Here is a 288358-nt window from a genome sequence, read left to right as displayed (position 1 = left end):
CCATGCATCCGGCCACTGGGCCGCACACCAATGCCTCCCCAAAATTGCGCCAAAGCCTACTGAACCAGCTGCATCAGTGAACAGATGCAGCTGAGCATTAGACACCTCAGCCGCTTGCCAGTAAGTTCGGCCATTATAGGACTCCAAAAAGAGTCCCCACACCGCCAGATCATCCTGCAGAGGGCGAGTTAACCTAATATAGTGGTGCTGCCGAAGCACCCCGGCCGTGGCGGCAGCTAAATGTCTGCTGAACACCCGTCCCATAGGCATAATCCTGCAGGCAAAGTTCAATTTGCCTAACAGCGATTTCAGGGAACCCAATTGAATCTTTCTAAGGCTGCGCGCCCTAGCAACCGACTCCTTAAGGTCGTCCAGCTTGTCGGCAGGCAAGCGACATTCCATAACCACGGAATCAATTTCGATGCCCAAAAAACTGAGACACGTGGAGGGACCCTCTGTTTTGTCGCCTGCCAGGGGGACCCCAAAGTTATGCATAACCTCCTGAACCGTGGCCAACAAATGGGAGCAGGCAAAGGAGTTCGCCGGGCCAATGCACAGGAAGTCATCCAGGTAGTGGAGGATGGAAGACAAACCAGCCTCCACCCGCACCACCCACTCCAAGAAAGAGCTGAAACACTCAAAGTAAAAGCAAGATAAAGAGCACCCCATAGGGAGGCTCATATCGACATAAAAACTGCCCTCAAAATGGCAACCCAAGAGGTGGTGACATTCAGGGTGTACCGGCAGTAGCCGGAAGGCAGACTCAATGTCCGTCTTTGCCAAGAGTGCCCCACGGCCCGCTGCCCGAAGCATCCCAATAGCCTCGTCAAAAGAAGCATAGGATACCCTGCACAGCTCCGCCGCAATATCATCATTTACCGATTCCCCTTTAGGATACGACAAATGATGAATCAGCCTATACTTACCTGGCCCCCTTTTGGGAATCACACCCAAAGGGGACACCCTCAAGTTCGCCAGGGGGGGGTCCTGAAAAGGTCCCGCCATGCGCCCCAGAGCCACTTCCTTAGCCAATTTATCCCGAACAACACTAGGGAACTGAAAAACTGAACGTAAATTTTTAAAACAACGCTGCCCTGGGCGATCAACAAACGGGATCCAAAACCCATGAGTAAAACCATCAAACAAAAGCTGTGCAGCTTTCCGATTTTTATATCGGTTTAGCCACGGCAGCATCGCGACGACGTCCACTGGCGTCTTCGCCCTTCGCTCCCAAGTCAGAGCGGTCTCCACCCTTTCCACGCTTGAAACAGCGGGAGAGGGGATGCGCTCCCCCACATCCGGAACACTCGTGTTTAAAGCGACAGGATGCCCCCCACCTGCAGTGCCCATCGTTGAACGGATAGCAACAGCCCGGCCGCCGTTGCCCGGCCGGAGAGGCAGCATTTGCCGCCCCTCCGGCCCCCCCCAAGAAAGGAGGAGAAACCTCCTTGGTGGGTAGCAGGACGCGTCATTATGGATAACCACAGGCCTATGTCCATCTGGTCCCAACCAATGGATGGCCATACCGCAAGACGTTGGCGGAACTGCTCATCATAGCGCCACCAACCAAGACCACCATACGTCCTGCAGGCATTCCAAATCAGGTCCTGATACGTGAAAAGAGACAAACATTTTTCCGGACTCTTCTCACCTATCACACTCGCCAATATGGAAAAAGCCCTAACCCAGTTCCCGAAGGTTTTAGGTATCTTCCGATACCTGTACTTCTCTTTTTCCTTGTCTTTCTCTTTATCACTGCCCTCCTTGGGTGGAGGAGGAGCATCCTCCAATGGGAGAAGGGAAAATATTTCCAAAAATTCCCCCTTCCAAATTTTCTCTTTCACTTCCTGCTTTAGGTGCAGGCCCAAAGGGCCTGACCAACACATATACGCTGCACCCCGAGCCACATCCGCTACACCGGAAAGGGCAACAGTGGAGCCCTCCCCGGACATACCCTCGCCTGCCGTATCAGCGGCGACACCAGTCTTTGCAACAACTACATCACCCGCAGGTTGCACTACAGGTTGCGGGGCCACCGGAGGCAACGCCGGTAACACCGGCCCTAAGGCCGACGGAACCTGTGCCTGCGCGGAGCGCGACGCGGCCACGTCTGTTGGAGGAGGCAAAGTAGCCTGCGCCCAGACGGAGCGAACGTGCCCATCCAAATCTTGGTCCCCGGCCCTCAAGGGCCCTGCCCCCGCACCCTTCTCCCAAGTCTCAAGGAGACCTTTTAAACCCCGCACAAAATCCCCCACTGCTAAACCCGGCGAGGAACACAAATCTTGCAAACCAGTAGCAAACATAGCATGAGGGGCATACTCACCATGTAGCGTCCGGCAGGGGCCCTGCGGCGCCGTCACTGTTCCTGATGTGCCAGCAGCTCCGTGACCACTGGATCTTGTCCCATCTTCACGTGAAGGCACTGGTGGTCGTGAAATCTGCGGTAGAGGTGAAACCAGGGGTGAAAAACCAATCCCTCCAGAAGGGGTAGGAGGGACCCTGGGGGTGAGAGAGGGTGCTGAAGAAGGGAAGCCACCCAGAGGCGCCGGTAAACCAGGGGCAGAGGGAGTACCTATAGAAGCCTCCTCACCAGAGGGGCCGTGACCTAAATACCTGAAAATGCTCCCCTGCCCCCCAGAAGGTAAACGGGCCCAGCCCAGAGGTGAACCACTGTACCCAGGCCCAGGGGACCCGGCAACTTCCTCTGAGTCAGACCCTTCCAGGCTACCCACCCCAGGCTGGGCCGCCCTCCGTGGAACCACCCCAGACCCCGGTACCTGGACGTTGGGCCCGGCCGAATGGCCAGGCCGCCGGGAACGTTTCCGTGCTTTCTTCTTCGGGCGTTCCGTGCCCTCTCTTGCTACATCTTCGTGCACCCGAGGGGATGCACCAACCGCGGCCTGCGCGGCTCCCGTGGGCCGTGCGGCCTGCGAAGCCTGTCTCGCAGTGACCGCACGTGACGTCACGGGACCCGCGACCGGCTGGCCGGTCTCGCGAGATCCGTGCGTGACGTCTCCGCTCCGCCGCCATCTTGGTGGAGCCTGTGCCGGGTTCTGCTGCCGCGGGGAAGGAGGACGCCCGTCCCGAGGAGACGCCTCCCGGGACCCATGCTGACCCGGAGCAGGACTCCTGCTCCGGTATCGAGCCCCGCCGGACACCCCGGGGCTCAGCCGTGCCGGAGGACGGGCACGCCGCCGTGCCCGCGTGCGCGCAACAGCTGGGGCCTCCGCAGGCCCACCAGTCCCCAGCATGGCCTGTGCGACATCCACCGCACTGGCGCCGGCACGTCCACCTGGCGGGGCCACCGCGACCCCGCCACGACCTTGTCCGCTCCGTGGGGCATCCGCAGCCCCACTAACCCCCGACCTACCCCGGGGGGCACCCGCTGCCCCACCGGGAGATGGGGTCCCAGGAGGGGGGGCTCCGCAGCCCCCCACTTCGGCCACCAGATGGTGCAACACACACGGATGCTTCCACAGCCCCACCAGACTCGGAAGATCCCCCAGACTCCGCCGCCTGGGAACGCAGCTGTGAAAACAGCTCTCTAATCGCTCTGCCACCGTCTTTTTCAGCATCAGCCCTAAGAGCCGCGAAAATGCCCTCCAGATCCATAACTCCTAGGCCGAATCCGAAGCTCAGCAACACGAGGTAAGTGACTGCTAGCCGGCAATTAAAATGGCAATGACCCAGGTCACCTAAAGTTCACCCCTATATACCTTCTGACAAGCACGCCCCCACACCATACACCCACCAATCACTACGCACTACCCCACACTCATACATGTGCCCTGTACATTAAGCTAAGCTAATTCCCAGGGGCCTGAAGCTTGATTAGCAATGAAGAAGGAAGATGTTCTATGATGATCAATGGTAGAACCTATTTCCCAGGTATGCTGCCAGCAACCTGCTCACACAAATATGGATATTACTATATAGGCATTTATGGGAAATCATTGGGTTTTGGCCTCCTCCCTGCCCATTTGCCTACCACTCTCTGCACGCTTCCCTACTACTCCATGCCCACTTTATATGGCTAGAGCTACCCTATATAAATCCATGATAAAAGAGCTCTTGGTCGCTTTCAGATATTTGTGAAACCTTTATATATTCACTTAAGAGTTCAATACCTTAAATGGGACACTTTCATTACATTTAAAGAAAGAAACTATGAGGTCTTCATGGTCCACTAAACGCTACCAAGAACTTAAAAAAGCCTTACAGACACATAATATATTGTATCAGCAAAATCTGAAGTAACACAATAAGCAGAAAAATATTAATTTGAAGAACAAATATGATACACTTCTCCCCTACGATGTAGAGAATAACCACAAAGCAGCATTCCTAGACATAAAGTAGTGATTTCAGTCCTGGAAAAGTAATCTCTATGTTTAACATTCATTCCCCTCAAAATCATTTTGATATTCATAAAGTGCCACCAGAAATACGACCTATTTGTGCTTGTGTTTGAAAAATCCTGTGTTATCATGCCCTCATTTCCATATGAGGGTTTAACCTTCAGGGGGCCGATGGACAAGCTCAGATGCATCTCCGGCTGATAGAAAGGTTTCAGAAATGGATTCTGAGAGGTCCAATCTCAGGGAGATTGAGTGTGAAATAATTGAACTTGCTGGTATTCTTGCCCCTGTGTATTTATATGGTAATATCACACCTTACAAGGTTCTCATACAGTAACAGGGTCTCAAAAAGCCAGTGGGTGGAGGATAGGTTTAGTGCTGAGAGGAAAAGCTTTTAAAATTAAACTGCAAGTACACACTGACTTCAGCTCTCTTGCAGAGCCATTATCTACCTCTCCTTTCCACTCTCTGTGGGCTACATTTCTATGCTTTAAATAACAATACAAAAATGCTTTTTAACCCCTTTGTGTGTGTGGGTTTTTTACACAGTTAAATGGACTTCAATTAATTTAGTACTACATATAGACGCAGGCCTTTCAGTACTGGAAACCAGCACCGATTTGAATGCTGATGGGGTCCTGGGCGACCTTCCTTAACAGGACCACAGTTCAGTTCTTTTTTTTTTCTCCACCAGCCTGTGACGCTGTGACGCACATTGATTCTTCAGTCATGATGTAACACGCTGACATCGTGCAAGCACACAACAACAAACGCATGTGCCCAGTGTAGCTGCCCATTTAGCCCTGCTGAAAACTGTAAAATTAAGTAATCTTAAACTTTTAAAAGATGTTAACTTTCATTTTTAATTGTATGAATACACATCATTTGTTGTAACTGCCTAATCCCCAGACACCCTTACAAAACCATACTTTAAAGATTAATTTGAGCTTCTTATGTTAAAGCAGCATTTTATTATTTGGCATGCCTATATACTGTATATGAAGCCCTAATTTTATAGACAACATCAAATTCAAAGATTAAAATAAATACTTTTAAATCATGGATCACAGATCTGTAGCATAACTAACCCATCATGCCTCTCCTATCTGTTGTATAAGATAAGATATGTTTCAGATGTAATATATAGACTTTAAGGCTATTTAAATGTAAATAGCTTGATTATTTTTTTGGTGTTAATGTTTCAATAATACACAGACAAGTTGCCTGGGGGCCTTTAAATACAAAATGTTGCAAATGAAAATTGTATATATATACGGAACAGTATATACACATACATATATTAGGAAATTGTTTTGTTTTTTCTCTTTTGTTTAATAAAAGAGATTATGTATGATGTTAATACCTGGGAACTTTCCAGAGTAGTATAACCCAAACTCTCCCAATTCTAGGGCAGTGGCTTTGTCAATGGGTTCCCAAGTATAGTTATTATAATTATTGCTATCTAATTTTTCATTTTTACGTAATACGGATTTAGATTTGTCAGTTTTGCCAACAGTACAGCCATTGGGTATTGTTATTCTAAATGTTGCAAGACAAGCTTTGACATTCATAGCCTATCAGTATCTAAAATTCATCCACTGCATGAATTAATTATGTCAGTGTGTAGATTCAACATACTTGTAGGCTGCTTAGCAGCATGTAGAATTCATAGGGGTTCGGTTTTAAATGGCTGGTCTGGCGGCTCTGATACCAATCCCATTTAATGCAATTTTCCCTTTTTAAAGGTTGCATTGGAATCTTTCCCTCAACCAAAACACTTTCCCTGATTCTTCCCTGTATTGATTTAATAGACTGCACAAGAGCCACTATTATCATGGGCTGTTTACTACTGTGCATTTACTCCATACTAGAGGACTACATTGGGAGGCGGGTCCCGCCAAAAAACTTGCGGGCGCAGGCGGTCTTGCTGGGGCTGCGGGCGGGAGCGGGCGGTCAGGCACTGTACCTGCGGGTCCCGGTAATCTCGCTGCTCCATAACGGTGTCTCCTATCTTGGTCCGCCCAGGAACAAGGTGGAGTCACGTGATGTGATGTCACTTCCTGTGACTCCGCCTTGTTCCTGGGCGGAGCAAGAGAAGAGACGCTGTGAGGGAACAACTTGCAGGACTGCGCGGGAAATCAGGTAAGGAGGCGGGCGTGATTGGCCACAAATGTGGCGGGAGCGGGCGGGATTGGCCACAAATGTGGCGGGAGCGGGCGGGAGCGGAACACCCACATTGTGGGAGCGGGTGGGAGCGGGATTAAAAACAGTGGGAGCGGGCGGGAGCGGGATTAAAAAAGCAGTCCTGCGCAGGGCTCTACTCCATACCTCCCAGGTTTGTTTTGGCAGGACAGTGCAGATTTTCAATAACTGTGCTCTTTTCTCACTTAGCTGCTCAATTGTCACACTTTTGCGGGCAATGGGATCATGGATCTGATTGTCTACTATTTCTTCATGGATGTCACAACGCTACCTGAAACTTAATCTTTCTAAAACTGAACTCGTTATCTTCCCTCCTTCCATCTCCACTCCACTACCTGAATTCTCTATCACCATTAACAACACAACTATCTCTCCTACTAACCAGGCCTGATGCCTCGGGGTCATCCTTGACTCAAACATCTCCTTCATCCCTCACCTTCAGTCCCTCGCCAGATCCTGCCGCTTGCATCTAAAAAAAAAGAATCCACAAAAACTCTGGTTCATTCACTATCATTTCCCTTCTTGACTACTGCAACACTCGATACAACAGATATAGGGGCGCATGTACATGTGGGATGAGAAAAAAATATAATAGTGTAATAACGTAAGAAAAAAATGATAAAATATGTGATGTGGATACACTCACAAACACAGGTGGTATCAGAGGCTCTTCAGAATAAAAATTTCTTTATTTCTTCCATTAATCTAAAATGAATAAAATAGAAAAAAAACAATTGTGCAATATCTTCCTGTAGTGTTTGACAAAAGTCAGAATGCATTTACAGGATCGTAGAATTGATAAGGCTCTTCAAATAGAAAGTCCGGTGGTAAAGGGAAAAAAATCCCAAGAAACTGCTCCTATCAGATGGTACCGTGGAAGTTCCTCTTCTTCTCTGCTTCTCAACGCACTTCGCCTTCTTCAGGAGAAAATTGGTTTAAAATTTTAATCCGCAATAGGTTTTGTGATGTCCGTGGCGATTTTCAGTCTATTTATAAGTCCTATCCCTGGATGTCACGTCGTAACTTCCGGATACGTCTTCAGTGCGTCTATACATTATTTGCGGCGTCTCCAAGCAACCTGCGTCGTCTCCACGCAACCTGGACGCCACAGTCCTCGGTAGTATTCCGAAACTCCTCCCAATAGAAGTGCACCGTACTTTCCCTCATCACTGTACGTGTTCCAGCCATCGTCGCGAGATCACAGTGTGATTGGTGCAGGGGGATTGCAGGGAGGAGAAACATGGTTTCTCAATCTTCTCCCATGCTGAAAAACCAATGAGCAAGAAAAAAAAAAGAATTTTTTTTTATTGATTTAAAAAAAAAAAGAAAAAAATTCACTAAAATAATACAATAAAAAATTTAAAAAAGCAATAAAGTGAGCTAAGTGATGTCATTGTGACATCAGTGGCATTAATAACATGTTCAAGAGGTCCCTTAGAGGACCGCTAACCATACTGCACTGATTTAAAAAATAAACCCCCCGCGTTCACAACCCCCAAACCCGTTAAGCCATAAGTATAAAAAATACTACCCTATAGGGTACTATACGTAAGAGATGGATATGGCCCTCTAGAAAGAAAGGAAACTAAGGCCGTGGGATATCTCAGTAATCAGGAGATGCAGCTAAACAGTTTTGGCCTGGTTTCTCTGCCGTAACACATACCCTGTGCAAAAAAAATCTAAGCAACACAGAAGTGTTGGCGAAAAAAAGTACAGGAAATAATTTCTGCGGCCACCTTTGACAGTGATTGGTGGCCAAATAGCTGCGTGAAGAGTGCCCAAATACCCCTGATATGATAGTCTGGGCTGTCTGCTTTACAGAAATATATACTTTTGTGGGTATTTTTGGTTTATTTGTTTAAAATTGGAGTTGCAATCCCATCATACCTAATGTAAAAATTCTACGAATAATGTACAACTTATAGTATGCTCCCTATAAGTGCTGGGAAAGTATGGGAATTCTATATAAATTAGGTATTTCTGGAATCAGGACACCTGAATTGATCCTTTGGCTATCCATCGGCACCCCGGGATCGCCGCCGTTCCTACGGGATCACCCCGAGAACGACGGCTAAACTGATACGGACATTGAAGGGCTCGGTGGCCTAAGCATGGCAGCGGACTGTCGGGGCAGGGCGGGGATATGGGGATGTGATTTATGGCCTTTTTCCCTCTGGAACTGTATATAAGCCTGTGTGTTTTCCCATTAAAGTGTGTGTTACTTCCCTGGCAATAGTCTTGTCTAATGCTTCAGGGGCTCGCTGGGTCACTCACTGTCCTTTTCAGGACAGTTACAGCACCGGATTCGGCTACGCCTCGGCTGGCTACGGTGTTATTCCATCGAGGATACTGAGCTGGTTCCTGATTCCGTCCTCGCTAGTATAGTCTAGCGCTGGAAGCGGTTAACTCTTGCGCTTCCGGGAGGAAGCAACGATTGGCGGGAGTACCCAGTCGGGGTACAGGTCGTTCCCATCACAAAGGGGTTAAACATGTGCCAGCAACCTGCCCACTTTAGCCTGCCATTCCCCTCATATGCCTCCAAGATCTGGCTGGCCAGTGATATGTCTGACCATGCATCTTCTGCTTCTGACAGCAGCGGACTGAAGTTACAAACAGCATGCAGGTGGAGGGCAGAGGCTGTGGGCACACGTTAACCTCTTCAGGGCTCACCCGACACTTGAGGAATTAATCCCCTCAATGCACTGGAAGGGTTACTGTGTGCCCACAGCCCCAGCTATTCATGGGCAAAAGTTGGTGATCAGGGGCTACAGACACACATTAACCCCTTCAGTGGAACAGCACCTTTAAACTAGTTATCTATTAATAGTAAAAAAAACAAACAAAAAAAAAAAACCTTGGTTCCCTTGGTGAAGTAAAAACTGCTTCTATTGTCACCTAAATCGAACAAAAATTGGCTTGACCTATTACTGGAACAAATATGTCCTCATCCCTGGCAAGCTGATTATCTGAGAGACTGCACTTTTTCCACTTAAAGTAATTCTCTAAAAGATTGTTTCTTTGTTAATATGACTTAATTAAAAAAAGAGAGAGTCACTTCTTAAGTACTAAGGAGCCGAGTTGTTTGTTTAACAACAGCCGGTATGATCCTCCCTGCCAAAAACTAGATGAAGGATTAAAATAGGGGCTGGGGAGTTACATTTTGCAATACTCACTGCTTCTCTTTCTGGATTCATAGTCTGAAACCAGAGGGTCAGATGTACTGTAAGTAAGAAGTAGTAGATGCTAATAAACTAAGGAATAAACAAGCATTTAATAGTCATACAGCTATCCTAAATGTTTGACAAAATAAAGGACTGATTAAGACCTGAGTCTTTATATCTATAAAAATGGACCAAATGGTTCTCATCTGCCACTAAATTCTATGTTTCTATGAGCAGAGCCACACAGCAAAAAAAAGTATCTTAGACAGTGTCGATGATTGATTGGCAATGATGTCTGCGTAGAAGAGGTAATGCTAAACATAGTAAAGTTTTCAGCAACTCTTGCCTATCCTAGACATCTCATCTCTACCCAACCATTAGCTGTTTCTGACAAACTGGATGCAATGTTCAAACTTGGTATTGTATGCACTGCTTTATGGAGAATGGTAATAATTTGAACTGATTTAAAAATAGATATTTTTAGGCCACTTTAACAACTGCTCTACATTTCATGAAATTCATTTTTATATACATATAATTCTCCAACTCCTGACATTATAATGAATTTCAAAAAAAAAACCAATTGACAGGGATAAGCAAAGATGGTCAATTTTTCTTTTTTCTTAACACTATTGTGGGGATACCTTCCATTCGCCATGGAAAAAATCAGCTCATATTGGCACTGGATTAACAAAATGGATTTCTAAAATTACAGAATTACACACATGAGGTACCTGTTTACATAGGGAATTCACACTACATAGAGAGGCAACTACATATATGTTTGTGCTATTTGCATGCATTCTACAATAGCAATAGTACTGTATGCAGTGCGGTAGTTTTGTAGGGGTTAATTGCTTTGGTCAAATTAGATGTTTCAAACCAGTCTGGCAAAATTTCATGTTTGGAAATTGTACTACACACGGATATGTCCCAGGGATGGAGATCCATCTTTATGAGGGACAATTCCTCTTTAAGACCCAGATCCATCTTCTGTTCTTTCTTTCTCCAATGCCCCTCTTTTCTAGGAGCTCAGAATGTTTGGAGCTAACCACTACATGTAGACACCTACCAATAAAACTGTGTTATGAGAAAAAAGATTGGTGCATGCCTGTTAATTGGCAGCCAGTAGTAGATAACCTTTTAACAGGTACATTAATTAATCTTTAGTGGTTTGGCCAAAATACATAAGCTTGCATGGTATATCATCAAGGCATTTACAGTAAGGAAAAACAATGGCATTGCTGAGCACACATAAGTGGGATATCCTGCCGAATTTACTTTCTTTAAAGCTGCTGTTCCATTTAGAGAAAACAGATATTGCATTCTGAATGATGTTAAGCAAATAAATCTTAGCATTTCATTATTTCTGAAGGACTAATCACGTAACAATAACTCAGGAAGTTGCAAGAAGGCTTTTCAGTTTCTATGGCAACAACCTATCCTTGTATGCGTTTGTGGTACATGCCAATTAAGTGTTCCCGGCAAAAAAATGAATAAGGCAGAATTTTACTTGATTAGATAATTATTTGGGCATTCAACAGTACAATGAATGATGTCCTAAATTATACATTTAGCTTTAAAGTTGTTAAATTCAGCAGAGTAGATGGAACTGCACCTAAGAAGATCCCAGGCTTTTATATACATGACCCAATTAACTCCTTGTGGAAAGTGAGATTATGTGTTTGGTCTGAAATAACCCTTTGCATCTGAAAAGTGATCTATGGGACTTTAGTACAAACGGTCCAATAATCCAGTAATAAATATGACCCATGTATGCAATTAGACCAATAACAATTTCACGCAAAATAACTGAAGGGCCTTAAAGATCATGAAAGATGTCTTCTTAATGAATTGCATTTATTCTAACTAATAGATATCTTACATTGTCTATGTTAAAATAGGATCCATAAAAGTTACACAGTGACTAATACACTTTATTATATGAATGATTACAAATAATGTAATCAAGTTACTTTGGTAATAATTCTAAGGAGGCCATAGATACATTAATTTTTAATATAAATCCCATTTTTCGATTTGTGTTGGATATGAAGTAAACTTCAATATTTAAAGTTCATGGTTCATAATCACTTTGACATACATTATCTCGTGCATTCAATTGTAATGATGGTGAGATCATTAATGGGCTCTCTATTTAAAGTTGCTAGGCTATGGCAAGCAACCTCAGAATGACTTTAATAGACGTACACATCAAAATATAGAATGAAAACACACACTCTTTGCCACACCCTGAATAAAAGACAGAAATTACAGAAAAAATCTCAAACCATCCTTTATATAGGGCAAAATGGGGTAGTTGCCCAGGGCTCCACATACCAACCTTCCCTGCGTGGACATACTTTAATATGCATTTTAACCATTTCAGTATTGCACAAAAAAGTATGTTTATGGTATATAAGAAGTCTGCTGGCAGGGTTAATATAACAGGTGATTATCACACTGCCATACATACTGCACACTTTATATTGGAACCAGTGGACCTGTGGAGCAGCCTTCCAACAGAAGGTGCCAGTACACAGATTTGTTAAGAGAGAATTGTGGGGAGTGGGTAGCATTTGATTATACACATGCTGATATTTTATTTCAGCTGAAAAACTCCTCTGTCCTTTGTCTTTCTATCTCTACCACTCCCACACACAAGAAACTACAGTTGGTGTGTGGGAGTTGAACATCACAATCCTATTCTGTTATCTGAGACTGGACTTGGTCTGTCTCCATGAGACATCCATGTAAACACGTGCTCCTCACATATGTGAAAGGAGGTTATCAAGAGGGCGGATCAGATGTATGGTTATTAAAAAGTGTTGATGCATGTCACTGTACCCCTCCCGACTTGATGCTGTATAAACACTTCATTACAAACGTCGCAATTTGATGCCTTATTATACAAAGGCAATGCCAATCAGAATAATCAAAAGCGTGCAAAAAAAAAAAGGATACAGGTTCTCGAAGGATTAACCTTCTTCAGTGATGAGCTATCGCGAAAAATCTAACTAAAAAGAAGCAAAATAAAAATTAACACTTTATGTCGCGTTTCAAATTAGATGGTCTTTATCCTTCATCATGGTGTTATCTCAGATGGGGATCTGCAGCATGGCACACCCCGATAGTTAATGCTTAATTCATTTTAATGTCAGTTTGATATAAATGAAAAGTACAATAAATCATCCATATCAATAGAGTGTTAAACAGAATTCAAAATGGCCTACATCTTTTCCAATTGTGGGATCTACTTTGACACAATATGAAGCAGTTTAAATAAAGTCCAGTGAATATAAAAAGTCTACACACCCCTGTTAAAATGCCAGGTTCTTGTGATTTTAAAGAATGAGACAAAGATAAATCATGTCAGAACTTGTTCCACCTCTATGTAATGGCATTCTTTATTATAACAGAAGAGAGGGATTTGGCTGTTAATATTTCTGAGAAGTGAGCAGGCAATTCAGTAAGGCATAGGCAAAAGCAACAGGGTGCTGGATTGCACAGCTAGAGGCATTAGTACAAAAAAAGAAAAGAGGAGGTTTGGTGTTCTGTTTATTCTGTATAAAGGGGTTTATACCAATCATGGAATATACAAGGCCAGCCTTTGGTGTGTGCGACCTTTGGGTGAGGAGATAAGAGACTTCTCTTAAATGAGAAGGGTGGTCAAAGAGAAGGTGGAGAGATAAACAGAAAGTAGAGAAATAAAGGGGAGTAATGAGAGTGTCTTTTTGTTTTTAAAGTGTCTGTAAGTTAGTGGGACACACGTGATTTTTAAAGGGGACGAAGGCAGGGATTGGGGAGTCCTGCAAAGCCGCTCCAGCGACCCAGGGTTTCCGATTAGTGACTTCAACAGGCGAAACCTGAAGAGTTCCTAGGTATGATGGGCAGGCATATGTATATGTGTATATGCATGTATTTTGACAGTCTATCCATTACAGAGAATGCCGAAATGGTATAGAATCATTTATTTTAACGCATTAGAACTCGGGGGCCAACTTAGTATTGTTTTAAATAAAAAAATGAAATTCTGAGTTCAGCAGCTATCCAGCCTATCTCTGGTCTGGGTTATGTGACCTCCCGGCACTCAGACTCCAGAGAGCGCAGATGCGCGAGAGCCTGACTTGATCTATACATTCAATTCAAAGTTTGCATCAGGTTTTTCAGTTCTATACCTGCAAGGGTGGATTTGTGTGTTATTCAATTGCTCCATACCTTCACTGTTCTATCCATGTGTTGTTTATTTGATCTATACCTGTGCTACCTGAGGGTGGAAGAGAGATGTGTTACAGAGCAGTAGGAGACAAAGGGTCTCTGGCGGTGATGGGGTGGGCAGGGGGTGATACCATATACCTTACCAATGTACCTATTATGTTTTATATTTAAATCCTACATTATGCAACTGATAGGATATGCCAGGTATTCGTTTTTATTAGTCTAAAATCACTTAAATACTCATTTTACCTGTTTGAAAGCAACCACTCTGTGTTTATAAATTAATGGCCAATTATTTTTTGGCTTTTAGGATAGTTTTTACTTCATAACTCAGAATTTTGACAAAGGGTCAATATTTTTTAGCGTTAACAGTGCATGTTAAACAAAATCTTTTGTTTGATAAAGCTGTTTAACTGTGTGGCCCTAAAAGATGGGCTCCTGTTGTCATAACCTGGAGTTCTGTACCCCTAGAAAAAGACAAGCCATGCAAGATCAGTCTGTCCCCCAGTAATTATGCTACTGTATGCTAGCTCTGGGAATTAAACATGGGCTTTGTGATAGGCATCTAATCAAAGTCCCCTTCTGTACCACGGATCTCAGTTAAAGTGCCAGAGGTTAATATAGAGGGAATCTCAGCATGGTGAGATAGGCATATGGTTGCCCTGAACATAAGAAAGGGCCAAGTGAGCCCTGAAGTGTTGCAACAGGTTAAACACTGAAAGGGTAAATGGCCAAGTGATTCTCGTCGGTTGTTATATTTTATGTTTCTGTGTTTAGGAAGTTGCCTACTTTATGTGATGGAAAAACAGGTCATTATTAATACTTCTTCTATCATATAGCTGCCAACCATCATGTTTTCTGCAGCACAGTCCTTACATTTCCTTAAGCTTTTCCCTGGTGGGCCCACTGAGCAGGAAAATTGATTGAGGTCTGTACTTTTCTGCCAGACAAATTGGACCATGGAGGAAGAGGGCAGCCTCTGCAGCAGGATAGCCTCTTTTGCTTCAGATAAGTGCTTTATTTTTTTTTCTCCTTTTTTGGAAGAATACATATTAAAGTGCTCACGGTAGTTTAATGTGCATTTATCTAAAGTGGGGTGTCCGTGACTCTATACTGTCCCTTTAAGAACCCTAGTTTCTCTGCCTTGTGACCTCCAGGCATACTATTTAATTTGGTCCCTTGTCCAGCTGTCTTACACAGAATCCAACATATTTTATTGGGAGTTCTGAACAGATTGTGCAATGTACAAACGTGTCTCTTCTCATAGTGCTGATTGAAGCATGCTCTCCTCTCTTCACCTCTTCATATCGGTGTAATGAAGATTTCATCCAATCTCCTTCAAACGGAATTTCATAATTGGGAAACAAATGCTTCTGTGCTATACCACATACAGTTAAATCTTATGCAGGGCCCGCTGACTTAAACATGCCTGCAAACTGAATCACTTCACATTTTGTACTTGTAGATTATGTGAACAAAATGCACTCTATTTTATTTTCTAACTTGCCAATTAAACAAAAATTTCAAGGACATTTTGCGAGTTACATCTAAGCATGTTAAACCTCACACAATAGATCGAGTTACATTTGCATAGTAATTGAATCGTACTTATAATCCTACAGTAAATAAAATAACAGTTTTTTAAATAACGTTAAGTACGTGTGTTCAGGCCGGTGTATAAGTGAGGCTTTGGGCTTTGCTGCCACTTCCATTGTATAGGAAGCTGTGGACCCCAAACAGACTGTTTTTATTTGCCACCAAGCACTGAAAACTACATCATTGAGCTATACCAGTGGTATTTAAATGGTGGTCTTTGGACAATCTATAGTATCCACAACACTTCAAGGTGGTCTTCTGGGTGTTAGGACAATAACAGAGAGGACATGTGTCTTCCACATATAGGATTTTTTTTTATTATAAAAATGGTATAATTTTTTTATATTTTATAATTATACATTTGATTGTTCTATGATTTCAAATAACCCATGAGTAAAATGCTGGTGGACTGCTGGACTGGACCAGGTGAGCATCTACCTTTCTTAAGGGGATATGCATGGAACTTAGGCGAAGGTAAGGATAAATGAAAATGGGAAGTACAGATCCCATCTCTTCTCGATTCTACCACAGATGCCTGTGATGCAACATGGCTTGCATGGCTGTTTTTTTGGGTTTTTTTAAAAGCAATTTCTTTCCATAAAAATAACATAAAATGGATCAGGAACACAGTGTAGACGTTGTAAATGATGATTATATCTGGAAATGGCCCATTATCCGCAAACATCACTTCTGTGTTCCAGTGGTACCTTGTGTTAGCTAATCTAAGTTTTAGTGTAAAAGGCTAATTGATCCTTGTGGAATTATGTTAGCATAGCTAGAAATGTATTTGTGTGTATATATATATATATATTTACATACATACTGACTCAACAGTACCGTACACATACATACACACATATAGACACTCTACTCCCCTCCTTAACTCGCGGAGTCCTGTCTCTCTTGCAGCTCACAGTCTTTGTGCGACCTGCCGCTGCCTCTCTACTCAGTGGTTAAAAAATATGACAGGGCCCTCCTACAGTTATGACCACAAAGCTCCTCCTACACACACAGTTACATATAGTCATACACTGACTTATATACTTAGATACACACAGTAAAATACTATCATACTTACAGACACACACACACACACCAACATATATACTTACATAACATACTAACATTTTTTCATGCACACTAACATACATACACTGATAAACTTACACACAGTAACACAATTACACATACCAACACACACAAACTAACATACGTACACAAATATACTAACATACACACACATAAAATAATATACTAACACACTTATTTACACTTACACACACAATCTACCATTGTTGGCTCAGGAGGGGATAGGCTGGTGCCAGATCTTCTGCTCCCTTAAGGTCCTCACACGCTATGTCTGAGCGCTGGGAAATTACTTCATATCCTGGAGCTCAGACTCAGCGTGTTGGTGCTCAGGAAACTATTTGAGGGCAATTATGGCACGGGCAGAGTGTTTGAATGGCACTGATATGCTGCTTAAGGGCAAAGGTGGCACTCATAAGCTGTTGGGGAGCAAGGTGTGGGATATGTTGCTGTCAGAACCCGACCAGCAGCCACTCACCTGAGTACCTTTTTACCGTTGCCGGGAGGATGTCAGCTGTTCGCGCTCCCGATAGTGTCATCGACCCGGGAACATTTAAACTCTATCTTCGCTACTGCCCGTTGCTTGATGTATTTTCTCTGCAGTTCCAGTTTTGTGAGTTCCTATTTCCTGATTATTACCTCGGCTTGTTTAAACAGACTTTGCTACTTTTCTGGAGACCCTGGCCTCGGCTTGTTAACGGACTTTGCTACTTTTCTGGTGACCCTGACATCGGCTTGTTTCCTAGATTTTGGGGACGATCGCCTAAGCCATGGGTGTCCAACCTGCGGCCCTCCAGCTGCTGCAGGACTACCCATACTCCTCAGCCTGCCCTTTAGTTGAAATAGAATTATGGGAGATGTAGTCCTACAGCAGCTGGAGGGCCGCAGGTTGGACGCCCCTGGCCTAAGCAGTGCTCTCTGGATTTTCGGCTGTTTCTAGGTCAGTCTGCCTTTTCCTGCATACCGGACTCCCCTTCTAGTCGTCCTTACAGTTGCTTGGTGAAAATGGGGAGCCCCAGGGCAACTTTCGCACCCGATACTCGTGCCTCAGCACAACGCTCAGCAGGGGTGTACCCCTTGATGGTGGCCCTGAATTTATAGCGCCAAACATGTAATAACAGACTTTTATTTATTAACAGACATTTATTTATTATTATAATATTACATATATTTATTTATTTGACAAAGGAAACCTAGAAATAGTAATTACCTGACAGAAATGAGGAGCATGTTTTAGGAGCATTTAAGGTTCAAGGTTCTTTTTTAACTGAAATTCCTTTGATGTTCTTGATATTTTTTGTTATCATGGGAAATCTAAACATTTCCTGACATTGCATGTATCCCCAAATACACAATGCTGTATGTGACAGCTTGTAATCTCAGTGTAGATATTACACAATTCAGGTTTTCTCTGCTATCTACCCATGCATTACACTGCAGAATATTCACTTTTCCCAGGAGACAGAACTGAGAATAAAATGCCCGATTCCGTATCCATTAAGGAGGATTATTTAATGTTACTTGGCTATTAAACCCACATGTAACAACTCAGTGCTTACGATACTCCCAGGGCAGCAATCACATGCTGCAGAAATTGCACCACAAAAGTATTGTTCTGAAATGAAGGATTAAATGGACGATCCATACACCATAATTTAATCTCCTGCGTTCACTTCTTGAGAGGTACTGCTAATGTGAGAAATGGATGGGACATAAGGACCATTTGACCCGCCAATGCATCCCTCCCACCAGCCCCTTTTATCCCTTCTTAATCTCAGCCTCTGCTTTTTGGTTTTCCTTAACTCTGTAGGAGATTGAGGGCCAGCACAACTCACTAAATAGAAGACAAGGCTCCTGCCTGAAGAAAATAATGATTTTGGCACCACGAGGATCCAGACAGAATGGTTTTGGTGTTAAACAGTAATTTGTCACCTGCATTGCATAATTCATAAGCTTTCCTAGACTTGATGATTACTGAATTACAGGATGTTTTTCGTCTTGCGCCACATGTTTCCTGCAGAATAGGTCAGGAGAACAGTAAGTCTGAGATGGATTAAGCTGTCAATTCATTTTCCTAACAAGACATATGGTTTGCAATTCAAAGAACTTTACAACATACTACTGACGGTGAAAGAGCCCCACGGTTTCCTTGATCAGTAAAGGAACTGCTCCAAAAGGAGACTGGTGTGGTGCAAACATAAAGAGTTGGTTAAGAAAAATATGAGAGGTTTAGGTGGGAGCTGCAGGGGTGTTGAGAAAAAAAGTAATACAAAAAGAAAAAGAACTGAAATAATTAAGATAAAACTGCTCCGAAGGCAAGACAACAACCTTATTGGGGCGAGTACAACTACAAGGGGACAAAAAAATTAACAGAGAATGGGACTGAATGGGTCAGTAAAAAAAAGAGAAGAGAAAGAGGAAAATAAATCACAAAGTAAGAACCGGAACGGCTTCAAAAGAAATGGGACCTGTGAAATTAGACCAGTGAAGGAAATAATGAGAAAGAGGGGCGCAAGGAGACAAGAGTAAGAGAGAAGAGGAAAGGAGCACAGGAGAAAGGTAAGAGAAGGTGGTGAAGGAAAGAAAAGTGTGTAAAGGAAAGGCAGTTAAGACGAGAAAGCAAATGAGAAGATGAAGGAACCATGGAATCTGCCATAACTCCTCGTTTTGTCCCTGGCCCATTTCCCTTCTGAATTTCTGAATTTAACTAATTTTTATTCATACATTTGCCAGTAGGCTTTTCCATCAATTTTATCATTGCTTAGTTTGATTTTATTGGATAACTTTGCTATGTTAATTCAGTATATATATATATATTTGATACTAGAAAGCTATTGAAAACGTCACCCCCTGTGGACAGAAATAGAAGTGTGAGAATACTGAAGACAGACAGATCGAGCAGGAGGTAGAGAAAGACGAAGAAAGAAGTGGTAAATAATAGATTATGACAAGCAGCTTGGGGGGATGACTGTTTGCAGACACACATTGTGTGATAATACTGAACATGAGAAGGTCTAGATGAAGCGTAGCAACGTCAGCTTCCTAGGGACCATGTCTCTTGTTTTTGCTTGTGTGGGGAGCTCTTTTGTTTTAGTTCTCTGTGGGTCTGAAACCTTCCCCAATACCCCCCCCCAGCCTGCAGAATAGTTTGATATGAAAACTTTAGATTGTTCTGTGGAAAATAAAATCAATGGAACAAAAAAGGAGAACAATTTAGAATCTATTTAAAGGGCAATGAAGCGTGGCCGGGTATCCCTAGACAAATGTGAAAATATCCTCACGCAGACAATAGGATACTCTTCGTGATTTCCTGTCATTGCTTTTCACCATTAGTCAGATTCGTCCCAATTCCCCTGTACGCCCGTGTTCGCGCTTTGTAATGCAGTGGTATATGTTAAGGATTATGGAAACATTGCTTCTTGCTTACAATTTATTTTTTTTCCTTTGCAAAAGAAGATTCAGGCAATAATAGGTGCTTTATTTAAAAGCAGTGCAGATCTGCCTGCTCCACCACCACAAATCCCCTTACAGTGCTGTGAGACAAGCAAGCTCCCCGGCAAAGTCCATGATGTGAGACGCTATAATTATACTGTGTGTACTTTATACAATGCTTGGCTAAATCATGCTGAAGTTACAGATGCAATATTGACAAAAAAGCAGATGGGTGTTACTACACATTGATTTATAATGGAGTAGCTTTCACAAACAGGAATTAATTATATATATGTTGTCTATTCTCTATGCACTCTGCCTTAATTCTGTAATGTTTGGGCCTAGATATACCCAGTGAAATGAAGGGAACCCATACATTAACCCATATAGTAGCTTTGAGATCAGTCATGCTTGACACTTTTTATGTAGCCACATTTAACTGGTTTTATTAACTAAACTAGTGCTACTGTATATTGTAGATTGTTTGTATATTAAGGATGACCTAGTGATGCCACTAAAAGGACATAAATACCTGTGGACTTCCCAAGGTTGACTATCTGGATCTCTCCCTGTTCTGAGGAATCAGCTTTGAAAGAGGGAGAGGCTAGCTACACCCAAGAGGGACATTAAATGGGAACTGAACATAGTTAAAACCACTCCCCTGCCCCAGAGGAAGAGGAGAGTGGCCGTTGACCCGGGTAAAGCCTGGAGATTGAAGCATCAACTGCTGATAACAGATAATGACCTAGATAGAAAATGAGACAGGAGTTCCCACAGTCCTGGGGCTAAAGATACTCTACCTTTCCTGCTTCATCTTAGTTGAGAGAAAAAACATAAAAGCCTCACAAGGTACATTTTTGAGGTATTCCTATTCTTGGAGCAGATTAATGACTATTCCCTGTTTTTCACCTGTTCCGAGACTAGGGTGAAAGTTCACCTCCACCTAAGAACCAGCTTTGTATTGTCTTCTGGATGTATTATTACAAGGTGTCTCATGTAAAAAAAAGTATACACATACATAATTAATATAAACCTACAAAATTACACCTTATGCCTAATGGGTTGTCTTTGCCACAAAAAAAGGATCATTGAAAGAGCATTGATTCCCTGGCTTTAAAGGACTCCGGTGACACTTTTATATTCTAGCCATCTAGCACAGGTAAAGAAGGGGCTATGGGTATGACGTGATACTCCATAATGAACAGTAATATTTAAAACCATATCCACATAGCATCAAAATAAAAAATCCTGCTAATATGGCCTCTTTGTGATTGAATAATTTTAAAACTTTGCCGTACAATCACTTTTTACGCAAAAACAAATACTCTGATCCACACAAAAACAAATGCAAATTATATGGACCATTTTTTATTAAAAAACTAAATATACATATTCATGAAAAGTCTAGATACTAAATCCTAGAGATTTCAATGAGAGCAATGTATCGGTCGTATTGTTTTTATTTATTTATGGGAGATTCTGATTAACCGTACATATCTGCTTATATTGTCAGTGTAATTCTATCATTCAAAATATGCTTTCAGTATAAAACAGTCTATATTTAGAGAATCAAGGGTACAGATATCACCCTGCCCTTTATCCCACTTCAAACAAATAGGATTTGCTACATCACAGTGGTAATACCAAGTATTCATTTTAAATTACTCCTACAGAGGTCTGAGTTCATATAATCTGTGTCAAAGGTTTATTGCATCTCAAGGGACTATTCACATGAATGGAGTGTGAACTCCAGCAATGTTTAACATTGAATATGAAATCAGTTAATCAAATTCCATAACTAACAAAACATATCAAAACATATTATCTTTGGACACACTACAGCAGCCAGCAAGCAATTCCTGCAAAGCTCCTAAAATATATAATCGCCCAATGCTGGAAGGTTGACAATGTCCCCTCTAATTTTTAGTGTTGGTGTGCGCAGAAATCTTATGAGGTGCAATTTGTTTTCCTGATATAAAAGTATGTGTGCTCTGAATGCTGGTGCAAATGTAAACCTGTAAATTTAAATTGTTTCGAAATTATTTTGGCACAGCTTCTCTCTCATGGCTAAAAAAACTGTATATACCGTAATACAAATATAATAACAGTCCATGAAGTTACGTATTTAGCTAAGATTTGTTTAGAGTGGGAGTTAAGCATTAGAGTCTGTGTGTGTGTGTGTATATATGCTTGTATATGTAAGTGTATGTTGTGTGTGTGTAAGGTGTTATGTATGTACCTATGTATGTATGGTGTTAGAGTGGCTGTGTGTATGTACTGTATGTGGAAGATGCTAGAGAGGGCTTATGTGTATGTTTGCATGTGTAAATGTAGAGCTGCCCCCTGACCATCATCATACCCCACATTCTAATTAATTTACAGCACCCATCACAATCAGTATCCCTCAACCAATAAAATGTCTATCCCCTACTATCATCACCCTATATGACATCATAATCACCCCCTAAATCTTCATGTGACCTAACTTATTTTCTTATCATCTCTATACCTACCCAGCATTAGTTCTGATCATCTTCATACCCTTCCCTTAGCACACTATAAGTATTATGGCACCTGACCATTACACCAGCATCCATTCATTAAGTAGAGCATTTGTGTGATCGGGCTCTGATGTTGGATGGCTCCCAATCTCCATTCCAATTCATCCCAAAAATGTTTGATGGGGTTGAGGTCAGGGCTTGTGTCAAGTTCTTCCGCACCAATCTCATCCAACCAGACTCAAAGGCTGAGGACGGGGTTGTGAGGGGAGAAATATGTTAGTAACATTTTGTGTGCACATAAATTTCTGATGTGCGCTGGTTGCACACATCTTAGAGGAAACTTTACACCACATTTATTATTTCAAAGGCAATTATTGAGATCAAGAATCTCACATTCCTATATGAAACAGGATTTTGTAACATTGTTTAATATATATATACATATGTAAAGTTTCTACAGTATATAGTTAAGACATTTTTTAAATATCTGCAGATTTCATTAGACATGATGATGGAATTATCCACTTCATGTAATATGCTTCAATACCCCACTGCATAGGAGTGCTAGAATATACAATTAATTTTTCCAGCTTGGGTCAGAGAATTGGGTCTTTAGAGGCTTGTGATACCTTTAAGTTGGCAATCTTATTCATAGAATGAAGAGCTGAAGAAGATGTCCTCTTCAGATACTACAACTCCAATATTGCAATACCCATTGTTGTGGGCAAAGGCAAATTTTATAATGTGGCACACCTCATTTAGTCATTGGTATGCCTGCCACAAACCAACCTTTAAAAACTTAAAAAAAAAAAGATTTTTCTCCTGAGCATGCAATCTTCCACCTTCCGAGTATGAACATTTATTTTAGTAGTATTCTTTTTTTATACATGGTTCCCTTTTGTACAGTGCTGAATCTCCAGATTATGGATTTAAATACATACTTATTCCTATTGACAGTGCATTTTCTTTCTTTGTATTTCCCTGAGCTGAGCAGTTTTGCATTCCCAGTAAACATGAAGTGCAGCTTGAGAAAGCCAGGTTCTTCTTTGTTAAATCCTTTCTTGAGCAGCTTTTGGTAATCAGCCGTCACTGACATGGTAATTACATTGGTAAGCTGGTGGCTCCGTGCGTAAGGCTCTCATGTTGAAGCATGCATCTGTGGTTCTGATGAGCTAATGCCAGGTTGCTACCCACTTGGGCTTTGTCAACCACAACCACAATATCGTAATGAACAGTTCCACATTTCTCTATATGGTATTTTTTTAAAACTCTCCCCATTGTTGTGAATAATGACATTCTTGTTTACACCCTTTGGTGTTCTGGTTTCTAGAACACTTCTTATTTGCGCTGCATTGTGAAGAAATGTTCTATTTTCTATTTCCTTTTGAGAGAGAGGATGTAAACAAGGCAAGGAAGAAAGAAGACAAACTAGTCACCTCCAGGAGCTAATTAAATATATATATATTAGTTTTTTTCTTAAAAAAATGATGTGCCAACACACTGTATTTTTTAAAGTATACATCCTTTTTCCTCCTGTCAAGATAAACACCTGCAGAAGGCAGTGTGGTCTGTAATTATAAGCTCTGTGAAATAGCCCTAAAGGTGTGAAGTTATTAGCTACAGTTTGAAATATTTACATATCAATCAGGACAAATTGCAAAGGCTGTGAATGGCTGGTGACAAGCCTTTTGTACGATGCGCACATCTTCAACGCCGGCTTGTGTGAATCAGTGAGTAATGTTGAGAATTCTCCACAAGATCAGCCAGGATTCTGTCTTTTATAAACAGGCCAGTTCTGTACCTAGTAACCTTGTCATTATTTGATATCACAACGGCAATGAGAAAGTATCAAGCTGTTATTACAAGAAATAATGCTCATTATCCACAGCATGGATGGACATGCTTTTTATGGGAGAGTAATGGTTATGGAACTCTGCTCAATGCAGAACGTGCAAAAAAATACTTCTTACTGCCTTTTATTAATTATTCCCACATGGAAGAGAAAGTAGTACAAACAAATGTCCCCACAGCTACCACATTTTCACACCTTAACACCTTCCATGTCACTCCTTCACAGACCCAGGTTACCCATATACAGCTTCCAAGTCCCCTCTTCTCCTCACACTAACATACCCAGACACCAGGGCCGGATTAACTGCAGAGTAATTGCTCCATGACTCCAGCATTCTGAGGGGCCCTGCAGCAATTGCTCCAGGACCCTGGCATTCTGACTGATCCAGGATAGCGGCACTCACCTGTTCCACAAAACGGTGATCCGATCACTGAAATAACATCCCTTCTCAGGGCGCAGTGTCAGTGATGGAAAATGATTGCTGCGCGTTGCGGGACCCAATCGAATTACAACTCAGCACAAGAGAGCCATAGTCCACAAGAAACATACAGGAGAGAAGTGAACGATGTTTATATATATATATATATATATATATATATATATATACACACATAATATAATATATATATATATATGTATGTGTGTGCAGATATGTATAAGTATTTGAATTTATGTGTGTATATGTATATGTGTTCATCTATCTATTACATTTATGTATTAATATGTATGTGTGGTGAAGGGGAGAAGAAGTAAGAAAGAGAATGAAAAATGTAAAAGATAGACAAGAAAGGATAAAAAGATGAGAAAAAGATGTCAACGAGGGAAGTGCAAAAAGAAGACTGGGCAAAAGAAATTGTCAAAGAGTGAGGAAAGAATAGAACAGAAGAGAAGACAACAAGAGGTCTTGCTGTATAATTGCTCCGAGGCCCAAAGATCCTTAATCTGGGCTTGCCAGACACACATGCAAATGCCTGCTCAAACACACAAATTCACGCTTGCCCTTACACATTTTCTATTTATTGCAACCCATCCTCTTTATCTCTCTTTATCCTCGTCATCCCCCTCTTTCTCCTAATCCCTTACCTTTTTCCCTCTCCTTTTCTTTGTCTCGTTAATTCCTGTGTGGGGATTCCAAGGTCAGTTCCTACAGACCTCTGTGTCAGGGCTCCCTCACGGTGTGTGTATTCAGTGCAGAGTGCTGGAATATGACATCATAACTTGGCACTCAGCATCAGTCACCATCACATATCCATATTCCTCCAGCAGTAGGCAGTCCAGTCACTTCTGGAGAGAGCTGTATAACAGGTGTATAAAATCAAGCACTTAGACATTCCATCTTGATAGACAAACATTGGCAGTAGAATGGGTCATGCTGAAGACAGAGTGCAGTCACTTTTAAGTGGCACTATCATGCCACTGCGAAAGGATACCACTAGAAACCCTAGTTGAGCAAGGAAACAACAAGTAAGCCAGGGGGCAATTGACCCCCTGACCCATTGCCAGCCCTCCCTAATGACTTGTACAGGACATAAAGAAAAATATGGCAGGCTCTTTGTGTATTAAAAGACAATATGTGACAAAAAATATTTACTTCTTGAATCAACGATAAGCTAAGAAATCATCCACAGTGTTTCCAAAACTATAGTCTGATTCAGGCAGTCATATTATCTGCCCCTGTAACCTCTGTGAGGAAGCTGCATTACTTTGTGCTTGATAGCGTACCTGGGAGTGACAAACCTGCAGTAGTTTAAGCTCAAATGCTGCTAGAGAACATGACATCTCATTTACAACAATTCCCATCCTGGCCTTGGCAAACATGGCTGTCTACAATCTAGCTGCGAGCAAGGTTTCCAATACTATACTTTACACAAATTCAATCCCTCCAAAATGTGCTGTTTAAGACTGTGTATCAATTTATGCAAAAGAAAGGGCACATTAACACCTGTTAACAGTAAATTCTCACTAAATATTATTCCAGAAAAGATCAGAATTCTGAATCATAAGGGTGCCTCAGACTCTCATCTACAATATTTAGAGAAAAAACATAGTGGTAAAAAAAATTCCATTTTTTTTTTGCGACGGTAACCTGAATTGAAGATATTATCTACTTTGTTCTGTTTCTGAATAAGCAAGTATTCCATCTGTTGAGTGCTGCCTAGCACCCCTGCATGTCTCTCTGCTCACAATTTTATTCCGTGTTCTAAGCTTCTGGCTTTACTACCCCCCCCCCCCACTCATTCCTACAGGCTGCCTGCTCTTTCATTTCATGTTGTAAACCGGTCAAGAACAGTTTTGTTTGCTCTTTTGCTAACATGGAGTCTTGATAATTCCCTTTCAAGCAATTAAGGCAGGTAATTTCTCCTCAATCAGTCCCTATTTGAATATGGAAATGATTTTAATTACTTGGAGTCAATATCATTTTATCACTAAAATGTATTTGAATTAGGTTTAGCGGTGTTTTCAGCAGTCTAATAGGCAGCAAGAAAATTCCATCTAATTTATACTTTTACATGTTATCATTAGTTAGAATCCCTGTCCTTCTAGTGATCAAAGCCAATTTGTAATGTTATTAATACCCGTGCATTTCCCCTGCCCCTCTTCATCTGCACAGCAGATGTATCTCTCCCGCTTTTTTTTCCCCATCCTGACTCTTTGACTCCTTGTATTCCTTCCCTCAGCCACAGTCTGTCACATCTTGAGCTCTTAAACACTACTTTCCCTGTCACATAACCCTATTATTTGTACCCCCTTTTCCCTCTGCCCCAGTTTTGTACTTTTTCTACTTCTTTGTCACTTTCATGTAGTTTTTAGGAATCCTCAGCAAAAAAGGCTCCTGCTTTAGTACAAGTGATGCACATAATACATAATTTAAGCAATGCAACATGTTCTGAATTATTTAAAATCAAATTATAGTCAATCTTACAAAATGATTCTTCAACAATCATCTCATAAGAGTCATATATACCCAGTGGAGGGGGGCTATGCAGTTTGTCGGGTAGCAACCCCTCAGTATAAGCAAGTCAGGAGTGGAAATGGGAACTTTATTTCGTTTTTCACATTGTCTAAACCATTGGTTATATAAATTGTATTGATTGGTGACCGCTTTGAAGAAGCTTATTTTTATGGAAAGTGGTTGTTTCCCACTCAAACCTTCCATCTTATGCTCACTGCGTTTTTGAGACATGTCCATGTGATACCTCAGTGCTCCATTGACCATTAGTTTCCACGTCTAGTACCAATCTCCAGATCATTTGTGTCCTATGCGACATTGATCTAACGCTATGTAAATAGAATGTACAGTGTATTTTAAGTATCCCCGTAAAATAAATGCAAAAGGCAGTCAATGTTGCTTGTTGTTATAGCCTAGGGTGACAACATGGGCTATTTATTCCAATTGATTTCCTTCTGTTACTTTATACATCCCACACACTGCAGGGCAGCACTTTACACGTGTTGGTAAGCAACATGTGAAATATATATATGTGTTCTGGAAAAAAACGCCATGTGGTCCCCCTAGTAAATATCATATTTATTAATCCACAGTGTTTAAAGCATAGTAACTTTAGCAGACCTAGACGTGGAAACCACATTTTACGTGCCAGTAACACAAACGCTTAGGATAGCTAGTAAAAGCCACAATTGCTTTTGTAGGCAACACATGCATAGAAAGCCAAAGCTATTTCACAGCCCCATGCTGGTAAAAAACATCAGTTTTGCTAAATACCAGCCAAAATTGTTTAGGATGAAATTACCCAATAAAAATGTTCATTGCCATCTACATAAAATGAAACGAGTGTGGCCATACACAGACTGTTGTTTTCCTACCTGCAATGACATAATTAGATCATGGAATGTCTTGCATATTTTGAAGTAGGGCTGATGACATGACTACAGACTGCCTTTCCCATATGGTTTAAGCTTGCTTAGGATACAAAATGGTCCTGTTTGCAAACTGAAGATGTACAGTATATAGCCCCGGAGAATGCAGGATCATTGAGCATTTAAACTCTCCTATATTACCATGTATTAGGGACCGGCCCTTAACTCCTCCAGTGGCTGATCTAGCCCTGCATAATAATTCATAGTTACAACAGCAACATGACTTCCAAGAAATATCCCTACATTAGCTATGCATTATGAAGGACAAACTTTACACGTCTTTACTGGCTTTGGCCCTTTCAATGAGTTGGACTATCCTGTTTCCCTGCCAGCTTCTAATTAAGTGAATACATCTCAGGGTGAAAGATAGTGTTGTATGGGGGCAATATTATTGAAGAAGAGGAAATAGTGTCTTGGTCTGCTTAAACTGATTTAAACAGTTTCTGGTTTGGTAGCATTTTTTAACACAGCAAGCATAAACTATTGATATAATATATGTAGGGGCAAGAAACAGAACCCTCATCTTTATGCAAAATGTATCTTTTTGGTGCCTGTGTGCTGTATTGGTAGCATTTGTGGCAGGATAATCATTATTGTAATTAAAAATGTATGAACCTTTAGTATTTGAATTTAAGTGAAAATGGTATTACTCTCTAGATTGTAAACTCATTTGAGCAGGGCCCTCCTCACCTGTTGTCTCTGTAAATCAATTTGTTATGTTACATACTACTTGCTATGCCCTGTCTACTCATTGTACAGCGCTACAGAATTTATATTAATTTATATTAATAATAATAATAACTCAATACTCGATATGTTGATATCTCTATTAAGGATCTTGCAGTGAGTATTGAAGGTAATGTATTAGTGTTTGCAGATTACAAAATTAGGGTAATAAGGTCTGAATTGGATGTTGCTTCCCTGCAACTGGGCAGACAAATGGCAGATGAGATTTAATGTTGACAAATGCAAAGTTATGCAATATGCATTTTGGAAAAGAAAAAAATGTGTAAAGCAGGGCTCGACAAATCCCAGGCGCCAGGTCGCCATGGCGACAGAGACATTTGGCACCTAGGTGTTTGTCAGCCTGCTACATCCACAAAAAATTGTGGAGTCTGTGCAGACCAGCACAGCCACTCCGAGCCCGCCCCGGAGCCTGAGATCACTCCCACGGAGTGATTCTGTAGGCTGAAAACGCGGTTGCAGGAAAACCAGCAATCGCGTTTTCAGCTGCCACAGGCAGCTTCAGAGAAGAGGGTTGTGTGGGGACCTGACATAACACCCCCCTGCTGCCTGATCGCTCCATGGGAGCGACAGTGCAGCGTTAACCCCGTCAATGCCGCGGCATTTTGGGGGTTAATTCCCATTTTGTACGGGGCTCTGAGCCAGACTCCACACTCATGTGGAGACCAAAGAACCCTCTCCAGGACAGGGGGAGAGGGTTCTTTGGTCTCCACATGAGTGTGGCGACCAGCCCCAACCCTCCCCTGCTGCCCGATCGCTCCATGAGAGCGACATGCAGCGTTAACCCCTTCAGTGCCACGATTGTGTATGACACATTTGTGGCATTGCAGGGGTTAACATTTGTCCCCACAAGCCCTAAGGCCGGCCCTGATTATAGGACATGATTAGCTGCTGTATTTGTATATCAGTGTGTGTAATTGAATGTTTTTGTCAGAAGCATACATTCACAAGCTGCCATTACCCTTTGCCTTTGTTGGTGGGTATTGTTATGACCTCAGTGCATCCTATACATGCCATAGGTACATGAACTTGCTAGATGGGATGCTATAATACTCTGGCTGGCACAGGAGGGCCTAGGAAACATCAAACATTCAAATAAGGCTTATATACTTTAACAGTTCCTTTAACGGTAACCTGAACTGATCATTAATGAATACCAAATGTGACAATTTATTATTTTTTCTCCAGTAAATATCCACTCCAAATTTGTAGCAAATATGTAGGCAAAATGGAAGAAATCATGATACATCCGGAGTAACAAAAACCAAGAAATATGCTTGCCAGCTACTCCAAAGTTAAGCCAAGGTTAGCTACAGTCTTGCTTTGAAGGTGTTTTATGTAACCATACCTCTCAACATTCCAAGTGGCCAAAGAAGGCCATGTGTTTTGGGGTTATGTGGTTAGATACATGGCTAGTGTGAACGGTTTTACTGAGTCTTTTTATGTGACTTTGAGACTCATAGCTATTTATGAAACTAAGGCATTTATTCACCCAGTTAAAATTCTGAACATATTTTCTGGTGTGAAACACGAATACCAAGCACACATTCTGAACAGATTAATTTGGGTCCAGAAGAGGGATTACTCCTCCAGGGATACTTGGAAGGCACGATATAACACCCAAACACTGTGTTATACCATATAGAAGTTCCAAGACAAACAGCATGAATTGTTTTCCATATATATATATATATATATATATATATATATATATATATATATTCTATTAATGGGAACCTGGTGTAATATTATACTCCCTTAATGTGTTTATTAACTCCTTCCATTATCCTTGAAAGCTGACTTGTACAAAGCAAGACAGCTACAAAATAACTGGTTTAATTGACCTCTACAGACTCATAATTAACAGGAGTCCATTAGTGTAAATTTTGCAGTATCTCCCGCTCTGCCCTATCATTGGTCTCCTCCTCTTTCTTTAACACTGCTTTCTCAAGCTCTGTTTTTCCTCACAGCAAAACCAGCCATTTCCTTCAATCTCAGCCAGGGCAATATGTGTCCCCAGAGACCACTTTCTCTTAACTGGTATCATTTTGATTTATAAACAATGCCAGAACTGTAATTGAAAGCCTAAAGTCTGCAACGCTGATTTACGCTGAACAAAGAAATCAAACTCCCTTCTTCAGATGTGAAATCTGAAGGGACTGAAGCCAGGAAATAATGCAAACTGCTGCACAGAGTACAGTGAACACAAATGGAGTGTTACATGGTGACAAGACTAATCAGTAATTAAAGAAATAAATAAAAAAATACAGAAACAATACAAGCACATATTCACACGTCTTCTTGTTGCATTCAGGATAAATGGATCCGAAAAAATGCTTTTTGATTGAACAATAAAAAAAAGGAAGAAAAATACTTTGTATGAGATTTTTATTTATTTGAGATTTTTAGAGGAAACAGTTTCACGTTCCATGCCCCTGTGTGATTGTCGGTTTACTTACATAGTTACGAAAGTCTTGCCACGTAAAGATTAGAATACTCCTCCACCATTATAACCAGTGAGTGAGGGAAGGCAGGCCTAGGGCAGTAGTGCAAAACATAAATATTTTTTAAATTTATATCAACCTCTTAATGATATATAAAACCTAAATGCAAATAGTGGCACTTTTTAATTCAGTTTAAACATGGTAAATTAAGGACAGAAAAAAGAAAGAAAAGGGACTATTATTAGATAGGATTTTATATCCACATAGTCCATATTTTTTGGAAAGAAACAGGCATCAGGTTGACTAGTAATTTTTTTATATTAAGGTTGAAAAGGTACTTTTGAAATTGGACGGTGGATCCAAATGAATCCAAATCTCTGCCCAAGCTGTCCCGGCTGCCAAAGTGATTTTGGCCAACAGTTTGCTTTTGTGGCATGTGAGAGAACCATCCAGAGGCTTTGAATAGAGGATGACTCATGGACCACGGGTTTACTCAGGGCTTATAACACTAACTGGCTTATCCAGTGTTGGCAAAACCACCACATATAAGCATATTTTACCCTTGTAGCCAAAACAGAACCTAGATAGGTCAAAGGCAGCAATATTTATTTGATATATTATATGTATGTATACATTAATACATTGATGTATGTGTGTTTTAGATGTACCATCTCATCATCACCTTCTAAACATGTTCCAAATAATACACAGATTAATACCTGGACATAGCTTCCAATGACCTTTCAATCCAGACCATCCAGTGTTTCCTTTGGACTCACTCACATTTTCTACATTTCTTGGAAGACCTCAATTAGCAGAGGGCTTTAAAGAATCGACGAGTGAATCTATATTGGCTTGCACAGCAAAACTCCCCCAAGGAATAGATGATCATAGGACCACAGAAGAGATCTGTTTATGCCTGGGGAGAAACATGTATATATAGAGGTGAAATCTTGGTAAGACAATGCGTCTCCAGGTCAACCTATTGACAGGTCCTGACTACTAAAATCATCCATCAGTAGGCTAAACATTCCTGAAGAAATTATTTCTGGCCTCTGCCTTACACAAAGCTTCTTTCTTTCTTTTTTTTTTTACAATAGGAGGCTATGCTGATGAAAAGGCCCACTCAATGCAGTTTTGTGTAGGAACCACAGAAGTGAGAGACAAGGCTAAAGGGCCATTTTTGTGGAATACGTACAGCTGTTCTGCTGGATTCTTGTTACATACTCCAGGTAATCCAGGCAACACACTCTAAGGGTCCAGTTGTCCCAAGTGAAAATTGAGAATGAAACTAAACTAAACTGAAAGGTTAACATCTGCATGACCAGATCATGTTATCAGGTTTATACCTAGAACACAGGTCAACAGAAGACAGGAAGCTAAGAGGAGTAACATGTTTATTTGTGAATATGATCATTTTAGCTGGAATAACAAGAGTTATATGGTCAGAATAGAGTAACGCAATCAAAGCCAGGCTTGATTACTAACTAGAGAGAAAATCCTTAGCTAAAGGCCTTGTGCTCCCCTGTGGTATACCAGCATCACCAGCCTTGCTGTTGGGAAAAACTGTGGAAGTACACACCCTGGATTCATACACAACCTGCAGTCATCCGCAGCAGAGAGGGGCATCTTGTCATCATGGTTCATGTAACATTTATGTCAGAGGCTGGAGCCTTGGAGATGGTTTTCTTCTATAACAATCAGGTCCCACTGAAAGCACTGTGATTATCAGGACTTAGCAGCTTCACTCAAAGCAACCAAAATATAAGGGCAAACACACATCAGTCATAGAACAGGCTAAAAGCTGGGGCTGACTATGTGCAATGTCAAACAATAAACTGAGGATGAACACCGGGCACCCTAAAGATTGACAAAAAAGTTCACTACACGGGCGAGCAGGTGGTGTCATGCTGCACCTCAAGCCATGACATGGAAAGATGTAAAAGATGGCAGAGGCAACAGTGAGCATACCGAAAGTATGGGACAATACCTGTAGATACCATGTCATGGCTGGGGACAAGCCGACAACCCGAGGTAAGATTCTGACAAAAAAGTCAATATTGTCTCAGTGCTCTTGCAGTCCTTTGGTTCTAAAATCAGACCACACTCCTCATAAAATGTATATTTAATTTAATTATTTTCTTACAATTTATTTATTTTATTTCATCAATACAGAATTTGGGAAAGATTATGTGCCCTCAGACAGTCATCTCATTAGTGACTGCAAGATGCCATTTGACATTTCTGTTTGTGACCTTGAAACTTGCAAACACAAAATCATATGCTGCTGCCCAGTCATGTATGAAGTACTGCCTCTTGAATCTTGAATGTACAGAGTTTCTATTCTTGTAATGTCCAAGCCATTTCTCATGTTGTCTGAACTTTTAGCCACTTTATTCACTTTTAGATATTCAGTGTATTTATGTACAGTATGTATTTTTTTCCTGCATCTAAGGGAAATACCAGGGTCAGCACACTGAGTGTGCAATTGACAACATAGAAACATCAAATATGCCGGCAGATAAGAGCCCATCGTCCCAAGTTCTAAATACTTAGTCCCTGGCGTTATCTTATATTTTGGATAGTCTTATGCCTATCCCATGCATGCTTAAACTCCTTCACTGTATTAACATCTACCATTTCTGCTGGAAGGCTATTCTATGAATCTACTACCCCTGAGTAAAGTAATATTTCCTAATATTACTTTTAAACCTTTGCCCCTCTAGCTTTTTTTTCTTTTTTTAAATATATATATATATATATATATATATATATTTAAATATATATATATGTTATCATGTTGATTCCCTTTAAGTATTTCAATGTTTCTATCCTATCCCATACCTCCTCTTTCTTCCAAGCAATACATGTTGAGATCCTTTAACTTTCCCTGGTAAGGTTTATCCTGCAATCCATGAACCATTTTAGTAGCCCTTCTCTGAACTTTCTCCAACATATCTATATCCTTCTGGAGATACGGTCTCCAGTACTTCACTCTAATTGAGGTCTCACCAGTAGGGTGACCACATGTCCTGGGCAGCATCTGGGACAATGCATTGTCCTGGAATTGAAACGCTGTCCTTTTTTGTGTTGTTTTTGACGAAGAGGAGAGAGAGAGGGGCACCGTCACTCAAGAATAAGATTTCAGCAACCGCTCGGCGCCCCTCACTCTACTCCGCAAGGTTTCTAGCTTGGTCGCGGTGCTGGCATTTCATGCTGAGCGCGGGAATATGATGTCATTCAGCAATGAATCGCTCCCACTGCTGGACCTTTACACGGTAAGTGAACTTCAAATTGGGAAGAGGGTAGCTAGTGAGAAGGGGAGAGGGGGTAGATAGTGAGAAGGGAGGGAGAGGGGGTAGATAGTGAGAGGGGTAGAGAGGTAAATGGTGAGAAGGGGAGAGGGAGTAGATAGTGAGAAAGGGGGTGGTAAGATTTATTAAAATAAAGAGTTAAAATGAGTGAGAGAATGAATGAATTAATATGTGGATGCATTGTGTGAATCAGCGAGAGAATGAAATAATTAATGTGTGGATGAATTGTGTGAATCAGCAAGAGAATGAAAGAATTAACGTGTGGATGAATTGTCTGAATGAGTGAGAGTATGAATTAATGTGCAGATGAATTGTGTAAATGAGTGAGATAATTAATTAATTTTGAGAATGCATTAATTAATATGTTGAAATGATTTGTGTGAATGAGTGAACAAATGATTATGTGAATGAATTATGTGAATGAATTATGTGAATGAAAGTGTGAATTTGTGAATGACTGTAAAAGTGTTTGTGTGTATCATAGATGTATAATTGATTTGTGGAAAGGCAAAGATGGCACAAGCAGGGTGTTTGAGCCTTTGGGACCAATATGGCACAGGCAGTGTGTTTATGGGACAAAGATGGCACAGGCTGGGCTGTTTGAGGACAAAGATGGCACTGTCACTAACGGCGGGTCAGGCTGTGGATCCACGCTGCAGTACAAGGAAAGGCACCCCCAAGCGGTGATGAAGAGCTATGCAGATTCCTGGAAAAAGTATCAACAACCAGGGGTCCCCAATAATGCAGGAACAAACAGATGATTTCAAGGAGCAGGCAATCTGATAGTCGGGGTCACGAGCAAAGGTCAGGGCAGGCGGCAAACAACGGATAGTCAGGTTTAAGCAGAGTTCAGGTAAGGGCAGGCAGCAAACAACGGATAGTCAGGTTCAAGCAGAGTTCAGGCAACGAAAAGGCAAATAGAGTTCAAAACGCTAGTGAAGGCAATAAAGGCACTATCACAGGCAAGGGATACTTGCAGACTGAGGGTTTAAATATCCCTCTTGCCCCTGGATCATCCTACCCCCTAAATTAGGGGGAGGAGGAAAAAAGATAAATACCCCTTTAGGACGCGGCATGAATATTCATGAGATAGCCGTTCGCGCATGAGATAGACAATGAGACGCACGGCCCGTCTAGATCCCTTGATCCTCGTGGGGGCGCGCGTCTAGAGGCAGGACGGACCTCACCGCGTCTCCCGCGAACGGAAAGAGCGCAAACTGAACGCGCGGGCTGCGTCTCGGCTCCCCTGCTCGAGGAAGCCCGGGAACCGTCGGCAAGGTAACAGGCACATCCTATGTGTGTAATTTGGGTGCTGGTCAGGTTAAATGTTGGCAATGTGGACACCAGGGCAGGCTTTGGGTTGTGCAACCTCTGATTTATGCCAGTAATTTAGGGGGGTTTAACCTTTAATGCTGAGTTTATATGTATAAAGATGGGTTTTGTATTATTCTGTTGATCCATATCTGCTATGTTTCCATTAATTATTTATGTATACCTGCAAATACAGGGTTTGTATGTCTTATTCAGTTGATTAATACCTGCAGTACTGTTTCCATGTGTTGTTTATTTGATCTATACCCTCAGTGCTAAGTTTACAGGTGATTTCCAGTTGATCTATACCTGCAATGTATACATTATTATTGTATACCTACAAATACTGGATTTCTATGTCTGATTCTGATTCAGTGTGGCAAATATTTTTTTTACTGCGAGATTGCATGCTAGGGAGCGTGGAGCAGGGCCCATTTTTTCAATATAAAATGTATTGGCAACAGGTTCTAATATTAATATGTATTGGCAGCAGGGGCTAATATTTTTATATATATATATATATATATATATATATATATATATATATATTGTCAGCAGGGGCTAATATTAATATATATATATATATATTGGTAGCAGGGGCTGATATTAAAGAATGAAAGCTCTTCAGTTCAGCTGTTATTTTGAAATCTTTTTTCAATCAATCACGGTCTTTGCTTCAAAGAGATAATTGCATATTATATAGTTAAACATGCATGTCTAACGCATATATATATATATATATAATCTGTATACTGTATATATATATATATATATACATATCTATATATATATAATATGTATACTGTATATATATATATATATATATATATATATATATATATATATATAATATGTATACTGTGTGTATATATATATATATATATATATATATATATATATATATATACATATATATATACCGGTTTGTGTAATCTCATGCGCTTCATAGTGTATCCCTGAATGGCAGAAATAAAATGTGATCACCCTACTCTGTACAACGGCATGAGCACTTCCCTCTTTCTATTGCTAATACCTCTCCCTATACAACCAGGCATTCTGGGAAAACCACTTGTGTATACCAAAACAGATCATACATATTATATACAAACCGTACTGCTACGTACCATAGGACAGCTTAAGCAAATATATGCCGGCATAATGTGTAAGTCAATAATAAAGCATACCTCTGTACTGTAATACAGCACAGTACCTATAATCAAGCATTCATTGACAGAAGACATAGTGTATAGTGGCAATAATAACCATGTTTTAACAGTAAAACAGTAAAATCTAAAGCAGTTCCAGGGGTGAAAAAAATGTGATATTGGCAGGTTGAAGTTTGGGTAGGAGAAATAATTACAACAAAAATCCAAGGTCTGAGTAGCAGGCAAGGGGCTGGGAATTCATCTTCCACCTCAAGACGGTCAATGATGGAGTAAGTTGAGTTTCAGCCAGCAACACTCTGGCACAGTGAACTGTTCCATCCTCAGGATCAGGCAGTACCCAGCAGTCCATTTTGTGTTCTTAACATAAAATATTAAACCCCAGGCTTGTTCAGTGGCAATCATGGTGTAAGTTCCTGAAAAAGTCTATACAGAGTACAGTGGTAGAAGAGAAATGCCACAGAGTTCTAGAGTTTGATTTCCAGAGCTACCAACAAAACATATACAAGAGGACATTGCCAGAGGGCAGTCCCGCTGACACTGCGGGTGGTCTGGCTGATGTTGTGGGCAGTAACTGATGGGAAATGGGTGGGGAGTCGGGCTTGTTAGAACACTACTCCTGCGACCTAGAGTTTTCCTGTGGCGACATGTAGAACCAGAATGCCTACGAATGCTGTCCGCAAAAAACTCTATAAAAACATTTGGTATGCTTATGGTGCGCAAAAAAGGCTTCCACCCTACTACAAACTAGATAAAATATACTTATTCCTATACAGTATTGGGTTGTCCTTATCTGAATTCACCAGTGTGGAGATGTGCAGATAAGGTAACAACATATGTCACTTTTTGTTTCCCAACCCACTGCTACATGGGCTTCTTAATTTGCAGACATCTTTTATTTTATACATAAATTTGGGCACCTACATACATACTGTTGTTGCGATTTTGTTAGTTTGCATGCTCCTGCTCTGCAGCCGAGGACCAGCTGTCAGTGGGTGCCTGCTGGATACATGAGCACTACACTTTTGCATCAACCACCTTTACTATAATGTAAGTGCAGGTGTAGTGTTGATTACTTGTATCTAGCTTTTACTAGATTTACAGCATTATTACATTAATTCACTTACACAATTTACATCCCATGTTGACACACTACATGGCAGCAATTTGCATGCCCTGGTCAGCAACATATGAAATAAATGAGTGTATGGCTGATGAAAAATGGCTGATGTGGTCGCCTAAGCTAGTAAGCATCACTGCTGTTAGCGCTTGTCAGTAGCCTAAAAAATCCAGTGGGGTTGACTAGTTTTGCTATAATTTGTAGGCCTTTATGACTGCTATGAGACTGAGGCATGAATCTTACTTGATTCATATCTGGAAAGCCTTGCATTGAGTCTCTGGAGATTGCTGTGTTAGAAAACCACTCTTGCCAATGACACGTAGTATGAGTATTGAGGGTTAATGTCCAGAACATTTCAATTAGCCCTGCAGTTGCCAGAGTAGTGAGCTACAATTCCCAGTGCAGAATTTTGCATACCTTTATGGCACTTATTTCCTAGAGCCCATATAAATTATAAGGCATGTTCATTGCAATGAAATTAAATTGTATTTTCCTATATATTTCCTTTTTTATACAATCGCACACATATAGAAATCCCCAGGAGTATATAATTTCCATTAGAATGCTATTTATTAAAACAGTAAATTACAGTTGCAATAAGAATCTAGCCATATTTTAGGCATTATTCCCTTGGCTATATCCTTTTACTAATCTTGTGTTGTATTCTATACGCCATTTGTTTAAAATACATGAGGAGTGATCTGTAATATATGGGGGGGAAAATAGGAAAAAAACAAGGAAAAGTGTGATTGTGCACATGTATAAACAGTATTGGGATAATATTTGCCAGAATGCAACTATGTAAACATAGTGACACATGCCATCTCTGTTTTGGATAAACATTGTGGATGCATGTATGGTTTTTGATCATTTGTACAGATCACTACCTTCTGGAAACCAAGTTCCCTAGTTGGAAAACCCACAATCTAATGAGCTGGAAAATAGGTACTGTGTGTTTGGTGCTTCCAAAAACAAATGACACATACTATTTGTGTGTTGAAGGACTAATGATGATTGGTGATAGTGTGGTGTCTTTAAAGGGGAAGCATCACTTATGTTTATACTACAAATATTACTGTAGAAATAGAGTGTTTTGTTGTGAAACTTTTGCATGTTTTACCTAGTCCTACAAAGCCATACAACTGCACTGCCAAATATATAAGATTTTGACTAAATACATATCAGCTGTAAAAAAACATTTTAATTACAAATCTCCACTGTGGACAGTCCAGAATTTAACAAGAATTTTGTTTGAGACATGATGACCTCATCACCATGCCATTCTTTCCAAGACACATAACCGATCAGCCATAACATTATGACCCCTGACAGGTGAAGTGAATAACACTGTTAATCTTGTTATCATGGCATCTGTCAGTGGGTGGAATATATTAGGCAGGATTAGTGAATATTTGGTCCTCAAATTTGATGTGTTAGAAGCAGGACAAATGGGCAAGCGTAAGGATCTGAGCAAATTTGACAAGGGCCAAATTGTGATGCTGGGTCAGAGCATCTCCAAAACTGCAGCTCTTGTGGGGTGTTCCCGGTCTGCAGTGGTCAGTACCTATTAAAAGTAGTCCAAGGAATGAAAATCGGTGAACTGGCGACAGGGTCATGGGCGGGCAAGGCTTATTGATGCACATGGGGGCAAAGGTTGGCCCGTGTGGTCAAACCCAACAGACGAGCTACTGTAGCTCAAATTGTTCAAAAAGTTAATGCTGCTTCTGATAGGTTTGTTACGTACAAGACTGCATAGCCACAGACCAGTCATGGGGCCCATGCTGACCCCTGTCCACCAGGATGTATCCATGAAGGCCCCACCTCGCATCTTACAGGGCCTAAAGGATCTGCTGCTAATGTCTTGGTGCCAGATACCACAGCACACCTTTAGAGGTCTAGTGGAGTCCATGCCTCGATGGGTCAGGGCAGTTTTGGTGGAAGAAGGTGGACTTACACAATATTAGGCAGATGGTCATAATATTATAGTTAATCGGTGTACACTGTACACTTCACATATTACCTACGGCCATTTATAAAGTGCAGCTATGCAGTACATTAAAAATTGAAAGAAATGGCTGATATGGTCACCCTAATTAAGTGGGAGAGTCCGGGCAGGGCCGGGCTGCGACTCAAAAGCAGCCCTGAAAATATTTGGACATCTGCCCCATATACTTTATTGCAAGAGCCCTGTCTGAAAATTGCCTTAGGGCACACCAACTTAACAAGCAACAAAAAACATTTCGGACTAATTGTTCAGGTGGTTTTGGGCCCATTAGTTTTCAGGCCACAAATTTCCTTTCCCGCCTATTCATTTCGGAGGCATTCATTTGGGAACAAAATGTATTGCCCGGTGCCCACATCCACTCTCACTCTGTCACGCTTTGATGACTTCCTTTCCCCAGATTCGAGGATCAGTGAAAAGATGTTACCGGACGCCCCACCATTTTGCTCAGAGTTCAAGTTAGGGCCAAATGACAGTGCTTTTGATTATGTCCTCTCCTCAGATTAGAGGATTAGGGAGAGGACACCACTGGATGTGCCACCAAATTGCCATGAGTTCAAGTTAGGGGAAAATGATGGCGCTTTCAGTGACCCCCTCTACCTGGATGATCGGGGAGTGGACGTCGGCAGAAGCACCACCATTTTGGCGTAAGTTCCCACTGGGTTATGTCCATTGAAGGGAGAAGTTAAAATATAGAAGATGCGGAAGCAGAGGTGGTCAACAGAAGTGGAAATGGTTGGCAGAGAAGGTATTTAGAGAGCGTGATAGAAAGAGTGCACAAGAATGAGAGAGTGTAAGTGAATGTGGGCCCACAAATTAAGGACAAAAATTCTGAAATTTTTGCTTAGTTTTCATCTAATTTGTGGGGGTGTTTGGCTTCCTTTTCGGGGCATTGTATGAGTCGCCAAATTTACAAAAATTTGGTACATTTGCAATTCCTATGAATCTGAATGTACAAGTCTACCACCTTTTCCCCCCAAATAGCTTGTCTTTGCCAACTGACTCTGAAAACATGTCTGTGCCATAGCTGACCCCTAAACAGCCTGCCTGTGTCCGCCTCTGCTCCTTAAACAGCCTGCCTGTGGCACATCTGCCCCTTAAACAGCCTGTCTGTGCCACCTCTGAACCTTACCAGCCTGCCTGTGCAATTTCTGCCCCCAAACAGTTATACATTCATTCACTCACTCACTCACTCACTCATTCCCCCTCCCAGATCACCTTACCTCACCTTCAGATTTCTCTTTTCCAACCGAGCTACGCATCCCTAATGTGAACCCACAGCTTATCACTGTGGTGCTCACACACAGTGTGAGAAAACTCTCCTTCCTGCCCAGGGAAAGCAATAATCTGAGTGGAAAAATAGAGGTGAATAGACCTGAACATTGTATTAGAAACAGTGTATAGTGAGGCATGCATGTTGGGATAGTGGTGTAACTCCTAGCATTCTGTATCTACAGGGCACACCCTAATAGGTGAAGCTTAGTGATATGATATCATATTGAATATAATAATAGGGAAGAGTAATGCACTATACTATTTTTTTCTCAGCAATAATATACGATAGCCTGGATTTAGTGATAAATGAGTAAAGAAAACAGTATCTTTGATTCATCTTCTAGTGAAAGAAAAATAATCTGTTATTTTAAAGAACCTCCATCAATTCTCTGAAACACATAGAGAGATTGTTTAGTGCCATTTATATGGGATTTAGAGATGGATGACATCAGGTTTTTGAAGGGTGTATTTTTCTTTTAATAAGGTAAATAAACAGAAGGCCATCAACTGTGCTTCAGCTAGCAGATCAATAGGGCTTTAATCAGACTCTGATATTTCACCTCTAAGGTCCCAGCGGGATAGTGTAATAAGGAGAGAATTCACATGCAAACACACATTCAGTTTTCAAACACCGCAAAAGGCACACTTATGCATCACATTAGCTTTCCTACCACTACTGTTTCTTGTGACAGCCTACTGATTAATTTGCTAATTAGGCACCATTTATACCATACATTCCATTTTATGTTAAAACAATTTATATATCGGCATGCTACACATGCATCTCTACCTCTCTCTTCTATAGATCTTTGTAATGTAAAACAAAAGGCTTCCATGTGTATATAATGTTATTTTCTTTTCCATGGCACCAGGAAAAATGCTGGGGGTTGCTGGAACAAAACAAATCTCTTGACAATACTCACTTGGTAACAATTCATCTAACTAGCAACAATAGATGCAGCATATGACACGGATACACATGGCTACTGAGAAGCTATCAAGCTTTTCTTTCATAGGTGGCTTTCACCTTTGCTGCAAGTTTGTCAAGTTGTAAATGAAATCCAATTTACTCAACCGACCCAAAACTATATCCAGTTGACCAGTGTAACAGCATATCGTATTTTAAAGCTGTCTTTATTACTGCCTATCTACTTATTAATAATTTTGAGCTGATTAACCCCAGAGACCTTTTTAAAGAGGCATTTAAAGATTACTTATTCCAAAGCTTTCTCATCAAAAGAGCCATAGCCCTATATGCTTGACTTTGACATCTCTAGTGCACTTATGTACAGTGCCTGTGTATCTAAGGTACTTTAGTCAAGTGTTCCAGGAATGTGGACAGTGTAGGCAACAGCATGAAAGAGTTGTCCTCTCTGCAGTCACCAAAGGGTCCAATAACTTATGAAACAAACATGATTGCCAACTCCACAATGGTAACCAATATGGTAAGGAAAAATTACATATGGGAAATTATTAGGAAAAAGGAAAGTTAATATAATCCTGAATTAATACTTTGTTTAAAATAAAAATATTTATTTTATTGTTTTCTGTGTTTTTTCCAACTCTGAATAAAGATTGATTTAGAATATGCAATTAACCAGGATGATGGCTTCTAAATGGGGCCCATTTTAATTTGTCTGACAGCCACATTTACTCTGACCCACTCTCTCACACTCTCATTTTAGTTTGCTTCTGCTGAATGTCTCCCTACCTGCCTACCACTTCTGAAACTGTGTCTTTCAGCTCCCCTTCCATGTCTCGCATATTTTTGCTCTGCATCTACTTGTTCTCTTTCCTCCTCTCTTCTATCTTCTCTCCTTTCTGCAAAAATGTGGGGATACCTTTTTTTCATGTAACCTTTTTTTAGCTGTGGAGTTCTAAAAAGGGTTATGCGCTAGTCATATGCCTTAGAAAAACACTTCCACCAGAGGAGTTGCTATGGGGGCAACTGTGGCTGAATCTCAGCTTCATAGACCCAAGGGGAGCCTCTGGGGTTAAAGCATACCTTAGCCCCAGAGACTCCATTTGATGCTCTGAGTCGGATTGGGAGATCCAAAATCTCCTTCTAACCGGCTCCAAATTAGTGCAGAGCGGTGGTTTATGATGCCATATCCTGGCACTTAGCATCCAGTGGCATATGTAGGCCTCTGCCTGGGTGTCATTCACTGGGGGTCTCTTAATATTGCCCCCCTGGGCTGGTCCCGAGACAGTCCATGTTGGACCAGCTCTTTGTGAACAATTTTGGACTGGGCCAGGGTGTAACTAAGGGGTACTTACCTTCTGCCCGAACCGCCGTTCCACTGAAGTCCCTCGACGCCTGTAGCCGCTGGCAGGTTTCCTCAATGCCGACCGCATGGTCTCTGGCTCTGTCGGCACACACGTGGCACCGTGGGGCCTCTTATAGGGACCTCACTTATGCGTTCCAAGCCTCCGTTTCATGTGGGCTGGGAAATTCTATTAGTATGTCTATTTAAACCTGGCTGTTGCATTAGATCAGTGCCTGTGATAGTGCCTTGTGCACTAATTTAGAAAAAAAGAAAAAGCCTGAATATAAGCTATCCTATAAGTAGTTTTATTAGTAAATATTAATTCACATGTAAACTATTTTTTCATATTTAATAAAAACTATGATTGAGAAAAATCATTTTTTGTTTTTATTTCCTTTTATTTGCCAACCTGCCCCCCAGTTATGCACATCTGCCCCACGGCTTGCTACTCTGCCCCATATATACCTTATAACCCCCGATATGCCACTCTGCCTCCCTGATATGCCACTTTGCCCCCTATATGCCACTCTGTCCCCCATATACCGTATACCCCTATATGCCACTCTGCCCCCCAGGTATGCCTTATACCCCCCTATTTACCACTCTGCCCCCAGATATGCCTTATCCCCCCTATTTGTCAATCTGCCCCCAAGTGGGGGCAGCAGGTGGACGTCTGCGCAATATACACAACCTCCGCTGCTACCCAGGACTTTCTCCGGGGCTTCTGTGACTCACACACCGGTCACACCGGTACGCCGTCATATAAGCCCCAGCAGAAGTGGCAGTGGAGGTTGTCTGCCCGCATTGCACAAACGTTCACCGGCTGCCAGAGAGGAGGATCCAGGTCCCCTGTAGCGATGCGCCCCTGTAGCGATGCGCTCAGATCCACTGCTCCACTGCTGCTGGCCGATACTTCCGCCGGGGCTTCTAGGGTAGAGCACTGGCAGCATCGTGCAGACGTCCACCGGCTGCCAGAGAGGAGGAACCAGGTCCCCTGCAGCTCTGCGGGGAATCTGGATTTTAGTCTTGTAGTCAGACCTCTATTTGAGGTCTGATTAAAAGATGACCTTGAATATAAGATGAGGGGTATTTTTCAGAGCATTTGTTCTGAAAAAACCTTGTTTTATAATATTGCCAACATTCATTTTTTTGTTGGGGGGGGTGCCACACACAGGATCTGCCCCAGGTGCCAAATATTATACGTACGCCCCTGCACTGCTGTCAAATCTGTTGTGGGCTCTTGCCCCTGACTGCCACCAGATACATACCTATAATTTCCTGTTTTTATTCAATAAAATACCAAATTTTGATTCTGGATGCTTTTTTAAGAACTATATTTGTCATACATAGTAAAGTTAACCTTTTTGCCCTCTTAAGTCATTTTGTTTTTAAAGGAATGAGATATATATCTGGCCAGGATGTAATGGAAAGGTGCCAATGCACATGCAGCCTATGGCACACATTACCGCTGATGCTGTCCAACTATGAGTTATCTGGCTGCTGTATAATGCCATCCATGGTGTTTGTGGATGAAAATATATATGCTTGACAAATTTAATAGGCTTCAGGTTGGCTAACAATGAAACTACCCATTAAAGCTCTCAGACCTCTGTCATGTTTTTGCAATAGCCTTTGATATACAGTATGACGCAAAAGTTTTAGGCAGGTGTTAAAAAATGCAGTAAGAATGCTTTCAAAAATCGAAATTTTAATAGTTTATTTTTATTATGTAAAATAATGCATGGTTTTTGAACAGAAGAAAAATCTAAATTAATTCAATATTTTGTGTTACCACCTTTTGCATCAATTCTTCTAGGTACACTTGCACACTCATCAGGTAGGTTGTTCCAAACATCTAGGAGAACTCACCACAGTTTTTCTGTGGATTTAGGCGGCCTCCGTTGCTTCTCTGGTTAAGACCAGCCCCGGAGCAAGAAATAGGTGTAGGAGCACCATGACCAGGGAAGCAACAAGGAGCACCCCATGACCTAACAAGGGGTTAAATGTTTGTTAGATACATACATCCTCTGTCACCACTTGGCCCCTGTGTGAACTTTTGACCCCCATTCTGAATGTTCAGCAACAGGAAGAAGGGGAGGGAACTGGGTGTCATCAGATAAATAAATTTGGGAACCTACTCACAGATGAGCTTGTAGGTTTTTTAAGTAGGCGAAATTCCCACCCTCCCTTCCCTCTTTTTAATTATGGTCCATTGCTGTGTGTGGCGGTTGGTGTTTATGTTATGAGTGCAGAACACTCCCTGGGCACGTTGCTCAGGTGATACGTTGGTTGACGTGTGGTTGCTGGGCTTTGGACGCCGGCAACCTCTACAGGTGACGTGGATTAGTTACGCCTTTACCAGCCTTATTGATCTACTGTGTTATACGGATGGCGTTGGCTAATTATGATTTATAATAAACACGTTTAAGAAATATGATATAATGAGTGTCACGGTTGGGGATAATACTGGATTTTTGACCGTGGCCAAATTTATCTAAATCGAATAAATAAAGCAATTTTGATTACATACGATGTCTATTTGTCTTATTGGAGAATGGAGCCGAAGTTGACGATACTAAGGTCATGTAATCCCAGACAGACTTGATGTTTAGATCAGGGCTCTGTGGGGGGCCAAACCATCACTTCCATTGTTCCTTGTTCCATTGTCCTTCTTCTCTACGCTGAAGACAGCTCTTAATGGACATGTGCAAATAGGCCAAAAACAATTTTTCGGTTCATTTCTGGTCCATTCATTTTGTTCCTTGCCCATTCCGTTCAACCTACATATTAAATTGATGATCATTAGCATCTGTTTGGTATTATTGTTCAATCATACACCTAACTATATGACTACAAATCGCAGAATTCAAAGGATGGCCACACCAAATGTTAATTTGATTCAGATTTTTCTTCTGTTCACTCATTCTGCTAAATTATAAAAATAAGCTATTAACATGTATATTTTTGAAATCATTCTTACTTTACAACAGTACTGTATATTTTCAGAAAAAAGTATGTGAACCCTTTGTAATTACCTGGATTTCTGTATATAAGGTCATTAATTTTGATCTGATCTTTAACTAACCCACAATAGAAAATAAAAAATCTGTATAAAAGAGGTTTTTTTACCTTAATTGAGAAATGTGAATGAGCTGCAGTAGGAAGGAGGATGTAAGCTCACATAATTAACCATGCATTAATAATAGTAAACAATGCCTTTCTTGTAAGAAAAACATCAGAATTGTCCTTTTATCAAGCATAGCTGTTGCGGTAAACTGAGATTTTTCATCTCAATATTTGTCTCCATGGGCAGAACTTTTTCTGGATCAACAGACATATATAACAATGTAACTCGGACCATTGGGCACCCAAGGCAAATGTTCAATGACCCCTCTCGTCCACTGTCAAGGTCACTCAGACAGCCAGCGTAATAGCATAGCCACATTATTGTAATCTACTGGTCACCGGCTTTAAATTAACAGGGTCAGTTTTACAATGTAAACATAGCTAATATATGACAAATAGGCCTAGGTACTATTGGGTATGAATTTGTTAGGTACACAAGTCACATCTTGTTCAGATTTGTGAATGTCACTTATAAATTAACACTTTAGTTATATGGAAAAGAATACTATCTTCTAATATCTTTGTCTATTGTTCTGACTGCTATTCATGGGATGTGACAAGGACATTCTACACTGGCAATACTAGTCTCTAAGTAACTTGCTTTAGTATAAAAATAAGGTGTTTTCTCATGACCATTCTTTGTTAAGTCTCTTACGTTCCAGTAGAAACTCTTATAGTTAACACAAGTGACGGAGGTGTAATTCCACCTCCCACCAGCAGAGGCAACAGAGGCAAGCTGTCAAAGGAACTACCGTATTTGCTCGATTATAAGACGACCCCGCCAAAATTTGAATATTATTTAGGAAAAAAGAAAGCCTGAATATAAGACAACCCTTGAAGAAAAAAGTTTTACTAGCAAATTTTAATTCACATGTAAACTAGGTTTTCTTATATAATAAAAACAATGATTGAGAAAATCAAGCACATCTGCCCCCCAGATTTCCCTTTACCCCTATATGCCACTCTGCTTCCCTGATATTCCTTTTAACCCCCTATATGCCACTTCGCCTCCCTGATATTGCTTTTAACCCCTATATACCACTCTGACATTCCTTTTAACCCCCTATATGCCACTCTGCCTCCCTGATATTCTTTTTAACCCCCTATATGCCACCCTGCCTCCCTGATATTCTTTTTACCCCTATATGTACTATATATGCACTCTGCCTCTAGAAAGCCCTTATACTCCCCCGATTTACCAGTGCTTCCATAGACTCCCCCCCCCCCCGTGCTTCAGATTACTTGGTGTGTAGTGGGGGCAAGATGTGCACAGACAACCTCCACTGCTGCTGCCGGCACTTCAAATGAATGAGTACCGGAAGGGCATATGACGCCGTAGATGCCCCGGCAGCAGAGGAGGTTGCAGACGCCCACCAGCTGCTAGAGAGAAGGATCCAGGTCCCCTGCAGCGCTGGTATTCAGATTTCTATTTGAGGTCTGATTAGAAGATGACCTCGAATATAAGACGGTTATTTTTCTGAAAAAAAAACCTTTGTCTCATAATCAAGCAAATATGGTAAATTAGCATTTTGCACAGACATACATTTTACTTACCTCTAATTTATTCTGTACATCAGACATGACAGATTAGAATATATGTCCCCAGCAGAGTTTTAGTACAGATGCTTCTTAGATTGTAAAATAAAACACTTTGGATTTATTGTTCTTTATCTCTATGGAAAAATATATCAGATATCATTCTCTCTTATTGCTGTGTTACAGAACAGGAGAGTAGATGGGATGCCTGGCCCCAGGATGTAAGAATATCTGTCCATACCACTCATGCATATTAATGGTAATTTAAACATGAATATAACACCAGATTTTATGAACTCTATTGAGCAGAGGAATGTGATCATTTGACTCTACTCAAAATGAATTTGCAATTAAGGAGGAATTAACCTTTATTGTCAGAAGAGACATTTTTGTTGTGTGATTGAAAACAGATATTTCACTGTATGCAGGTACAGGTTTGAAGGAAACAATGGAGGGTGATGGACAAAACAACATACCACGGAAGAAGGTTTCTCTGCAGCTATAGAGCTGTAACTTCTTTACTACTTACGTTATATGTTATGTTTCTTTTTTATGCAGGTTCAATTAATGCATATGAAGTGCTTTTATAGTACTTTCATATGCAGTTGTTGTTCAAAGAGCTCCATGGGATATTGGAGTGTCCCTTTAAGCAGTATACAGTATACTGTATATCACCAGAGATTTGACATGTAAAGCTACAAATTGTATATTTTCACGCTGAATATTAAAAATAGATGAATATACATGAATTCATATACGTAATAATAGTGCTTTCTCATTTTAAGCAATTCTCAGTCAAGGAACGTGTATGAATCTTTGTGGCATACAGCTAAATGGAAGATAAGTCACTTGAAAAAGAGAGATACAGATTGATGAGTGTTTAATAAATGACACTGGAAATAAGGAGATTGATATTTGCATTTCATTGAACCAAACTGCTTTATTTTAATTGAGCTCCTGCAAACTACAGCAAAATCCTCAATAGAACGTCTCCAAGCAAAAATATTCTTTGAGAAATGGGGGTAATATTTTCAACATCTTCCTGGAGGCAGACTTAATTATTGGAAAGTGGCATCACTTAGTAATAACCCCAAACCACTTAGTCCTGAATGGCACAACAAACATAGTTCATAACTCGAAAAGATATTCCATTAAAAATTGTCTGCTTGCACATGGATACATGAAATGGTGCAGAGGACTGTCCTTTCAAGAGAGTACAACTTACTTTGGGTCAGTAGTCCATGGACACAGGAGACGCTTGGTTTTAGAAATGGTACAAAAGTTGTTCCAGTATTTTAATCACTTCCAGAACCAGGACGACTGATCCGTGTAAAGGAAAGAATGAATGGGACCATGTATCGTGGGATTTTGAGTGAAAATCCCCTTCCATCAGCAAGGGCATTGAAGATGAAACGTGGCTGGGTCTTTCAGCATGACAATGATCCCAAACACACCGCCCGGGCAACGAAGGAGTGGCTTCGTAAGAAGCATTTCAAGGTCCTGGAGTGGCCTAGCCAGTCTCCAGATCTCAACCCCATAGAAAACCTTTGGAGGGAGTTGAAAGTCCGTGTTGCCCAGCGACAGCCCCAAAACATCACTGTTCTAGAGGAGATCTACATGGAGGAATGGTCCAAAATACCAGCAACAGTGTGTGAAAACCTTCTGAAGACTTACAGAAAATGTTTGACCTCTGTCATTGCCAACAAAGGGTATATAACCAAGTATTGATATGAACTTTGTTATTGACCAAATACTTATTTTCCACCATAATTTGCAAATAAATTCTTTAAAAATCAGACAATGTGATTTATGGACTTTTTTGTCTCATTCTGTCTCTCATAGTTGAAGTATACCTATGGTGAAAATTACAGGCCTCTCTCATCTTTGTAAGTGGGAGAACTTGCACAATTGGTGGCTGACTAAATACTTTTTTGCCCCACTGTATTGTACTGGTAGGATGTGGATCTTAGTAAAAAGTTATTTTTACATTCCTTTGGCTTACATTGGTGGGTTCAAGCGTTATTAAGTGCACATTTAGTGTGTTTTGTTTAAAAATGCATACCTCTTTCACCAGACTCAGTAAATGCATCTACTAGAGAGGAAAGCGTTGTTTGAAAATTTCAGCCTCCGGGCACTTGTTGAGATTTCTTTTTTTTTTTCCTCAAGGAGCACCATATCAATTTGCTGAATGATAAATATGACTGAAGCCAAGTTCTTTAATGTTCCTTTGGAAATCTATAACCTCTTGACCTTTACATTGTGGACTAGGAGTTATCATAAGCTTTTTAGTTTATGGTTGATCTGTTAGAATAGAAAGGAAAATACACAGATAAATTGCCAGCCTACTCGGTTAACTTCATTCAACTTGCCTAACTTAGCATAAAGCAACACAATATTTGATTACGGATTTATTTTGTGTTGACATGGGAGACCTTATCTTATAAAATAAATAAGAAAACACTGTTAAAGCTAAAGTAATTTGGAATAAGTGGCATTAAATGCTCCCTCCAGTACTCTAGAGTGTTAAATAGTTTTAACCTTGAGTTAGAAAATTAGACTTTTGTCTAATTTTCCTCCTTCCTGTCTATACGAATACATTCGTTATAGGATTGGAGAAATGTACTTCTTTTAAAAGGCCATGCTCATTAAGTAATGTGTGGTCTTCCACCACACTGGTAAGGGTTATGGATAAATATATATATATGGATAAATATATATATATATACGTATATCTCACATTTTTCTAAATATTTTATTGTATCTTTTCATGTGACAACAGTGAAGAAATGACACTCTCCTACAATGTAAAGGAGTGAGTGTACAGCCTGTAAAACAGTGTAAATTTGCTGCCCCCTCAAATATAAATCAACACACAGCCACTAATGTCTAAACGTTGGCGCCCTCACACAGCTTTATGCGTCCCCGAGTGAAGACGGAGCGCCTCCCGAGCAGCAAGTTTAAAATTGAGCATTATGCTTCCCTACTGTTCCTATCGTTGGTGCTTTATTATATTCTTGATTGCTGTGTACCGAACCGGCTATTCCTTGGACCTTGCTGACCTCCTGTGCTCCTGACCTTGGCGACTAAACGGCTCTCTTGATTCTCGTGTACCGACCCTGGCTATTGTCTCTGGACTTCGCTACCTCCTTGAACCTATCATGTATCGACTTTGGCTAGTGACCTGACTCCGCTTTTGGACCTTGCCTGCTAAGTGCCTCGTGCTGGTTCCTGTGTCCTACATTCTGGACTCCGCTGCACCTGTCTACCTGCACCTGACAGGTCCAGGTTGGAAGGGCCATTTCTAAACAATTTTGTATTGGCATCAAGAGATATGAAAAGGGGGTCCTTTTTTTCTACCCCTTTTATTAACGGCAGTGGCTTCATCCGTAGTGTCCTGCCATGGACTCCATTCCTGTCTAATGTTTTGCATATAGTAGACTCATGATCGTAGATGTTACCCAGTTCCAATGATTCATTCAACCTGTTAGCAGTTACCCTAGTGTTCTTTTTTTACTTGATTGAGCATTCTGTGTTGTGCCCTAAATCATCTCAATTTGTGTATAGTTTGTGGACTAATGAATATTTAAAATCCTTGAGATTACATTGTAACCATTTCCAGCTTTACATAAATCAGCAATTGTTGAGTGTAGGTCTTGTGAGATTTCTTTTTTTGTGAGCAAATGCTTCCTGAGACCAGCAAACTATTTGACTGTTTTTATGTCAACATAGCTCTAAAACAAACTTCCAATCCAGTTTCATTGATTGGCCTCCAGGTTTGCTAACTCCTGACTCCAATTAGCTTTTGTTGAAGTGATTAGCGTATGAGTTCACTTGTATTCAATATGGACAAGGACATATTGTGTTTGTTCTTTATTGAAACTTAGATAAAGATCATATGTTAAGACAAATGTATACATAAATGCTGGTACATCCAACTTCTAGCTTTTTTGCTCTATTTATTTTGGCCGGATGATGCACCCAGATAAAGTTGTTTTTGTCAGTTGTGTGTAGGGTTACTTAACCCCTTTGAGCCCCTTAATACATACCGGTACGTCTTTAAAAACTGTACAAAAACACTCATTAGGACGTACTGGTATGTCCTGACTGTTGCAGTGGCAGGGACATCTCCCTCATCTATTGGCATATAGGGGGTTACAATCGTTCGGCCAGCATCGCCGACGGATTGTATGTATGCCATTATATAAGGAATGCCTAACTGTGCATTCTCTTCCTGTAGGCCTCACTGCTGACACCCACTAGAAGGTCTCTTCTAGAAGAATGGTGGACAATGGTTCTTGGGATCTCCGATTGCTCCCCTGCTGGCTGATAGTATGCATTGCGATCAGCAGTGTGATCAGTGCAAGGTAGATGGAAGGACATTTCTTCTTCTTCCGTCAAAGGGAAAAATTAAAAAACTTTTGGGGTTTAAATAAAATAACTTAAAATAAAACAAATAAATAAGCAATACAATAAGCTTAGCAACATCACTGGCATGCATGACATATGAGAGAGATCCCTAAAAGCCTCTCTATCCATACTGCACTGATAACAGTGCAAAAAATAAATAATAATAAAAAATAAATTAAATAACACCCTGTTTACTATCCCTAAACCCCTTAACCCTATAGGGTACTACGCAAAGGATGAATGTGGCCCTCTTGAACATAAAAAATAAGTATGTGGGTTATGTCTGTAATCAGGGAATGTTGCCGAACATATAATTTGTCAAACACAGAAAAGGGGAATCCTACTTAAACCAACATATAGTGAAAATGGCAAAAAACCCTATGATAAGTAGTGTATATATAAAGGCTGCAATGGGTTAGACAAAACAGTGACCACCACTTTTTGTATGTCACAATAAAGTAATGCATTTTTTTTGCAAACCACTTTGATAGGATTTGTGTATAGTACTGACTATAAGTAGTAGTGAAAAACACTGTTTTGGAGTCCCTGTCTCTATCATAGTTACATGAGCTGAAAAAAGACATGCGTCCATCAAATTCAGGTGCCTTGTTTTAAATGTTATTATGTAGAAGAGAATCCCTATAGATCCTATTCACAATATTTTTTACTTTCCTGATGTTATTGATGGGATAACCCCCTCCACTAAGTGTTTAAGTGGTTTAGCCCGAGTCTGATATTTGGCATCAATGGAACAATTTGTTTTAGGTGTATGAATTTCCCTTTTAGGTATAGCTTTCTGCAAATGCTGTGGATGACATGATGTAGCATGTATCACAGTATGGCCAGAGTGGGGTTTAAAATATGATTTACCTGCCATCTGCCTCATTCCTAATCAGAATGAGATCTAAGCAATTAATAGTTGTTTTATGAAAACTAAATGTATGTCTTAAATTAAATTAATTCAAGTTAAAAAAAATCAACAAACTGAACTAATTGATTCTCGTCCCCCTGCTAAATAAATATGTGGTCATCTATATAACGATAATATAGCTAAAGGCATTTATATAGGAAAGAGACTATTGTGGCTAACATAATACAATATTGACGTGACCAGCTTTCCCATTTTCAAAAGGAAAAATATATGGAAAAAATATTAAGTAAGATTTAAGCGCTGCATTGTCTGCTCCTATAGGGACCATTCGGCACCTTAAGAGCAGCAATGAGTTATACCACAACTAAAGAATACAGATTTATTGAACTCTTTTTAATTTAACACTGTTAGATTCCGATATTTTACCAACTGAAGAAAGCCACAAGAGAAAATGATAGATACTACATAATTGCCACATTTTACGCTCTGGAGACAACTTGTTTTATATATAACTTCAGAATGGACGCTTTAATATGCAGGTAAGCATAGTGTGTAATTTTACTGTGCTAACACATGATACATAAGTGAAAAAAACATCTCACTAACAACTGCCGAATGGAAAATCTATCCGTGAGTTACCTTTTGTTAATTCTTTTTAGCAGGTTCCCTTCTAATCGCACAAACCATATTTCTGAAAGCATCAAGCTGAGTATATGTACTACAGGCATTGTAAACAAAATTTGGATACTGAATAAAATATTATTACCTTTAGCAATTTAATCAAAAACTAAACCGTGTAGAGTATTTATATTGACATGTCAATTTCAAATGGAAATTATTTTTTCAAGTAGTAGTGATGAATGATAATGGCACTTATAATCTATTGCAAATACAAACTGGTATATAGAATATCACCAATCCCATTGATAAAGGCCCATTAAAAGTGCAAATAATTTGAAAAAGTATTTGTAAAGATAGGGTCCCGTGTAATCTCATATTCATTACAAAACTGATGGGGAACTGAGAAGGTACTATGAAGCTGAGCTGTGTAGGAACTTAACTCTTTCATGTGCACAGCTGATTTATTGTTGTGTTTGCTGAAGTTCTATCTACCTAACATGGTAGCTGACACCATAGACTTCATATTTCATGTCTGGCACATTAACAGTGAAAGAATAGAGGATTTTAGAAATCTAGATGAGTAGCTCATTAGCAAACAGACATTCAGCGTTTACCTTATTCTCAATTCATCTGACCCTACGACTGTGATTCAATTAATTTATGAAACTAAATTTGTCATACTAAATTCCAAAAAGCAGTAATGTTAACCTAGAGCTAATATGCTCTCCAATTTTATATATGTAGATGTCACCTTATCTGGTTCCAAAAGCTAAGACACTCCTGACAGCATCCTGCAAAGCGGATTTGGTATTTATCCCGAAAATGCATGTTCCTTTATATGTTCCTTTACTCTGCTACCTACCCACGGAACCCATCTATACTGAGTAAGGAGAATGGATACAACCATAAGAAAGATGGAGTCTTTAGTTGAAGTTGATAAATTTCCTTGGGCCAAGGTAGAAACATTGTTTAGTGCATCAAAAGCCTCTTCATCACATGGAATCATTTTAATTCCATCTGAAGAATGGACAATTGCTGTCCCGAAAGATTTTGGAATGCTGCATCTTTTTTGTATGTTGGCTCAATAAAAGATATAAAACTTCAACTAAAGACTCCATCTACTTACTATTAACAGCAGAACTATCTCCTGTTTAATCAGAGGTTACCACCTGCCCACCCCAAACACCTGTTTGAAACATATTTCCTGCCCTTTACTTTATTGACAAGCTAACTTACGAGGCCGTATCAAAGCTTTCTGGTCGACAACGAGAAAGAGCTTATTTTAATCTAATTTTTATCTGTCCTTTGTGCCCTGTTGATGAGCAGCCTACAGTGTTTTAGTAGTATAAGCTAATGAAATCCATGAAACTCTTTGTTAAATGTTGGGCATTTGCACAGTCTAATTTGCATAAAATATTTAATGCCTCCCACAAACTGACATGACGGCCCGCGTGAGAAACTAAATATAGAGCCCATGAAAGCAGAGAGAAATGATTTTTGGATTGTAATTTTGGCTGCAAGTTAAAGTGCAGAACATTAGGAGATGATTGTGCCTATAATAACTGCAATAAACATGTTCTGGGTAAAAAATTCAAAGTAAGACAGGACATGTCAAATATAGGGACAAGCATCTGTTTATTTTTTCTGCAGTCTGTCCCAAATCAGGCTAAAATCAGTATTGCTAAATTATTCCAATCTGTGACTTTACTGCAGAAAGTGTGATGTTTTAGTTTGGAGGAGAGAAAAGAAGGAGGGGTGTCCTCATAACAACTTTCACAAACATTATAGTGAACTATTGCTAAAATACAGGTTGTTCCTGTTTATATGAAAATGTTTCCACAGCTTGGTACATTATATATATATATATAAATATACATGTTTTGCTCTTTTTCAGATGGTTGAAATTTTTATTGTACCTAGTAGAGATCCATCTGTAATGTAAGAGAAGTAATCAGTAAATAGTGCACAGAAAACTTGATTCCTTACAGACTTGTAACATCAAGACATCAAGAGAATAATACATTTACACTTTACATTACATTTATTATTTGACAAAATACTGTATATGTGATGTTTACTTTCCTTTGGAAGGTTTCACATTCCTTATTTTTTTTAAAAAACATCCACTTAAAGTAACAGTTTGACTGCAAGTATGGTTGGCTATCCTGTTTAGCCAAAGGTACATATAAATAAATGATAATAAATAATATGAACTACATTTCCACCAAAACAAGGAATTGTTATTTAACATCAAACTCTGGCAATTTAGTCAGGATCACATCCTCTGGCCGGTTGAGCTTGTACAGATTGACTCCCTAGAAACCTTGTATGAAGGTAGTGGGGACCCTGCTATGCCTACCAACCAGCCCGCCCAACCATGACACACTTACCCTCAATAAACCACAGACACCAATGTATGGATTATAACAGGCCACAGTGTTTATTAATTTGCACAGAGTACTGTATTAGCCTATTACCAAACAGCATTACACCTTCGTAATTCAATATACACAAATCCAACCATTAAAACATACACTAACTAACTTAACATAAACCTAAATCGTCCTTGCTAGTCACCCAATAAGATCTCCACACAAAAGGTACTCACCTCCCCCTTGTCTGCTAAACTTCAGATAACTCCAGGCACCATCAACAAAAAGCCGATCATAAAGCTTGATGGACACGTCCACAGGTCACCAAATGTTAATGCATAAGAGGTTAGGGGAGAACAGAGACCCAACTTGTTTCCATTTCCTCAATTTACCATCGTTGACCTGCAATGCCACCCACCTGCTGTGACAGCAAATCAAGTCAGCATCCTAAACACGAGAGAGGAGTAAGTTGATGCTAGCAGGTTTACAAAAGTATCACTGATCAAAAGTCCTCAAAAGGGTGCCAAGCACCCACGGAGAACACCCCCCAACATACAACAACCAACACACATCACTCACACTCATGCATGTGCCCTGTTCATTAAGCTATGCTAATTCCAAGAGGCCTAGTCAATAGTCATTAGAGTGCCACATTAGAAGCCTTTCAAGAAATCTGAGAATATGAGCTTTAGTATTTTATTACAGTTACCAAAAAGCAACTGCAAAACACGTGGCATTGGTGTGATATACAAAATATCCCGTAAGAGGTAACCTATGATACACAGTAGAAGTTCAGAGAAGCTGGTCTTTGGGTGTTCAGGCTTTGCAGCTCCTCAAGCAATGAAAGCTCTGTCTCTTTGTCTGCTCATACTTTCTGTGTTTCTACATCTGACAGATTCTATGAATGTCCAAGCTTTTTGCAAGTTCTAAGAACATGAAAAGGATGAGTAACTGAACGGTGTCAGTGACCTTTAGCTCTCTCTAGCAAAACTCTGTGAGATGAAATTTATTGGATGCTTTTCCACTTTAGTATTTTCTAGAGATTATCTCTGAGTGCTCGGTCAGATGAACACAACATGCCCAAACCAGTATTACTGATGCAGATCCACATTTATCAAACGTATCATTTTTCTTATCGGCTAGCATAAATGTTCCATTTATGGAAAGATAAATCCCTGTTACGCCGCAGCTTCTCGCCTTATAAAGTTGGCTGAAAATAAAAGGCAAATGCAATATTGACATCTTTAAAAACGCCTCTCTTTTGTCACGGTGGCACTAATACCATGGTTAGGACAGCAGTTTTGTCTGGGAAAGAGAGAAAAAGCAAAATACCACATCTGATTGAATAGCAAGTCTTTTCATTTAGGTCTCCAAACAGTACTTGCTACAATAAATGGTATAGCTGTGAACATTTCTATTCCTCAGCACAGTTAACTGAAGGAAAAATAAGTTCACCAGTAAGATGGATAAGACTGGGTCTGGTAGAGCTAATAAGGAACTCAAGGGAGAAGATTTCACAGTAAGCGCATTAACTGCAAAAACAGGGAAAACACAAGGATGTGTTATGGATGCAAATTACATGGAACTGCGTGTTTTGACATTGGGAAATAGCATTAAGTGAAGCAAAGGGGTTTTTTTAAAGAAGGAAGAAAAACACACTGTGGGTCAGTGATGAAAGTGTTGATTTATACTAGCACCTCATGGCAATGTCCCCTACCAGCTCAGTGTCTTATGCGTTTTGCCTCTATGTTTCAGCTAGCCCTGGACATGTAGCCATGCACACTCTTTATTCTGCCACTGGTACTTTTGTGTGAATCTCTGTAACGTTGATCTAATTGAGGATCATGGATATTTTACTTAAAGTTTCTATCCCATCTTATCTATTTGAATGGTGTTCAAAAAGAAGAGCACATCCATAAATGAATTTACAAGCATTTCCTACATTAACGTACACAATGGGGTTCAGGGTATGCATGTATGTAAAACGAAAATGTACTTAAATACTACCCTTTTTCACTTATCAATTCATGTACTGCACTGCAGTCTTTAGGCCATTTCCACCACAAAACATGAAAGCCCATAGGACGCCTGAAAGAAGAAGATCAAGCTGTTATGTGTCCTTTCTCACAAAGTGAACGTATGGAAACAGGGGAATGGTTGTGCTTAAAGTGAATGTCCTTTAAAGCAGGGTGTGCCTGTTGCTCAAACCAAAATCTTCTGGTAATCATAAAGCTAGTTGTTCCAACAAGTAAGGTCATCAAGAAGCCATAAAAAAGAAACTTATATTTACAATCTCTGAAGGAAATTATGGGCCTAAGGACTATCCAACTGAAAGGAGCATTAAGCCTTTTGATGTCTCCATTTTATAGTCTTTATTATGTGACATTGTTCCAATAAGGTCAAAGCGGAAAATGAATCTTTAAATACCACATGGAATTATTCAGAAGAGCAGACCATACGTCCAGAGACCAAAAGCAGCAAATTGGTATATAAAGAAAAACACATTATAACCAGTACATATAGCAAAATCAATGGAGCAACGGTAGATTTTTACATCATCACAGGAAAATCAATGACATTTCAGAACAATGGCCAAGATCCGGCTCAGCCACCAAGATGATAAAGAGGGCTCTTTTTCCTTTATTTATCCAACATTAATTGATTTTTATGATAGGATCATGTCATGAATTTAAACTACATGCAATGCCTAATGACATCAGGTTGTTTTTTTTTAACTGAACAATATGTCTTTGTTTATCTGTGCTGTGAACATAAGAAGACACTAATTGTGACACCCTTCCTGTGAAACACATAATTTGATAACATCTAACAAACAAACAGTTTGCCTATTCATCGAAAGCAGGGGTTTGTAGGAGAGTTGCAGTTTCAGCAACCTGACTTAAAATTGTATTTTAAAGGACTACTTCCTAGTCAGCTGATCTGGCCTTGTGTATATATGTATATATGTATATATATATATATATATATATATATATTGCATAGTTTAATAATTGAGGAGATGTACTAGAACTCTCACAGTTGAACTGCATTATACAGGGCCAATTCAGTCTTAAAGCAGAAGCTCACATACTAATGTATATCCCTTATGGATGAGTGTCTTCTTTTTAGCTTATACATGTTAATAGGGTGAGAGTAAGTAGGCTTCAGAACTTTCTGCTATATTTTGGGAAACTATCGGGAGTTATGTACGATGAAAGTGTTCAATTAAGCTTTATAGTTGTGTATGGGTAGTCTGGCAAGAGTGCAGAATGTCTTAGTTATTCCAGTGCCCTTTTAAGTTTTTAGATGTAGTACTTTAGGATAAGAAGCACAATGTGTGTGTCTAGGGCACTTGCAATGTAAATTCAACCTTATTTTTTTCACAAGACACTATGGAATTAATTTAAAATTCCATAGTTTAGCCTTAAAAGAAGTGTGTTCCTCCTTGGGAACCAGTTATTTTTTATGATGAGATTTAGCTGTTTGATATTCAAATCAGTCAAACTAACAATTCGTTGAAAAAATGCAGATTCTTTTTTTTATCAGATGCTATATTGAGATGAATAGTATAAAAAAATCACCTAAGGGTGACATCAAGTGCAATTTACAGGCAATATTGGAAGAGCTATTGTGACTCACTATGAGGATACAGTCCTTGTACCAGCTAAAGCAGTTCATTCCTTAAAGAGTTTTAAATTATGTTGTAAGATGTTAAAACTAAACAGTGTCTAGGAGCAATGGCGAATATAATGAAAAATAATATTCTATTTTTTGATCCCTGAAGATTTTCTGTAAAACTCAAAAATACCTCCTGGTGTTGCTTAGCCCCTGGGCACAATAACTTTTTCTTTAACTAATGTACAGGAAAATAGGTTGGTTTATACTCTGAATACCTATTAACTCTAAAAAAAAAACAAGGGTAAGAGGACAAAAAGTTTTTTGAAGCATGCGCCTGGTGGCAATGAAATAACTTTAATGACAAATATGTTACTAATGTCAGGCAACATGAGCATTGTGCTTTTCCAATGCTATGAATTACGACTAGGGGTGCAAAGATGCCTATTATAAAGTAGGTATCCTGTCCAGATCCTTATGGACAAAAGACGATAATGTCCAGCATACCCCAAAATAAAGAAACAGTCCATATTTATAATATACAAATATTTCCTCCCTTAGGCAAAATGGGGTCAGAACAGGTGATTTTACCCGAAAGCAAGTCAATAAGGCACAAGAAGAGTAGTGTGAGCAGAGATCATGAGCATGCCTCGGTGCCAGATTTAAAACCCCAGAACTGTTACCTGTTCCTCACACCTGGCATCTACCTGTAGGACTCTCTATACAGGTATCCGGCAACTCCTGCTGTGCTTTGCTACGCATACTTAGTGCCTGTATACTGTATATCTATATATATATATATATATATATATATATAGATATACAGTATCTCACAAAAGTGAGTACATCCCTCACATTTTTGTAAATATTTTATTATATCTTTTCATGTGACAGCACTGAAGAAATGACACTCTGCTGCAATGTAACGTAGTGAGAGTACAGCCTGTATAACTTAAAAATAACTCAATGAAATATTTAATAAAGAATGAATTTAAAAAAAAAAAAAAAATAACTCAATGCACACCCATTAATGTCTAACACCTTGGCAACAAAAGTGAGTATACCCCTAAGTGGAAATGTCCAAACTGGGCCCAAAGTGTCAATATTTTGTGTGGCAATTATTATTTTCAAGCACTGCCTAAACCCTTTTGGACATGGAGTTCACCAGAGCTTTTACTGCCACTGGAGTCCTCTTCCAATCCTCCATGACATCACGGAGCTGGTGGATGTTAGAGACCTTGCGCTCTCCCACCTTCCGTTTGAGGATGCCCCACAGATGCTCAATAGGGTTTAGGTCTGTAGACATGCTTGGCCAGTCCATCACCTTTACCCTCAGCAAATTTACACTGTACACAGGCTGTGCAGATATAATAAAATATTTACAAAAATGTAAGGGGTGTACTCACTTTTGTGAGATACTGTATATATATCTGCCTATACCGAGACTCCACACTTTTGGGATCATCAAAGACCCTGCCCCCTTATATTGGGGTTTAACCCTTTCTAGGTGTATCAGGGTGAAGAACTCCTGCAGTGTGTGCTCCTGGGAAACAACAGTCCTGACACACACCCTGAGAATAAAATATTGAGGCCAGTTTATCAGATTTAATCCCTAGAGGTATACCCAGAGAGCCCCCAGGTATGGTGAAGAGGTGACCTGAGACGAGTGTGCACAAGTATATTTAAGTTAGCAAGTATACATCTAAGTTCAGGGAAAAAGTGCACTCCAAATCATAAAGTATTTAGTTAGTTGATATAACCATCTGGCAATGCTGGTACATTATCACTGATGTCATGATGATTGGTCTATCAGAATGTGGTGCCATAGTTGGTAACATAATTACCTCCCACCTCTCTGGGTAAGGGAATTATACCCCCACTCATTAGTCTAACACACAGAGGGGGGGGCTGAACGTTTAGCTTGATTAGCTAATTTGATGAAGGGATAACATATGTTATCTGTTTTCCTGTTCTGTGAACATGAAAAGACAGTAATTGTGACACCCTTCTAGCAAAACACATAATTTGATAGCATGAAGTAAGCAGCTGTTATACCCATTTTCTCAATGTGTGTGCCTGGTATGGGTGACAAATTGACGACTGGTTGTTCATCTGGAAAGGGTCTAAGGATCAGTGCATACACTTTTAGAAGTTTGCTAATGAGAACACTCAATCTGAATTTTACTTCTCAAACTCATGCTAGTATAGGGTTTCTGGACTTCACACTAGAGTCAGACTCAGAGAATAACGGGCAATATGGTGCTCTATGTGAAGAGCTGTCACTCAAGATATACCATAAAGGCAGCACCAGCGGGTCAGTTTATACGACTGAAAAGAATTTCCTCAGATCCGAAAACATTTGAGGAACAAGCAAAAGAGTTTGGACTGAAATTTCAACAGAGAGGATATAAAATTAATGATATAGATGCAGCTTATTGTAAAGCCACAACCATACCAAGAGACTCTTTATTAAGTAATAAAGGTAGTCAACTGAAAAAGTTTGACAGTGGTAATAACAAAGTCATTTTTTCTACTCCATATAGCATAGAATTTAACAAGATCAAGTCAATTATGAAAAACATTTACATATCCTGAAAGGTAATTGAGGATGGCTTGGGTTTTGTGGTAAGACAGGTAAATACAATCGGAACAAAAAGTCTCGCCTGGTCACCCTATCATCCAAAAGAATAAAAACTGGTTAAAGAGTTTGGGTATGTATCCCGGTGATGCAAGAATGTGTAAGTGTTGCTCTTGCAACAACTGATAATGCTGTTTCAACTGAAAACCACAGAACATTTAAAATAAAACAATATATAAACTGTGAATCCATAAATGTTATACAGTATGTGCAATTCCTCTCCTATTGGTAACCATTTTTGTAATGGATGTAATATACAAAAAACTTTTTGTGTTATAGAAATTAAAATATATAAAAAAAATCCGAGCAAGGGGGTAACATCCTTACTCAGCGAGACGTGTTCTGGATTTTTGTCGTAGGCACTATACATCTGGAAGGTTACCTGCCATTTACACTATACATAGTTGAGGAATTCTTTATATAGGGTACTATCTAAAGTTAAAATAAGATAAATAATAAGTATATGTATATGTAGCTAATTTGATACACTATGAGTCCCCATTTAGGTTAGTTTTATGAATAATAGATAGGGAGATACTTATAATAACTAATTCCTCTATATTTTTAATATTGTATGGTTATGTTTTCTGTGTTAATTTGAATCTATGCGTTTCACGAAAAGGTATCTATAACTTATGAATATATTTTACATTGGCCTTTGGGATACAATCTATATGTATTTTTTTCTGTAATGTATAATTCACAACAATCTATTCAAGTAACTCTGTGCTTTCTTATACATCCATAGGGGAGTCTCTCCCTTTTTTCATCTAATTTTTATAGCAACAGTTTACGGGTATTAGTCATCTCTGCTTATTCTATGTTCCTGCCGATAAACCAAAATATCTAGTTCATATTTTACATGTATTTACAGGAAAGTCTTTTTTTTCCCTTAACATGTTTGTGTTTTTAACTATGACATACCGTATTTATAAGATCTATTTTTTTCTTATCCTTATTTAGAGTTGGATAAGAGTTTTAGCTAAGAAAACAGATTTCCGCATTACTGGGCATATATCAGCCATAATTGGTTACTAACATTTTCGTCTACAGTGATGTCTACTTGTTGCTATTGACAACTATTGACAAACCAGGAGATGCCTCTACTGGTGTTTATAGTTGACATATTTGGTCACTATAACCTTTGGCTCCCCAGGGGAAGTATGGGAGACCTGGGATTGTTTCCACGAATATTGGATTATATAATATGAAGTGCTTTATATATTTATAGTAACACAGTGAACACTATCTATGTACTTCATTGAGCTAGGGTCTGAGGACATTTATATGGAAGTCGCAGACATTACAGAGATAAATAATTATATTAACACACAGGTATATTGCATCTTTTTGTAATTGGTTTGGTTTTATACTATTCTGGCATTTGAACTATTTGTATTTCCCATGGTTGTTTGGATTCTACACTATGGAATTGAGACATTCCTTGGATGTTGCAGCACCCGGTAAAACACAATATGAGATATCTTTTACCCTAGCAAGAGTCATTTTAGGAGTTGTTCTCACAAACCAAAGGGGGATCTAGTAGAGTACCACATATGTGTTACATAGTGGACTGTCAATGCCCACTTTGTCACCTATATATTGCATATATAGTTGGCACTCTAAGGTTTAAACCACTTAAAACAAGAAACCCACCCTTTTCCACATTGTCCAGGTTGGATGAGGCTTCTCTGACCCCCATTCCTTGTTTTCATATGCCTTCTAATAACAGCTATAGAAAGTCCTTTTGTAAGCATTGCACAAGTCAAGATTTTGAAAGAACCGTCCATCTGGGTTTAGTTTTTTTGAAAGATTATTTATGGCTTTATTATGAATTAATTATATTGTCTTGCCTAAACCCAAACTCTGTGTCAGTGAAATATTGCTTGTTGGTGGGTATTGAAATGATACATCTTGTCCATTTTAACTTCTTTCCTATAGACTGTTGCACAGGAGCCTATATAATATGGTAATACTAATTATTACCACTCTTACTTGCTGAAACAATCCCTGTGTAGATCCCAGAATTGCGTTTGATGCATGAATTTCCATAATGTTACCTACGTAACATTTGGTATGAAATATTCTGAGGTCATTCAAACAACACCACTATTTTTCAAAGCGTTCCTTTCACCAAAACCAAAATAATTTACCAATCACCCAATGTAGGTTCTTATTGGTAAATTATTGTACCGAACCATGAAACGCTTTTTCATCCTTGAGATTGTCATTTGTGTACCTTTTCCCTCAACGCCCTTTATTAAAATCCTTTGAATCAGACATGATTGACCACAAGAAGCTGCCAAATAGGTGTGCTGGCCTTTTTAAGACAGCAGAAGCACAATTGTAATAAGTGGAAGACACGTTTCTTGTACAGGATAGTTACAGAGCAGTACAAATGCCAAATCTGCAGCTGTATATTTCATAAATAACTCTCAATAGAATGTTTATTCTTTACGCACATATAATTATATTTTCGAGGCTCTGCTGGCCTGAATACAGTGATACAGGGAAACCGTGTTCCAGCCATTTATCTAGGAGAGACACAGCCATTTCAGTAGTATTTCAATTAATTTTCTACGGTGGATTGATGAAAATTGATTAGCATGAGGACAAATATGTTGAAAATTTCTAAGCTTATCAAGTTAATTCAATCCTACCCAGCAGGATACCAGTACGCACTTGCTGTTTATTTCCAGGTACTATGTAGTCTCCTGTACAGAGACAAGTATATAAGTCAGTAGGGGGTCCATAATTGTGTATCTTATGTCAATATGATATGTGTCTTGTCTCACTTTATTTTATTTTACAAAGATGCTCCTGTGACCTAAATGGATCATACTATTTGTAGTAAATAAACAAGGTGTGCAATCCATTAATACATCTCAATGCCGGTGCCGGGCAAACAGTCATTTGAATATGGAATGTGCTTACAGAGATTCATGGACTGCTAAACAAGGATGCAACAGGGCTTTAAAGGTGTAGTAAATCCTCATGGACAATAAAAGCACTAATTTCCGTCTAAGAAACTTAACACTTAAGGCTGCCACTGCTCCAAACATTTGGAATATCTGGAACTTTATGAAAACATCTGCATAAATAAAGTGGGCTTACATTTCATTTTACAAGGGATTATCTCTCCAGGCTTGTGAGCTGTGGGCCAGATACTGATCAGATCCTGCTGTTAGTCATCACTTGCTTGCAGCGAAGAGGCTACAGTTTTCAGGAGTTGTAACGGAGAGACATACATTGAATAAGAATAGCAATGTTGGAGTATTTAGGGGTTTATTCGGTATAGCTGCAGTTTGCACTAGACTTGCAATATCAGTTATATGACTTTCATAAAAAGTCAGCTTTTTGCTACAAAAAAGAGCTGGGATGGGCCTGTTTAATCAAGAACTGAGTCTTTGAGATGTATTTAAAGTCATCCCACTTACTGAACCCATACTAACAAGAGGAAGATGGCAGAACTGGCCTTTCAGGATTCATAATTAAGTCTATTGAGTTGCTTCACTAAAACTCGAGCTGTCATTTGGGGTTTATTCAGCTAACTAAACTTTATACTGCTTGCACGCAGTAGCATGCTACAACTCAAGTGCAATTTCAATACAGTCCGAGGACCACGGGAGTCCAACCTGGGGCCATGCATCAGGGGGTGCCACACTGGATCAAGTCTACTGTAAATTGCCTCTCTCTTTCAATGTCTCTTTCTACGTTCTCTGCCAAAGGCTTCCATGTCTCTGTCTCCTTTCTCGCAGCTCCCCTTCTTCACTTGCCTATTGTTGTTCTTCTTTCTTCAGTCTTCGTAGACTTCTTCCAGTGTCTTTTTTCTTCATCCGCTTCTCCGGGAACCAGGCCTCTTGAAACACTTTCGCAAAAGGGCTATTATCAGTGTAGGAGATATGTTTGTCTAAACACATTTTCCTGCACATAATATACTTACTACCAGTCACATCCAGCTCTGGCTCAACGAGCACTGCTGGCCAACATTTGACAAAAAAGTCACTTTCATATGCAGTGTTTTTTTAAGGGGCTCCCTCCAGTGTCCCTTTAAGTTGGGACCATATACCAGAAAGTCCTAGTAACTTATCAGTAGCAGATGTAATATTCAGTGCTGAAATAACCCTTTAATGTCCAGATTGTTATGGTCATATACATTGACAGTGATTGGTACCCAAGAGGTTGATGTTAATACTATAGTAATGTTTTCCAAAATACAACTTTAGTGCTATTATTTAGGGACTTTAGGGTTATGTGCTCCCAATTCTAAGCAAGAATGCAAACAGCCCTTAGCGACTTAGAATGGCATTATATCACATTCATATTATTGCAGTTTTTGTGCACATAATGTAATCCTGCCCTATTTTCCCTTTCATTTAAACAGCCTCACTATGCTGTGTTATTATCGATATGCTCTGTAAAATGCCCAATTTATTTTTAACAGCTTTATGTAAAGCAGCACACTTTAGACGGCTGTACACTACTTTCCAGTGTACTCCATATCTGTTATAATGTTAAAATAATTAAACTCTGTCATCTTAGGTCAGGGACATAACCCAAATTTATTTCTGTGTAAGACTCAATTTGGATAATTTCAGTTTATGTAACCAATTTATGGAATCTAATCTGATTTAAGTGTGAGGACCACCAGCGCTGGTAAAAACACTGTTGCTCAATAGGAGGCATCTTCTGATATTCAATCTGCTGTAGACTACATTTCCCATCACACTTGACAACCATGCTAGATGTTTCTTTAAACAGCCGATATACCAATATTTGCTTTATTATGAGTCGTGTCTTCAGAGCCTGATCACGCACCTTTCCTGGTCCTCACTACTCCAAACTGTTCCGATCTGCTTCACATCTCTTACACCTTATTTAACTCGAGAAAGAGTAAGAGATCGTTCAAGCGAGTGCTTTTCCTAGGGTTTACACACAGTGATTATTTTGAAGATGACTTCATGCTTAACTTAAAAGGAAGAATAAAGTAATTAACGATGTACTTGACTAAATCTTTTCTCATTATACCTTACAGGGGGGAAGAGGATCCAGTTGGAGAACAGGTTTTTCTGTTCCTTCTGTCTCTTCAAAAGATAGCACAGGCTTCTGATCAGCTGCCAGTCACATCAAACAGGCACCTAGCAAACTTATCAAAATAACATATCAGTAAAATTTCTATGAAAGTACGGACCAAGTCATCTAATGCCAGATTCTCATCTAAACTCACAGTATTTGGGGCAGATATATAGCGCGCTGAACCTTATCTATAAATTGCAAGAAATGTGCTATTGAAAGTATAGATCAAGGGTAGCCATAAGGTAGAGCCCTACCCATAATTTGCAGCATAATGTGGCAAGAAATTATGGTGTCTGAGGCTCAAAAGCATCTTAATTGCACCAGTGGTATTAGTGAGGGGGAAAAGTGAGGTTTGAAGAGCTCCATCCTGTAAATTAAATAATCACTGACCATGTAACATCAATTCATTTTTATCAGTGGATTTGTAATTCAGTATACATGTATCAAAAAGCCAGCTAACTTATTTATTAAAACAGCAGCACTGAAGGAGTTGAAGCTGTGTTCTCTAAAAGCCCACTGGGTAGAGCAAGTGGCATCTCCCCATTGGAAGCCTCAGTTGCTTTCAGTGCCACCATCAGAGGGGCACAACCATTCCTGGAGGCCCACTCAGGGAGACAAACTCTGCCTCCATATTAAAAATAATCTCTGCGCTGGATCACTAGTTAGAGGGGGCTACATAAGGAGCCCCCACTAGGATGAAGGTCTCCAGCAATCAGTAGAGACTTCTCAACTCTCCTTATTGGCTGGGAGTCCCTCCATGCAGAGCTCGGTGTAAGATGAAGCCAGCACCAGGTAACTGTGTGTGAGATAAGGGGTTAATTGTCTGGTATTGAAGCGGGTTAACTGTCTGAGACTGCTCATGTGTGGTAATGTAGGGGTAAATTGTCTGAGACTGCTCATGTCTGGTAATGGAGGGGTTAAATGTCTGACACTGCTCATGTCTGGTAATCTAAAAGGGTTAATTGTTTAAGATTGCCCATGTCTGGTAATGGAGGGTGTTAATTGTCTGAGACTACTGATGTCTATTAATGACTGTATCTATAATATAATATAAATAAATTATTAAATTTAAAATCAGCATGGTTCCCAAGGCTTCCTAATAATGTATATAATGTAAGGTGTATTTTATGTGTATGTGCGTATGTCAATCAGTGTGTATGTGAGATATACCGTATTTGCTCGATTATAAGACGACCCTGATTATAAGACGACCCCCCAAAATGTAAATATTAATTTAGGAAAAAAACAAAAAGCCTGAATATAAGACTACCCTATAGGAAAAAAAAGTTTTACTAGTAAATATTAATTCATGTAAACAATATTTTCATATTTAATAAAAGCTATGATTGAGAAAAATATATATTTTTTTATTTACTTTTATTTGCCAACCTGTCCCCCCAGTTATGCGCATCTGCCCCCAGGGTTGCCACTCTGCCCCCAGAAATGCCTTATACCCCCTATTTGCCACTCTGCCCCATGATGTGCCTTTTAACCCTCTATATGCCACTCTGCCTCCAGAAATGTCTTATACCCTCCTATATGCCACTCTGCCCCATGATATGCCTTTTAATCCCCTATATGCCAGAGTGGCATATAGGGGGTTAAAAGGCATATCATGGGGCAGAGTGGCATATAGGGGGTTAAAAGGCATTTCTGGAGGTATATATATATATATATATATATATATCTGCTAACAGCAATCACACTCCTATCAAGCCAAGGCAGCCAGTACATGCTGGAACCTGAGGATGATAGGGGTGTGAGTACAGCCTCCCTATGCCATGCTACCACCACCACCACCCTAACACATCCATACTAACACACACTTATTCACAAACATTTAAATACTCATTCATTCCATTAATCACACATACACACACACGCTCAAACCCCCCACCCCCTTACCTGAACTGCAGATCTCCCGCTTGCAGACTTCTGCAGGGTCCCGGCTGTGCATGCAACTTCTCTGGCCCCGCCCCCAGAGGAAGGAGGGGGGAGGCAGAGTTATGTGACACGCTGCTAGCTTCTTGTTCTCCTGCTGCTCGCGATCAAAGCCCGGTAAGTAGCATGGCCCCAGCAGACATTTTGAGGTCTGATTAGAAGACGACCTCGATTATAAGACGAGGGGTATTTTTCAGAGCATTTGCTCTGAAAAAAACCTCGTCTTATAATCGAGCAAATACGGTAAATATACGAAAGGGTCAGTGCCCCCAAACGGCTTGTCTGGGCGCTTAATGAGTTTGTCTGTGCCATCTTTGCATCCAAACTAGTTGTCTACGCCATCCCTGTGCCCAAATATCTTGTCTGTGCGATCTTTGCACCCAAATGGCTTGTAAGTGCCCCAAACCGCTTGCCTGTGCCATCATTACATGTGGAGGGGGGGTCATCTGAGGAGGGGCGCCAAGACCATTTGTTCTGTAAGGGGCCCCAAAACCTGTGATGGTACCCTTGTTCATTTTAATACAGAATTCCCACTATATCTCCCCTACTTCAGTCGTTGCCTTTTAGCACCTATCATGAAACAATAAAAAAAAAAAACAGGCCTGGGGCATGTATAAGCTTTTTCGTGGAATTTTCACAGTTATTAAAAGCTTATCAGTCAAATTCACAACACATGCCACATTTCTTTGGATATTATATGAAATATCAAACATTATATAGGTGTATATATATATATATATATATATATATATATATATATATATATATATATATACATACCTGGGAGCTCTCCAGGTTTTACCTGAAGATTGCCGGGTGAGCACTGCTTCTCCGGTTCTCTGAGTCAAGACCCGAACGCGACCACAACGCGTCAACGCGACCACCTGCCAAAGCCCAGCAGTTCCCAGGTGTATATATATATATATATCTATATATACTGTACTTTCCAATATCATGTATTGACACTGTTACATTTTGTTTAGGTTATACATAAGTATGTGTACAGTCTCATAGATCACTATTTGTTATTCCATTTAAGTGGATGTGAGGCTGTATTGGTTATAGGAAGAGCAATCTACTCTGGCAGACTGAATTACCATTTAATAGACCATAAAGGTACTGTTTTCTGGTTCAGCTTCAAACCACAGACATTATCAGATATCATTATGTTCTCATTTTTTTTGTCTCTCACATGCTGTAATTCACAGTGTATCTCCATCTCCGAAAAAATCATGATGTTAATGACTAATATTCTTAATATTATTCCTTAAATATTTCCACCACAAACACCTTATTTCTCTGTACTGTTCTCATGATTATTTCAATTTCTCACTTTGGCAGAGGAGACGTAAAAAGCATAAACTCTTCTGAATTTTTCAAAGCGAGTATCTAACGAAAACATATTCATACACCAAAAACAATTTTCTACATGATTTAAGGCTATCGCTTTGGATGAAGTCTCAGCAAGCTGTTTATTTTAGCTGTCCTGATCCGGGTGGCCTACTACCCTATTTAAAGCATTTGAAAAATAAATAAGTTAGAAGAAAAAAAAGCATAAAACTGCAACGAAATCAGGAACCTAACACAGCCTAGCACAGCAGAAGAAAAGTCCTAGATGATGTGGAAATAATACCCTAGCCTGCAGAGCAGGGATCTGTGTAACCCAATGTATATAATTTGGTTTCAAAGTGGTTATGCATTGATACAGAACAGCAGACCGAGGCAATGGTGCATGTTTGTGTCTGTAAAACTGAGAATGAGCATATTTCATACACTAAATGGCATTAATAAATAATGTGAGCGGAATTCATATGGAAACATTGAATAGAAATGCAGAGAAAAATCTGAAAGGCCCATCCAGTAATCTAATTTCGTATATGCCAGGCCTATTTAACCCTTGACTAACTGTTTATTTCTTACCCTTACCATTTTTTCAATTCCTGATGTCTGCAATCTCAATATGGTCATTATATTAAAATAAATGTACACATCGAGGCATTGAAATAAAGGGCCTCACTTTTGTTGAACACTGTGGCAATTTATTTTAAGGCAAACAAACTGTACTAAAATATATGAAGCAACTGATCAAACGTGCTATCTTAAACTAATGACTGGCTGGGTTACCTAAGACTATTGGCATAGCCACTGGCATAACATCCCCATCACGGTGGCCACAATGATTACTACCCACCAGAGATCCTGACGATGGTGAGTCCTGCACTTAGCTATGCATGCTCATGCCACCTAAATGCCATATAACAGACAGCTGAGTTCCGCATTGATGCCAGCCCTCAGTGATAACCTACCAGCGCTGATCATCTTGACCTGAAACAAACAAAAAAATAATTAGCTCTCCCTTTTATAACATCCCATGAAGGGATATGTATTCATAATAGTGAATACTAGTTTGCTATCTAAACTCTGGAGCTCAAACATGCCTATCCTGAACCTATGACATGGTATGTCAATGAATTCTAGCTTACTAGCTTGTTCAAAGCTCACAAGCCCAGCTTACCTAAACTGCCCCCAACACTATCGATCCTACTGTGCACTGATACAGACTTTTATTGAAGCCTAGTAAGCTATACTGTAATGTGTACTACCCTAACACTAATAGCTGGCTACATTTATTGAAGGGTCATTCCAGGCACCATCATGCAGCCCTTGCATCAAATCTTAATTCCAGTGCTGTTATTTTTTAAAACATTCTTTTACCACCTCTGAATTTGCAGGTATACAATAATAATGTATGGGAACATAGCATTGCAGGTATAGATCAACAGAACACACAAACCCAGCATTGCAGGTATAGATCAACTGGAAATCACATGTAAACTTAGCACTGAGGGTATAGATCAAATAAACAACACATGGAAACAGAACTCCAGGTATTGATCAACTGAATAAGACATACAAACACTGTATTAATGGAAATATAGTATAGCAGATATGGATCAACAGAATAACACAAAAACCCAGCTTTGCATGGATAGATCAACTGGAAATTACATATAAACTCAGCATTAAAGGTATAGATAAACTCCCTTAAATTACTGGCATAAATCACAGGTTGCACAACCCAAAACCAGCTATCACTATCTACCCCCTCTCCCTCCCTACTCACTATATACTCCCTCTCCCCCTTTCTCACTATCTACATCCTCTCCCCCCTCTCACTATCTACCCCCTCTCCCTCCCTTCTCACTATCTACCCCCTCTCCCTCCCTTCTCACTATCTACCCCCTCTCCCCCTTCTCACTATCTACCCCCTTCTCACTATCTACCTCCTATCCCCCCTCACTATCTACCCCCTCTCCCTCCCTTCTCACTATCTACCCCCTCTCCCCTTCTCACTAGCTACCCTCTCCCCCTTTGAAGTTCACTTACCTTGTAGAGGTAAAGCAGTGGAAGCGCGAGGCCTCTGTCTCGCTTCTCTGCCCCGCGGTGCGCGCTGCTTCACTGCAGAGCACCAGTATATGACGTCCGTGACCATGCTAGAAGTGAGTGAAGGGCGCCCGAGCGGTTGCTAAAAACTTATTCTTGAGCGACGGTGCTCCTCTCTTCTGCGTAAAAAAAAAAGGACGGTGTTTCAATTCCAGGACAATGCATTGTCCCTAATTGAGGCTGCCCGGGACCCAGGACTTAAAGTCCCACTGCGGGACTATCCCGGGTAATCTGGGACAAGTGGTAACCCTCCTCTTATTATGCGTTTAACCCTAAATACTGATATCTTTGCCTTCAGAGACTTGTGGTTCTAGCAAGTTAATTTATTCTTTGTCTTTTATGCACTTTGGTGAATTGGGTTAAAGTGCACTAACTGCCTATGGCTCCTAAACTATTACTGCTGGCACCTAATTATTTGCTATCTGATATTGATCTTGCATCCCTTCCTGGTTACCAAATAAATCAGTCTGGCACCTAATTTCTTCATGAATCTATCCTGCTCTATATTTTAGGATTTTTAACACTGAATTCCATCCCTGCTATTTCCATCAAGCAATGCATATGATACTTCTCACAGCCGGCTGATACTGGCTGAAAACATTGCTCAGAGTACCCCTTAAGATACTTGGATTTATAAATAGACTTTACAGCGATGAAAGAATTTCCTGGCAGGCAATCAGAGAACTGCTCTGTACAATAACTGTGGCTGTGAATGTTACTTAATTGCTTTTAGGATGAAATTGTTGGGAAATGGATAGCAATGTGGAAGGAAAGTGTTAATAATAAATTGCTTAGCTATGGACTCAAAGGAGCCTATTCGCTAAAGGGAGAGCTGTCAGTAGACTTTGTAGGATAATTTTTTGGGGGGGTTAACTGGCTCAACTTACAATTCATTATAGAGGGCCATCTTAGCAAATCTATCCAACAAGAAGGGCTGAACTGACACTGCACAATATATTAATCATAGGGTCAGAAGAAATCTCACTGATTTAACCAGTGGTGTATTTGGAGCTGCACTAGGCTTCACCCAGCTGCTGCCTCCGCAGCTGCCATCTTCACTACTACCTAATGACTTAAAAGCACTTATCTCCTTTTAATGCAATCTGTAGGAACTGTGCCAACTTGGTAGGGGAAACATCGCAATTGTTACCAACCCTTTGAGCAGCAGCACACGGGAGAGGGGACTAAGTCACCCAAGAAGGTGACCTGTTCCCTGTTTTGCTGCAGAAGGAACTATTGTCCTAGGCAGTGGCATAACTATAGGGGTCGCAAGCTGTGACAACTTGTTCCTGTCTCTTCATACCGATTTAAAATTATTCAGAAAAAACCCTTTTGAGCTATTCCAGGTCAGAAGGGTCCTTTCTAAATAGTTTTCAACCAGCATGGGGAGACAGGAACACAGTGAGTTCACATTATGTTATGTCACGTGCCCCCACTGTGAACCCGAGGCTGCTAGCACATTGTGTATGTGAGCATGAATGTCTACATATAAGTGTGTGTGAGCATGAATGTCTTTGTATACATGTATGGGAGCATGCATGTATATGTATAAGTGTGTTTGAGCATGAATGTGTTTGTGTAAGTGTATGTGTGTGATCATGTATGTATATGTGTTGTTGTGTGTGAGCATGAATGTGTAAGTGTGTGTAACCATGTATGTGTAAGTGGTGTGAGATGGAGTGTGTGTTAGTATGAATGGTGTGAGAGGGAGTGTGTGTTGAAAATGAGTGTGTACATGTGTGTTAGCATGCGCAAATGTGTGTAAGTGTGTCTCCATATGTGTGCCAGAGTGCATGTTGGAGGGGGGGAGAGACAATGATGGAACAGATAAGCTGTTTGGGGGTTAGGATGACACTAATAAGCTGTTTGAGGGCAGAGGTGGCACTCACAAGCTGTTTAAGGGCAAAGGTCGCACTCACAAACTGTTTGGGGGCAAAGGTGGCACATGTTGCTTAGTGAAGTTGGAAGTCCCGGGCAATTTTCACACAGGTCACTGGATTTTAATATGGATTATGTAGGAGCAGCCAAGCCCTCCGTGCAGTAGAAGCTTACTGGGTTGGCTCTTCATAATGTATAGTGAAGTTAAGCTGAAACACAACTTTCCTGCAAATACTTCTGTCAAATCTCTGCTTAATGAATGGACCCCAAGGGCTTTCACATCAGTGACACCCAAATTTATTTTTTGTGGTCTGCTAGAGCTCAGTGACTGTTCATACATTATTTAAAATTGATTACATTACAGGTACATGTAACCTTCGAAGGAGTAAGAGTTCCCTCAATGTTTCTGGAAGATGTCTTCAATTTAAAATAACACAAAGCAATTCAGATGCAGAGCCTTATGATAATGAGATGTTTAAAAATATAATTTTCAATTAGCTAACTATGTTTTCTGCAAGGAGATTGCTTGGAATTTTAACTTAAGCTGGTAGCAATGATATGCTTTTAATACTTATATATATACTTATCTATAATGATCTTTCTTACCTTCTAGGACATGGAAAAAATGACAGAAAATTGCGGTGGAAGATAAAGTTGTGTTTCAGCAAGATTTCAAGGTATACAGAAATAGTGGGGGTAAATTATTCAGTCAATGAATCTAATTCGGTGTGTTATAAATTGCCACCTGAAATTCTGTGCCCAGAAGAAAACACAATCCAGAACTGGGATTTTAGCATAATGAGATTTTACATAAAAGAAGGAAAATATATACGTACAAGTGTTAATGGAAGATACGTATTTTTAAGTTGATTGATAACTCAGATCATTCTGGAGGATAGAAATTCGTAACAAGTTCATATTCCCTGACTGAGCAGCAGATAATGTGTAAAAGCAATCAATGACTGCAGGGATTTGATTATTAATTAGATAATTAATCAAGTAGCATATTTCATATTTTGTAGGTACATTAACCCAACTTGGTAAATGTCCAACTCTGTTGTTGTTGCTTTTATCTTCATGATTATTCTTAATGTTTAAAATAAAATTGAGACCTTAAAAGCTTTTGGTGGATGAATGTGTAAATACCAGGAATCACTCATTTATTTTACAGAAACAAATGCATGTTATTTCACCTAAACTAGAAGGAGCCACAGCTACAACTGCTTCTGGTTCTTTAGGAGCCCTAAGTAAAAAGATTTATGGGGTTCATTCTGTAATGCAGGTGATAAATATATTTATTATATCTAAAGTACGAAATCCAATAATTTTGATTCAAACTCATTTGCAGCCTGTGCAAACCTGCAGAGAAGGCAGCGGTGGCAGGGCAAGGCCAGTCCAAAATTCTTCAAACAGTGGACAGTGGGGTAAAATAATGTGATGTTACATCACTCTGCAGTAAAATTGCGGCTGCTCAATAAAGTATAGACAAGGTAAGGCTGTGGAGCTTTGGTGATAGAGCGAGTATGTTTTCATGTGAGTGTATCTTAGTGTGGATGTGTGTATGTCTAAGTGAATATGTATGTGTGTGTGTGTAAATGCATGTGCAGATATGTGAGTGTGCTCATGTGAGTGTGCTCATGCGAGTGTGTAGGTTTAAGTATGTGACTATGTGTGTGTGCATTAGTGTGAGTCTGGTAGCCTTTGTATGTATGCATTAGCGTAAGTGTGTGTAAGTGTGCAAGTGTTTAAGTGTGTTGGTGTGTATGTGTAACTGTGTGTGTATCTGGGTAAGTGTATGAATACCCATTAGTATGAGGGTACATTAGCGCTATTGTGAATGTGCGTGTGTATGTGCAAGTATGTGAGTATCAATAGAAAGTGTCCAGCAGGACAGAAGCAAATAACTCATACTTCACCCGTATACAGTAACGGTAGCTTGCATATAGATGTGTGACTAAAGATGGTATTCCTTTATCATAAATGCAGCAAACTCACAAAAATGAAAAATGATGAGCGAACTTCCCAATGAACGGTTCATCAAAATCAACAATGTCTAATAAGCATTTATGTTTATCTACATTGACTGACCTGGTTATAAAGTCCATTGGGAGGTGCACCTTTATTTTTACTCATTTTTCAGACTTTGCTGCATGTATGTGAGTATGTTAGTGTGAATGTATATGTGTAAGTATGTGAGTGTGTAAGTGTGTATTAGTGTATATGTGTTTAGGTGAGGGTTGGTGTACGTTTGTATGTGACAGTGTGTATGTATAAGTGTATATGTTTGTGTGAAGGTGTCTATAAGCATGTGTGTATGTGTGTGAGTGTAAGACTGTAAGTATATGAGTATTTATGTTAGTATTTGTGGGTCCAGCAACCAAGCTTGTTGGTCTGACAAAATCTGGTCCTTCACAGCACTGTTTATTTATTGATAAGGTGGTAGATAAGTGTAACTGTCCCCTCAAATAAGTGGTAGAGATTAATACAGTGACAGAATATAAACACGCATGGGATAGGTATATGGCTAGCCTGAATCTAAGAGAAGACTGACAACTGATCATGTTTTGAGTTTTTATAGCTGCAGTCAATTTTCATTTATGTAAGTGTATGTGAGCCAGAGTGTGAGTATGAATGTATATGTGTTAGTGTGTGTGAGAGGGAGTGTGTGTTAGCATGAGTGTCTAAATGTCTGTTTGTTGGCATGAGTGTGTGTGACTATCTGTGTGTAAGTGTGATGTGTTAATGTGTGTTAAGTATGAGAGTGTGTAAGTAAATGGGGCCACTTGGATTTACTTGCTCTCTGGGCCAGAAGGTGTCAGCCCTTCCCTGGTAGCTAGTCTAATATTTTTAATATCCGTTTGCCTCATTTTCACTCATTGAACATCTAGAGATTTGTTCCAAGACTGCCTTGTCAGACAGCACAGTACCAGCATCTCGTAGGTGTAAAACTAGAATTCTTGCTCAGTGACACAATCAAAACGACTTTTTTTTTTTTTATATAAACACTGGCTCTAAGTAAACGCAGATCAGGAAGAACAAGGAGAAAGAAGGACATTGCAAAGTGTAACATTTCCTTCTTAACACCTTTCAGAAACAGTTTAAGGGATTTCTCGGGGACAGAGGCCATTAAATCATGGTTGTCATCTATGAAATGTTTGGCCCATCCTTGCCTGTCTCTCTGTCTCATTAGTATTCTGTGCTGCCTCTGTGCACATGCCTTTGGAAACAGATACTGCATTGGCAAAGCATTCGAAACCATGGATAGAATGACGAAAACCGGGATTTATTTATTTATTTATTTTCCAGCCACCTAAAACGCTGCTCTCGCCCCTCCTGATAGAAAACAAGGGGGGTGGATTGGAGGCTGAAGTAGAGGGGGAAAAAACTCAACCTGTTTTTTTTCTTTTGCTACCTGCTTTTAATTTGAGATCTTTCATTTTTTAAATTACCAATTAAGCCCAACGTTCAGAAACACTGTTTCTTTTGAAATTCTTCTTCTTTCATTTGAAAGCGTAGAAAAAAAACAACCACAGAGGACATAATAGGCCAAAATCTGGGATAGAGTCCAAAAAAAAGGGGGGCAGGGGATGAAAGACACAGACGTATAAGCTCTAGTTCATATACAGTACGCCGGGAGGTTAATGCCTTAATAACCACCAGAAAAGCTCAAAATGTCAGGCGTATACTCTGATTTATTTGATACAGTGCATTGTACACAGTTATTTTGTCTAAGTAATGTTAATGAACCTTGGCGATGTTCATTTTGAGGGCAAAAATAAATGAGTGAATTAAATGTATAGAATTATTTCAAGCCTGCTTTATCAAGTACAAAACTGATAATTACATGGATACAAGGGCCCATTGTGTTAGCGGGGACTTAATGTGCAGATGTATACACAAAGCATGGTACTATGTTTTGGAAAAAAATACTATGTTTGTGTCGCTCCTGATCTCAAACAAAATGTAATGTCACAAGTGGGTGATCCTGTGATATTATTGAGAATGCTTGGTGGCATTTTGACAAGACATTAAGTTCTGCTTTTGTAATTTCCTGTCCCATCCACATTGTCCATGCTTAGCTGTAAAAATTGTGCGTATACAGCAAGGTTCAGCCATATCCTCTTCCCATACTACTTGAGACTGTCTGGGTCTACCCTACCTACAATACCTGTCTGGGTCTACCCTACCTACAATACCTGTCTGGGTCTACCCTACCTACAATACCTGTCTGGGTCTACCCTACCTACAATACCTGTCTGGGTCTACCCTACCTACAATACCTATTGAGTCACTACCACAGAAGAGGGGATGCTCCATGTGGCCTACCTTAAGACGTTCCCAGCTCCCTCAACCCCTCCGGACATACGCTAGGCCAGCACTTGTAGACCGCAGGCTCAACACGCTGATTTTGAGCAAAGAAATATAATATCATTTTCAGTCATAGTGTGTGAGGATCTTAAGGAAGCAGAAGAGCTGGCACCGGCCTTCCCCCTCCTGAGCCAACAAAGGTAGGTTATGTGTGTAACTGTAAGTAAATATGTTTAAATATGTAAATATGCTTAGGGGAGGATCTTAAGGTGGAGTGATGGGTGAAACAGTGGGTGGGTCTCTGGGGTGGACATGGGGCAGGCTGATGGCCTAGGCATTGAGCAAGATTTCTGATAATGGCCCTGATTATAAAGTATATGTGTTTTAAGCAGTAGTGTATTATGTCAGGCACTGCCCTAGGCCTGTCCTAGGCCAGTGTCCCAGCCGTCCACTTTAAATGTGCTGGCTGAGAAGATCAGAGACATTTCTTGTACCTGGTCTGATGAGTATTGGCACAGGGTACAGATGCCTAGTCAGCTTAGGCAAGGATACACCTCTGGTTTACAACTCGCTGTACTTCCAACAGAGTGCCACATGCTCACTCACAGAGCTTTACCCATACAAATCCACACCAGCAAACCTGTTATTTCTATGATTATTTAAATAAAGCATCTTTGTAATACACTGCTGAAATTTTTTTTTTTTTAAATGATAGGCAACATTTACCACCCAGCTGCTGCAGACTGGAAATCCATCATAATGTAAGCATTGTGAGATCCTAGCCATAGACAGCTGGGTAGTTTGAGGCAAACTACTAGGATTTGCAGCCTTCCACTGTTGCTAGGTAGCTAGAAACAACATGGCACTGATGTGGATCCAGTAATCTAGAGCACGTGGACTAGCATGGCTGTAGTTATAGTCTACAGAAGCAAGAGACCCAAAAGACAACATGACCTGCCGGGGTACATAGGCCTTATTAATGCTATACAGTCATGGACACTGGTGGAACTTCCACCCCTACCCAGGTCAATTTAAAGACATGCAGAGGCAATTAGCAGCCTTAAAAACTGTGTTGTCTAAATTAAAAGAACGTACAACTGATGGTAAAATAAAATAAGAAGAATAAATGGTTGAAAATGAATAACTTGAAGTGGAAAATAAGGAAACATCAAACTGATTTTAAACTGGTATATACATATATATATATACCAGGTAGCTTCAGTGCTGGCTCTCGCAAGAGATGTAGGGGTCTCATGAAATTAAAGGCTCCCTTGCCGCTGATTGGCTGCTTTAAGCAAATCAGTGATGAAAAAATTGAACCCCGAAGGGGGATTTGTGCTTCAGCTATAGAGCGGCTATTCCTTAGGGTATGTCATTTTTTACCAGGTTGAAGAATGCATGTTAAAGCACTTACAATATTTTAAATAAGAATTCTTTGTTGGTGAGGCTGCATAAAGCACTAAAATGTCCCTTTAATTTGCATTTATTCACATTTACCATTAAAAAAAGAAAAATCTTTACCGTTAAGAGAAGTTGGAGCTTCAGGGCTGCAGTGCACCCCCCATGTGCGGATTTTCCTAATTTCGTCTCATTGCTCAGGTCCAGACCAGACCAGGTCCCTTCCTGCTGGAGAACCATGCTAGGGCTGTCTCTTCACAATGTATACTTCAGTGGGTAAGATAAAGTGTTTAGTTTTACCTAGAATATGAAGCACTTGAATGCTGTTTATATAATATGCATTACATGGGCATTAAGGTGACATCAAAATGATGTGTTCTGTTAAGCTAACAACACTAGGTTCCTCTAATGTTATTGCTTGTTGTGTAAGCACAGATTGACATGTGATTATATCGATTTTCAGAGAATACAGGGTATCTCAGCTAATCTCTTGTAGACATTGTTTAAAAGATGAAATCTAAAATTGTCAAGAAATCATACATGAAAAGCATAAGCAACAAGCGAAGTGGAATATTTCATTACCGAGACAGAAATGCTGACTTCATGAAACAAGGACATTTTGTCAGTTGGCAGGATTAAGAGAAACAATCCATTTTATATTCGGATGGAGTGGATTCTTGCTTAAAGAAAACAGTCAAAGATGCCAGGAAATATGTAAATCCTCTCTCTGCTGAAAGCCTTCAGTGGCATTGCTTGATGATTTCAGTGAAGAGCCATGTTGAATCTTATTTCCCCACAAACAATTAGCCTGTTCCGTAAAAAGAGTCATTGACAAAGGTGGATCCATTTGGCAAAGGCACTTGGTTTAACTTGGCGGAGTTATAAATCACGGGCTTTCCTGTGAACCGGCTATCACAGGTGAATATTATTGTTGAACTACTTTTATAGATATGCCAACACTTTGATAATGGATGGACAAATATTCGCCACTATTGGCTTGACATCCCAAAATACAATTTTACAATCAGTCTTATAAATGGCAGCTGGGTGATCAGTCCCGGTTTCCTTTTGGAAATGTAATCAAGGGCACATACATTCTTTCTACTTGCTTGTTCCCAAAAATGTGCAGGACTTAATTCAAGCTGGCAAAAAAAGGAATTAGCAGCATATTTAGGTGCCAATGTTTAATGCAACAGTTGTGCTTGTGATAGATGCATGCGTCTTCTATGTAGAGAAAAACAAAAAAAATTCTAGTTTACAAGCTGTCACATCTCGTGTTTCTTTGAATACAGAGAGTCTGCAAAGGATTCGGTCATTTAGTGTCTCCCTGGGACAGATGGTAGGGAATTAAACCTTTTACTATACAGTACTTCAAGCATGTGGCGCATACAGTTATCCAAACCTTGCCATATTGCGAAGGGCAGACTTTCATATACATTCAGGTTTTAGCATTATCATTATCATGCTGATAATGTACAGCTGACAAGGCGTACAAACCTTTTTAACTCAGGGGGGCTTATATATTGGAAATATATTTTGTTTGGCGATATGTTCAAAATGATCTGCCATTTAAAAAAACTCCAAAAATGACATCTGTTCTGAGTTCTGAGTGTAGCGAATGACTACTGTGTATATATATATGGTAGATTCAAAACATAAATGGCCCCTGGAGAAAAATAAAGAGGGTAACATAGCTAAAGATAACCACTGGTGATAAGCCCCAATGGGGAAAATACAAAGCTGCAGACAGCAAGGAGCTCAGGACACTCATTATAGAAACAATGTGTTGTGAGCATCCTACTAAAGTATATAGGGAATGGGGTAATAAGTGAATATATAACCTGGTGACAGCAACACCTGATGAAAAGCCATAATTGGGTGAATCATTCAGATATGTGTTTGCTACCGCCGTAATGGTTTTTAGGGTAAATAATATGGAAACTATAACTGGACTGCTATTTTTATGTGTAATAGTAGGAGGCCTACTGGCAGTATATAAGTGTAAAAATCCATTAATAACAAGTAAACAATATTAGAAAGCCAATATCTGAAGATAAGAAGACAGGAATTGCATGCTTATGTTTGAAAGTGCTTCTTTTTTATTCCTTCTTGTGTAATATACGGGTGGACTAAAGGACATTTTATCACCATTTCCCCAGTTGGAGCTAGAGACAGACAGTGATGGCTCGGACAGGTCAGGGAAGGCCATTATCATCCTCTCCCAGAACACAAAGCTTCTTCTGATAATAGGCACTGAAGTATCATGTTGGATAAATCTATACCTATGACGCCTACAGATCTGGTCATTTATTGAAAATCTAAGCAACCAAATCCTTAGATGATTCTATCATTACTCGTAGAAAGATTGTATAATACATTGCATAAAAAGATAACTGAATCAGTATCCAGAAAGCTAAATAGAGTTAGCAGCGATGTTTATAGATGTCCGGTGATTACTTATTACATTCTACATGAAAATATCATCTGATTTGAAAGATGAAGCAGACAGAAATTCATTTTATGAAAGTTACAGCTTGCTTTCTGCCCGCTTTCGTAGCAAGTTGTGTGTTTCCATTATGGCCAACACACAGAAAGGTCACTCTATCTCCTCGCATCCATTTGTCACAAGGATCACTGTTCCAATAACTGCTGGCACGTGGATCAAGCTGCAAGGCCAGATAAGATATTTGAGTTCAAAGTAGCAATAGTGTTTGCCCTACAACCATTTGGTTGAGTGAGTGGCATAAAGGTAGTACAATCACAAAATACGGGGTTTTAAAATTAAACTTGACTTTATCTGATTCACCCTATGCCATATCAAAATGAATAGATGTACTAAAAAGACAATTCAGAGGAAAATAATGAGAAATGAAAAAAAATGTAATATTATATCATAAAGGTGAATAGATTTCACTGAAATACATTTTTTCCTCTAATGATTCACCACAAAGCAACTGAGTGCTCTGTTTCCAAAACCTGGATATTTGTATTATTTTTGCTTGCCATTTGGTATATTCGTCAAACTCTTTTAGCTACAACATAAAAAGGGTTTGATCTATAAAATAATATTATTATAACTTACATATAGCATCACAGCAGCACAAGTTTCTTTAGATCATTCTCTAATTTTGTCCCACAGAGATGGTGCTGTATGCAGCTGCTTAATCTGCTTACTAAAAAGCTCTGTTTTATAAATGCTTGTGTCCCTTTATCGATAAAAGCTCACTTACCATTGCTGGTGCCTGCCCTATTTCAATGGTCCATTGCCTTAAACTCACCTGACTTACAGCGCTAAATATGGATCTCAGTATGAATGGAAACTCCTTTGAGTCTTCAGTTTTGGTTAATTCAACATTACCAAATTTTTTTTCTCAAGTAGTAGACACTAGACTTGTGCATTCGTATTCAGGCGAACATGAAAACAAACACGAAGGGTGCATTTTCGTTGTTCAGCCCGAATACCGATGAAAAAAACATGGCGGCGGCAAAACATATACTAATCTCCCTGGTCCCTTCCCCATCTAGCCTACCTTATCTACACAGCATCACAGGGGTTAGCGGGAGAGGAAATCCGTAGATTCGCCGTCAGGAGAAAATGTCCATAAGAGCGACTCTATTGGTCTCCGGCAGGGGCCTCATCTAGCATCAACCAATTGGTTGATGCCAGAGGAGGCCCCTGCCGGTGACCAATAGAGTCGCTCGCACGGACCTTTAACATCTGGAGGCATAACTTGGCCTGGGGAGACCATGGTCTCCCCGCTCCAAGAGTTAAAGGTCCATATGAGCGACCATTAGAATGCAAATATTTTAATGTGAATAACTAAATAATACGGGAATAAATTATAATACCGTATTTGCTCGATTATAAGACGACCCTGATTATAAGACGACCCCCCAAATCTTAATATTAATTTAGGAAAAAAAGAAAAAGCCTGAATATAAGACGACCCTATAGGAAAAAAGTTTTACCAGTAAATGTTAATTCATTTAAACACTTTTTTTTAATAAAAGGTATGCTTGAGAAAAATATTTTGGTTTAATTTCCTTCTATTTTCCAACCTGCCCCCCAGTTATGCACATCTGCCCCAGAAGTGCATTATACCCCCTATATGCCACTGTGCCCCATGATATGCCTTTTAACCCTCTAAATGCCACAGTGCCCCATGATATGCCTTTTAACCCTATATGCCACTGTGCCCCATGATATGCCTTTTAACCCTATATGCCACTCTGGCACTTAGAGGGTTAAAAGGCATATTATGGGGAAGAGTGGCATATAGGGAGGTTTAAGGCATTTCAGGAGGCAGAGTGGCATTAAAGGGGTTAAAAGGCATTTCACAGAGCACTCTGCCTCCAGAAATGCCTTACACCCCCCATTTAACACTCCCCCTCCCTCCTCCAAACTTACCGGTGCTTCTGAGTTGGGGGGGGCGCATAACACAGGAGGGTCCAGGTCCCCTGCATCTGAGCCCCAGGTGCTTAGTCCGGGCAGCATGTAGAGCTCCACGCGAATCGCGTAGAGCTCTACACGCTGCCCGGACTAAGCACTGGGGACTCAGAAGCACCGGTAAATTGGAGGGGGTTAACACAGGAGGATGCAGGTCCCCTTCATCCTCCTGTGTTATGCCCCCCCCAGCTTACCGGTGCTTCTGAGTCCCCAGTGCTTAGTCCGGGCAGCGTGTAGAGCTCTACGCGATTGTATCGTGTAGAGCTCTACGCGATTATATCGCGTAGAGCTCTACACGCAGCCCGGACTAAGCACCGGGGACTCAGATGCACCGGTAAATTGGGTCGGGGGTTAACACAGGAGGATCCAGGTCCCCTGCATCTGGGTCCCCAGTGCTTAGTCCGGGCTGCGTGTAGAGCTCTACGCGATACAATCGCGTAGAGCTCTACACGCAGCCCGGACTAAGCACCGGGGACTCAGAAGCACCGGTAAGTGGGGGGGAGGGAGTTAACACAGGAGGATCCAGGTCCTCTGCATCGCTGCGGGGGATCTGGATCTTAGTCTCATAATCAGACCTATTTGAGGTCTGATTATAAGACGACCCTGATTATAAGACGAGGGGTATTTTTCAGAGCATTTGCTCTGGAAAAAACCTTGTCTTATAATCGAGCAAATACGGTATTTTAACATATAAAATGTCAACAGGCCAGTACTGGCAAAGGCCCAATGAGGCACTGTAAGAATGTTATATGTACATATCCAATGATGTATCTTTGCTGAGTGCTGGCTTTGGCCTAACCCAGGGCACTGCCACAGCCATCCCCACCACCAACTGTCATGGCCTGATACTTTTATGCTGAGCCCTAATGCCATAGTGTTTAGGGGTCAATTACAATGGAGATCTCTGATCTTAACCAATAGACAGATGTGCCACCCTTGGCCTATTTAGCCAAGGCCATAATACGCAATTGTGCACATGTAGGCATGCAGTGTTGTAAATTCAAATGTTGATGTTGAGTGGCATTCTAGCCCCGGAAGACAGTGATATTGTGGTGGAATAGTACTTGTCTGAAGCTGATCGGTGTGTTGAACTGGAGATTTTGCATTTTCATTAGGACCCAGGGTTCACTTGGAGTCAGATGTGGTAGCAGTTTACTCAGAAGTTAAGGTTGACCTGGTTATTCAGAACCATTAAATAAATTGCATTTTCTCAAACCAAGACAGACCCCACTCTATCTAAAATGAAAATAAAAGGCTCATATAGCAATTTGGGCAATTATATTAAAAGACTTGGGAGTATTTCAGTGACTGCAAAGAATCCTTAATACTCCAATGTAACAGAGAGACATTTATAAACACCAGGGTCTGACTGGGGCCAAAAAAACAGGGCCTGGCATTGAAAACACAGCAGCCTATGAATTATATGATTACACGCTCTCTGCAATTAAAAAAATGGTCCAGTGGCCAACTGGGCATTTGCCTCGTATACACTATGACAAACACCCCTTATTACATTAAACACAAATTCAGCTTATTAAGATATGAAGTGAATGCATTTGGGTAGACGATGCAATTTTAGACGAAACAGGGATCACAGACCACACATTGGGGAAGCAATGGAAAAAGAATGCTAAAGTATAATGCCAATAAAAAATTGCCTTTATTTTGAAGTTAAGTCCCATCAATGTACAGTTTTATGATAATACCTTCACTTTTTTCATGTCATCATGGGGTCAAAACCTTAAAAGGATTTTTTCTGTTCTTTTTTTTTTGAAAAACCCAATAATCTACGAAGATTTCAAAGACCTCTGGCAAAAACATCACTCTCCTCTGATGACTCTTTTAAAAGAAAATATCGATGCCAGTTCACTGAGCCAAGTACCTTGGTTTCCACTTGGCTCCGACTGCAGAAGCAGTGCTGAGTCTTGTGTTTCCTAAACACCTGTTTTCGTGGTTGTGTACCCTTCATGTATTTCTCTGGCTGTAATCTTTATGGTGGAGCAGCATGAACTGTTTTGTGCAATTTTGTATGAATTTGAGTGAAAATGAGTTTCAGGGATACCATGTTTATCTCGCAAAATGGAAGGGTTATCTTGTGTGTTTATTACTTATCTTGGAAACTAGAAAAAACTATTGAGCAAATCATCCCTTCTTCTATCACAAATAAAATAGTTATCTTTCGTTTCTATGTTAAATATAGGAGGGGATGCGTTTTACTAGAACAATATCTTGCGAAAAAATATCTGCAAAAATAAAACGTGGGAGACTAACTTTAGGGCACTACATAAATATTAATGGTATATATCATTTAGATTTCAGGTCCTGAAATACAATAAACTTCTGTTGTTGTGTTGTATTACAATCTTCTCATTCTGTTTTTAGTTTGTTTAAACAGTAAATGATTTTATAGATAACTAGCACTATGTAAATAAAACACATACTTATATAAATATACATATAAGCATGCACAGCACACCCCGTAACTGCTATTACTCCCTAGTCTGTGCTTTACCAAGTGCAACGCTCATGTAAGATCAGTGAGAGTATTGCTGGAACTATATAAATAAAATACACATAAATAAAACATGCACTATATATCTTAAAATAAAGATAGCTAGTCTGACAATACAATGCCCCAGCAGAGAATTCCAGGAGATGAATTCATTTTAGTATTGAGCTAATGTAATAGTTTATTGAAATGAAGAACTGCTCTTCCAATGTTCTCTGCGCCTTGTCTTGTTATTGAAACTACATCTAATTAGGTAGCTCTGTTAAGACTATAAGCTATATATGCATATGCTCATACACGTGAGCAATAATGTTCCATTGAATTCCGTAGGGATCACTTCACATCTAGACCTTTGCCCCAGAATGATTCTTCAATAATACATCGGCATGGTTGCACAAATATATATATATATATATATATATATATATATATATATATATATATTGGAGCGCAGAAAAAATGAACAGATGAGAGCAGCATCACAGGAATTGTACTTGCACACCTCACCCAGGACAAGAGGATTAGAAAGCAACAAAACACATATGTACACAATACTGTCCTATATATCGATGACATTCTTTTAAAAATAAAAACACCGTAATTCAATATTGGTTGAGGGCAGGAAAAAACAGTTCATAATTTATTTAATTGACAAGATACTTAAATACCAATATCCAAAAAATCTTTACTTTACTAGGCTTTGATGACCACAGAACATCAATTCTGAAAAGTTGAAAAGAAGAAAATCAATAGAAACACTTTACTGGTTGCTATAGCAATTTGGCCCAGCATTGCGCTTCGTGAATTCATGACATGGCAATGTGTTCAATGTCCCTGACTCCCCCTCTAAAGAAGAATGCATATTAAAGTATGCTGTGAGTACTTTAAAGGGCTACCCCAGCCATCATATGCTCTTTAATGTTCATGTGGACCATTTTGAAAATGCATTTGCCCCATTCCCCACCCCGCAGCTAAATGCCCTGCAAGAGTTGTGTTCAAGTGAACACATTTCCTTGTATGATGTTCTCAACTTCAGTTAAGTCCGTTACAGGATCTCCTGAACTCTACGTGCAGGGGTCTACACATGTGTGAAAAGTCCTCTCATTGATTTGAATGAGAACACTTTTCTGCCAGTGATTGATAGCTTCAAGCAGCCAATAAGTGACCAAAAAAGTCAGATCAAGAGGGCATCTTTTTCAGGAGGACTGCAACTCCTGCATTAGGATTTATTTTTTAGTTTTTTTTTTAAATTATATTTTAGATAAATGTGAGTACTTTAGTATATATATTCTTCTACAGTAGTGGTGTCAGGGACGTTAGGCTGTCCCTTCAATATGCATTCATTCAACATGAAAAACCCCCCACTGATCTAATGTAGTAGCTGCAGTAGCCAACAAAAATCAATGGGAGCGATTTTCTGCACATGCGCATGGGGGTCTGTACAGACTCCCACTCTCTGGGAGTGGACTGGAGGTGAGTTTATCATGTACAGGGAGAGATGTCTTCGCTCAAAAAGCTGAGGCTGGGTGAAGGGGCAAATGCATATGAGGGGATTCTGCAGATTGTCCCCGTGAATTTGCAAAAAGGACACCATCAAAATTTTAAAGGGCCATGTAGGGCTATCATAGTTATTGAAGTGTATATGATGGCTGGAGTCTCCCTTTAAGGTTAGGGCATTTTCATATCTCACAACCCTGAAATATAAAAAGATATTAAACCGTTAGCTCTTGAGACAAGAGTTTCTGTTTATTGTGTGTGAAACTATAGTGTCTCTGATTAATGCCTCTATACCTTATTCAGTAAATATACAAGAGATTTGTGTTAGTACCAAAAAAAACCTTGAAACAGGTAGAAAAGCTAGCAAATAACTTGTTCTATGTAACCAAGGTAACGTGTTACACTAGTGTCAGAGTTTAACCCTATAAAGTAAAGAGTTACGCCACAGATGACGACTAATAGGCAGGAAGCATCGAGTTGGAGGAACAATCGAGATGCCAATTCTATGCAGTGGGCGTATGAACATATTTCCCGAAGAAACATTTCGGATTAATTGACTTGCTGGGAGGATGTTATCTCTATAATAACACAATTTACTGGTTTGCGTCCAGCTAAATGTTAAAATTCTGTTTATTGACTAAGCTGAGTTCGGAGCAGATATCTATGTATTGATTCGACTATAAAAAATTAGGCCAGGGGAGGTCAACAAGTGACATTCTGTGGGGCCACTTTGTTAAACACTGGAACAGCATAACCTCTTTCCAATGATTTTCCAAATAAAACGACTTTGTGCTATCCCTCGCTTCACAATAATGATGATACCCTTTCCCTGTTTATAAAGAGCAATTCTGCGTCGAAGTTCTAAATGTGGAACAATCGCCATAGAAACCACTGGGATGTTCTTGTTAAATATTCCATATAAACACCAAAATTCATAAATAGGACCCCTTGGTAATCATATATCGTTTTCTAGCAATAGAATTAGCAGAGCATATAGATAAAATCATCTACCCTACCTACCAGTTCTTTCCGCCCTTTGTGTGTTTGCTTTAAAGCTGCCCCGTTCAGCTTTTTTTTATTAAGACTCTAATATTTTAATGATATTCAATTAGCTTACTTATGTGGTGTACTGGTTACAGGACTTTCCAAAGGATTAACATTGTATTCGTCAATCTCTATTTGTCCAATTATCTTGCCGAATTTCCCAAACCAATATGCAGTTGAATTATGTTTTTTAGTCATTAGTCAATATAATGGATTTGATAGGTCAACGGAAATTTTAATGACATTTCACAAGCTGCTGTAATGGAATTAGACGAACACTCCAGGGGAGGAAAAATAAAACCATTTAGGGTTAGTGCATACCAGAACTGCGAACAAATGAAAAAGCGTGCGTCGAAGGTGGCATCGGAAAGCTCATTCACCCTTTAGTGAACAGAAGTTGCTTATTAAGCTGTCTTATTTAAAGACACTCTTCCACGCAGACAAAACATTAATTGCACTCTCTAGCATGTTAAGCAAATGAATCTTAATAGATCTGCCATTGTATTCTTCCCTCGGAATGTTTAATCTCATAAAAACAATGCAAACCAAAAAAAGATTTAAGCAGCTTTTTTCAGTTTCTATAACAACCTAGCAGTGCTTGCTTTTATATCACATGACAATTATCTTTCCTGGCAAAAATGATAAATGAGGCTAGATGTTTTACTAGTATGGGGGAATAATGTTTCTAGTTAGGAAGAAAATGTAAAATTCTGCAGACCAGGTGGAACAGCACCTTTAATAATGTTACCAAAAAGCCTACTTGCTGGAATATGACATAAGACCAACAAGGGAGCAATTAAGATGATGAAATAACAGGGATTCCCTGCTCATTAAATACCGATGCCGTCGTCGTACATTTAGTATTTCTAAATGCAGCACGTTCTTTTTTTTTTCCACCTACAGTGGATGCGGTGGAACTCAACTCCCATGAACCAAAGCCAGCCTTTTCTTGGAACAATATCTGCTTCTATGATGGGTACATTATCACAAGGTACAGGCAAACCGGCATTACAGCAGTGCTGGACTACAACTCCCATGATGCTCAGCCACCTACACAATTGACTTTTCCAGCTGTGAAGTCTATAGCAGCAGGCATACAAGTGGTTGCTTGCCTGTGTGTATCGCAGCCATTGAAGGCTCCCTTTTTTTGCAGATAAGTACTTGTTTGAGACCTGTAAGAATCGCCTCTTGTCATTCTTACTATAGGACAGGGACCACCTATTTACTTATAAGAGACATAATGAGGCATGACCCCCCCTGGGACCCCAATGCTAAGATAACATTGTTATCGGAATGCTACAAAATGTCATGTCAGCGTAACAGTTTCCGAAACAAATGTGACACATTATTCATCTTGCTAATGTGACGTTGTCACCTGTCACTGGAAAATCTGTGGCGCTTTCGGAGAAAACTCCTCTAGGAGCGCTGGTTCCAGAGTAGAAACAAAAATTAAGGATTTACCATTCCCAGGATGAATTAACCGGCTGCGATACGTGATGAATTATAGCATTATCCAGAGCCCATCCAAAGCGGATCTTCCTGCAAAAAACTAACCATCCAAAAAAAATCAATATATAAAATTACAATTTATTAGCTAGAAATTTCTGGAGCAATTTACTAGCCAGGCTCAGGTGGTGCAAAGCACGGGTTATAAATATCCAATATGGTGAGAGTTAATCTACAAACCCTCCTTGAGGGCAGGTGAGATGAGCTGCATTACTTAGGAACTGCATGGGTTGCAATTACAAGTCATATTTGCAAACATTCGAGCAACTAAATCCCTGTAGAATGCATAAAGTATAACCCAGTTACCGATTCCCTTTTGTAACTTTGTCTACCCTAAATACTGCTAGGCAGCACTTAACGGGATGACTACTAAAATGTGCATTGTATATGTGGATATATATATATGGGAACTTCCTAGGGTAGTCTACAGTGATCTATCTCTTCTGCTGGAGGTCCTTTGTGGAACATGAGCAAGGAGCGCGCATGTCCATAAGCCGTTCCCCTCCCTGGAAAAATAAGCAACTGACCTGGACACCTGGAGAACCAGGCTTGCACCTGGAGACTCTGGGTCAAACCTGGAGGATTCCCCAGGTACGTATATATGTGCTCTACAACAAAATGATTAATGTGGCAACCCTAGACCTAAAACTTAACTTATATAGAAGCATTTTAGAATCTTTTCTTTTTGAACTGCATAAATCAAAATGTGTTTTGATGTAAAACCTTCTTTACTACGATTGGTAGGGAGTCAAAAATGTCACCTACGTTCAGTTCATATATGCATGTCTTAGACATGTCGATATTGCCATTTGTTTTTATTAAACATTCAATCACAATGGTGCATTACCATACAAATGAGCGGGCCCTTCACAAGCAAAGAAGAAATAATGACATCAGTATATTCGGGAACATTTTTTTTAACACGACCAAAAAGGGAGCAATATAGATGGTAAGATATTGGACAAATGATCTTTGACCGTCTACACCCCGGCCACAATGGTATAGGGTCTTATTTTAACTGAGCTGCCCCAGACTTGCTTGCTTTGCCTAGGCTCGAAAATGCTTCTGTATACATGTTTAGAGGTGCTGTGCTATCTATTCTGTCAAACTTACATTACAGTTTATTTACGAAGCCATGACGGCTTCTGTGTTTTATTGCAATGAAGGGAGAATATAGACTTAAAAACATGAAGAAAACACATAGCATACTATGGACAGAAGAAGAAGAGATCCATATTCCTGCAATCTATTAGTAAACGAAGCACTAGAAACACAATTCCCTGTACTGTTGAATGCCCAAACCTTTTTTATTTTTAGAAATAAACCATGTAAATTCATTCTTAATTTTGCCAGGAACACTAAATTACCATGTGACACAACAGCAGACAGTGATAGGCTGTTGCTGTAGACTGTAATACACTGTTGTACTGATGTGGTCAAAGAGGACATCATAAAATGACAGGTCTGCTTGACACGGTATTTTGTCGAAATGGAACAGCACCTGTAATAAATATCTGACATCAGAGACAGGTGCATGGTGTGACAAAGACATTGTGCCTTTGATGAAGTGCCATCATATTCCAAAGCGCTGTACAAGGGGAACAACTCCACCTAGGCCACCTATAGGTCATATAGTGAATGTCCGGGTTAGCCGTTTGGATGCTGAACAAGGGATGGTGTCACGCATACAATCACTGCATGGTTATATGACATCATTTAGTAACATTAGTCGGGTCCTGTGAACAATTCACATTTAGTTTTCAAGAAGAAGAACGGTTGCGAGTTAATGGGTAGACTCGATGCAAATGGAACGTAGGTTCTGAATCTTTAATACAGTTTGCATTTTGCCAACTACCTGTGATAATTAATTGGAACGGCAACATGCGAAGTGTGAATTTGTTGCACATAATTAAAGACGCGCAATGTCCACTGCCTGCTCCGTTCTCTCCGTCAGACAGACCCCCTTTTATCTCAGTGACAGGCTGTTTTGTTAGATTGCTTTGGAAGAGTCAAAGTCTAGTGGGGGCATTAAAAAGATGTGGGGGATGAGGGCTGGGAAAAGGGGGCAAATGGGGTGCACTGTGGATACATTGCGAGGGTTCAGTAAGTCATGGACTGGAAAGGGGGAGAAAGCAAAGTGAGAAGAAAACCCACGAGAAATGTAAGTGAGAGAAAAATGCTGGATGAGAGAGGGTGGTAGCAGAGAGGAGGTGCGTGGGGGGAGAGAGAGGAGATGGGGAGGGAGGAGGGATAGAGAGCAGAGTGTGCAGAGCGCAGAGATGGAGGAGAAGATAGACTGAGCTTGGTACAGAGAGAGTGGGAGGGATACAGAGGAGGAGAGAGGGGGGCAGACACACAGACACCGGAGAGAGGGGCAGAGCTGGCACTGCTGCTGCTGGACACACCGGGCCTGACTCCCTTCTCTTTATCCAGAACCGGCACCGGCCATCGGGATCCCGGACTCCATACCAGATCCGAAGTACCGCGAGCGCTGAGGCGGGCAAACAGAGCCGGACACCGGCAGGCGGGTAACTGGAATTTGGGCACATTGGGAGCGAAAAAACGGAGACTGGCTGCGCTGGGCAACGGAACCGTGTCCCCACACTGACAGCGTCCGGCGCAGGGGGCCCTCGGACCACCGGGTCGCACTGACTGCATGGACACCTACTGAGTAACGTGTCCCCCCCCCCCCCCGCCTTGGTCTTGCTGACTCCAGTACCCGCACCAATTGTATTAGCATTTAGCACACACACACACCAGTGCCACCAACTCCAGTGACATTAGTCACACTCAGGCACATTGTCAAACTTACCACAAACATTTGCCACCCACCTCATTAGACAAACCAACAGACTTGAGTTCCTGGTAATAGTCACGTTTCTGCAGGTGCAGCCATCACTGGGCATAAACTTCCCACCTAAGTCAGGACCACAGGTACACACAGACTGATAGCAGGTACATAGACCCAACGCCCGAGTACACACAGGTGGGCACCCACAGCACATACATGTGTAGCTCCACGCACGCTGCATGTACTAATGCCAGCGAGAAGTACCTGCTAAGCATGTGCACATATTAACTACAAACCCCAGCAACCCATACATTAAACATCTACCTTTACATCACATGCATTTATCGAATTATTATAGAATGCCAGCAGATTCCGTAGAGCTATTACAACAGGGGCACAGCCGAAATTAACGGTATCATTAAAACTGACGATAAGATTAACACACGTTAAAGCGTACTGGTACGGAAGTAGAAGAGGGCCCGGCTCTTGAGATATTACGATCTATTAAGTAGATTATACAATCTATTTAATTAGATTTGCACGGGTTGGTTACACATCGTATGTATATACATTAGCTACACACCCACACAAACACATGACATCTGCACAACTCAAGTGAACACACGCTACACGCATACGTTACAAACGAGAACGACATGGATGCACATTAGATATACCGTGCTTTATTTAATAATGTTAAAGCGCATTAGGTACACATCCGTCACAGTAGGAAAACACAAGATACACACGCTTTAAATCATATTGTTGTGCCCAACCTACACATTCATCATTAGAAAATCGCATTTAAGGCAAACGCAGGCAGTTTATGTAGTCACACTTACGAGCTGCAAAGACTTAATGTACATATATATACGTTCTGCCAGCGAGAGCACATTTTAGAGCTATACACATAAGGGATAGACAGTTTGCACACACACACACACACATTCTTTAGATCTTAGACCGACACATCACGCACTGGATGCTGGATCCCGCAAGAATAAACTTATCCTAGGAAATGCGAGGCAAGCTTTATTAAGAAGGATAAAAATCGTGAAAGCCACCCCATCATGGGACATCCCAGGCAGCAGGACACAGCCTCCCACCTCCTAAAGTACTGCTAACAGAGACCAGGTGAGAGACCGAGAGACCTATAGGTGTCACTCAGTGGCAGTCAGTATGTCACAAATGTGTTTTCTTTAAAGAATATATATATATATATATATATATATATATATATACATATATGTATATATACACATATATATATTGTGGCACTTCCTAACAGACATTATGTATAGATTGTGTTCTGCTTGTAACGTCAATGTATCTGCAGTATATTGCATTAATAAACGCATCTAATTGTAACCACATTCCTTAGGAGCAGGACACCTCATCCCTGCTCCACATATATTGTCATTGAGGTGCCCTGGTCAGTGGGTAATGACCATGGCTATTCTAAAATGAAAATGGTTTGTGATGGGGTTGCATCGTATGTCTCACACCAGCAGCATATGGTTTGGGCTATTACTGTCAGGTGGCTATTTGGGGTTTAAGCTGGGCAGTTATAATGTTACTTTAGTCAGTGGAGCGCAGTGTGCAATTTTATCAAATATGTCTGCAGAGTGGGGGGTATGACACACTTAATAGGTCACTAGGGATTGATGTGGGTTCAATGGAAAAGCTAAAGGTTTTTGGGTTTATTTAATTCACTGAGTGAGATTTGGTATGAGCTGATATAATATTCAGTGTTATTGGGCTGTGTTTTTATATGACTAGTCACTAGGTTTAGGTCTGGGCTGTTATTATGTGACTAGTCACTAGCTTTAGGTCTAGGCTGTTATGTGACTAGTTGCTAGCTGTAGGTCTGGGCTAGTGACTGATCACTAGCTTTGGATCTGGCCTTTTGTGTAACTAGTCACTAGCTTTAGGTCTGGGCTGTTATTATATGACTAGTCACTAGCTTTGGATCTGGCCATTTGTGTAACTAGTCACTGGCTTTAGGTCTGGGTTGTTATATGAGTGGTCACTAGCTTTGGATCCGGGCTTTTATATGACAGTTACTAGCATTGAGACTGGGCTGTTATTATATCACAAGTGACAAATGTTTGGTCAGGGCTGTTATTATATGACTAGTCACTAGCTTTGAGTTGGAGTTGTTACTCTGTGACTACTCACTAGCTTTAGGTTTGGGCTGATACAATATAGCTAATATTGACCCTTATTAAATAAAGAGCGTGCTTCGGTCTGTGTAGTTATTGTAGTCACATATGTTGGACTGACTGGTCAGTGCAGGTTGGGTCAAGGCTTTTATTATATGAGTGCGGGCTCCCAACATAACTCCTTTCAGTGTTTTTTGGTCTGAGGGGAGTACACCACCACAAATAAAAACATTATATACTCTGTGTGGGTCAGTAAAATGTATAACTGTATAAGTCTTACTATCCCAGGTTTCAAGTTAACTATTGTCCTGTGTTATTGGTGAAATGGGGTTATTGGGGGTTCTCCTTTACATGCAAGGTCTCTTGGCTGGTACCTGTTTTTCCTCGGTAAAGGCTGAACTGGGTAATAATGTATAGCATCTCATGTCACTAGACTACAAATGAGATGCTTCTTGGCTATATTTACACCATTATCACGTATCTACATATCTGTAAGGTTGAACCAAAGCTGTGTGGTATATTCTGGGTATGTAGACCATCTCAGTCTTCTCCAGCATGTTTTACATCCTTCTCATTCTGCCCATTTTCACAACATCTCCTTACCATGAGGGAGGAATGCAGATTTTGCTTATATTTTATCTCTCATCTGGAAAAATCAGATAACACTTGGCTTTCTCTGCACATCCCTGATGCAGGGAACTGTATCTAGTCAGGCTCAGAGCGCACCATCCACCATATAGCACTAGTGTTTTTACAGTGACCAGCATGTGCTGTGACTCTATCTCTATATCTAGCTATCTATAGATCTATCATTATGACATCAATGCATTGTGTCATTTCTCTATAAATCTTCTTTCTGTCTCTCCAGTATAAACAGATGAGTCCTCCCCATTATATCTGTAATTGTCTATTGATTATACAGACATCACGTATTACCATCTCCCGTTTATATAAAACGGAAGCATATTTATTTTCTGTCTAACATGTCACATCTATCTATCTTTCTATCTACGGTATATATCTAGCTCTCCTATGATCTGCCAATTTGATGCATTATGTAGATTTTTCCATTTCATCTCTGTCCTTCTTATGAGAATTACCTGTGGTGCACTCTGGTGATTCTGGGAATACCGTCAGGTGATACCTGTCTTATGCACTGGTTCAGACCGCCATAGCTTAGTACGAAAAAATGGTTGGGACATGTTGCCACTTATTCTCTCATAATCTTCCGTAGGTCCCCCTGGCACAGCTAATTAATAGACGCTTTTATCCATTCAAGGTCTTTCAACCAAATCAGTAAAATTCTATGGCGGAGAAAGACATTTATTTGAAGTCATGTTCTGCTAAAGAAACTTTCAGATAATTGCTGCGGACAAAAGGGAAGTTCTTTTCACAGTAAAGACTAAATGATTAGGATAAGGGCACTGGGGGTAATTGTGTTATATTGCAAGCAAATTCAGACCCGGGCAGAAATTTGACATTAGGCAGTAACTACCATGCAGATTATGGAAAAAAATATATAAATGCTATAAAGTAGAGCATGCATTTTTTATTTATTTGATTTATCCATATTTATATTATAAAATTGCTTTTTAAAATTTTGGATCCCCAAAAATGATAAAAAATGTGAAAATCAAAAGTATGTGAATATACTGAGCTTAGTGTGCAAACAATGTGGAACATGCTTACATTTGCTGCCTCACTTATTTGCTAAGTAAGTGTTATTTGTACCACGTGGTGAATATACCTGTTTCACACAACGTACATTTTTGGTTCAATTTAAACCCTGCTTCCTTGCTATTTGTTTAAAATAATAAAATAATGGCATTAAATACCATTCCCTGTATAAGCACATAATGGGCCCAAAATTCTATACAACTAATTAAAGTTTGTAGAATATTTAGAAAGACAAAATTCTGTATTTTTGCGCTTTATTTTTCATGGTATTACTTTCTCTAAAAAATCCATAGTTGGAAATAACCATTGAATATTTTGGCTTTAAATGGATTGGGTTCAATATAAGACCTGCCATCAGCGGAATTACATCATAGTACACTGTCATCTTAGCCACGGTTAATCTGGGTCATTGACAACTGATCTAAAGTGACAGGTTAGCAAGAAGGTCAGCTGTCTTAAGAACATCCTTAATTCTCTTTAAAATTAAAATTGAAGTGGTTAGCAATCTGTTTTTGATGCGCACATCAAGTACTTTTGTTTTAAAAATGGGCCCGTTTTGCAGAATGGAGAACCAGGTTTATGAAATGTTTTTTTTATGTTCCATGCGTTATGTTGCAGCATTTGTAATAAAAGTTCAATTTTGTGTTGTATTGTGAGACAGGAAACATAAGTAATAGAAACTGTTATAGCAGTAAGGAGTCTGACGTGCAAGGATTAAATAGTACAAGCCCTTTTCTATCGTAGAAATGGCATATACTTCCTTACAGTTGTGCTTCTGACCACTCTTTCTGTGTTCATGACGTCACGGCAGGGTACACGTCACCAACATGCCTTTGTGCTTAACAATCACGATGTATTGATGTATGTTCTTTCAGTGTGTATAGATATTGGCCATCAGATCTCAGATGGTTACTGCTGTTACTGCTTCAGTATTCGGGTATCTATCTATCTATCTATCTATCTATCTATCTATCTATCTATCTATCTATATATATATATATATATATATATGTCTTTAGCCGTAATCATATATTGCGATCCCAAATTTTCAGTGGAAACTCAATGGGCCAGCAGACTTTTGCCTACTCACATGTGACATGAGCTATATGGACAGTACCCTGACACAACATTGTTCTAGCAAGCCTGTGATGTTAGTGTGATCTTACGTTATCATCTACATTAAGCCTCGTGCTCGAGAATTCCAGCAGCTGTACGCTGCTGGCTTCCTGAGCGTCTTGCGAGATATAGTCCATGGCAGCTGGAATGGGAGAGATCGCCTGTGTCTGGCTATGTTTAGTCAAGTTAAAATATGCTTTTATAATACCTTGCAGGTTATGAAGATACACGCTTGTACCAGACTTTGTTTAGCAAGCTTTATGACCCTTTGTGTCTTGTAATTCGTGCCTGCTGCTAATTCAGGCTTATTGTTGCCTGTAGGCATCTGCTATACATTATATGCTGCATGCCTTTCTGTTGGCAAATGGGTTAAAAAAAGAGAGTCGAGAGACTGGGTTACAGACAATTATTTTAAGATTTGCCATGCTGAAAGCCCTTTTAGCTAAGTAGAGAGCTTTGCATATCTCCAGATAATTAAAATAATCAAAGGGGGACACTTTTGTTTTACAGAGTGTGGTTATTGGCATGGCTTTATGTGATTTTGTGACCAATTGACTGCTGTTTAGAAACATGGAAACATAAGAACCAGTTGGCCCATCTAATCTGCCTATTATTTCTACTGTATAGACTTAGACCTTAATCGGACCTTGGTTTTGTATTTTGTCCATGATAGCCATATGCCTACATATGTTTCAGTTCCACCATTGTATTAATAATAATAAGACTCCTGCTGGGAGTCTTCCACACTCTCTGTAAAGTACAACTTCCTAACATTACATCTAAGGCCCTGAATCTCTAGAATATTGACTCTGTGCCCTAGCTTACTTTATCTTTGACATAAACTTCCCTCCTATACTTTTTTAAATTCCTCTTTCACTCCTCCTGTAACACTTCTCCCCTCCAAACTATACATATTGAGTTATTAGTCTTTCCTGATAATTTCCTTTGGTGCAAACAATTTACTATTTACTATCTATTCTTCTAGAGATGGGGTCTCCAGAAGTGCCCCAACCAATTCCCTTCTTCTGCTACTAATGCCTCTAGCTACAACTCAGAACCCTGCTTTTTACCACTTTGTAAAACTTCCTAACATTATATCTAAGCCTCTGACGGTCTAGTTTTAGATTATAATCTCTAGTTCTAACATTTATTCTGCTTTGAAATAAACTTCCCTCCTGTACTTTGTTAGATTCCCGTTAAGTATTTAAATGTTTCTATCACATCTGCTCTTTCTCTTCTCTCCTCCAAGCTATACATCTTGAGTCTTTCAGAATATTTTTTTTATCCTGCAAACCATCCGCTATTTTGGTAGCCCTCTTCTGAACCTTCTCCAAAATGTCTCTGTTCTTCTGGAGATGGGGTCTCCAGAACTGTACATGACCAGAGATCTGTAAAGTGGCAGAACCACTTCTCTTCTAATGCCTCTAGCTATACAGCCCAGCACCCTGCTTTTTTGCCACTTTATTGCATTGCCTGCCTTCAAGCCCTCAGAAATAATTTCTTCCAATTCCCCTTCATATCATTGTCACATTTTTTTCTGTTTAAATGTTTTTTATTATTTCTTGCAAATGAATATTATTGTCACTTTTAGCGCTATACAAAAGTGCACTATGCCACCAAGCTTTCTGAGCGCCTAGAAGAGAGGAACATCTGAGAAGAGAAGAGGAACAGAGAGATTTGGGTCCTAACTAGGCACTCTTCAACCTGTTATTATTAATATCACCCCAAGCAACCCTTTCTCCATTTTTAAAGTGACATTCCCTCATCTTTTTTTTTCTACCATCTCCACCGTCCCAGTCCCGAAATATTCCTTGAGGCAATGTAAATGCCGTATCAGTAATGTGAGACACATAACATGTTTTATATAACTCAGAATCACTTAAAGCCCTGTTGTTGGTTCCTATGCAGGAGCTTATGGTTCAAGCAGGGAAATGGTTAATCACTATTTTTTTTACAGTGGGTATAACCAGAACTTCACAATCCTCCTGCTGTTCTGTCCTTTTCATTGTGTGTTTAGAAAAGCTGCTGGATATTTTGCTTTATTGTGCTGAACGGCTGGATATGAAATAAAATGAGCTTGCGACCTATATCCAAGCTGGTCAGGATCCTTTATAGCTTTATTTGTGCCTTGTATTATGTTGGTAAACGGGCACTACCAATGTTATAGTTTTTTTTTGAAAGAACGAAAGAGAATATGAATTTAGAGTTGATTTAGTTCTGATGCTTTCCTTTAAACAATCTAGGAAATATTTGTCTGTTTGCCCATTTGTTTATAATTTCATAAGTTGGGAAAATAACCTTTCTATTCACTTATGCAGTTGCCTAGATGTGCACATTTTGCATAACAGAAACAGAATTTGACGGGGCATAAGAACCATTTGGCCTATCTAGTCCTGTCTTCGGGATAGCTTTGCGCCTATCCCATGCATGTTTAAATTCCCTTACTATATTAACCATCCTTACATTACATCTATGCTTCTGACCCTCTAGTTTAAGCACTTACATGTTTCTATCACATCTCCTCTTTCTCTTCTCTCCTCCAAGCTATACATATTGAGTCTTTCATAATATTTTTTTATCCTGCAAACCATCCACCATTTTGGTAGCCTTCTTCTGAAACCTCTCCAAAATATCTCTATTCTTCTGGAAATGGAGTCTCCAAAACAATACAATACCAGAGATCTGTAAAGTGGCAGAACCACTTCTCTCATTCTGCTACTAATGCCTCTAGCTATACAACCCAGCACCATGTTTGCTTTTTGCTGTGCTTTATTGCATTGGCTGCTTACCTTTAAGCCATCAGAAATAATTACTCTCAAGCCCATCTCTTCCGTTGGCTTACTGCCCAGAATACAGCGATCATCACTCCTTGCCCCCGTTACCCCATGCCAGGCCTGCTATTTTTGTAGCTGCCTCGCACCAGCATCGTTCCGTGATCCATGTACTGTTACAAATATACAAAACCTAAGTCATGAACAGCTTTTGGTGCTAAAGCAGATCTTCAAACGGTAAGGGTTCATCCTAAAACTCAATACATACAATATCAAATAGATTTATCTTTAATACTTTTTTAAAATACTTTTATTTTATATGTGCGCCAACGTTTTAACCGTAGTGATCTTCATCGGGGCTCTATTACAAAAGAAAATATCAGGTGCCGGCAGATAGAATCAAAGTGAAATATAGAGGAAGCGATTGTTTTGGGTCAATTTAGCTCATTGAATTCAAAAAGAGAAAAAAAACAGCATTTGCAATCAATCTTGGATCACACTGCTTTCTGTGGTATATAACAACTCTCCATTTGGCATTAAAGATGGCCCTATTCTCTCTGGATAGGTACAACTTCAGTTTAAAGTTGATGCCGCATCTTCTTTCTTGGGCTCTATCTTTCTCCTGATTCTATGGTCCTGCTCAATGCTTTAAAGAAATATATGTCAGCCTTTCAGGTCCTGGACAGCTCCAGTGATCACTGTATCTTTGGCTGATTGACGCTGCATAATGATATGTGGAGTAGGACCTAATTTGTGATCCAGTACGTTTCATATGATGCTATTTTACTGAAGCAGATTTCTACCCTACTCTGGGTGACTTGGGACTGCTCTGCAGATCGTTGTGCCCTAGGCCTGCTGGAATAAGCCAACGATACATAATAATCACAAGAACTATGAAGCTTCTCCGACATAGTTCTGAAAAGGAGGGAGCTGCTGCTTTGATGAAGAAAGCCATCTGAACATGCAAGATACCACATTGCCCTCAATTACTAGCACTGCATGTTATAATAATTAATAAACACTTGCAGTTGTGAGTTATATGCTACTTATTAGTGAATCAATTAAGCTAAACCCACTGCCTTTGAATAATTGGAAAATTAAAGTTCAGAAATAAAATGAATTCATGTAAAAAAAAACCTGAGAACGATAAACTCAAGCACAACAAACTATACTGGATGGATAATTTCAGCCAAAAACAAAAGTGGATCTAAAAATTTCCGTAGTTTTGGTCTTGCAGCAAACTACGAGATTGCGATTATTTCCTATCACACATGAGAATGGGACACATGTTATGTCCTCCTCTAGAGCTGCATTCTTGACTCTTGACTATTAGATTCACCTTCTTGTCCTGAGACATTGTTAACATGACCATTTCATAGAAGGCCAATGGTTGATTTGTTTGAAAGGATTTTAAACCAGCTTACTAATAATAGGAAATCTTATTATATATAAAGTTGTAGATTTTTTCCTCATTCACAGATGTTGTTCTCAAATGCATTGTTTAGAGGAACAGGGACGCAAATTATTATTATAAAAAGAAAATAAATTAATTTCAATTTAATTCACTTAGAAAACCTAAAAGTTCTAGTTAGGAAACTATCCCTTCATATCCTTGATTCCAAATTAATGTACTGTCATTTTTCTAAACATAAAATGTATTTTTGAATTCTTATGATTACACACAAAAGTTTTGTATGAGATAATGACATCAAGATATATGAGTATGATAACCGTACACGTTGATATAGTGGGTTTACCATTTATTTGACCTATATAAATCTATCATGCAGTCATATTTTATTTTACATGTCAGGTAGTCGTAGAGTATTTGGAAGTATCCTCAGGACCACTGGTGATCAACAGACCAGAGCTTAAATACCATTGGCCTACAGAAACCATGTTATCTTTGGAAGACATACTTACTTTAATGCCGGTTCCATGCAAACAAACCAATGGCTTCATTTATTAAAGGTCACATAGCTATCAGCTAAATTCTGTTGACAGTTGGTAACTGCCAGACAAAATTAAGAAGAGCCCAACTCATCAATGAATTTCCTACTCAATTAAAAATAAATAGGTAACCAAAAACCTGTCTTATTTACCAAGTAAGCTGTTAGCGTTCTACTTTTAAAATAACATTTTGAGCTTAGCAACAGAATACAGAATTAGATTAGTGTACATGTGCAGTTTGGGACTTGCTGAATCCTTTAGGACTTTACTTACGTTAACTAAAGTAACTAAAGAATAATAATTCACTACATGGGAGAAATGAGGTCAATCTGCAACCCGGTGCCTCATTACCCCATAAATATCTGGTATAGTAGATGAGAGAGCAGGATACCCATGATTCTGATGGGAGACATCTGAGTGGACTGAGTTATTATCTGCATTGCGTCAGAGTTGTAACTAGGGATCTTGGTGTCTGTGGGAGAATAATAGGTGCTATCACATCTTAAAGTCAAATCTGCATTTGGAAGGGAAAAGGGACGAGGTACAATTGCCACAGGATAGCACACGTGCCAGCTTTACCTTGCAGTGCCTGGGGCACTTGCTCCATGGAAGTTACGACAGCAACATGAGCAGCCTTTCATCATTAGACAATTAATTCACCGACTGACAATTCTAGGTGTTTTCATGTGTATTTGCCCAGTATACGGGTGCTCACAGTTCACTATTGGTACAGATGTAATGTTGCTTCACAACATGCTATGATCACAAGTTAAAAAATGATTGGTTGTATTAGAGGTGGGTCTGTATGTATTTTTCCATTCCTTTAGAATACGTGGATTTTCAGCAAGTGGTGTGTATCTATTGCGAATGATTACGCCTATTATTAAATTATATTATCTATTTGAGATCAAGAGTTTTTGATGCTATGACGTTGGAGAGCTAAAATATCTCATATATTTATGACTCTTGTTCACCACCTAAAATGAATAGCAGTTCAAGAATAACATTGAGTTTTTTTTCCATTAACAAAGCTGAGAAACATAACTGGAATGTGTCCAAATACCCATTTTAGAGGGCAATTTAGAGAGACTCCTCTTTTCTTTTACAGTTTGCTTTTTGTTTTGTTGTTTTTGGCGAGCGTCACACTTGTTCCGTCTGCTTTATTTACGCTGTCTGGACCCGAGGTGTCTAGTGGGCTTGCCTAGCGTGAATTGACAAAGGACTAGCTGCGCTCATGTAGCTGGCCATGAATGAGTCTTGTGGAACTCAAATCAAATTCCTGGCATAGCTAATGATATTTTGAATCCCTGGGCAAGCTGCAGTATAGTCATATTTTTACCTTTCGTTCTGCTGCCAGAGTGAGGATTAGACACCCCTTATAAACGTGTGCTCATTTCTGCTACTACTTATTCAGTAGAATTTGAAGATAGGCAAGTGCTTCCTTTGTTTAAATGCCAGATAATATGAAATGTTAGCTACCATAATAATACTGTAATAAAACTATAATAATAAGTCAGTCATAAGCCCCTTGTGTCTCCCGGGCTGTCATGGCAGCCATCTATCTGTTTCATCTGTTTCTTCCAAACAGCCAGCATAAGTGAGACTCTGCCAAGCGCAAGGCAGGCTATTTAAGTGCTCTCCAGTTTAGGCTCAGATAGTCTCATCCTTTTGTGTATGCATATTTTCCCTTGGGAATCTCTTGGAGGTCTCCCCAAGCGTAAAGTTGAGTCTGGAGATGGACCTCCTTGCTAACAGTGCCTAGGGGTATAAGTGCTGGTGAGGTCCAGGAGAGTCTAAAATCCTCATAATGGGTACTTGGTTCTTGACTGATACTCTCACAGAGATGTATCCTTTGTTATGGCACAAGTGAGCTATGACTTTAAGCTCTTCCAAGTTGGTTTTTACTGGAAGGAGGCATATTTAAGCATTGATTGTCCTTAGTTAAGCTGGACTAACCTTCTTTTGTATGTGGCTAGCATAAGTGCCTAGACTCATAATCATATAGTTCTATCTTTATATTGTGATGTATTGGATACATTTACTATTCAAAACCACTATCTGTTGAAACTGGCTGTGCTTTTAAATGTATATAGAGCCAACTATTAGCTGATAACTATGACTGTTCAAAAATTATACTGCTTAAGTAGAATTATAAATAGAACACTGTCAAATAACAATGTTTACATTTTAAGTGAATTTAAAGAGACTTGGTAACCCACGTGAAGGTAAAGATTGGCAGCTGTGCTGGCGAGGGAACCAAGCTGTCATACTTATTAATAAAACTGGTAGCTTACAAGAGTGAAACGTGAAATAATGCAACGACACTATGAAATGCAAGGCCATTGAAAACTGTGACGTAGAACTGATATTTAGCTTATTATAACAGAGGAAGCCAACAGGTAGCTCTTCAGCGGATCATCATGTGGCTGTCGGGGGAATTGTAATTCCACAACAGCTGCCGATCCTTCCTTTGGCTTTGCCTGCATTATATGAGCCATAAATCTTAAAATCTAGTGCTTAAAAAATCTGATCTGTCATCTACATTTGTTAATGTAGGTTTGCTTCAGTTAAATTATTTGTCTGTTGTGTTGTACTCGGTATATAAGTGCACTACCTAGCATATCCCAAAATATTCTTCCCAGAATGCACAATAATAACATTTAATATATCATCCACATAGCATATTGCATAGAAGAAATCTTTCCGTATTGTAAGGGGAAATGCGATGTGCAGTAATAATTTTTATCCACAGCTCTACGTTCTGCAATATTTTTTTCCCATATAGGCACCTATGTTTGAAGTAGTTAAATTCTATCTTGATGTTCTCCCTTTGGCTCAGTGTTCCAGAATATATGTTTATCAGCAGTGTTGGAAACAATAGAAGAGTGTTTTATGACTATGTTCCCCTGGATGTGGTAGCACTTTCTATTAACCACAAATGAGTTATAGACTCAGTTAAGATAAGAATATCACTAGGCAGGACCTTAGCATGGTGATTTCATTGAGGTGGACAGAGAAGCTCCTTGTATAACTAATATATGGCATTCATGCTGATACAGTCGAGTGAATGAAGAAAAAAAACGTACGTGCAGCAGCGGATGGGGTTCTGAAGAAAATGGGGATGGTAAGGATATTTGTAAAGGATAGTTTAAAGAAGGATAATATGAGAAATGGGAGGTATAAGCATATAGTGAACTGGAAAGAGAATTACATGACGGAATAAGGCGGTCAATGATTTGAGGGCAAGTTAATTATACTTGGACAAATGGGATAAATAATGAGGTGCTTGTAAGGTAAATTGAAAGCTGATGATATATTCATACAGAAGCGGAAGAATGCGAAAGATCATATTATGGGAAGGAAATAAGAAAGTACAGATATGACATTTTCCTCCTCCGTATAATTATTTTCTGTTATTTATGATGTAGTTTTTACGCAGGGTGGTTGACGATCCGATACCCTTGTGGACCCTCAGAATAACAGAGATGTGCAATGTGTGTTGTACTAGTATTGAGATGCAGGTCATATCAGCAGTGTGGTTGTAGAATGTTTTACAGCTAAATGTTGCAATGCGTTGTATCATAGACGCGCTCTTAATAATAACAACTCAATTTTGTAACAGGGCGCACAATGACGTCCAGCTGGCTGAAGAAGTCCCCCTCCCCAATCCTATTCTCTGGGCAGAGGCTGTTGCAAACCGCAGTGCTTTGGACATTTTCACGTGGACAGCAGCTCTCATATCTTGTACAGATCTGAAGGACCACATGATAATTTCCAGGCATCACAGTCATTTAGCGCCTGGCGTTTTTCCAACCATGATGTATAGAGCTCTTTCCAATCAATTTGTGGTGTTAAGAGCTTGCAATCAATTTTGCTTTGCTGGAAACAAAGATAAGCCAGATAAAATTCCTGATTGACTGCACAATACATAGCTCCTTTGGTGTACAGCGACCGCAAACAAACCCTAATGTACGCTTATAGAGTTGAAACATTTCCCCGCCCCCCCCCCCCGTTTCTCCTTTCAAGCCCCTTGGCTGCTTAAAATGGCTATTGTGAGAGCCATCTATGTATTTGTAATCCCCTTTCCCCTCTCAACCCCAGCTCAGCATGTGTGGGAACCTGGCTTCACTGCTTTCACCTGAATGAATGGGCTTCGTGTGAGGACGTGGGAGAGTGTACTGTTATGTGACAATGCCGCTGGTATAAAAAGGATTGCAGCATTTCTAAGGCACACTTACTGCAATAGAGAGGGAAAAACCAGACAGAACGAGAGAGAGGATTCTGCCTGACAGCTTATCTGTCACTCTTCCCCGCTCTGGATCCTGCTGTGTTTCAGATTTTCTCAGGTGCAGACACCATGACTTATGCTTAAACAATACATTTTAAAACAACTTCACTCTCTGTCCTCATTGTGCCAGTTAGTTAAACAGGCCCATGTCTCAACCGGAGAGGCTACACTACTTGCATGCAAAATACTGAGCTTATAGATTGGGCGTTTTTGAAGATAGGCAAGTCCTTCCTTGGTTTCAATGCCAGGTAGTATGAAAATGTTAGCTACAATAAGAATACTGTCATAAAAGTATAGTTATAATTGAGTCAAAAGATGAGGGCTGGCACCTTCTGGTCTGGTGGGGGCAGGCAAAACCAAATGTGTCCTGTGGACCAGCAGCCCCAATGGCAGCTTTTTTCCCAAAAAACAACATAAGTGGAATTTACGCAGGGTGCTCTCCAGTCTTGGCTCAGTCTCATCCTTTTGGGTATGCATATTTTCCCTTAGGAATCTCTTGGAGGTCTCCCAAAGTGTAAAGTTGAGTCTGGACATGGACCTCCTTGCTAAATGTGAGGTATAAGAACTGATGAAGCCCAGGAGAGTCTGAAATGCCCATGATGTGTAGTTGGTTCCCTAGTACAGAGGCATTTCGGTTCTAGACTGATATGCTCGCAGAGATTTATCCTGCACTGCACTGAGTACTATGCATGTATTACTTTAAAAGAATGTCAGGAGGGTCATTTGTATTGCACATCGTCTTTGTTGACAGTCAATTTATGTAGGGCTGAAACAACCAATTGACTAAGTCGATAATAATCGAAAATGAAACTCAATGTCACCGATTTTCATTATCCATTAGTTGGTTTCTCGATTAGTGTGTCTGGGCACAGTATGCACCATTGTTTTAAAGTAAATCCCATCATTAACTCGGTCCCTTCATTAACCCCCACCCTCTGGTCTGCCAAAAAATAAATTCCCTCCCACCCTTCAGTATGATCTGCTCCCCAGTTCCCATCATTACCTCCCCCGTTCTGCGTATTAATCCCCTCCGACCGCCTGGTCTGCAGATAAAATAAACTCTGTCCCTCCCTCACACCCTCCTTGTCCCCAGTTCCCATCATTAACTCCCCTGTTCCCACCATTAACCCCCCCACCCTCCATTTTTTTTTATTACATTATTTTAAGTAAACAAAAAATAGCATATTAATTAATCTGATTAGTTGAAAAAAAAATAACCTGCCAACTAATCGATTTTGAAAATAATTGTTTTTTTGCAACCCTAAATTTATGGTAAACCAAAATTAGTTGTAGGTTATGGGTAGTCAAGGTAAGTTTTACCCTTAGCAGCATCTTTAGTGGTGGATAATAACATCTCAAATAGAAGGACTATAAGAGCTATGTTGTATGTGACATGGGTGTTATCAGTGATTTACTACACTTTAAGGGGCAATATATGTATTTAGAAACTTGTTGATTGACACGGCTTTCAGAATAAATACAATTAAAAATACCTGTAGCTTTTTGTTTGGAAGCCAGCGTAATTGGTTTGGAGATATTTCGTTTTAACGTGAACCTCATGAAAGCTTAAATCTGTGTCTCCAAGTGGCAGGACCAGCATCATCTAATCAATTTCCTGTTCTTAAGTTTTCTCCCTTCTCTTCACCCTCTATTATAAAAGCTGCCTGAACCAATTAACAAACAATCATCTAGGCAGAGATAAGGTAATGAGAAGGAATAGTCATGCTGATCTGAGAAGAGGAAGCTAAGGTACCTTTACCTATGGGATTCAAATATTGCTTGTTTTAATTAAAGCACAGTTGCGTGTGTTTATTTAGTGTATATATAACTGCAATATGTAGAATTTAGAGGCCTCAGAGGTCTCTTTGTCAGATTTAACAGCAGTCTAAGGATACCAGAGATATAAATACATTGAAGGTGAAAAAAGGCAGCAGGCATCTGAGGCCAGGACTAAGGAATAATTGTCCATAATGCAATAATGAGAGATAGCTGAAAAAAGTGGTATTATGGTCCTTACTGAATGTTATAAAACAACATTATTTGTTATATTTTATAAATAATAATATTCTTGTAATAATGTGTCAAATCTGATTGATAGGCCATTGTCATGTTGGAAATTATATTAACCACTAGTGTACCTTATAAATATATTAGGCTACTCCAAGTGTCCCAAAACATAGGATTTTTTATGTTGAAGTCAATGGAGATAACCCACGTTAGTCTCATATATATATATATATATATATATATATATATATATATATATATATATATATATATATATATCTTTATATTCCTACATATTTGTTGGCTTCCTTTATTCTAAACAAATGTGCCAAATGTTAAGCTAAAATATATCACCGACCAAAAAGAACCAGTGTAATAACATTTTCTCCTGTAGAAAACCAGGGTTGGGAATAGATGTTATAAGGTTTTTCAGGCAGAAGCATGCATGTATGTTGTGACGGGTTCCCTCACTCTTTTCACTGTTGGGTGGAAGCAATGCACGTTATTTGGTGTAAAGGGGCACTAGGTTGGTGTCTTTTTTGGCATAGATCTCTTTACTGTTCATTAGGGGTTTTAATTCAGTAGTACACGTTCACCAATCTATGGCATTAGTAAATTGTTCGGTGAATTTAATGAATGAAGCAAATCATGATGAATATTAGCCCATCATAAAGAAGAAGCCTTACCCTGTGTTTTCATTAACCATCTCCATTGTTTAAATTATTGTATAGGTTACATAACGATAACTACTTTTCTAGGGGGAATCAAGTGTATTCATATTCATCCAGCGTCCCTGTTTTGCTCCTTGTAAAATTGATGCAGGCTTCACCATAGCTGCTAAGACTTACTGCCGTGAGATAATTTGACAAATCTTACATTATTACTGCTTGGTATGGGAGCCACTGGGCTTTAATATATCTCCAATTTTGTGCCTCATAATTAATTATCATGCTTTCACTTTGTTATCTAATATATTCCCAACAATTGTGTTAAATTACATAATTTCTTAAGAACTATATTACCCCCCAAAGCAACACTTAGTATTAATTATGTAAACATTTAAAAAAAAGTCCAAAAGAAATGGCTAGAACATTTGAAACATGACCTTGGGTTGTAATTTATATACCTGTTCTCTATGCTGTATCACTGTATGAAAAATCCCTACTATATTATTTTTAGAATAAATGTAGGATATGCAGAGGTGATCTTTGCTTCGTGTTGGATACAAGAGTTTATAAAACATGAGAGATGATGCCCCAGTTGTTTTTAGTATTTGGGGATCTGTTAGTATAACAACACACAATGACCAAATATATTGTTTTAGGACTGATCACCCAGTAGTTATCTGCAAATACTGTCAAAAATGTGATGTCACTGTAAGTTTGAATTGTGTTAAAGGTTATTATACAGTGACACTACTTGACCTCAGGTTGACATACCAATACAATACCAATCGATCACAGCAGTGGCAAATGCTCACTATTTTAACTTCATGAGTTTAAACTATGTCTTAGACAGGTAGCTGGTTGAATGCCCGAAAAGAGGATATAGGTTGATTTCTTAGCATTAAGCAGTGACTATTGAATGAACTATCAACCTAAAGTATGTGGGCACCTGACCATCTCACTTATATGAGCTTGTTGATCCCCCACCCCTTTGCAGATGTAACAACCTCTACTCTTCTTGAAAGATTTTGGAGTGTGTCTGTGGAAATTTATTTCCATTCCGCCAAAAGAGCATTTCAGAAGACTTGCAAGATAAATGGCGCATAAGAGAGGCGGGTCCTTCTGATTTGTAATAATAGCAAAACAATCGTGTTGCCACTATTCTGGCTCCTCCTAATCCCCCCTTGTCCCAAGTATCTCTATACCAAATACATAGGGATGGACAAAGCATGGAGCCAGATTTCCATGCCTTACAATATTTTATCACCAATGCCATTGATCCTCTGGTCTGAGGCTTACATGGACCCCAAGGTGCTTGTCTCTTCAGTGTGGCGCAATGCATAGTGCCCTAGCATGGAAGAATTTTTACAACGACACACATACTTCCCCTGCTCTGGCCTTATGGCTCATAGGGCAGGATTTCTTTTGCCAGTCTGAGGGCTGGGCCGTAATGGTCATTTAGTTTTCTATTTATTTTTCACATTTTCTTGTCACTGGAAATGTAGGTGCATGCAACCAGACAAAGGCTTTTTTTGCTGAGGGTGGTTAGACTTGGCCACCACCACCCTGTACCACTTCTGTGCCGCCCCTCTCCAGAGAAAGGACAGTAAAGCCTTGGGGTCCCCAGGGTAAAGCCAAGCCTCCTGCTGGCCTTCTGTCAGGGAGGTGTGAATTTTTGGGCCCAGGAGCACTGCTAGCAAGGGAAGCCAAAGCCCTTTCCATTTACCACAGGCCCTTTGACCATGGAAGGGTCGGGAAAAAGATTGGGACTCCATTGTGGTTTGTCTCCTTTTGCTGCATAGGACACAGCCTTCAGTTTTTTTAAAATGGAGCGCTGCAACTCAGATATAAAGAAGAATGTCTCACCATCGGTTTATATAGCTTTTATTGTGTATTCTTTGCAAATCTATAATAATGTCCTATAATTGCGCTTACTACATCATATATGACTACTTCTAATATACTATAATGATTGTTTGGGGTAGTTAGAATAAAAATGATCATTGCCTACCATCTAAATTGACAAGAAGCCAGTGAATGCTTTCCCCATCACTGATCTGCTCTTGTTCTGAATGACAGATTAATTTAACCAATATATCAATCAATTCTCATTTTATAATAAGCCTTATGTATAGTATTTTAATTAAAAAATGTTGAGGTCCCACACAGCTGAAGAAAAGGACCAAAGTAACATTTCGAAAGACAAATTATAAAAAACAAACCAATGTGACATTTCTGGCGCAAGCGAGCTCGTTAACCAAACAGAAGCTAATTAATCCATCCAATAAATAAAAAATAAAAAACAAAGAAAACAAAATGTTCTCATTATTTCACAGCTGCTATCCCTACATTAATTTCCCACTCCTTTTTCAAAGCTATCTACCAGCTTTCAACATATTAAAAAATCTCTTCCTGCCATCAGCTCTGAAAAAATACTAAAAGTAATGGCATAAAGAGTGGTTTCCATTAAATAATAAAATGCTTTTGAGTGCATTTCATGCTCATGGTAGATAGAATTGAAAACTGCAACCTTCCATTAATCCAAACAAATAATTCCGCGAATTGCGTGTTTTTTTTCTGTGTTTTTTCCCTGTATCATTCTTTACAGGTAAAAATGTTATTACTGCTGCACAGTTGTAAATAAAATGTATATTTATTGACATTATCTTCCTTAAATACACTATGGAAGATTAAATTAGGAGTAGTGCCTACTTTGAGTCCAGATTAAACTGAAATTCCGTAATGAAACCTAGTCTGCAGAGCATATCTAAAAAACAGAGACCTGGTAAATGCTGGTCTTTGAAGGGACACTCCAGCCATCGCTAACATTTTTGAGTGGTCCTTTTTGCAAATGCATGGGGGGGATTCTGCAAAACACCCCAAATGCATTTTCCCCCTTCCTAACCCCCAGCTAAGTCCCTTGCAGGAGAGGTGTTCAGCCGAATAAAGCTCCCTGCACGTGATTTATTCACCTCACGTCAGCTCGAGTGCTGAAAGCTGCATGCAGGTCATGTGTAAAGTCCTACCATTGGTTTCAAGCACTTCAAGCAGCCAATCAGTGGCAAGAAATGTCAGATGGAGGAAGAAGGCAGCTTCCGCACACATTGTTAATGAGCAGCCTTCTGCACCATAACCCACCCCTGTCGCTCACATTGTGTTAATAAGCATGTTGGATTGTGGGAGGCTTATTATTCATGCTGTGTGCTCATGAGGGAGTAGGTTGGGGCTGCAGAATAGTAGTGTGTGCTGTGTATGTTGTGAATTAGTAGCCTTCAACCTTATGCTCCTAAACCCCTAACTACTGCACACTCTGTAAATAAGCAGACTCCCAGACATGGGAGAAAAGACAGAGGGGGGGAAAGAGAATGAAATGAGAATAATGAGTAAAGAAGAAAATGTGATATTGAATAGAGATATGGATGAGTATCATAAAGAGAGGGGGTGAAGACAGAGTAAGAAAGTGAAAGAGAAAAGGAGAAAGTGATAGGGACGAACAATAGGGAGAAGTGAGAGCGATGGGGAGAGAGGAGGGAAAGAGGGGAGTGAGAAAATGAAAGAGGAGAGGTGGGAAAGATTAGAAAGTGAGTGATATAGGAAAAGGCAGAGAGAAAGGAAAGAAAAATAGAACGAGAAAGAAAAAAGAATGAGAGAAAGGGAACAAAAGGGAATAGAGAAAGTGAGGGAGAAAAGGGAGAAAGAGAGACAAGAAAGAGCAGGGACAGAGTGTGAGAGAAGAAAGAGCAGAGAGCGGGGATAAGATTATAAAGTGAGGGAGAGAGAAAAAGAGGGAGATTAGAGGTAGATGAGAGAGAGAGAATTAAGAGAGGGAGAAAAAGGAGAGACAGAAAAATGGGTTCAGAGGAGAAAAAAGCAAGGGAGAGAAGAAAAAATGAAATGGAGATATGAGTCTTAGAAAAGAAAAAAAGAAAGAAGGAGAGAGAGGAAAGGGTAGAAAGAAAGTGAGAGTAGGGGAAAGGGGAAAAAGAAAGAAAAAAGGCGTATCAGGGATGTCACCATATTTTCTTTTATTGGTAGAATCTCAAAAGCTAGCTTATAGCACGTTCGTTATTTAAAGCCCAGAATTTAGGACCTAACAGTTTTGTAACATTGTGAGCTAGACCATGACCTATGGAGGTTATATTGTAGTGATGTAATGCTAGACTGTGTCTGCATTACATTTTTATAGTGTAGCTGTGTGGTAATAGACTGTAGGGGCATGCAGGGACTACATCCAAGGGGGGGGGGGTACTTATGTACTCTGATGAAATGGGATTGCACTGCAAGAGTATTTACGAGTGCTTACTGTGCCTGTGCATGTGTAGACACCCACTGCTCGTGACAAGCTCTCAGCACACAGCTACTATATGAGAAACAGTACAGCATTTTTTCACCCCTCGTCTTTCTTTCTACATTTTAATATCATTCTCTCTCTCACCTTTGCAGTCTCTTCTCTCCTCCTCATTGTAAACCTCTTCTCTAACTCCTATTTTGAAATCCTACTCTTTTCATTCTCTTTTCTATTTCATATTTTTAATGCAATCACCTGCCTTTTTTTAACCCACTGTTACTAACTCACTAGCACAAATTTTTAACCTTGTACTCCATTTTTTTTAAATTTTTTTCAGTTTTAACCCACTCTCTCTCCTTTGCTTATTTCTTTCTTTTCAGTAGCCCCTGTTTTTATTTAGTACACTTCCCTCCATTTGACCAAGGGAAAGTTATAACTGTATTATTTGCTGATCTATACATCCTTGTGTTACTCAAAGGGTCATGGTGAGTCCAGGTAAAAGGAAAATAAAACAATGATATATAGACAGTACACATATACCTAAATGAAACATAAAACTATTTTAGCACAATAATGGAGAAACAGGGGAATCATGGGATTTCTTGATGTGAGCTTTGATACTTCTGGGTTATTACACGTGCATTAAAATAAATCAGTTAATAGTATTAATACATCCTGCATTGCATTGCGTTGGGATAGTTTAAGACTACAATTCATAGGCCAGGCACATAATTCTAATAGTTGGCTTGAAGGTGCCACAAAGAGAGTATTATAAAGTAGCACCAAATCATCCACACAGGATTTCAGTATAGCAGAATAGCGAAGGATATAGAGAAATGCATATATTTTTTGGCTTTGAGGAGATGTTGTATAAAGCCAACTAATTCAGATCACGCAAATGCAGACTCACACATTACTTGTTTCTGGTCAATAAGTCCCCAGCACACAACTCATTGGTTCTGTAACAGCCAACAAGCCAGCAATGGAAGGGATGATAACTAACATCTAAACAAAGGCTAATTACCTTGTCGCTCATGTTCCTTTTATAGTTTCTCCTCACTCGAACAGAGACCATTTAAAAAGCTTTTATTGGGTGGCAAATTGTGTGTTACTGTAAAGCAGCTCTGCGTTGACTCAAACAGGATTTGTTAATCTGTGGATTATATGTCAAAGACTACGTGTTAATATATATTTGTATTATACTGGCTTTATCTAATGCCCTGATGCTTCCATGGTAGATTATAATTTGACTTCAGCGTTCATTTTATTCTGTCATAGTTCTTTAAAATGGAAAAGGTCACCCCCATGCATTTGTCATTGGCCACAATACAGTAGGACGACGACGACGACGACAACAACGATGATATTATATATTACATACATATACACCAAGTTTAAGGTACCACTCTTTTAAAGGCTGTCTATGGTGGTACCGGTTCCTGTTAATAATTAATTATTTCTCCCAAAAACGTAGCAGTAGAATGCTAGATATAGTGACCGACATAATTGGTTAATCTCAATAATAAAACCGTGTTTTAAATAGATCCCTGTAAGTCTGTCATCGAACCTATAGGTCATTATAAATTACAAAACTGTGGTTACAATAGTAACACAAATGTCTACTCGTAGCCATGTCTATATCTTTAAAATAACCTCCCCCCCCCTCATAAGTACACCTGATGTAGAAAAATGCAAGCTCCTTCAGCCCACCAACGCTCTAAAGTGTATCGATGTTAACCTATGGACCTGCTTTTTTTGTTACCCAAGTAGGGAAACATTGCAACAGTAACGTAAGTACGAAAAAAGTTAGCTGACTGATCCAAATGGAGAAGTCCGACTCGATAGTGTTGGCCAATTGAGTCAGCTGTTAAAATGTGCTCGCTATAGGATTATCATTTATAAGTTTCTGTTTGTCAGTTTGCTTGTTAGCAAACATGCTTAGTTTGGCAGCTCGGCTGGGATCGTGCCTCGGCGTCTAAAGTGCTGAAAACAAAAAAATATCTGTCAAATCAGGTTTAGGGAGTAACAGATCTGCAAACGTGTGAAAAAGGAACTGGAAGCAAAATGACGAGTAATAGTAAATTCACACCTTGGGCAGCTTTCCTAGTTTGATCATTTGTAAAGATGGTGTACTTCTAAGGCTGATATTTATTGTATGGGTCAAACGGCGTACATTTACACTGCCGGGCACCTCCCCTCGCTGTTTATTGTTTATACATCAACTATGCTGTTGTTAATCAGACAGATAAACACACAGGACAAATCAACCAAGCTTGAGCTTCACAGGACCCCGTGCTAAGAATTTCCATTTCTAGGGCAATTGACTCGTTGCGAGAAAGTAAATGGTTCACATTAAAAAAACAAAAAGGCAGAAATCTTGTTTTTTTTGAAAGATATAGAATTGTTTTTTGTGAAACTTGCTGTTTCTATTTACTTTTGATGCAGGCTACATTATGGCATATTTAGCAATTTCTATTTTACTCTTACCCATAAAAAAAGGAGCGTAAAGTATTTTATTTCAGACACATTATTATTGACTATTTTGAATAGGGCCATTAAGCTACTGTCTGCCTTATAGAAGTGATCCATTAGTCTGCGTCCTTTGATGAGTTATCTGAATCATTGTGCATTTCCACAGAATCATGTTCCATAGAATGAAAATGTTTTATTATTTTTTAAGACAGCGAAGTACGTTAATAAACCAAATCTGTTGCTTTTGGATGTGGGCGCGCAAGTATGAGAGATTAGTGACACCACACACACACTTTGTGGCATCAAGTGGGGAACAAGGACCTTTGCGACTCTGAGTGACCACCCAGTCTGATTAAAAAATCACCACTCAAATTAATGGTCATCCTTCTTTACAGCGTCTTTGTTTGAGCTCTGCCGTGTGCAAAAAAGATCTAACTTCGAACCAGTAAAGGAAATTCCTTCTGCTAAATGGGATGGACGGCTGTACCAGTGCGCTTTTTTTGATTATTCAATGATCTGTTTTCCTTTAAACAGAAAGTTTGACAGAATCAAAGAAAATGCCATTCCCTGGGGATATTGCATATTTTTGGTGTTAATAAGTTCTTCACTCTTCCCAATATTACCTTTTTAGAAGAAGCCACTTTGGACCCAAATCCCTTTGCTTTTCCTCTACTGATGCCTCTCTTTGCTAGGAGAGGATTAGACACATAAGTGTGTGTGTGTGTGAGTCTATCAGTGCTCTGCAGCTCTAATGGTCAATATATATTGGGTATATAAACAATACAATAAAATATATCATTCTACATCATTCTGTCACATAAAAAGTTTAAGGAAAACCACAATGTTAATGCCTCTTACCACAAACGTTGCCCATTTGATACATTGGCAGGATGACTTACTGTATCAATGAGAAGCACCAGTTGTTGTTGAGTTGTATTAATCATATGGTAGCCACCGAAAGATTTATAAGAATTGTGGTTTCATATGATGTAGGGAAGTTGAATTTCTTATCTATTTACTTTCATTGCGTTTCGGTTATACGTTATTCAGCAGAATAGCAGGTAAGGGCGTATTGCTGCTGCCTGTACAGCTTTTAAGATGATTTATTTCTGGAATCCCACAGAAACGGCCTCACTGTGATTGACTCAGAGAGATGTCCCTTGCTCTGACACTTGTCACGATGAGGCCTCTTCTGCAAGCTTGACGTCTGCAAAGCGTATCTGCATTGACAAAGCAGAGTCGGGAACACGTCCTCGGTGGGGGATCGTGACACAAAAAAAAACAAGGCAGAGGACTGTGCGCACAATAAACGGAGGCCTTGCTCGAAAGCGGATGAAAGAGATCTGGCTGCTAGGGCAAGATTCTGTATCAAGCTGCTCAGGTGTGTTTTCCTTTACAAAAACACAAGAACCCATGCTGTCTACGGACAAAACGTTATGGCACGTAGACAATGCACGGGGGCTTGACTGCCTGCAATACATCTTTATGTGCTGCATGCAGTGGTAAAGAGCTTTTAATGATGGTCTTTGGGGAAAGGAACAATAAAGGAGTAGGAAGTGCTAAGAACAACTTTCCAGCAAAAAAAACATATGAGGCAAAAGCAGCACAAGTTTTATAATGAAGGCAAAGCTATTAACTGGTGTGCTAATTTCAGGCGACCAGGGTGGGCTTATACTTGAGATATATTTAGTATCTCTTTAATTTTTCGGTATTATTTATGTTGGTGAAATCCCATGGAAAAGTTATTTGCTTCAGTAATACGACTTATGCTGTGTTTCTTTGTATATACCGTATTGGCTCGGATATAGGCCGCCCCCGTATATAGGCCGCACCCTTTAAAAAAAAGCACCAAAAAAACATGCTGCCACTCTGCCCCCCCCCGAGATACGCTACCACTGTCCTCCCTCCCCGAGATACGCTACCACTGTCCTGCCTCCCCGAGATACGCTACCACTGTCCTGCCTCCCCGAGATACGCTACCACTGTCCTGCCTCCCCGAGATACGCTACCACTGTCCTGCCTCCCCGAGATACGCTACCACTGTTCTACCTCCCCGAGATACGCTACCACCAGGGCTTGACAAATTTGTTGTGAATCTAGGCGCCAGCTAAAAAAGTTAGGAGCCAGGATTTTTTTAAACTAACAGTTGGCCAGGAGTGATCTGATCATCATCAGCCCACTTACTAAAACCACAGCGTTTGACCTGGAAGCACCCTGGACTTTCAGGTCAGTCCTGTTTTTTTATTTATTTTTTTTAGTTTTTTTTTTTTTTAACTCTTTCGATGCTGATGTTCCATTGGAGCACAGCATTGACTGATATTTAGTCCCCACAAGCTTGTGGGGACAAATGTTAACCCCTGCAATGCCACAAATGTGTCATACACAATTGTGGCATTGAAGGGGTTAATGCTGCACTGTCGCTCTCTTGGAGCGATCAGGCAGCAGGGGGGTGTTGGGGCTGGTCTCTACACTCATGTGGAGACCAAAGAACCCTCTCCCCTGTCCCTGAAGCTGCCTCTGGCAGCTGGGACTCAATTGCTGGTCTATAGACCAGCCACTGCAGGGAGGGGAGTCTTTGATGACTGCTGTAGGCTTCCATGCCTACAGGAATCATCAAAGGGCTTATGGAGGCTCGTTTTTGCTGTTGCTGGTCTGCCTGGAACCACCAGCAGCAGAGCCCCGTGCAAAACGGGAATTAACCCCTAAATGCCGCGATCACGGCATTGAAGGGGTTAACGCTGCACTGTCGCTCTCATGGAGCGATCAGGCAGCTGGGGGGTGTTGGGTCAGGTCCCTGAAGCTGCCTGTGGCAGCTGAAAACACGATTGCTGGTTTTGCAGCAACCGTGTTTTCAGCCTACAGAATCACTCCGTGGGAGTAATCTCAGGCTCGGGGCTCTGAGTGGCTGTGCAGCAGCAGCGCCCCCGTGTGGTCGCTCAGCCTCTTCCATCCACAATTTTTTCTGGATGTAAGTGGCTGACAAAACCTAGGCGCCAGGACAAAATTCTCTGTCGCCATGGCGACCTGGCGCCTGGGATTTGTCAAGCCCTGCGCTACCACTGTCCTCCCTCCCCGAGATACGCTACCACTGTCCTCCCTCCCCGAGATATGCTACCACTGTCCTCCTCTGCCCCCCCCCCGGACTTACCGGAGCAGACTCCCGGGTGTCTTGCGGGGCCGGCGGGGGACATCTACGCAATACAACTTCCGGTGCCGGCATGCTGGATGTGCCGGCACCGGAAGTTGTATACGCGTATGCGTAGATGTCTCCCGCCGGCCCCGCAAGACACCTGGGAGTCTGCTCCGGTAAGTCCAGGGGGGGAATTTGAGGTAAAACGCACTTAGACAACCTCCCGTGCCGGCACCCCCCCCGTGGGAAGTGCTGGCAGGGGAGGCTGTCTGAGCGTATCGGGGAGTAGGATGCAGGTCCCCTGCACCGCTGCGGGGGATCTGTATCCTAACCCTGCTGCCTGCCCGGCGCCCGGGACTGCATGTCCCGGGCGTCGGGCGCTAGACCCCGAATATAGGCCGCACCCCCACTTTAAAGACTTAAAGTGGGGGGAAAAAGTGCGGCCTATATTCGAGCCAATACGGTATATACATTTTTGAAATACTTTTTTTGTTTTTCAAGAATGCATGCTGAAGCAGCTTAAAATGTGTTCTTCTTTAGTGGGTCCATTAGGGACTTTAAACTGGAATTAGTTTTCAACTATTAGGGAATTTAAACCCTTTAAATGACACTTAACCATGTTTTTGTACTCCTTATTAATCAAACATGTATATTGATACAGAGTACGTACAAGGTAACATTCTGAATATTGCTGAACTACCCTTTATCTAATGTATGCAAGGAATTCCAAATCCAGTTCTAACATATCAATATATCATTGATAACATTGCTATGTTTATATTTTGCTCCAATAAACTTCCTTTACCCGCAGACCTGGAGGCGGCTGCTGTTGTCAGTCATGTGATATATTGGGTGGTTTTCCTTGGTGAATTACCACACTGAGCGGATTCTTTATGGCAATGCTAAAGAAGTCTTGCTTGTGCAATTAACTTCTTTCCTCACTCAATCCCCCTTTCTTACTGGTCAATGCAGCCTGGGCATCTGGGAGGATATATTGAAACCGGATACTAATCCAAATGTATTGCTTCTAAGTTTGTCATTTATCATTAGCTTTTTTTTCAACAAAACGGCATTAGCCAAAGTACAAAATTATGATTGGAGGATGGTTTGTAGTTGTATAAAAGTTACAAATTAAAGAATTTGATTCAGTGAATTGCTCCCATTCTGTAGATTTGCATACAGCTTGAAGTTCTTAATAAACCCAATGGGTGTTACATAATGACATTAATTCCAGACCAGCAATTCTTATTGCTTAAAGTGTGAATTTTTGATGCCAAGGATCTGTTTCCTAAGGGCCCTGTTCATGTATTTATATACATACAGTACATAAAAGCAGTATAGTATAGTATGGTAAAGAATTAGGTTTGTACATTGTTGTCCTCATACTGTATCTTAGACCTAAGTGGAGACTGTTCACTGATTTTCAAGGAGACCAGCCAGATCTTCTCTTAATTTGGGATTGGATTCGCGGGCTTGTCCAGAATGAATGCTGTGAGTTATTTTGAGATTCCCTGAGCTAAGACATACGGCATAGTTCAAAACAGAGTTCTAGAGGGACAGTATATTGTACTATGCAGCCCCACAATTTAAAGTTGATAGGTAGGAACCTCCAGAATCTCGATCCAGAAAATATCTTCTAAATTTAAGAAAGCTTGGGATTGTTGAGATATTTTACAGCCTCTTGGAGTTGAGTTCAATGTGTTATCAAGTCATCAGTTCTCCATAGAGCAGTTCATCAGCCTCAACCCTCAAGATTGTCCCAACAATTCAAGTTTTCCCTGCTCTTCGTCACATGAGGAAGGGTGGCGTTTTGATTTGTAATGTAAAGGTTACCGTATTTGCTTGAACATACAATTTTTTCATAGCAAATGTCATCTAATTTTCAAGGATATCTTAAAATGCAACCTCAAATAGAGGTCTGACTAATACTAAGAACCAGATCCCCCGCAGCGCTGCAGGGGACCTAGATCCTCCTCTCCGGCAGCCCGTGCGATGTGGGAAGACAACCTCCGCTGCTGCCCGGCACTTCCACCGGGGGTTCTGTGATGGACCTCTGGCATGATATGACCTTTTGGTGCTCTGTCATAGCCCCAGGGAAAGTGCAGCAGCAGAAGTTGTCTCCGCGCATTGTACAGAGGTCCACCGGCAGATGTGCAGAACTAGGGGGTAGGCTGGCAAATAAAATGAAATACAATCAAGAAATGCATTTCTCTCGATCATAGTTTTTTCTTATATATGAAAAAAAATTGTTTACATGTGAATTAATATTTACTAGCAACACTTTCTTTCTATAGGGTAGTCTTATAATCAGACTTTTTCTTTTTTTCCTAAATGAATATTCAAATTTTGGAGGGTCGTCACAACAGAAGTTCAATATCTCAGCTATAGAACATTATAAGAGACAGTCTTTTCCAAATGGAGAATGTACAAACAATGCATTAGTGTCTTGAATAGGCATACAATAGTTCTTTGATTCATAGCTTTTTTTAAAGCATTTCTGACCCTTTAAATCGTGGAAATATAGCGGGGTTTTTTTCTAGCTTTTTTGTTAACAAAATAGATTGCATTAGCAATCTGGTGAGTAATTTTGTTCTATTTTCTAAAGGAACCCTATTCTCTATAGATGACAGGTCCACTGTAAAGTGACTTTATTTATGCTGGGGAAAAAAATGCGTCTGATTCTTATATTTAAGTGGACTGCATGACATAAAATTGGGTACTGGAAATGTTATGAAATGGTAAGTATATAACATTATCTTCCTGTAATGTGGGAACACCGCGCTGCAATCACTAATGTTTTATGGAATAAAAGGTACCGCTCCATGATGGGGTTATTTCCCATCCGTTTTCTGATAACTGCCTCCCAAATCATATTTTCCAAGTTAGAAATATCTGCAACTCAGTTTGGCAACAGTATTTTTATTGTACTGTATACGTTTTTTTTTTTTAATATGACTCCTGGAGTTTTGTATTTAAAATTTTAAGTATCTGGAAATAAGTACTCAGTAATACAAATGCATAATTCAGCAGCTTGCTTCCCCTGAGCCTGAAAGGAAATATAAAAAGACCCCCCGCCCCGCATGACTGGTGCTTTTAAAAAATCCTTTAACAAAATGGACAGCAAACAACAATGGATATATTTCTTGACAGATTCACCTGAAGTTAAGGCATTAAAAGTATTTTAATCAGGTTACCTGCTATGGGGAAACTGACACTATGACTCTCCCCCTGCATACCACTTATTGACAATCCAGAGAGCTACTTTGATGTAGGTTCTACTTGGTGACTACAATATAACCTAAGTCACATTGCTGATCTCAGGATTAGGTGCAAAATTAAATTGTGCGTTTACATATATAGTAAAAATATCATGAAACTAGAACCATGGAGCTCCTTGGGTATGTGCAATTCACTCATTTCTTGTTCTTGGATGTATTGGACTTTCCTGAGTTTGAGAGACTGGGACAAATACTGTATATCTCAGTGGTATACTTCTCTATTCTATCCCAGATCCAGAAATTAGTTTATACCCTTTTGAAAGGCAAGTCTAGCAGTAGATTCAATGACCTAACAATAGAAACGAAAAAATATACATTAAATGCCCATATGCAATTTAATACAAGAGATGTCTTATTGGTCAGAACTCACTCCATCATACAGTATATTAGTGTGCTCCACAGGGTGCTATCTCAGAGGTTGCAACCCACCACCTATATAGAAGCATATAATATTTTTTGGCAGAAAAGGACCATGTGGCCCATCTACTCTGACCATTCTTTTTTCTGTGATAAAGCATTTTCCCCTTGACCTCCTTGGAAATATACTTACCCCCTGTACATTGTTTTACCCGTTTATGTACTTGAGCTTGATAGCACTGCCACTAGTTTAATGGTGTGCTTGGAGTCTAGCGTGATTTGGATTCATTGTTGGCACTTTGGCACACTTTATTTATTTCATATAAGTAATACACCTGTTAATAGAAAAAAGGCTTTTCATTATTGATTCTTAAACTGAGCACAATGTCTTCCTACTTCTACCTGTTACGTTGGTTGTTTTTACATTAACTAGTCAGTTGGAAGCATTTCAGCGTTCTGCCTGGCAGAATTGGAATGGTCACCGGCTTTCAAAATGATATCATGATTGCAGTAGCCTTCCGCTACAGGTAACAAACTTAAAAAAATGGTTTAACTGCAATTATATTTTAGTTATGGTATAACATATTTGAAGCTTCCTAGTGAAGTCTGCAATTATTGTAACGATTAAAATGATCATTTAGTTTGGTTTCAGATACAGATATAGTATGTCTAATATGTGTAATAGTTGACAATTGACAATAGTTCATAATCAGCAAAAGTGGCAGAAGTTGATACACTAACTAATTTAAACATACATGGTATAGAAATAAGGCTATTATATATATATATATATATATATATATATATATATATATATATATCTTTATAACAAGACCAAAGACTAATATGCCTTGAGGGTATTTCTATGTTAGCAGGTATACATATAAGTCAAGTGGCCAAGATGTATCAGCAGATCAGTCTATATACTTTTGTAGACCTCACTCGTGACTGAAACCTGTATTTATGTAGTACCTTAGGTTGTTTTCCGTTTTCATCAGGGTCAGTCCATGAACTAGCTCATGTTGAGAACATTACCATCTTTTCCTGAAAACCAGGTTATGTTTTACTTACTGTAAATCAGTAGAGTCAGGCATTAGTGTGCGTGGGACACGCATGAAATCCATCATTGTCTTTGTAATTTTTACATTAGTTATGGGTGACATGAGAGTGCAAGGAACATGTGACAGAACTCAGAAGGGGCTTTCTGGAATTGGAATTGTCCATGAAGAATATGAGATATACATCACAAGGAGAGTTAATGTCAGGAAAGGTAATAGTTTCACCGAAACTGATATTGAAAAGGGGCATAACATCTCATATATAGTAGATTGTGGTCTCTCTTTCATCTATTCCATCTTTTTCCTCCTAGAAACCTAACCTACATCAAGTAGGTTGCATGGTCCTAGTAATACCATTTGTCAATTATTCGTTTTTCATGTTGGTCTGCCTGTACAAGAAATAAATCTACCCAAACAAAGAGGCTCTTACTCTGCCTTATAATTATGAAGATATTAAAAACCGATATTCAATACTGGGGACAGGTCAGTATGACAATCCGAAGTCAAGTGATTTGATGTCTTCTGGTTTAGAAAATCTAACTGCTTTCATCATATAAAATGCTACACAGTACTGCATCCTGTTCCAGACAAGCTATACATAGTATGCTGTAATTGTATGCGCTAGATATGTTTATGTCCTTCACTAATAGTTATAACCCAATGAAAGACATTATATAAAAATGTATCTACTGCTCGTTGCTAATTGATTAAAATGATATTTCTTTCTCAGGAAGTAATCGAGAAACTTCAAGGAATAATATACCGTAGATGTATTACATATTTCCAGTAAGTCCCAACAGACCGATTCCTCTGCTGTGTGCCTTCACGTAACTAAAACATAAATTGTGTTCTCGTATATTTAAAGTAAATAAACATGAAACGTTTCCATTTTTTGTAAGGTTTGGTCATAGAAAGATGACACTGAAGCATTGAAGATGTATTTGTATGTATACATTATACAAATAAATATTTTAAACTTTCATGTGAGAGCAGGATGCAGGAATCCAAATACAAACATGGAAAGGGCGGATGGGAGAAAAAATCCATTTACTGCCTTACACAGAGCGTGTTATAGATTCATCCATAAATCCCAGTATCATGCGCACGCGGGTAATGAAAAAGCATCGAAATACGACCAAATCTGTGAGATAGAAGAAAGATTATAATCTTGTTCAAAAGTTCATCCTTAAGTGTAAGCAGGTCTCTAAATTAGCTGCCAGGAACTGGGGACAGAGCAATGTGAATTTGCTCCCAATATAAAAGATGAATTACTATCCCATGCACAGTTCACTTTATCTCATTGCTTGGTGGATGCAGAGTTATAGAACTTGCAATAAAAAAAGATCATTTCTCCCGCCTGCTAGGGCTTATTTTTTTTCCCCTTGCATTTTCGCATACTCCGTTTTGTATGCTGTCACGCTGAAAAATGCACACGTCGGAAAATGAAAAACCTCCACCGTTCGGTTCATTTACATTTTTTTTGTGTCTCTTGTTTACGTTGATGTTGTAAACAACAATTATGGGAAAAAAAAGAGGGCCTTTGAAGTTGAGAGTAATAGTACAACAGAACATTAATCTTAGTACAGGGTGCAGAGCTGGATGCTAAATATTGGAGGCTGCTTGGTTTAGCTTCTCAATGGGTAGAGTAAAGAGCGCTCAGAACGGAAGCGATACAGAGCCAAATTATCATTTACCAACATTTCCAGTCATTGCAATAAAGTTGAGGAATGATAACATTAATTCAACCAAATTTCTCCTATTAGTCTGTGTTGTAAAATATCACACCCTACCTAAATGTTTACCTTGATTCATAGGAAGCTTGTAGACTATTTAAAAAATCATTCACTGTTCTGTGCATCCAGTTGATTATTAGTAGCAGACTCTAAATTTTGCTCAAGGCAGCCCTTAGCGGTGTTCTGTTGTCTTACCCTACATAATTTTGTCTCAGAGATTGAAGTATTATACCACCCAAGACTGAAAATTGGCCAAAGAAGTATAGATTATGCGTATAGCTAAGGGTGCACTATATAGCTTTAAGAAGTACTGATGGCTCTTTGCGTAACAGAGTAAGTCATTTAAGAGATAATGTATAAGATGTGTACATTACACCCATACCCAGCAAGCATGTTCCTAAAAAGGAGCGACGTCCTAAACACACACCTGGAAGGTGCGACGTAACTTTCTCCACTGTCCTAATCAATTAATCTTATTCCAGTGCATCGGAGGACGCGTAATAAGCAATGTTTATCGCTATTGTAAAATTTTGATTACTCTGGCTGTGCTTTTCAAGTAACTTCACTGCTCGATATAAGCGGGTTCATTTAATGGATGTGGCACCACTATAATACATTACTATATTTTTTGTATGGATCAGTTACAGCTGTCTGACAACATATATTAACATGATGTTAATGGCATACTCAATGCAGCATAGAAAGATGCAAGGTCACACAACTGAAAACAAGTAAAATGAGGTCTGGCAGGTTATTATTTAATAGTATAATATTAATAATATCATATTAGTATTTTTTTAATAGTATAATAATAATTTAATATATAATAAAAAAACATCTGTGAACAGGTATAAACATAACAATTAAAAGCATGCAGCATGTAAGTCATTATCTCAAAGAATATTACAATGTATAAAAAGGGTACAAATATACAAGAAGTAAATACAACATATCATGTTGTCCCCTGATTAACAATTGGAGATAATCTTCAAAAATATATAGCTATATATATATATATATATATATATATATATATAGCTGTTTTATATATCAGATATAGAACAAGCAAAAAGATCTCTAGTGATGGATGTTTTCATTTTAAAAAAGTGAACAGACATGGCTGTTTCATTACGCACTTAAGGAATATTCACTAAATGAGTCCAAATAGTAGCAGTAGTGTGGTGTAGTCTCTGTGGCTAAAGGCATATATTTATTACAAGGAAACAGAAGTGGTCTTGGAGTCACTAACTGTGAAACATTTTCTAGATTTGAATTTATAGTGTTAAAGGTTTCTCTCTTCTTGTCTCAATCTAAACACCACTCATCTATTTTTTTTTTTTTAATAAATAAATGTATATATATATATATGTATATATATATATATTTGTCGTCTCCCCCGCTTTCTTTTTATCTGGGAGAGTAACCATCACAAGCGCCATACACACAGCATACATGGTATTTTCTGAATCAAGAAACTGTCAGGCACAATGCATACTCACTTCAAGCCATGCCCTCTGGTGTCAAGGCCAGAGGACCTTGCGTGCCAGGAGAGCATATGCTTCTCGAAATTAGGAGACGTAAGTGAATGACCTTTGAATGGCACCAGATGTGCAAAATTCTCAGAGGCTGGGAACAGGGCAACATTTTCTTGAGGTTATCCAAAGCCTGCCATGCAGGGCACAGACACGAAGCTTCCGATAAAGGACAGGAGCTATGTTTACAACATCGGGTTTGGTAGCCTGTAAAATTTTACTACGTGTGGCTGCGTTTGAATTGCAGCCTATCCAATTTACTCATCCGAGGCAAGAGGACTCGCATGGGGGTGGATTGACAATGACACTGCAGTGGCACAATACTGTAGAATGAAAGCAGGAAAGGGAAAGTGCTTCAGATGGAAACACATATTTGTGACAGGCACTTAGTGATGCAAGGAAAGTGAGTTCTGCAACATAATCAGTGTCAGAGGACATCAGTGTCATTACGCAGTATGTGTGACTTCAGACAGATATCGTTAAGGAGAATAAAAGACACAAGGATCCCGCAAATTAAAATAATGAACTGTGTTCTAGGCATACTTGACAATGACCTGAAATGCCATTTTTCTTTTTATGTTTTCTCTAAATGACATGAGGTCACTATAAAAATAGAATGATGCATTTTGACAATCTATATATTTTAGTCTTTCTCTAATGCCCCATTTCAGTATTCAGGACACCCTATGGCAGGGATTCTTGTTCCGTGCCGTGTGGAGAACGTGATATAATCTGTTCTGGCCCTGATGCTAGTGAGATGTCCTGGTGAATCTTTATCAAAGCTTTATCTTAAGCCAAAACAAAAATAAATGACCTACTGTGTTTTGTAGAGGGTGTAAAAAAAGGAAGGTATAGGAAGAACCTTATAATGATATTAAACCAAGAAAACACTAGTTAAGGTTACCTATGGGCAAAACTAAAACTGTATATAACCTCACCGGTATCTCAGAATATTTCTGTGTCATTGTAAATCCTATTACTCCATGTAGAAAGCCCTAAAACCCATTCTATTACTGCATAAAGCCTTAACCTTCCCTTAATAGTCCCTTCTTATTATTCCATATAACATTAACATGTGATCCCCTCCTATCGCTCGTAAAAAGCACTTCCTAGTTGCCCTTCTTGTTAAACCACCTTAGCATGTCATGACTCGTTGTAGCCCCTCTGGTTGCTCCGTATAGCATTTCCCTCTAGCCTCGTCCCCTTCTGCAGAATACTCGCAATGATGAAGTTGAAATGTTCTGCAGTATAATGGCAAGCTCTGGGGTGCAATGCCTTTGCCTGTCACCCTTGCAGATCGGTGCTTTGCTGTGAGGTGCATTGTCCTGCAAGTTCTGAATCCATTCCAGAGCAAATCTATGGCTTTCAGATCAGCCTCAGGGAGGTGGGCATAGTTTATCCTGAGAATTATGTGACGGCTTTGAACTTTTCTGAGTGTCAAAGCGAGGGAGGAAGGGTGGTGCCATATTAATTTATTAGATCTCTCACAGAAATGCGCAACAGTGGAGGAGAAACCCCAGCACCCTATAAATATTTATAATGCCCATGAAAATTTTAAAGCACTGCAGTAATAATCTTGTGTAAGGCTATTTGGAACAACACATGACTGCCTTTTCTGGTCTGCATATTCATATAGCAACTGTGATAATGTCAAAGTTTGGGTCCAAAGAGCAGCTTAGAAAGCAATATTTTAGGCATTAATGACATAACCCTAATTTTGCTGTAAGTAATAAAAAATGTTACACCACCAGTATTCTTGGTGCTAAAAATATTGGCTTGTATGTCATTTTCCTTACCATTCTTCAGAGTTGCAGAATATGAGGACACCATGTGGAGGCCCCATTCTCCCATAAAGAAATATAGATTTTGATGTCGGATAAGAAACATCCCTTGAGCTTGTGCCCTGCCCTTACCTTAAACCTAGTAGAAGTGGGCTTGGCATTACTTGAGATTTGGCTTGTGGAGCCACTTGTGATCTGAGTAAGGCTTGACCTCCAAACACTTGAAAGTCCTTGCATGTATCTGTAGCAACACATACAAGGCGACCAAATTACTGAATAGGAGAAGACATTTTTGCTAGCTCATTTTCCCTTTTGATGGGTTAGACTTGCCCCCCCATTATTCTATGGCCCATGTGATCAAACACCTCAACTGCTTGGCTTTTCTCATGAAATATAGAAAACTTCTAAAAAGGTATATGTGATACTGGTTCCTCACAAATCCCTGACATCAATGCTAATACAAGAGTGGAAAGTGTGTATGTTCAAGGTTTCTGCCAGTATGTTAATGCGTCTGAGTTTTTTTTACTCTAACCAAGCTTAAATCTCTACAGCAATGTGACCTTGAACACACCAAATATGTGAACCTAGAGTCGGAGTTATTATACAAAACACATACACAGAAATTATGCTTAGAAGTGCTAGTAAACCAGAATAATCGAGTAGAATAATTGGGCCTGCTGCATGGGGATTTATTTCATTGTCGTTCTACAAGCTCCTGCTATGATTGAACTGTGGACATTTTGCATTTGTACTCTGTGGTCTGCTTACCTATGTTGCTGCAGGGTTTTACTGTATAATTATATTTATTAACACCTGAGGGCGTTATTTATTTATTAACACCCGAGACCTTACCTGATACAACTCAGAAATCAGGGTCCATATTTTTATACCGGCATCTGCCAACATTTTCTGCTAGAAGATTACAGATTGCTCTGTATGCCTCCGAGCAATTCCCCACATTTTGTATCTGCTTGTGGAGAGGGACAGGCTTTTACTATGATTCTTCAGAAGCTCAAGATCCGACTTAGACATTGTTCTGTTTGATCTGTTTGCAGTTACTGAACCTCTGGCACGTGACCCTGACATTATATCTCTTCTAATCCTCCGGTACAGTGGTGTCCTTTCCAGCTGCTAAGGCCTTTTCTAATGGCCACTCCAAGCATGTGGTCCAATTTAAGGTGAAAAGTGGTTGCCCTACAGCCGAATCTGATGCACTCAACCCTGACCTGGCACCATGTTGCATAAAAGCTACCTGCACCGGGGAGAAGCACAGCTAAAAATATATAGCCTTAAGAATCAGAATTATGTGCGAACACAAAACACAAATCTCCTACACTAGTCAACAACTAAACATAGTTAAATCAGCTTTCTGTTAATGAAGTGTTTTTGCTTTCCAAGGGAGATGCGTGGTTAGCAAGATACAGTGTACAAGTGATCTAGTGTCTAGTTTGAGATAGGAAGATTGAATAATTACCATTAGCTCAGTTCCGTTCCTTGCGATATGCTTTCTGTGTGTTATGTGACCTATAGCGTTTCCTTAAAATGATTCTGTCACGCTATTTTATTGCTTGTGAGTATAGTTTTCATGAGCTGGTGCAGTGTTTTGCATGTTGCAGATCTGTCATTCTTGGAAACCCGATAGTGACCCAGGGCACAGAGTCATTCATTTCCTTGTGGTCACAAAGATTGTACCTTGTTTTTGCATTTCTCACTGTCTAACCAAACCCACAAGCAGTATGAGATCATTTCTCCCATAGAGAGTGTCTGCGATCTCTGGATAATACCATTGTAAAAGTTTTCACTAACCACGTAGTATGTATTGCTTCCCCTATAGACATTTGTGGTAGATAGAATGCATGGAAGCTACTCCTTAAGATGTCATTGATTAACCATTGATTTAAAATAAAATAGGAGGCATATTGTAATTTATGGTCAAGTATGTGAAAAGGCTGCTTTTTTTTTCAATATGTGTTGTGTGTTAAAGCATCACTGGATAAATACATGTAATCAATGAGGTTCACTCTCATGGTGGTACCAATTAGGCAGACATCAGGTTCTACACAATGGGCGGGCCTGAGTCTAATTTGCTACATTGAGCCACATTTATGAAGAGCAATTCTAATATGACAGCAACAGCGGGAACAATTCAGTTGTCATAGAAATGTATGTTGGGTGTTATTCGTGATCTGATTGTGATGTTTGTTACATTAAAAGGGATATCTCAGGGCCGTACATCATTCAAAGCCACTCTTCGTGAAGGAGTGATGGATGAGACATCAGTACTCATGCCCCTGTCACCATAAGTCCACCATAGATAAACCTCTTCATCTCCTAAAGAAAGGTAGGCAGTTGGGGGACTAAGGAATTGTTGGGTGGGGTTGGAATTTTTAAATGGTTAATAATGTAAATACTGTGTCTGATGATGGAGAGCTCTTATTATTTCTAGGAAAAAAGGAAAATGCATTCCTGTTTATAGCGGTCTTGGCAGTGAATAGGAGTATGAATGTGCTCCACATGCATTCAGCTTTTCAGTAAAACAATGATGGAAAGAAAAATATAGATGGCGCACACGGAAAACATTTGTTAAAATTGTTAGCGTTTTTATAAATATATTTTATAACCTATATTTATTTACTCACTCAGTACAATTTAAGGTGACCTCACGCCACTTTAATAAGCTAAAACCCTAAATGTGTTGGCATATGGGACATATGCACTGAGCTTCAAAATATCCCCGTCTTCCTGGCTGTTTTCCACCCTTTAGCTCATCGTGTGATATATGAAGTCTCTCAACTAATAGCTGCTACCCAGGACTAATCAAAAATGGCCCTCAGTCGCTATAGAGGTGCATGCGTACCTTGTAGTTCCTGCTGCTTGCGCTCATAATTAAAACACATATTGTCAATACTACAGTGTCAGTTAGTAGTTAAAAATGATTCTTACTGTTTTTTCCATGGAAGACAGCTTCTAAATTTAGCTCTGCTTAGTTTTTATGGTGCAGATTAAATCTCCAGGTTCTCACCAACACTACCATACATCCACGGTATGCGGTAGATACAATTGCAGTGCAGCATCTATTTCAGGCCAGTGAATTTTATTATCTTGTGGTGGGTTGGGTGACTGTGTAGATGTGCTTACAGCATAGAACAGACATTAGTTCACAAATATAATTAATGTGAAATTAAAATAATGTAAAATGCACTGCAGAGAATTACACATGTATCACCTGTGTAGTGCTCGAAGGTTTAATCAGTATGAAGCTTTTTATATGCGATTACACCTTAATGAGTGCTACTTTTTGGAATAGTAGTAGTGAACAGACATCGTGTGACCACAGTAAATGCACCTGTGTAATAGTGGAGAAGATCAGTACCTGTGAGAGCTCCTACATGCGTGATAGGGCTGGGTGATGCAGGCTGGTATGAGTGCCAAGGGTCACGTAACATCATGCAATGACGTCACGTCAAGATGAAGCATTTTTTGTTTACAAGTACAGTAAGGTCTGTGAAGGTTTTTCTTTAGTGCTGCCAAGCAGTATTTTTTTTCACCCGACCAGGCCCGCCTTGATTACAGTTTAGTCCCTGGGCAAGCATTTGCTTTGGCCCCCCGCGCTCCCTAGCATGCAATCACGCCCTCCACCTCGACACCAAAAACACAAAATAACAAAAGAACTTGCTGCACTAACTCAGCAGATTAGAAGGAGACTGTCAAGGTCAGCACCTGTCCAGAAAGTGCCGCAAAATGGATGTGCGAGTCACAGTCAGGGCCGGACTTATGTGTTTAGGTGCTTGTTGCAGGCACCCCCTGTGGCACCCCACCCATCATCACCCCCAGAGTCCCATTGTCCCACTCTGTCACACTTCTCTTTTCCTCCCAGTGTAGTTCAGGTTAGGTCAAACAAACAACAAATGGAAACACTACATTGCGGGTATAGATCAACTGAATAAGACATACAAACCCTGTATTTGCAGGTATAGATCAAATAAACAACACATGGACACATAGCACTGCAGGTATAGATCAAGTGAAAATTACATGCAAACTCAGCATTGAAGATATAGGTCAAATAAATAATGCATGGAAACCCTAAAAGACATAGATCACAGGTCGCACGACACAAAGACCAGCCCCAGCAGCCAGATTGCACACATAGGACTTATGCCAGCCCCCAGATTGCACACAAAAGGAACTGCACCAGCACTCACATTGCACACATAGGACTTGCCCCAGCAGCCAGATTGCACACATAAGGACTTATCTCAGCACCCAGATTCTGTTTATCTCTCCTTTTTCTCTTTATCTTTCACTTTTCTCCCTATCTCTCCCCTTTCACTTTATCGCTCCCCCTTCTTTTTGATCCCCCTCTTTCTCTTTATCTCTCCTTTCTATCTGTACCCAATTTATTTTTATCTCTCCCCTTTCCCTACTCTGTATCCCTCCTTCCCTTTCCCTTAATCTCTCCATTTTGTCCCTATCTATCCCCTTTCTCTTGCCTCCTCATTATGTCTCCCCTTTATCTTTTTTCTTTGTCTCTCAGTTTTCTTACAGTTGCTCCTCTTTCTTATCTATCTCTCCCCTTTTTCTCCATCTTTTACCTTTCTGAAGTCTTGTGGTGGGAGTGCTAGGTCTGTTCCTACAGACCTCTGTTTCGGTCCTCCATCACGGTGCGCACAGCTTAAGTTCTGAGTGAAGGGGTATGGCACTATGCTATGCACAGACCCCATGCTCCCTTTTTTTTGGGCCAGTTTTGCCCCACATTGAAGACGGCCCAACACGTGCATTCCCTGGGGCACTAAAAATACTGGGACAAGCTCCCAAATTGCGGGACTGTCCCAGGAAAAACATGTCAGTTGACAACTATGTGTGTAACATTTGAAATTGTCCAAATTGATTATCAAACATCATTCTATAGCTATTTGCTGGTATTTGCTGGAACTAGGTGCCTAATGGGTGCCTGATATGACACAAGATTAGTTTTCTAGTGAGAGCCAAGCTCGACCAGATCATTTCTGCTGTGATCTATAGAGTTATCTTAGCTGTGTCCACATTTTAGGTGAGGTTGGATGGTATGAAAGACATGTAAATAACTTCTATTGCCCGACCTGCCGGAATTAAGCTTTACTGGTAACAAGGTACAAGAGAGTTTTTTTTTTACTATAATGGTATTGTCTTTATGATTCCCCTATGCTTCAGATCTTAATCAGAAGATTTACAAATGAAAGCAGCTGCTTTTTTTTCTTCCTTCGGGAAATGAGCACCGTTCCAAATCCTTTAGTTTATGTTAGGCCACAGATGGAGAACTGCATCCATGCAAGTCCTCTTGGAGCGGTGTGCGGCGCCGGTATCTTTAAGCGGTAGCAAACTGTGTTATAATAGCAGTAAAACGTTTAAGGGTCCAGCCCCCTCTTTAATGCAGGGTCATTATGAAAAGTGCTGGGAAGCTATGGTTCGGAGGCACCGCAGAATTAATTTCCCAGAACCCCTTATCCTATTGTAGTAGCGACATTGACAAGTTTAATCGGTCAGTCCCTGCTAAGATCACACTATAATAATGGAAGGAAAGCGATCAGCCCACATGCAGATAGAATACTTTTCATACACCGCATGAGCTCTGCAGCCTCTGCGTTCCAAAGGGTAGCATAACAATAGGCTAGCTTTTCTCATTGGTTATGCTATAAACATTTTAGTTACAAGAGATAATATCTCGGAGAAGACAGAAAGATACATTATAATATCAATTGTACTGCATGTACACTGTTACTGTTATGTCAAGAATGAGTGTAATAGAATAAACACAAAGATAGATATTGCTACCAGAATATAAGAAAAAAAGGGATAATGAATGAAAAGTTAAATAAATAGAAAATCAGTATGAGAGATGAATCTCCGATGGCTCGGGATGATAGGATCAGAAATTCCCAGGTTCTGTTCTGCTTACTGAGCGCACACACACACACACACGCAAACATTTACACAGCAAAGTCAGAGCAAAGGAGAAAATGAAGATAAAGTGGCAACGGGAATCAGTGAGCGTGTGCCCCAGAGAGTACCCAGTAGCTGGTAGTTACTAGCCAATCCTGTTAACAAAGTGACTATAAATATATACAGTATGTGCTGACTTTTTTGTTTCAAAATATAAGTGCGGCTTGCAGACCCTCCCATTGCTCCCTATAGCATCTTCGTCTAAAACCCCTTACTTCTCATATGGCCCATATAGCTCCTCCTGCTCGTATAGCCACGTCCGATGACTTATGATACAGCTTAGCAAGAAAGAGTGAAATATTTAGTGGAAGTGATACCTTTAACCGAAATATAAGCTTTTAGGACCCCAGAGGTCACTACTTCTACTACTCAGTATAATATCTTCCTATAAACTAATGCTGCTGTTCCATATGTCATCGCATTATCTTTATTATTCTTCATAGTGTGTCAAATAAGCCTTTTTTTAATATAATATTTTTAAATCTAGGCATACTTTCCGCAATTCTCCCTGACTTTTCAGTTCATAGCATGACATTAACTTTTATGTGTTATAGTGCTAGGTTGTAGAAGAGGATGGGTTACCATCTATTACATTCTTTTGTTTTTAACATGAATGACTTTGGATGTAGCTCAGAAATAAACTTTTACTAGTGACATTTGCTTAGAATAAAACAGGGAAAGACTTTTAAAGGACACGCCGTAGTTAACAGTCTAATTGATGCTTTACTAACATGGGATGTCACTTCGCGTAGATTTAGCAAGTATATTGTTTGTTAGAGAAAGTGAACACCGTGAGCGATGAATCTGAAAGGAATTAGAGCTCAGATTAACCAGCTCACGGAAGAGATTAGCTATTTGGAGAATGGCTTGAATGAAGAGGCTGGACAGTCTAGACAGAAAACTCCAAGAACAAAAGGATTTTAAGAAGTACAGAGCAAATACCTTAATGCGATAAAGGGCCTTAGCAGGAGAAAAGCACATTGGAACAGAGTTGCCTATTACCTCTCTGTGGCAGGGGACCAGTATGAATTTTTATCGTCCTGACGACTATATGATAAAATCCCCAAATTAATTTAGCCAAATACTATATCTTACAAAAGAAGCTTTTGTAGTTTATTCAATTAGTTACTTGTTTTTGGCAACATTTTTATTATTTCTGTTTTGTAGGTCTTGACAAATCTCAAGTGCCATGGAGCCAAGACGCCAAAAATTGCTTCTGTTGGCATCTTGCTTGTTTTTTTTTTTTAATGCAAGAGTTTTTAGACAAACCATTTTTCTGTCAAATTTGTGCAAAATGTTTATGCAGTAATTTTGCTCTATTAAAATGTGAAAAAAAGGTTCTACCCATTAATCTTAATGTTTGCAGAGCCCACAGCTTGATGCAGTTCAGTTTATAAAAGAGAAAGGGAAGAGGAGAATACTGCCCGCTCTACTTTGATTCCTAATCAAATAAATGTGACCGCATTATTTGTGATTATGTTGACAAGGTGCTGTCATCAAGCAAGAACTGTGGCATGTGTTGTTTGGGACTAGGCCCAAGCTTGTATGTGTTCACTATGTTAAAAACACAAAAGTTCCCATTGCCCAAGGTGACCAAATTCCCTATTACTCTATTTTGGAAGGATGGGCTCAAAAAAAGTATGCCGTGTAGCTTTCCTAGTTTTTTTCGGCCTTGTGATTCAACATTTGAGGCATGGACATGTTGGTAAACAAAGGTGGTTAAGTGGTATCAGTATAGCATGGTAGCATACAAACACAGGGGAGGCAGTCATTTGTCATATATAGGAATGATACCTCCTCCATGTGTATTTTTTTGGAAGGCTTCTGTGTTCATGGGTTACTGTAGGACATTGGGTGTACTTGGTTGAAGTAATTTTTTACTAGTGGCATATGGTTAAACAAAGCTTGAGCAAGACTCAAAAGTCATGTGCCCTACCTCACTATATTAATCATATCTATAAACTATATAGGGCTCAGCATGGCACATGTTACCAAAGGGTTACAGTCTATACAGTGCTTCTAGACTGTTCTGTGCATACTATTATGTGTACTTAACTCTTATTCATTCCTGATAGAATATCAAATAGAACATTTCCATTCTCACATACCTCTCACATAGTACTATACTATACTCTCAATGATGGTGGCCTCTCATTAATCTTAGCTCTTAAACCCCGATAATCCTCTTGCACTCTGCCGTAATAATGGCTAACACGTTTCCTCCTCACTAATCATGTCTTAACAAGACCACACATTCAGTGCCCTCCACTAATATTGGCACCCTTGGTAAGTATGAGCAAAGAAGGCTGTGAAAAATTGTCTTTATTCCTTAAACTTTTGATCTTTTCTTTAAACAAACGTCACAAAAATAATCTGCTCTCATGGATATCAAACAATTGCAAACGCAACACAGGCTTATCCAAAAAAAAAGTTAAAAATAGGAGTGCCACAATTATTGGCACCCCTATGAATTCACGAGAAAAATATAGTTGAAGTATATTCCCAAAATTTTTTGTTTGATTTATGCAAGAGCAGAGTATTTTTGTGTAATTTTTGAAGAAATTATCTAAAGGTTAAACAATAACAGCCTTCTTTGTTCATATTTACCAAGGGTGCCAATATTAGTGGAGGGCACTGTACTTGTTTTTGTACTAGAAATACCTTGTTCTGTTGCATTTTGTATTGTTTTCAGATCATTCGAAACGTTTGCTCCATTTGGACATCTTCTCTGGAGCCATTCTTACATGCTGCCATCTTTATTATTGAATAGAAACTAATGTAACCTTTTAGGTAAGGGTGACCCAAAGGATAACAGGGCAGCTGAAATAAAGGGACCTCCTGATTCTAAGCTGCATGCCAAACTAGTCTGCCCCTACGCCATGCATAGCAATGTTTTACGCCCCAAGCACTGAGGCAGTCAGCCTTTCTCCGACCTTTTTCATATATTGACGGTGCCTGATTAGGGTATTGCATTTGTGCATTTGGTAGTAGTCCTGAGAATCTGGCCAATGGAATGTACAACCTGAAGCCAGGACATAAATCTATTTGTTGGGATCATCATGACGTATGCTGTCCTAGTCCTGTACATATCAAGGAAGTAAAGACACCCATGTCTCTGGCAATCCTTCCCTCGCCGTCACAATAAGCAAGGTGAATACGCCACTGCTTGTAAATTAATTTTAATCACGGCGAAGTTACTTACAAGGTTATATGACCATGCCTAGACTGTATATTCCATTATAAGGACAAAAAAATGAATTGCGCTCTCTAACATGTTACACAAATGGACCTTGTCATTTTATTCCTTTCCTCTGAAGGTTTAATCACCCAAAAAGGAACAAAACATTTTTAATACTGTAAAGATTGGGAGAGTAATACTGCATCCCAGGAAAAAAAAGAACTTAAAGCCAAGGATGTTATGCTATGTCTTCCCTTCTTTTGCATCTTCAGGGAGATCTCAGCTGACTGAGATTGTTCTATGGAAGAGCAAAATAAATACATTAAAAAAGTCAAATAAAAAATAATGTAATCAGTAATTCCAGTAGACACTACAATAAAAAAAATAAGTCCTTAACTAAATACAGTTTATATATATGTAATTTGGGTAGGTAAGCTAAATAACACAGAGAGAAAATCATGGAAAAAGTACTGCAAATGCTTTAGCCTTTAACTGTAACAAGACATAAAACATCCTTTGTCCTTTAAAATTTTTTGATTTTTGATTTTCTATGATCATTGCACCCGTTTGTGTCACATGCCAATTTCATTCCCTGAAATAATATGCAAAATGTTACATCTTTAAAAAAGTATTTGTGAAAAGGGTTTGAGTATTCAGTAGGACTAGGAATTACGTTTTCCTTATAAAAAAAGTGTCAAATTGAATACAGTAGGTAGGACAGCATGTTTAAAACTATGTCTGAGCCAATAAATCGTTAACTGAACACTGTATTAGTTACAAAAAATAATAATAATTACATAAAATGAGCTACCAGGTAGAAAAGGGGGTCTGGTACATGTTAATATATGTTATATGAATCTGGAGAGTAATAAGCATGAGAGCATAAAAACCTCCAAGGCAAGAATGGGAATGATCTTAATAAAAATACCTTAAATACTGCTGAAGCTTTGCAGATATTAAGATGACACATAAACAGCTTGCTATTCTCTTTAAAACAATGGTGGCTTTCCCCCACAGCATTAGGGCAGATGATGTGGGTGCATGGAACCCAAGTGCCATACTCCTGCAGGCCTGCAAGGCAATGACCTGCTTTTGGCACCTACTTGTTATACAATGTACTGCATTGCTTTGCTCTCTTGATGCAACAATCATGACAGACTGCCATTATGGATAAAAGTAGGTTGAAAAATGGTTTTATAATAATGAAAACAATTACATTTTTCAGTTGAACGAACCATTCCATTTCTTGTGGTAGTGACAGGAGGAGGTTTTAATCTTTGTGGCCCAAATTACCTTTTTTGTGTGTATTCACTAAGAAACCAAGTAGTCACCCCCCACAATACATTTAAATAATTCTAAATACCGGTACATTTAGGGGACTATAATTAAATGGGGGTCCCTGCACCCTCTATTGCTAAGCATGGGCTGATGATCAACCCCCTCTTCCCTACCTTGTGCATGCTGGGTAGGGGTGATCAAATAATCCCTATGGGTATAGTCTCAAACTATAACTCCCATACCCCCGTCCTGGTGGGCGTGGATTCTACCTTCATTTTATTTATTTATTTTTAAATGATTTCTCCTTTTATTTTAATTAATCATTCTGTGTTTTCAGCTATTACTTGGATGGTTTTCTGACTCTCACACCCCTGGCATTTGGTGGGGCAAAGTCATTTTTGTTTGTTTCCATCTTGACATTTATACATACCACTGCATTAATGACCATAATGTCTAAATGTATATGGCCAGCAACCAGCTTAATATAATTACACATGAAGGGATAAACTTCAGACTGATTGAGAATCTGCCTATTTACCCCGGGATCCACGGTATTGGTGTAAAAACCTTGAGATGCAGGATCAAACACTTAACGGTCCCCAGGACAAAAACTGTAGCCTTCTAGACTGAAAGCTCTAATTAGAAATGCATTTACTACAATTTTAATGTTTTTGCATGTTCCATAATTTGCATGTACAGCCTGCAGTTGAGACCCACATGGCCCATTATGTCTTGCTATTTTGTATCTAAAAAGCACAGATTTTATTTTTAATCTCATTTCCTACCCCGGAAAGGCCTTGTGTATGTTATAATAGGCACTATTGAATGTTCCTATCTATAATCTCCCAGTTGTAATGTAAAAGGGAAAATGTTAGAGTTGTATAAATGTTGTTCTGTTGCCTTGTATGATTTCCGACTGGCGGTGAGTCATGATTATTTACTATAGGCTGGATTTCATTATGATCTAAAAGGCTTATTAGCATCACTGCAAAGATATCTTTGGGTCATGAAAAAGCAGGCTGCAATAATGCATTCATACTAGCAGGCTGGGATATTGTCACCAAAAGCAGGAATCACACACTCTTTGTTTAATATGGCAATACCGTGTATGTGCCTTTAGCTAGCATCAAAAACATGCTTATTTATTTTATATTGAGCCAGACCATCTTATCAAATTAGATTATTTGAACATATATTATTTATATATATTTATTAACAGAATACTGTAATCAACCTATATTTTTATTTGGGTAATCATACTCTTTTGAACAATTGATCCAGTCTTAGTTACACCCCCACCAGAGATCCCATCTAAATTTAATACATCAGTAATGTGTTTGCCATATTCAATGTTCTGTGGGATAAATTGGTTCTTTCTAAGTTACGATGAGTTATAATCTAGAAGATATAACATTTATTCACTGTCAGCATTGCATGACACCAGTCACTAATTTGTGTTCACGTATTAATTTCTCTAGTTCAAAACAGCATGATGTCATTTTGAAACCGTCCCAATAATTGAACCCTTTTTTTTTTTTTTTTTTTTTTTTTTTTTAAACCTTTCGGGAAACAAAAGAGCATATAATTTAGAAACATTTAAAGTTGGTTCAGCTGTCAAGACAGAAAACAGTGACATAGCTCTTTCGGTCGGAAATTGTAGACTTGGCAGACGTAAAGTGCTGAATTAACAGGCACCGTAACAATGTACATGAGACACAAAATTTCTATGATAAGGGGGTAAATGAAATAGGGACTGAAAAATCAACAAATGGTGTTCTAGATAAGAAGAATAAAAGCAATATGTATTTTAAAGCATACAGCGCTTGAAAAATAGAGGTCAGTAGAACCACTCATGTTTTTAACAGCCATATGATTTTCCCACTACGCTGACATCACCCTATATTTCGCAACAACCGTACCACGCGTGTAGTGAAGATAAAAAGCAATGTGGTACACTCCGAGCATACTTGGGAACTTCCCAGGTTAGGATACGCAGGGCTTTTTGGGTAGCGGCTTTGTTTGGGGAAATGGGCTACCAGTGCTGGGGGCAGCTTGGTTTTGTCTACTTTTCTTATAAAACCAGTAAAAAAAATCACGCATGGTAGCTGCTCCTGCATAGTAAAATCAAAGAGGCGACTTTAAGAAACGTTTCTGATTTATATATGTTTCATACAGGTTTATCCAAGTTATTCAGTGCTAGCTCTAGACAGGCTTTAGTGGGTAGGAAGTGGAAAGAAAGACGGCTTGAAGCAGGCAAGGCAAAACAACGCTTCCATGTCTGCAGATAAAAGGAGCTGACTTGGAGATCAGAGGAAGCAAGAGACTCAGTCAAACCTGCAGTGTTTTAAGGGTACTAACACCATACATATCCTTCTACAAGTTTCGCAATTTCATGTAATTAAATGCAATTCATGGGACCAATTGAGAGTTAAATTGGTCAACCAGTTTCAATAATATTACCTTCTTATTGGAGATCTATTTACGAAGAGTTACAGGGGATCTACCGTGTTTCCCCGAAAGTAAGACAGTGTCTTACTTTCTTTTTATCCCTAAAAGCCCCACTATGTCTTACTTTCGGGGTATGTCTTATATTGGGAAAAAATTGAGAGTGATGGGAGTTATGATGTACTTTTAGAGCATAATTAGATCATGAAAAAGACATTGGAAATGGTACAGCATAACACCCATCACTCTCACACACTTACCAATCAACACACCTACCAATCCACACATATATACCAATCCACACACATATACACCAATCCACACGTATACACAAATCCACACACATATACACTAATCCACACACATATACCAATCCACACACATATACACCAATCCACACACATATACACCAATCCACACACATATACACCAATCCACACACACATACACCAATCCACACACACATATACACCAATCCACTCTCACTTAATGCTTTCCTACCTTTCCTTTCTTCTTTCAGCTTCTTTTCCTCCTCTTCGCTCCTCTTCTTCAGTTCTTGTCTCCTTCCGGGTCAGAGGGCACGGACAGCGGTGGGCGCGGCTTCAGTGTTGTGCGCCGGGATCTGACAAGAAACCCCGGCGCACAACAGCTGTTGCCGCGCAGATCACAAGGGAGCGGTATCGGAGGTCATTAACAGACCTCCGGCTCCCTTGAGTGATTTTAAGCCGGGTTGAACCCGGCTTAAAATCACTCAAGGGAGCCGGAGGTCTGTTAAAGACCTCCGATACCGCTCCCTTGCGAGCCTGCTCCTCCAGCGGCGGACATTACTGTCCGTCTCTGGAGGGGTGCCGGGTGCCGCAGGTTGGCACCCCCTGGAGTGTGGCGCCCTGTGCGGTCGCACACCCCAAAGGTCGGCCCTGCTCTAAGGGGCCGGCCTTAGGGGTCTGCGGCCGCACAGGGTTTAAATAAAAACATCGGGGTTTTTTTTCAACTTTATTTAACATCCTCCATGTTAAATAAAGTTAAAAAAACTTTATTTAACATGGAGGATGTTAAATAAAGTTAAAAAAAAACCCCCGATGTTTTAATTTAAATCCTGTGCGGCCGCAGACACGTAAGGCCGGCCTTGGTGGGGACTTCCCGGCCCCTTAGAGTGGCGGACCCGGCAAATCCCCCGTGTTTCCCCGAAAGTAAGACATATGTCTTACTTTCGGGGTACGGCTTATATTAGCCGACCCCTCTGAAACCCCCGATACGTCTTACAATCGGGGGTGTCTTACTATCGGGGAAACACGGTAGAACAAAAACAAAGCCAAACATAAAAGGGTATAGGTTGAAATGATGAGGGACTAGAATTCTTCTTTGTCCTGTTTGAAAAATCACATTTTTTAAAATGTCATGCAGTTGGCCTACTGCCGGACAAAAATGCTGTTAACAAGAACCAGAAACCTCCACACCCAGGTCTCAAAACGACCCACACCTATTACCCCTACACACCACATTACACCACAGTCCCTTTGTGAATAAGGCAAACTATATAATATTTGTATGTTCTGTACTGTTTATTACACCTTTATATGTTGAATATGTATGTGCATTGTGTTGAGATAACATACCGCTCCTTTCATCCATTCTTTCAAATACTAGTTTTTCAGAAGGCGAGGTCTGTACTTTTTTCAAAGAAAAGGTCTAAACAAACACAGTCAAGGATTTTCTGCAGGGACAAACTGAATGTTTCTTGTGGTTGCTATGGTGACTTCCAGTGCTGGGGGCAGCTTGGTTTAGTCTGCTTTTCTTATAAAACCAGTAAAAAAATCACGCATGGTAGCTACTCCTGCATAGTAAAATCAAAGAGGTGACTTTAAGACATTTTTCTGATTTATATATGCTTCATACAGGTTTATCCAAGTTATTCAGTGGATCTTATTCATTAAGCTGCAAGTGCATACAAGCTGGCAATGACAATAGTGCAACGTGAAAATTCACTGAAGCCGACTCTTATTTGCACCTCTATCCTCTGCTATGACATCATATCCCAGTGCTCCACCTTTTTAAAGGCGCATGGTCCAAATAAGCATTGGAGGCAAATGGGCATTTTCCCAGGCGAATTTCTGATTTCCCAAAACCCGGCTAAACCTGATCAGCCCCTGGTTTTGGAGCAGAAGAGCTGCTGCCCCCTGGCCTGGAGCCTAGGAAAATGTACACCATATGTACATTTGATTTTGGTAGTTAAAGGGTTATACCTCTCTTTCAACTTGCATGTTCTCACGTGAATCTTGCAAAATTTAAAGAAAAACAAAAATGCATTAGGTGCAATAAAAAAAAGTACAGTGTCCTGATTCTGGTCATTCACAACTCTTGTTTATTATGATGTAATTTATAAAAATAGACCTTACACAAAAAAAAAACATGTTGAGATGTCAGCGATCTTTTGTAAATTGAGGATGCATATAACCACAGAGGAACACAAAATACAATTTCAGTCTGGGGTCGCTCCATTCCATTACTGGAAATCTGACTATCCGAATCTCACAAATCTGGAGTAGAAAACTTTAAGAGGTTTATCGCTTCATAATGCATGTAATGTTTAACACTTAGCAAGGTTTGTTGATGCATTTATAAAGAGCTATTTTTTGGCAAAGATCTAAACATAGAATAATCACCATAGAAACTAAAGAAAGGCTCCTGCAGATGTCTTGACATTTAACATTTTGTCCAGAGTTGGCAGTACTTACAAGTCGCTTGACTGTTCACAATATCAGGCCACTTTAGTTTGAGCACTGATATACTGGTATTTAACACTGTGTTAAATTTCTTCATATGTCGAACTCCAATAAATATACTTGGAAACCTTTCAGGATTGGCTACTCTGAGCTCTCTGGGGGTGTGGTTGTAAGCAGGAGGTGGGGCCAGCTACACATAGAGGTAGGGCTAGCTCCAGTTAGTTTATAAAGGGGCTGGAAGAGGATGGAGAGTACAACTCAGAGTCTGGGAGAAGCAACATAAGTTTGCAGGTACATCAATAAAATGCCTTCAAATGAATATCTAGCATATCTATCTATCTATCTATCTATCTATCTATCTATCTATTTATTTATATGCTTGTGACATCCTGACATTTCTAGAAGTCCTTGCTGTAAGTGAGAACTAGATACATAATGTATTGCATAAATGGACAGTGTGCGTTTTATGAATATGACAAAATAATTATGTGAAATTATCAAGATTATAACCATTTACAAGATTGTGAATTAATTCTAGAAGCAATCCACTGCATATTTAGCCTCATCCACACCTCCTCATTGCACCCACTGGAAATCATACTCTAGGATAATGACCAAGTGATCTTTGGCTGACCTTTCACTACTAAACCAAGTGAAAAAAGACAAAGAACCACAAGGAAAATGGGGCCAGATACCTGTTTTTTTGGGCAGTTGCTAAAGATAGATAGAATAATTTATAAGTACTATCTTGGATCATTCATAAGTATATCTGCAATAATCGTTGGCTCTAAACTGTATATTGTGTGCACTGTATATGATGTGCCATAATTTTCCTTTATACAATGTGAATAAAGCCAGGGCTTTCCCTTTACCCCAGCGAACGATAAATGGCGTACATGTGGTTATACACTGGATACACTCAGCCACACTATATGCTTTTACATTTACTGACCATGTATATCCAGCCAGCAACTAGACACTAAAGACTGGATCAGCCACATGAGCGGCTATAAAGGTACGTCGGAGGTGCCATCTGCCACTCTAGATTTACTGTGAGATCTCTTACTCTGTCATTCAAAATGTCTAGCTAGGCTCACACTGTTTGAGACTGTTACTACTGATAAGATGTTTGTACAGATACATTTTCTATGCAATCATACTGGTGGTCTGAAGTAGCCCCTCTTGTCACACACTTGTCATCACAGCCACCCTTTATTTTGGAATTGAACTGTGAGTAGATTCATACTCAAGCCACCCCTCCAGACAAAAACACTAGTACCCCACAAATTCATTGTAAAACCTCATTGGGAGGGGCTTTATGACCAGGGCACAAACAAAAAATGGAAGAAAAAGTTGTAAACTGATGAAGTTTGTGAGCAAGGGTACCCTTGGTTGGCCAGTCATCATAACTCTAAACCCTTCTGTTTTCTACAGGATAATCCTTATTGTCATGCACTGGGGGGCAGTGGGGATTATGTGAAATTCATCAATCGCAGCTCCCATGTGACTCCCTTTCTCGAGCATCAAATTGAAGCTGTGTGCCAGAAAAATACATTATATCTCTATGTTCTAGTTCAATGTGTCACAGAGTGTTAAGTACATTGTCCAATGCAGGATCTGCTCCTTACCACACCTCACCCACCTCTTACCACATCACCCAAAGAAGGTGCCCTGCTTTAGGCTCCTGAGATAGTTACGGTGTAGGAGCCATGTTTTCCATTGTGGAACACAACTGCATTGTCTGCACTATTGCTGCAGTTGTAACTTCTGACTCAATGAAGATAAGACCTAGGGGGTTGGTTTTCACTACGGATGTCACTTGCAGAGCAAATTTTCTGCATAGCCAACTCCATTCAGGGACAATCTGACAAGACTTGTCAGTTGAAGGGCACAAGTGTCATTTTTTTTACATCACCACATGTGTTTATTAGCATATGTTTGTGCACAGGGGCAGAATGTGGAAAACCCCAACTAAAACAGCATTGTATGATGACCAGACATTTCCAAGCCTATGCTGCACTAAAGACTGTATCTTAAACAGCAGGCATATGCAAATATGGGAGCACATGTAGGTAGAGATATCATAGATATAGGCTGGTGACCCCATTGAAACTGTAGGTTTGCAAGTAGTCAATAGAGAGAACTGGAGATGTTTTTTTTAAGTATCTTCAAGTGGCAGCAGATGTTTATAATAACCATACCTTGGTTTAACTTGGAGTCTCCCAAGAAGGACTTTTCTTTTATGTCTTCTTCAAGCCCATTTTTTTTCATTCTGCACCCACTTCTCACCCACTCTCCACCCACTAAAGGCCACGTTGGCTAGCCCTACTCCTATGCATTCAAGCTCCATCTCTTCACAAAGCCACCTCCCAGAAGAGGAAGCTCCCTGGGAAGTTCTCAGGTCTGGCAATAACTTGATGTAGTTTTGGAGATAAACCATTGTGCTATATACTGTAGCAGTATCTTTCTTTATTCTTAAACAACAATATTTTTTTCATTGTTACTTAAACGCACAAAGCAAAATAAGCTTTAAAAATGTCCCAGTTGAAAGCCAAAATACAGTTGACTGCACTTCATACGTATACTGTGGTTAGATTGTTGTACGGGTTAAAGCAGGTACACTTCAGTGTCATTCAAATCCGCCTAGAGAGCTGCATCCCACACATCATAAGGAATTTACAGATGGCAGGTCTGCTTGGCCTCCATCGCGTGATTGGAAATGGCACCTATGCAGGGCGCTGGCACAATTCCCGTCCTGTCAATGATAGCGTTTGTTGTGTGACAGCGTATATTCCACTAGGAGGAATTTGCTTAACATTCCCTGCAATTTTTGAAGAGGCAGTTTATTCTCAATCATCCTTAGCTATGTTGAAATTTGTCCAGAGAGTGTTCCTGTCACATCTGTGGCATATGCACTGCACCTGAAAGGATAAAAGAGGTCCTCGCCAATCATTGGTGTTCAGTGACTCGGAATAGTGGGTAATTTGGTAACGAAAGGGTTTTATATTGGATTGCCATAAGGAAGCCCCTTCTGATCACAGCTGCTAATGGATAAATTGCAAGCGCGGCAAACTGTTTAACGATTAATCATACAATCGATATTATACACTTGGAAAAAACATTAAAATACCCCCAAAGCTGACATAATAAGCAAAGTAAACAATAAACATTCCAGTTATAATGTGAAAGTGGCCCGCATGCAGGGTAAGCACAGGCTAGAATCTCCTTCTAATGACTGCTCTGTTTTATCTAACTAATCCTATTGATTCAGATACAATGAACCTTATTTCTTCATATAATCTCATATTATCTCATATTATCCATCTTTCTCACCCATAAAAAGTGAAATGATATAACTTTGTGTTTCTGTGCACCTTCTTCATTACAAGAAGGTGTGGCTTCACACACATGTAATAACCATGAATATACATATACTGCTCAGGTCATTACAAATATCACACGCATGTATTGTTATAACCATAAAATGCATACTTATATAACAAACAATAGATGTTTTACTTAATATGTACACATTGGAAGAAGATTTTACTGTAACAACGCAAATGACCATATTTAACCCCTTAAGGACAATGGGGGGGGTCCCTAAACCCATTGAAAACAATATATAGTTCAACTACTGAAAATGCAAGGCAAGGTTCTGTATTCACACATTCTGGCAGAAAGGTTGATTGACTCACAAATACCGTTTGTAGAATTGTTACAACCATAGTGAATCCACATGCACAGTAGTCATTGGCGTCATTTTGTCCATTGCAAGCACTGCAGAGGCAGAGGTATACAGTGCTGATCATCTGAGGAGTTATTTGCAGTGTATGGGATATTATCATCATAACCAGCTGAACCCTCGTCTTAATCCTGTGTCATAATAACCCTCACGTTATCCACGTATTGTACTGTGCATAATTGCTATGACAAGGCAGTAATAATCGGCCTCCAATGGTGTGTTGAATACATTCTATAAATACGCTAACAATAAAAAAGTCAGCGTACCACAAGCACACAAACCACATTACAGACGTTGTAATAGTTAGAATGAGAGTAGGGTTGGCAGAGTCAAGTTCGTGTGCACCAAGTCTCAAAGTCCTCTGTTACCTCTGTTACCAATACACACCAAATAAAACTCGTAGGGCAAAGAGACATTTTAGGCTCTCACGTGATCATCTTCCCATTCTCTGTATCAATTACAAAATTGTTAAAGATTTGGAAATTCTCCTTCCTATAACTGAGCAATTCTTCTTTTGTATAATTGATTTTAATGCCCAATCAACCCACTCCGTTAATGCTTATATATTTCGACCCTGTATAACCTTTTCCATTAACCTTTTATATCACTGCTCCAGTTTGACCCCCCCTTTGTAATACTGCTTATTGCTTTTATAGAGCTATTTCCTTCATCTAAGGGTCTGTATGGGTGTGAAACGGTTAGTGACACAGCACTGAACAATTGAGTAGCAGAGACCTTGCTATTGATTTGTGAAGTTCTATTTATTCTCAGCAGTGCCAATTTTGCAGTTTTTGTGCGGCAGAGACGAGATGATCCAATGAATCTCCCGCTGTTCTGAGTTTTAGCCCCCACGTCACCACTTAACTACAGATTCACGCTCAGGACTATTGACTCTTGATTCTAATGAGAAAGTTGGAGGTTGAGGTTGAATGTTACCAGCACCACAGAGCTCTTATGTTCTTATATGTTTTCATGTTCACATTGTTATTTTTGTCCCAGAGCAGCATCCTTGAACAGAGGTGCATTGTTTGGCGACCCAGCATGAAAATGGAGAAGTAAGAGTGAGGCAGTGATGCCACTTTATAGGTCTCTTTCACGGTCTCACTAAGAAAGTCTGTGTGACCTACATAAATGATCTTTACAAATTAATCCGGGAAACATAATGACCCTATTATGTCCAAAAGTACAGCAGGTAATATCATAGTGGTTACAAGCACATTAAATAATTTTGTCAGAATACTGGAATCCTGTCCTAAACTGTTTAATTGATTATGGCAGTGCTGTGAAAACTGATTTACTATTGATTTTCAGGCTTATTGTTATTTCTTAGCTGTGAATCACCACCACTATGTATTTTGTGTTTTATTTTTAAGTTAGTTCTGTGCTCAGACATGACTTCACTGAGCTACCAGCATCCTAAATGTTGACATTACTTAGTAAACCTGGGGGGTAAGTGAAACATGCTGCTTATACGTTAAGATGGACACCTGACCATCATACCTATTTGTGCTTGTTGGACATCTCATTCCAAAACAATGGGCATTAATATGTAGTTGGCTTCTCCTTCATGGTCATAACAGCCTCCACTCTTCAGGGAAGGCACTTCATAAGATTCAGCCAAAAAAGAGGTCAAGCGCTGATGTTGGACGAGAAGGCCTTGCTCTCAGTGGTTCTTCCAATTCATTCCAAAGGTGTTCAATGAGGTTAAGGCCAGGGCTGTCGGTGACAGTGATGTGTGGTAGGTATGAGGGACTGAGTTGTGATATGCGATAGGTATCATGGGAGTGATGTATGATATGTGATAAATGCGTGATATGTGATAGGTGTGAAAGAGTGATGTGTTGCGTGTGTAAGTGTGATGGGAGTAATGCATGACAAGTAGGGCTGCAACTAACGATTATTTTAATAATCGATTAGTTGGCCGATTATTTTTTCGATTAATCGATTAATCGGATAAAAAAAATGAATGTCAATTTTTCATTTATTTAAAATAATTTACTAAACAAATGATGTTAAATACAAACAGCAGAATAAAAAAACTTTGATAATACATTTCTTGTCTTTATTTCCCAACCAGCCCCCCAATATATGCACATTTGAGCCCAGGCTTGCTACGCTGCCTCCCAGACATGCCATGCTGCCCCCCCACATATGCCACGCTGCCTACCACAGCACTCCACGCTGCCTCCCACATATACCACACCACGCTGCCTCCCACATATACCACGCTGCCTCCCACATCTGCCACTCCACGCTGCCTCCCACATCTGCCACTCCACTCTACCCCCCACATGCCACTGTGCCTGATACGCCTTATACCCCCTGAAACACCACTCCATCCTCCCCAGACATGCCACCCTGCCCTCCCCACATCTGCCACTCCACAATGCCTCCCACATATGCCACGCTGCCTCCCACATCTGCCACTGTGCCTGATACGCCTTATATCCCCTGATACCCCACTCCATCCTCCCCAGACATGCCACCCTGCCTCCCAGACATGCCACTTCTCTACCCCCAGATATGCCACTCTACCCCCAGATATGCCTTATACACCCTGATACACCACTCCGTCCTCCCCAGACATGCCACACTGCCCTCCCCACATATGCCTTATATACTGTATATGCCTTATACCCCCATATATGTCACTTCACTGCCCCCAGGATTTAGATTCCCCTAAATTAACCCTAAACTCCCCATTAACCATAACTGCCCCTAAATTAACCCTTAACACCCCCTTAACCACAGCATCCCCTAAATTAACCCTAAAGACCCCATCAACCACAGCATCCCCTAAATTAACCCTAAACACACCATTAACCACAACTGCCTCAAATTAACCCCAAACACCCCATTAACCACAGCTGCTCCTAAATTAACCCTAAACACCCTATTAACATAACTGCCCCTAAATTAACCCTAAACACCCAATTAACCATAACTGCCCCTAAATTAACCCTAAACACCCCACTAACCATAACTGCCCCTAAATTAACCCCCACCTCCCCTAACTTTCAGTAGCCCAAATATATATATATTACATACATATATATATATATTACATACATATATATATATACATATATACATACATATATACATACATATATATATATATATATATATATATACATATATATAATATATATATATATATATATATATATATATATATACACACACACACACAATATATATATATATATATATATATATATATATGTACATATACTTACAGTTAGATGAGTGTCACAGCCATGTGGTTCTGGCCTGGAGAAGGAAGGGGCGGGGCCAGTTGTCACAGTGATTACAGGGAGGGGGAGTAAGTAGGAGCTGCTGCTGTGAGACGGTGAGTCAGACTAAACGGATTATATAATGAGGGGGATTTTTCAGAGCGTTTGCTCTGAAAAAACCCTTATTTTATAATCGATAATAATCGATTCAACTAATCGATAATGAAATTCGTTGCCAACGAATTTCATTATCGATTATTATCGATTTTATCGATTAGTTGTTGCAGCCCTAATGACAAGTTTGATGGAGTGAGTTGTTATGTGTGATAAGAGTGATATGTGACAGCAGTAAGGGAGTGATGTGCGATAGGTGTGATGAGAACAGTGTGTGATGGTATTTTTTTTATTGAGTGTCTGTCGTGTTGTAGTGTGTATACCGGTATTAGTTACTTACATTTGGAGAGTGTTACAATACTGGTTTGTGAGTTCTGTGTACTGTTTTAATATACATTTATGTTCAGTTAAGCAGTATGAGGTCATTTTAAATGTCAAGGTTGTTTTTTTAGGTCCTCACTACTGACAGTATGAGTGGGCACATCAATGCATACATTTCAATGGCTAGGTGATGGGAACATAAAAGGCTTACTCTGGATTAGCCAGCAGTTGGGGTAAGTGAATCATTAGTAGTGCTAGCTGCTTGAGGGGAGCGGATGTCATTGCAGAGCAGCCCTCACTCATTTAGATCCACTGCTCACACCTTTCCACTTCACAGAGAAATTACTATTAAGTAAAGATTAGTGACTGTTTAGAAATGGTTCAGTAATAACATAATAGCCACACCGATGCTTACATCAGCTGCCTCGCTTCAGCTTCACTGGACATTTCCCTGAGGCTACACCTGAGATTCCAGTAAAATTGCGCCCTAGCTGCTAATTATTAACTTACTATTTACTACACTTGGATTTTAGGTTTAAAATTGTACGAAGATTATCATTATTTTATTTAGCAAATGTATGCATATGCAAGTGGTGATAAGGACAGCTAGATCTACTCTTAGATTTTGGATATTTGGTACATTGTGCTTTTATATTAAAAATAAGTATTTGCTCTTTCTGGCGTGTTATAAGATATCGTATTGAATTCTGATATTGACTGGTGATAGATGATTTGTCTGACGCTCACTAATTGCCTTAAAGCAATATTTACACTGTTCCTTACCAAAAGTCTTTTTGCCACTTTGTAATTTGTCGGTTGTGGCTTTTTCTCCTTGTACAAAGGAAAAACAAGACTTGGCTGTTCAGGTTTAAGATAAGCATTTTTTTTATTATTTATATTCTTTCCCCTGTAAAGTTGATATGTTGATACTATGTTGATTAAGAAATTGTGAAAATTCTGTCTGGATAATATTACTCAAGGACCACATGGTTTCTGTGATGTACTTATTAAAATATGAGAGGCTGTTCTAAAATACTTAGAGCTGCTCTTTCCATGACTCCAAGTTTCAAATTCAATTAAGAAATATTATTCCCCTTACTGGAGAAATGATGGCAGACCAGGACACATTGGATTTTTAGCACCTTCTTAATTGAATGTGATTGAATTGCTGAAATATGGGCTTCGTGATATATTTTGTTAACATAAATAAACCACTCCTGCGTGTGTACAATTAGTTTTATTTAACCTACACAATAACATACACACAGTTTGTTTGACAACCGGGTGTCTCTTAGAAGGTCACAATGACCCAAAAATGACAGTCACGTTTAATTTGCTTCCAGCTCTTAAGGGAGGGCACAGCTGCTCTAATAAACTTGCAACATACTTTTCTTTAATTAAGCAGCTTGGGGAACTTGGGGGGAAAGGGTCTCTACTGATACAATTACACATGTGCAGCAAAAAAAATAAATGACAATATATAAAAAATCTGCAGTTATTTATGCTGACAAATTCAGAACCATTAACCATTTATATGTGCTTTTCATTTTTTTATATGCAAGGAAATATATATCTGTAGGTTCCGTTACAGTAATTCGTTACAAATATACGTTTTCTCATACAGGACCCTAAGGGTTTGAGGAGTAACCTTTCATATAGTACTTTCGATAGTAAAAAGGGAGTGCAGGGTAATTACCGTATTTGCTCGATTATAAGACGAGGTTTTTTTCAGAGCAAATGCTCTGAAAAATACCCCTCGTCTTCTAATCGGGGTCGTCTTCTAATCAGACCTCAAATAGAGGTCTGATTAGGAGACTAAGATCCAGATCCCCCGCACCGCTGCAGGGGACCTGGATCCTCCTGTCTCACCCCCCCCATCAAGCACACACTTACCGGCGCTTCCTGCTGTGTTGCCGGGGCAGCGGGTTGACGTCTACGCGATCCGCATAGACAACGTCCGCTGCAGCCGGAAGGAGGTGTGGCTAGCAGCGGGGGTTGCCTGCGTCCGTCGCGTAGACCTTCCCCGACTGTCAGAGATCAGATCTCTGATCTCTGACAGCCGGGGAAAGTATACGCAACGGACGCATACAAACCCCCGCTGCCAACTCCACCTCCTTCCGGCTGCAGCGAAAGGCGTCGTCAACCCGCTGCCCCGGCTGGACGCACCGGTAAGAGAGGGCTGAGAGGGGAGAGAGGGGGAAGGGGGGTGAGAGAGAGGGAAGGGGGGTGAGAGAGGGGGGGAGAGAGAGAGTGTGTGTGTGTGTTAAATGGGGGTATAGGGTGTGTGTGTTAAATGGGGGCATAAGGCATTTCTGGAGTGGCGTTAAGGGGGCATTTAATAGAGCACTCTGCCTCCTGAAATGCCTTATACCTCCCTATATGCCACTCTGCCCCATAATATGCCTTTTAACCCCCTAAATGCCAGAGTGGCATATAGGGGTATAAGGCATTTCTGGAGGCAGAGTGCTCTATACAATGCCTTTTAACTCCCTTAATGCCACTCTGCCTCCTGAAATGCCTTATACCTCCCTATATGCCACTCTGCCCCATAATATGCATTTTAACCCCCTAAATGCCAGAATGGGATATAGGGGTATAAGGCATTTCTGGAGGCAGAGTAGCACATAGGGGGTCAAAAGGCATACCATGGGGCACAGTGGCATATAGAGGGTTAAAAGGCATATCATGGGCCACAGTGCCATATTGGAGTGGCAAGCCTGGGGGCAGATGTGCGTAACTGGGGGACAGGTTGGAAAATACAAGAAATAAAAACAAAAAAAATATTTTTCTCAATCATAGCTTTTATTAAAAAAAATAGTTTACATGAATTAACATTCACTGGTAAAACTTTTTTCCTTTGGGGTCGTCTTATATTCAGGCTTTTTCTTTTTTTCCTAAGTTAATAATCAGATTTTGGGGGGTCGTCTTATAATCAGGGTCGTCTTATAATTGAGCAAATACGGTATTTCCTTGAGTTCTAATGTATAAACTTTAGTTCTCTCGTTGAATCTGTCTTCTCTTTTCATCAGAGAAATCAATTTGCATAAAAAGAGAGGCGCAGAAATGCAACTCTTTCTCAGCTAATCTGTCTCATAGAATTCAGAGTTTCCACACACACCCTCACCACCCATTGGAGGAATGGGGAGAGGGTGTGCCCAGAGCCTCTGCACTTTTGTGGAAGTTCACCGGTATTATTCTGGCTTCTCTGTGCCCTTCTGCAAAAGAGTGAAGCCAGCAGGCCAACCACTCCCATGGTCTGCCAATCGGGGGAGAGAGTGTGCCTGGAGGCTCCACCCTTTTGTGTAAGTTCACCGAGGGGCCAAGTCCACAGAGACGTGGATGAAGACATAATGGCAGCAAGGGCAGCGGATGAAGACAGAAGAAAGAAGGCAGAAAAACAAGAAGATGCAAGGGAAAAATCCAAAGCTGCACAGTAAGGAGATGGCGGAGAAGGTAGGGAGACATTCAGGGAGAGAATGAGAGCGTTAATGAGAGTGTAAAAAAATGTGAATGAGTGAGTGTTTCAGAGCGTAAGTGAGAGAGTGTGAAAGAGCATGATAGAGTGAATTTAATATGCCAATGTAGAATGCCATCCATGTTTCATCTAAACTGAAAGGGCAGGAAACTAAATTTTTGTCCGTAAAAAAAGAATAAAAAATGAAACAAATAATTTTTTCCCAATGTTTTTGATCTATTTCCACAAGTCTAGTAGCTACCACTTCTTACTGGGCTGGCACTACATAACCCATAGTGGAATAAGGAAGTTGAAACGTTCGGCTCTCCTGCAAACTTCAAGTATTGTTTCTCATTTGAGCACTAATAAAACTATTAATGTAAATGTGTGTGTGTGTGACTATAGAATTGACTAAGCCAACCATATTATGTGTACATTTTTTAATATATAGTTTGTCATTTAAATTGCTGTTAACCTCTGCTACACAAATATATTTTCTGTTATGAATACCATGTTGTGGTTAATATCATGCAAATTAAGGTTAATCGTAACTTGTTATGAGATAATGTGGCTTAGTAAATACAGGTCAGCTGGGTGAGCTATGTTATTAAGGAAGACGGCATGTAAATGAAACTAAAGAAGGGATAATGAAGTGGGAAATAGTTTTCTGGAAGCCCTGATGGTTAGAGGAAGCAACATTGATGAGAAACATGTTGTAAGCATTGACATTGTGCAAGGCATGGGGTACAATGAGAAGGTTGAGAGACTAGGAGGCCACTAGAAAAAAGCGAGGATCCAAGGAAAAGAAGAGTTTGGTGGGTAGAGGATTTAATTTATTATTGATAAAGGGAACATTGAACAGGGCTGTCACCTAGGTCCCTGGGCCTTAACACCCCCAAGGTGCTGATAATGACATATACAACTGAGCAAATACAGTGACCAATGGGTCACTTTGAAGAACTTGTGTTTAGCTTTTTTGGCTCAATAACATCCAAAATGTACGGGGGGGGGGGTCGGGGGCTCAACACAACCTACTAGTATTCTGTGTTAGGCCACTGACAGTTAACCAAGGAACCCTGGAGAAAAGAGTACATGATCAGCAGAGAAGAAAGGGTTGATAAATCAGCATATGTGAAGAACAAAGTGCAAAATTACTGGACTTAGATTCCTTCTTTAATATCCATACCCATGTAGAGCCCCAGAAGGTTTAGAAATGAAATAAACAAAGCACATACTTCTTCCAATGGCCATGCCTCTAGACTCATCCTACAAAACATGTGTAGCCATTTGAAAATCTGGGGAGTTATGTGTGCCATGAGAATAGAAATAGATAGTGTTTTCTCCAAATGCATTCTGGATTGTGAAGCTTGCCTATGCTTACGTAAAACACCAGGTTAAAATAATCCTTGAATTGAATAAAACCTCCCTTTTGTTGTTTCTACCATTATAGATCAGTATAGAAGACGAAAGACAGTGATAATCACTGCTCACTGTGTGAAAAATTCAATCAATACTATAATAGTATAAATTCATTGGGGGGACAGAATGTGAGCACTTTCCTGTGCGATGTTCTGTGATGCTTTTCAGTTTGTAACTGTGCGACTTAATAGCATTACATTATCGACTGCATTCTTCACGGTCCCTAGGAACTTTTTTCATTAAAAAAGTCTTTTCTATAGCAGTTTGTTTCTGGGGATACCCAACTCAGCTGCAGTTGTTTGGCCCTGAGACATCAATCCATTAGGCATCAACAGAGGTGACGGGCTATTATTAGACATTACTTCTAAAAAGAAATATAGCATTTCTAAACATTAACACAAGGGCAGAGTAGCTCAATATTCTGCAATGCAATCAAAGAGAAGCAGGATTGGTCAGCTAATTAAAACTCATATCTTTTTAACCTATGCATTTCCTATCAGCCAATACGTTTCTTGCCTTCGATCATACTGTGGAAGTTATACCATGATAAGATTAGCGTTAAAGCATGCTAATGAAGTCTCTTCCTCTAAAGGGTTTTAATTAATCAGTGTCCAGCTTGGTGATTAAGACTGAGACATTCTGTTTACGAGAAGGCAGTGTTATAAGATATACGCAAGTCTAGCAGATTGAGCTATTATATAACGTGACTAGAATTGTTTTACAACAACACAATATTTTGGAAAACTAATTTGTATTGTAGAACTAGTAAAATGGTGGTAGTTGGACTTTAAATGCCATAAAAAGCATTGACCTCGGTATCTAAAATTATACTAAAAAATGATATTATCTTCACATTGAGCCTGCAGAGTGACATAATGTTAATATAAATGTCTAAAGAGCTTCACTACAGAGGAATATCAATGGGGGGTAACCAGAATATAGATACTAATCAAGAAGAAATAAGGGTATTCCTAAATAAAAATTCAAACAGCTTTTATTCAAATAAAAGCTAAATAAATACATAGTAGCATTTTATAATGTTGCTATCTGCCTCTTCAATGGGCATATTCAATGTAGCTGTAAATTGATTAACAATGAAGAGTCTACACTATGGCTGTTTTATCATCTAGGCTATAGATCAATACTGGCTGAATAATATATATATATATACATTCAAAGACCAGACTTTGTTTTTAATATTGTTTCTTAATTTGCCACATACAACAAACAATTTATTATTATTTTTTATCCTTATTTGTTGAATGCAACTGACATACCGCCAACTGTCCCATGTTCTGCGGAACAGTCACGATTTTCAAGTACTGCCCCACTCTCTTACGTTTGAGACAGTCGGGATCATTGGCCAGTTAGGGAGATTAAAAGAGTTGATGTATGACATCATAGCCTAGTGTTCCGTCTCAATGCCTCCCGAGGAGGTAAAGTAAGTAAGTAAGTGCCCTGCCTCTAAGTGCGTGCCCTGGTCATGCGTTTAGCCTGGAAGAAAGGATATTTAGACTAAGGCAAAGGAAAGGGGTTTTTACAGAAATTACAATAAGGATGTGGAATTCTCTGCCTGCAAAAGTAGTTTTATCAGAGTCTGTCCAGATGAATACTTGCAAGAAAATAATATTCAGGGATATCATTTTTAAATTATGGGGAATCATCTTCTTGACCCAATGAGAGATCTGACTACCATTCTGGGGTTAAGAAGGATTTTTTTCCCCTAGTTTGTTGCAAAACTAACCTTCTTTTGGATCAACAGCAATTAACAGATATGGGAAAGGCTGAACTTGATGGACGCATGTCTTTTTTCAGCCTATATAACTATGTAACTACGTAACTAAGGTGTCCAGCTTTGGGCATCAGAAATGTTGGGGGGTACACAATAGGTGCAACTTTGTATGACCAAATCAGGGCAGCTAGAAACAAAATGAGATGACATATAACCCATTGTACAGCGCTATGGAATTTGATGGCGCTATATAAAACAATAAATAATAATAATGTACATATATCTGCTTTTAAAAATATTCCTGGATTTTATTTCCAGTATACCCAGGTTTCTCTCCCAGCTATATGATGACAAAGCATCATGTTATGTGTACATATTTCCTGCAGATGGCTTGTATGAATTGAAGAGAAATTCAGTAAAAAAACAGTATGGGGACAAAAATAAAAACCTGCTCTAAACATGTATGACTTTTTACAATAATAATAATAATGTTTTCATAATCATTGAGTCAGTCATTTTGTTCTATTTAACACGCTGTTTTCTAGTAATGCTAATAAATTGCCTCTATTTGCTAGAGGCATTTGTAAATTTACTGAAAAATAACTTTTATTTTATGTGTGAAGATTTTGTTATGTTACATCAAGGACAGAATGTGCAAAGGAAACAATTACAAAACACATTTTTATTTGGAGCCAGCAGTTATTTACCAGTTTGTATAAAAAATTTCAAAAGTAATAAACAGCAAAATAGATTTGAACATTTTCATATATATATAACATCTGTTCCCATTTAAACTTCTTTTTGCTAGTTTTCCTAGCCCTAAAGATATGTTTTTAAGATTACTTAAGTTATACATCAGGAGGAGAAGTGTTAATAGCACCCAGTGCACTAGCCTTGAACATTCATGGCAATGGTAAACTAGTCATCTGGATTTTTCCCCCGTAACCTTTCATGTCATATTAAAGGAAAAGACGTTAGACCCATACTAGATGGGATTCACCTAGGTGACATATGGTAAGAAAGTGGGCAGATTAAAGGAAGAGGGCATTATGCATTGGATCTATTGAATAAAATGCTAACCATTGACTATTACATACCATGAGCTTTGTGATGTCATTGCAAAAATGCTGAGCTTTTGCTTAGTTTTTGTCCTCTTCATGGGGGGCCTGGCCTTGTTTTCGTAAAGAATTCTGTCACTTTGTAATTCCTATTAATCCGAATGCACAAGTCTAGGATTTATGACACTAAAATGCATTGTAAAGAAAAGGGTTAATTTCAATAGATCATTGTGAGCGGCAATTTCTAGCATCCTTTACCAATCTAGGGATTACATATAGAAAGTGGTGTAAAGCTTTTTAAGGGTTAAAATTTGTATACATAAGATTATCAGGTTGAAGCAAACAATGTGACATTGACTTAAAAACTGCAGCTGTTTTCCTGCAACATATTGCAGCTAATGCTTGGATAAGAATTTGTTGGTTTTCAGCATTTTTTCGTTTAGAGGAGACGGGTGAAAGACAGTTTTCTGTATGGGCTGTGGAGTGGCTGACAGGTCAGTGATTGGGTGGGGGGAGGAAATTTGGGTACAATTAGCATAGAGATGAAACAAGTTGGCAGTTGTTTGGGAGCTGGTCATATCTTTGCTGACAAGGACAAACAGATGGGAAAGATTTGCTGTGCTTGGCATTTCTTACTCCAGGAAAGATCTACAAATTATTTTCGGTCATATAAAAGATCTACACATACGAGAAGCTAATCTGTAACTAAAAGTGTCACTATGCAGACCCTTCTCAGACCTTGGAACTGCTGCAAGGAATGAGGTGCAATTTCCAGTCTCGTGATATGTAATTTATAAGTGTTAGGTCAAGAGTGGGAAAAATTAATGAAAAATAAAATTGCAGGAAACTGCGGGTGACCCCAGAGAGTGTTGGTCTTCTATATTTTCAGATGATTGTGATGTCACTTTCATAAGTAATATTGTAACTTATTTGTGCTAGGGTTAACAGGTCACGAGCTAGGCACTCAATCTTACCCACTCCAAAGAGAAGAAGGCACCAAAGTCAAAGCTTTCTTATAAATCCTCTATAGTTTTGTTTATTTATCCACTCCATGTTCTTCGTAAGTCAAATGAACATTTAATCAGAAGGCAACAAAACTATTGCAAGTGAATTTTTTTTAGACAAAAAAAGAGATTTTACTTGGAGAAGCTAGAATTATTGGGTATCAGTTTAACTGGAACTGCCATGAAATATTGTAACGCATATGACAGCCACAGTATGTGGTCCCTTTCCCCACCACATCTAAATGCTGTGTATGTGATATACTCGGCCAAACATATATATTATATATATATGAGATATACTCACTTCCCATTACCCCCATTACATGAGAACTGGCTCGTAATGCTGTATGCTGGATATGTGGAAAGTGCTCCCTTTGCTTTCACTGGGATCATTTTCTTGTCACTAATTGGCTGTTTCAAGCAGCCAGTCAGTGGCAAGAATAGTTGGCCCATGGAGGAGGATAGGAGCTGGAGCAATAGGGCTGCATATTTTGTGTTAAGTAAGTGCTTTATTATTATTGTTGTTGTTTTGCATTTTTCTATGGTGGGACAGAGTACTCTTGGAGTATGTTGTTGATTCTGGCCACTAGTGACGGAGCAGAAGGTAAGATATAGCAACCAGATGTCATATTTAACAAACCACAGGATAAAAAGTCATGGCATCCATATATACTATACTTCCATGCTATCAACCGGTGAGGGTTCAGGTTTGAGGTTTTTACAGCAGAAAAGACAGACTAATTGGGCCATATCAAACATTTCTATGATTAGGCCTATAAACCCTTTTTTTAAAGGCTGATTCATGGGGAAAAGGATGTAACGTATGCTCTCTGCACATACTCCATAAAGAATATGATGGCTACTTCCACCACATTGCACATAACACTAATTATATCTACAACTCAGTTAGTGGAGCCCAGGGTCAGCTCAGCAAGGAAACTACATATATTCTATAGGGTCCCCTAACAATTCAGTGAAAAATGTATGCTTAAACTTGGAAAATGTATACAGTCATTGCTGCCTAACTTGGTGCATAATGCATATTAAAGGGAAGAGCTGGTCATCCTAATAAATGCAGAGTTGCTGGGCACAGCTGAACTACTAATTTCCAGATTCCCAAAGGATACAGCTGCAGAGCTGCGTGACAATGTTAGTAAATCAGGGCAACTTGTTTACAGTAAATTTACAGTAAACTTGATTTATGTATATTTGTTTTGCATCATATCTTACAAGTTTAACTCAAATGAACTCAAGCAGTGATGATCTTTACCAAACAACTTACAGAGCTCGGTAAAATTGGGTGAAGTGAAAGCCTTGCCCATTACTCCAGGGGCAGGTAATTTGCAACCCTGTAATTGTTTTACGGTGACAAGTGACATTTAGGCGGGCTGAGGTTTATGAGAGCTGTTCAGCATTTTCAGGAGGGTAGATTACTAATTAATGCCTCAGCTGACTGATTCCCTGTTTGATCAATAAACCACAATGTGACAGTAGAAAGCCGTGCCCGGTGGCCTACTGAGGCTTGTTCCTGCTATATCAGATCTACAGACTGCTGTTCATTACTATATATTCCTTTCTAGTTAATCAAATCAATTAATATGCTATTGGCTTTCAATGAGGGTTTTTTGCAAAGTGTGATCAGTGCTTACTGCATATTACACGGAAGCAGAAATTGCACAGTTGACTTCCAGTGAAATGAAATGGATTTGTTTAGCAACAGCTTCCGACTGCAAAAGTTGTGTCATTTTTTGTTACTTAAGTAATAGAATCCTATTAAAATGAATGGGATTTTGTCCAGTTATTATTGCATCCTAGTTCTGTTGCTAGAAGACTTGAATAAATAAAGCATATCACAGACAGAGTCTGTGCAGGCGTCTTATCAGGATTTTCTTTCTGCAAAGACATGGTCTCTCTCACTCCCGGGAGATACTCACACATACTGCCATCCCATTAAATGATTTACATGTGGGCCAGTAATCTCCATACGGTGCAATAAATCTCATTAAAAAGTAATACAACTGCAACGCGTAATTGGTTCCAAATGAGCAAGTGCATCGAACCACCGGTTCTCTCCTTAGGATGTTCCCAGGCACCTGCAACAGATCAGAGGAAAGATTCAGGACCTTATTTATAGGACAAAAATGTGGCTTGAAACGGCCAAAAACGAGTTTTGTCAGTGCATCATCCTGTACTTTATCACCCATAACTCACCACATTACCCTTATTAAATTACTGTACACCATTCCGCTGACTTGATTCTGAGAACACATTTAATCATTTCTGGACCAGTCAGCGATTGAATCAAAGAAATATTAAATCAAATGAAGTGGCATGTTGTTACTTGTCACTGTAGATAGAAAGGTATTTGTGCTACTATCTTGCGATCTTGGTTCATGATAACCATACACTAGTGGAATTTGATGCTGTAAAGCAATATGTGATAATAGGACCTATAGGACTTCCAGGTAAATAAAGCTATATAGCAAAACAGTGGGAGCAACACAAGCCGATGGCAGTTCATTTGAAACCATTGATGTCCATAATCTGTATGTGGAGGTGTAACCCACCTCTGCTTTTTCAGAAGATTATCTGGTCCAATATTAAGGTTCCTTAAAGGGATACTCCAACAATCGTATGCACTTCAATGTATTGAATAACTCAAATTAAATTTACTTAAATGTGTCATCTCTTGAAACAAGATACTTTCTTCATCTTTTCTGCCACTTCAAGATATGTCAGGCTGCATGTGTTCTAAACAATTTTCTGCAAAAATATGTGGCCTCAAAGTGTGTTAGTGTTATTTATGAAGAGTTCTCATATATGGGGTTTCCTGGTAACCATATACTTTCTAGTCATCATCATATATGTTAATACCAAATATATGGAACAGTGGCTTGTCTAAAAACGCTAATAAGTAGATTAAGTTCTCTTATGGAGATTTGTCTAAAATAGACTCAAATAAAACCAGTTTAAGATATCAATCAGTCTGTGCTAGGTAGTAGTGACGTTAACAATAAGTGGGCATGTAAAGCTCCTTTTGACTAACACGGACCTCTGTTAGACCACAGCTGATGCAGAAGGGAAAGTTCACTTTCACCAGTGAAGAAATATTAAGTCTATCCATTTTCTTTTATGACATTGGATCCAGAAGACATGATCATGTCCAGATGAAAATAAAATCTTGCAAACCTCAGTGAGGTCTTTACCAGGTTGGACCACTTGGAGTACTGGCAGCTTCAAAACACTTGCAGCTTATAGCATAGTTTCATAAACATAAAATAGAAGATTACATTTCGAAAAAAATGTTATATATAATGAATATTTAATAGATCAATATATTCAAATACTTTGCTGTCTAAGCCAGACTGAAGGGAAGAATAACAAACATTTTTGGAAGGTATGGCAATAATCCTGTAATACCGTAATACTGTTCTCATACATAGGTAGACAACCAGGAGCTTTCTTTAATGCACATTAAAGTTTCAAGAAGCTTACAAAAGGAGTGATACAATCAAAGGCAAATAATTGCTCTCACATTAAAAGTCTCACTTATTATTTACCCAGAGACTTTATCTTTTAATTGTCAATGTATGTCAACGACGGCACACATCTTAAGCAGCCGTTACGCTCTGGCTAAAAATGTTAATGCCGGATAGTACATGCCCATTCATTGTACATATACATTTATGTAAAAAGGTGAATTTTAGGTGTGCATTGCTTTTGGTTGTTAATACAAAGTGTCGTGGCCTTGGCACGCACATCATACAATTAATTGGTGGCATAAATATCTAGATACAGTGAAACTAATAAATGTATACATTCAAATGTGTACAATTGTAGATACAATGGCAGAGCCCTACTTGCAGGTCTGTTTTTATTACATTATATTTATTTATAAAATGCAGCAAATTACATAGCGCTGTTTAAATAAATGATAATTCAAAATGACATCATAACACGTTAAAACATACTGGTATAAAAAGAGAAGAGGCCCCTCATAAGCTCATAATTTATAAAAATAAAAGCGGTATTAACATGATTTGGGTGGTCCTGTGTTAGCTCACAGATATCCCTTGTGTCCTGAAGTCTAATGCATGCTGATGACCACCACTGCTATGTTGCAGAGAAAGTTATACATCCAAGATACCTGTTTGCTGGATATGATTGAATCACATAGATGTCAATCAATAGATGTGAGAGTCTTTCTAAGCCGCTCTACCTAAACAATTTGACAGTATGGAGAAAAGACACTCATGTCCAGCTGGCATGCCACTGCAGAAAGTAACAGGTCTCTGAATGTCTGTTCTACATTTGTGTTCCAATGTCTGCCACTAAACCTAGCTCATTTTCCCAAACTGGTACCTAAGTGTGATTACCTGTATTTGTAAAAGTACTTATGCTATTCAGTGTCATTGCTATGCTTGATTATCACAAGCTACTGTATCTGTATAATCTGTAAGCGTGAGTTTCTGACCTGTTTACCTTTTACTCAAGTTGGTTTACAGCAAGCCCGGAATTTCCATTATTGCCAATGATGGGCCGGTTCCCCCAATAACAAATCCCTCTTAAAGTCGCCACTAGTGCAGCCTATCATATCTTTAAGTCTGCAGCTACCTGTCAGAAACATGCAGCCAATCTAGGTAGCTGATATAAGAGTTTAGAAGGATCTTGTGTCTGTCCAGGAGCTGGACGCATTCAAATCCGCTAGCCACAAAGAGCCTGAGCCAATTTCATCCCCAGTCCACTCCTGGTTTGCAGCTTTTTCTGATTCACGTTTTCTTCTGTTGTCAAGCGCATCATTTAAGAATGTTTTTTTTTTTTTTAAATCTCACCCCCCCTTTCCCTTTTCCTGATTTATTATATTAATTGCATGTCACCGTGAGAATGGTTAAGATTATCAATTTCATCATGAAAAATGCAGTTAACTTTGGTGTCTGGTATTTCAGCACAAGCCACACTTGTGATCTGTGATGTTGACCTAAAACAGACAATATGACAGCAGCTGACAAGCAATTAGTCCGTTCTCCAAGCTTTACTTTTCCATAAACTGCCCATTATTTACACTTATCCTTATTAAGGATATTTTGTATCTTTGTATGTGTGCATCTGTGAAAAAAACACATATATCTAGAAAGCATTTCTTTGTCTATACATTCCCTGTGCTTCTCTCATATTTTAAGTAGTCACATTTAGTTAATGCAGATGTGGTTTAACGTATTAAAGGACACCTGTGCATAAGGGTCTTCTTCAGATGAGCCCTTAAAGGGCAATCTGTCTGGTCCTTACCACTGGATTTGTAATGTCCAAGCTGCAGTCTTTCTGCTGCATCCTTAGGTTAACTAAAACTCAATATATCAAAAAGAGCCCCCCCCCCAACCATCGGTACTTCTACAATTGGATTTCCTTCACTTTCACAGAACCACCACAAAATAACCCCAAATATGTGGCACATGTACTTTCCCTTTTAAAATTGATTACTCGCTTGTTCTCGTCTCCCTTTCACTAACATAATTGATTGGGGTGAGTGGGCATGAAATTGCAGCGTGTCAATTGACTCTACAGGAAAGCTTTCAATTAAATTAGGCAAACAAAGGCATCAACTATTTGAAGTCTTATTAAGACTCCTTGTCAAATATTTTTTTTTCACTGGGGAAAAAATAACCCAGTGACAGAAAAGATGCAATGGGAAACATTAATGGTATATATGAAAATGTGGCTGTGAACAACTACAAAACCAAATTTTTTTTTTCATGTGAAATATATTTTTTCAAAATTGCAAAAAAAATTTTTAATGTCTTTATAGCAATCGAGTACTCGTATGCATACTGTATTGTTATTGCACTGGGAAAAATATTGCAGTGTTAGATTAGTAGCCAGTTATTTCCTTTTATGTTCACGTTTAAGCCAATTCAGATGTCTTTATACATACCATGATATACAAAGTCATGAATTAAATATAGGGGGCTTGTGATTACTATTTTTTTAAAAAAATAACATTTTGGTTTTTTATTTTCCTTGTTTTCTATCACAAAAGCTGGCAATTTTATTTTCTTCTTGTCTGCCGACAACCCTTTGTGCTGAGCGTGAGATGTGATGATGTTGTGAGCTGCAGGAACATAGCTGCAACAGATCAATTCACAATTTACTCAGCTGTGACTGAAAGGTTGTGAGAGAAGACTTCTTAACCAGCCTTAGAGCAGCTGGAGCGTGGAGCTCTGAAGCTGACACGTGTATTCAGAACCAGCTTGCAGAAACCAACATGTTAACGCCCGAGAGTGTCAGCCGTTTAAAAACACTTCAATTGTCTACCTAGAAATCGAAATACCTTTAGCAAATGAGACACGGAGAGACAGGCGTGAAACAACACTTTGCATCCATTAAACCTGGAGACAGTTCCCCCTTACGTTTATTCCCACACCAGTGTTGGTGTCTACCCTCCACTCTATTGGCCTCGACAGACAAAAGCGGGAGGTTTAATTAAAAGCTGGTCGATTTGGCGAACAATCAAATGAGGTCACTGTAGGTTTTTCTTTTTTCCAAACAGGGGTGGTTGTGGGCCATTGGGTTAGCACATACATTTTGTACGCATACTGATAGGAGCGATGGGAACGATTTGCAAACTTATTACACATGAGGAATGGATTTATTGTTAGAAGGAGCAGCAGATGTTATCAGCAGAGAATATTGAGCATTCTATTAGCAGGACACATCGTGGAAAATTGCATATTTCTACTACTGCATTAATACATTTATTATCAGTTATTCATCTTTATCTTCTCATACGTCCAATGCTGACTTTTAGAAGAAAACAAAAACACTCGGATAATGTTGAAGACAAAACACTTCCACAGAAAAAAGGGTTACTTGTATGGAGATCAACAATTATGAATTATTAGATGTTCAATAATATGTGGTCCTCCAAGTTCTCCAGTGGTACTATTTGAGGCATATTTATCTATTTGACATAACAAAGTCTAAAACTACTATTGGTTATACATGTTACTGTATTGTATAGACATATCTGTTCAGGGTGCGGCTTTGGATAAGGCAAGCTGAGCAATCTGCCATGGTGCGATACAACACTATCCCTCCACACCTTTGGTGGGGTAGTCAGTTATACTGGTTAAAGATAATCATAGCTAGGCAAACTGAGTTAGTGATAACAATCTGCCTTGTCTCACTGACTTGCTTACCTTTAGCAGTCTTCCTTTTACTACCCCACTACATAAAAACCTAGTACAGTACTACCCAGTACATAAAACCTGTAGGAGGACTAGTTGGGTTTGTGTGTGTAGTGGTGGTGGTGAATCCTATATAGTGTACCTTTATATGAACACTCGGTTAAACTTCTAAATTAGATTATTGATAAATGAAGGTGCTTACAGGGCTCTGTGTGGGTCAGGCAAGTTCTTCCACACCAAACTCATCCAACCATGTCTTTATGGACCTTGCTTTGTGCACTGGGGCACAGTCAAGCTGGAATAGAAAAAGGTCTTCCCAAAACATTTCCCACAAAGTTGGAAGCATAACATTGTCCAAAATGTCTTGGTAGGCAAAGGCATTACGATTTTACTTCACTGGGCCTAGCCCAAACCCCTGATTTCACTAATTAAGAGGTGTGTCCCAATACTTTTGTCCATAACGACATGTTTGGATGAGTTTGCTGTGGAAGAACTTGACAGGCCTGCACAGAGCCTGACTTTAACCTCATCGAACACCTTTGGGATTAATTGGAACAGAGATTGTGAGCCAGGCTTTCTCGTAAAACATCAGTGCCTGACCTCAAAAAATGCTCTACTGGATGAATGGGCATGAATTCCCACAGAAACATGTGGAAAGCCTTCCCAGAAAAGTGGAAGCTGTTATAGCTGCAAAAGGGGGGGGGGACTTCATATTAATGTCTATGTATTTTGAATGTGATGTTATTAAAGTCCCTGTTGATGTAATGGTCTGGTGTCCGAACACTTTTGTCCATATAGTATGTATATAGTGTGTTTCATGTTTGGCTTTTTTTACATTCTAGCTGCTTTTTAGTTATCCTCCATTACCATTATTTATTGAGTAATGTAAATCTTTGTCTCACTACCAATGGCTATAAAGCAGGGTTATTGAAGTCGCTTAGTTCATGACTTCCAGAATCTGCAGATGTTAAAATTGAAGAAGAATCATCTGAGACTAACCCAGTAGAGGTCACACAATTTACTATTAACAGCATCATAAAAAACTCATTCTCAGTCCCCTAAATCCCATGCAGAAAACCCCCAGGACTTTATCAGGCAATAAACACAATCTCACATCTGCAGCCTGGGATACTTCTCATGTTGTTACCTTCAATTTATATACCCAACAGGGATCCTTGGATATATGCTCTTGAAATATTATCAGCAAACAACATCTGTGAAGAAGGCTTGCTTTATTCCAATTAAAGGAATCACTTTCTGTGAAGGAATCCCTTGCGATGTGAACGTTTCTTTTTTTTCATATTTACTAACACTTTGAGTAGTAATTTTTGCCTAGGAGAAGGGTCTTTAGCGAACATGATTCATTATATAACAGGTCTTTCTCTCTACAAAGAAAACATTGGTCTATTTGATATAACTTAGGAACTGTATCTATAGATGCCTTAAAAAACACTTACAGATGTATAGTAGAGCAGATATATTTTGTATGTAATTTCACATGAGTAAGGATGATCATACACACACAGTAACTAATTAACAAAGACACATTTTCATATGGCAAACATTTACTTGGCTATTCTCTGCTATTTCTTTTAGAGTTGTTTTTCATTATTAGTTTATATGCTGATATACTTCACGCCACAAAAATGCATCTTTATAAAACTGCAGAATACTCAAATGTAAAAGAAACACAACCAAATATTCTGAAGTACAGACATCAACGACTTACGGTATTAAAATAGTACAAAATTAGCTTATTCTAATTATATTTTTCTTTGAGTTTCTTTTATCATACGCTCCATCGTTCATTTTAATTTACTGTATTTCTTTACCTGTCTCTCTTTTCCTCGTTAAAATCTGTTTGAATAATCAATGATGCATGCATGTTATTATAATGACATCAATAATGTGAGCACTAATCCTGCATATATAAAGACTTATTTGTAACAAATATTCCTTGAATTCCTCATTTAGCTTAATGTACCAGAATATTCGTATCTATCTGTCTCTCTCTCTCTGTAGCCTGATTAGTATTTTTAAAAGTATTCCTGCCTTAGGTGGTGTTCAGAATACATTCTGGAAACATTAGCCACTTATACTCCCTGTTTTTACCATTTGCCTCCCCAAAAAGGCAATTAATATCACTCATACTTATAATAGCAAACACATTTATATTTGTCGATTGTAACTGGCATATAATCCAGGAGGGTATTTTTTTAAATTATTTTTTAAGGTATTGGAAGTTACCTGAATGCATGCAACATTTTATTATAAATCTTTATAGGATGTTCACATGCTCTGTGGGTTCTACTTTGTAGCTTATATAAAGGTATCCTGCAGAACTCAATGTGGACCCACTGGTGGCAAGGCCAACCTCCAGACCCCAAGCACGTGCCTCTTCTGGTTCATTTTAAAGTCCATGTGCTTTGACAGGGTGGGTGCAAAAGCTCTGTGTTCCCACAATTCTTTAAGAAGAACATAAGTCATGGGCTCTTAATAAAAGATAATTGAAGAATTTGCCCTCCTAAAGCTTAAAGGAGGTAGAGACTAAAGATCTTTGCAAAAGTCTGCCGTTTAAAGTGTGACTTTGAGACTTTCAAAGATGTGCTGTAAAATGAAAATGTAAGGCACTTTCAATTGTGGGGTTTATCTAAGCCACATTTCTTTCTCCTTTTTTTCTATTATTTTTATATTGCTGCTTTTGTATAAAATGGCATTCTATTTTGTGCCTGCATAGAGATTATTTACTATATTTATGGGCATAGACTAATAAAGCCACTTGGTCATATCTGCTCTGAGCATATATGCCATGTAAAATTAATGTTAGTAACTACCATGTGGTGTACAAGTCAGTGAGAATCAAACAGTACTGAAAGAGATGGGTGTGCATGAGAACACACATGTAGCTCAAAATGAATGAATTAACACGTTCTCAGATGCATAACGCACATTTTGATTTATTTTACTCAGTTTCAGACAATTTTGTACAATAATTGTCATTGGCTATTTATTGTCATATTTCCATAGGGTTTACATGAAATCCAAGAGTGATGATCATAGTAACCATTGTAAGTGTTATGATCCATAAGTGGGTTCCTGTTGGAAAGCTCTAAACTGGAGCAATACCCAAGAACATTGAATTGTTTTTTTATGGCAACTGCTCCACACTTCACACCATGCTCTTTTTACTTACGGCCACACCTGGAAACTCTCTGGGGTGGACCAGTCTCTTTCCTTTTTCTCCAGGCAGGGAAGTGGTGTTTGGTCATACCCATTCTCGGTCCACCCCACCTCCTACTTAAAGCCCATTTAGGAGCATCTGGGGATAGCCCTACACACAATTATCCCTGCCTCCTTATATATCTAGCACTGCCCCTCATGTAGCTAGACCCATCCCCACAGAAGAGAAAGCTCATCTCCCAAGATCGGGGCACCCATTAAAAAATAAACAAATTTCCAAGAGAACACACATCCGCACTCTTCTGACAACTTTGGGCTCCCCATGCAGGTTTAATATAAGTACTGCATGCAACCATGCCAATCATTAGAGTTCAGCTTCCTTATCACACTGTGATTAGTAAAATAGGGGTAAACTGATTTTGCCGGGTTCAAATATGTCCCAAATAGGACATAGGCGCAGAGTGACCAGATGTCAAAATGAAAAGAAAAAAATGTGCACCTCTCACTTGTGGCCTTTCAGCCCTAAACAACCATACAAACTTATGTACTCAGGGGATATTGCTGAACACATATCGGTGTGTTGTTTGTCAGTGACACATACCCAGGGCTGCAAAATCATACCTAAAGTACAACGTTTGTGGAAAAAAGCACACACAAAATTTACTACCGCAAATTTTGACAAAGGCTAGTGGTAGAATTAGTGCATAGAAATAGTTAAAATACCACCATTTGAAATACCCTGGGGTGTCTAGTTTTCAAAAACTATGGCTTGATGGAGTAAATTCAAAGATGTTCAAAGAGGACATGGGGGCAAGATGGCCTGATAGTAAAATTCTAAACTGGAAAATACACAACTCCCAAATGTGGCCTTTTAACCCCCAAACAACCAGATAAACCCATGGGTGGTATCACTGTACTCAGGAGATATTGCTGAACACATATTGGGGTGTTGTTTGGCTGTGACATATACCAAGAGCTGTAAATTTTTACGTGAAGTACAATTTGTGTGAAAACAAAACACAAAATAAATTACTACCACAAAGTTTGACAAAGGATGGTAGAATAAGTGCACAGAAAGTGTTAAAATACCAGCATTTAAAATTCCTTGGAGTTTCTAGTTTTCAAAAATATATGGTCTGAAGGGGTAAATTGAATTGGCCGGCTTCAAAGATATCCCACATAGGACATTGGGATAGGATTACCAGTTTTGAAATAGCAAAATGCTACTTCCATTAGCTTTTGTGGATGAGTGAAATATCTTTCAAATAAAAGTGAGGAAAAAATGCTTATTTTATTATTTTTAATAGGAAGTTAGATAATAAAATTTAAAAAAATGTATTTAAAGAAAGCCATTCTTGTTCTGAAAAAAAATACGTAACTTGTGTGGGTACACTGAAAGAGAAAATTACAGCTAAACACAAGCACTGCAAAAATGTTAAAACAGCCTCGATCACAAAGCGAACAAAAAGAAAAATACAGCCTGGTCCTTAAAGGGTTAAATCCATCCTGATGCGTGTCACAGCCGGGCATCATGGGCATTCCTCCTTCAATTCCTCAACCGATGGAACTGCACAGCCTGCTGAGCTCGGGGAAGTACACGACCGCTTGGGACCTTGGCACCGCTGCCAAATATGGGTCTTGGCGACGTGACAGAAACATTTTTTGACCTCATGCCCCTTCATCTCAAAGTACCTTAGTTAGAGATTTTTTTAATTTAGGTTTTTATTTTTTATTCACCTTGTGGCTACTCCCTCCATCCCATAGCATGTTAAATAAGCTTATTTATTATACAAAACATACGTCCTTACAGCACCAATTGATGACAGATGATAGAAATGAGTACTGTAGGCTCTTCTTTTTGAAATGACGGAGGAGAGATTAGAAGATCAATATGTTGGTAGAGGTGCCCATGTCCTCTAACTATGAGTCTTTATACCCTTTTACAATATCTGTTGCAATCTCTATAAGTATATATCTATAGACCCATTTTCAATGCCCTGGCTCAGGGCCGGACTGGTCCACCGGGATACCGGGAAATTTCCCAGTGGGCCGGGCGGCCGTCAGACAGACCAAGATTCAAAACAGCCGCTGCGCGGCTGCAAGGGGGATTGGAAGTGGCCGTCGTGAGGCAGCCGAGCCTCCTCAGGCTGCTGGCGCCTAATGAAGTGGGACAAAGTGCTAAGGCACGGCCATTGGGGCGGCATGGTGCGTGCACGCCGGCCCCTTTAACTTAATGAACGCCGGCCTCCATCCGCTGCCCCCACAAGACACCAAGGAGTCAGAAGCAGTGGTAAGTCGGGGGGCATAAGGCTTTTCTGCAGGCAGAGTGCCCCATGATATGACTTTTAACCCGCTTTATGCCACTCTGCTTCCAGAAATGCCTTTTAACCCCCTATATGCCACTCTGCCTCTGGAAATGCCTTTTAACCACCTATATGCCACTCTGCCTCCAGAAATGCCTTATACCCCCTTATCTGCCACTTTGTCCCATGATGTGCCTTTTAACCCCCTATATGCCACTATGTCCCATAATATGCCCCTGGCATATAGGGGTATAAGGCATTTCTGGAGGCAGAGTGGCATATAGGGAGTTAAGGCATCTTGCTGATAGAGGATGCAAATCAATTTATAACTTATTTGAAATGTGTTATTCTAATTTTTTGTTATTCTGTCTCTCACTGTTCAAATAAACCTACCATTAAAATTATAGACTGATCATGTCTTTGTCAGTGGGCAAATGTACAAAATCAGCAGGGAATCAAATAATTTTTTCCTTCACTGTATATAAAAGATATAAACCATGGATTTCTTACAGTTAATCTTTGATTTTAACCACTACGCTGCTGTATAAAGGATGGTGTAGTGATTTGGAGGTATTAGTTAGCTTAATGTCTCTATTTTTTTTATTTTATATGCCCTGAAGGGATGGGGGTAAGGTAAGAATAATACTGCCCCCCCCCAGGAAGAGAGTGGTTAAAAGCATGTCATTTTCATTATTTAACCTTTTTTTTAAAAAAAAAAAAAAGTTTCTGTACAGCTCACAATCAACTTGGGCTAATGTTATAATGTGAATAAACCCAGAGATTGTTAGTGCCTAGTCACGAACTGTGTGATTGCTCTGCAGGATATAAATAGGTCAATGGTGGTTTGAAAGTATTGTTGATTTGCTGCAGTCTGTGGACTGCTAAAAGAGATTACACCCAAAACACATTAGTTAAATGTAGTTAGCTTTCAAAGTGCGCTGTGCTTCCCGTCACCCGTAGTCTTCATGTAAATCATCTTCTTTAAAAGTCACAATTAGACAGCTTCAATTTGCAGCCACCTGACATTTATAGATGACTTTAGGTAGCTTTTACTTTTTCATAACACCATTTATTAAGCAGATATTTCTAACAGGTAGCTTGCAGTATACTGGTCACTCAGTGGGTGAACGAGGGTAGTATATACAGATAGATAGATAGATAGATAGATAGATAGATAGATAGATAGATAGATAGATAGATAGATAAAGGAAATATTACAACATTGATGCAATGTTTAAATGGATGCTTAATCTATTACATTGTATTGTATTTTCACAATAGCTTCCAGAATCATCAATCATAAATAGCTCTCATTAAATATGAGGACATTTCTAAGTGATCATAATTGATATCTCTCAGATCCTGTATGTACAGATTTTTTTTTAAACAAAAGGGCATTGATAGAGATGAGTTTTTGAGCAAATTGCTAAATGTAGGACAATCACCAAGAACAGCCCATTGTTTTCCGCAGAAACCACATGTATAACTGTGCCCCAGAATAGTTCTTTGCAAATGTAATCAGTTATTATTCTGCTTACCACCTGCTAAATAATGCATCTGACTACTCCCAGAAACATCATTTTGCTGATTACTTTCCTGTACCATGTATACAATGTTTAATGATCTATCTTGAATGATGGTTAATTGACTTGAATGTAAAGGACACACATAGTACGTGTACACTGCCATAGCTTTTTAAAATAATGCGTGTCTGGACACTGGGGGTGTACTACAGGTGTAGTGTTATAAAAGCAGATTACCACAAGGGATTCTAAAATTAAGGGGGTAGTAGAAGCATTACTAAACACTCATCTACAGACACCAGACAAGCCAGATCCATGTATAAAGTGGATATAGAGGCAAAAGGTGATAATTGTTGACCTTATTTGCATGCGCCTACCCAGAATCCCTTGTGGTTGTGGCAGCACCATGAGATTTCTGAGGGAAAAACAAGCCTTCTGGTATCTGTAGATGAGTGTTTAATAATACTTCTACTACCCCCTTAATTGTAGAGTATCTTATTTATGAATAAACATTATGTATAATGATCCATTTTTATAAGTTGTACTTACGTTGAGTCCTCTAAGACTTTTTCACTGAAGACCCCTTAAAAGCTAGAGCCACACCTGTGACAACCCGTGGAGTGGGCATTATGGGAGTAGGAATTGGACCATGGCCTGAGGGCTGCAGGTTCTCTGTCCATAGCCTGACACACGCTGGAAATTATTTTCGGAGGTTATTCCATTCACCTGAATGTTGATACGAAAGAACACAGCAGCCGCAGCAGAAAAATGATGCTGATTTAATGTAACTTTTTTTCATTTAGGATTTCCAGAGTAATGCATCAAACGCTTTTGAGCTATAAATTGTCATATCAAATATTTGTTCAGTAAACGCACTGAGGTAGGGAGGGCTCCCATCAGCGACTGTAGGTAGGATGCTGGCAGTTTCTCCGCCAAGTGATATGGTATATGTCTTTGCCAGTCATATCATAATATAATTTTCATCTGCTTCCGGCCCACTTAATTCTCTCAACATATTCTAAGCGCTTAAAGACTTAATCACGTGTTAAGCGCTTGCATAGCTAGTTGTAAACCAGTGAAACCTGTAAAACAAAATAAGTGTGATCCATTTTATTCACTGCCTGTAATGTGTAAGTAACATCTACGAGATGTCCCTTTAATGCGAAAAGATAATTAATGGAAAGCAGAGCCTTACTATGTAGGCAAGTCACGCAGCTGTCTAGGGCCCAGAGCTGCTAGGGAGCTCTGCTAGGACTCTTTTTCCATGTCTGAAATACGAGGGGAGGCTGGGGACATTTCCACCCAGGGAGCGTAAAACCCTAGGGTCAGCGCTGCAAGTTGTGCATTGTAAAAATAGTAAGCTAGCATTACAAAGTTGCTCGGTTTCCAATGGCTTTCATGTTGATTATGGTCTAAGCGGGCAGGGGAGGGAAGTCTCCATAGATAAATTAGCATCAAGTTCTTGGCAAGTTCAGTTATTAGGGAATATGGTCCTTAACAGTCAGACTATTATGATGGCATAAATTTTCATTGGTCCTTGGTGGGGTTAAATATGCTGGTCTCGTATCTCTTTAGGTCTGTAATCCACTAATACTCCCAACCTTTGCACAGAAAGATCAATTGGTTTATTGTAGTTCTGCAACATTTTAAGACCTCAAGCTCACATGTATAGCATTTTAGCCCAAATATAAATGACTTTTTATGGATAAGAATGTAAGATCCCTATTTATGCATGTCCATACAATTATTGTGTGTAGTGTGAGACCATACAAATGAAATAACCTAAAATCTAACCACTTCATTGAAAACGACTTCCTTGGTCTTGAGTAGAACTTGTGTAGAGGGTCTGATGAATCATTGTCAATCCCCTCAATATAATTTTAGTGCTTGAAGCTCGTGTTCAAGAGTAGTGAAATAACAGTACATACAAGATGTAAGTCCTTGGGTTCAGAGAAAATAGTATATAGCAAGTGGCCATGAAAGTTCTCAAAGTCGATTGCTGTTAATCAAACTTATCAGGCAAAAAAACAGTGGTTCAGTGAATGTGGCGTCTATATAGCATTGGAGTTGGTTCAGCTGAGAACACAACGGGTGATGTCCGCAGTTTCCATAGTTTGTGTTGTAGTCGGGCCTGATTACTTTGTATCTCCTGTACCAAATTTGTGACAAAGTTCATCTGTGGGATGACCATAGCTATTCAGTCACCCCCGCACGTTCCATTAGTGACTCAGGTGTAATAGAAATCTTGGGTAGAACTTATGGAACTCAAATGCAGGGATGTCAGAGCAGGCAGGATCAGAGGTCAGGAACAAACCAAGTCAAACCAGATATCAGTCCAAAACTCCAAGGCCAAGGGACTAACCACAAGCAAATGCCAAAAGAACCAATCAGGATCTAAGTCAGCCAGGGATGAGTCTTATCCAGAAAACCAAGGCAAAAGATAAACCAGGAGTGCACAGCACTATAGGCAGACTAGATGGGTTGCTAAATTCTGTGTAAGTAATGCTTGTATTAAGAAAAAATGAGATCTTTAAAAGTAAATAGTCCTTGCTTTAGATTAAATCAACACTTCACTGTAATGTTCTCCTTACTGATGAAAATGAATAAATATTCATGTTCATTATGAAAAGCAATGTAGTGCAAGAGCAGGAGAATATTTCAATATACAATAATATATATAATACAAATGTAGTCTGAATATCACAAATAGCATACTCCTTGGGAATGTCCCACTTTACCGAATTAATTGTGAATACATTGACTTCCCAGCAGGCAGTTTATAGGCTGAAGCCACAATGTAAACTAAAATTGCTCAAGATAGACATAGTACTGTGCTTTGAAATAAAGGGCTAGCGTGAAATTCATTTTCAGGGTTTATAGATAGTGGGTATAGGAATTGCATTGGGCTTGGCAAGTGGCTCTTATCTGCTGTCAAGCTGTATATCACATTTATATGAGCTTGGCGTGATAAGTCTCAAAGAGTCTTTGTCCCTCCAGCACGAAGGAGTCATATGGTTGTAGACAGGACTGGAAGCAGACAGGTTGTTTCACACGTTGCATGAATAAAATGTTTTCTTACCATTCCCCTCGCACCAGATAATCTTTTTTCTCATGAAGCGCCACGCTTCCCTGTTTAATTCACTCTTCTAAGTTATAAAGCAGGCAGTATTCCAGCAGGGACCACGGCTGTTCTTTTTGTTTTGTGTTTTATTCATAATACCGCATGTAATTTTTCCTAGAAGTCCCCAAGACGGGCAGAGAAGATGCTCAAGTAGAAAAGGATCAAAGAAAAAAACAGATCCATGCCAGAGCTGACAGCTGTTACTCCAGCCTGACAAGGGAGGAGAGAGGAGAACAAGGGAAAAAAACAGGGGGAAGAGATGCAAGGAAAGGGCATTTGTAATGAAAGATTCGCCCAGGTGATAAATTATCTGTGGAGGGTTTGGAGTATTCATTTTCTCACCTGTGCTTGTGACAACGGTTTGTGTGGAATTGATTTGTCATGCTCCAGAACACAAATAAGTTAATGTCTGTTCTTATTGTCACCTGGGTTCCCTGGAGAGAAAGAAGCGGAACGTGAGCCAGATGAGTTTGGGCTCAGAACTGCTCTAGCAGGAAGGCCTTGTGAACTACTGAGACTGCTTCGGAAGCAGAAACTTTTCAAGTTTAAAGTTAAAGCAGACTTCAATTGGATCTGCATGAGTATTCTTCCCCATTAAAAATGTTCTAGATTGGTTCATGTCTTGTAAGGATGGGTGAGGAAAAGGGCCAGAGCCTCAGGATGGGAAGTTGATAATGATGGGCCCTTCCAATGTTACACACAGATCTCAGTTTCTATGGGGTAAAATAGTATGTTTCCGTGCCTAAACAAATACGCAGAGGGAAAAAATGAGACTAACTCTCTTGAGAAAGACTGGAGCAAACTTCAATAGCGATATAAGAAAGTGCTCTTTAGCATTTGTAATTGTTTAAAGATCACCAACAGTGATATATAAAGCAGCACTTAAATGCTCAGTGAGGTGACATCCAGTGTTGGACCCAAGGGTGGAATTGCCAATAAACATACTAATTGAGAACTATTATGTACGTCGCAGTAATGTGCTCCATACAGATTACTGCCTTGAGTGTGTTCTTGTGGGCCAACTCCTTTCTTGTGCTAATTAATATGTAAGTGTGCTAAGCTTCTTAATTAGCACAAGTACCAAAATGACATACAATTATGAATCTTGTTAGCCTTTGTTACTTGCTATAAAGTTGCAAGAACATCTTTATTTTCAAGTAGGAATAAATTGATCATGTGGAATTATGTTGCTTCATAGAATAAGTCACTGTCTATACTCTGTATTTTAATTAGTTTTCTGCTAGCTATAATAGATCTTGTCAAGTTCTGAAGATGACGGACCAATAGCAGTCTTCCCATGTCAGCATCACGGTGTATTATGATGGCTTTCTGTCTGAACACCCTGAAGGACATATTTCATATAACCTCCATTTTACTGTTAATTGTCACTTGAATATTTGCCTAATTACCTAATCCCCATTAAAACCCAGCAGTTTAGGCCCTGTTTTCGTGTGAAGGTCAAGCTCAGAAGTACAACTTGCCAGAAACCCTACTTGGGTGGGACCTGCTGAGGACTGAACTTGTAAGAGAACCTGGCAGGTCTCTCTTGCAAGAAGGGCTGAGTTGGCCATGAAGCCCTTTTCATTAATATCCCAAAATGAAAATGTGCAGCTTGGTGCTGCTCTTAGGCTAAATGAGGCCTCCGCAAATAGACTCAAAGGCTTATGTGATACTTGCAATTTATTTTTCACTGTGATTATTTGCCAGCTTATATGGAATACTGATTCTTTTTTGCAATGTTCTTCCATGATTATAGTAAGAAATCATAAATCTCATCAGCTCATTCCTATCTAAACCCCCCTAGATTTTTTATTCTTTGTTAGCACATGCTCTGCCACTTTTGTCTGCATGCAGCATACTTATAATCAAATTATTTCCATTTAATGTAATCAGTGGTGGATTATAATGCGTGACTTTCTGAGAAAATCATGGCTTGGTAGCTGTATTGATTCTCCATTTAATTTGACGTCATGGAATATACCTCAGTACAGAGCCGCAGTGAAGACGGATGCCTTTCCTGTACAAAAAAAAAACAAAAAAAAATTCTCTTTGTTCTTGTGATAGAAAAAATGAATTGTCTTGGTGTATATTATCTGTTCAATCAGTTAATTATAACATTATTCTTGTTTGCATTACGATTATGATCAAATCATTAATACCATCCTTCCTGTAACATAAGAGTTCAGCAGGGATCAAAAGAAAATCTTTTGCCTGACAAATGGGGATTGAGATATGACTGTCAAATACTGAAGTTTAAGACAATTTGCAATTTCTTTAACTATTACCCATTCGTTAGTACTAAGAGGAATTAATGATACATGTACATGTACATTTTATGGAGTATCGTTGTTCTTGGGACTGCTCATGAGGGGAAAGGTGCATCATGGCCATGTGGAGATTATGTCTTCATAATGAAAACTGATATCATATATTTTATGTTCTTACTATTTTTCTTACTAGTTTAACAGCAAAAATTCTTTGCTTGAATGCAGGTGACTATAACCTGCCCAAATACAGCTCTGCACAAATATAATGATTTCAATATAGCTCAGTGCACTAATTTTGTCTGTCTTTTTGTCCCCCAGGGCCTATGTCATAGGATGAACACTGCCTGTCCCCTCTTACTGTCTGTGATATCGTCTCTTGTCTTGTGCTCCTGGGGTTCTCACCCCTCACCGAGCACATGCTCGGCCTTGGCATCTGGTGTTCTCTACGGAGCGTTCTCTCTTAAGGACCTTTTTCCTGTCTTCTCACCCGGGTGTTCCTGGACCCTGGAGAACCCTGACCCCACCAAGTACACTTTATACCTAAAATTCACCTACGAGGAGCAAGTGTGCTCACATCTCTCCCCCATGGTGCAACCTCTGGATCATTATTTGCCCAACCATACCTGCAGCAGGCCTGAGGAAGGGGCAGAGGAGGCTCGGGAACTGTGCATTCCAGGTTCACCATTTACCTTCTCACACTTTGACAAGAACTTCCTCCGTCTGTGCTTATCCGAGCAGCCCTTGTCGATCCAGCTTCTCCCTGACTCCGTGCTGAGCTTCCGTTTCGTTGAGGTGCTTTTGGTCAACCATGACAACTCCAGCCAGTTTGCATGTGGTGTATTGTGTCGGTGGTTTGAGGAATGCCTGAGGGCCAGAGACTGGGGGGTGCGCTGTGGACTGACACAGACAGGCTGCACTTGCCCAGAGACGGTGGCACGTGGACGCAATGACACAGCCTCCAATTCCATTGTCCCAGCAGGGCACAGCGATTGTTGTGTTACCCAGCTTCTTCCTGGAACCAGCAATGAGGAATATCCTCGACCCATCCCATATGGTATGTAGTCCACTTATGTTGAAGGACAGGGTGGCAGATTTACAACAAAAGCATAAATTCATGTATAGCAAGTGGTTTCACTGATATTGACATTATTAGTAAAAGAAGAATACTTGTTTTCTGTATCCAGTGTGCTTTGCTTGAATCAGTATTATAATGGTTAAGAAATGTAATCACTGCTAATCAAATCTGTCGGTATGGAGTGTTTCCAAATCGGATGTCATTCATTTTACCACATTTTCATCCCAAAAATGTGTTCGGAATAATTTTGTAATTACAAAATGGTGAATTATTGAAGTTTTTGCATCAATAGATTGCTTGAGAAAGACAAAAACCCTTTTACAATTAAGGCAGTAGCTGTGTATGGCACTGTGTCTGTCCAAGAAGGGAACTTGGGAAATGTAGATGTTTGTCAGGTTACCTCTGACAACATCACAGGCACATCCCAAATCAACGTACAAAATGGGGTCCAGAGCATGTATATAAAATGAAAATGTACTTAAAATGAAGCACTACCTTTTTTTTCACTTATCAATGCATATACTGCACTGCATTTGCCGGGTCATTTCCATGGCAAAACACAGAACGCTAAAAATACGAACTGCCGTGCTGGCGTCATGCTGTCCGCATATGTAAACATGGGGAATGGTTATGCTGCAACTATGTCCTTACACGCGTGTCCATAAAGCGAATGTCCTTAAAGTGGGGTATGCCTGTAATATAGTTTAATTACACAATTTACAAAATGTCTGCTGTTTATATACACACACCATTGTGACTTTTAAAGTAGTTTACCCACCAACATTCGAGAAAGGAGGGACAAGGGGGTTTGGGTCTGAAGGTACTTTCCCTTAGTACAGAGGGAGATGTGAGTGAATGCCTTGGTAGGGATGAATTTCATAGTTGGCAGAAAGACATACTCACTACTGATAACCCACATTTGCACGTGAATAGGTTAAATAACCCAGGGGGTATAGAGTCCACCTATACCCCACATATGTGCCTTCTATTTTAGCACAGAGGCTAACTTGTGACCCCATCTATACCCCTGCTCTATGAAATCGGAGGTTAAAAAAGAAATAATAGCGCATGACATTTTCATATTCATAATGTCAAAAATGTGCTTTGGTCTTTATGTAATATGAGTATGTTCTATGGCAGGACAGTGTGCTTTCCACAACAATAGCAAGCAAGACACAAATGAGTTAGACCGGAAAAACGGCAATGTGTTCATTCCCAGGCAGATAGACAAGGGATGTTTGGTAGCTGTACATTGGTAATACCATGAGGGATATGATAAGTTATAAATACATGAAGCACCATCACCATTATATACCAAATATTAGGTACATTTTGATGAAAGGTTTTACCTTTATTAATAGTGTTGCGTACTGCCTGGGCTCAGCATTCTCCTCCGAAATGGGCAGTCTCCTCCAGACAAAGAAAGGTTTTTTTTTTCTAAAAGGTGTAAATTCAAGTGGGGACATAGAATTCCTTTTGACATCTGGAAACTCCCTTAAAATTATTTTTACAATGTTAATTGTATAGGTACACCGTGACTGTTTTAGGACGATTAAACATAAAATGTAACCAGTACTGTGCTCCAAATGGCACTCATTTTCAGAGATTGTGTATTGCTAATTTCCTAATGTTAGCCTGGAATGGTTCTAATATACCTTTTTACCTAATATACCTTTATGCCAAATTGTGTTTTTGGATTGCTAAAGCATATTCCAGGGATTACCGAAGCCTCCTTAGAGACACCACAGACCTTTACTATAACTAGGTGGTAGAAGTAAGTATGTTTGTGTGGTGGAGTAAACTGTTAGAGTTGTTAGTGTGGGTTAGTGTAACATGTTAACCTGCAGACCGATTGGCGTTAACAAGGTTTTTAGTAATTGGTGTGCACAGAAATCTTATGTTGTGCATCTTTTTTCCTGTGCGCTCTGACATTGTTTCAAGATAATTTTGGCACAGCCACTCGCTCATGGTTTATACAACTGTACTTGCCCAGCACCCAGATTACATTCATAGGACTTGCCCCAGCACCCATATTGCACACACAGGACTTGCCCCAGCACCAGGATTACACACAGACACATGACTTGCCCAAATTACATCTACAAGAGTTACCCTATTACCTCCCCTTGATCCCTATTTACCATCCTCATTATCTCTCCCCTTTCTTCCTATCTTACCACTTATTCATCATGTCTCCCCTTTCTTGTTATCTCAACTACTTTTCCACATCTCTCTTTTTTCTCATTACCTCCACTACTCACCATACCTTCCTTTCTCCAAATCTCCCCTTTCCCCCGTTCTCTCTATCTCTCCCCTATCTCTCTCCTATATATTTATTTATCTTTACATTTTCTAACTATGTTTCCCTTTACTCACTCTCTATCAACATGCAGCTTCACTGTTGAGCACCGGGATATGACATCATATTTCAGTGCTCAGCCTCAGTTGCCGGGAGCAGTGAAACAGAGGTCTGTATGTAAGAGGGAGACACATGATCTCCCCAATTAGCCCTGCTCCTCCAGCGGTGGGTCCAGTCCATTCTGCTGCAGATGAAGTGCAAGCCCTGTGCGCACATACATTTGCTCTGGCTACAAAGCATGTGTGCGCATCCACAAGGGGACGCTGGCAACAAACTGGAGAAGACAGCTCAGCCAAAAATATACATGACATCTCTAGCTACTCCCTGAAACATTGTGTGTGTTGTGACATAGCTGTAGGTCTTGGGCTGAAGCTGAGATCAGGCTACCAGAGAGCAGAATAGTCAGAATAAACACGACCAGCAATAACACTGATAAACCATCTAAGGGCATATACATGAGTAAGCCGGAGGTTTCAATATCCAAGCCTAATAGTTCAGTAGAAACAGGTGTGGAAGCAATAGCCACCGAAGATGTGGCCACAGCAGCAAAAACATTGGCTCTGAAGCTGTAGGTCCCAGGTTCAAATCCTGATAGAAAGCCCCAAAACAAGTCAGTCTTTAAATCTCCCAGGATGGGCTGTGGTACTCTTATTATACGATAATGGAACAACACAATGAGCAGCCACTGGTCAAGCGGCTTTGAAACAGCAGTGGCCTAATTCTAAGTAATTTGTTGGTTTGGACTGTACTATTTAGATAAATAGGAGCATAGCTTTATGTAAACATTCCATAAGGAGTCCAGTAGGTGGGACACAGTCTCTTGTGGGACATAATTATGTTAATTTGTGCTATAGGTGTAACTGGAAGCACAAAAGGGGGTCATTATTCAAGGAAGTGCTTAGTTTGATTTAAGTGTCTTCTAGGTCTGATTTGTTTTGCTCTGGAGTGGTACTCGGCCATGAGCCGCCAACAGATTAATTGTGAAGGGAAACATTGTTTGCTTGGCATGGTGTTGCCATAATTGGTGGCGTGTCGTGCAGCTTGGGGCTCAGTGCCGATTTCGGCTGTTTTTCTCAGCGTTCTTTTTTTAATGCACTTGAGTGTTCAACTGAGGAGCTTAATGTCTTCACAGGAAATTTCAGAGAATAAATCTGAAATCCATTTCCACTGTGCACAGTAGATCAGCTCAAGTGTTTGTTACTTTTATTTAATTTGAGCCTTGCCTCAACCTCAATTTCTGCCTTTCAATCTTTTTTTCTTTCTTTTTTTATCCCCCCCCTTATCAATCATTCTTGTGTCCTGCATTTTCAAGTATCATATTGTTTCTCCTGATCAGTTTTGTTTCTTCTCTTTCGTATTCCATACAGCCTGGCTGACCCAGTGTCAGTCTGTCAGCTGACACCATCATCTGCTTGTCATGAGTGAACTCCATACCTGATCCTTGATTAGTCTTGTGCTCTGGGGAGGATGTGAAATACCACAAATTCTATATTAATTTGCTTCCTAATGCAACAGAGGCAATATATTATTATAATTCCAGGTTTATGAGTTTTAAGTAAAAACACTAAATAGAGGTGACATACTGTGCAAGAATTCATTGAAGGCTGTTTAAAATACTAGTTCTCATGAAGGACACCTGACCATAAATAACTCATTCACACGAATCACTACCCAAGGAACAATCAGGAAGTCGAGGGTAACAGGTATCTGGACCTGTCTTTAGCTAGCCCTGAGACAAAGTAATTCTCCCAAAGACGCTAGGAGATGATAAAACGCAAGACAGAGCAAGTACAGCAGCTGCAGCAATAACTTCAGGCTTTATGAAAGCAACAGGCTCCTTTCCCCTCCCAGCTGACACATCTCCTCGACTGACTTTATTAATAACATTTTATTAGCTACCTGCCGAGCCCTGAGCCTTGCAGGGGGATACGAGATTGAGAAAGGCTTCATGCCACTTTTTTTTTACTATCTCAGAATAATATGATGTGCTGCAGCAGAAAGCAGGAACTGACGCTCAAGGCAGAAACACTAAAAGATCCTGAGGGGCTTATTTATCAAACTCCATAAAGCAGAAATGTCTAAAAATGCCATAAAGTACACCATTTGGAGAATGCACCAGTTAACCGATTTTTATGATGCTATGCAACCAGCTTTATGGCAGACACAGCCATTTGTACCATGTCCGGGTTCACAGTCTGATCTGTATTTAAACTTTATAATACAAGGTAGTATGAAGACTCACATATAAAATAAATGTAATATTAATTTCGATTTGCTATTGTAATATGTGACCTGGCCTGGTTTTTGAAAGTTCTTAATACACATTTGTTTTGTAGGATGTCACAGAAGTTCGTTGATTGTGGGATACAGGGGTTTGTGTTTATGTGTTTTTAAGAAAAAGGAAGTTTTCTTCCTTAACTCTTTACAAGCATATGACTTTCTATTACAGTCTATAAACGATGACCCAAACGTCCACAAGGCTGCAATATTAAATCCAGAGGTTTCTTCTGCATACACGGGCAATCAGACTCTACTCCTGCCAGTAGGGTGCATGGATGGATCCAGAGCCTGATTTCAGGAGGGGCACTTTTACGCTTTTAGAGTTAGAGAAGGCTAAACATTTGTATTCCCCCTCTGAGGGAAGTGTTCTTCTGATCCAAAGACGGTTACTAGTGGTACCTTCCAAGACTTTAATTTCAAGAGTTGAACACTTACTCATTTTGTTACATCAGAAACGGGCAAACATATTTTTTAGATGGCACAGACAAGCTGTTTGGAGACAAAGATGGCACAGACAAGCTGTTTGTGGGCATTGACCAGTTGTTTGGAACAAAGGTGGCCCATGCAAGCTGTTTGGGGACACTGACACACAGGGGACAAACATGGCACATACAAGCTGATTGGGAACAAATATGACACAAGCAAGCTGTCTGGGGCACTGACAAGCTGTTTGGGGGCATTGACAAGCTTTTTCAGGACAAGATGGCACAGACGAGCTGTTTGGGGTAAATATGGCACAGGCAAGCTCTTTGAGTGCAAAGGTGGCACTCACAAGCTGTTTGGTGGGAAAGCTGACACTGTGAGACTCCTGTATCTGCACCTTACAAAATGGCCAAATGCATATGCACTAGAGCTGAAACAACGAATCGATAAAATCGATAATAATCGATAACGGAAATCGTTGTCGACGATTTCCGTTATCGATTAATCGAGTGATTGATTCGTCGTTGGAGCACTAGGCTCCTTTTACTTACCTCCGCCTGCGTTCCCCGGTTCTGCTCCACGCTCTGCAGTCTCCGCCTTCTTCATGCTACGTGACGACGGAGGTGACGCGCGTCTACTATCAAGTTTGAAGTGGAACAAGTTCGTAGCGGAGGTAAGTACTCTTTATGTCTATTGTCTGTGCGAAACTGGAGAGAGAGAGAGAGAGAGAGAGAGAGAGAGAGAGAGAGAGAGAGAGAGAGAGAGACTGGGTGCAGAGCAGAGTGGGGGTGGGGGCATTGCAGGGTGTGAGACTGGGTGCAGAGCAGAGTGGGGGTGGGGGCATTGCAGGGTGTGAGACTGGGTGCAGAGCAGAGTGGGGGTGGGGGGGCAGGGCAGGGTGTGAGACTGGGTGCAGGGCAGAGTGGGGGTGGGGATGCAGGGCAGAGTGGGGGTGGGGGCACAGTGCAAAGGGGTGGGGGCACAATGCAAGTTGTTTCTAACATCTAGTTCTTAAAATTATTTTAAATAAACGAAAAATTTGCATATTGTTTTTTTTATCCGATTAATCGATTAATCGAAAAAATAATCGGCCAACTAATCGATTATTAAAATAATCGTTAGTTGCAGCCCTAATATGCACCCAGTCATCAACCCTCTCCTTTTGAAATGTTCAAGCAGCCCCAGACTCCAGTACCACCTCAAAATAAATTGAATAAGAAAACTTAACACAAACTTATCATAAGCATCTAGTTGTCTTCTCTGCCACCCACATGCATCGTGGTTATAGCACTGCCACATCCTTGCCAGTAATATGTGGTCATGTGATGTTGACCTAGCCTCGGGTCTCATACAAGTTGTCTGTCATGTAAGTAACGTTTGTGATGGATCCTATAGGGTACTTGGACAATTGTCCTAATGCCCCCCTGGCCTGTCATTTTCTTTCAATGGTGTCAATAATAATAAAAAGTGGGAATTACTGTACTTATGGGATGTTACCGAACATGAATATTTTTTTTCCCACAGTCACGCCTATCCTTTGGAAGAAAGTATCATTATTAAAAAAAAAATTGTGTTTTTTTTTCAATTTGTGTCCACTTTTTCTATTTTATCATAAATATTATTAGAATATGTAGCTTGAGTGTGTGTGCCAAAAAAAGGAGATTATGGTCAAGCAGGAAAGAAAATAATGTTTAAGAAAATATACAATATTCTATTTTGACTACTTTGTAAAGCAATCGAGGCAAGCGAACAGGCTAAGCCCAGCTTCTCCACTGTAGTCAGAAATATCTGAGTAATAATAAATGCTGCCTTGGCAAGTAGACCCTTTTATCTTTTTGGTGAGACTATTTGAGAATGTATTTATTTACATGTTCTTGCAACAAATGCCATTACTTGCACTGTGGTTTTTTACTCTACAGGCAATGGCCCTAATAAACAAATATTATTGCCATGTTTCCCCGCAGCTGTTTCCCCAGAGCCGCCCCTTCATCCCTTTTGTCCTCTCTCCAAATTTTCTTAACATCTATTAATTCCTCTAACTCCTTCCCTCTCCCCAAACCGTTTTCTTCAACCCATGTTTACCCTCCAGTTTATTTCTTGTTTTCTCTCCCCCTCCCTTTTCATTGCTCTCTCTCCTTCCAGTCCCCCCTCTCCAAATGCCTCATTTTTCCCATTCTCTGTGGGTCCTCATGACAAAGATAGTTGTCGAGTTAGTGTCATATCTATTCATAGCAATGGATCTCATTTGGGAATCTTTCTAAAATGGATATTATTTCAACAGTAACAGACAATTTATCATTTATGAATTTTGCCTTCAAACTTAGTGTGCATGACCTTCTCTCCATCAAATCAATATTATTTTACTTAAATTAAGAGCATTTTCTGTTCACATAAATTGTTTCAACAAAGAGTCTCTCCATACACAAAGAGCAACAAACCATTGCCTCCCATTGTTCTTTTTAGGTTAATAGAATTTGACCTACTTCTATAAACATGCAAGTGTCAACAGTTGCATCAGATGGGGTAAGGTGTAACTAGAAACCGCAGGGCCCCGATGCAAAAATTGTCCCGGGCCCACCAACTTCACCAAGCAACATGTCCCACAGTTCCACCTGTGCCCCAGTTTTTGAGTACCTCCTTTGCCCCCAAACGGCTTATGAATGCCACCTTTGCCCCAAGCAGGTTACCAGTGCCCACATTTGCCATATTTGCTAAGGCTTGTCAGTGCCCCAAACAACTTGTCTGTGCCCCCCTCCTCCAACATACACTATGGCACATATAAACACACACAAATTTACACATGCTAACACACACACTTACTCATACTCACTGACACACACGTACACATTCTCATTCTAAAACAGACACTCCCTCTCACACCACTCATGCTAACACACACTCAATCTTACACACACACTTATACATCATCATCCATGGTCACATACACTTATATATAGACATGCATAATCAGATTACCCAGACCAGACACCCAGGCGAGAAGAAAACCCCCTTGGGACGGCTGTTTGTAGAAATAGCTGGATGTACTGCAATGGGTCAATCCAAGTACAACTACCCACTGAAACTCCTCACTGGATGTGGGCATTGGGTGCTAAAATGGCCAAACATTTGTTCTCATTAAATTTTGATATTGGCTTATCAATTATTCTGAAGCGAACTGTATGCAGGCCTGTTAAAATCTAGCTCAATCAATAAAGGAACTTCTCATGTACATTGTTTATGGCTGTGTATTAGCAATTAATATGGATGAAAAAAGTGATTTTGCAATAACCTGGAGGAGGAAGTAGTAGCTGCTGTTTTGCCTGGCTTCAGAGCGTTAGAAGTTTATTGAAATGCTGCGATGCTTAGATTGCTTGGGTTTGACCTGCCAGCTCCAACTGGAGCAGTGAGGAAAGATCTCTCCCTGGGCCAATCTCAGGGACTCTGCTAATTACATATGACATTCAGTTTGAGCCCAGAACTTAGGGACATTAAACGTTATTACAAGTAGCAGAGGGGATAATGTTTATTGGAGTATCATGGCAATGACGTGTCAGGCAGTCATGTAACACTCTCTTCTGCAGGACCAGCAGGAACCAGAGAGACAAAATTAACTAATAACTCACACATCTGAAATAATTGCAGTAAGACAAATCCCTGTATGTGACAGATATTTGGTTTTCATTGGTCTAAAGCAAGAGTAACCAACAGGTCGCTATTATGCTGTTGTGGTGCTGCATGTCCTTTAGCCAACACATGTGTGTGTGTGTATATATATATTTATATATATATATATATATATATATATATATATATATATATATGTGTTAGACGTGCATTTTTAACTACATAATATGTACTTAGACGGTGACTGAAATATGATTTCAAAATAACAGCTGAACTGGAGCACCTGACCAGGCTTTTGGTTTAGCACCCCTCCCCAACACAGGTGCTCCATTCGTGAGGTCCTTGGAAACCTATAAATTGCAGGAGTGTCTGTGTTTAGGAAGGCCTTTTGGCTGCTGGTAAGTAATGTACTTGCAAAGATTTAGCTCCACATAAGCAACAGTATTTAGCGTTAGGACCCACCTACATTGGAGTACTTTGGTGTAGTGGTGGGCTTAGCATAATATGGCCATATGATGTGACTAAAGCACCAATTTTGTCATCTTAGAAAGGTGTTTTTAAGTAGCTGTAACAAGGACTACAGTCATGAGAGTTTATAACCTATTTGATGTGAGTGCGCTGATTTAGAGATTGTGTATGGCTTTGGTCTTCAGCAGCACCCCCTTATAATTAATGCTAGTTCAGGTGAGTGCTTCCTTTTTGTATTTGTATTTGTATATATATATATACATATATATATATATATTTACATATATATATATATATATATATTTTAGATGCTGCTGCCAATATATTTTATATTGGAAAAATTGGACCCTAGGCAAACATTTAGTTGGGCTCCCCTCCATGCTCCCTGGCATGCAATCACTCCCTCCGCTCCCACACCAAAAAAAATAGTTGCCACACTGACTGCAGATTAGGGGAAGACTGTGAGTTCAGTGTTGTCCCCTCATTCACTAAGCCAAACCTCTCTTTTACTTACTCCCTGTAGTTCAGGTATAGATCAAATAAGCAACACATGAAGCAACACTTGCATGTACAGCATAGATCAACTGAATAAGACATATAAACCATATATTCGCAGGTATACATACATAATGTATGGAAACATAGCATAGCAGAACACACAAACCCAACTTTGCATGTATAGATCAATTGAAATTAATATGTAAACTCAGCATTGAAGGTATAGATCAAATAAACAGAATCGGACATACAAATCCTGTATTTGCAGGTATATAATAATAATGTATGGAAACTTAGCATTTCAGGTATAGATCAAGAGAACACACAAACTCAGCATTGCGGGTATAGATCAACTGGACATCACATGTAAACTGAGCACCGATGGTACAGATAAACAACACATAGAAACAGCACTGCGGGTATTGATCAACTGAAGACATACAAACCCTGTATTGGTAGGTATACATAAATAATATATGGAAACATAGCATAGCAGATATAGGTCAACAGAATAACACACAAACCCAGCTTTGCAGGTACTGTATAGATTAATTGGAATTTACATAAAAAAAACTCAGGATTAAAGGTATAGATAAAATCCCCTAAATTACAGGCATTGATCACAGGTGTCACACCCCCTAAAGGTCAGCCCTGGTGTCCACACTGCGCACTTAGAACCTGACCAGCACCCAAATTACACACACACACATAGGACTTCATTATCATTATCCCCAAACAGCCCAGTGAGCGCGAGTGGAACACACATGTTGCGGGAGCAGGCAGAAGTGCAACACACACGTTGGGGGCGGTAATGGTCAGAAATTCAGCGGTAGCGGGATTAAGAAAGGACTCTAGTGTGGGGCTCTTTTTTTAAGAGTTTGGACTGGGCCCCTTAGTTCTACTGAAGGGTAACGTTAATGCTACAGCATACCAATACATTTTAGATAATCGTGTGCTTCCAATTTTGTGACACCATCTTGTAATATAAAAAAAAATACAATATTTTTACTGTATATGCAATATCCTGAAACTGATGCCACCTTTCCTCTGCCTTGCAACATCATGGATAGTACAGTTCTGAAGCTTGATCTCAGCTCTGTGTAACCTCTGCAAAGCCAGATGATAGATGTTGATAAATAGTTGTAGATGTTGGATATTAGGCTGTATAGTGAAGACACATGTTGTCTTATAGAAAGTGCTGTTATTGCCCTCAGGTGAGTGCGGTCAGAATTTAGATGCGATTACGCCATACTGCAGTACGGTACTGCATAGTTCAGCAGGTTAATGCCAGAAGGGCTGTTAATAGCAGGTGAATAGCAGGGCACACAGCGTCAATGTCAATATTAGTCACTTTCAAAGTTTCCTCTAGGGAATCGGGGTAAGGCAGACAGGTTTTAGGTTTTATAGAGCCCTAAATCAACTGATTTAGTGCCCCCCCCCCATTACATCCAAGACAAGTGAAAGATTTAGTTATACGCAAACTACAGAATGTAATATACATTTAAAAGTGGTAGAAGTGGTTCTTCGAATCAAAAATTCTGCACGTCCACTTTCCCTGCAGCTGCCTCCAAACATCAGTCAAGCAGCACATCCGTTTATCTGTGCATGTGTCTGTGAGTGCGCTTGTACATTATTTGTTGATTTATAGACTCAGGATTAACCCTAGTTGTGTACCATCATGCCAATGTCACCCTAATCTGATAATTTCTCTGAAGGGCACAGGGAGAATGAGGAATTACCATTTTCTAGGATTGAACTAATATTAAATAACTTACTTAGCTTTCCCTTTAACATATTATTATGGAAATAAAGTATTATGATGACTCTTATGTCAAACTTACATAGTTGTGCTCTATCTATTCTTTGATGGGTCCTATGGTAGCTGCTTACATATTTGCGCTACCTATAATGGCACATTTATCTCATGGTTAAGCATCACTTTGTGATGATTTTAAACTGGGTAACACCAAGCTGGCAACCAAGCTCAGTTTAACGACAACCTGGCAAAGTTTAAAGAAGACCAATGTCCTTCCTTAAACCTGGCTGGCCTTGTGTGATGTGTGCTCTTCAGTATCCTTTAACCTATGACATCAGTGAATGAAAGGTGCACATACAGCGGTAGGTGACATACTGGATCACGTGACTTGCTAGCATTTGATTTAGAAAATCAGCCCTGATGATGCTGACATCGATTCTGTTGTTCACCCGCCCTCTGTGCGCTGATGCATTGCTGCATTAACTTGGCCTGCACAGAGGAAGAGTTGTTTAGTGAAGTCATAGTCTATCAAATTGTGGCAAGACCAGTAGAACAGGTCCCCTGTGTGTTTCTGTGTGTATTACCTTGTCAGGGGAAATTCTTATTATGGACATTCAGCTCCATTCTGTACACAGCTTTCCAGCCGCAGGACAACATGAAGAATATTTACAGTGAAGGACCGACGATGGCCTCTAAAACAGCTGCTCTTTTATTTTGAGTGATAACGTCTGCAGGAATCAGTTAGCTGATAATGTCTGCCCACACGCACTTATACAAGCAGAAAATTCTCTTAGTTTTCATTTGTCTGTGTGATCTTGCATATGCATTTGTATTTAGGGAGCCAGTGCCTGTATATGTATGCATGTTTTTGCGTGCATACTTAGGTGGTAGCTTGTGTGTGTGTGTTCGAGTGTGAAATCTCATATGTATTAAAATGCAGTGTATGTATATGATTTCAAATTACTGTGCATTGAACTGTGCAGGTGTGTCTCAGTAGTCACGGTATGCGAATCCATTGTGTTTATTATGGTTATTGTAGGTTGGAACGCAGAGTTCATCTTAGCGGAGAGTTTGAATCCTGTGTTGTATTCTGTGTATGTGCTGCTATGCAGTGTGTTTTCAGGGCACAGAATCATTTCTATTCCTTCTGGATCTCTGGGAAGCTGGGATTCTGGTTACCAAAGCAACGGGGGGAAGTAAGTATTGCAAGGGAGGGGGACTACATGAAAACTTGCATCTCATTGAGACTTTGGGAAGATGCCAGGATGTGACAAGACCACCCAAGAGCAATATAATCAAAGTGGTGCAGTCTCTCTCATTGCAGGCAGGTGGCTACAACTTTCTCCCCTTTTTTTCCATTTTCATCTTTTCTTTCAATGTATCATTTGGAAACCCTCTATGTGGGACTAAGATGATTTAAATAATGCCATTCATTTAAACCCGTGCTGACAAGACATACTTACAATGGGGCAAATATGCCTGTAAATCCATTGTAAGTAAGCTGAGAATAAGAAAAGCTTTAAGCACATCCTGTAGCCAGTTCCCACTTTTAGATTGTAAAGTGTCATGTGGTTAATACGGACATAAGGACAGTCTAGATCTCAATTACAGGCAAGATTCCATTCCACAAAAATCTGATTTGTATGAGGGACAAAAGGATAAAACGTTGTGGGCATCTCTCTCATTAGTTTAGACCACAGTTCACAGGCATGGCCAATGTGTACTACAAAATACATCTGGGGTTTATTAAGTCTCTTGTGTGGAGCAAACTTGCTTGCTCTGGACATCAGTCTGACATATTGATTGAGATATTTTGTCTGTAGTTACATGAGCAAAACGTCAGGAGACAAAAAATCATGAATTAGTGTAGGCTCACCATTGAGAAAACTATTTAGTCCCCCTCCACAGTGCCCGTGATTCCAGGTAAAGCGCTTGTTTATGTACTTGTCATCTCCTATATTGACTAATGCACTGACTATATTGACTAATGATTGTTTCCCTGAAAACTTTCTTGCCCCATTTTAGTCCATCATGTTGGTGCTAGGCTTATTTGGCTTACTCATCATCTCTCCTTTCTGTCAATCTCTTCAGGATATAATTTTAATTCCTGACTCTCATTCAGAGAGCACTTCATAGTTGTTCCCCTACCAACATTCTTCTTCTCAAGGGCTACTCCTATGGAATACCCTAACCCATCTTATCAGACTTTCCCCTAGTCCTCAGTCCTTCAAAAATAGTTATGGTCTGTTTTGTGATTATATGCTGTTGCCCAATATATATATATATATATATATATATATATATAATGATTATGAACTGCCTGTCCTCAGTTGCATTAGCCTTCATTTGCATGTATTAGTATCATCCCCTAGAAAAACTCATGAACTCATGAATGGAATGTCCTTGAGTCTCCTGCTCATTGTAATAATAATTACATTTACTGAGACAAACGTCATCCAGGAGATTTATACATACTCCTAGACTCATGTATTCATTTCAACCAGCAACTTATTGAATAAAATGAGAAATGGCATTAATTTATTAAACATAGTAAGTCATCTTTCATTACAACACTGATAAACTTTGGCGGATATTTTTTCCCCAAAATAACTATTATTTAATCTTAATCTAATGTATTTTAAAATAATCAGAAGATTAGATTGTTATGAGTTAACAATCTGTGAGGAGGTTGAACGTAAGTGAAACAGAAGGTGAGGTTGCTTTGATTGTAAAGAGGGTGATGTGGAGAAGTCAGTGACGTGAAGATCCCAAGGGTGGTGAAAAACGTTTGTGTAATCCAGAATGCAGATTGTGGGTATTAGGAGGATAGATTGTGTGTCTCTCTGGAAAAGTGATTTTTTTTTAGTGAGGGTTTTAAAGGAAAGAAAAAGTATGGGAGATCTGGAAATTCCAGAGAAGTGTTAAAGGTTCAAGAGAGTCACAATTTATGGAAAGAGCAAATAGGGTGGCTTGGAGAGCATTTGCAAAAATGTAGCAATTGCATGGTGTGATATCACTGGCAGATTAACAACAACATCAAATCTAGCAACAGCAACATAACATTTGGCATTGTACCTAAACTGATGTATTTCAAGACTGCGGAACACATCCAACTCTTTTGTTCTGTTTTTTACTGGTCTATAAGGATACATCATTTGCTGGAGTTTAAAAAATTCATCCCCTGCCGGAGTCTAAAAAAATCAAGTTGACCATTAAATGTGTCTGTTTAGCTTCTAACTTCTATATAAAATGCGTCCACCCACTCTGACTATAACAATAGGTGAAGTTCAAATACAGATTCGTGAGACAAAAACTTTTTTATTTGCAGCTGCGTTTGAGATTTCTGCGTATATACCACCGATGTACAGTTAATGTCTCGGTGTTTGCAAGGCCAGCCTGTGCCAGACACAGCGGGTTAGATTAATGGCTTGAATTAGCCTAAAGCTTGGCTGCTGACCAAGACAAGACACGCACATATTTTTTAACACATTTATGCGATTGGATTCCATTTTTACATAAATATAAGACATTCTGAAATTAGGAATTTGGGAAGGGAATTATTGGTTGGGGTTATATCATTATACTTACACTATTAATTCTGTATTATTTTTTTATGAATAATAGCTGGCATTGCACAACTGCAGTAATATTTTCCATACCCCCCACCATAAGTGTGGAACTGAGCGTTTATTATATACATAGATCATTTATTTGTTCATTCTTTTGTTCATTCATTTCTTTCAATTTACTGGCATCGTACACACATTTCCTTACAAAAATGGCTCTTTTTTCCCAAATCCTGTTAAATCGTACATACCATGTGTCCATTTGGGATATTTACTATACAACCTTACAACTGTGTTACTTTCATCCAAAATCTTGTGGGTTTATTATTTTTATACACTACCGCATCTGTAGGATTGTTACTTGCAGCCATGTGGACAATCTGGGTGAAATTTGGAGAGCTGTCGTTATGTCTGATTATGCCTGTTTGTATACATACTGGTTATTTTTTCTTGCCTAGTTCATGACATAGTATGAAGATATTATGTATTCCTTTTCTGCAACTGAACAAAGAATTCACCAGCAGATCAGAACCATTCAGCCCACCAAGTTTGCCCATTATTTCTGCTGTGAAAACGCAAACCTGATCTAGTCTTTTATTAAAGATGGCCGATACATATGCCATGCACGGTTAAACATTCTTTTCTGTGTTAACCTGTACCATTTTGTCTAGGCAACTGTTCCACTTGTATGTCACCCTCTCAGTAAAGTAAAACATACATTACATGTAAGTGTCTGACCCTCTAGCTTTAGACTACGACCTCTTTGACATTTCACCTCCTGTACTTTGTTAAAGCTCTTTATGTCTTGGGACCCTCGTCTAATCAGCTCCTGTCAATTGCAAACATTGTTTATGGTGTGTTTGATTTATATGTGTATTTTATTTTTTATAACATTTGTCAGTGGTTTTAGCTTATTCAAACTAGACTAGACAAACATTTCACATACAAGGCATGTGCGGCACAATGCAGAACACAAACATCTTCACCGTTTATATATAGGCATATCATATGTACAATCAACATATTTCACGTCATAAACACTCATACATTTGTAAGTACTCTACAAGCACCAACAATCATTTACACATTAGTGTGGAAGACCCTGCTACTGCAGTTCAAAAAGCTGTTGCAATGTAATGGTCCCAGTAAAGCCTTTTATGAGCTTAAATGGTTTTATATAGCGCTCCCAGAAACAGATTTAGCCAGTGTTCTTTATGTTTATGTGCTAAGAGCCCTCCACGGTATAGGAGCACAGTAGACAAAAAAAAAATCACTTATGCCAATAAGGACATATCTAACACTAAGACGCATACAAAAAAAGTAATGACACTTTTTGGTTTCTTAAACATAGCTATATGGGCTCCTGCATTGGCATACACTTGCTATCTGAGACATAACCTTTGAGCACAGCATTTGGTTGAATTAACCTGAGCATTGCACCTACAGACAGACTGTTTCTTGATTAGATTCATTTAAGAACAAAACTTACATCCCATACAAGCTGCAACAAAGTTCAGAAAATAAATGTAAGCAGCTTAATGGGCAACAAATTCCCTTTGCTGCCCATTCTGTTCAGCTGAAAATTTGTGAACGAAAAATACGTTGCCCGGTGCCCACATTCACCCGCAGTCACTCTCTTACACTCTCTCACACACTCTCTAAATGTTTCCCTAGCTTCTCTGCTGACCGCTTCTGCTTCTGGTGACTTCTGGGGACTTGTGGTGACATCCTCTCCCAGAACCGCCTATTGGGGGAGAGGACATCACCAAACTAAGGGTAATATGGCGACACACCAGGTGACGAGATGAAACCATACCTAGCAGCTTCCCAAGCTAACTTCTAGTAAAACCCAATCAACTGACACTAAATGTAAGGTCTGCTGGAAAACTTCCCACATAGAATATTCCCTATAAAATTTGTCACCCCTAAATGTTGAAACTCAAAATGTAATAACAGACCCTTCATGACGCATGGTTAATCAGTTGAAACATTTACATTTGTCTCACCTCAAATATAAGGTTTGAAGAATATCCATAATACCTAAATTCTCCTAAGTATTCTTTTATTGGTAAGAATGTGATATAGTATATAATTAGTGGTACGAGCATATTTCTTTGCATAGTATATGCAACTTGTGATTAACACTGATTGTTGATTCTGGTTTCTTAGCAAAGATAGTCGTACAGTGGAGAATTCTCTAAAATGATCACCTAATATATTCTCGTATTACAGTTGCTTCATAGTACTCAAATGTCCTCCTTGTGCCATTGATATTCAAATGTGTTTAGAAATATTGCACATTCTGTTGGCTTGCATAAGATGTTTATAACAAGATTTTATTTTACAGTTAATTTAAACTCTTGAGAAGCCATGTAATGTAATGTGAGTAATACAATAGAAAACCAGACACGTAAATTTAGCTTAAGTTCTCATTACCTTATATTATATTTCATTTAATATTTCTCCGTGTTTCAACTTTTTAGCCCTATTGAATTATACTGGGCCGGATTAAAGTAAAACATTTCCTAAATACTGTAATAATAGGAGGGCAGGCATTTTCTGCAGTGCTATACAATAAATGTTACAGAAATTATAAAGACAGAAGGCCTTTTTTTGTCATATTATAATCGAACTTGATACATAAAATGTTAAATAGAGTGAGGTTCTAAAGGCCAGACTGAACCCTTGGCACAACAATCATTGCATGTAGAATAACATGCTTTAACATTTCAGAAGTAAAGGCAGCCTGGGCTCTCCTGGGGTCTGGACAGTCAACTGTAATTCTGGGAGGGTGAGCATTATTAGACTGTCCCGGGGTTTGGGCAAGTCTGGGCCTATCCGAGACTGATAGGGCTCTCTGGAACTGATAACTGCACAGTAGTCTTCACTTTAATACCCACAGGGTAAGTGTGATCCCATGGTTTTCACAAATCCCTATATGTTGCTGCAACATCAGTGGGCATGTTGTGGCAACCATCTTTTCACTTGAATGTACCCCATAGACTTGTATGATGTCTGTAGACTTGAATGGAGTAAGCAAGGCAATTCAATATGAAATATGTACTCTTAACACTGGGGCCAGTGGCCATTTTACAATACACAGATGTATTACCTTCATTTTATGAACTAACGCAATTTCTTTAATCTTAAAAGGGAGTGAATGGAAAAGGGGGGAGGGCACAATGTGGGGTCTCTCCAATATTTTTGTTAATGTAATAGACCCCATTGAATCCATTCATTTAAAAAATATAAGCACTGGGAGGTGTGGGTTTCTGGTGACGTCCAAAGGTCATGGCCCCTTCCAGCTCAGTCCTCCCACTGAGCCACATATTATGAGGGTAATTAAAACAAATAGGGATCCTTCCTCACAATAATGAACAAGGGCAGCAGCTCTTTAATGTCCACTTCAATTTTCATAATCATATAAATATTCCCAACACACATTGGAATGCATACCTGGTGAAAACGTGACCTGCAGATCCTTTATGTCCTGACATTTGTTGAGAGCTAGGACGGACACACACATATTCACATAAGCATTGCACATTCAACCAGAAACACAAGTATTCTTCACTCTATATCCATCTATGACAAGGAACATCCAGTGAGTAGGAACTCTATGGAGAAGAAATGAGTCAGGTGATACTTAACCTCTCAGATGCTGAGAGACAGCATTATTCACTTGCAGAGCTTTAGCTGTGTGTTTAATTGTCCTCCCCTCTGTGCTCTTAGCGGTGGAACTTGTGTGAATTTAGATGCTCTCCAAGCCAGCCATGAACACCCTTTCACTGGGGAGTCTCTGCAACTCACAAATATTCCGCAATGTGGTTTGATTTTCAGCCTCCCATCGGGAGGCCCATCATGAATATTTGATTGTGTGAGCAGAATACCCAGAAGGTAAAATAGCTCTGGTTTGCTGCTTGTTTAAGCGTGTGCTTACAGCTTGTTGGAGACCTGGATTTATACAGTAAATATATATTTAGGCTGTTGTGTACACCTGTCTCATTTTTGACAGCTTTAAGGAACTTAGTTAGGCCCATTGTCTTGGGAATTTAAAAAAAAAAGCTCCTTTTCAATTTCTTACAGACGTTATGCCATACAGACAGTTTGGAATTCTAATTAATTTTCACACGTACACGCTAAGGGCCATACATAAAGAGCAATTCTAGAGCAAAGTTATACAGAGTCGTACAATCTCTATAGCATTCGATTGAATACAGTTTTACCTCTTTGTTGCAGAATTACTTTTTACAAATTAACTAAAAATGGTTAATTAAACTAAAACATCTCAGATCCGTCTGCCCCTTGATCTGTCGTATTTACTCTTTTTTTTTTCTGTGTTGATTTAAAGGTGAGGATGACCTGGAAGAGAACCAGAAGGTCAAAACCCAACGACCAAGGTCTGCAGATGAACCCGCTGTGTACATGGCACAGACAGGTTAGTATCTTGTATGGTTACAGCACATTTGTTGCTGGATAAAGGGTACACAATTTTGTCTTATTCAACCCTAGGGTAAAGCTTGTAATTTTCGGCGGGTGATGAGTTTTGATATTGTGTTGAGCGGTAACAGCTTTTTAAATAGACATCATGGGAAAAAAGAGAGAATTCAGATATATAACTAGAGTTAGATTAATAATTAATTAGATGGGGTCCCACTCTCTTCCGTCAAGCAAGAAAAAATCTATAACCGCATATAACTAATTCCAATGTGTATGAACAATATTAAAGCTTAATTGCACGTATCAGTGGCAGGTTTTTAGTTTCTAAACATACATTTATGTATCGGAGGCAGCCCTTGTAACTGAATTGCCCTGGGCTGCTTCTGCTCCTGTCTTTCTTCCACTGGCTGCACACAAATCTATTTTTATTATATTATTTCCAGTTTTATTATAGAGCTGTACATTTTCCATTGTTCGGCAAAGATTTCTATTAGCTCGACAACACACATTATAATGGACACGAAGTGCGATACAACAATTTCACAGTTTAGAGTGTTCCCGGGTTTTGTTTTAAGGCTGGCAATACAGGGTAAACGGGAAGAAATAACTTCGGCGTGCTAAACGTCCATCCATCTCTAGTGAACTGGAGACTGGCTACCAGATTCTTTCTCGCAGCCAAGTCCGTTTTTTTTCTTCTTGAGAAGGCACACAGTAACGGGCCGACTACGGTAAATGAAAGAATCTCGAAACAACATCCACAGTTTGCCGTAAGGATGTACGCGATCAAATATTTAAAAGGCGAAGCACATAAGGCATTAAGACATTTAAATATTTGGAAGGAACACTGTATGATTTGTTCCAGGACCCTGCTATTTATATATTGGATTATTATTCTGTGTTGCTATTCCCTGGTGGTTGGATGCATCCATTACATTTTTTTTTGGATCTGCATAATTAGCAGCTGTCCTGCTTTGTAATATACTTAAAGGAACAGCGTGATCAACAAAATGATCCTAGAGTGCTGCCCTGTGGAGAACACTGGCAGAATTACAGATAAACAGAAGCAGTAATAATGATTGTAATCCATTTTCTTTAGATTGTTAGCTCCTTGGAGTCAGGATCTGTTGCACCATCGCCCATGTTTTTTTTTTCTTCTATTAACCTACTTCTTATTTTAGCGCTATTGAACTACGCTGAAGGAACATATTGGCACATTATTCTTTAATGAGTGTAATAAAAATAATGGTAAGATTAATTGAAAAATCGTTGCAAAAAGATTTCTTCAGCATCAGTGCTGCCGACTGGCAGTGGTTGGAGGATGAAAGTGCGCTGATTAATTATTCTAAAAGTGACACTTTGGGCAACTTGTTCTGCTTTCTCATTTTGCTCGCTAAAAAATGAGCTGCCAGTTCCTATACCCCAGAGGTGGCTACATGTCTCCTTTGACAATACTTTGATTTGTTTGCTGCTTTGTTTTCAGCTTCATTGATATTCCCCAGATTACAGGAGAGGGGAACTACCTTTCTACCCTCTCGTCTTGGGGATAAGGGCATGAATGAGATATTAGGAGGAGGTATAAAATAAATTGAACGTTCTCCCCATCCAAACACCCTGACCACCCCACTGCTTCATGCATAATACGGTATACTGTTTGCAGATTTTATGTGTTTTTTTTTTTGTTTTTTTTTTCCTGGACGGTTACTCGAAAGAGTCGGAGGAGGGAAAACAATCTATTTATTCTATGGTTCAGACTTATTTATTCAGCATTTTCCTGGTTGTGATTGCAGCGAGAAGTTGGTTCCGGCCCCTCTGATTTATGAGTCCACTTCCCGCATTCGGCTGGAGATTGATGAAGTCCAAGGCTGCTTATGACAGGAAGCATCTGAGTGGGAAAGGAGAGCCTGCTTATATGAATATTTATGCGGTTGCTAATAATGCCCTTATGTCAGAGCATTGTGTGAGTGTGTGTGTGTTTGTTTGTGTGTGGCTGCATGCATTTCTATTCTGGAAGAATGAATGTATTCCACCCACAGAAAGTAGGGAGTTATGCTTTTGCTTTCAGCCTTTGGCAATCTCTTGTTTTTTTTTTTTTTACATGATCTTTTTCGGTCTCTCATCTGAGTTTTGCTGTGATTTGGTCTCAGTCTATTTGGGCGAGGGAATGAGTCAGAGTCTTGGCTTAAACATATTCTTTAGCATTTCTAGGGGATGCTAATCAGTAAACAAAGGGGGGGGGAGACAGGTTGCTATGTGACTAACTATGATAGACAGTTATATATGAGATATTTAGCCGCAATAAAGAAAAACAATATAACCAAACAATTGTCTCTCAGCCTTATCTTCCCCCACCCAAAAAACCCAGTTGACTCAAATTGGTTTAGCGTTGCAAAACAAGACAAATAGTTTGGAGTAGGAAATACAGACAGGTGTAAGTTATTTTGCAATTCTTGCAAATAATATATATATATATATATATATATATATATATGTTTTAGTTGTTATACCTAATGTCCATGTATGCATATGTCTAATAGGTTGTTATTGCCTCTGATTTTTTGTAACTCGTTTCTGTTATTTTGCTGTTAATAGGAGATCCAGCAGCAGAAGGCTGGTCGCAATGGGGTGTTTGCTCCATGACATGTGGACAGGGGGTCCAAGTTCGCACCCGCTCCTGCGTATCATCACCATATGGGACACTGTGTAGCGGCCCACTGAGGGAAACAAGGACCTGCAATAACACCATAAGCTGCCCAGGTAATCAGAATCCCTAATACCCTTTTACCAGTTCATAAACAGGGATTCCAATGAAGGTAAATTCACGTGAAAGAACACGGGATTCAAAAGGCAGCGCCGGCTCGGCAATATTCTTTTTTTTTTTTTTTTTTGCTTCTCTTTTTAAATTTCATCCCCTGTGGCAGTGATCAGGGAAGATTTATGCCCACTCCACATATTTCAATTTTGATGGTGACTGTATGGCTGAGATTTATGAGGGCTGTTTTATTGAAATTATAAGCAAATGTTTTTCCAGGATAAAATATGGTGTAAAAAAACATAATTACGGTGCTTCGGAAGAGGCTATAGGAAGTGCCAGGTCAGAAGGAGCAACAGAGATCTAATCTTGCATGCCATGGATTTTGGAAATAAGTTCAAATTCAGACAACAAGCATCCTCAAGCCAAATTCTGTTTTAAGCACTCTTGTCAAATAAAACCGTTCATGAGTGACAGACGGTAACATCGTCACAATAGCCTCGATTTATCTTATGTTCTAAATTTGGTCCTCACATAAACACAGGTGATCAGCCTTTCAACCATGTGCGTATGTGAGGAGGAACTGAAGACATGTCCTGTAGGGCTTTGATTCTGGTTGTGTGCTCCCCCCACACAAGTATAAACACTAGAGCCCTCCAAAGACTCCCACTGTGATCTGAGGTAAAACAGCTTATATCATGAAGCTTGGCCAACACCACATTTTCACATCCCTAATGCAAAGTCAAGTAAACATATGTCTATTTCTTTGTTTGGTCAACATCATATTTTCACATCCCTAATGCAAAGTCAAGCAAATATGTCTGTTTCTGTCTCTATTTACATAAAAGGTAGTGTTGTCTTGGTATCTCCCCAAACAACACAAGCCATTTTAATAATATATGTATATATAAAAGTGTGTTTATGTAGTGCATATATGAATTTTGCTTTGCAGTGGTAGCTTTGACAGTTTTATTGATGTATAATTAGTGAATAAATGGAGAATAATTATGGCCATTACAATAGATACATAACTCTATGCTTCGGGGAATCCTTCATTCGCATCATACAAACACCACACATTTTTCTCACCCGTTCAGGCAATTCGCCGTGATGCAAATGTTCTATCACAATGTAACAATTTAACACCCAAGCTGCCAGTTTGATGTATTATGCTTGTGAGATACCGTCTGACATCAACATCCTTTCTTCAATTAAGGATGTGATTATGTGGCAGTAATGTGCAGTCAAGTAATGCTCTGTGCAAAACATTTCCATCTTTACTACGAGCTTGGAAGTTCTCTCACAATACCCAGCCAGTAGATGCACTACTTTCATAGCAAGTACATGTATGCCACTCACATTAAAATTTCCCAGCATTGACTTAAACCAGCATTGTAACATTTTATTAATGTTTACCATGCGTTTTCATACCTCCCAACATTTCAAAATGTGAAAGAGGGACACTTTTTTTTTTTAATCCCTCTTGCGGAACTCATCAATACAATTGCACCTAAAACTTAAAACACGCTACATTTTTGTCAGCACAGTCATGCATATTAAAAATAAAGAACACATCGAATTCCCATGAGGCTCAGCCAGACATACTACTTCCATGATGCTGGCTGAGCATCATGGGAAGTGCAGTTAACAGTAGATGTTAGCTGTGAATTACAATTCCCATGATGCTCAGGCAGCCAGGTGTCCACATGACTAGGCATCGTGGGAGTTTAAATTCACAACTAACACCTGTCATATTCTCTGCTGTTAACTACAGTTCCATGACTGAGCATCATGGTTAGTGCAGTCAACAGTAAAGCTGCAGATGCTAGCTGTGAACTACAATTCCTATGACTCTCAGCCAGCCAGGTGTCCACCATTATGCTGACTGAGTATCATTGGAAGAGTAACAGCAGAGATTTTCTATTATTATTATTAAAAAAGGCTAATGTTAGCCTCCCTCCCAGGACACTTACACACACTGCCTTTACACACACCTGCCCATAAACACACATACACTGCCCTTATACACCTGCCCATACACACACATACGCTGCCCTTACACACCTGTCCATACACACACATACGCTGCCCTTACACACCTGCTCATAAATACACATATACACATACACTGCCCTTACACACGCCTCTCCATACACACTGCCTTTACACACACCTGCCCGTAAACACCCACATACACATACACTGTCCTTACACACCTGTCCATACACACACATACGCTGCCCTTACACACACACATATACACATACACTGCCCTTACACACGCCTCTCCATACACACTGCCTTTACACACACCCGCCCATAAACAAACATATACAAGTACAGTGCCCTCACACACACACACACATATACACATACACTGCCCTTACACAAACCTGCTCATAAACATACATATAGACATACACTGTCCTTACACACACATATAAACATATACTGCCCTTACACAGAACTGCCTTTACACACACATATACACGTGCATTGTGATTACACACACATATACACATACACTGCCCTTACACACAGCTTACAAATACCTATACTGCTCTTACACACACCTGTCCGTACACACAAGCACATACATTCGTATATACTGCCATTACACCTTACCTCTTCCACCATCCTTCTTCCTTCATCCTCCATCCTGTGTTGGGAGCACGAGGCCTGTCACTTCAGACCTCGCTTTACTGCACTCTCATCACTACGCGCAGGCTATTGCTGCAGAGCGCATTAATGACGTCATATCCCCGCACTCGGCATTATTTGCCGGCACGTAGTGATGGGGGAACAGATAGTGAAGTGACAGACCTTGCGCTCCCTATTGTTGATCCGACTAGAGGGAGATGTTGATCTCCCAACTAGTCCTGCAGGCTGCAGCTGCTGATCGGGAGGCTGTGCGCCCCCCGCACCTGCACGTGAGGTGAGAACGGCTCTCGCCTCACCCTACCTCTACCGCTGCAAAGCGGGGCAAAGGTTGGGATTGGCGGGACAGAGACCCAAAATTGGGACTGTCCCACCCATGCATGCGATTTACAAATTGTGCATGAGTGGTTATGTCAGGGGCGTACCTGGAGTATGTGGCACCCAGGGTGGATACTGTATTTGGCACACATTTTTACACATGTTCTCAGACTAACCCACTCACGTCAACATACATGCATACGCACATATTCACTAACACGCATTTACACTCTACACACTCATGCTAACATATACTCCCTCTCACACACACTTACACATCCATGAGCACACATAAACACTTACAGATCCATGAGCACACACTTACACATGCATGTTTACACACTTACACATTTATGATCACACACAATTTACACATACATGATTATATGCACACATACACACCCAACCACACAAATACATATTAATGTTCACATATAAACACATATACACATCCATGCTGACACACACTTACACAACAACTATGGTCACACAACAACATTTACATATCCATGCTGACACAGTTACCCATACACATCCATGATCACACATGCACATCCATACAGGCCAGATCCGCCCTTTGTGAATAAGGCAGAAAAAGTACCACCTAAACGTCATGGAGTTCTCAGAGCTTTTTTGGGAGCAGGTGGCAAAGCTATATTGTTGCTAGACATAAAGACTTCTCACTGTGGGAATGGTTGTTCATTCTGGGTAGGGCATAAGCTAAAATCCCAATGAGGATGGGGATACTGGAGTCTGATTGGGTCTTCACTTTAAGCTCCATTTAGCGTGATCAACAATGGCCTTAGTGATCTTGCATGGAAATGATTTGAAGGTTTCAGTGTATAATGTGTGGGGTGGGTAGAGGAATTTAGGCTGCTGTGGAAGGTGGCATAGCCTAACAGGAGTAGAGTGCAGGGGAGTATGCATTTAACAATACAAAAGCAACAAACAAGTATATATTGTATAGTGCATTTTATGATTAACACACTCTAAGCGAGATTTATTTACTGGAATACATTTACTGATTTATATGTTGGTCTAAACACACAATGCCCCATTCACTGTTGCACACACTCTGATATTTCCTTTTCACTCATCTGTATGCCCCAGTGCCTTGTAACGAGCTCAGTAACTTGGCTCATCTCTCACTATCATAACTAGAATGTCTCCCGTGGTATAATGTGGATGTCTTTGATTTATGTGGAAATTCACCCTCAATCCATTTCTCTTTATGGGCTCTCATATGACTTTCCAAACCTGCCCACAATAATGTTTGACCTTAATCTGTATATTGTCTCCTTAGGTACTTAAACACATTTATCTTGCTGGACTTTATGTGCAGCGGAAAACTCTCCAACATGTATCTGGGGCACCATTGCAGTCTAGCAGGATTAACTCCTTCAGTGTCACCCTGAGACTGCAACAATATAATAGGATATCAGTTAATACATTATTTTCCTATTACACTTCCCAACGGCAACCTTTGATCTTCTTTGATCCCTAATCTAACCTCTATGTTACTGTATACAGATTGAAAGCAGTAAAAAACTTTAGATATGAAACCAGAGTTAGATTTATCCTTCAAAATATAATCTGGTTTTCAGTGTTATCTGTGTCCATGGCACTGCAGCTTGGCCATTGTGGGTTTGTTATCTTTTATTGCTTAAATACAATAAACTACTTTGCTAACTTGGATATGTGTTATATATTCACACTGGTTTACAATTAACTCAGTAGGTAGAAAACAGTTCTCATTATAAAGAAAGGCCAGAAAGACTGAAACAGAGTGTGATGTTGTACCTGGGCTGGATAATTGTGTTTTATGTCCCATCACACTCTTTGCAGTTATTCAGTTTCTATCACAGCTGCCTAATGCCCATTGAATGCTTCATGATCTCCAGACACTGTACTCCATTATTTGTACCAAAGGTCTGTGATCAGCGGAGAAGTATGGGGTAGTGAATTCCTTATGCAGTAGTCATCAGGGTTAAGAGACACCATTCCGGAACCATGACCCCATCCATCACTGGATACTTGCTTGCCCTTTATTAATTCATCACATTCAGTTGAGAGCTTTTATCCTCCTCTTGTCCTTGTCAGAGGATGTCCCTTTTGAGGCTAGAAGATTTGTCACCGTACATTGTTTTTGCAAGTTTCCACTGATAGGATGCAATTGCACAGTAAATATTATTTATCATATTGGTGACTTGGCAGATCCTTTTTTAGAAGGAAAGATGCTCGGCTAGTCTTTATGTCAGAGGCAGGCAGTGTCTACACAGAAACACCTTTAACAGAGATAATAAAAATAGTAACTGCGCCCCAGTTGGCCACCGCTTCACCCAGAGGGACCACTCAATTGAGGACCTCAAAATGAAAGTCCTAAAGGGGAACATCAAGACTACAAAAGACAGAAAAAGCATTTGAACTAAAGACAATTAACCATTTCAACACCAAGGACGCTGGATTAAAAATGGATATAGGAGTCCTATCACATTACCAGAACGTCATATGACATTTCCTTTATTTTAGTATAGTTTGTGCACTCTAATATAACCTAATTTAAATGGCATCCCTATGTTGGTTTGTCTAAAGATATATGAGTAAGTCTGCTTTTTTTAACATTGCCATTATCACTCTAACTACCCCCATCCCTCCAAATTCTTGGCCTGATTTACCATGACCTTAAACTACTGTGACCTGCACCTTATCAGTCTTTATCATTCTCCTTACTGCCCATGTCTTTCTCAGATCTTTTATGGTTAGTATTGATTTTGACAAGGGGAAATTGATACCCTCAAAAGCTCACTTTTAAAATGGAATGTTAGTCCAATAAAGGTATTATTTTATGTTGCAATTCTCATTTTTTACATCTACACTACTGGACTAACGTGGCTATCCCAAGCTACATGACAGAGGCAAATTAACTTACTCAATTATATCTCTTTCTCTCTGATCAGTGGAGGGGCAGTGGCTGGAATGGGGTTCCTGGGGGAAATGCTCGGTGACGTGTTCTAACGGCACTCAGCAGAGGATGAGAAAATGCAGCCAGGCCTCTGGAGACTGCAAAGGGCAGCAAATGGAGACAAGGGAGTGCACTAATCCCAATTGTCCAGGTAACTGACCAAGGGAGTATTGGTATGTCAGCTAAAGACAGGACAGAGGAAAGCAGATTAATAAGCACATTTTCTCACATTTAGAGAGGACACTGTTCTTTTCCCAGTATTACTCTACTAGATTTTTGAGCCAATTATTACCAACACAGAAAGTGATTACTTTAAATTAATTGTTCCAGGAAGTCCATTAAAATGCCATGACCTCTATTCTGTTCTTCATGGTCACTGCACAGCCACGAAGAGTTTCCTAGCTGTATTGTGCATTCTTCTGAGAGACCTTCGTGACACAATGTAGAGTACTAGGATTCCCATTTGCCTTTGTGCATTATGCTATTCATATTCTCGGGAGTAAGAATGGAATTTTGTCTAGTTATGTATTAAATTGCCTACTTGCATTCCTGATCGCAATGACGATAATAAGTTAATTAAATGTTATTCAGGTGACTCTGTTTATAACTTTATGGGTGGTGTGAGCTACCATGGGATGAGTAGTTTCTAACCTCCTACCTTAGAACCACCTTGCCCTGCCTCCAACTGTAGACCTTCATGCCTCCATACTTCTAAGCTACTAAGATACTTATAATTATACGACAAAGTGCAGATCTACAAGTGGGGATAGTTAGACAAATATCTTTCCAGACGAGGTACATTTTTTCCATATATAATTTTTTTGGAAATATCTTTCAAGCCTGCTCCATTCTTTTCTTTATTTCTGCCATCCCACTGAATTCTATGTTTTCCTATATATATGTATTCTGCTCATTCATTCCCTATTATACTATTAATTGTGCTTGGTCCTTGTCTGTTCTGTTGGTGCCATTACATTTGTCTGGAGTTTTTTATTATCTTGTCAGAAACGCAAGAAATGACTTGCATTCTTATGAGTTTTACTTCAGCTCGTACCCTTTTTTTGTTGTCAGTGTACTATTTCATGGTTTCCTCTGCTACACGTATCCAATCACCTCTGTACTCTCCATCAACCCCATTTACACATTTGATCTCTGTTTCCGCTGTTCTCATTAACATTCTTTTATTTGTTTCTGTACAATATTTCTATTTATTTTCCTCCTGCTATTCCCACACCTACCTATGCCTTATTTACGCTCTGTCTCACAGCCTCTTTATACTTTTCTCTACTTTTTCACCCCCTTACTTTTACTTTAATCCCCCTTTGCCCCCTCATCTTTATACTTTTCTCTGCTCCCCTCCTGCCCACTCACACTCTCTAGCGGATGGAAAATGGGGCCCGTGGAATCATTGGAGCTTGTGCTCCAAGACATGTGACAGTGGCTGGCAGCGTCGCTACCGGATGTGTCAGGGAACAGGCGTTCAAGGATACCCCTGCGAGGGCTCCGGGGACGAGGTCAGGACGTGCAATGAAAAGAAATGTCCAGGTACCCACTCACTGCATCTGCTGTATGTGTTAAGCAGAGATGCTCGTTATAACCAAGTCTCGTAATGTCCACTTTCATGCCCCTCTTAAACAAGCACCAGTCATGTGGCAATATTTTTTAAGATGCACGCAGCACATTCACTTTGCATAATGTGTGTCTAGTAAAAGTGTGCACACTATGTAATTATGTTTCAGTATCATATTTCCTTAATATTTATAGATGACTTCACCAATAACAGTGTCTATAGCTGGAATCCTGTTGTGCAGGGCGACTGAACTAAAGTTTTTAAAAAAAATGAAAAAAACCTAAAGAACAATGTGTCTTGTTTGGTAATGAAAGGAAATGGGTCATTGCAGAAAGGTCCATGAACAAGTCGGTTTTGTTTTATAAGAAGATAACTCAAAAATCGAGCATACTATAAGGTGGGAGCTGTACAATTCTCACTGGTCGCATCTGCAGTCCGATTCTATGTGACCTCTTTAATTCTCAGGCATGAAATCCCACACCCTAAATCAAACATTATAGAAATCCCAGGTCACAGGCCCAGAACACCCCGTAGATTGTCCTAAAAGGCCCATCGTGTTCACCCTAGTATTTCATCATTCACTCTTAAATACGCCACCGACTCTGGTCTGTGTATCAGGGCAAGATTCCACAACATGTGATTACCATGGAAAATATAATTCTTCTTATGCAGTTAAGTATTCTCGGCAACTTTTTTGCCTACTCCCGTTGAGTTTATACCTGAGCTGTTGTATGTAACATTTAGTATCAGTTATTAAACCCCTCTGATAGTTTACAACTACTGTAAGTGCATGTTTCTTGGTCTTGCTACACAGACCCTGCTGTCTTGATGGGAACCCTGTCCTAACGTCACCTTTATCACAGCCTCATCTCTCTGCACCTCGGTCACTTCCCGTCCTATCGGTTTTCATCTCCCGACACCGTTTTTTTTCACCTCACGTTTCTCTGTTTCTCTCTTATTCTACTTTCATCCTCTCAGTGTGCCTGCTCTGTCTCTGTGAGCTTTGGCTGACAGGCTTTTGAGTTTTATGAGGGAATAGCAATGAGTGTTCTTGTTCCACAGGAAGGTCACAGCTAGCTGTTTATACACATTAAACCTTGTGTTCTGAGGTAAGACGCAGAAGGCCAGGCTGTAACACTTTCAGCAGAACACTAGGTGTATAACATGCCTGGGGGCTGTGAGATATCATGTTCCAGTCTCAGGAGAACTGAGAATTGTGTAGACGCAACCTGTCCAGGTCCTTTGGTTGGATTATTTGGATTACTTGGGTTATTTTATGTTCACGTTCCTGTTTTTTTCACAGCCCTACATGAGATGTGTAAAGATGAGTATGTCTTGTCTATGACCTGGAAGAAAACAGCCGCTGGAGAAATTGTGTACAACAAGTGTCCCCCGAATGCCACAGGTCAGTGTGACTAACTCATGCAATATTCCCAACCACTTGCCTGTTCTTGCTTGCTATAATATCCCTACTGTCTTTCCTTTATTCTATCAATGTCTGATGTCTCTATACGTGTTTTATTTCTCTAATACCACACTTTTGGTTCATATTCTGTTCTATTCTGTTTCCCCGTAGGCTCTGCTAGTCGACGATGTCTGCTTAGTCCCCAGGGTGTTGCATACTGGAGTGCTCCGAGTTTTGCCCGCTGCATCTCTCATGAGTACAGATATCTTCACCTTGCAGTAATTACAATTTCTCTTCTTTGGTTAACTCTTTTATTTTGCCATCCTTTATTTATAAGATATCAGAATATTCTTCAGCACACAGCCTGTCTTAATTCATATATTTCTTTTTGACACCAAGACCACCACTATGCAGAATATTTTACATTGCTTTCTGTGCAGGAGAACCACTACCTATGGTTCATGTACAGCATTTGGAATATTTATTCCTTTAAGTCACCATTTTATCATATGTTCGTGAAAGTGTCTTGCTGTTTCTTTTCATTGTGGATATGTTTTTAATGTGTTATGAAATTTTAATTCTGAATTAGAGATGGCAGATGACTTGATTTTACATCAGTCTGACAAAAGGCATGGGGCTTTTCCGTGTAGAAAATGTCCAGTAATTAAAATAGGATGTGAGAGCAGGTACCAGAAAAATGATTTCAAGATCACTTTGTGTATACTAAATTATGCAGAAAGCTCAATGTAGACAGCGAATGACTCACACATTTCAGAATGTCTGCACAGGAGCACACCATCAGATAAATTGATTTGCATAGCAGCTAAAACAGAGGGTGAGTAGGTTTGTCAGTATACGTAAATCAAGAAAAGGATATGACAGACATTCCATCCCCAAACCCTTGAATCGACCATACCTATGTTGCCTTTTCTCAATGTAGAACTGATTTTTTTTGGTAAGGTGTTGGCCTTGCATCTACAGAAAGTGCTACCATCTTTGATCCACCCTGGTCAGTTGGGATTTGCCTCTGGGTGGGACACAAGGGTTTTAAACAAGATCCATTTGCCAGAGGCAGCAAAGAAGGCCTTTTATAGAGTATATTGGACCTTCACGGCAGCTACCAGCCTAGCTTCTCAGATGAGCTTTGGTGACAAGTTTATTGATTTCATGGAGAAAAATTGTATTTTCATTGTATAAAAATATCAGTCACATCAGAGCTCTTGTTGGAGGCTGTCTGAAACAACCCAAACATGCATGGTTTTGTGAGTGGCAAGATGCATTTGGGTACAACAAGGATGGTTTGATGTTGGTGGTATCACACTCGAGAGTTTTGCTATCCAACATTTTACAGGAACTAGAAAGTAACGGGACTTTGTCTAACTTTAATATAACAAACAAGTCAGAGATGCTTAATTTGCGCATCTCCTTGTGGAACTAAGGTCTTTGAAAGCTTCCTTTCATTTTCAATGGCACATGGAGAAGTTAAACTATTAAGGGATTTGGATGTCCAGAGATATTTACTAACTACAGATAGATAATTGTATCCTGTTACTATCAAATCTATGTAAGAATCTTCAGACCTGGTCACCTCCCACCATATTTACTGGCAGTGGAAGATAAAGGGTATCAACATGAATTTTCTACTGCATCTTTTGTATTTATTTCAGAAGATTCCAATATTTATCCCCCATGCATTCTTATGGATCTTTAAGACTGAAATCATTTGGTATGTTTTGCGTGGTAAAGAGTCTGAGACTAAAATTGTGTTACTTGAGAGGAAGTGGAAGGGATGGCCCTTCCTAACCCACACAAGTACTACCAGGCTTCTCATCTTTAGTGATCTTTGGATTGAAACATTTATCCCTTTTAGAAGACATTGATAAACTTGATGCGATCTTTGTTATTCACACCAATGGGTCAAAGACAATGGCATCTCATCCAGTATCCAGTGGCCATCCATTGGTAGAGACCACCCTTAAAATGTGGCTGTGGGAACAGGTAGAGTGTGCTTTTGGATCATACTTGCACAAATGATGGGAATGTCTGGTTGTTAAACACTACTGGCATTTGAGTTACTTGAGTTTGTACCTTTTTTGTTAGGGATTATGCTGAATAGAGGTCCCGGCCTTTGAATGTATTGCCTGCCTTCTACCAAATAAATGAATATAACAAATTACTTTTGAAGCTCCCAGTATACACAGATAAAATAAACAGCTCTAAATGGCACACAATTATTTTACCTTTGGCATCTGCTTTTGAGCTACTAAAATTGCTATGAATTTTCAGGATTAAAACCCTTTTGTTCAATGATCATTGGCCAGGCTAAATAAAGGCCACTCTACAGGAGTTTGCAATAAAGTATTACAAATGCATAAATTAGGAAAAAGGTGCAAAATAGTATGCACGTGTTAGGATATCCTAGTGAACACAGTTGGATCAATAATCAAGAAGTGGCAAATGCCTACACCACTCAAGCAGTGTAAAGTGTCACTCAAAACTCAAACAACAAGGAGATTTATGAGAGAAGTTACAGAGAGGCTGCCAAAGCTGCCTCAGCTGCAATGTGGGGGGAAAAGGTTCTGAGGCCAAAACTCCAAATGCTATGTACCTGGAATCCCACCATCCCTTGAATGGTTGTGGCATCAGACTGAAGGAGCACATCTGCAGAACCTTCGCATCTGTAAAAATTGAACTAAGAATGGATGGGGCATATTACAGTGAAATATTGCAGGAGAGCCTTTTTTTTAGTCCACCAGAAAACCTGAAAATTCTGAGAAAATGTATCTTCAACCGGTCTGCTACCGTGTTGATGTACCGGTGCATCCATAAAAGATGACGCAAGATGCCCCTCATATACTGATACATCATGCATGTTTTGCCACTGCACAGGAGATCAGGCCTGTCTGTTGACAGCCTGGAGTCTCCATATCAGCAGAATCCAGTATCGGCCAGGATATATCACTGCACCACATAATAAGGTTTCTGCTTTCTTTTTAATAAAATGATCCACATAGAAATAAGTTAACTTGTTTTTTAATGCACAGTGCATATGAAAAGCCACCAGGCCACATCTTTTCCTTAATTCCTTATTTACTAAATGTTTGAAGACATTAAAGAAAATATAGTAAATAAAATAGTCGACAGGAAAAGTTACTCGGGAATGATTTAGACACAACGGCACCCTGTTATCCTTTTGAATAAGCACAATAAAATTTCCATTGTATCAAAGCACTCCATCAGCTGATAACAAATATGGGATATTGGGTATATGTCCACGTGTCTATTGCGATTTATTTACTAAAGAGGGGGTTGGCAAATGACCCGTTATGAGCCACAACAAATTCCAGGAGATGAAATCCCAACTCCCATTTTAGTCCCAGAAAGTTTTACCACCAATAATTTGATGTTAGCGGACATGTAGATTGTGCTTGAGCGCTGCTGGTAAAACAGTTTAGGGGGAGGACATTAGTAGCTCTTTGCCATAAGGAATGTCGAAGAACAAGATAATGAATTGTCTTTGGTCTCATTTATATCTGTATTTCTGTATTTATTAGCTGCAGTTGAGTTTGCCCTTAAATGTTGTACTTGTCTGTGATGATATAGGTTCAAGTGAGCTGTTATAATATGCCCCTTTTATCAAAATCCATCTAAGTGTTTTGTCAAAGCCCACCTGAAAAAGAAATCATAATTTTAGTAAAAAAAGATTTTTTATGAGTTTGCATCTCAGAAACCATTTGATGAAACTTAATGAAACAAGGGAGTGGAAATTCTGATCCAAAATGCCAGGAAGCTGCCAGATTTCTTTTTGATTCTGAGTGTATTCCCCTAAATTACAAGCAACTGACAAATGTAGATTGTAACATTGAATATCCTGTCAGTCGTGTGATAGTAATATACCTGCCTTCTTTTACATCGTTTTACTCCCTTTGTTTCCTGTCCATCACTCTTTTGTCTGAGTCTCCTTCTTACTTTATCCCATAATTAACTAGAAAACTCCACCATGCGTCAACTATTGCAGCGCCCGTTTTGCCCAACTTATACCTAAGATGCCATTAAATCTCTGTGGCAAGTCAGTGTGCTAAGCTGGTTAGTGTGGTGACATAAGTATTGTGGTCAATGTTTTAGCCAGTTGAACTCTTCCTGTATTACATGTCTTTTGATATGTTAACGAGGGCACACCTACAGTGATTCAATATGCCTGTTGAATGCAAAATCTTAGTTCAGTTTCTCTCTGCCCACCATCCTGCATGGATGGGGTAATCGGTGGTATGCTGGGTTATGTTGGACCTTTAGGTTGCAGGTTAGTCTTGGAAAGTGTTGCATTGTATGTTGGGCTGTCACTCATTTATTGTATGTTACTGTGTTTTTGTCTCTTATTAAATATCTGTTAAAGTAGACGAACCTCAGTGAGATATATTTTTATATTTGGTTTAAACACCACAGTTAGCAGATCAGGTGCCCCTTTTTTCTTTTGTGAACGAAAAAACCTGAAACAGGTGCATGCGCATCTCTAGGCTACCAGTGAGAAAATGCGGAGGGGGAACGACCAACATATTAAACCATGTGGGGCAGAAACCCTAGGGCCAGCCCTGGGGTACTGTGTGGGTGTCTTTTCTTTTTGCTCCTGTATCCTGACCCTGAATTATGGTAATAGCAGAGCATTCTTCTCCCTTTTCTCCTTTTATGTGTCTTACCTGTCATTGTAAATTTTTGTATTGTATGTTATTGTTAAATGTGTATTCTCCTCTATCTTAAAAGTATTATCGCATCTACGGTATTGTTGTTCTATAAACAAATTGTAATAATAATAATACCTTCTTTTACCTTTTAACCTCTTTGTTGAGTATCAACCTACCTCTGTCCTGTCCTGTCTCTGATCCCCTGTTTAGGAATTATTTTCCCATATTCTATTCTCTTCCCTCAGTATCATTTGTACAATTCATTAGAGATCACTAGCAGACCTGTCACACATTACTTGAGCAGTAGCTAAACCCTTTGCTTCATAATGATGTTACAAAACAACATGCCATTCTCACTTCTCAAGTCCCATGCTCCCCCTCCCGTTTTTATTTTTTTTAGAACGGGGCTTTTTGCAATGGGACCCCTATTATCGTTAAATACTTATTAGCTACAGTGACAAGCTTGGCATGCATGCCAGGCGTGGGAGAACTGTAGACAGGATTAAGCTACATGGCTTTTCATTCCTGCGCACACCACCAATTAGCTTCTCATTAGTGGGAACAGCCGCAGGCGTTTGTATCTCGCCCCTCTCTATGCATCGCTGCCGCCTCCGAGCCAGGGAAAGGTCAATGTTGCTGGCATGTCCCCGTGAATGCGTCCCAGGAGCAAATTATCTCTATATAAGGGAAATAGTTAAAAGTGGAAATTGCCAGATCAGCATAATGTAGGACAAGTCAATAGGAGGGACAGCAGGATACCAAACAGTGTAATAGACACAGATTACATACCTTTGTTGGATGTGGCTAATGTTATTTCAGTAATGTATGTGACCTGTTGGTACTTTTCCTTGTCCGCAGACATTCTAATGTCATTTTTTTTATTTCTGCAAGAGAGTATTGTGAGGTCAGAGTATTTTAGTAGTTTGGGTAGCTGGATTTGACCCACATGAGGACAAGACCTAGCAAGGAAAATCAAAAATGAGAGCACCCTGCTAGCCATTTGAAACGAACCACACAGTCCATTTGGAATTTGGATGTGGATAACGGCAGAGCTGTAAGCAACTTGATAAATACTACGAACTAAGGGTTGCATTTGGACATTTTTTTAAAATTATTGTTTTATATAGCGGCATCATATTCTGCAACGGTGTACAATGCATAATGTATATGAAGTAAATACAGTACGTTAATAAAATCTAGAAATAAACACATTTATCTGAACGCTGATGTTCTTGAAGGCACCACTAATGCTAAAATACCCCCCTCTGCTGGAAGTAATAGATAAATTAAGAAAACTGGGCCTTTTGCGCCTATACAAATTAAGGGTTACCTCGATTGACCAGACATTACTGAGAGTACTTGCCCTCACTTCAGACCACTCAGTAAGCACCAGTCTGGGGCCACCGGCTGGATATTCCCGACCATATGATTCATGAGCACAAAGACTTAATGTATGGCCTTATTCATCAATATACAGGTGCGTGGGACTTTAAAATGTAGTTTAGATGAGGGTATGTGAGTGGAGTAAAAATTTGCCTTTAAACCCCCCCTCCCCCTGCATTAAAAAACCCACTTAGTAAATTTAAAAATAAGGCCGGGACCTGTACTAACCATTGGAGTGGTTGACAATTGTCCCGCTTCCCCCATCTATTCCATGATACGGTGGGGGTACTAAAATAAACCTGGGGTGGGTAGGCCCCAACTGTAATTTGCTTAGCAGGATGATGGGTTCATTTGTAGTAAAATAGCTCATGAAGGCACAAATCACATCCCTTGCCTTCCCTCAGCCATTTTATGAATATTTTCAGCCTCCTCCAATCTGACTGGATAAAGTATGAGGTATACTTTATCCAGTCAGATTGGAGGAGGCTGAAAATATTCATAAAATGGCTGTGTCCTACATCTCCCACCCCATGTCCAGTGAGAGGGATTAAAATGGCAGTGACCCACTCCATACCTCTCCCTCCATCCATGCCCAGCAGGAAGGAATGGGTAGTGTTAAAATAAATCTGCCCACCACCCTACTTCAGGTAGGGGGTATGAGGTCCGATTCTAACACCCTTTGGGTGCCAGAAGTGAGGACAGTGAAAATGTAATCTGTGGTAGAAAAAAAAATCACTTACCTCTAAAGGGGCCATCTAGTCCAATGCTGCCCTGGAGTCTTCATCTTTGGGAAGGAAGGGAGACCATACAAAAAAAATTAAAATTCTCTGGAGATTAAAAAATAAACAGAACAAAATAATAACCTGTTCAATGCCCAGTGGCTGCGAATTTGAAAATGGCCACTGGTTGTTTGGGTGTGTCTATATATATTCCTACGCACAAGCAGTCCAAAGTGCTTGAAGGATGCATTACTTACTCCATTGACTTGAAGGAGCACTACTGAAGTTCATGGACCCCATTCAAGTCAATGTTTGTTTTGTAAAGTTAACCCTATATTCTCCGATGGGAAAGGAGGGGAAAATGTCCCAATATTCTTTTCTGTACTTTTAACTGCAATGGGGGTCAATGCCTCCCATGCTGTAGAATTATGAATATTTTAACCCCCATCCCATTGAGCAGGGGATGGAGTGTGAGTCAATCTTGGTGGGCTTTACATGTCTCCTGAGGTTTATTTAGTACCCCCAGCACACATGGAAGAGGGGAGGGGAGCAGTTGTAGACAATGCCTTGCTTTATTCGTCAACTCACATGTAGCCATTGTGATGATTAACCATGTATGCGAGGGGAAGTTGTGATGGATTGCTTCATGGATAGTATGAGACACGGTTTATTTAGTTTGTATACATGAGGCTAAAGGTGGGTCTAACAGGATGTGGTAGTACCTTCCAATTTATAGTAGAGCTGGTGACATGAAAGCTTCCAAAAGGTTGACACATGAAGCATTGACAGGGACAGAGACCAAGAAAGGACATTGTCATGAAGACAAAGAGTTCGCCCACGTTGTCAAGGTGTCTGAAAAGTTGTAGAATTACTAGCAAGAGGCAATCTTTAGAATTACTTAATTGGTTCCTGAGCTATTAGGGAAAAACAGTTTAATAAAGTGAGAATCAGAAATAATTTCAGATTAGATTTCAGAGTGAAATTAATTCGAAGTGATTAAGTTAAGTGTGTGTAATGCATTTAAAAAACTTGAAGGTAAAAGTATATCGACACCTCGTGTAACATCTCATTTTAAAATCATGGGCATTATTGTAGAGCTCTGTACAGACTTCCTACAAACCATTTCTGTATGTGCCTCGCTTTGTGCATAGGGCCACTGTCATTAAACATTAAAAGGCCACCTCCAAACTCAAGGCAACATCAACCTGTCTGGTACACCCTCCATAGCAACCTTACCTGGCAGGAAGGAGGTGACATGATATGGAGATAAATCATTGATTGCGACTGACCCAACCACAGTGTCTCCGTTATCTGGAATGCTGGCAGCTATGCATGCGAAATATCTATATCAGGGACTGGGTACGCACAAAGTGGCAGCAGAGCATTACACGGACTGATTGTGAGTTGACAACGCGATTCCCCAGACTCTGTTCTTCAATGGCATACAGTCTCCTGCGATAGAAATCTGGATACCACAGTTCAAGCAGATTCATTTAGTTACTCAATAATATATTAAGCATGAATAATTTCCAGTAGGTTTTATCAGTTTCATGGAAGAATACACAATTTTATGCAAGTTGGCAAAAAAAGCCCAAAACAAATGTTGTCTTACTTTAGATGTACTGGTAGCTATTTATAAGGGATTAAAAGTATTATCTTTATTATTATCATTATCTTTAACCGCCAATTAATTAAGCAGAGCTCCACAATTTATGTTGGGCAGTTAACACATACATAACAAATATACATTTGTTCGTAAAGTAAAACATAGTGAAATTCCCATTGTTAAGCTCCCTGAGGTCTTTGAAGAACAAAAATATAATATTTGGTGACATGGAGGTTGGTTTCATGTGGCCGAAGCCACGTCAGCCACAATAAAACAACAATTTAAACTTACTGAAATAGTGCAAAAACAAAATCCAGAAATGCAATTCAGTTTACTATCTTAAGAAAATCGATCCCAAACAATAGCACAAAGAAAATGCTTAAAATACCTTTGCAAAGTTTTATTGGGGGTAATAAAATGTGCAATTTAAAGTAACACTATAAACAATAAATCTCTTAACTTCAGAGCAAAGCGAAATTATGTTTTTTTTAGTAATAAATACATTTTGGGATTTCAGTAAGGTCATAAAATAAGTAACTACGTGAAGCTGTTTGTTAAAATATTTTTGCAGCGTTCTACTTGTGTTTGATCACCTATTTAATCAGTGAAACTGATTTATAGTGCACAATGTGAATAATCACTGGAAAGCTTGGTCATCAGACAAACTCATCTATTACCAGCTCTAACTGTGGCTTATGTCATTTGTCAACTGTTGGACATTAGGTGGTGGATTTGCAAAGCCTTAGGGGGTCTCTCTTGTTACTCTGTTGGTCCAGGCCCCTAAACTAAGAAGGGATCGTGTTGCCCGTCCTGGACTTGTGTAGCTCCATGATAGAACAAATTATTAAAAAGCAGCTGTATGGTCACGTACCTTTCTTCATGTATGCTTTGTATTTCATAATTAGTGGTAGGATCAGGCACTGGTATGGAACGCAATATTTTTAGATTATGAATCAGTCATGGTCATATATAATATTGAATATCATTTGCCAGAAGTGACCGTAGGACTCAGAATTTACATTTCTAAAAAATGCTGCATTAGAAAACAGACCTGCAGATGGTGACAACTTAAGCGTTAAACTGTATATGAATCATGGTATGCTTGGGGGGCTGTATATTCTATACACCCATTTCTTCCTTGCAGTGGTCAGAGCTCTCTCCTTCCCCATTCCCCCAGCTCCGAGAACATTTGGCGAAGGGTCAACGCTTATTGGCTGGACAGGGTATGTCTCAGGTGGTCCGGAGCATGTTGGAGTTGGTGTCAACCAAGAACTACTACAGTGGAGACCTTCTTTTCTGTGTGGAGATCTTGCGTAATGTTACTGATACATACAAGAGAGCCACTTACATCCCGTCCTTTGAGGACATTCAGGTAAGGACATATCTGTTAAGCCTCAAGGGCAACAATTCAGTCATACTTAACAAACAAAAGATTTCTTTGTCCTTTTTATGTATTTTCTTGTGTAAATGATGAGTTTTTGAAAAAATGTAATACCAAACATACAAAACAATCTTATTGTCCAGCCGTGTAATAGATTTCCATCAATATATAGGATTCCCTCCTTTCTGTTTGTTCCACATCCTTGTATCTGGCCTGTTTCATAGCCCAAGCTTCCATGCACAAAGTGGCTTGTAGGTCCATGTAGGACATGCAGACAGAGCCTGTAACTGCTGTCACAGTGAGTTGTAGCACAGGCATAAAAGGCTCTTTTGCTTGTTAACAGAACTCATGTTGTGTATAATATGATATTAAGGCCGGCACACAGAGCTTTTCAGGCTGCTCTCTCTCATTATTCGCTCTGTTTTTTTTTTCTTAATCCCGCGCAAACCATTTTTTCCTACTCGTTTTTTCTCGTTTTCTCTGCAGTTTTTTCCCCTCATCTGTGATCATTCATTTTTACTACATTTTACTTATTATTCTGGCTCCCACTTAAATTGCCCTGACCCGACTTCCTTGCCATTGACATTGTTTACAATGCAAAATGAGTTCAGTCATTTTTTTATCTTGTATCCCTCGCTTGTTGTGACTTCCCTGCTATTTACACTTTATCGTGAAATACTATGTGACTGCTACCCAACCTGAAGCTCTCCATAAACTGCAAATCCCATAATCCTTCAGAAACCAAAGACTGATGGTGAAATGTATATGTAGAAGAATATGTATATATTCTACATATATTATGTATATGTAGTATTCCAGTATTCCAGTATTGCTAGCACACACACACACATATATATATATATATTAATACATTTTAATCCACTATTTGTTCTGCTTGCTGTGATTTATATATTTCGCTTTCCTTGTTACCTTTTTTTCTATGTGTTACATCTATAATTTTTAATCTCAGACGCTTAACTGGCTTTCATATTTTTTGGTTCGATGTATCACTTGCTGTATTTATTTATTGAGGCAATTACCAAAATATAAAGAAAAAGATGGCAAATGCTCTATATATTATTTTTATTTGTCTTTGGGAGCTCGGTACCATTTTGTTTTTACATTCACGTGTCACAATACGCTGATGTATTGGGTTGTCAATATATTGAAATATGTTTTATCATATCTGGCTCGGCATTTTGTATATAGATAGATAGATAGATATAGGAATAATATAAAAATAAATTCTGATCCTTAAATGAAAACAGTCACATCAATTTTACTTATCAAATATACTTTCCCCCCTTACTTGCAATATATACAGTATATGTATATATATATTGTTTGGAGCAATATGTCTGCATTGGACATATGACAGTTGAATGTTCGAAAACTTGCCCCATCTACATTTGCTTTTTTATTGTTACCCTTAGCTGTCTGTTTCATGTCTACGTCTCCCTCCTCCAGCTTCCTTTTTCTCCTCTCCCTCCGTCACAGAGTATTTCTCCCTCCGTCACACAGTATTTCTTTTTCTTCTACAGAAGTTTTTCCATGCTGTCAGCCACATACTAGATGCGGCGAACAAAGAGAAGTGGGAGGACGCGCAGCAGGTGGGGAGCAGTGACGTGGTGGCAGGAAGCTTTGGCACGGTGACGTCTGCCTGTGGCGGGGGTGGGATAAGCGTGTGTGTGTGTGTGTTACAAGCGGGGGATAAAGTAGAATGAAAGAATATTGTCAATGCAATTAAAGAAAGGAGAGACTAATCCTCTTAGTGCAAGGCAGGGAACTACTTGAGTTTTTGCATACAGCTAGCGAATATGCATTGTCACAAATTTGCTTAGTATTTTATAGAAAAGAGCTCAACATTTTGTTTAACTTGCTGTAATTAAGGACAAGAAAAGAACATTTTTTCATGTGATAAGAAATGCATATAAAATTAAGCTTTTCGGGTAGATCAGAGGCAGCCTACTGGTAGCTCTCTAGCTGTTTTTTTAAACAATGACTCAATTTCTTTAGAAATGCCTCGTAGGAGTTGTAGTTCCACAGCTGCTGACGCTCAGCCTGTTTGAGAGGACAGATTGATGTAGAGTAGGAAAAGATATACAAACTAGATGAGTAAAGTGCTTCTGATCTGTCACATACTGAGTTTCACATGATTTTTTGTCATAGTTTCAACTTTGTATAATAAAACTCCATAAATGTCCCTTTTACGCACAGTTAAAATCTGGCAGGTGCCCCAAAGGCTAGACTGACACAAGCTTTATCCAGACGTAGACTTCAAAAAGCTGTGCCATTTTGTTTAAAAAAAGACGTTGAGATGAGGAATTGTAGGTGTTTCTTTTCTTTTCTTCCGCCATCCCTGGCCTTCAGAAGCTGATCTCTCCTGGGAGAACCAGGACATATGTGATTCATGTAACCAGATGATTATCTGCCTTCTAGGTGGCTCCAGGCTCCATTCTCCTGATGAAAGTTCTTGAGGATTACATACATCTGGTTGGAGATGCACTGAAACCATTTCAAAGCTCCATCATTGTCACTGATAATCTGGGTACTGCTTTTGTTACTTGGCCTAATGAGCGTTAAATATAAAAAGAGATTCTTGTAGAGCTTGACGAGAGGTCTTGTCACCATAGCAACCAGTGGAATTTTGAAGCTGGCCATTCCAATGGTTGCATTGGTGATTAGACAGCTTTGTACCAGAATGCTTTTTAAGACCCAGTGTGTCAGATGTTTAAAGCAAGTAACTGAGTAGAGAAAGAAACAATCTTTACCAACAGTAGTAGTGTCTAAAAATACTAGACCATATCGTATTTAATGCACGATAATAATAAAATAAATACATGAAAAGACATATAGACATATAGTAACCAACAAGAAATGAAAACTAACTTAAAATGTAACTTTTATCGGTATGCCTCAAAAATATCCTAAAATTAGAATTTGATTCATTTTCAAAAGCAGCAATATCTGCCAGCTCGGTTCCCCTGGGGAAGCTTACGGTTGGTTAGTGAAACGCGTCGGGCTTTTTGTTTGCAGCAGATCTAAATGTTACTTTTTTAGTCTCCCCTCCGATAAATACGATGACTCTCTATGATGATGGGTCTCTTTTCCATTTTTTAAAGTCAGATCTCACTAAGGGTGTTCTGGGTTGATACAATGGAGCAAGCATGGATGGAGATCTGTGTTTTTATTCTCTTGGGGCATATCAATAAACGTTACATTTTGATTTAGTAAATGTTTGATTCTTAGTTTCTTGTTGTTTGAGGATTTAGTTCCTGAGTTTGAATTGGTGGCTGTATATTGATGTAGACTGTGATCCTGCACCTTATTACAACATATAGTGCAGAAGCACTATATTAGACCTTCATAATGCATTGGTATCACAGCCGGAGTGAAACTTTGCATCTTACTGCTAGTATCCTAAACACCTACATGTTCTATTGTGGTTAGTACCCAATTTTTAACATAAGATTGAAGAAATCACTATTTTGATATTCAGGTGCTACTCTTGTTCAGAAACCAGGCTGTATAAACATAACGGTACAGTTTGTCTAGTCCTTTTCCAAGAGGCCATTATTACCACAGTAGTCCTTCCCTATGTGGAACCAAGGCTCTGGCATGTAGCAGGATTACGTCAAGTATGCAGAAGTGAGAATTACTGTATTTCATAGCAACCAACAGGAAAATATGCAACATTATTGACTGTTTTGAGATAAAAATAGATAGATTTTAAATACATCAATGGTACATTCATGCTGAGAAGAGGTTGAGTTGCTCCCACACAGTTGGAAGGTCCCACGCTCATGGGAAATGAAAGAAAGATGGATGTGTGGAAGAGCCCACCAAGCTATCATGAAATCCAGGTCACGTAGCTATTATACACCAGCCTATCATGAATATAAAGAAGAAGGTCTAAATAATACATGAGGTTTTACATTAGGTAGGACAAGTATTTTTTTATCTGCTGTCATAGCCTATGCAATGATGAAGCTTTTCTACCGGGTCCTGCATTATTTGTGACTGATGCAAAGTGAGATAAACTGGCGGGCATTTGTAGACTGCTGATATAAATTAATGCTGTGTGCTATAAGACAGCATATTACAGAAGGAGAAATGAGTCATGTTTGCATAAATAAAGAATTGGTTTGCTAGAGATTTTTGTGCATTGCACACTGAAGTATGTATAAAAACTGTACTGGTGCAAAGCGATAAAAATGATGCAATCCATAGCAATTGATAAAACTCTCTTTATTGGTGATTGGTCCAATGGTTAATCACTTGAGCTTCTGTGTCTTGCGGATCGCACGCAAATGAGCCAAGACTCATTCTGTTGGGTGGCTTGGCTAGCTGTCATTGGTGGTGTGCTGTGTGTCCTGCAGTAATCAGCATCCAGAGGGAACCTGTCTCTGCTGTCTCCAGTGACATTAACTTCCCCATGAAGGGCCGGCGGGGTATGAACGACTGGGCTAGAAACTCTGAAGATAAACTCTTCATCCCAAAGGAGGTTCTGAGTCTTCCGCCTTCAGGTGAGGACACGAGATCTGTAGGTTGTGTGGGTCCCAGTGGCTTACCATGATCTAGTGAGGAGGAGTAGGGTGAAGGAGATCTCATATTAGTTTGAACACCTGTGTGCATGAAACAGTCTGTTGGGTTCTGAGTTGTACAGATGAGCTCATGTAGTGAATTTCTCGACACACACTTAAGGACATTCTATATCTGTCTCATTCAGTTGAACATAAGAGCCTGTGTGCCTTAGCAGGAATATAACTACGGGACATCCTGCCTTAAAAGTACTGAGAACGGAAAAAAATCAAGTCTGTCTATGGCATTGGACACACTATATGAGTCTGAATTAGATAATAATCTTGCAGAGTATAAGGAAGAAATACTCCAAGTTAAAAAAACAATTTTGTCTTAAACAAAAGTAAATTAATAGCATGTTGCAGTATATCTGGCCTATCTAAAACCTCTACACTTGGATAGTCTGTTGCGCAGGTAATAACTGGAGACAGCAAGTGAACACAAGAAAAGTAACGTGACATATATCCAATTGATTTGTAAAAGAGCCTAACGATAAGTTTAACTTGAGTGAATGAAGCATGATTTAGATAAATGCCCTATATTCACCTATGTCTGTTGGTTGGTCCTTTCAAATCACAGGGCTAAATGTTCAGTGTAGTCTGAGCTTTCATCAAACACGTTCATAGTGCTTTGTTTTCTTCGTCGATACGGCCCTGGATCATTAGCGGATCTAACCTCATAACCGTGTGCCCGTTTAACACTATATATTTTGTTTTACCTTTGGCAGAGACAGACGAATCTGGGTATTTTGTCATCGGTGCAGTTCTTTACCGCACACTTGGGCTTATTCTGCCTCCTCCCGGGAACTCACTGGCTGTCAGTTCGAAGGTTTTGACCGTCACCGTCCGGCCTCTAACAAAACCTTCAGAGCAGCTTGTAGTGGTGGAGCTGTCCCATATCATCAATGTACGTTCCATGTTTCTCACTGACCCTATGTGGTTTGTTTTTCTTGTAGTGGCAAAAAAGGGCAGGGCTGGGGGCAGTTGTTCCCTTTTTCTGATTTTTTATTTTTTTATTTCATTTTAGTGTTTTTATTTATAGTTTCACAGAAAAAACAATCCAGTATTTACCCTCTGGCTGATCCCTCATGTGCTCCATTTAAGTTTTTTTGGAGATCGCTGATGAATGTGTGTCAGGCAAGATTTATAGCACGCGCGCTGTGCTTGTGTTCTGATTTATGCGTTTTGGGGCTGTTGCATTACTTTGTTATTTTAGCCGCAGATCGCCGACTTGCCCCTTGCTCGATGAATCCTTTTATACCCTGCTCTGTTATTGCTCTGTCTGGGGTAGCCAGTTTACCTTTTATGTGCCCCAGACTCTGTTCAGTTTGCCACGCCAATGTTTCTGATTACAATGTGCAGTCCCTCTTTCTGTTTCTACTCTGTTTCACCATGTCGTTGTCAACACATTTCGGTAGCAGTTAGTTACTCAACCTTTACACCTTAAGTGATATAATTTAACAAAATCTCGTCCAAACAGGGCACCTCCGGCCCCCAGTGTGCTGTGTGGGATTACTCCAAAAGGTCAGTAGTCTTCACGTTTCCTCCTCATTGTAGAGTTGAATGCATTTTGATTTGCCACATAACTTGCTTGTCATTTCAAAACAGAAATAAAATAAGTCAATGCCTTCCAGCCACCGCGGTTTTTTGCATACCACGCCGGTTATCAATGTTCTCGCTGCTAAGCGAAGCCAGAGCCCTCCTGTTATAAAGCGGGATTATTTTCTCTATCACAAACACAGCGCCAGGTAGTTATAAAGCTATGTCAAAGGCCACATCCCTGCAGCTGATTTCATCATAGGATAAGAGCACGGCTTCCTTCACATTCATAAGAAAAAAAATCCAATTTACAGCCTTGGAAATAAGACATAATTCCAGTACCATTTTCTCATTAACGAAAATGAATATAGCAGACTTGCTAGTTTTAACGTGACTAAAAAAACACACTGTTTGATTTCAACTAATGTGATACATAAGCTAATTAAAATAAAATCAGTGTTGGCGTAATAATAGGCATTATTGTTTCAGTGTTGCCTGTAGATTGACCTAAGAAGATTTTAGGCTCAGGGAAAAGAAGAAATGTCGGTGCGCTAAGCTAGTCACAGACTCAAATAATACAAATGTATAATACGAGGCCTACCAAACAGGTGTAAGCATGCTGCAAAAACAGTGTATTGGCTGTACAATGTATACAAAAAACAAAAACTGTCTGCGCTTCTTACCCTAATAAAGTTGGCAACAAATATACTCAAAGTGAGCTTAATTATGCTTTGGCCAATTCATATAACCAAAACCTCTCATTTATATCATGTTTATATATTTGTTGCCAACTTTATTAGGGTAAGAAGCGCAGACAGTTTTTGTTTTTTGTGTAGATTTTAGGCTCAGTTTAAAGAATTCTGGGAGCTGTCCATCTTCTCGGGTGCTGAAACCTGTAAGGCTGTGCCATGTAATGTGGTCTTATTAGACATCTAATTATCAGCTTTATGTTATGTATATGTTAACATCCATATATGCATAAAAATAAAAATTCCACCTATCTTTCATAAAACCAGTACAATAAAGTGCAGGCTTTTGACATTTTACAATCAATTTAGTTTGCTTTTATAACACACGTATGTAAGGCTAAGGGTGGAGCGGATACTTCATTGTTGCCGTATATTAAACAGCCGTCCGCGTGGCTTCTCCTTGAGCAGCCACGTACAGGATACAGTGAAATTCACAATATAAAACCTATGACACAGAGATCTTGATTCCAAGGATACAGCACTTACAAGAACGTCAAAATGTATGCAAACAGGGAACAATATCCAAAGCACTCTGATTAGCATTGCCACATGTACTTCCGTGGCTGAGATTTTGCGTGGGAGTACTTACATATGCAGCCCGATGGGTTTCTATAAGTATGTGAATGTGTGGGTGAGTGCTACAGTTCCTAAGTGCGAATAAAGTGGGCATGTGTGTGTATATATATATATATATATATAAAAATATATTATATACTGTATATATATATATATATATATATATAAATGGCATGAAATGGTATGTTTTTCGCTGGCTGTGCTTGTAGGTATCTATGCAATTAAAGGTGCATATTTATGCATATACATATTTATATACAGTACCTCCTTTTTTTAATTAAGTGTTTATGTTATCCATGGATACTTATGCTTTCTTTATTAAATGGTTCTTGTTTTCAAAAATATAGATCACAACAGTTATTTATCTTATTAAAGTATTTGTTCATTAAACTTGAACAACTTGCTTTTGCGTGTATAAGATAACTATCAAAAAAGGGATCCTGATGTGACAGCTGCATGATTAAAATATGGATAATGTTCACATGAAGGAACTTCGTATTTTATCATTTTATTTTGATGATGATCTCCTTCTTTCATGCACCTACAATAGATTTCTATGTGATTTTTTAGAGAATGGACCCCAATGACATAGATGTCGCTGGTATAGGTTGTAGTGATGTACAGCCAGAGCCAGCTTTTTCTTCTCTTCTTGTGCAGCTATCACAGTGACAGGGACTGCATGACAATGTGAGAAACTGTAGGATCTGGTGTACTGCAGGATTAAGCTACAATTACATATATTGTTTTTGTTGTTGCCTTAATCTTTCAACAGCATGCATCACTTAATCTCATTAAAAACAGAAGATATTTATTTTACACATAGATACAAATCTTAATTATGTCTTTTTAAAAATCCACCTGTTTTCTGTATTTTGGGGGTAGCAATGACCAATATTCATGTCACACATTTGAAAGATGATGTCATAGTCACTCATATATATATATATATACATATATATATATATGAGTAGCATGACTATGACATCATATATATATATTTATAGCATACATCACCACAAAAGCATTGGAGATGCATATTTTACAGCTTGTGCAATAGCAGAAGACCTTGGCCTAAAACAAAACGCTGTGCAGACACTGATGGCAGGAGTATTTTGTAAGGAGAATGAGAGGAAGAGATGTTGTGCGTTAAGAGTGACCAGAAAAGATACAGAGCATGTATACTTTTCTCAGATTAAAGCTCTTCAGGCTTGTGATCATATGTTCAGTGTTCCCTGCTTTCTCCTCCATGTAATTCTCCACCCTGCTCCTACTCTTTTTTCATGGTTAATCTGCTGTGAACATTGCCTGTGGCTTAGCTATATCCTCCCCCCGCTGCACACACACACCCCGCTAACACTTACTGCATATTCTCTCTTTCACTGCTCTTTCCAGCTATTCACTTTTTATTCCTCCCGCACCCTTAATTCCCTCTCTCAAATACTAATCTATGCCACCATTAGCTGTATAAACAATGCGTTCTCCCTCACACTGTTTATCTCTCTCACTCTAACCACCAGCTTTATCTTTTCACACCCATTTTCTTCGTTATCATGCACACTATTAATTCTCCCCCTCATTCTGTCTTTATCCGTCTCCCCCACACTCTATCTCTTTCTGCTTCACTCCTCTCCCAGGGTTTCTCCCACACACACACATTCAACATACAAGCACACAGCTTCAGACTGGCTGTGCCAACTGTGGATATGTAGAGTCTTCCTTGTGAATAGTTTGTACACTCTGTCCGATCGTCTCCATGAGGTTCCTTTTCTGATAGCTGACACCACGTTTCTGCTTGTGACCCTTAGTGATGCATCTACTGGGAACTGGGACACAGAGAGCTGCCAAACTTTACCAACTCACTCATCTCACACCAAATGCCTTTGCGACCAACTTTCCACCTTTGCCGTGTTGGCACAGCTGCCCAAGGAGCTTGTAAGTACGGAAAAAGTATTAATGGACAGTATGGCTCTTTTAGACGTATTATGGATGTGGTGTGGAAGGAATCTGTTGGGCAAGGAATATGAATATGTGTTAAAAAGCAGATGGGGTGACTGTGCAATGTGTGTGTTAATGAGAAGTATCTCAATCATTATTCTATAGGTATTAGTAAGTGAAATATTTAGATTAAATACCACCTTTTGTACAGTATGGCTATATATATATATGTAGGGCAGTTAGATCTTGGTCTCTAGCTCTAGCTACAGACAAGGATATGGTCTTTGCTCTTTCGCATGGTGACTAAACAAATGATACACTTGTGGGTCGTAACATACAAATACAGTTTGTAAAGTTTCTGGGATATCACTACATTATCTAGATCTCTTTTCAGCCAAACTGCAGATAGAACCTGAATCAATAAACAATCTCAATAATTAACTTTGGCCATTCAAGCATGTGTGGATGTAAGTACTGCAAGGAACTTACCGTACTTTTTCCTTTGCATTATTCTGGCAAAGGACATGGGAAATAGAAACACTTAATGACTCGGACCATCTTTGGTCAGGTCCCTGGGGACAGCACGATGGCAAAAAGGAAATGGCCACTAGTCCTCCAAATATTATACACGGAGAGCACCATGTTTGTTACATTGCTTGACAAGGTTCCCCCGTCTTAATCTTAACACTTTGTTATCCATCTTCCCATAAACTGTGCCTTAAAGCAGATACTTAGTGATTGTCGTGCTACATGATAAACAGATTTGCAGCCAAGTTACTGGCACCTGATGACGTAGATTTGTGAGGCAGAGCAGTTGGGGCTGGGTTCAGATCACTCGTGTGACCTCTTAGACCACATCGAAGTGGTTAACATATGAATGTGATTTGTAGCCCTCCAGCTAAGGTAGGAAAGCAGGCAATGGAGAGACGGAGGCATTGCAGCGTGTGACAAATTGGGGGCAGAGTTACATCAAGGATTTGACACTTTGTGCTGTAAATTGCTAATAGACATGAAGTAGGTTATCTAGCAGTTTGGTGGATCTGACTGTGAACTAGATTTGTGTCGGATATATGTGCAATTATCTGTGCATATGAAGTAGCTGTTTGTGATGTCTTTAGGCACGACTTGATTTTAATGGCTTGTGAGTCCAGTGTTTTTACAACATCACACAGCGATCAGACAGTTGGCAGTCAGATATTTTTCAGTGAGCAGAACCCTTTCCGAATGGCACCTCACGGTAAACAAATTCTTACAAGTCAGACATCTCCCCGTGAGCTAAAACACGGCAGCTCCATCCCCACAGTCAAGCAAAAAATGTAAGAAAAAAAATCTCCACAGGGCTGAAACATTACATTGTAGCTGGGATACCCTGCAGTGCTGCCAGTATAAAAGACAATCAAACTTGGGACTTCTGTGAGTTCAGCGGACGGGTGTGTTGGTTTGTACGATTGTGTCCCACACGTCAGCCATCAGTTGCTTCAATATCATCAAAAAGAAACCCTATGGATTCTATCGAATGACATAATTAATTTAATAGGATATGCCTTTGGTTATTCATGCTGTGGGCTTTTACGCAGTGAGGCAACAGTTTAACACACTTATTGACCTATATCACTCTATGTTTAGTGACTCTATGGTAGGCAAGACTTAGGAAAGTTCATATAATTTTGCCCAGTGGACTAACCCCAACAAATCCTAATCCTTTGACGGAACAAGTGCAAGGACTGATTAAGGTCTCAGTCTTACTGTATAGACTGGGCAGACTAGTTGGACAAATGGTTCTTATCTGCTGTCAAATTGGCTGCGCTGTAACTATGTCCATACTTGTGAGTGTCCATGAAGTGAAGGTCCATATAGTGGGGTATGCCTGTAGTTAGCTAGCTAAATACAGGTATACAGTATAATATACATATAGAATTATGCAGTATGGTTTTAATTTAAATTTTATTTTAGTTGTTTCATATCTGCCATCGTTTAAGTTGCTACATTTTAAACTATACAACATTTATACCAGAAATTTTCTTTTGTCTTTTATATAGTTAAATAAAAGAGTTTTGACAAATGTTTGGGCCTTTTGCCACCAAAGTGTCACTTCTCAATTAAATGAACCACATGAAAGTTATTAAATTGAGCTGCTTGCTACAAGTGTATCAATTTAACATTTCTTAGCAGGAGTCACGGCTCTTTTCCTTTCAAAGTAGGTTTTTACCATTTGAGAATATTTACTTGTCAGGGCCTCATGCCAAAAGTCTATCAATCCTAAAAACCCACTTAATGATAACTTCTGTGTTCCTGTTCTTGGTATTTATTTTACCTCCCCACAGTTCTCTAAATTTGTCTAGACTTTTCTGAAGACCTCTAGGCTTAGTTTTTGTATTGCCTGGAATGTACATATAAAATGTATCCATCTAAGTTGCGTTAAGTATATTATGCACCCCATCTATTTAGCTTTCTTCAGCGGTCCCAGTCTAGACTCCCTAGAATTGCAAACTATGAGATGACTCGGTGAATCAAACTCAAGGTTTATAAGATCATCTGCAAGGTCAACTTGTGTTACTATAGCTGACACCAGTTTTTTTTCATATCATCTATTTCTACAATAGTGCACTTGGTTCCTGCCAGGTATCATACAGCATTGTGTGTGTCACACAGCAAATACTCACTTAGTATGAACTCAAGAGCATTCTCTCGGTGAGCGTATTGCGACACAGTGTCCAGCACGTGCTCTGTTCATGACATAGTCAAGATGACACCTGAGGAATATCTTCACACTGGACTTTTTACTTTCCTCTTTAGTCCTGTGTTTTGCCTTGCGGTGCACTAATCAGTGGCACTGTGCAGTCATCAGTGCGTTGATACATTGTAATTTGAATCCTTGCCTTAAGATAATTAATGATTTAATTAATTAGAATTAAGTCAGTAGTGCCGGCACATGAAGCTTAATTTCCTTTACTGTTATGGTGCTTTGCTTTGTGGCCCACAGTGACCTGTGACTTCTAAACTCAATTGCTGGGCCGCTCATAGTCAGATGATGCATTGCCGTGGGAACTTTAGAAGGGAGCGGACACTGTATAACATACACATTGGCCTGGCCCTCTTTGATCTTAGTCTGTTCTTTGTATACTCACACTTTGATGTGTTAGCAGGTGATGGATGTCTCGGGAGCTCCGTCGGTCCCTCTGATGATTGGCTGTGCTGTATCCTGCATGGCCTTGCTCATTCTCCTTGCTGTTTATGCTGCATTTTGGAGGTAAGCGTTGTGGAGTAGCGTGTTACCGTTTTCTAGTTCGTAGAAGGCCTCTACAACTTTAAGAACAATGTCCACAATGTTTGATAAAGTTGCAAAGACTATGTCTCTTGATATGTGTCATGAAAGAACAACATCACACGAGCCAATTCAGTTATTAAGAAGGCATCTGCCCACCTCATAATGCACTTCAATCCCTTGAATCCATTGTAGATGAGCATTAACTGTCACATTGACAGCCAATAGCACAGATAGAAGTTGCTCATCTTGGCAAAACCAAACCAAACAACTTGGCTGACAAAAACACCATCATGAAATAGATAAAGCAGTTTAAAGAGACAGATATCCACGACACCATTTCAAGCTGGTTAGCTATTTGTTTCTGTGTGTTTTAGATTTATCCGTTCTGAGCGTTCCATCATTCTTCTCAACTTTTGCCTGTCCATACTGGCCTCCAATGTACTGATCCTGGTAGGACAGTCACAAGCACTCAGCAAGGTAAGTGATACTGGAGTATTAGCCTGTGCTGAGCATCTCAAAAGCATGTTATATACACAGTTGAATAAGTCATTATGATGAGCGGCTAAATGAAGTAATATGAAATATAATTATGCGCTACCATTTAACTACTAGCATGTGTAAATTTAAATTATCAAAACCTTAAATCAGCTGCCTCAATTTGGCAGAAGAACGGTAGCAGCATATATAGTAGGTCAGTAAATAGTAGTTTTTCTGCAATTTCTATGCATTTTGGATATTAAATATAGAAACTAGAACCATAATAATTTAATAACCTAAACCTGCTATAATAACCTGAACATTATGATTTTTTTCTCTGTGATATGCTCTGTGAATATAATGTAAGCTCCCAGCACTGTACTTTCCCAGGCACACCCACCCACACACACACATATATATATATATATATATATGCTGCTGTTCTGACATATCAGTGTGTGCTATTTCTGCCTTCACTCCTTTTTATCAGTGTTCTTTAATCAATGTCTATATTAAGGTGCACGCCTGGCAATATACTGTCAGATATATGTCAGTATTACTGAAGGTTAGAAAGGAGAATCCATATAAAGAGAGGGATGCCGATTTTCCGGACACGTAACAGCTCTGTATAGATACTAAGAAATCATTGCAGAAACTAAAGTTGTTCAGATCAGCGAAGGATAAAAGGATCATACTTATTAAGAGTGATTTTCTTGCAAAACGTTACACTGAGAGCAACCGGGCATCCGCTGGGATCCACATTTCACATTTAGTACTTTGCTTTGAAAAGGCTCTTCAATGCTTCTAGTAAGGGGCTCCCTTGCAACTTTCAGGTCACAGGAAACCTGAAATAACCAAAACTTGGGAAATATTTAGTAACTGATAAAAAGTGTGAGAAGGCAAGACTTGGAAGCGAGCTAATGGGTGATTTTGATATCATGACCCCTTGGATAAATCTCTGTGGACACACACACTCTCTCTGTTTTCCATGACTCGCTCATAACTCTACTATTGACGTGCTCATAAAAACCCCCAACGGTTGGAGATAACTATCTGCTTGCCATTGACAAAATAATATAGAATAGATTACATTCGTCTGCTGACAATGGTCTAATGTATAACTTAAAACGAAAACGCAGTCAATTGCACTTTACCTCCATTACTCTGGGTTTGAGTGGAAACTCCTTTTTGGGTCAGTATTGCTTAAGATTCATTCCACATTAATGCTTATCTAACTGCCTATACGCTACATATTCTATAGTATATAATAATAATAATAATAAAAACCATGCGTGCCTTTCTAAGAGAAATCCTCAAAGCGTTCTTTTGAACAGAGAGGGATTTCTCAGTTCTCTATTGTTATGTTAGATCCCTGCATTATTGATTATAATAGGGAACACTTAAGAGAGAGTCAAGCTGCTGGCTGAACTGTAAATACAGCATGATATTTCCTTTATTTCTCATATGTGTAAATGATGGCTTGTTATTACCTCTGATCTGCATTGCAGTAATGCAAAAAAATATATATATCAGCTCCAATAGCATTGATGCTATATTTGATTTTATTAGCCCACCTTATATGCATTGTATAAAAATAACCTTTCCTTAACAAAATACTTGATGACCAATGGAAAGTGAGTTAACAGGCATCATTATTTAGGCTGTATTTTAAAGACTGTTAGAAGGAAGACTCTGTATCTGCTGGTGCTAAATGCTGACCTTTTTAATGCTGGCCATGACACGTGCTCCTATCTGTCTTTCTTCAGGCTGTCTGTGCTCTGATCGCTGCCTTCCTGCACTTTTTCTTCCTTTCCTCCTTCTGCTGGGTGCTGACAGAAGCCTGGCAGTCGTATCTGGCTGTCATTGGGCAAATGAGGACTCGACTGGTCCGTAAACGCTTCTTGTGCCTAGGGTGGGGTAAGCGACTGCCCTGTTTGTATATATCTGAATTTTGGTGCTCTTTTTGCATTGCCAATCAGGTGAAAAAACGAAAGTCCACCAATCTCATTGTATTCCACAAGCTTGTTGGTGCCGTTGATACAAAATATATATAATGTTAATAGGGTGCTTACTCTTTTGAGAAGGGTCCTAAGTAACTCCCATACTTCAGAGAGAATACAACCTAACTTCTGATTCCATCGACTCTAAAAAGTCCCTTTTACCTATGTGAATATCTTCCTCAAAGGTGGTCTCAGAGTGGTAAGTCCATTAGACTGCGAGTTTGCAGGACAGGTTCCTGACTTTACTATGGTCCAACCCCAGTGAGCTTCCCATGCAATAAAAGCTTAGTTGGTCCTTTTCAATACATAACGAAAATTAGTGAGATATACGATTCACTATACGTTAAACAGGGCCAGTTCAATCCTCCTCACAGGAAACGTGCACTGGAATTGGTCATTCATCATGCATAGAAGTCACCACGTTCAAAGTTCACGTCTCCCACAAACTCCCACTTGAGTTAATGAGCCCCAGAACCCAGAATTGTACTCAGGATAAAAAAGCAATATGAAAAACATTACAAAAAATCCAAATTTATACTGTGATCTCAGCAAGTTATACATTTGTTACTATATATATATTGTTTTGGAACACAATTCGAAAAAAAAGAAGATGATTCTTTTTATTTTTTGAATGTAGTTGTGTTTGTGGAACACGTAATGATTTCCACAGTAGTGTGAAAGCGCACAGGGCAGCATAGGATCATAACTTGATACATAGTATATGCCCTCTGGAAGTGTGGAAAAACTTGATATGAGTTTATTTTGCAGTAGTGCGCATATTGTGTAACTGTGTACAGAAATGTATGGATTTTGTGCTGTTAATGTCAGTGTTAATAATACACACGCTGGTATCGTTATCTCCGGTAGTAGCACACTGTGACAAACCCAGGGTTTCTAGGCTTGCTTTGTTCTCTGTAACATAAAAAGTACCAATTATTGCCCGACAAGTGACATGATTATTTTAGTCTGTTTTGTTGCTGCGAAATTCATCATCCGCGTACCACTGCAGCTGCGTTGAATAGAAACTCTTGTGACTGCCAATGCCCTGGCATCAGGGAAGACACTTTTTTTTGTTCCATAACAGTGCCGAATCACATTAGAAGTCATTCTTCTTGTCATTTTTTGCCCAGGGCATTTGACAAAGCTGTCAAGATACAAACACCATGACAGGAAGCCATGTATGAACATATCAAACTGTCCTTTGGCTTATAGCTTTTCTATCCTTCTCAATGTGTGCTTCTCTTCTGGCCCCTACTCCTTAATAGCCTGCTGTCCATTATGCTCAATATCACTGTTGTCCACCTTGCCTTCAATGGTTCTCATACACCATTTGAGGGTGTTTGTTAGGCCCCATCGTATGTAGGGTATATCATATGGCATGAGATGTCGTTGATATGGACAAAAGCCATGTTGAATATAATTATAGTGGCTAATAAAAAAACTGCAGTCACCCTGGCTGATTCACTGTGTAATTACCTCACTGTTTCTTAATATGTCTTTGTCTCTCCAGGGTTGCCAGCTCTGGTTGTTGCTGTATCTGTCGGTTTCACCCGAACTAAAGGCTATGGAACGCCTCATTAGTAAGTCAATCATTTCCTTCCTCAGCTAGATTTCCATCAAGCACCTATTTGTACAATAATAATGGGGTAATGTATTTTGTTGCAGCTGCACATTTCTAAGTGTAGTGATTTACAGTAAAACCACCAATTTCCCACCTTCCCTGCTTCTTTCATCCCAATTTCTCTCATTAGATGTGCATTTTAACAGTCTCTGGTTGATAAATAAAGAGTAAATACTATTTTCGCTGATGATACTTTCTGTTTTGCTCTACCTTCTGTCACCTTATCGTACGTTTCCTCTCCATACCCTAGCTGCTGGCTCTCTTTGGAGGGAGGTCTGCTCTATGCCTTTGTTGGACCTGCTGCCGTCATTGTTCTGGTATGCCTTATGATCATTTTATAGTGACTTATACATTTAAAGTGAGTTGTTGTTGGCAAAAACATTTTATGATATGGTTTGCAAAAGGCTAAACATAGCAAAATATGATTATGCAGGGCAAGATATAAACCGCATTATTATGGAGGGATTAAGCTGCAATTCTTCACCTCACCTACAACTCATTGTTATGTATGGAAACATCTACACTGATATACACAGGGCTTACTAGATCCAAGCATGAAATGCTCTCCCCCACCCCCAGGGGAAGGCTGGCAGCCTACGGCCTGGGGGGCAAGTCTAGTCAAGCGGCCCATTGCGCCACCGAGTCAGCCCACCATCAATGCCCATCATTTCCTAACATATATTGATGTAATGTGATGGGATTGGGAGTACATCAGTATACTAAAAAAAGTCATCATACACGGGACACCTGAAGCCACAATTTAGTGCCACGCATTTAAATAATCTAGATTCAATAATAGATTGAGTTCATACCACAAAACCTTTAATTTTCCTCTCACTGAATTCTGAGCCTAGAAAGTTTTGTCCTCTAAAGTGACTACAGATTCAGGAGGGTGTTTTATCTCTGGATAAGTAAAAATTAAATTGTTCTATTTATTCCTACAGTAAGTAAAGTACCAGGAAACACATGACCAAACACACACAGGACAGGCTCTGCCACATCGACATCCAAAAACACACACCGGGACAGTGTCTGCCACGACACCCAATCATACACACCAGGACAGGCTCTGTCACACCAACACCCAAACACACACACACCAGGACAGGCTCTGCCACACCGACACCCAAACACACACACCAAGACAGGCTCTGCCACATTGACACCCAAACACACACATCCATGCTCACACATACACATCCATTCTCAGACATACACATACTCATCGGTGCTCACACACAAACACTTACATACATGTTCACACACACTTACACACATGCATCCATGCTGACACATTTACTCATACACATTCATGCTCACACATACTTACACATACACAACCATGCTGACACACATTTACACATCCATGCTCACATACATTTACACATCCATGCTCATGCACCATTTACACATACACATACATGCTGATAAACACACATCCATTCCAACACACATACTTACACAGCTATGCTTCCTCACCCACCTCCTTACCTCAACCACAGCTTTCCCTCTGGCTGTGTGCTATGTTCTTGTCTTCCTGATCCTGTCCCCCAGCAGTACGCCTCCTCTCCTGATGCATTTCTACAAATGGGCCGAGCTTCCAGGCCAGAGGCGTATCTACTGAAAATAGCGCCTATGGCAAGCACTGAAATTGTGCCCCTGTTCAAATATCTAAAACCCATTTACTAGCCCCTGCTGCCCATATATATGTATAAATATTAGTCCCTGCTTCCGATAGCAGGTATAGATCAACACACAAACCCAGATCAATTGAAATTCACTTGTGATCTCAGCACTGAAGGTATATATCAAATAAACAGAATCAGACATACAAATCCTGTATCTGCAGGTATACAATAATAATATATGAAATGTAGCATCGCAGGTATATATCAAATAAATACATGGAAACAGCATTGCAGGTATTAATCAACTGAATAAGACATATTAACCCTGTATTTGCAGGTATACATAAATAATGTATGGAAACAGCATAGTAGATATCGATCTACAGAATAACACAAAAACCCAGCTTTGCAGGTATAGATCAATTGGAATTCACATAAAAACACGGCATTAAAGGTATATTTAAATCCCCCTAAATTACAGGGATAGATCACAGGTTGCACACCCCAAAGTCAGCCCTGCCATCCACACTGCCCGCATAGAACCTGGCTAGCACCCAGATAACACACATAAGATTTGCAATCTTTGTCCCCAAATAGCCCAGCACAAGTCAACTTTGTCCCCAAACAGTCCGGCCTGTGCCATCTTTGTCCTCCTGCTAGTGCCATCTTTGCCCTTCCACAGTTATAAATCTATGATACACAAACACTTTTACAGTCACTCACTAATTCACACTTTAATTCAGACAACTCATCCACACATTAACTCATGCTCTCCCTCATTCAGACAATTCATCCACACAGCCTCTACCTCCGTCCCGGTGCCGGCACCGGTGCTGAGCGCCGTAATATGACGCTCAGCAGTGAAGCAGCAGGCACCAGCGAGCGGCTTTTAAACACGGTCGCTCCGCTGCTTCACTGCTGAACGTCATATTACGGCGCTCAGCATAAAATGCCATAGGTGCCATACCCTAGATACGCCTCTGTTCCAGGCACACCCTTTTCCACAGTTGGAGGAGAGGCTGTCCCTATGGCTCCGCCATTTTGCAGAAATTCACGAGGTCAAATGTATATACAACATGCAGGTTTTAACACGTTAACACAGTTAACTATTATTGTAACATGAATGGGTAGTCAATTCAGAGTTTCCCATTTTTAATGGTAGCAAAAAATATGTTTTCCATAAGCCCCCCCAATCCCTCATCAAGTCAACATTCATTTTCTAAAAGCTTCCAGAGGCAGGTACACATAGTGCCAAGCACACACAGTGCTATGCTCAGCTGCTAAAGGATTAAATATTATTTGTGAGGTAACAGAAGGACATTTTATTTTTCCTATAACTAGGACACTTAGAACAGACTGTCTTCGTGCCAGGCAGGGTAATCTACATTGTGAAGCCATTAATTACTTTCATCAGCATTTGGTGTGAAATTGTTTGTGCAGAGGTGGACAAACACGCGGCCATTTGTCATAATTCAATCTTGTTTAATCCTTTGAACATTTTGCTAGCGTCACATACACGTTGGTGACACTGCTATTTTTACTTGTTCATTAGGAACGCAGATCCCAGAACTTTTGTCTAAATTCTGTCTAGAGGTAGATTCCGCTTGAAAAAACTGTAGATACGGTACTTTAAGTGACAGCGCAACACAGTGTCAATATTAATCATTTAGTTGTCAGCGACTGGTTCACCTGAAGGGAGCCAGAATTGTCTGAGCTATTATTACTATTTTCAGTCTTTATTCAGTACCTCATAAACTGTTTTAAAGTATATTAAACTAATGTTATACAAACATTGAATACCTTTTAGCACAGTCAGGTATATATTACTGTATTTTACCGGCATGTTTGTCTAAAGTGGAATATTAAGTATTACTGCGTTTAATTTATGAAGGCAATTAAATTAAATTTTAATATCTTCTTACAAAAAAGCTTTGTGTGTGTGTGTTTAGTATATAAGCATGTCATTATTATGTGATATATGATATATTGTACAGTCAGGTGTTGAAATAATTATTGTTGTTATTATTGTATATGGTACTGTTTGATACAGTTCATAGAGTACAGACTTAAAAAAACAAGGCAAACTTATATAAAGAAAAGATGGTTCACATAAACAATAAAGAAATGTAAAAGTGAATAGGACAATCAAATAGTTGGACATTTAGAACCATCTGTTGTTTTCTAATATTTAGTTAATATTTAAAGATTCATTTAAAAAAATAATTCAACATATCTAGTTTCAACTGAGATTGAATATTTGTAAAAAAAACAAAAAACATTTCTTATTAATGAAACTGCAGTTATTGAAAGATCAATAAGTACATATCTTTAGGTAATGCAATTTTAGATAGTATATATATAATATAAAAACCACCAATAAAGAAACAAGGGAGCAATACTCCCAAAATATATGGAGCTGGTAAACTTTGGGGAGTCTCTCAAATCCAGGGAAGACAAATATCTTCAGAAAAGGCTCCAGAAAAATTGATAGTAGGCGCAATATCATTTAAGCCAGATGGTTCTTCTCTGCTATAGTAAGGTCGGCACAGCAGCCTTCAGTGTGTTCCTTGCTTTTTTACACAGGTGAACATGTTGATTGGGATCATTGTCTTCAATAAATTAATGTCTCGGGATGGGATATCGGACAAATCCAAAAAGCAGAGAGCAGGGTGAGTGCCTTAACGCTGTGAATAATAAGGGCGTGTATTTTTATGTGGATCACTAACGGTATGACGTGGTAACTGTGCATTACAGCACCAGCGTCTTCCTATATGTGTGTGTTGGGTCGAGGCGTATGTGTAGTCATGTGTCATGTGGGATATCCGCGTCTTTCTCGTATGTTTGAATAATATGGTTTTGTCTGTACATGGAACACTGACATAATGTGCTGTGCCTGTTGTATCTAATGTCAAGGTTTGTGTCTGCGCATAGTCAAGGTGTCTGTGTGTGATGGCAGGGGGTCTGCCTGTGGTGTAGTGTCAGTGAATTTTTTATTTGGGTGTTGTTTTGTCTGTAGTAGTGTCAAGAGTATCTTTGTCAGAGTCTTGATAGATTTTGCCTGTTCGCTATAACATCATTTCACCTTTTGCCACTGCTGTTGTTTCTGTTCCCTGTCACTGATCCTACGTATGCAAAGTCATTTTATTTCTGTGTACAATTATCATATGTATACATATTAGTATTATAAGTAGATGTAGATTTTAAAAATACCACTGTATGTACTGTTTTTCTGTATGTGTTTAGGAGCAGCATGTTAATGTGAACATGTCACAGCGCATTTGCAATGTCAGAATGAAAACGTTCTTTTGTGTGTCAGTGTGTTTCTGTCTATGTAAAATGTCAGTGTGTTCATGTATGTCTGTGATGACAGCACATTTTTGTGTTTAAAGTGCCTTGAAAAATTTGTATTTCTTTGATAAAAAAATACATTTTTACTTTATGGGTAGGGCTAGTGAGAGATAACTTTACATGTCTGATATGAGAAGGTAATTGGGAGTAAATATGGCAAAACATCATTCCCATGCCCCAGAGAAGGAGGAGGGTGACTAAGAGATCAGAGGAAAGCATCAGTTCATCCACTGGGTCAAACCTGGAGAGTATGGCAAAATGATGTAATATTACATAGTTACATAGTTCTTCAGAATCTTTCTCTAATTGCATGCTGTGATGATGGGTTCCCCATTATGTGAGCTTGTCTCTATACTACTAAACACTCTAACTAACAGTTATCATGGGAAAGACATAGGGTTAACCTTAACATAAGACAAGGCCAGGAGTTCTGTCATACTTGATATATTACAGCACTGTATTAATTACCTGTGCATTTTATTTCAAGAAAGGTTGGAATCAATAAATAAAATTGTATTTCATTTATTGGAAATAAAGGATTTTAAAAAAACTCACACAGAATCGAGCTCCCATGTAATACTATCCTATCTGCCTATTTGAATATCACGTGTGTTTTCCAGCCTTAAAAACAATGAGAGTGAGAAGGAGCCCAGCTTTAAAACTCTTAATTAGAGCTTGATTTAATTTATGCAGAATTATGATTACCTACACAAGTAACAAACTGTGCCTTTCCAAACATCTCCGGTCATGAACCTTCTTTCGATAAGTCAGTCTGTCACTGCTAAGCGTGACGTAGTCATATTGTCTGACATGTACAGATAATCTAAATTTAAGACCAGTAACCCTGAAACAATGGTCTGATGGCTAATCTCTCTAAATGGGGCTTTTCTTAAAGCTGACATCTATTATTATTATTTGTCTGTGCGCAAAGACTATGAAGTGTCTAACATTGTTACGTCATGTCAGAGTGTTTGTGTTTTTCAATGTGATGTGTAGTATCCTTGTATCTGTTTGCTTTGTAAGTGGGTTTTCTTCTGTGTGCGGTATCTGTATTGTCTGTACTCTACTTGAAATAGTCACTGTCCTTCAGAGACACCAGGTTGACAGTTTGAGGAATGATCGGTATTGTAGACCTTCAGTGGTGGTGGGGTGGAAAGTGATGATGAAGGACCCCCTTTCACTGTGTCCATCTCATGCTAACCAGGTGCTGCATTTCCTGCCAGTCCAGCGCTGATCTAACACACTACCTTTTATCTCTCTCTCCCATCCTTACTCTTTCTTTGCTTTCTGCCCTTCTCTGTCTCACTCCACTCCTTCTGTATTCCTCAATTTGCTGCTTCTCTCTCTCTAACCATGCATCCTTCCTTATTCTTCCCATTATATTACCCTACATATGGTGTGTGTTTTAATTGTGGGTGGATGTGTTTTTCATATATATTTTGTTTCATCATTTTGCATGTAAACACACAAACTGTATCTGTGTGATTTTGTTCCTTCTTGTTCCCTGTATATACATGCTAACATATTTCTCACTACCATCTTACTGTATTTAAATTTGGGTTTACTGCCCTCTCTTAATCTCTTTTTTAATACTTTTATTTTTTCTGTGTGTTCTATTATATATAAATATATATTTTCTATATACATATATATATAAATGTGTGTGTTTCATTCTGTGTCTATATGTCTTTCTATTCCGTGTTTTCCGTGTTGTGTATAATCCATCCTGCATGCTCTCCTGCTGGTGCAGAAGTGAGACTTCCTGCAGGGACCTGCTGCTGATCTGTTCCACCTGTGAAGTGGTGCCCAGTTCAAGCCTCTCAGCAGCTACTGCCAGCAATGCTGTGTTAGTTTCCCCTCCTCTCCTAGAAGGACATACACATAACACCATATACTAAAAATACACACTCAAATGCCTTTGTTTAGGGCCCCTATGCTCCTTTCACAACTCCAAAGTCAGGAATGAAGTAGAGAACCTTATACCGAGTCTCAGGGCCCGTTACTTCCACAGTATGAAGTGTTGTTATAGTCCTTCACACATAAGCTGAGTTTCTTCCCCTTCCCCACCCTCACAAGTATCAGGTCAGCAAGGGTTGGGAATTGCAGCTTCCCCATCACATAACATTCCTGTGAGGTCTACAGTGGAATCCTCATGGAGTATGTTTTACACCTAAAACATCCATGAGAAGTGACCCAGAGAAGCAGAGTGACAGGAAACAAGTTGGGTGCATCATAACCTGGGCTTCATTATCTTTTATCTCTCTTTACCTACACCTCTTACATTTCCTTCACAACACTCTCCATTGTAAAATGCCATGCTTCTTGGTCTGGCTCTTCATCCTATTTCATCTTTTCATAACTTTATGACGTTTCTTTTCTACTCTTGTTTATCTTTCTAACTATATTTATCCATTTTTTCTTTTCTCCAATCTTGTTTTACCCCCCCCCCTCGTTTTCTCTTTCCTTTTTATCTATATGCCTCTTTCCATCCTGGACTCTCCTCTCTCTTTCTCATGTTCACATTCTCTCTCTCTCTCCTCACAATGTTTGCTTCTTTCCTTTTTTTCACCCATTTTTTCTTCATTTCTCTACCCCTGTTTTTCTCTATTTCACTCCTCCTTCACGTCTTTGCACCGTGTTGCCATTCCTTCACCACAGGGCATCTCTCTGGAGCTCCTGCGTGGTCCTCCCACTTCTTGCCCTAACTTGGATGTCTGCTGTTCTGGCCATGACTGACCGCCGCTCCATCCTCTTCCAAGTACTCTTTGCAGTGTTCAATTCTGTGCAAGGCTGTGTAATTATCACTGTACACTGCTTCCTGCGCCGAGAGGTAAGTACTCCTGCAGCTTCTAATGCAGCCTGTCTGAAACGTTCTAGTGAAGCGGTTCACAAAGGAGGATATATGTAATTTCTTAGCTGTGCTGTGGGAAACATAATATAGGGTCAGAAGGGTCATGTAAAGCACATGAATGACATCAACTCCTATCTTTGATATCATTCATACTGCACATTGTATTCAAAGAACTAGTATAAAAATGCAGACCTTCCATACATACCTCAACCTCATACCTACTTGCCCAAATGAGAGTTTGTAGAACAGACCCTGACTACCTATAAGGCTGAGGGTAAAATGGATACAAAGTTACTCACTAGATGTGGTTATTGCTGTGTGCCTCAGTTTGTCTTATGTTGAATTAAAAAGGAAACGTTTATAGACTTTGGTCTATTTAGATATTCTTGAATAAACAGATTTTGATGGTCAATTCTCATTTAAGTGAGGAAGCCAACAGTCAACAGCCAACATATGGTATTTGATATTTCTAAAGGAACACTTTGTGTAATAATAGCACAATTCCCTGCTTTTACTGACACCGATCTGCAACGGTCAAGGCACAATAGGAATGGATTAGGATGCAAAAAATATAATTATATTGTTGATTTATTTTGTTGTACCAACATTCTATGTGTTTTTGTTGCCAATAAAGCATGGCTGCAGAGGCAGGTAAATGTGGATGTTAAGGATCAGGCAGGCTTTTCTTAAAACAAGAGCCTGGACAAAGTAAGATTTGGGGTCTTACAACACGCAGAAAAATATGGGCAGACAGGTGGGCCAAGTAGTCCTTATATTACTGTCAGTGGCATAAGTATACAGAGATGTATAAGTATGCATCTAAATATCCTGTACTGAAATGTCCCTATGATGTATACGATTCTCTGAAATTAGATTTGCAGATAAAACACTGTTTTACTGTGATGTTATGTTACCCTTGGGTAGACAGCGCAGCAAATGTATAGGTAGTTATACAATAATTGAAGAAGCACACGAGATAACAGAATTTGATTGTCTTCTGCAAAATGCCATTGATATTGTTTGTCTTCATGGATAGGTGCAGGAGGTGGTAAAATGCCAGATAGGTGGATGCCGCAGTGATGACAATGAGGATTCACCAAATTCCTGTAAAAATGGTCAGCTCCAGATCATGGTGAGTGTGTGTTAGGTGTGTGATGACTTAGCAGAAGGCTAATTTTACAACCAAATTTAAGATTCAATCCAGCAGACCAAACCTGCTCCAGTATACTTATACTATATTTGTTTCTCTGCCATCTGTGTTCCTTCCCTATTCATGTACTAAATTATTATTCTTTGTCTTGATCTTTTGTAAACTCTCCATATACACTGCCATAATAGTTTTATTTTTATTTCATTGTCTCTTCTCCTTGTATTGATTTCACTACCATCTAATACCTGCAAATGTTGTACTGCTCTTCTTGCACAATGTCCTTCTTTGATACATAACCATGTATTTATTGGACCGCTGCAAATTCTATTCAGTTGCTTTTGCCATTGTTACTGTATGTTTATGAATCCCCCCCACTAATGTCCCATGTTTCCCTTGCTTTTACCCTTTCCTTCTCTTATTTGATTTTGCATCCTTCTCTCTATTTCTCACACTTTGTTTCTTGTTTTTCTGTCCTTTCTGTTCCTATAGACAGATTTTGAAAAAGATGTGGACCTGGCATGCCAGTCTGATGAAAAGACCTCGTGGTACACAGCACATGGGGAGACAGGTGAGAAAATGTACACACGGGTAATGTGTGTACATCTGCCATAGACCAATGCATTTATACTAGCAGTTTATATTGAATAATAGGATATATTAAAATGAGACAGATTATGGATTGGTAGGGGTTATAGGGGGATTTGTTAAGGTGAAGGCATTTTTTTGGTATAGTTAGACAGAATATTTTATAGTTCTTCTTCTCTTCCTTTTTTTCAGTCCTATTTAAAGAACTCAATACTTGCCATCCATCCAGTGTTACAGGAGCCCTTTCCCGCATTTCTTTAGATGATGAGGATGACCTAAAGATGCACAAAGGGGGAGAAGGACTCAGCTTCTCTCACCTACCTGGAAGTATGTCATCTCCAGGTGGAATTCTACTCCAGGTGCCCAAACTTACCCACAATCAAGTAAATGAGCTCAATGATCCTCTTCCTAAAAAGGAAGTTAATGTGGAACGTGGGCCTGTCTACCTGTGCCCTGAAGGAAACCTATGGCCCCTAGACTTTGGAGATGCCTCTCAAGAGCCTTCACTGGAGAGTGAGTACATGGTGCTACCAAGAAGGACTCTGAGCCTAAAGCCATTTGGCCGTGATCATGGAAAACTCAATGTCAAGCTTGCAGACTTGGGCAAAGGGCGCCAACAAGGGGACACAGAAAGTTACCCTAATTTCCTATCAGTAGACCACATAAATGTCAACCTCACCCCACCCTATGTGCCCACTCAGCAACAGTATGGCCTGCCTTTTAAGCAACCACCATCAGTACGACAGATTCTAGCAACAGAAATGAATGAGCGCAGTCGTACAATGCCCCGCACAGTGCCTGGTCCATCTATGAGTGCTGGATCCCTAGAGGTAAGATGTGGTGGAAACCTATGTCTTCATACGTCTTCCACCTGTTAGATGTGGTACCATCTATCCTCATTCCTTCTTGCACCATTTGTGCTATATTTTATGCCTGCTATGTGATTATGCCAAGATTATGCTGAAAACCTTCTTTGTTTCCTATACTATTCAGTCAACATCGCTTTCCTTCTTGTCCAATGAATTGTACTTCCTGTTCTCCATGTCTCTGTGTGTATCTGTACCTCTTTTCTCCCTCCTCTCAATCCATCTTCCTCCTTCCCTTCCTCTCTTTCCTTCTCCGCACATAGAAGCCACACCAACCTGTCCCTGTGTTTCTCCCTCAGCGGAAGCGACTGAGATACTCAGATTTGGATTTTGAGGTGAGTGCACTAACCCTAAAATAGCACCAGTCAGGCACTGAGAACTCTGGATAGCAACCTCATGTAGTACCCCAAGCAAATTCACTCTTGCTTCTGTTAATATTGGGCATGTATGAAGAGTAGATGCTTTTTTAAGAGCTGATGCCTTTTTTTTAGCAGAAAAGCCTCATTATAGCTCAGCGTGCAAATCTGCGTAGCTGCCCTTAAAAAGAAACTGTAAGGGCTGTCTTTTGCATCAGCTCTGTGCTCTAATTACGCATACCCAAACATCCCCCTGATCTGCATGCTGATTCTCCCTCACAAACTGCATGATATTGGATGGTGACCTTCACCCCTACTGGTGGCATGGATAGCAAGGAGGTCATGGGAGGGAGAGTGAGTGATGGGTGCAGGCTGCTAAATCCACAGCTGACATTTTGCAGAAAGTGATGCACACAAGAAAGAGACACTCAGAGCTTTATCACGAACTGAACCGCAAGTTCCACACCTTGGAGAGATACCGCGATGCCAATGCGAAGGTGAGCCTGGGTCTCTTGCTATTCATGCTGCTCTGCGTAGCCTTTCAAACATAGATCTTTGGGCCCTGGCTGTCTTATCTGTTAGTCTGCTGCCTGTGCTATTGTTTTCCTAGATCTGTGCTGCCTGCTCTTTCTATTCCACAGTTCTTTTTCCACTTGCCTGACCGTGAGTCACATGCCCCCCTTTCTCTCTGTGCTTTTTATTCAGTTATTACTGGACACTGTGTTTGCAACTCTTTGGTGCAACACATACCAAGCTAGTAAAGGCTGCTGGTACTGCATGACTGTCACTTATATGGAGACGGCATATGGCGATATGCATACAGATTTCGGCTCTATACACACGGCTGTTTCCCTTTGTTACCACCCACAGTCCCAATCACGCTAAGACACTATCGGTACCCTGTGCACTTTTGTGTGTATCACTGCTTTCTGTGTCTTTCCCTTTTACTTGCCAAACTCTTTTTTTCACATTCCTGGTCCTTTTTTTATGTTTGTCGTATTTAGAGAGACAAGCGTTGGAGTATATCCTCAGGAGGTGGATTAGAGAGAACGTCAGCCAGTGTGAGTAATATTTTATCTATCATCCAGCCAGTAGAGACTAGGTTTTTTAAGCATGCCTGCCTGACTTCATTGAATAAACCCACAGGAGTAGGAAAGTGGGAGCAGATACATTCTATTGAAGGAGACAGACCGGTTGTCACTTGAATGAGAAAATATTAGTTTGATATAGGCTTTTTTTTTTTAGCTCCCCAATACTACTGAGAAAATATATTCCTTTATTTTTTTTAATATTAAAATATGAAACCTAGCATCAATCCTATGGGTTCATATCATTGATATTAAATCCAGTAAGCTGCATCTCACTCACAAGTACATTGGTCAAAAGAGCCAGTTTTACAGCCCGTCATTTTTTTCTGTACGTAGTCTTTTAACCGGGAGACAAATGGCTCTATGTATTAAACCGATGGTCTCTTGTAGATAATAAAAAACTAATAAAAACAGATAATGCTTTTAATTAAATTGGAGAAATTATTTTATAATAAGCAAACACATCAGTTTTCATCTTTTAATGGTTCTCTTCGTGTGCTATATCACATTACATAAGACGATCAGTACAAGTCTTGTTAATTTGCAAGGGTAGATTTATCGCTTACCCATGGGGGCATTTCCATTCATTTCTGGATGCAGGGCTGTTAATTTGTTGATTGAGGAATATGATCGTTGTTGATTGCTTTCATTGATTCTTCCACTGTAGATTGCTTTATTGATAACTATTGCTAGCTATTGAGAATAGATTTATCTGGTACAAGCCACATGAGTAAGTTTACAGATAACCTGTTGGATAGATTCATCCACTACCCTAATAGTGCGAATGGAAGATTTGCACACTCAAATCCACTGAGTTTATATGTACCTACTGGCATTCAGAGGGACAAATAGTTTGTAAGTAACAGTCATCTATTCTTGTTTCATCCATTTATTTGGTTTATGCACTGATGGCTGCTTTAATTTCAAACACTCACATAGGAGTAGAGTAAAGGGACACTTCAGCCATCATATACAGTTTGATTTATATGGGTGCTGTGTTTAAATTAACATTTCCTCCCTTGCAAGCGCATGGAAGGATTCAGCAGAATCCCACTCCTTACTCGTGCATTTGCCCAATTCGTTCACTCAGGTAACTGAAATGAAATAAATGACTTTTAGGACTTTTTTGCCCTTACAATGATCCATTTACTAACCAGTAAATTACCTCTTAAATGATCTCTCTTTCTTTCATGTTGGTCATTAGGAGAAGACAAGTCCAGCTGGCCCCCATCAGAAAGTCTGGGATAGCTACAGGGCACGCTCCTCACAGATTCATGACCGGCTGGGTCTGCGCTGTGTTGATTGGGATCAACCTCCACGTATATCCATGGATGTGTCAGATGGGGACTATCAGACTGAAGTATAAGTCTCCCATTTAATTTTACATATCTCTTGTACATCTGCGGGAGACTTGTCTACCAGTGGCCCAGGCACAGTCTGCTGGATCTCAGACCACTAGGATTACATGTGGCTAATGAAGTGTTTACTGGGACACACTGGAAATGCCACCATTTTATGTCATGTTAAAAAGAGCTGGCGTTTAAGGACAGCCAGGTACCTCTATGAGATGTCCAAATGGATTCAGCTAATGAATTTAGTGTCTCACAAGAGATGCATTTCTCAAATTTTGTGGATGTGTATCCAGATTCAAACTTCACTTTCCCTTTATCAGTGGAGACTAGTTCAAGCGAGCTGCTAGTTCTCACTAAACACACACACACACACACATGTACCTCTCACACACTTTCCTTTGTCCCTTTTCTTGGACATTGCTTGTCAAGTGACCACTATCTTCCAGTTTTATTGCCTCCCCCCTCTCTCTTGCCCCTGCCGTTTTGAGGTAGGGAGGAAGAACCTTACCTTTGCCTTCACAGACTACTAAATATGATCAGCAAGAATGAACTCTTGTGGCCTCCTTCCATTGCTCACTGAGTGTTTTCGTCCAAGGGGCAGTGGGGAAAGGGGTCAGGCAGCACTGGGTTTTAAAAATGCCTAGAATTTGTTTAAAAAGAAGAAAAAAATAAAAAAAATCTTTTGACTCATGAACCAAGGTAAGTTGTTTTTTTTATGGATTAACAAAATTGTGTAATACCGGAACCCAAAGAAAGTGTCTCTCAAGAGCAGCAAACACCTTTAAATGATCACACCCTGCTTGGTGATGCAAATCATTACCTCTCTTGCTTATTGTCAAATATTTATATTCTGATAAGGCTGTGGATTTCAGAGACCTAATGAGATATACTTTAACTACGCCAATGCAAAGTGCACCAGCATTTTGTCATGTTGGATTCAGCGCGACGTTCAATGGAGACCTGTTACCCTTCACGGCATGGAGAAATAGCTGTAGAAAATGCAGTCTTTATTTTAGCTCTAGATGAAAAATGTAAGCTCCTTACTACTAGAATGGACATGCAATTTATTGCTTAATATACTGGAGACTCGCTGGTAGTGAGCTGGTAAATTAAAAACCCCAGTGAAGGACAGTGAGAAACACATATTATTCATCACAGCAGAGTCCTCTGATAACATATAAAAAGAATGGAAGAGGTGGTGGGAAGCATACCGACAGACATTCCAACCCCCTGTGGCTTGTTGTAGGCCCTAGTCCACATTTGTAGCTATAGTTCAATTCAACAGTTAAATTCAGTTCCCTTTAAATCTTTTATTGACTTTAAGTTGGGATAATTTTGTTACTTAAGCATTTATAGTGTGGTACATTGAGATAATCTATGACAGACACTCTTGATTTCCTTTGAAGATTGCGTTTGATGTTTAACAACATGTGTTCCTTCCATCCGAGATTTTCTCAATCCTACCAAGTTCCATTCTTCTCCCTGTAGCCCCCGCCAGTCAATTTCAGCAATTACAACTGAATTACCAGCAACATATTATTTTGTTACTGTAGCCTTGTGGTCTACATTATCATTACCCAGATTGGTCCCATTTATCTACAGCTACGTGGGATCTTTTTGTTAACTGTAGTGGTTATGCAAAAACAGCTTGGATGCAAAATGGTAAAAGTGGCCTGCAGGGACATTCCATTGGTTGATATGGGTGATTGCACCAGGATTTCTCTATCCACATATATCTCAATTGTTTGCCTCTTATGATGTAAGGGTTCATTGGCTCAGTGTCGAGTGTTTAAAAATAGAGATGTCGTGTTGGCAGGTATTTTAGTCTCACAATCCTACTGTAGTCTATGAAGATATTAGTTCTCCAAACTATGGGGCTTGATCAAATGTGCCCTGCTATTTGACTGAATTTAATAAATTAAATAAATTAAGTTCCCTTTTGCAACCAAAGTACACATAGCACTAGGGAACGAGTGCTGGAGAATTCTGATACATATAGTCATCTAAAAAGTGTTACTAAAGAAGACCAAGATACCTCTTATTATTTATTATTATACCTTTTATCATATAATTTGCCCAAATGTCTATTTTTTATATGTTTCAATCCTGCATAATGCATTGTTAATTTAGGGAGATAATGTCTAGCAATTCTTCTACAAGATATTTGCCACTGCTGTAAAACAAAAAATCCAAACTATGCCCAGCAACACCCCATCTGTACAGTTTGATCTGATTTAAAAATGTTGCAGAAGGTGAAAACGCTCCCTTACAGATCACACATTTTTTAAATTTATTTTAATACGTTTACATAGGTTCAGGCAGTGAACGTTTTCTTTTTGTTTCTAGTTATAATAGTTAATGCTTTTTTCTTTTCTCTTTTTAATATCTTAAACTTTATTTTGTACTGTTCTCAATGTACCATGTGAATAATAATTCCCCTGGGGTCGTTAGTGATTTCTCTTAGTGACATTACTGAGGCACATACAATTATTTTTATACAAATCAATATATCTGGCTCCAGCCTTGGTGGATGGATGGATGCCAACCAGGTTGATTCCGTATTCCGGGGTAAAATCCGACAGGGTGCTTGGAGTTACAGGTGCTTGCAAGTTAACACCACATGCCATAATGAAAATAAATAGAACAAACGGTTAAAGGTAACCATTGCAGGTCTGCACAGAACTCGCACAGTCTCTGCTACACAGATAATGATTTTAGAATATCACGACATATATGTGCATTATGTGATTTTTTTTTCTGTTTCGAACATTCTACATCTGGCAGTGCACTGCATCACTCCCCAGGGGCCATCTGCGTATGGTTAGATATCAGTGTGCTGGATTTGACCTGTCTAACTAAAGCCCTATATCTTCCCTTTTTCCCAAAGAACCTTCTCTGTGTATACCTATACTGTTGCCCTCCACACAGGTTTCCTTTCTGTGGTCAGAATACTCTACTCTTAAAAAAGAAATACATTTAAAAAGGCAGATAATTTCCATTGATCATGTGATATAATTGTTAAAAATGCAGGTACCAGATGGCTTTTATATATATATATATATATATATATATATATATATATATATAATTACATTTTTAAGTAATGCATTTTATCATCATGCAGTAAATGCACCACATACCATTTATTGTCCATGTGTCCCTGGCTGAATGGGGAAACCTGATACCCAAGATACTGGAACCTCCACTTTAACAGAGTCCAGCTCAGCTGTCCCTTCTTGTGCTGTATAGGGTGTAAATGTTGCTTCTACAGAATTAAAAGAGTTAAATTGGAGGAGAAATTAAAGGTAGCGTGTTAGAGTCACCCCCTGCGCAGTCAGCAGCTGGTAGCAGTTACTGGCTGAGTATCCCTCTGGCTGCAGCACATATACAGGAGAGTACCAACGCATGAGAGGAGAGCATTAATAGAGGCTCCCATCTGTTTGAATTAGTTCCGGGTCAGTACTTGTTGTGGTATCTGGAGATTACTGAGATTGGATCTGACATTTGTGCAGGAGGTTTGTTTTATTTCTGTAAGTGCAGTTTCTATATACAGGATGTGAGAAGGGTATGAATGGGGTACCATGGGGCAGAGAGAATGGGAGACGTAAGTAAGGAGCTGAAAAGGATGAGAGAGATTTGGGAATCACCGTGAGGATGAGAAAAAAAGGGGCTGCATCAAATTGTCTTTATTGTTTAACCTTTTGACCTTCAAACAATACACAGAAATACTCTGCTCTCATGATTATTAAACAATCACAACACTTTTGGATAAACCTAAAAGAAAAAAAAATATTAAATTCTGTATATTAGTGGCACCCTTTTAGTCAATAATAATTTGTGCTACCTTTTTGCCAAGATAACAGCTCTGAGTCTTCTCATATTATGCCTGATGAGGTTGGAGAATACATGTCAAGGGATCTGAGACCATTCCTGCATACAGAATCTCTCCAGATCCTTCACATTTTGAGGTTGATGCTAGTAGAGCCTTCAGTTCAACCCATAAGTTTTGTATTGGGTTGAAGTCAGGGGACTGAGATGGACATGGTAGATTTTCATATGGCTTCTGGTGTTTATTCCCAAAAAACTTATTTTGGTTTCATCTGACCACAGTCCTTGATCCCATTTGAAGTTCCAATAGTGTCTGGCAAACGGAAGACAGTTGAGTTTGGATGAGAGTAGATGTTTTTTTCTTGAAACCTTTCCAAACAACTTGTGATGTAGGTTAAGTTCAATTGTAGTTTTACAGACTTTCTGACCCCAAGACACAACTAACTTCTGCATTTCTCTAGCTGTGATCCTTGGAGATTTTTTGACCACTTGAACCATGCTCTTCATAGTCGATTGAGACAATATAGACCGTCCTTCCCATCCACATTGATTCATAACATTTCCAGTTGACTGGAACTTCTTTACTATTGCCCTGATCGTGTTTTCTTATAGCCACTTACCATTTTGTGAAGCTTAACAATCTTTTGCTGCACATTATGGCTATATTCCTTGGTCTTACCCATTGTAACGAACGGCTAAAGGAATTTGGCCTATGTGTTATCTAATATGTATACCCCTGTGAAACAGGAAGTCATGTTTGAACAATTTCCTGTTCCTAGACACCCAGTTGTACTAAAAAATGTAAAATATTACTGGGCATATACCTCATGCCGCTTAATTCTTTCTTTGTTTTGTGTACTTATTGATCATTATTCTAGTAGCAACTCAGCAATCTGAATGTTGTTGGTGCTCTTTAGGTTGTGTGCTCCCCTATTGTTTTATATTTTTTGTGCTGTGCCTGTTTGCAGGTTTTGGCTGAACCATAGGGTGGAGCAGCCCCTCCTGCCACACAGGTGCCTCGTTGCTAGTGTCCAGGGCTTTAAATTGCTTGAGAGTCTCCTTTGGGTAAAATGCAGTGCAGTCCCATTGTTTCAGCTCCTTGGTAAGCAATATAGCCAGAAAAAATTACATAGGACTCGCCAAACTTTGGCTATTTTGACATACTGGCGGGCTAAACAATATATGACCATATAGTGTGAGGGAGTCCCCAATATTTATGGCTTAGATTACGTTTTCCAATGAAACGTAATAGCCTTTTAACATACTGCTTGTTAAAAACCAACAGCCATGTTGCAATGGCTTCTAACTTTAGAATGACATATTAACTTATGGGTTTCATCTCTATAAAAGTAACTTTTCCTCCTAAGATTTGCTTTCTGATTTGGTTTTGTGAAGATTTACCCAACTATTTATTATATGATATCTAAGATGTGTTTTTGGATAAATGGGAAGAGGTTGCTTCCTACCCCCACTGCCAGCGCATGTCCACATAGCAATATGCTAATGCTCTGGGAATACTTTAGAACATCTGGAAAATAACAGTGGCAGGAAGGGCTGTGAGATCTGAATGGAGACCCAGTTGTTGTATTATAGTGAAAATGGTGCTGAAGATGTTTAAATGTCTGGAAGAAAGCCGCAGTCATTGGAAGACATCAGTTATTGTTACAAATAATAAGAAAGGCAAGGGGAAATGTGCAGATTGAAAATAATTGGAAATCACTGTCATGATACAATAAATCACAGCATCAAATAACCCTACTGAGAAAAAAAGGGTAGATGAAAACTATGCAATGAACTGCATGGATTATCTACCTGTTGTCACCTTTCTATATACACATGGCATGGAGAGACGATGCTTAGAGAGTGATTAACATGTGTAAGTATGTTAAGATGATCAGTTGGAATAATAAGACATCACATCCATCAAATCAGTGTCTAAAAATGGGGCTGAATTCAAAGGATGCAGAAAATCGACCATATACAGATCACAGATGGTCATTCATTTGAAAATAGGTCACGGCGCATCATCACGGTTAGGTCTTAAATAAAGCAAAAACACAATAGACTACTTCCAATTATGCAGCTTGAGAAATCACGAAATGTTGCTTCGCTCTTGTACAAGAAAGCAATGCTTTTGAAGTGCCTGTGAGTGTCAAAAGAAGTGTCGAGAATTGAGTTGTTATTAATGCATTCCAGGCTTGATCATCACATATCACAATTTCTGATCAAATGGTACACAAACAATGCTGTATATCTACATATCAATTTCAGCAATATAAAACATGCCTCCTCAATTATATTCAGTATGTACCACATCACAAAGAATTGTGTCCATTTTGTAATCAGCACCTAAAGCTTCAGCATATGAACATGGCCTCAAATCATTTTTGTAATAAGACTTGTAAAGGATAAATTACCTATATATAAAGATATATACTGTATATATACGTTATCAGTAATACCGGCAGCATTTCTAATGTGTATAGCTGTCGTTTTTGTATAAATGCATACAGCTAACTTGTTCTTTTTATATAAAATAGTTACTCCAAAGGATGCAGCAAGGCTCACAGGCTGCAAGTTGTTTGACAACCTTTTACAATAATGCAAAACCCAAGTTTAGTTTCCACACACCTAAATAATACTGAATTGTCCTACATGTCCCAACACACTATAATCTGTATATCTTTATAACGTATATAGTATCTGCCAGATATACCATCATCAAGACCAATAATTATAATAAAAGAATAAGACAAGGAAGGCCCATCTACAAGCAAACTTTCCCATATGTTGTATTTCAGTGCACTTGTCGCTTACCCTTTTAAGAATGGCATTTATTTCCTCTCTGTTCTTTGGATTGCTTTGATGGAGGAAAGAAATGTATTTCCCAGAATAGAATGAGGTGTGAATGAGTTAATTTTAGAGGATTCTGTTCAGCAGACAGATGAACATCTATTCCCCTGAGATGTGCGGGTCCCTTGGGTATTAATTACATGCACTGTAGAACTGTGTAGTTAGAATGTGTGGCTGCCATATTAATACTCGCTAATCAGGTTGGCTTTTCCAGTAAGACTGATAAATTTAAGTGGTGATTAATATATTCCTGTCTTTCCCTTTTGAAAGATCATGTAATTGCATTACCGTAGGTTAAGCTTTGTTTTCTATAATTAGATCAACTTATAACACGTCTCTCTCTCCAGGAAAAGTTCTCCTTCCTGCATTGATCATTAAATAGAATCTCATCAGGCGTAAAAATCATCAGTTATCCTCACAACCCCCCAAAAATGCAATTTTTTTTCACTCTATGAACAACCAGCTTAATTTGGACAGCCATATTAATCATACCAAGAATGCATTGTGGAATGGGTGGAAACCTGGGAAACGTCCTGGAGATGTGTTAGACAGAGAAGGAAATCAAAATTGGTTGGGGCAGGCAAGGTTACGTTGAATATAAAAATAATTGAACAACCTCGATGTCTGAGTGTATATGTGTATATGTCGACTCAAATCAAATTAAGGGCTGTCTCAGTTGGCCATGAGCCAGAGAGACCTGCATTCCCAGAGTGTCCCAGCAGTTAGGTATGTATATATTTCAGCACAAGAACGAGAGATCTCTACATTCTACTCCATTGTCAGTATATAGCTTTATAGTCTTTCTAGAGAGCCCCAGCATTTATCTGTATCCCATTCTGTAAGCATAATTGGGTTTATTTCTGCAAATATCAACTGGGGCTCACAGTCCAGGTACATTGTGTGTGTCATTCAGTGAGCAGGCCATTCATCATGTAAGAGAACAGAGGGCCACAGAGTGACAAGAGGTTATTATTCGCCAAGATCCATGAGTTTTAACCTGTGACTCCATCTTAATTTCTAGCAGTTTGCTGATACAGTTTCCGACTACATTGTAGCCGTCATAACATTATTGGTAATGTCAAACACCATGATTGCATGACAAGGGCAAATGTGTTGCCCTTCCAACAAACCATACATTTCCATTTCATCTCCTTCCACTGTGACCACATGAATGGTTTTACAGATGGCAATCTGTGGTGTAAGACACAAGGGGAAAGACAAACAAAACAATTCTCCATACATACAGTACGAATCGTACTTAACCACTACAGCAATTTCTATAGCCCACCATCCATCAAAACCTTATGGTTCTTTTAGCTATAGTATGAGCAAGCTACGGCAATCACTACTCCAAAGCAAAGGATCTTTTTATCATGCAATGTAAATAGACATTGAATACAAAGTGTGTTATTTTATCTTTACTATGGAAACTCACATACATTACATCCTTAAATTTTTTTACACACATAGATTAATCAAGATTCCTTTTATAGTGTTCATTAATTAAGAAATGTATAGCTCCAAAGCAACACTAGGTAAAGCGCAATATTATCATCAAAATCTAACTCCACCTTTGGTGAAGTGGTACCGCAAAAAAACACAAGAACAAAGTCCCCAAAAGACAATCCAACCAAACAAAATAGTGTCTGCGCACCAACAAGTAATAAACAGTGAAACAAACAAAATACAAACAGTAGAAATATAGAAAATACAATAAATAAATACCCCTCTTAAATGGATATGTGTATGAAACTCCCAACGAGCTCATAGAAAAAGAAAAAAAAAAATATATATATATGCTGTAGTATGTATTGTGCAATGTATAGATGCAACTAGTAACAAGACCCTTACAGAAAAGGGGTCATCAGTATGCCTATATGTAGACACACTCTCGGTCAGCACAGGACTGGTAATGCATGGCCCCGACTATTTTATCTACAGTTCATTATAAACACTCACACAACATAATTTTATTATTCCTATAGGCACATACGTTGGCACCTCTGTCACATGCATTTTTTAACATACATAAGTAAAGGCAACAAAACGTGATTATTTTATTTTACGACACAGCTGCTCAAACATCTTGGGCTATAGGTTAGTGATGTTCTAAAACCATAGCAACAGTGAAATCAAATTCAAATATAAGTATCTAGTTACCTCTACGATAATAATGACAGATATGCTGTCAAGGAGAATGTTTTTATTATTACTATTTCGTGATATATTTCATGCTATGGTAGTCCTAGGTGTGGGAGCTGTGTCATATAGTCCCAACTCCTGCTGTGTCTGTATGTTTAAATGTGTTATGTATGTTTTAACCACTCCATTTAAATTGTACAGCTGTGTGTAATTTGTTGGAGCTTAAGGGTAATAATAATAATAATAATAATAACAATATTGATGGAGTGTTACCTTACATTGGTGACATAAAAGGTATTCACAGTAAAGTATATTTTTAACATTACACATACTGTATGCTTAACAGTAGTAAACTATAATCTGTTCAATTTTCTAGATTTGCACATTCCATGATTCCAGTAAAAACATTACAATTAAGCTTTTTCCATCCCCTTCTGACATCATATGAGGGGATCAATCGCTGCTGCCCAGGGCTCAAGTGCTTGACAATAGGTGGTCCTTGAACCTGACTGAGGTGGAAGTCAAAGGATATGATGGACATGGGGGTTATTAAAAATAGGGGGGGGACCAACAGGTCCCTGATAAATATAAAATCCTACATATATTTCTTCAATGTGTCATAATAAAATAGTAACGTGTAGAAGTTAAAATACGTCCCTGCAACACCTTGTAAATGGATCACACAACTCAGTTAAATCACCTGTCTCTAGTACTCACTAGGTCTACTTTACCTATAAAGTTCTATGTCTACAGTGGGCCCCATCGTTTTTTCCACCTGGCAATTTGCATCCCTCCCTTTTCTCCCAATACTCTTCTCAGCTGTATGTTCTCAGTTTGTTGTTAATGACTCCATCCCCTGCCAGGAGCCACACACAGCTGCACCACGCAGTGCTGATTATAGCAACCATGAAATTAAAACTGATAAAAGAGCTGTCATTAACTTTCACCCCTTCCCCCAAGGCAGAAAATGAAGGGTGGGGGATAAGGGAGGGATTCAAGAGTGAGTTAAGGACCACATGCTTATACGGATAGCAATCCCCTGATATATTTATTCACAATGCTGCAGCTCGCATAACTTAATGAGAAGCCATAACTCTGTGTTGTGGTGTGTTTGTGATGATTAGAATTGCAGCGCAGTAATGAGAAGAAACGGATTGTAACAAAGGTCTGAAGGTCCTCCTTCAGAGAACACAAAAAACAGATGAAAAACAGTTGTCTCCATGTTGATCCTCCATTGAGAGTCATCATTTAACCCATCATTGCTTGGTGGCTTTAGAACCTTGGCATAGGCAGCTTCTTTAGGCAGGGTTAATATCCGGGAGGTACTTCCGATACTGGTGCACCTCAGAGAAGCGCCCAGCAGGGTCATGTAACATGCTTTAGGTGACCCTGGGGTAGTTAAGAAACTGGTGTGAAGGAAGCCCCCGCGGGCCCCTAGCATCAGCTTCACCAATACCCCTTCCCCGACATACCTCTAGGCTGGCATTGCGGGCCATGCTTCCTCAGGACCAACACACTAAGCCTGAGCACCGGAATATGATGTCATTTCTTGGTGCTCAAACATAGTGTGTGAGGACCTTGAGAGAGCAGAAGAGATGGCAATGCCCTACTTCTCCAAAGCCAACAAAGGTACATTGTGTGTATAGTGTAAATAAGTATGTTAGCGTGTATGTATGTGTGTATGTTAGTATGTGTGTAACTATGTTAGTGTGTATAAGTATGTTAATGTATGTGTGTTAGGATTTCTGTGTCAGCATGTAAGGTTATTATGAGTTTGTGTGTCAGTATATGGTGCTGGAGTGTCATGGGTGAGCATAGGGTTACTTGTGCCAGGGAGGGGGAGAGGAGGAGCAGGAGAAAGAATGTCGTACAGTGGTAGAGTGACTGAGTGTTATAGTGAGTTTGCATGTTAGTATGTACAGTATCCATGTCAGTTATAGGGGAGCCTTGAAGAAATACTGCACCCAGATGCCACTAATCCTAGTCTTGCCCTTGTTCTCATAAGGGGTGGTGGTGGGAAAGTGCATGGGACATGGGGGCACGTTAAGCATGGTCTGATGGTGGACCTGCCTATAGTTCTGCATGTACCTGACGTCAAACTTTTCTAGTTATTGGTGGTGTCTCACTTGGCCATCGCTAGAATGTTATGAGCGGTATTGTCTGAATAGACAGGGAAACAGGAGTGGGTGTTGCTAAGAGCTTTGCTCCTATTATGCTCTGTATGACTCACAGTAACTCAACATCTGTGATTCCATTTTGTCAGATCCATTTTACCTTTTTAAACACCTAAAGACAAAGTACAGCAGCATCATAGAGTACGGCAAAGAAATGGTGAGTGCTTTTATCTGTATGGGTTCAGTTAGGGAGGGAGGAAGTCTTTGTGTTCACTTCACTGCCGATTTTACCAAGTGCTGAGCGGATTAGAATGTTTGAATTACAATGTAAATCTCTTCCTCTTGAAGACGAAGCCTCTGCTTTCATTTTTTTTCACTTCTTGCATAGTTGTAGGTTGGGATGCAAACTGTGCAAGGTGCGGAATTCATAACTAGGAGTTTTTATCAATATCATTAACACCGATCTAACGTTAGCAGGTGACTTTGCTGACAAAGGACATTAGGGAAAAGTATGCAAGTGTGTGATATGGTGTGAGGCGAAACCCTTGCATTTGACAGTACATTAGAGAGGACATTATTACAAAGAACATTAAAAAACCTTCATTTGTCCCCTTAGCAGGTTTTAGAGGAGTAAGAACAATAATTACTGTATATGTCAACATTGAAGAAGTAATATATTCCAAAACACAATAATGGTTGCTTAGAATTATATCTTAATATTGTTAAGATTATTGGAACAATAAACAACATAATAAACTGAAATAAGTATCCTTAAGGGATCCTGGATAACCCCTTGCTAAGCAGCTACAGATCCAAATCCTTAAAGTATCTCTCACCATAAAGAAGCAGCTGAATTAAATTTACATGGATTTGGGTAAGGGCTCAGGATGTTAACTTGACCACAGTTTCAGCTGACCTGACTTGACTGCCACCTTGCAGCGATTTGTTCAGTTGGTGATCAATTTGAAAAAGGGTCTCCAACTCCACAAAATCACATTGACTTCTCCGAAGCTTACCCAGAAACCTATTCATTAAGTAAGATTAACAGATTTGGCAAGCGACTCAACTGATGACTTGACAGGCCGGCTTGACAGGCAGATTTGCTTGACAGACTCAAATGCAGACTTGTAGAAAGACTTGACAGCACCCGATTTCATAACGTTTGACTTTACTTGACAAAAACTCAGCCATTTGTGAATGTATATGTTGCTGGTGAGTCAAAAGCTGGTGAGTGGTTATAAATTAGTTTATGCGGGTTACCTCAATAACTTGACTGACCAGTCAAACCTTAATGAATAAGTCAAAGTTCAGCATACATAAGAATTCAACAAAAGAGACGTTCCTAAAGAGAAAGGACCATAATCCAGTCATGGTTAAAGTGCTGTCTTTAATCCTAATCTAGACACCTTTGGGCATATATATTGGTACAACTGGTTGCCCAAAGTCTTTCATTACCTTATTCAGCTAAACTGGAATGAGCTGGATAGGCGTGTATGGTGTGACAATGAAGTCAGTATATGTATAATGTATGTAATGATTATATTAATACATTTCCAGAAATATATATTATTATTTATGAAGGAGGATTGGATCAATAGTAATAATATTGTCTCTGTTACTCAGGGCTAAAGGATCGACATATGTTAACGTATGAAATCCCACCTGCTGTTCACGCCTTTCCATCAATAATGCTCAGATGCATATAAAGCAGATATAGAAAATGAAAAACATCAAGAATTAAACAACCCTGGGGAGGATGGAACCTTGTCATTTATGGCATCACATCTAAAGTATGCTAAGAGAATTTCTCTATCACTCCTGTCTCACTATGCGATTCCTTAATCTTTGAAAGGCGGCTCGTTGAATATTTAAAGTAAACCCAGTGAAGGCATTAAACATGCACAGTGATGATAATCTATGAGAATACAGCCATCCATATCTACCTTGCACTATGCAGCAAGTGTTGATGCTCTGGCTAGGCCAGACAATGTAATGGAGATTTGCCTTTAAAAACCAGACAAGCCTGAAAGTTCCAAAGAGGAGCATTGTCCTCGTCCAGTGCTGAATGCAGTAACAGCCCCCCATAACAATAAGAAGGGGGCCAATTGAGAGGCATGCAGCGCCAATGAACCATTTAAAATCCAGACTTTTCATGAAAACAGAGATCAGACACTCTGTGTATACTCACTAGTAGGCAACTCCACTCCCAAATGAGAAACCCAAAAACCAACCACTATGTGCTCACACTCATCTTCATATTTAGTGAGTATATCTCATGTTGTGCTGATTCCATGTTTAAAATGATCTGAGTCTAACAAGATTATCTTAGAACAAGCAAACTTCTGCACATCCAATGAGATCAAGGTAATTGACAAATTAAGTTAAATTATGTTAAATAAGCTGTAAAAAAAATGTATCCATCTTGATTTAGATTTATTAAAACCAAAATGTAAAACAGTCTTATATTTAAATCCTCTAATTATGCAAAGATTTTTAAATGATAAATTAAAGTAATTATAGAGATTTGTGAGGTTTATGTCGCGCACGTGTAAAATAGTTTACATTTATACTAACTGTTTGATCTGTACAAACATCAAAGGCGTTACATTTGAAAACATATTTTATTGTGTTTAAATCCTTAATTTTGTCCTGTTCCTTGCTATGGTTACCCAACAGAGATTTGATACATTTCAGTCAAATTTACTGCAAAAATTAAATGTAAATTAAATTTGCTTCCTACAAATGTATCAGTTCCCTTTGAAGTGGGGTTTCACCAATTGTGAATAATTACTTGTCTGGGTTTCATGCCAAAAATGTATCAGTAGTGAGACATCATCAACTGTGTATAGGATGAGCACTGTGGAAAATGTGCATTGGATGTGTAAAGTGCTACAGGTCGTATAAGTAATGGCACCCTTCTGCCATTGTTTACTCCACTCCACACACCACAAGTTATTTAATATTTGTTGGTCAGCATCTTGTGAAAATTATCTATAATCTGTTAAAAATGGCAGGTGGCCACATTATCATGTTTTAATCATGGCTGAAGGTGGCAGCTTCAGCGACAACAGCCCCAATGCATAACTGGGCGATTTGGCTCAACAGTACTGATTGTAACTGTCCCATACACATTATAGAGCACATGTCCCATAATTATCGTATGCCGTGCCATGTATCTTTAAAATGCTGTTTGCCGGGTCTCAGCATAGAGGACGGCGGCTGTGGAGGTAAGTAGTGAGGCAGTCAGGCCTAGGGCAGCGCCAAGCTGAGACGTGTCACTGCATAGCGTTTATTACACGTGCGACTAGAGGCGACATATTATAAGGTGAATGGGTTGGAACCCTTTAAATACACTCTGGTGTTTATGTTATACGGTTCTTGAGGTATCTGTTTATTTGCTGGTCAGATATCGCCACCAAGTGGCAAGGTGGTAAAAGCACTGAAATTAATATTTTGCCATGTTTTTAATTTGAACAAGAAATAATAAATTATGTTAGGTTCTCTATGATGATTGACACCGCCTGTATCATAAGCTACTTTAAAAACAGTACTGATACTTAACTTAGCCTTTTTAGTGGGAAAACACCACTTCATAACAAATTATTTCTAGATGACTGTTGACTAAACGAGGCATTTATAGAGGATATTAACAGTGACCATAACAAGTGTGTCCCTCACAGGTATCCATGAGCTATGTAACAAATAACCTTCGAGGTTAACTGGATAAAAGAATCGGAACATACATAAACATCTACGGCAAGAGCTATTTGTTGTGAGACTTTATGTCGGACTTTATGACATATATAAAAATGCCTAATTTATTGCTAATTGATTTATTTTGCCTACTGCGTGGCACAAAATCTGAACTGTAATATTGCAATGATGTAAAATTAAACCTCCTTCAGTTCTTCTGGACATCAGCCAAGCATCATTATCAAAGTTAATTAACTGGCTACAAGATATCACAGGGTTGGTAATATTGCCTCCATCGGCAATCTGAGTACACCAGTAAAGGAATTCAAGAAAGCTTCTGAAGTGCATTACACTATCCTGAAGAATTAATAAGTAAAAAAGTGATTCAAAGGACAGACTAAATGGGTCGGCTGTTTACTATGTATGTACCTATGGGTAAATGAGTTGGTTAATCTGCTGTCAGTGTTCACTGGTTAAGTGTGGTCCCGTAAAAGTCAGCAGTCAAACCTAATCTCAATTGCTTTTCCAGTTCTTACAGACTCCATCACCTCTTACATGCATTCACAATTCCTCCAATTAGCCACTTTTAGTGCTACATGGAGAGTAGTAAATTACTGCTAATTCTATGTCACAGAAAAAGTGTGGTCTATCCTCTCACGCAACGAATTGGAGGAATTAAAGGGGCTCTCCAGCCATCATGTGCCCCGCAGAATGCCCCCACATGCATTTTCCTCTTTAAGGGCCTGATTAGGGGAAGAAAAATGTCGCTGGCACGTAAAGGACTACTGCACGAACGTATCCAATCTGCGGTGGCACAAATTATTGGATCTGCAATGTGAATGACAGCAGAGGTAAGTGACTATTCCCGTTTGTTTACAGCCCAGTGGCTAATGTCCACCTGGCTTCTTTCTTCTTGACTTGTACAAAATGTGTTTGATTGAACATGTCTCCTGTTGCCTGCATCCATGTACTGTAGAAAAATTAGCAACCATCTGCTTCAGCGATTGCCTTAGCAAGGGTTCTGGAGGGATCTAATGAGACCCCCTGTGCGCATGCACAGAAAACACTAATTAAATCCATGTAATGGAATTCACAGATTAAAGTAAGCATGGCCGGGGATAATGAGGTGGTCCTGGCACTAACGATGATGGCTAGATATGACAGGCCACATATTACATTTTTGTGCTCATGTAGCTTGTGGCCAGGGATAAAAAGCTAGTGGCTACACAGTACAAAACAGCACCCGATCTGCTGTTGAAGTGGAAGATCGGATGTGTATGGAGCGAAGTCTGTCAGCTGTACGATGAGGATTTGTCGATACCGGCCTGGAAGTAAGCAATACAAATGAATTACAATCCCACCCGATATGTATACCACAGGCTCAGCCATTGTAATTCCCAGTCCTCAGGATCGGCGTGATTATTTCTCCCGCATGTCTCCGTTATGTTACTGAGAGGTTATTTCATTGCTTCCCAGTTTGGTGGCACCTTATTTATAATGGCTGGCTTTGTAACAGTAAAAGTCAAAAATGAAATATAACTTCAGGAAACAGGAAATTAATATTTATGCTTGCTCTGCCTCCTTTTGACACAGAAATATGTCTGCAGCCTGGGCAGCCTTCCCTTACCTTCCTGGCAGAAGACTTGCGAATACAAATGTCTGTTAAAGAGAAAGCACCCAAAAAAGATCTGATCCCTGAGATCATGCATCCCGTATGATCCCACACTCACACTGTAAACCCCTATCCCCCATAAAACAAAATACAGACTTTTACCTTAAATAAGTATACCAGGTACATCATCGGAAAATGCTGCTAGAGGATCCGAGGTACGTGGTACGTCTTTGTTTAGAAAATGCTCCCATGTTGCCGCAATGGTGGGTGCACTGATTGGAAGTCTGGGCAGACTAGCAACAGTAAGAAACATCCCACCCGAGTCTCCGATCGCTTCTACGAGAGTGATCATTGAGACTTAACTTGGCATTCGCCGGAAAACCATGAACAGCTTCAGGGACAAAGCCCTTGGTTTCTTCAGCCCTTCCATTCCACCTGATCTCTCCATGAGAGTGATCATGCAGTGTTAACCCATTTAATGTTACACCCTCATCTATACGACGCAATTGCTGCATTTTAGGGTTAATGTTTTTATCTTCAGTCCCTGCAAGCTTGTGGGGACCAAATTACAGTCAATGCTATGCTCCTATGAAGTCAAAGCTGCTTTTGGGTCAGTTAGTTAAGGATCTGCTGCAGAGCCAATCAATAATGGTTCGATCATTATGATCCACTTGGTGGTAAAAAAAAAGAAACAAACAACCCACACAAATGGAAACAATGTTTCTTTCTCATAGAGAATGATTTGCTTGTGGGCTGTGTTTGTGTCTGTCCCACACTCACTACGACACTAGTTTCTATGTCTTTTGTTGCGCATCACACACCCAGCTTCTTGTTTTGGCTTTTGTGGCGCTACCGCTTTTCAGTGCTTTTCTTTCTGTTTATTACACTGCAGATTCAACATCTGGAGTTTCTTAACTCTGTGTCGCAAAACGTGATGCGTATGGGACAGTACATTCCAGAGAAGAGCGGGGGCTACATGTTTATGTGAAGTTTTCCAATTGGTATCTACAGCTTCTTTACCGATCCAAGATTTCCACATTCATAAATTAGCCCTGTTCACAGAAGGACACTCTCAATATCTATTAATCCCCTTTTAATTTTTTTTTTATTTTTTTTTACCAGGAATGCTAGTTAGGGGCGTTGCTAGGTCTCCAAAAGATCCAAAGATAAGAGTCCACATCAGATTGGATAGCTTTGGAGTCCACTTTAGGAGCGGTCGCTGTGCACACTGCACGTATACACACACACACACATAAATATTTGCAAAACACTTAAAAATGAACAAAATTCAGATTTTTCTTTTCTAGCATCCTCTGTGAAATATACAACCAAGTCTATCTGCTTTAGACATCAAATTTAAATTCTATAATAACTCCATAATATGTACATAACTCCATAAAATGTACATAACACTTTCACATACACATCCATGGTCACACACACACATATATGCTCACAAATTCATTAACAAATATGTATTAACAGATTTACAAATACTCATTCATACACCCTCCTTTGTAGTGGGGGGGTAGTTCAGGGAAATGGTTGATACTAAATTAAAATTTAATAATTTTCTGTTGGTAGAACAATGCAAAATGCTTTAGCGACAACCTCATAGAACATCAAGAGATAGATCTGTAGTTTCTTTGCTACTTTTTGCTTTGTTCAACCCACAGAAATCATAACATAAAATTATTTTAAGTTAAGTTTTAATTTAAAAAAATTTCTTTTGAGTTGCTGGGATCTATGTCTTGATATGATATATTATGATTTTCTTGTACGGTTTCCTTTGCTATAACTCTTTTTTTGCATCTCTTTTGATGCCTAATGTTTTTTTCTGCGTTTTTCAAGTCCCTTTCCCCCTTTTCTATCATCTTTTTTGTCTCGCTGAACTTGTTTGCTGCCTTCTTCTTGCAGTCTCTTTTTCCTTTGATCTCTCTTTTTTTCTCTCTTTGATTCCTGTACAAGAATAAGGCAGACAAAAGAGGACAGCAAGACAAAAAAGGGGAGACGGGCTTGAAAAACTTGGAAAAAAGGGAACACAACTAGCAAAATAGATATTTTAAAAAAAATCATACAAGAATCAAAGACACACAACGGGAAATCAAAGAAAAAAGAGACTGCAGAAGAGATGCTTAAAGGAGAAAAGAGTTTTGTAAAACACAGAAAAGCTGTTCATATTGCCACTTTTCAAGCATGAACAGGTTGGGAAGGGCAATTGCACCACTGAGAAAGATGGCAGCACTATTATTGCCTAATTCCAAGGAGGTGGGGTTGAGTGGGGGTCACGTTGCTTTGCTCATGCTTCACAATGGTAAGTGAGTTGTGTTTAACTGTGTACATGTTGTTATGGTGACTGTGTGTGTCTGGGTATGTTGGTCTGTATCTGCTTACATGTGGGTGTGTCTGGGTATGTTAGTGTGTGTGGGACACTGTGTGTGTCTGGGTATGTCTCTGCCTTGGTATATTAGTGCGTGTCTGCTAATGTGAGTGTGTCTTGGTATTAGTGTGTGTCTGCTTATGTGTGTGTGGGTGTGTTAGTGTGTGTGACTGTGTGTCTGAGTATGCTAGTGTGTGCGTATGTTAGGGTGTGTGTGTCCAGTGTTAGTGTCAGTGTGTGTGTTAATGTGTCTGGTTGTGTTGCCAGTGACTGGGTGGATATGTGTTAGCATGAGTATCTGTGTATTTGAGTATGTTAGTGTGTCTGGGTATGTTCGTGCTGAGTTGCTGTGAGTGGTTGTGCTAGTGTCTGGATGAGCATGTTAGTGTGAGTGTTAGTGTTTTTTTTAATGCTTTACTGATTTCTTTCATTTTTTGAGATAGTGACAAAATGTTCTATTTCATCGCTGATTTCTTTTAGAAAGAGACCCTGCCCTTGTAACCATGAGTATTTATACCCCTTTACGTTCAGTTAGGGTATAAGTTCGTACTATACATGGGCAATATGTGAATTTAAGAAATGCTATCGGAGCAGTCGTAGGATACACCGGCATTCCACAGAAGACCCTTTGATAGCTACATTACGTGTTTGAGAACATATGTTCCTAGCACAAGTTCCATTCAGGCCTAAAGTGTGTTGAACAGAATAAAAGTATAACAATGATTTCTTACAAGGCATTTTTTTTTAAAGTTTTTTACATTTTTTAAATCATGGCATCATTGTTTTCAAAATGCTTAGCTTTATATTATGTTCATTACTATTTTGCTTCCAGGCCTTTATAAAGACAATATATATTATAAACACATGGTTAATTAATACATCTTTAACCAAAGGAAACAATCATGGATTTTGTTAAGTGAACACAAATGATGGTGTCCTCTAGTGATCCAGTTGGTTTTGGAAAGGTCCACCATAAAACACATGTGTGCCTATCTCTGCTTCTGGCATATAAACCTTTGTCATGCTAGCAAGGCTTACATGTCAGATCCGGCGAGCGAGTTAGTTCGGAGAAACACTCTGCAGTGCTCAGAAAAATTGGACCTTTTCCATGTTTTTTTTCTGAAAAGCAACAAAACAAATTGACATAATCATTCATTTAGAACGTATTACACACTACTAAGAAAGAAAGTGGGAGCTAGAGGCAGATTAAGAGAAGATTCAGCTGTACGGACAAAGTTTTAGTCAAACTCATTTTGTATGCGCTGCTAAATTCTTAAATACTTTTAAAACTTGCAGTCAGCAGGGTTGAGAACCGTTACATATAAAAGCTAATCATGTAATGATTTAACTGTCAGCACTGAAGGTTATCTCGTTCCTACCTTAAAAGCCCTACATTATCTTAAATGTGACAACTTCTATCAATTATTTCTTAATTATAAATACGGCGCTAACAGGCTCTTTGGCACCGTACTGAAAAAGCAAGACCTCGAAAGAGTTTGCCAGTGAACAATAGTTAAAAGAGAATCGTGATTTTTTTTTTCATACTGACAGGAAGAATGGCTCAAAACGCAAGCGAGCGGTCATTGATAAAATGAAGAAGAAGAAGAGAATGACAATTCTTTGAAGAATAAATACAGCCAGTGACTTTGTGCTTTTATTAACCCCTCCTTAGCAGGCTGTGTAGTTTCCCCTTTATAAGATCTCACAGATAGGACAGATCTTGTACGAACTTTATCAATGCATATCCTCACTAGTTTAGTTATTTAGAATGGTTCCAGCTTTACTCCACCTGTTTGTGGAAACTTGGCCTTAAGGACTACTGAAGCACACATTCCTTTGTTACACATATTATGCAAATATTTTTATTGTACCAGACAGTTCTGGTATATGTAGGCCAATGTATACAATGCCTCATTTTTGCCTTTTAAGCAGTTTGTGACATCACATTTCAGCCCCATGTGGTTTGGGTGGAACACGATTTCATATTTCTGCATATGATGGTTCACTTTAATTAGATAAGATGAGTCTGGAAGCCAGCGCTGGGGTTCCATCAGAGAAATGTGGAGGGACTGCCATTCCAAATTGGACTGAGGAGAGAGGGATTAAAGAGAAGGGAGGGGGTACTGGAAGCCTGCAATGCAAAGCACTAAACAAGGCAACTTATGCTTTTTAATTATAAGCCCAACATAGAATCAAAAGGACAAAGAGGGAGAGAGAAAAAGTGGGACGGTACTCTGATAATGAAGAAGAGTAGACGTTTGTGAAGATCCTACCAGATATATATAGCTTTGGTATCTCTTCCTCTCCTATATGGGCTAATGCACGTTGTGACTTATGTAGTCCTGAGCTATTATGAGAGGGGCCGTGATTAATAAAACATGTAGGTATTCATATACCAGGCACATGTGGGATATTGGTACCTCGTCATACAAAGGGCATATTGTGGCATTTACTAATTAATAGATTTGTGTCTGACTATCTCTATGTAGGGAATTCGGGATATATGGTGGGGAATTGGGAAATTGGTATTATCATAATTAAAAATACATTTTTTTTGCACTCAGGCAGTCTCTGTGAGATGTATGTGCAGCGCTGTGCTGTGCTAAAAAAAGTGCACTTTTGTGTTTGTACCAAGATGATAACTAAGACCATGAAAATAAAACAGAGACACACTGACTTAATTCTGCATTTATCTTAAGTCTTTATATAATGCTGGCTGTATCCTGTTTTCACAAAGCAGCACTTGTCAAAGTCTGAAGGCATCACCCAAAAAACACCAATATATTCCTCAAACACATTAGTGTGGCATCACACAAAATCCTAAAGGTGTTATCATTATGCCACCCCACACAATAGGCCCCTGTACACCTTATTGACTCTGTATTATTGTATTCTGAATATTACCTCATATTTATTGTAACATTTGTAATTTCTTTAACTTTTGTAACCAACTTAATATTTATTCCATAGGCAAAAACAGTATTGGCTATGGTGGCAATAGTCATAACTCAACTTCTACCTCAGTAGACCCCAAATAGTTCCATTGATGAGTGGTATTTTCCGCTTTAGATGAGCAACATTGCAGTGACTGTGCATATGCATCATTTGATCTTTGGAGCCACAGGGAAATCCTGTCAGATGACAGTTATAGATCCAACATCCATTTTATGAATGTTTAAGTTTGTATGTAAAAGGTATCCCCAACATATATTGATAAATCCATATGCAAAAACGCACGCAGCATAGGAAAGTCCAACTCAATGTAATTTATTAAAATAATAAATCACGTATGCTGCACAGTCACTACATCTAAACATTGCCTAACTAAAAAAATCTTTATTTTCAATCATTTCAGTGATTCTACTGATGAAAATCTTGTACAAGCATGGGACCTGGCTTCCAGTGCACATACATAAGATCTATTCTAGTATCTGTATGTATGCCACTGTTTATGTTTCATTTCCATCAGCTGTAATTAGTGTGTGTTTGATACTGGTTCTTTGAAGACACTGGTACCCCATCAAACAGAAGGCAGACACGTGGGCCTATTCTTACGCTGACGTGGACTGACTAATTAATAGGTTTGCGGTTGACTGGTTCCCAGTAATCCTACACCACACATGAGATTAGAATGTGTCAGAACGAAAAAGATCAATTAGTAACCGCCTTAAAATACGCTTATCGAATATTCATAGGTACAAAGAGCAGCAAGGTAAACTCACAACCACGTTTTGTACTGGGAATTGAAGAACTTTATAGGAATCAGTTATTTTTTTCAAAACATATTTCATTTACCTACCTGGAAGCACTCCAAATGAAAGTCTACTGCTGATGGTTTAGGGAAAATAAAGCAAAATTAGATGCTATCACAATGAAGCAGCGTTTTTTCAGAGTATATTTCATGGTGAGCGAAACAGAAAAGATATCAAATGCCTAAATTGCATTTCCAGACTCTGTTCATTTAATCTACTGACTGTGTACAGATATCTCCAACCAACAGGTTATATAACATCAAAATGTTCCAATACACATTTTCTATCATAGCTTACGGTTCTAAGAAGGTGAAACAACGAGGAACCTTTTGCAGGGCCACATCCAGGACCAATCTTAGTACCAGGCATCCCAGGCAGTGGCATAGTTTTCCTAAGACAGGTCTTAAGAGGTAAAAAAAAAATAATAATTTGCTCCCTTATGCCCCTTTTTCTAGGAACTCAGAATGTTCTAGGTAAGAGTGTTTAACAGTGTCCAACAGCCATAAATGTCACAATAATGGTTAGCTAAAATAGCAAGGTAAAGCAGTAAAGGTAAAATATGTATATGTATATACTAAATGCTACCTAAAATGGTGGACAACAAATGGGGTGCCTTTTGTTCTAGGATTAGCCCTGGCCAATTCATTTACATAGTACAGGTACACAAGCATTGGAGAGGAGATTGAATATTGAAGAAATCTTTATTTTTTAAATAATTCCTTTTTAAATCAGGGTTGCACAACTCCTGTCCTTGAGGGCTGCGGACAGAAAAATCTCAATGAAAGATCCAACAAGTGTTTTGTTCTCAGGCAACGATAACCAGAATGCATTGATTGTTTGCAGGCATCAAGGACTGGAGCTGTGGACTATTGGTTTATATAATGCTAAACTCATAAAGTGTGTAAACAAACAAATATGGCACACAATGTAACAAAACATCACATAAAATGTTCCTAGTGTTCCCAGAAAAAATTGTCTTCCTTTATGGAAAGTTTGTCAGGAAGATTGATGTTATGGTCCAAATACCATTTAAAGTCGAAATTTTCATCCAGGAGAATTTAAGTCTACAAATTAAAGTCAGCACTCATGGGAAGTCTCCAGCCTCCAAGTTTTCCTTTGTTTATATCAATTTCACAAATACTAAAAAAAGGGATAGATAGCTGGGATTTAGTAAAACAGGGAAGGGAGATGTCCAAAAGGCAGTCTTTGACTACAACAAGTACCTCTACTCCCCTAAGGTAAGAGACCCATCAGCTACAGAAAGATTTTTGTCAGGGGTCACTAACATCATTAACCCCATAGACTAAACAAACCTGAATGCCCCATTACGTTGGAGGAGGTGCAGACTGCTACTGAATCCTTCAGGAAGGGTAGGACTTGGGCTATATTTTACTCTGTGAGACCTCATTGGCCGAGACCTGCTTCAGCAGTATGTGAAGATGCCTCCTATTCTGAGAGAGGGCATAAACAAACAGAATAGTGAAAGAAGAGACAGAAATGACAGGTTGTCCACCAAGACCAGACCTATGGCAGTACTGACCACAGGATAGCAAACAGTCTAACCTTTTTCAGGTCCATGGTCCCTTGCACCGAGGGTTGCAAGGTCCTAGCTTCTCTGGTCAGTCTTGACCAAAAGAAAGCTTTGGATCATTTGCCCCATGTGTTTTGGGGTAGAGCCCTGCAAAGGTTTGGCTTAGTAGAGATATTCTACTCTTAGTTGACCTACTGTACCAATACATTTACTGTACACATCTGGTGTTTGTTAATGGCGGAAAAAACTGACCCATTTCCAGTTTGTTCTGGGGTAAGACAAGGCTGCCCTCTTTCGCCTCTTCTTCTCATCCATTGAATAGAGTTCTTGGCAGATTGCATCAGGAAGAAGAAACAGGACAGAGATAAAACACCCACTCTAGATGGATGATGTGACTATCTTCTGTGCAGATCGCAGCTGAGATGAGATCACGCATCCATATGTGTAAGGACTTCAGTAAAGCTTTAGGTGCACATATTAATTTTGGGATACTATACTCTTCAGACATCTGTCTTCCAACCCATTGCCTTTCACCATCGCTACAGACTTCAAGATCCTAGGAGTCTGGTTGGTTAGAGACAACATGGCTCTGAAAAGCTAGGAAGGCAGAATGAACAAGGTAAAACTAAAAATTACCATCGAGAGGCTTGTTCTGGTTCTGTGCAACAACGTGCTTTATGTACTGAAGTACGTGGCTCAGGCATGGTCCCTGTCAGCTACATTCAGTCGAACCATTCACAGTTTTCTGGGGCTCCAAAATAGACAGAGTAAAGAGCGCAGTTATGTACAAGAACCCTGGGAAATAGGTGCCCGATATACCAACTTTGCTGAAATTGTGAGCGTATGACCCTGAGAGACACTGCTCTCTATGTCTCCTTTTTACTTGCTCCCCCTCTGGAGGAGCATGAAGTGTGACAAGTGGGAAAGTTCCATCCCTTACAACTGGAAAGCACCCTTGTTTTACCTAAATGTTTCCAGGTTTGTGAGGGAACACCAGCTGGAGGGAGTTAAACTGGACTTGTGTCACACCCAACCACGTCCCTTTCTTTAGGTGTTATTTCTGCCATAAAGCCGTTATTTCTCTTGCCCTAGTACTATTAAATGTTTTTGTTTTTTACTATATGATGTGATTTATGTATTATCTTTGTATTCTGCATGGCTGTCTGCTTCAAGTGTACTGTTTGTTATAGACTTTGCCCAAATGCTATAACCGTATGTACTTGGTTAACCTGGTGATATTTGTGTTCTGCACTTAATCGCAGTTTGCCTCGTATGTAATGTATGTTCAGTTCTTGAATAAACTCAGCAAAGTACAACTGACACAATGTCTAACACAGGAAGTGCACATGGAACAAACCACTTAGGAAGAGGGGGGGGGTTGGATTTATTCTCAGTGTTACTTAACTTCCCTGCCGTTTTCTGCCTATAATCACACCCTCACTCCCAGAGGTCAGTGAAGTCGTTAAAGGCCAATTTGTAAGGAAATTGGCAGCTGTTAGGGGCCCTTGAGGATGTTTGAGCCCTAGGCAGCTGTGACAGAATGTGTCAGTGGTTGAATGATTATAACCATCACACCACTCTTTTCTTACTCCCCGTATTGATTGTTAAGGTTGCACCCTTCCTTATTGTACTATATGTATAGCATTTACTGGTATTCTGTAAATAAAATGCAACAAAAACAAAGCTGCCATTGTAGATAGTTTATACAGGATATTACCTAGTCTTTGTTTTAATACGTGGTTATTTTCTTTGGATATATAAATTTGATGGCACTGGAAAACTTGGATGCATTCACAGAAATATGGTCTCCAAGCTTTGGAATTGTGGCTGTCACATTCTTACAAAATTATTGAGCGGTTGGTGACTTTTATGTGACTTGTTATCTTGTTACTGTAATTGAGGAACCAGAGACCAAAGCTAACTAGAAGCTGGAAATTATACCTATTGATGTTTGTTTACATTTGGTGAATTCTAGGCATTGCTTAGTGGAAAATGTAAGGCTGTGGTTTTAGCGGCCATAAAGCATACATAAGAGGATTTTTAACATATTTGCTCGAAATCTTTAGGATAGAAAGACCTGAACAAGACTTTTCAGTTTTACTGAGAGGGTGGAACAGCCAATTAGCATAGGTGGTAGACGTTCATACAGTACGTGAATTTGAAGGTACATGTAAATCATACAGCTATCCTGAATCTAAGACAAGACCCACGACTGATTACCTTTTGAGTCTTTATAGCAGGAAAATGTTGCATGTATTCTTTAGTTAATGGAGATGGAAATAAGATTTCTGCTCCCCCAGCTGCCTCTACAATGAGAGCAAACCAAGAGCCTGACCTCTGGAGGGGCACTCACACTGACAAACACCCAGACACACATATCCAGACAACCACACTAACACACACATCCAGACACGCACGCTAACACACATACATACACACTAACACACACCTGGACACTCATACTAGCATACCCAGACACTCACACTAAGACAACCAGACACACTTACACACAGACATTCAATACTAACACACATACACCTACACTAACACACATACCCAGACACTCAAACACAACCAGGCACACACTAACATACTCACACACACACTAACATACTTGGACACACACTTTCACTAAGATTCCCGGACACACACACTGAAACATGTTCACATATTAAAATACCCCCCCACACACAATAACATACCCAGGCACTAACATACCCAAAGACATATGTTCACACACTTACATGCCCAGACAGATAAACACTTTCATTAAAAGGGAAAAAAATTAAGTCACTATGTTAAGAATACATACACCAATTTGTATGCTGTAAAATGCATTGAAGTGCATGCAAAATTGACCTCAATATGCATTAAAAATAAAAACTGAATATTGGTTACTAACCAAGGTATTGTCAGGGTTTTTTTTTATCATTTCTCTTGATTAATTTGCTCCTCTCCTGAACATGTTGAATATGTTGTGATAAACTTAAAAGTGAGACTTTCAGGACCAGGAAGTAGAATATTCCCTTACTTTTCTGCAAAATATCTCACAAGCAACTGTGAGTGGTCGGTGCGCAAGTGAAAACCGAGTTCAAAGATAACTGTGTGATATTGGGTGCACACACACTCCCTCCCAGCCATATGGTATTTGAAGATTGTGTGTTCTTCCAGATGTTAGCCTCTGGGATACTCAGTCCACGCTGCCAATCTGTAGATCTGCTTGTGTGAGAGAGACGGGACTTCCTTTCTGGATGTCAGGATTTATTTCTAGCCAAAAAAATCCCAAGGTGATACCCTGCAGTCTGTTACTATTTTTGTCACTCTGAAAACGTTATGAATTACAACATATCTCATTCATGGATTCACATTTTTCTCCCAATTGATATTCAATATGTGTTAACTATATCAGACGTTATACCTATTATAGCACTGTATGCCTGCCAATAAAGTTAGGTAAATTACAGGAGTAACTGTAATAATATTTACCCAGTTATTTTAAAACTGAAGCATGTGTACAGTTGTAATATGAAAACATTGAACGGCCATTTCTCGGATGAGAAAACAGCTGTGCTTTTTTGAGCTGTGTTGAATTGGAATAGGAACGGGAGAATTGGTTTTAGCAATTGTTTCATAAATCGGAGGCCTTTACACCGCTTCTGCTGTCCAATTCTACAGCGAGTGTCGTCTGTTCTCCGTGAAGGTAGCTGGGAAAAGTGCAGGCGTAGCAAAGACGTGGAGTGGGGGCATCTGGTGCTAATTATCTACGGTTCCAGGAACAGAGTCAGGAAAATGGAAAGGAGTCCACGTGGAGAGAAAGGAGGGGCTGTATTGCATATTTCATCTGAATATCTGTTTTATCCTCATTTCTCTTCCTTTGGTCTTCTCCAAATGATACCACTTTAAAAAGTCATTGATTATCCCCAATGCCACAGACTGGCCCATTGCTTGATTACCCACAAAGCAACTTAGGCTACTGCCTATGGCCCTTGTAGTGGAAACTCAAGGGCCAAGCAGCGCTTTACAGCATACATTTTCCATAAGCTTCCCACATCTACAGTCCTGTAAGTAACACTTTTACTTAGTAATGATTTCGCAGTGTTCTCATATTCCCTGGTCTTTCCGCAAATATGCATTTTTCCCACAAATAGAATGTTTCTAAGTACTGAATGGTCTGTGGTCATATAACGTGAGCTTTTACTACCAATGCAGAACTTAGACACAGTGTGATAGGCCTAGTGTGATATTAACCATTTTTGTGGCAAAGCTACTGAAAATTACATTACATTTATTTAAATAGCGCCAGCAGATTCTGTAGCGCTGTTACAATCAGTGGGATAACACACAAAAACAAACTGGTACAAAAGGAGAAGAGAGCCCTGCTCTTGTGAGCTTACACTCTAGTCCGTGGTAGAGGGGGAAGTGAAACAATAGGAGAGGAAAACATTTGTATAATTAACACAATAAATGAAAAATAATATAATTATAATGAGCCTCCAGTATTATTAATCATTGATGAAATGCTGAAGAAATATTGTTTCATTTTTCTTTCATCTAAATTGTAGCCTTTTGCAGCAAACTGTTGGGTTAATCATGAAAATTCAAGTGTCTATAAACAACACAATAGCTTCCAGTTTTCTGTAGCAAATGGACCACATGCACCAGAGGTGACATTTTTGTAATTAAAGTAGGCGTAGAAGGACGTAATCAACACATTAAAATCACTACATGCAAAATCCACGTGAAAAGACGTAAACGCAAAGCCTTATTGTTGAGGCTAAAGGATAGAGGGTAACACTAAAAGAAGCTGTTTAGTACACAGACCCCTGATGTCAGATCTGTATGCGCATGGAAAATAATCTAGTGCTTCAAACACATCTGGATCCAGACAAAGAGGGGGCCCGGACCAGACATAGGGAGGAGGGGGGGGGGATTTGCGCTTTCCAAAGAGCCTGCAACTTCTGCCAACATCTTGCACTGGGATGTAAACAGTCAGGAGCCCAGAACTGAGGAAAGAGATTTGCGTTTTTAGTGCTAGAAAACGGGGGAAAAACACAGAGAAGAGAGGTGCGAACAGAAGACAAATGTCTGCTGTCTGATTTCTGGATGTTATTGTGAAATCATACAACTCGTGTTTATCATGAACTCCTAGATTTTTTTAGTTCATGTTTTTCAGGATTTTGGTGAAGCATGCCTTTCTTTTTTTTAATAAAACTGCTTTATAATACATAAGTGAAAAATAGTACATTGTTTATATCATTACCCCTTAATTACAACTAAAATACGGCATTGTGGATGGGATAACCATTTAATTTAAAAAAAATGCATTCTAAACACTCAAAGATTTACGACCATTGAACAAGGAGCATATGTTTTTGCTTTTATTTCTTCTGCTTTTGTATCTTGGACCGATCTTCTTTCTGTAAGTGCTTTTTATAATTTTAAAATGTTGAAACCTTCAAATAAAGAATGCTGAATGTTGAGTGTATGGCTCAATTTAGTGATGATTACATTTCATTTTATTTACGGCAGATTTCATGGTAGTATCTCGCTTGATTCGATTAAAGGGGGTAAAACAGTATTTCCCTTGTAAGAAAATATCCTTTGGCAGATTACAATTGTTGTGGGCATAGACTAGTTCTGCTGCCCCATTACCAGTTCTGACCATGTGACACCATATGTATCTTGTTACAAAATTGTTTAACCACCCCAGTGGCAGCAGTACCTTCTGCTAATTTGTGACAAAATCACCCATTCCTTACAACCAATACCCTGATTTACAAGAAGTTGCTATTCCAATTAATACGCCGGGGAATCTGACAACGTCATCCCTTGAATTCACCTTCACACAAGGTTTCCCAATTGCAATCAACAAGAGACGTCCAAAGAAGCTATCACCGCAAAGCACGTCAGATGTACAACATTAGCCTTTATCGTCACTGGACAATTATACTCGCATTATCATCTATTATTTTACCAATACATTTATCTGATGATGTTTTTATAAGTCTATCAAGTATGCATTTAATTATTAAATCTTTTATATTTTTATTACTCTGTTCTCTTTTTTTTATCACTGAAGCACTCGCACCAATAAATTACGACCTGTAATCTATGCCTGTATTTTAGTGTTTCCATGCATTTAATGCTGATTTTCCAGTTGATCTATAACTGCAAGGCTAGGCTTGTGCGTTATTCATTTGCTCTATGCCTGCAGTGCTATGTATCTATATGTTATTTATTTACTGTAAACATGTACATGGTTTGTATGTCTTATTTTGTTGATCTATACCTGCAATGCTGTGTTTCCATGTGGTGTTTATGTTATCTATACCTGAACTAAGGAGGAAAAAGGGACTCTGGGGGTGGTGATGTGGAGGGGGAGCCACAGGTAGCCTGAACACCTGGCCCTGCTGGTGGCTATTGTGTCCTGACACGGAGGAATGAGTGGTGCTGCACTGAATGAGCAAGAGCACACTCAAACAAGTACTGTAGACTTAGGTGCTGTTAACCCAGGGGTGCTGGCCATGTGTATGATGTCCTCATATGACAAAATTAGGTTTTGCCTAAAGTGGCAAAAATCCTTGCACCAGCCCTGTGTGTGCATTGGTGAATGAGTTTTTGTGTATGAATGACTGCATGGTGTTGGCATGTGTGTCACTGTAAGGTGTTAGTGTTTGATATAAGCATGTATGTTTCTGTAAAAGTCTGGTAGTAGGAACTCGTTGCAGAGAGGCAGATTCTTACATACACTTCTGCCCACAAGGAGCCGGACTGAAAATAGATCCATAGATCCTGATTTGGTACCCTGCTTGTTATGCATATCTCTTTGCGTCTGACATTCAGACTGCAATTGTCCTACCTCAGGCCCTCGTGCCCACACTGTTACCCCTGGATCTGTTTTCAGTTTAGCTCCTTGTGGGCAGAAGTGTATGTTAGAGTGTCCGGCATATGAAGCAAAAAGAAGAAACCACTGGAGAAATGTTTAGTTAGTTCAGGAGCTATTTAAACAGCTGCAGAGGTCAAATGAAGGCTATCCCACGTACATCATGACATCAAAATCTCCTGAACACTAAGAGTGCTGGGAGATATAGTGCAGTGTGGCCATACATTGAAGGACTGCTCCACCCACAAGCAGCAAACCTCCTAAAGGTACGCCTACTTCTGGGACTCTGACAGCCTATTACTGTATAGTGTTAGCATGAGTGTGTGTGTGTGTGTGTTAGCATTTGGTCTTAGCGTGTGTGTGGGTGTCAGCTTACATTTTTATCTTGAGTTTGTATGTCAGCATATTGCAGTGTCAAGGGTGAGCCTATGGTTTTTGGTGCCTGGAAGAGGGAGAAAAGGAGCATGTGTGTAACTGTACAATGTTAGAGTGAGAGGAAGTGTTAGTTAAAGAGGGCCCTGAAAAAGTACTGCACCCAGGTATCACTAACCCTAGGCTCACCTCTGCTCTCATAAGGTGTGCTTATGGAAAGATCGTAAGGTAGAGTGATGGGTGGAACAATGGGTGGAACAATGACGTGGATGTGGGGCAAGCTGATGGGAGGGGCTTGTGGGCCTAGGAATTCAGCCGGTACTAGGTTCCAAGATTTCTGATGACTGGCGACATGTAGTTGAAACCATAACTCCACAGCCAACTTTCCATCCAACTCTCTGTTTACTGAATAACCTGCTTCAATGTTAAGTATGGGATACTTTTAAGTAAGGATACAAAACATGGATCACTGTGGGCAGTTTTGGGTGCTACAGGGGGATTTGTCGAATTTTTTTGGGTGCCACAAGACAGACTAGTTTGGATGCCACCATCAGAGAGCAATTTTGTTGCCACACTGGTGATGAGAGCTGATTTGGCCACTGATGTTGCACTCTGAAGTGGGCTTCTGGCATGCTGGGGATGCACATGTAGATTTAGTTACCATTATGAAGATATGAAGAGCATTTGCCCAGGATGTTGTGGAATGCAGCAGATGAAAGGAATCCATTTTTTAGCTTTGAAAAATCTCCTCTTGATAAGAGATAGGACCTAGAGGTTATATGGTGAGGTTAACACAATAGTCCTCACTTTATGCAGCAAATCCTGATTCCTCCCACTCCCAGCACATCAATTGCAACAAGGTGACATCCATTAAAGACTGGTCATTTCAATGATTTAAAGAATTCTATGTGGGCAAGAACTGTTATCATTAAAGCATTTTGCATCCACAATGTCTGTGCATTCATAGGTAATATATATGATGCTTCTAAGAGGGGGCCTCTGCATCTTCCTACTGCGTAAACTGCAAAGCAGGCTAACAGCCCCTGGGGTATCACTGTTTAGGACATGTACAGGGCTATATTTTATTTCTTCCAGTTGGTGCGTATTTCAACATTTACTCGGCAGTGTTATTTGGTACTGCAATATTGCCATTGCTCCCTTTACTCAGCAGTGTGGATATTGGTATTCACTAAAGAGCCATTTCCAATTCATCACTTGTGTGAATCACCTGCATTGCATGAGTGTTGGTGTCAAGGTCATATTACACCATATATTTTCTTTTCTTCTCTTGTATAGACATCCTATTAAGTGGATAACATTGATGACAACATTCACAAATGGAGGATCTTTTATTATATCACATAATACACATAAAAGAAGTGATGAAGGCAGGACTTCAGTTCTAACAAAACATCTAACTTTATATTACATTCTATGAGACCATGTGTAAGCGTTGGTTATTCATTAACAGAACAATAACGTTTGATATAATACTGTATAATACAGTATAATTTTCTTTGTATCAATTCCTGGTTGTTTGTCTAGACACACATATACACTATATGGACAAAAGTATTGGGACACCTGACCATTATACCAACAGGGACTTTGATGACATCACATTATTATTATTATCTTTTATTTATATAGCGCCAATAATTTACGCAAATACATAAACATTAATATGTAGATGGTACCCGGTTTGCAGCTATAACAGCTTCCGCGTTTCTGTAATACTTCAAGCCTTTAAAAGTTAGAATTCTACACCACTAACTATAAAAGGATCTTAATTTAGGATTGTCCATATTTTCCGCTCTTGTCCGTTATACATACATTTCATTCAGGAATCTTTAAATGCGCTTTTCTGCATAAATAACATTGACGATCTATAATCAAATTTAGTATTCGTGGGAGCAATAATTTCCTGTTAAAATGCAGCATGTCCTCATTCTCCCTAAATCCCAGAACAATTCCCTCCACCCTACCATTGGCAGCTGTATCTGTACACAATCACTGTGTATTGGTGTGACGGGTAGAAGAATTCTGCATGCACTGTTGTGGGTGGACTTTTACTCCTAACCCGTAGCTCGTTGCCCTGCAGTCTTATGAGTTTTTCTCCCTGAACTATCTGAAGTGTTGCTTGAGAAGGAAAGCAGCTTTCTTTCGCTAGTAGACAGGCTTGTGATAGCTTGTTGTGTCTTTATCTCTTTTTATCAGCAGAAAACATCTAACATAAACAGAGAACACAAGCTCACATAAGAAAACGCTTATTTTCAAATGTCACGTCTTAACTCCTTCATACCCATTAGTACAAAACAGATATGCAATAAAATGCACTAAAATGTGATGTATTGGAGACTTTTCTTTCTAGTTTGCCTCTGTGGATTATGTGGATGATTCACACTTTGACTGACCTCTCCTTTTAAGATCACTATGACATGAGCAGGGGTACGTATACAGTGATTCATCCGTCTGAAAACTTGGTTCTTGGTTTTCTCTTTATGCAGCCAATATATTTTTTTTTCTGGTAGAAGAATTTTCCCAGAATATAAAAATGAGGCGTATAGGAGCTGCAGATGCATCTAGATGATGTGTTCCTGATCAGTTGATGCCAGGTGCTAATAAAGCAACCTTCTTTCACTGCTCCTTTTGTTATAAGGTGCACAAGATCTTTACACAATGACTTACTTAAATCGTACCAGATTCCAACTTTACATGGACGCCGATACATTTACTGCAAGGGAATTGAAGCATGCATTTTTTTGTTATTGGAGTTAGAAAATGAGACTTCTGGTACTAGAGCCATCAAGCATTAGGGCATCTATCTGACC

The 288358-nt window shown here is 39.5% G+C and overlaps 1 protein-coding gene across 2 annotated transcripts; it reads left to right on the top strand.

The window, feature by feature from the left end:
- The first annotated feature begins 95112 nt into the window (after positions 1–95112).
- ADGRB2 (adhesion G protein-coupled receptor B2) lies at positions 95113–255061 on the top strand. 2 transcript variants are annotated; one of them, XM_053454754.1, is made up of 30 exons: positions 95113–96084; positions 182798–183533; positions 202880–202966; positions 205558–205722; positions 211651–211806; positions 213036–213200; positions 214529–214630; positions 214802–214908; positions 224162–224389; positions 225940–226008; positions 226838–226946; positions 228778–228924; positions 229707–229885; positions 230459–230502; positions 233648–233774; positions 236921–237027; positions 237420–237522; positions 239289–239439; positions 241033–241102; positions 241394–241460; positions 245355–245440; positions 247870–247965; positions 248778–248949; positions 250007–250102; positions 250610–250688; positions 250898–251535; positions 251871–251906; positions 252329–252424; positions 252932–252988; positions 254220–255061. In XM_053454754.1, exons 2-30 carry the CDS (start codon positions 182813–182815, stop codon positions 254379–254381), a joined length of 4422 nt encoding a protein of 1473 aa, XP_053310729.1. In that variant the 5' UTR covers positions 95113–96084; positions 182798–182812; the 3' UTR covers positions 254382–255061. The 2 variants fall into 2 exon arrangements, with proteins under 2 accessions (XP_053310729.1, XP_053310730.1); XM_053454755.1 differs by lacking the exons at positions 95113–96084; positions 247870–247965 and having other exon boundaries at positions 182800–183533; positions 224195–224389; positions 236924–237027; positions 251835–251906.
- Positions 255062–288358: the final 33297 nt, after the last annotated feature.

Source organism: Spea bombifrons, chromosome 2 (assembly GCF_027358695.1).
Source record: "Spea bombifrons isolate aSpeBom1 chromosome 2, aSpeBom1.2.pri, whole genome shotgun sequence".
In the NCBI taxonomy this organism is placed as follows: Eukaryota; Metazoa; Chordata; class Amphibia; order Anura; family Pelobatidae; genus Spea; species Spea bombifrons.
Note: the sequence above shows the minus strand (reverse complement) of the source record. Positions and strands in the feature narration are given on the sequence as shown.

Excerpts from the sequence above, each read along its gene's own strand:
- ADGRB2 (XM_053454754.1), top strand. The coding sequence starts at position 182,813 with ATGAACACTGCCTGTCCCCTCTTACTGTCTGTGATATCGTCTCTTGTC. Across the intron at positions 183,534-202,879 it reads TCCTCGACCCATCCCATATG|GTGAGGATGACCTGGAAGAG; the intron begins GTATGTAGTCCA and ends GTTGATTTAAAG. Across the intron at positions 248,950-250,006 it reads ACTGCTTCCTGCGCCGAGAG|GTGCAGGAGGTGGTAAAATG; the intron begins GTAAGTACTCCT and ends CTTCATGGATAG.